The sequence below is a fragment of the Camelina sativa genome, chromosome 17 (genome assembly GCF_030686135.1).
Source record: "Camelina sativa cultivar CO46 ecotype springtype chromosome 17, ASM3068613v1".
In the NCBI taxonomy this organism is placed as follows: Eukaryota; Viridiplantae; Streptophyta; class Magnoliopsida; order Brassicales; family Brassicaceae; genus Camelina; species Camelina sativa.
Genome location: NC_141896.1, coordinates 708,943 through 924,878, shown reverse-complemented (window position 1 = coordinate 924,878; position 215,936 = coordinate 708,943). Strand labels below are relative to the sequence as shown.

The window sequence follows — 215,936 nt, the reverse complement described above, 5'->3', positions numbered from 1 at the left end:
AAAAAAAAGGATGACATAAGTTGTATCAAAGAACTGAAGAAGTAATGCAATACCAAACAACAAAAAGCATGCATGTCAAATTATTGTAAATTTAAATTAATGTTGACCTTCTCTCGTATTTCAATCTTGTGATAATTTATCAGAAAGCTGAATGAAATGATTCAATCGGGTAACTCAAACTATACAGTACACATTAATTAACGGTAAGCCAACATATGTTGTACTTTGTATATATACTGAATTTTTTACATAAAACAAAAAAAAGAAGTCATGATGAAGAACGTAACTCCGACTCAACAAACTTTAATAGCAACTTTAGATTGATTGAAAAAAGTTGGACACGCAAGATCGCAATAGGTCGAATCTAAAAAAATCCAACGTGGAGAAAGAAACAAAGGGTGACGAAAGTGGACCGAGAGACCTCACCGTCCAAGACATCCTGTCTTTGTCACTTATCTCTTGTCAGCGTCCCCTATCATTATTTCGTATTTGAATACTGTATGAAAAACTCTTATAACGTGCATGCTCGATAAATCGATTTAAATAAACTATTATGAGTAAAACTATATTAAAATTTAAGATTTATTTGAGTAAAATAAAATATGTAAATAAAGTTTGTTTTTGTTTATTCAAATTTACTTTTTTTTTTTTATGTAAAATAGGTTTTATTTCGTGAAATATTTGAATTTAGAAAATAATTTTAAATTGGAGTAGAAAATTTTGATGTTTTTTGGTGTTTCTAAAAATCAAATTCACATATTTTATATCTTAAATTATTATTTTCATCACTATGCTATTAAATAGATAAAGCAATATTTTTTATACTAATTAATTTAATTTAAACAAATACTAAGTTTAAAAATGCAATGAGAATAATGTATAAAGTGGTAATAAATGAATTAATTTTATTATTATTCTGGAAATGTAATTTACTTATAATAATTAAATATATTATGAAATTAATAATTAAATATATTTCCAGATTTTAATTGTTTTAAATCTTTCATTTTTATAAACTAACAGAAAAGAATCCTATCTTATATATATGTACATAATAATAAGATGTAAGAGTATTTATTAAAAAAAGGCACTGGAGCTATATAAACGTGATAGATTAATTTTTTTTTTAAACTGCTTTTCTATTAATATTTATAGGAGATTATTCTCAATAAAAAATCTTAAAATCTTTTTAGTTTTTGAGCACACAGACAGTAAGATTATGATCGATATTTCAAATAAATGAAATAAAAAAAGGTTCAGCAAAATAAATCCATCTTATTTTTTTTTCTTTTTTATTAAAAAATCCATATTACTTTGAACGTTCTTAAAGAAAATTTTAATACATTGACAAACAAATAAGAATAAATTAAATATAGAAAAAATAACTGCAGAATTGATATCATCCATTATACTATTATTTTCATGGGGAAAGGGGAAGTATCAGATCGAATCTCTTATTTTTCTCATGTGCATATGACATAAATAAAGAAATCAAATACTACTAAAATCTAAAATCACACGCGATGGTGAAGATAGATTTTAATATATACATGGATAAAAATCATTTATATTTGGACATGAAAGTCGCATTAAGTTTTTTTTTTTTTAATCTTTCAATATTTAATAGCAGATCCATGGTGGCAGCGAAGGCGATCCCAAGGAGGCAAAGTCACGCAACAGTGCACTAAAATAATAGTAATGTACCAAAAACATTTTTGAGAACTGTATTGGAGGGTAACTTCGTCATTTACTTAGCTTTTCTCTCTCTCTCTCTCTCTAAGTCCACCATACCTAAACCAAAATTCCTTCTTCACAACGTAAAAAGTAGAAACCAGAGTTCTGAAACGCCTGAAAGAGAGAGAAATAGAGAGATCTAGAGGAAGAAGATGATGAGATGAGAAGACGAAGAAGTGAAAGCTGAAAAGCTGATCCGAAGATTTCTCTTGTATAAGTATTATTTTTTTTTGGTTTGGTCCGGTAAGGCTCACAATCTTTGCTTTTACAGTACTGTTAGATTCGCTTTGGTAGCTAGGATTGATTTACTTCTGATAGCTAATTTCAAGTTTCGGCTTATTTAGTGCGCTGATTCATGTAAGATCATGTGGTTTCACTTGCTATCTTCTTCCCCCCCTGTGATTCTGGGTCTGTGTGTGTGATCGTCTTAATTCATATATCCTCGTTTTTAGAGAGCATACAATATCGTCATCTGTAACGAATTGGTTGGTGTGTTTCTGAGAACGAGTTACTTTTTGATAACTACCGATTTGATTTGGCCAGTGAATTTAATTTTTTGTTTATTTTTTGTTCTGTCTCGATTTTGGTCTTTCATTGACTTGGTAATTCGTTTCTATTGTTTTCTTCTGTATTTGTCTTTTTTTTATATGATTGATCAATACACTTGTTTCATTATTGTGAAAGCTTAACTAACCCTTGCTATTTTTACATTTTGTTCTTCTCTAGTTTTAGGAATTTTTACAGAGGACGAAATATATATCCTGGTCTACTTTGGGCATTGAGAGTGACTTCATATCCTGGTTCTGGAGTGATTTAATTATCCACTTACTTTGCTGGGAAAAAAATGACTGCTGTTGTGAATGGTAACTCTAAACGCTATTCTTGGTGGTGGGATAGTCACATTAGCCCCAAGAACTCCAAATGGCTTCAGGAGAATCTCACAGGTATTTATATATATATATCACTTTCTTGTTTTAACGTTGTAGCAACCGCAAATTCCTTTGGTCTGCGATTTACTGATCACATGTTTCTATTTTTGTTGTGTAGATATGGATAGTAAAGTCAAGCAAATGATTAAGGTTATTGAAGAAGATGCAGACTCCTTTGCTAGGCGAGCAGAAATGTATTACAAAAAGCGGCCTGAACTTATGAAATTAGTTGAGGAGTTTTATAGAGCGTATCGTGCATTAGCTGAAAGATACGATCACGCAACCGGTGTTATTCGTCATGCTCAGCAGACTATGGCAGAAGCTTTCCCAAACCAAGATCCCATGATGTTTGGTGAGGAGTCACCTCTTGGCTCTTCCATCGATGAGTTTGATCCACAAACCCCTGAGAATTATCCACCTATCCGAGCTCCTGTTTACCCCGATGATTTACGGAAAGGTGCGTTCGGGAATTCTTTCTCTCATATGAGTACAGTAAAGCGCAATATAGCCTTCATGGAAGACCCTCAGTCTGTGAGTAACGGTAAAGGTTTCAAAACTGGAAAGGCAAGGAAAGGATTGAATTTCAATGATGTTGATGGAAAAGAAATAAATGCTAAGGTTCTTTCAGAATCTGAACGCGCCAGCAAAGCTGAGGCTGAAATTGTTGCTTTAAAAGATGCTCTTTCTAAAGTGCAGGCTGAAAAGGAAGCTAGCTTAGCCCAGTTTGATCAGAATTTGGAGAGACTGTCTAATTTGGAGTCTGAGGTATCTCGTGCACAAGAGGACTCTAAGGGGCTTATCGAACGAGCCACAAGAGCCGAAGCTGAGGTTGAAACGCTCAGAGAATCCCTCAGCAAAGTAGAGGTTGAAAAGGGGACCAGTCTTCTTCAGTATCAGCAATGTCTGCAAAACATAGCTGATTTGGAGCATCGCATTTCTCTAGCGCAGAAGGAGGCTGGAGAAGTAGATGAGCGAGCCACCAGAGCCGAATCTGAAACTTTAGCATTGAAGCATAGCCTTGTTAGATCCGAAACTGAAAAGGAAGCTGCTCTTGTTCAATATCAACAATGCTTGGAAACCATATCTAACCTGGAGGAGAGGTTGCACAAAGCTGAGGAAGATGCAAGGTTAACCAATCAGCGGGTTGAAAATGCTGAGGGTGAAGTTGACAGCTTGAAGCGTAAGATTTCCAAATTAACTGAAGAAAACGAAGCTTATGAACTCCAGTACCAACAGTGCCTGGACACAATTGCAGATTTAAAGCTTAAGCTGTTTCATGCTCAAGAAGAAACTCAAAGGCTTAGCCGTGAAATAGAGGATGGAGTTGCTAAGTTAAAATTTGCAGAGGAAAAATGTGTTGTGCTTGAGAGATCAAATCAAAATCTGCATTCTGAGCTGGATGGTTTATTGGAGAAACTGGGGAGTCAAAGTCATGAGCTCACGGAGAAGCAGAAAGAGATGGGAAAATTGTGGACTTCTGTACAAGAAGAACACTTGCGTTTCATGGAAGCTGAGACCGCCTTTCAAACCCTGCAACAATTGCACTCTCAGTCTCAGGAGGAGCTAAGCACTTTGGCATTGGAACTGCAAAACAGGTCTCAAATCCTGAAAGATATGGAGGCCCGTAACCATGGTTTACAGGAGGAAGTCCAGGAAGCCAAAGACGAGAACAAAAGTCTCAGTGAGCTCAATCTTTCCTCGGCTTCATCAATTAAAAGTTTGCAGGAAGAGGTCTCAAGGCTACGGGGGACAATACAGAAACTTGAAGCAGAAGTTGAACTGAGAGTGGACCAGAGAAATGCTTTACAGCAAGAAATATACTGTCTTAAAGAGGAATTAAGTCAGATAGGGACGAAACACCAGTCCATTGTAGAACAGGTGGAGCTGGTTGGTTTACATCCAGAAGGCTTTGGGTCTTCTGTCAAGGAGTTGCAGGAGGAGAACTCAAAGTTAAAAGAAATTAATGAAAAAGAAAGTATCGAAAAGACGGCCTTGCTTGAGAAGTTAGAAATGATGGATAAACTTGTTCAGAAAAACTTTCTTCTGGAGAACTCCATTTCAGATTTGAATTCTGAGCTGGAAACAATTAGAGGAAAGCTAAAGACATTGGAGGAAGTTTGTATGTCACTCGCAGAAGAGAAGTCAGGCCTTCATTCTGAGAAGGACATGTTGATTACCCGTCTGCAGAGTGCTACAGAAAACAGCAAGAAACTCTCTGAGGAGAACAGGTTACTGGATAATTCTCTCTCTAAGGCCAATGAAGAACTTGAAGAACTCAAGTCAAAATTGAAAAGCCTGGAAGATTCATGCCACCTGCTGAATGACGACAAGTCCAGTTTAACTAGTGAACGAGAAAGCTTACTCTCCGAAATGGATATTATGAGAAAAAGAATTGAAGATCTAGAGAAAGTACAGGCAGATTTAAAAGTGAAAGTTCTGGAATTAGTGACCGAGAGAGAGTTATCCCTTCAGAAAATTGAAGAGTTAGGGGTGTCTTTAGATGGCAAAGACCGTGAGTATACTAGTTTTGTGGAGTTCTCCGAGAGTCGGATGAATGGCATGGAATCAAAGATCCGTCACCTTCAAGATGAAAATCAATGCCGGGAGAGAGAATATCAAATGGAGCTGGATCGATCTCATGATGCTCACATTGAGATTATCGTTCTGCATAAATGTTTGCAGGAGTGGCTTGAGAAGAGTTCCTCTCTGATTGCTGAGAATCAGAATCTTAAAGAGGCTTCTAAACTGTTAGAGAAGCTAGTCTCCGAACTAGAGGAGGAAAATATTGGGAAACAAATGCAGATTGACTCCTCGATTAACTGCATTAAAATACTGAGAACGGGGATCTACCAGGTATTGATGAAGCTTGCATTAATTCCAGGTATAGATTCCGGTGACGAGAACTCGCGAGACGAGAAAAATATGCGTGACATTTTGGAAAGACTTGATGACATGCAAACTATGCTTTTGAGGATTCGGGATGAAAACCAGGACTCTGCCATTGAGAACCTCGTCCTTGTTGAATTTCTTCGGCAACTTAAATCAGAAGCTGTAGGTATTGAGACAGAGAAGAAAATCCTCGAGGAAGAACTAAAATCTCAGTGTCAGCAGCTTTCGTTTTCGCGGGATGAGACGCAGAAACTTATCTTTACGAACAGAGAATTGAGCACAAAAGTTAATCAAGGAGTCAACAGAGAAGAAGTCTTGAAGGTGGAAATTGAGGATTTGCACAGGCAACTGTTGCAATTTCGAGATGACTACACAATTTTGCAGGGAGAGAATTACAAGACTCTAGACGAGAAAAGATACTTGAAAAATTCAACATTGCGGTTGGAGGAGGAGAAACATAAACTAGAAGAGGATATCTCTTTGCTTCTTTCTGAAACTATCTATCAAAGCAATCTTATTCTTGTTTTGGAGGATGTCGTTTTGGAAAAACTTGCAGGAGCGGTGAAACTAAACGAGGATCTGGACAGACTCAGTTTTGTTAAGCATAAGCTCGAGGAAGAGGTAATGGAGGTTGGTGATAAGTTAAAATCTGCAGAAATTGAGAACTTGCAGCTTGAAGGTTTGCTAGAGAAGTCGGATGCCGAACTTATCTCTGCCAGATCTGCCAATGATCAGTTGGAACATGAAATTGCTAGTGTGAAGGATCAGTTGGGTCAAAAGGAGAAAGAGCTTTTAGAAGCAATGCTGATGATATCTATTGTGCAAAACGAAAAAACTGAGTTATCCAAGGCAGTGGAGGGTCTAGAATGTAGATACAAGGACGCTAAAGCGATAGAAGAAGAAAAGGATATGCAGGTCTTGAAACTTCGTGGAGATTACGATGAGCAGGTGAAGAAGAATAGTCATTCCAATGAAGCTAATCTGAAATTGGAAGCTGACTTGATGAATTCACTCATGGAGCTCCAAGAAATCAAAGTGGAGAAGGAAAAGCTAAACCAGGAGCTTTCTACAGAAAGGAATGAGATTGAAAAATGGGAGTCTCAATCTGCAACATTGTTTGGAGATTTGCAGATTTCAGCTGTTCATGAAACATTGCTTCAAGGGTTGACCCATGAGCTGGCTGAAGCCTGTAGGAACCTTGAAAGCAGAAGCACGTTAAAAGACATGGAGATTGACCAGCTTAAAGGAAGAGTGAACAACTTGGAGGATGCGAACAAAGAACAGAATGATATTATGTGCAAATACGCCCAAGCTATTTTCCTGTTGAAGGAAAGCATAGAATCTCTAGAAAAACATGCCATGCCTCACGAATTCGAGATTGCCACCGTAAGTTTTCTTAGCACAAATCTGCTTCTAATAATCATATACTTGTTAGGTGACCTTTATGAAGTTTTAGATAGCTTTACCCTTGGTCTAGGTAATCTTGCTCTGTTAATTTCAACTTTTTCTTGCTGGAAAGTAACCAATCTTTTGTGGGTATCTCTTACCAGGACACTGCTTCAACATTGGATAACAACGATAAATTCTTAGAGTTGCAAGAAATGCGTTTGAGAATCAAAGCTATTGAGGAGTCAGTAACCAAAAAGCTTGCAATGGAAGAATTGAAGTCTTCTTCTGCCCGAAGAAGCAGAAGGAGAAGTGGAAACTTACGGAAACAGAACCACGACATCTATTTCGAGGAAAGCGAGATGATCACAAAAGATATCGTTCTTGATCAGGTTTCTGATTGCTCATCATATGGGATAAGTAAGAGAGACATTTTGAAGGTAGAAGATGAGCACAGTTTAGAGGTAAAGCCACAGAATCCTCAGAAAGGTAAATCGTTGTCTGAAGAGTCATTGGTTGTGGACAAACTAGAGGTCTCTGATAGATTCACGGATTCAAACAAAGAAGCGAACAAGAGGAAAGTTCTCGAGAGACTTGGTTCAGATTTACAGAAACTCGCAAATCTTCATGTTGCTGTTGAAGATTTGAAAAGCAAAGTGGAGACAGAGGAGAAAGGCGAGAAAGGAAAAGAAAACGAGTATGACACGATCAAGGGACAGATCAATGATGCTGAAGAAGCATTAGAGAAACTTTTAAGCGTCAACAGGAAGTTGGTGACGAAAGTCCAAAACGGATTTGAGAGATCAGATGGAAGTAAATCATCAATGGATCTTGATGAGAATGAGAGTAGCAGAAGGAAGAGGATATCAGAACAGGCGAGAAGAGGATCAGAGAAGATTGGTAGGTTACAGTTGGAGATACAGAGATTACAGTTTCTATTACTGAAAATGGATGGAGATAGAGAGAATCGAGCAAAAGCAAAGATATCTGATAGCAAAACGAGGATTCTTCTTCGGGACTATATCTATAGTGGAGTGAGAGGTGAGCGACGAAAGAGAATGAAAAACAGGATACTTTGTGGGTGCGTGCAGCCGCCTCCATCTCCGTGATTGTTAGATTTGTTGTTGCAAGTAATCTAAATAAAATAATATTCATGTGAATGGAATCGAATTGAAGTTTGATATGGAAAGAGAAACACTTCTGCTAATATCTCTTTTTGCGTTTTTGTAGAGTTTGAAAGAAATTTGTATGTTGGAAATGGTTAAGAGGAAAAGTCAAAGTTTCAAGTTTTGTTCTGAGTCTGCGTTTCAGATGCAGACATAGCTGTGTTGTGTTAAAACAACAGAATATGGACTTTAAGCGCAAGTTCCAATACTAATCGATTACTAAAACAAGTTAGCTTGCCAAAGAAAAGGAGGTTCTGTTAACAAATAATATCAAAGATTTACATATTTGAAGGACATGATAATAACACTGATCATGACTTAAAAAAAGGAGCAAAGACGCTTCATTCGGCAGCTCTGAAAATGGTAAGGAGAGCCAAGAAGAGGTTGATAATATCCAAGTAGAGCGAAACTGCAGCCCAGATGTACTCATCGTAACTGTAACGTTTGATGAGATTGTCTGTATCGTAAACTATGTACCCACAGAATATTATCGCAGCTAAACAACCATAGATCATCACTGAGAGCCGACCCAACGGAAAGAATATCTGCAAAAAAACAAAAAAGCCACCATTAGGCTCTGTTTTCAGTTCTTGCATTCCAATGTTAAAACCAAAAGAAGTGTGTATACTTACCTGAATAAGGGCAAAGACCATGAGAACGATGAGAGCACCAAATAAGAATGGACCGAGGAAATTGAAGTCATATCCTTTCTTCGCCGCCCAAAAGGTGTACAAGGTTAAGGAAAGCACCACTACTGTCGTTAAAATCGCTGCTTCAAGAATCACTTTTCCTGTTCCAGCAACAAATTTCCAAAATTTAATGAATAATTTGAAACTACATAAGGGTTTATCCAATGTGGTATAAAGACAAATCAATGGTTTCTATGGAAAGATTAAGCTATCAGTGAACCAATTATTGAGTATGAGGAAAGTCAAAACCAGCTAAAATGTATTGGAGGTCCTTACAGGCTATTATAGAAAGCGTGTGGTTTAAAGCAATTAATATAAGTCGCTTGAAAGACAAGAAAGGAATAAGGAGGAGAAGTAGAGTGTGTGACAAGGAAAGACTTACCACTGGTGAAAGCACACGTCAATCCAATGGCGAAAGCCATAGCCACCGTGAAGATCCCTAGAAGCAAGTAATTCACCGGATGTTTCTGGTGGTAATAGTACAGAGGACACATTACTGCAACCAAAACAGAACAATAACAAATTAAACCAAAACCCTAAAATAAATAAAAAACATCGAATTGAATTTAGATTTTTTTGGTTACCTAGAAGAGGTGTGATGATTAGGACAATCCAGAGAGCAAGACCGGCACTAGTGGTGGCGAAGAACACGGCAATCGGACGGACGAAAACCACCGTGGCGGCGACGGCGATGGTTGCTAAAAGCTGGAAAACGATTATGGAATATACCTTACGGATGAAACCCCATCGGAGTTCGGGGCTCTCGAGCATCGTCGGATAAAGAGTTCTCTCACCGCCACTAGCGCCGGTCTCCACGTCATCTTTCCGGTAAGGAAGATTCCACTTATGCATTCTGTAAAACTGTAATCGACCGACACAATGGATTCTTGATCAAACGAACGCGGGAATATTCGAATACTGGAAAGAACCGGAGAAGAAGAAGGACGATGATCTAGGAATTAACAAGTTTCGGAATTTGTTTTCCTTTTTTTTGTTTTTGGTTCGATCGTTACGTTTTTTTTTTTCCCGAGAAAATTTGAGATTTCGAGGCTGAGAAAAAATTAGGATTGTAGAAGTTATAAAAGCAGTTAAAAAGAGAAGAAGAGTAAAGGCGAACGTTCTTGAAGGCACCAGGTTTTGACACGTGGCGTATGATGATGAGACGTTAAAGTTTTCTTAACCGTGTGAAGAGGCTGTCTAGATGCTTCTGTTAAGTTAAGAGAACACCGGTGTGGTTTATACAGATATGGTTTGGTTTATATAGGAAAAGAATGTTAACCTAATTTCCTTAATTAGATAGATAGCGATACATATTTACATAATAATAATATCTCACAATAACTCCTCTTGATTTTCTATAGGGTCCATAAGTTAGTGATTCATATTATAATCTGATTTTACACCACAAGAACAAAATTATTTCACAATTATGATTGACGCGTTTCTGATGAGTTTGTTCGATCATCATCCATCTTGTTGAATACAACTCTCCTCAACAACGAGGAAGCATCCTCGATTCAGTGAATTACACTTTATTCCTCTTTATGGAGTCATTCGATTATCTAATTAGTTAACCATTCCACCGTATATGCCTTTGATCTCCATTCTCCACTGGAGCGCGATTATGTCTAACTTTTACTAATCAATTGACAACTTCTTTTTTTTGTTCATGGATACATCAAGAAAATGCAAATTTTTCATGGATATGGAAGAGTTAGGTAGGTATGTAATATATTTTGTAGCGTTTGCAATAACCAATAATAATAAAAATCTCAGTGGAGTCAGTAACTTGAAATTTAAATTTTCTTTAACTGGGTTTAGTCGATGGTACTATAAACAAAATTACGAATGGCCTAAACTAAAGCAGAAGAATCGTTAATTACCTCCGCATCCTCCGCCACATCCTCCTCCATGTCCACCACAACCACCGCCGTGATCCCCGGAGGAGACATGATGACCGCAGTGATCCCCGGAGGAGACAGCCGCTACTGGAAAAATCATGAAGCCACCGTCTTTACTTCTTCTCGCGTCATCGATAGTAGTGGTGACTGTTCGTTTCTTCTCATCCGCCTGCAGACAGATGCAACAAGATATCGTACCACTAATAACAGCCAAACTGAAGAGGGCTATCAAGACAATAACAAGATCCTCCATTATTGCTTCGACGTTGTGTTGGAATTTGCTCTGAGAGCTCGTTAACAAAATGTATATTTTAATTACCATAAAAATTTACTTTCTGTCTATATATGAGGTGATGTATGCAATTTGTGATATTTTGTTATATATTTGGATGCGTTTCACATTAATTAGTGTGACACCTTTTTTTTTTTTTTTTTTTTAACAGCTGCTTTCATTAATGATGAATATTGTGAAATTGATGACATGTGTTTAAATATGTCCAATATTAACACTATTCTGTATTTGTGATACACCAAACAGATTTTAGAATAGTAAATGATCAGTTAAAATTTTACAATTTCGACATCATGCTATTAACCTACCAAATCATGAAAAATGGATTATTTTACTTTTTCTGGATTGTTTTTTCACTTTTTTTGTTTTTTTTGAACTATAAGTTAACCTTCTAGTTCATCAAACACTTAGGGCATTTGCATCGGTGTCCCTAAACACCGTTCTTGTCAATTAAGTGATTTAATTTAAATCAAAATTCGATATATTAACAAGATATGTTCCTTATTAGGGGACGTTTTTTCATCGTCCTTCATTACACGTGTCTGCGTGTGATATGTTTGTATTGTTTGGGTAGGGTAAACAAAAAAATCGAAATATCACTTTTTTTTTTTCATCTCCGACTCCCTCTTTATTGTTTCTTTCTCTCTCGACGGCGACTTGTTTTCCCGGCGAAAGCATCAGTTAGTTTCGTCATCCGAATCGATCTGTGGTTTCATCTAGAAGGGTATCCGCCGGTTCCAATCTCACGAGGTTAGTGTTCCAACGCCGTTTGCGATTTTAGGGTTTGGTATATTGTTTGTCGATTCGATATTGATTCTCGATTTAGGGTTCTCGATTGAGTCTCTTATTTGTTATTAGAGTTGGATATAGGGTTATGGGTTTCAAATTTTTATCCTGAATTTAGTCTCTCGATTTAGGGTTCTTTGATTTAGTTTAGTATGTACGATTTAGGAATTTTATTGTATTTTCGATTTTTTTCTCTGATTCGGTAAGTCTGGTGTTCGATTGTTTAGTCTGTGGTTGGATTGTTCTCGATAATAGTTTTATCTCTGGGTTTACGCTGCAAATGTCTCTGTTTTTTGTTTTGATTTACGGTTTTGGTTTATGTTTTTTGTTTCGATAGTTGCGTGTCTCAGTTTTGGTTCGAATTAGGTTTTTAGATTATGTTTCTAGGTTAGCTGGATGAGTGTATGAGTTTCTGAGTGTAAGGATGGGATGTATATGCTATAAGATGACTAGTTTGTTGCTTAAGCTAGTTTGAATTTTGCATTGCAAATCTGTTAGGCTGTAATCTTGAGCTATGATGGATTTTCTCTTCATCTTGTGCTGAGCTACGTGTGGGTTATGCATCTCCGTATTATATGACCATTTGTCTTGCAAGTATAGTAATAAGAAATTTGTTTAGGAGCAGAGCACACTTCAAACTTTCCTTGTTACTTATTTCATATTTGGCCTCTGATACAAAGTTCGTCTTCTGAGTTAGTACTTCCTCTGGCTTCTGCAGATTGTGTCAAAGGATCTATCAGAACCTTTGCGTTCACACAAAGATCTCGATAAAGATGCAGCTCCCTTCTATAAGAAAGCAGAGAAATTTTATGATGCTCTCGCTAACCAATTGGTTAACCAAGGACATGTACTGGACCTTTTTGCATCCGCACTTGATCAGGTAATTTAGTTAGTGACATTCTCACTCGTTTTTCAACCTATCATTTCAGTGGTGCACTTGAGGTCATCTGTTCAAAGGACGTAAAAATCCAAGGGATTATTGGACCTTGCGCATCATTGCAAAAGGTTGAAGCTATTCTTACAGAAGTTTATCTTTTTGTCTTTAAATTATGGTAGATAGTTTAATAGTTATGCTTTTTTGGGAACAATTGCAGAAAGGCCCAAGCGTTTCTAATACAGTTATTGGGGAGGGGAATACTACAGTTTGGAAGATGTGTGGCCTCGACAAAAGTACTTGTTTGACAGTCTTCTTTGATCTTTCTTCTAGTGATCAATCAAGTACTCCTGGAGGTGTAAATAACCAGCTATATCTACAATTTTTGACAAGGTATTCTCTTCATGCAATTCTGGGTTTGTGCATGTTCATCGAGTCTCCTCTGTTTGACAAAACAAATCTTTTTGAGGCTATTAGACAAAATGTACATTCGAAGTTGAGAATCTTCCATGTTTTTATTGTATTTTTTGTTTTTTTCAAGTTTTTGTAAGTTTGTAATTTTCTTATGTTTTTAATGTCAATGTTATATGTTTTATTTAAATTAAAACTTTAATATGTTTTCCTATATTTATTTAAATAATTAATTTTTTTAATTAAAAATACTATGAAGGACCATACCCTGAAGGACACCAATGCTATACAAAACTTAAGAAACTCTCAAAATATAAATAAAATAATTGAAGGACCAAAATTGTAGGACAACCGATGCACATGCCCTTATGTTACCGTCCCATTGCATATAGAGCTTTTGTGGGCCTAATTTGATAAACTATGTTTTAACAAAATAAAGGAAGTGATCATTTGGGCTTTTAACCTCACATGTCCGTTGTTGTTACTTTTTTTTTGGTAAGGGAGGGGAGACAATGTCTCCCTTATTTATTCAAAAATTAAAAAATTACAAGCGAACAGAGCGCTGAACTGCAGACCCATTCATGTCTGCTACAAGGATAGAGGACATAAAACTAGGACAAGTATCAAAAACATGAAAACCCAAAGGCAAAGAAAAGGCATGGTTAGCTAAACTATCAGCAAGATGGTTCGCCTCCCGATAAATATGTGTAATACGGACTAGCCAGTCCCTTGAAATAAAGCCATAGCACAAGCGTACTAGGAAGGACAACGGATGTGAATCACATATCCCTGTCCGAAAAAATCCCACCACCATCTCCAAATCCACCTCCAACTCCAAACACGGAACCCTCCGCTCCCAGGCCAAATACAACCCATAGTACACTCCCCACAATTCTGCTAACGGTGCAGAGCATACCCCAATATTAAGCACAAACCCCGCAACCCAATCCCCAGTCCCATCTCTAATAACCCCACCAGCTGCAGCATACCCCGGATTACCTCTAGAGGCGCCATCCGTATTGACTTTCAACCACCCCACCGGTGGCAAGCTCCAAGAGATAAGTCTATCCTCTCGTACAACTGACTCTGCATTTCTCCTTTGTTTCGCATGCACCTGCAACACCTCCCCTGCCGCATCCTTCACAAACTGCACCCTGTCTCGACATTTCCTGTTCTCACCAAACACATTAATACATCTCCACTTCCACCCCCACCACACTGTAACAGCAAACAGAGTAGACCACTCAAGACCTCCAATTAGCTTCCTACTGCCCAAATTATCAAACAACCATTCTAAAATAGACTTGGAAAAGAATTTCGCTCGCGATTTCGGAGGGACCAAACGATACCAAACGCCCCTCATCGCGGGACAGTCTCGTAAGATATGAATAATAGACTCTTCCCCCCCTTTACAGACAGTACAGAGACTCGAATCACTCAAATGCCGTCTGAATCTCTCGAGTTGCGTCATAAGAACTTGGTGACCGGTCATCCACAGAAAAGTTCTCACCCTCTCCAAAGCAACCACCCCCCAAATACGTCCAAAGAAGCCACCCCCATAGTATCCAGGGGCCAGGTTACGCGTTAATAGCGCATATGCAGACTTCACAGAAAACTTCCCATCCACACTACCGCCCCAAGACAACCGATCAGGGACTCCCGTAACTCTGTCCACTACAACCGCCAAAAGATGAAGCTTTATGTACTCAGGGACAAATGGCAGAATCCGAGCAAAATCCCAGCCACCACTCTCACGCCACAACTGGTAAGCAGTTAACGACGCATAGCCAGTCGGTAACGAACCCACTACTAACTCCTCCAGAGGCACACTCAACAACCATGGGTCCTTCCAGAACCGGATAGACTTACCATTCCCCATTGCCCACCGCAACCCTAACCTCACCACCTCTCTCAACCCCACTCCTATACCTCTCCAAGTAGATGACCAATGACTCTTGGGAACCACCCATCGGGGATCCTGCACCTCCCCCACTTTATACTTACTCCGGAGAACCCGAGCCCACAGACTCTCCTTATCATGTAACAGACGCCAACCCACCTTAGCAATTAACGCCTTGTTCATCTCCCTCAATGAACGAATCCCCAGTCCGCCTTCCTGTTTTGGGCGACAAACACGGTCCCAAGCTACCAGATGTTGTTTCCGCTTGTCTTCAGTACTACCCCATAAGAAATTCCTTGATAACTTTTCAAGCATATTCACCGTGGCCATTGGTAGAATGATCGTTGACATCGAGTGTACCGGGATAGAAGACAATACCGTCTTTGTCAACGTTAATCTGCCTGCGAAACTTAGAAACCGGCTCCTCTAACCAGAAAGTCTTGAAGAAACCCTCTCCACTACCTCACCAAAAGTATTCTTGTTGATACGTTTTTGAAGGATAGGCATGCCCAAATACTTCCCTAACTCTCTGGTGGCTTTGATACCACTCTCTGCACTGATTTGAACTTCAAGTTCCCGACTTACATTCGAAGAGAAAAATATCTTTGACTTATCTAGGCTGACCTTTTGACCAGAAGCATTACAAAACTTCTCCAACACCCGTCGAATAACCCGGATCTGCACCACTGAAGCCTCTGCAAATAATATGAGGTCATCAGCAAAACAAATATGTGACAAGAGAGGCCCTCCTTGAGCAATCTGATAGGCTTCCACTCCTTAGAAGCAACAGAGAGCTCAATTTGATGACATAGTCTCTCAATGCACAACACAAATAAGTATGGTGACAAAGGGTCACCCTGTCTTAGCCCTCTAGCTGGTCTAAACCCTTCAGTTTTTTCTCCATTCCACAACAAACTCATAGTAGGACCAGTTACACACACCATTACCCACTTCACCCATTCCTCAGACAAACCAGCTGCAATCAAAGTATCTTCAAGGAAGTCCCACCTAATACAATCATAGGCCTTTTCTAGATCTAATTTAAGCAGCATCCAGCCTTTTTTCCCTTTCTTCCTTCGCATAGAGTGCACCGCCTCTTGCACAATCACAATGTTATCAGAGCTCAACCTCCCTGGTATAAAACTAGACTGAGCTGGGCCTATCAACTTGTTAATCACCTTCTTAAGCCTCACCACCATAGCTTTAGTTATAGTTTTGAATAAAACATTACATAAGCTAATAGGCCTAAATTGTGTTATCTTCTCAGGTTTCAATACCTTTGCAATCAGCACCACCAACGCATCATTCGTCCCCCTAGGCAATTCTCCAGTGTCAAAAAATTCCAACACAAACTGAACAACTGAATCTCCAACGACCTCCCAGCAATTCTGATAGAAAACTGGCTGAAATCCATCTGGCCCTGGCGCTTTATACTTACCCATACTCTGTACTGCACCCCTCACCTCCACCTCAACAAACGGTTTGTGCAGAGCCGTGATTTCACCCTGACTCAAACTCGCAAAACCTACCTGCGATAACTTTGGAGGCTCAGTAGTTACATCCTCCATCGAATACAATCTCGAGAAATAGTCAACCGCCAACCTTTCCAGCTGATGAGAATCCGTAACCCAACGGTCTGCGTTATCCCTCAGCATCTCAATCCTATTATGTCTCCTTCGAATCACTGTTTGAGTATGGAAGTACTTAGTATTTCGATCCCCCAAAGCAATGAACTTCTCACGGGACTTCTGAAACCATATGATTTCCTCTTGTTCCAACACTTTATCAAATTCCTTAGTTAAGTCTGCCTCCCGGGATAGAAGATCATCTGTCGGAGCATTATCAAGTAACTCTTGAACCTCTGTTATCTTAGTTAACAACTGAGTTTTTCTCTTCTGAACATCCCCAAATACCTCTCGATTCCACTTCTTTAGCTTCAACTTAAGGCTCTGAAGAGCCTCTGGGGTTGAGACAGCTCCATTCCAAGATGCTGCTAACAGATCCTTAAAGCCACTATGCTCCAACCAAGCAGCTTCAAACCTAAACGGGCGTCTACTTGGGTCCACTCTACCCTCCGGAACAAACTGCAAGTATAACGGCACATGGTCAGAAGATAAGAAAGGTAAGTGGGTTACGGAGGCCTCCTGCCATTTCAGTCTTGCCTGTGCGCAACACAACACTCGATCCAACCGTTTAGCTACGAACGAGTTCACCACAGTTCCTCTCTTCCAAGTAAACTGACTACCTTTAAACCCCATATCGATAAGAGCCAGTTCATATATCCACGCTCCGAAAGCCACCGAATCAGGAGACAAACTACCATTCCCACCTGTCCGCTCATCAACCCGCACAATAGTGTTGAAATCCCCTCCAATCACTAAGGGGTCATTCACATTAGCAACCGTAGCCTTCAACAACTCCCAAAGTCCACTTCTCCTACTCACAATAGGAGCTGCATACACTGCAACCAAATGCAAAGTCTCCACACCATTCTCCACCCTGGCATGAATAAACTGCTCGGATGCTTCCACAACAGTCACCACTCCTACACTCGACCGCCACAACAACCAAATCCCCCCGCGTTGACCCACTGCATCCACCCGGAAAGCATTCTCAAAGCCCAAGCCTTGACAGATACGTTGTGCCCGATCTCCGCCTGCGTGGGTTTCAAAAATCGCGAGAATATCAGTGTTGAATCTCTTCAACAGATATCTTATAGATCTCCTAAAGTTGGGTTTATTCGCCCCCCGGTAATTCCAAAATAAGCAATTCATCTTCTTAAACTTCTGGACAACAAGAACTACCGGGGAACGCCGTTACGCAGAACCCATCGCCATTACCTCCTCCGCCGGAGACGCAATTGCAACCCCCAAGCCATTCGCACCCAGACCGCCCAACTCCATCTGTTCCGTTCCCCGTGGCAGGTCATTCGTCGGACCATTCTGAACAGCCCTCGGACCACCACTGTTTCCTCCGACCAAACTTCCCGAGCCACTGACATTCTCTCTCTCCACCCGTAGTCGTTTACCGGACTCAGAACGAACCGTCACCTCACTCGTTTGGCCAAAAATTAATCCTTTACTGGGCCGATTACTATTAGCCATTTTGACATTCGGCCCATTAACCTTCCTATCTTTTTTATTCGCAGCCCCTTTAGCAGTTGGGCCCTTCGGACCCATATTGGTCCCTTTAGCCAAAAATCTAACACTACTACCTTCCTTTATGTGCACACCACGCTTCTCGTCTTTACGGACATCCACATGCTCAACATTTTCCTTATTTCCCTCGATACGCATATCCTCTTCCCTAACCTCCGAAGATACCGTATCCTCCTGTAACTTTCCAAAACTGTTAGCAATCACAATATTCCCGAGATCCTCTCGTCCGGTGATATCCCGAAGATTGCGATCCTGATTACCCGCAGATCCTCCCCTCGATAAGGAAACTAACTGTGCAGAGGTCGCCGTAGTTACCGGTTGTTTTCCCGATCTCCGAACCACCGTAAAACCCTCCGCGTCATCCACTCCCCCACCGGGCAAACGGTCTACAGGGTCCACTGCTGAAGTCACCTCTATCGCCAGCATTTCCTTTTCCTGTGCTAACTTCTTCTCCAGCACCACCGTTGGACACCCGTGAACCAAATGCCCGTAAATTCCACACCGTGGACAAATCGTTGACAAACCTTCATAGGATACAAAATATCTCACACCATTGACAACTATGGATCCCTTTAAAGGTTTTTTCAGATTCACCTCCACACAAACTCTGGCAAACCTGGCTCTATCAAGGTGCAACGTAGTGAAGTCTACCTTCAAAGCCTTTCCCAACCCTCCAGCAATCCCCATCAAGATAGCCTTATGGTAGAGAGTCACCGGGATATTCGACAGCCTAACCCACACAGGTGTCGTTTCTATCTCATCTCTCACTGGGTCAAACTCCGCTGACCACGCTTGCACCATCAGATAACTACCAAAAATCCTCCATGGGCCACCTGTCAATGCAGCCAAGTACTCTTTCTTTTGTCCGTTGTTGTTACTTGTATTTGAATTTAGTCGTAACTCGAGAGAGTTTACATCAGCGAGGTAATTAAATATTAATTTCCCGACCAATATTTTGTCTGCTTTTTTGTCGGCCGTTGTTATTTTTTTTTCCTGCTAGTATCGCCACACACAATTTTCCTTGTATATTGCTGGAATCAGACACATGAAAATCTATTAATCATTGTTGGAAAAATTGTTTTCGACGCAACATGAAAAATAGAGAGATCAGATAATTTTCACATATGTTTGACCAAGTTCTATATATCTTTGTTTTCTGCAAATATATGGTTTCTTTGTCACCAAATTTTCTACTTTTGTTTGATGACTACTGTATTTACCACACCACTACTAGTATTTATTGTTCGTTTAATAATAATATAGGTGGCTTTTACACTATGTTTTTAAATACCTAAACCCACATTTTGCTCTCGATGTCATACGTTATATCCTACGTTTCGTTTATATTTCAACTAGTATAATATAATAGCTGCAAATACACACTTATATAGAGCAAATTAAACTAGATCAAATTAAATACTCTTTTTAATTTTGAAAATTTCCAAGTTAGATAGTTGTCTATTCAAAACATTGCTCTCCACGACCTAACCAACAACAGTGATATATTTCCCCTAATTAGTTTTCTTGTAACATTGACATGAAAGATGAAGCATGTGTAAATGTCTTCAATATATTGTTTTAGTATTGGCTACATGTTCTTACATTGATTTTTCAGGTTTGTATTAATTTTTCTTTTGAAATTGAACAATTAGTGGTATATATTATTTTTTGGTCCCAAAGTGTTTGTTTAATTTATCTTACAAAGAGGGGATCACGTCTCGCAATCGCTCAGAAAGGCCTATACGAGCACGTAGCATCCTCGTTCCGTGGGCTCTACTTCCGATTGAGTTAGTAGTCTATATTGGTCTTTGACCTCTCATTGGTCCTTCTCTTTCTCATTATTTATGATTCAGGTCTCATAATTTTATATTTTTTTAATCTACACCCATTTTTGAGGTTCATTTTCTATTTTTTTTTTCTCTCTGTCTTTTATTTTTTTTCAATCTTAAGACTTATATTTATATACAATTTCCCACCAAACAATGGGAACAACAACAAACACAATCTACTTTGACAAATAGTCTACAAAATTTTATGTTGTGTAGGCTCTGATACTACCAAAATAAAAATATAATTTCTGATCAATATAAATTAATTCATGGTCCTGATTTTGAAATCTTAAACATATATAAAAAATATTTTAAAGAAAATTAACACTTTTGGGATAAAATAAAAGGATAAAAGTTAACTTTAAAAGATGAGTTCAGACTAATTGTCGTCCATCAAGAGTTGTTTAACTCTGTTTTGAAAAATATCCTATTGTGTATCCCTAAACATCTTTATTTTGACAATTTGTAATTTTGTATATAGATATATAGTCATAGGATTATATTATATATGTAAAAAAGATAGAAAAGAACGAGTCAACCTTTGTTACTTTCACGAATGAAATGTCAAATGTGTTCAAGTGTGCGTAGTTTATAATTCTTGTATCACATTTGTCTGCGCCATTTCTTTGGTCTACAAAATTTAGTTTGGTAGTTGCAATGCAAGACTATTTTGGGGTCAAAATAGTGAACGAAATATTATTAATGGGTGCAAAATAATAAAAAATCAAAAATACGAGGGCTAATAAAGTAACAAAACTGGACAATATCGTGTTTTGGAGAGAGAAAGTGAGACGACGACTTGAGCGAGAAACAAGGCGCGGACGGAGAGAGACGCCGTCAACTCAAAAGAACTCAAAAGGAAACAAAAAACAAAAAAGAGAAAGGAGATTTTTGATTAAATCTCTTCATTTTAATTTTAATTAAGAGAACCAAAAAAAATCAAAATCGCGTTTTTTTTTTTTGTGTCGTCAAAATTGGTTTTTGTTCATCCTCGTGGAGGAAAAAAAAAGGATTTTTGAAGTGTTTGTGGAGGGCTCTAGGGGTTAAAAAAAAAAGTTCACGATTTGAAAATTTTGGATCTTAGATCTTTTCTTCTTGCTACGAAACCCTAATTTGATGCATTGTATCAGCTCAATTTGATCTTTAAAAAAAAAAAGAGTCTTTTTTTTTTGTTTGTTTGTTTGGGTTCTTCTTTGTTTCTTTAATTCGAACTCTCCTAATTTTAAGGATTGTTTTTGCTTTTTTGTTTTCTTCTGGTGAGAACGGTGATGAGAGTTTTGGGTTGATCGCATTTTTTTTTTGGGGTTGTTGTTCTAATTCTGATCGACGACTTGGATCTGGGGTTGGGTCGTGTTTTCGTGACCGAGTCAGGGTCTGGTCTGGTGAGGTCGTCGGATGAAAGTTTCTGGGATCGAAAAGGACAACGATGAAATGGGCAACATTGCTTAAGGACATCAAGGAGAAGGTTGGATTAGCTCAATCCTCTGACGCCGACCCCTTCGCCGTTGACCTAACTACTCCGCCGTCTTCTTCCTCTCCTCCTTCTTCCACTTACAACCCCTCCTCCTCTTCTCAATATGTCTTCAACTCTTCTCCTTCGAGGTACACTCTTCTCTTCTCGTTTTGCTTAATCTAGGACTAGGTTGTGGTTTTTATCCGATTGTTGCTCGTTATAGTTTCCTGACTTTGCTTTTCTGTTTGTTTGGGGACCAGAGTTCCATTGTTTGTTTCTCTTTTAGGTTGCTTTATAAGTGATCATCTATATCAACTAAGTCTCTTTTAGATTGCTTTTTTGCAACATCTGTGGTGCTAGTTATTTGTGATAGGATGTTTTGGAAGACTGATTGATAAAGGCTGCTGCTTTTTTCATGTTAACTCACTTTTTTTACATGTTTAATTGAAACGCAAATATAGTCTGAGAAGCTGTCAGCTGTTACATTTTGGTATTGGATTCTTTAACTCTGTTGACTGATCTCTGTTGGTGTAAAACAATTGTTGATCCTCTCAATAAGCAGAGATAACCATGAGTTGGAACTGGACTTCAAGAGATTATGGGAAGAGTTCCGTTCATCAAGCTCTGAAAAGGTTCTTACTTTGATAATTCATACTCTTGTATACGCGTTAGTCATTTTTGCAGAATCTCTTCTTGTATTTTCTATATTGGATGGGCATACAGAAGACCTGCAATTTATCAGTGCTAATCGTCCATATGTCATGCAGGAGAAGGAGGCCTCCTTGAATCTGACCGTGGATACATTTTGTAGATTAGTGAAGCGGCACGCAAATGTAGATCAGTTAGTTACTATGTAAGCTGTTTCTAGTCTTTTCCCCTTTTTGGTTGGATATTCGTTGAAGTAGGGTTTGTTGTTTCCGAGTGTCTCCCAGTCTTCTCATGATGTGAATTTTTATATGTTTCTCAACCTGTATGTTCTTTCCCTGTCTAGCGAGTCTTTTTCCGTACCTCATATTCTATTCTTGTTGGTCAGATATGGTATAATCACCAATATTGAGAGATTAATTTTAATTGCAGGTTAGTAGAAACACATATATTCTCTTTTGTCATTGGGAGAGCATTTGTGACAGATATTGAAAAGTTGAAGATCGGTAGCAAGACAAGGTCACTGGATGTAGAGAAAGTATTAAAGTTCTTTTCAGATGTCACCAAGGTTCGCCTTTTCTTTCTGAATATTGTGCATCTTGACATGTCACCCTCTCTTCTCTATTTTTTAATCCATGATTTCTTCCTACAGGAGGGATTTAGTCCTGGTGCAAACCTCTTAACAGCTGTTGAAGTACTTGTATCTGGGGTACTTTTTGACTTTAACCTGTCTTCCAGTTTACACACTCCATCAAAGATTGCAAAGCTCTATTTCTCGTCGTCCATGATGCTTACTCTTTTATGGTTTTATGCCTTATATATTGTGTTGCCTCCTTAACGCAACCTCTTATGTTTTCTTTTCAGCCTATCGACAAACAATCACTACTGGATTCTGGGATATTCTCTTGTCTAATACACGTTCTCAGTGCACTTCTAGCATATAATGAATTAGGTAAAAGTAAAATAACTGCTGATTTGGAAGAGGTATCAGCGGAAAAAGATGCTGGATTCAGAGTTCTACATACTAGACGACTTGAGGTTCTGTTTCAATAGTTTCATTCCAAATCTTAATAATACTATATATGTTTTTCGACATTGTTTTGAGCTGGATATTGACAACCAAATTTATACTACACAAATCCTTGATCAGTTTAATAAATACTTTGTGTCCCTTCATTCTTGTAGGTGGAGGGTAGTGTTGTCCATATCATGAAAGCATTAGCAAGCAATCCTTCTGCTGCTCAAAGTTTGATCGAAGATGACTCTCTTGAGTCGCTTTTCAATATGGTTGCCAATGGCTCCGTTACAGTTTTCTCTCAATATAAAGAAGGTCTAGTTCCCCTCCACAACATACAGCTTCACAGACATGCAATGCAGGTATTTTTCGCACATCTGTTTTAGAGTATCATGCTAAATCGATTTTTTTTTGTGAACGGCTTTCTAGATAGACAATTGAAACTGGATTTAATAATCTGAAATTTATAGTTTCATTTGACACCCTTTCGTGTCTCTTCCAGATCCTTGGACTTCTACTTGTCAATGACAATGGGAGCACAGCAAGATACATACGCAAGCACCATCTGGTATGCCAGTGAACTATGCAGACTGCTTGAGTGTAGTATATTGATTATCATGCATGCTTATAAGCTGACCTTGGGGTTGTTCTTTCTTTCTAATGTTGAAACTATGTGAGATTTTTTTTGGTGGTAAAGAACTTGGTTAGCAGGAACTTATGTTGATTTCAGGATAAAAGCAAATGATAATTACATGTTGTATGCCTAATTTTTGTTTCTTCAGAAGCTTAGTGTTGCAAAGTGATAAGTGCAACAAGCCATTGAGGTTTTTTGCGTTCTCGTGCAGATTAAGGTGCTCTTGATGGCTGTCAAAGATTTTGATCCAAATTGTGGTGACTCTGCCTACACTATGGGCATTGTGGATTTGTTACTTGAATGTGTGGAACTATCGTACAGACCTGGTAAATATGATCTACAGAGCTCTATATATGTTATGTACGTATGAATAAAATGCAACGTGATTGTAGAACATTCATTAGTCACATGTTTATATATGAACATGTAAGCGGAAGCTGTTCTGATTATGGCTACTAATCTTTTTCAAATTTGACTTTGTAGAGGCTGGTGGTGTTAGGCTGAGGGAGGACATACGTAATGCACACGGTTACCACTTTCTTGTTCAGTTTGCCCTGATTCTATCTTCCTTGCCAAAAAATCCGATTTTTGTGTCTAGTCGTTCATCTATTAATCAAGATAGTGGTTCAGATGGCTCTGAAGTGGTTCCTGATGGAGAAAATACGAGCAGTAGGGAAAATGCTGATATTTCTTCACAAAACTTTGCTCCATCGTTGTCAAGATTGCTTGATGTTCTCGTCACCCTGGCTCAGACTGGTCCAGCTGAGCCATCTGTAGGGAGGGCCTCACGGTCATCCCAAACAAAGCCAACTGGGCATAACAGAAGTCGAACTTCATCTGTTGACAGCATATATGACGAGACATGGGAACAGGGAAGTGGTAAAGTTAAGGACCTGGAAGCTGTCCAAATGCTGCAAGATATCTTCCTGAAGGCAGAGAATAAGGATCTTCAGGCAGAAGTATTGAATAGAATGTTTAAGATATTCTCGAGCCACGTGGAAAACTATAGATTGTGTCAGGAATTAAGAACCGTTCCATTACTTGTCCTCAACATGGCTGGTTTTCCTTCCTCGCTGCAAGATATAATTCTCAAAATTCTTGAATATGCTGTCACAGTGGTGAATTGTGTGCCAGAGCAAGAATTGTTGTCACTTTGTTGCTTATTGCAACAGCCAATTACATCTCAGTTGAAGCACACCATACTTTCTTTCTTTGTGAAGCTCATATCTTTTGATCAACAATATAAAAAAGTCCTACGTGAAGTTGGCGTTTTGGAAGTCTTACAGGATGATTTAAAGCAGCACAAGCTTCTTATGGGTCCAGATCAGTTTAGTGGAGTGTCTAATCATTCGGATCGGAAGCCTAGCTCAGGTAGCTTCAAGATGCACTTAGACACTAAAGATGCCATTATTTCATCACCAAAGTTGATGGAATCTGGGTCAGGAAAGTTACCTGTATTTGAAGTTGACAACACTATTACTGTTGGTTGGGATTGTTTGATCGCTTTGTTAAAGAAAGCTGAGGCTAATCAGACATCTTTTCGTGCGGCCAACGGTGTGGCGATTATTCTTCCTTTCTTGATATCTGATGCCCATCGAACAGGCGTTTTGAGGATCTTATCATGTCTAATCACAGAAGACTCTAAACAGGTAACTTCTTTTTCTTGAATCAACTATGCAAAAGTCAGTTTTAATGCAAAGAAGATGTGTTAGATTACATTAAACAGTATAGGTATTTACTTTGTGTAATTGGGGAACATTCTTACTTTTCTTGCTTACTCTCCAACCAGGTCCATCATGACGAATTAGGAGCTGTTGTCGATTTGTTGAAAAGTGGAATGGTCACTGGTATTTCTGGCCATCAATACAAGCTTCATGATGATGCCAAATGTGATACAATGGGTGCTCTATGGCGTATTGTTGGTGTTAATGGCTCTGCCCAAAGAGTCTTCGGCGAAGCCACTGGTTTCTCTCTTTTATTGACGACCCTTCATACTTTTCAAGGAAAAAGAGAGCACATGGATGAGTCTGATTTGACTGTTTACATCAAATTGTTTAAATATCTATTTCGCCTAATGACAGCTGCAGTCTGTGAGAACGCTGTTAATAGGATGAAACTGCACGCTGTTATAACGTCTCAGACATTTTATGAACTTTTGGTGGAGTCTGGATTGCTGTGTGTTGAGTTGGAAAGGCAGGTTATACAGCTATTGTTAGAACTTGCACTTGAAGTGGTTCTTCCACCATTTTTAACATCAGAGTCAACAGCCCTTGCTACTATACCGGAGAGCGAAAAAGCAACGTTTATTGTATCAACCCCATCGGGCCAGTTCAATCCTGACAAGGAGAGGATTTACAATCCAGGTGCTGTCAGAGTTCTAATCCGTTCATTGTTGCTTTTTAGTCCAAAAATGCAGCTAGAACTTTTGAAACTTCTGGAAAGTCTTGCACGTGCCAGTCCATTCAATCAGGAAAACCTCACATCAATTGGTAAGAACCATGCCTCACTGCTCCTCTGGGGTTTATTCTTTAATCAATTTTATGATCCCTATCGCTGTTAGTTTTTCCCTTTTATTCTCTCTTAACCCATCTCTATCTTGTCATGACTTATTAATAGGTTGCGTGGAACTTTTGTTGGAGATCATTTACCCCTTTCTTGCCGGTTCATCTCCATTTCTTTCTTATGCTTTGAAGATTGTGGAAATTCTTGGAGCGTACAGGTAAAGAACGTCCTGCATTATTTCTAAATTCAATATATATTATTATATTTCCAACGTTACTGTTTTTGTTTTTCTAAAAAACGTTTTTGTGTGTGTAGATTGTCCCCATCTGAACTCCGAATGCTGTTTAGATATGTTTTGCAAATGAGGATTATGAATTCAGGTCATGCAATAGTTGGCATGATGGAAAAGCTAATTCTCATGGAAGACACAGCCTTGGAACATCTATCTCTGGCTCCTTTTGTAGAAATGGATATGAGCAAAACTGGGCATGCTTCTGTCCAGGTGTCACTGGGAGAAAGATCTTGGCCTCCTGCCGCTGGTTATTCATTTGTTTGTTGGTTCCAGTTTCGTAATTTTTTAACAACCCAAGGAAAAGAATCAGAAGCCTCCAAAGTTGGCGGTTCATCAAAGACGTATATTTCAAGTGCACAGCAACACGAACAAAACATCTTCCGGATGTTTTCTGTTGGTGCTGTAAGCAATGAAAGTCCATTCTATGCAGAACTTTACTTTCAGGAGGATGGTGTTCTGACCCTTGCCACTAGCAATTCACATTATTTGTCGTTTTCTGGATTGGAAATTGAGGAGGGCAGGTGGCATCACCTTGCTGTTGTTCATAGTAAACCAAATGCTCTTGCTGGACTCTTCCAGGCTAGTGTTGCATATGTCTATCTTGATGGAAAACTAAGGCACACGGGTAAATTGGGGTACTCTCCTTCGCCTGTTGGAAAATCTTTGCATGTAACAGTTGGAACTCCAGCTACTTGTGCTAGAGTTAGTGATCTGACATGGAAAACACGCTCATGTTATCTTTTTGAGGAGGTGCTCACATCAGGTTGCATTGGTTTCATGTACATTCTTGGTAGAGGGTACAAAGGTCTTTACCAGGATGCAGACCTCTTACGCTTTGTGCCTAATCAGGCTTGTGGTGGGGGCAGCATGGCTATCCTGGACTCATTAGACACTGACATGACCTCATCATCGAATGGACAAAAGTTTGATGGAAGCAATAGACAAGGAGACTCTAAGGCAGATGGCAGTGGAATTGTCTGGGATCTTGAGAGATTAGGAAATCTTGCCTTTCAGTTACCTGGCAAAAAACTGATTTTTGCATTTGATGGAACATGCTCGGAGTTCATCCGTGCGTCTGGAAATTTTTCTCTCCTCAATCTGGTTGACCCATTGTCGGCAGCTGCTTCTCCAATTGGAGGTATATAGTGGTTTTAACATTCTTGTTCCTATTTTACATTTTCATCTGAATGGATTTCATAATTTGATTCATTCTTGTTTTTCAAATGGTTCAGGAATACCACGTTTTGGGCGTCTGATGGGAAATGTATCTATCTGCAGACAAAGTGTGATCGGTGATACTATCCGCCCTGTGGGAGGAATGACTGTTGTTCTAGCGCTTGTTGAGGCTGCCGAATCTAGAGATATGCTACATATGGCTCTTTCATTGCTTTCCTGTGCGCTTCATCAAAACCCTCAGAATGTGAAAGATATGCAAATCATCAGGGGATATCATTTACTAGCTCTGTTTTTGCGTCCCAAAATGACTCTGTTTGATATGCAGTCTTTGGAGATCTTTTTTCAAATTGCTGCATGCGAAGCTTTGTTTTCAGAGCCAAAAAAGTTGGAGGGTGGACAGAGTAATATTAGTATGCCACCTACAGAGACTATATTCGAGAACAGCTACGAGGATCTTGGTCTTTCGAGATTCCGGTACGATAGTTCCTCAGTTGGGTCTCATGGGGATATGGATGACTTTTCTGTTCCCAAGGATTCATTTAGCCATCTCTCTGAGCTAGAAACAGATATGCCTGTTGAAACTTCAAACTGCATTGTCTTATCCAACGCCGATATGGTTGAACATGTCCTCCTGGACTGGACCCTTTGGGTAACATCCCCTGTTTCCATCCAGATTGCTTTACTTGGTTTCCTGGAAAATTTGGTTTCAATGCATTGGTACAGGAATCACAATCTTACGATTCTGCGCAGAATCAATCTGGTAGAACATTTGTTAGTGACACTTCAGAGAGGTGATGTGGAAGTTCCGGTCCTAGAGAAGTTAGTTGTTCTTCTTGGATGCATCTTAGAAGATGGATTCCTGACTTCTGAACTTGAAAATGTGGTTAGGTTTGTGATTATGACATTTAATCCCCCTGAAGTGAAGTCACGAAGCTCATTATTGCGCGAATCAATGGGAAAGCATGTAATTGTGAGAAACATGCTTTTGGAAATGCTCATTGATCTCCAGGTAACCATTAAAGCAGAGGAACTTCTAGAGCTGTGGCATAAGATAGTCTCGTCAAAATTAATAACATACTTCCTCGATGAAGCTGTGCACCCTACTAGTATGAGGTGGATCATGACCCTTCTCGGTGTCTGTCTTGCTTCTTCTCCGAACTTTTCCCTTAAATTTCGAACAAGTGGAGGTTATCAGGGGCTGATGCGGGTACTTCAAAACTTTTATGATTCCCCAGACATATATTACATATTGTTCTGCTTGATCTTTGGGAAACCTGTTTATCCAAGACTACCGGAGGTTCGAATGTTAGACTTTCATGCTCTAGTGCCAAATGATGGAAGCCATGTGGAGTTAAAGTTTATAGATCTGTTGGATTCGGTGGTGGCAATGGCTAAATCTACTTATGATAGGTTGATCATGCAATCCATGCTCGCCCACCAGTCTGGAAATCTTTCTCAGGTGAGTGCTAGTCTTGTGGCAGAGCTTATAGAGGGGGCAGAGATGACTGGGGAGCTTCAAGGGGAAGCTTTAATGCACAAAACGTACGCAGCACGTTTGATGGGCGGCGAAGCATCAGCTCCTGCTGCTGCGACGTCTGTTCTCCGTTTCATGGTTGACCTTGCAAAGATGTGCCCTCAATTTTCTGCTGTTTGCAGACGTGCAGAATTTGTTGAAAATTGTGCCGATCTTTACTTTTCCTGTGTCAGGTTGGTATTACAGACCTACCGAAATTTTTTTTTAACCTCCTACCAAATATTGATGATATTCTTAGGTTTTGGGATTTTTCTGCATAGATTTTATCTTCGTTGAATAGAATATATGTGAACAGTATTTTGTTTTATTTATCTTGACGTGCTCAATGTCGGAGGGTATTTTCATTTTGGATTTATTGTGACCATCAAGATGTTTATTTGCATAACCTGTGCCTAAAGGCTATTTTGTGATGTAGGGCTGGTTATGCTGTGAAGATGGCGAAACAGCTCTCTGTGAAGGCAGAAGAGAAGCATATAAATGATGGCGACGATAGCGGCTCACAAGGAACTCTTTCTAGCTTGCCACATGACCAGGATCAGTCTACTAAAACCTCCATCAGTGCTGGAAGCTTCCCTCAAGGGCAGGTCAGTCTTAGTTCAGAAGACATGTCTTTACCTGCAAATTATGTGGTTAATGATAAGATGGAGAACATTTTTACACCACCACCACAGGACTCAAGTAAATTATTTCAAGGTGTTGAAGATGTTAAAAAACAAGATGATAGTCATGTCGGCCCTCTATCAGCTTCCAGTGAAAGGGACTTTCAAGATTTTAAAGGTAATCCAAGTCAAGTTCAGGCAACAGATTCTCAGAGCTCTGCATCTTTCCCTATGATCGAGTCTCCCCTTTTATCTGAAAAGTCAAGTCTTAAAGTCTCATTCACTCCATCACCATCACCGGTTGTTGCACTTGCATCCTGGCTAGGCTCTAACTATAACGAATCTAAAAGTTCTACCTTTGGTTCGCCTTCTCTTGAATCGTATGTCTCTGTAAATGAAGTTGATGCATCTTCAGAGCGAAAGCCAGGCACCCAAGGATCTTCAGCTGCCAATGCATTCTTCACAGTTAGTCCAAAACTTCTCCTTGAAACAGATGAAACAGGGTATGGTGGCGGGCCTTGTTCTGCTGGAGCGAGTGCCGTGTTAGATTTTATGGCAGAGGCACTGGCTGACTTAGTGACTGAACAGATTAAAGCAGTCCCTATTCTGGAAAGCGTATTGGAAATGGTTCCTTTCTATGTTGATCCTGAAAGTGTGCTGGTCTTTCAAGGCTTATGCCTTAGCAGGGTCATGAACTATCTTGAAAGGCGTCTCTTGCGTGATGATGAAGAGGACGAGAAAAAACTGGACAAGGCCAAATGGTCTGCGAATTTGGATGCATTTTGCTGGATGATAGTGGATCGTGTTTATATGGGTGCATTTTCTCAACCCACTGGTGTTCTTAGGGCTCTAGAGTTCTTGCTATCGATGCTCCAATTAGCTAACAAAGATGGTAGGGTTGAAGAAGTCACTCCTTCAGGGAAAGGTCTGTTATCCCTTGGAAGAGCAACGAGGCAACTTGATGCTTATGTGCACTCAATCTTGAAAAACACAAATAGAATGGTATTATATTGTTTCCTGCCATCGTTCTTGATAACTATCGGAGAGGAGGGCCTACTATCCCAACTGGGTTTGCTTGTTGAATCTAAGAAGAGGCCATCTCCAAATCCAGCTACTGATGAATCTGGGATTGACATCTCAACAGTTTTGCAGTTGTTGGTGGCAAACAGGAGAATCATATTCTGCCCAAGCAACCTTGACACTGATTTGAATTGCTGTTTGTGTGTGAATTTAATCTCCCTGCTCATTGACCAGAGAAAGAGTGTGCAAAATATGTCACTTGATATTGTCAAATACTTGCTAGTACACCGAAGATCTGCTCTTGAGGATTTGCTTGTCACTAAACCAAACCAAGGACAAAATTTTGATGTTCTACATGGAGGATTTGATAAGTTGTTGACTGGAAATCTACCTGAATTCTTTAAGTGGCTTGAAAGCTCCGATAAGATTATTAACAAAGTACTGGAGCAGTGTGCTGCAATTATGTGGGTACAGTACATAGCTGGCTCGGCAAAATTTCCCGGTGTCAGGATAAAGGGCATGGAAGGTCGTCGGAAGAGAGAGATGGGAAGAAAATCACGAGATATGTCGAAGTTAGACCTAAAACATTGGGAACAGTTGAATGAACGGAGATATGCGCTAGAAGTATTGCGTGATGCCATGTCTACTGAGCTTAGAGTAGTTCGGCAAAACAAATATGGTTGGATACTTCATGCTGAGAGTGAGTGGCAAACTCATCTCCAGCAGCTTGTCCATGAGCGTGGGATATTCCCAATGCGCAAATCCAAAGGGGCTGAAGATCCCGAATGGCAGCTCTGTCCTATTGAAGGTCCATACAGAATGCGCAAAAAGCTTGAACGATGTAAGCTAAAGATTGATAGCATCCAGAATGTTCTTGACGGAAAGTTGGAACTTGGGGAAATTGAGCTTCCCAAAGCCAAAAATGAAGATGGTCCAGTTATTTCTGACACAGATTCCGAACCAGCTTTCCTGCTCAGTGAACTTTATGATGAGTCATTTTTGAAAGAGTCTGATGATTTTAAAGATGTCTCTTCCGCCAGAAATGGATGGAATGATGATAGAGCTAGCAGTACAAACGAAGCAAGTCTTCATTCTGCTCTTGATTTTGGTGGAAAATCTAGTACAGCTTCTGTGCCCGTAACAGACAACACACATGTGAAATCTGACAATGGCTCTCCAAGACAGTCATCTTCTGCTAAAATGGATGAAACTAATGGCCCAGAGGAAAAATCTGAGAAGGAACTGAACGATGATGGTGAGTATTTGATTAGACCATATCTGGAGCATCTTGAAAAGATTAGGTTCAGATACAATTGTGAGAGAGTTGTTGATCTCGACAAGCATGATGGAATCTTCTTAATAGGGGAATTCTGTCTCTATGTGATAGAAAACTTTTATATTGACGAAGATGGGTGTATTTGTGAGAAGGAATGCGAAGATGAGTTATCCGTTATTGATCAAGCATTGGGTGTGAAAAAAGACGTCTCTGGAAGCTCGGATTTCCATTCCAAGTCTAGCACATCATGGACTACAACAGTGAAAACAGGAGCAGTTGGGGGAAGAGCATGGGCATATGGTGGTGGTGCTTGGGGAAAAGAAAAAATGTGCATGACTGGTAACTTGCCGCATCCTTGGCGTATGTGGAAGCTTAATAATGTTCATGAAATTTTGAAACGTGATTACCAGCTCCGTCCGGTTGCTATTGAGATATTTAGCATGGATGGATGTAATGATCTCCTCGTGTTCCACAAGAAAGAGAGGGAAGAAGTTTTTAAAAATCTGGTTGCCATGAATCTTCCAAGGAACAGCATGTACGGTATCATCGTTCTTTTCATCTTGTTTCTTTTTTCCTCTCCACTGGATTGAACATAATGCTTTTGTTTCTTTTTTTACTTGTTATAGCTGTTTATATTTGTCTAGTAAAATGAATAAAATTGTCAATTTACTTGCATGAGTTAGCATGGGTGGGTCTCTTTTCCAAAGCTTAGTTTGACTAATGGTTAAGGCTTCTATTCTTTGTTAGTTAGTTTGCTAGCATCCTTGGATTGTCTTCAGTTTCTTGACCGTAGTACTCATGTGGCTAGTTAGTTATTATAGATGAGAATTTCTGTCTTCATTGATCTGCAGAAGTGTAATTTATTATTTTTTATTTTTTCCTAGGCTCGACACAACCATTTCAGGATCAGCTAAACAGGAAAGTAACGAGGGAAGCCGCCTTTTCAAATTAATGGCGAAGTCTTTCTCGAAAAGATGGCAAAATGGAGAAATCAGCAATTTCCAATACCTAATGCATCTCAATACCTTAGCAGGACGTGGATACAGTGATCTAACACAGTATCCTGTATTTCCATGGGTTCTAGCAGATTATGATAGCGAGAGCCTTGATTTGTCAGATCCAAAAACATTCCGCAAGCTTCACAAACCAATGGGTTGCCAGACACCTGAAGGAGAAGACGAATTTAGAAAACGGTTTGTGATGTGCATTCAACCTTTGTATAGTGCATGTTTCCCTTGTTTTCTTTGCCATACGTCAATAATTTCTTGTTAACTAGCTATGGTTTTATGATAGCATAGTTGTATCTAATCTTTGCTTATTATGCATTCTTTTTCTTCTGCTTGATTGCAGATATGAGAGCTGGGATGATCCCGAGGTTCCAAAATTTCATTATGGTTCTCACTATTCAAGTGCGGGAATTGTTCTGTTTTACCTTATTCGCCTCCCGCCATTCAGTGCTGAAAATCAGAAGCTGCAGGGCGGTCAGTTTGATCATGCTGATAGACTCTTTAATAGTATTAAAGATACTTGGCTAAGTGCAGCAGGAAAGGGAAATACTTCAGACGTTAAAGAACTAATTCCTGAATTCTTCTACATGCCTGAGTTTTTGGAAAATAGATTCAGCCTTGATTTGGGTGAAAAACAATCAGGAGAGAAGGTTTGTGTCAGTTCAAGGTCTTTCCATTGTGTTTGATTGCTCCTTTCATGTTGAGTTTATATACTTATATTTCCTGCATAATTTCAGGTTGGTGATGTCTTTTTACCTCCATGGGCTAGAGGTAGTGTACGTGAGTTCATCCTCAAACACAGAGAAGCGTTGGAGTCAGATTATGTCTCAGAGAATTTGCATCATTGGATAGATCTCATCTTTGGGTACAAACAGAGAGGAAAGGTACATTACACAATATTTTCCTTTTGCTGCTAGTCAAGTAGAATGCAGAAATCAAATTGTTGTTGTTATTCACTTTCTTTTACCTGTTCTGAAATATTTATTCTCAGGCTGCAGAAGAAGCTGTGAATGTTTTCTATCATTACACATACGAGGGAAATGTTGATATTGATGCAGTTACCGACCCTGCAATGAAAGCTTCCATACTAGCGCAGATTAATCATTTTGGGCAAACTCCGAAGCAACTATTCCCGAAAGCTCATGTCAAAAGAAGAACAGACAGGAAAATTCCTCTCCACCCTCTGAAACACTCGATGCATCTAGTTCCTCACGAAACACGTAAATGCTCATCTTCTATAAGCCAGATCATTACTTTCCACGACAAGGTTCTCGTTGCCGGTGCCAACTGTTTCTTGAAACCTAGGGGATATACAAAATACATAACATGGGGATTCCCAGACAGGAGTTTGAGATTTATGAGCTATGACCAGGACAAACTGCTATCAACCCATGAAAATCTCCATGAAAGCAACCAGATCCAGTGTGCTGGTGTTAGTCACGATGGGCGCATTGTGGTCACTGGAGCAGAGGATGGTTTAGTGTGCGTGTGGAGAGTAAGCAAGGATGGTCCCCGTGGTTCCCGGCGTTTACGATTGGAGAAAGCCCTATGTGCCCACACAGCTAAAATTACATGTCTACGTGTAAGCCAACCGTACATGATGATTGCAAGCGGGTCAGATGACTGTACAGTCATCATATGGGATCTCAGTTCATTGAGTTTTGTGAGGCAGCTTCCTGACTTCCCAGTTCCCATTTCAGCAATCTACATAAACGACCTTACTGGGGAAATTGCAACCGCGGCTGGAACTGTCCTTGCGGTTTGGAGCATCAACGGTGATTGCCTTGCTGTGGCTAACACCTCACAGTTACCATCTGATTCGGTATTATCAGTAACAGGCTCAACATCTTCCGACTGGCTTGAAACAAGCTGGTATGTAACTGGTCATCAGAGCGGAGCAGTTAAAGTATGGCGGATGATACATTGTACTGATCCGCTGAGTGCCGAGAGCAAAACAAGTAGTAGCAACAGAACAGGAGGTCTGAATTTGGGTGATCAAGTGCCAGAGTACAAGTTGATTCTACACAAGGTGTTGAAATTCCATAAGCAACCTGTCACCGCTCTCTATCTCACGAGCGACCTGAAGCAGCTACTGAGCGGAGATTCAGCAGGACAGTTGCTTTCATGGACATTACCAGATGAGACATTAAGAGCTTCATTGAAACAGGCTTCACTGAAACAGGCTTCATTGAAACAAGCTTCATTGAAACAGGCTTCATAGGTTTAGAATCTAAAGCAGAGACCAGTCATTCCCCTTTTGGTTCTTTGGCTAGAACTGAAAGAGCTGGCCAGGGAACTTAAACCACATAAGAGAAAGCAAGACCAAAGTCTGAACAAAGGGTTGGCTCTGGTGGTGCGTCTCTTATACATCACTGGCTTGCAGGTTAGGAGAAAGAGAGCATAGCGAGCCACTCTCAACTCTGTTTTGCTGGTGAGTTTTCAAGTTTGAGAAGGAGAGGGAGAGAAGGTTTGGTTTGAGAATTTGTGTAAATAGATGGGAAGATTACAAGCTTTACAGGGGAGTGTGTGTACTGTGTACAGTATGGTATTTTTTGCGGCCGTTTTTTGTTTTTTGTTTTCTTACGTTAAATTGTTTCTTTTTGAAAACTCATTGAAAATAGCAGAAGCTGGGCATATTAGTATTTACAGCCCCATCTGTATCTGTATCTGTATCTGTATTTTCTCAGATGCAATCCTTGCATTGTTTTAATATTTTGTAACCTTTTGTATTCTTCATGTTTTGCATCGATGTCAATGGAAAGTTTTTCTTTTTTGGTTCTTAAGTGAGGGAGAGAGAGCGAGAAGGTCTCTTAGATTTAATATTTTGTATCTAAAACCTTGATCTCTTTGGTAGATCAACAAGAAATAAAAGACAACATACCACAAAGAAGAAAAGAAAAAAGACTCTTTATGGTACATTTTTAACGGGATTTATTTGTTGTCAGCTGCTTTGAATAAGATTTTTTTCGATAAATAAATAGCAAAATATCAAATATAATTCTTAAAATATAATAATTCATCACTAAAATTCTTCATTATTCTCCATGTTAATTTATCACAGTAGACTTTTACAAATATTTTTTTTATATCAATATGATATTCATGTTTCTGTAAATAATAATGATTTCTATATACCTAATTCAAATTAATATAAATGACGATATATTTGTTTCACGAAAAAAAGAAGATAATATACCGTTTTAATCACTTTTTACCATCACTCTATCAGCCTTTTGAAAAGATCTATAAGTCATAAATTGAAAAGAAAAAAAAAAGACAAAATGCCAAAGAAAGCATTAAAAAAAGTAGAAAATTTATGTTACCATTCGAGGTTTAATTTTTTTTTAAAAACAGAGTATTTTCTTAATATATTTCATTGTTTTCTCTTTTTACTCTTTCTCTGAAAGGACTCTTTTAAATAAAAAGAGAAAGAAATTCTTCTATTAAAGATAAAAGATAAAGACAAAAAAAAAAAGAAAAAAAGATGCACAGTCATTCAAGACCATATATATACTTTGGAGACGTCAATTCTTGGCCTTAGAAAAAAAAAAAGAACCTGCAACAAGTTTCTCTGCCCATAACTCTTCTTTTACAACAAGACCAAATGATGAACACTAAGCTATCACTCTCTCATACCAAGATTCTCACTTTCACAGCACGGTTCAACGATACTCGCACTCGAAGTGGCTTAGACAGACGCTCAAGCGTTTCCCCAACTCTCTGTTCAAAGCCCATCTACTCCGGCGAACTCAAGGCTACAAAAGAGACAGCAGTAACGGAGATGTCGAATACGAAGAATGCGAGTAATATTGAGGACAGCTTCTTCTCGAAACTTGCAATTAACTATCTCTCAAAGAATCTTCAAGACGCAGCAGGTTCGTATCCCACGTCTATATTCTTTGAACCTATGCTTATTTACTTCATATATACTTATTGAGGAAGAAATCTGAGAAATTTTTCTTTAGGGATGAGTAGTAGTAGCACCAAGAGTACCGATTACGATAGGTTAGTAGATACGGCCACTAGGGTTGCGCGTAACTTTGACACCAAGCAACAACATGAGCTTGTTCTTAGCTCTTTGGACAGAGCATTACCAGCAGAGATAAGCTCCTTGGTAAGTTTTCTAATGGATTTAATTAGATCAAGTTGCAGCAAACTATGAACATATTACAATCACACCAACTTATCTGGTTGAAATTTACAGATCAAAGTGCTTTTCCCACCTTCAAAACTCTCAAGGGAGCTCTTTGCGCTATTCACCACAATATCTTTCGCTTGGCTTGTTGGACCTTCAGAGGTACGATACTTGTTTTTGAGTTGAAATTAATATAAAATTTTCATGAGTTTTAATTCGAGAACTTCATTGCCAAGGTGAGGGAGACTGAGGTTAATGGAAGAAAAGAGAAGAGTGTTGTGTTCATAGAGAAGTGCAGGTTAACTATAATCTCTCTCTATTTGGTCCCCCATCTGATCATTAAACTTCAGACAAATATCAAAATCATTCTTTCATAAACAATCATTACATTACAGAAACTACAAATTAAACAATAATTTCACTTGTTGAGATCAATCACTCATATCATGCATGTCCTTGAATGTTGTTTATTTTGTAGGTTTCTTGAGCAGTCAAATTGTGTTGGTATGTGCACTCATATTTGTAAAATTCCATCCCAAATCTTCATGAAAAATTCACTTGGAATGCCTGTCTACATGGAGCCAGGTACTACGCTGAATCTATTTCTCTTCTAGTTTATAATAGCAATCACTGAAATAGGAAGATTAAGGCATAAATAAAACAGTTGAATCTCAAACTTAATTATATATTGTGAAAATATTAGCCTGCACTTCTCAACTTGTGGAGGCTTAATGTGATCTTTAAGGGTCCCATTGAGTCACCACTAAGGACACCATTAACTACAAGTAGACCCTTAATGATGTGTGATCATTCTTTCTAAGAAGTCAACGATTTGACTTGAGACACAAGTAATCATTTTTAATTTTTTCAAAAAGAGACAAATGTGACAACACTAATTAACATTTGTATTGAGTTTTGCAGATTTTAATGATCTTAGCTGTAAGATGATGTTTGGCCGGGAGCCTCCGGAGATCGAAGATGATCCTGTTATGAAACAACCATGCTTTGAATTCTGTAAGAATTGAAACCTTTTGTGATTGACAAGATAACTTCTTAAACAAGATATTTGAGAATCTTTATTAATAATGATTATCTGTTTTCGCAGGCAAATCAAACAAAAGCTATGGTGTGAAGCATTAGAGCTTGTTCTAGAGATTAGATATAATCATGTCAAAACATATTTAAGGTTTTTCTTTTAAAGTTAAACCAGATATTACAATTACAGAAGCCATAGTAAATTAATGTATTTGCAAAAAGATCAACGCCATTTGTAGATCTATGAGACCAAACGGATTGGTAGACAAAACAAAAAGCTGACACAACTTAAGGAAGAGCTCCATCTACGGCTCACAATCAATATTGAGGTGTGTAAGAGTAAGGTTGGTTTTGGTTTTGGTTTTGCCTTATATTCATGTGTCCTTGTCTTCCATCTCTAGAGTATTGGTCCCACATCATCTGTTCTTCCATCAACATCCTCTGTTTCTTCTCCATATCATTCATTTGCACGTATGGTGGTGGCGCAACCTCCAATGACGCTGCAAATGGATCCATGGGAACCGGACTGTTATTGTTTGCGCTGTTTCCATTTGCCGTTGCGGGTGCTGGAAGTGCTAGCATAGTTGCTGTAACCGATAGAAAATTCAAGTCAAATCATCATAAGGCAAACGAAAACAGAACAAAGTTCTAAGAAACTAAAAACAGAGAAAAGTAGGGTTTCTTTAAGACCTGCTGGTCTTCCTGCAGATCCAAATGCCATACTGCTTGCGCTTCCACTGGCTCCATAAGCCGTAGATGTTTTCACGGCTGTGTTTACAGCGCCATGCTGATACATTCCGTTAAGCAACAGCATATCAAAGCCTCCTCCGAGTTCCGACTTTTGTGCGGACAAGTTTGTAGCTGTTTGCACCAAAGCTGTTTCCCAATCCGCCGAATCATCCTTAAACGCTTCCCATCCTGGACCAGAATCTGAACCTGAACCAGTCGCGTATGGCCCGTCAAATAAAGCCAATGCCAAGCTATCTCCAGCTTCTGCTGCTCCACCGCCGTTTGTATTCCCAAGATCCAGCAAATCACCCATCGTCTCTTCTTCTTTCTTCTCTATTACCACTTCTTCCTTGGCTTCTTCCTCGGGTTTTTCCTCTTCTTCTTCTTTTGGTGGAGGTTCAGGTAAGGCCTTGATTGCATTCATATCTTCTTGCTCTTCATTAACTTCCTCTTTTCTAGCATCATCATCTTCTTCATCAGCCTCAGATTTAGTAGATTTTGTGTTCTTGGTCTGTTCTAAAGCAGATTTGTCTCTTATAAACTCATCCATGAGTTCAAGCTTCTTCTGTGTGATCTTCTCTACCTCTGGATACTCAGAAGAACGTGCGATCCCCATGTTCTTGCACCAAGAGTAGAACTGATCGAGCTCTTCGAACTGTTTCGAAACCCGGCAGAAAATGTCATAGACCTTGATGGAATCAGAAATATCTAACTCCATGAATCGGTCGATTAAAATCCCCATTATCTCTGTTACATCGTAATATATCTGAAAACTCTCCTTCACTATTGGATACAGAGCCACAATTACAACTCTGTTGTTCCTCGCATTACCTATCCAAAAATGTATTTTTTTCACACATAACTTTATACCCAAGGAAATAAACAGAGAAATAGAGGAACCGTGAGACGCAAGTAGTATATATACCTGTTGGACGACAAGCCAAGAAACGGTCAAGAAGTTGCTGCAAATGTTGAATTCTGATGAAAATCTGCTCTGTTTTCATCTCGGCGATAGGTTGTGACCTGACCACGATAGCTGTGGAGAGATCAGGCGCGGCTTGATCTTTCTCATCTCCATCGGTTTCTCCTCCAATGCAGTAAACTCCACGCTTCCCGTGTCTCGCTTGCATCCTCAAAAATCAAAAATAAATAAAATCTTAATTTGGTTAAACCAAAACGGCATCACAAATACCTTTTTAAAATACATATTCAACTTGAAACCCTAATTGAAACCCGGATCTCGAGCACTCGTACCTGAAATCAAGCCTTTCGTCAAGGTACAAGGCGTAAGTCCTGACGAAAGCAGAGTAATCCCAAGAATTAGACCTAGAAACATCCCTGAAATCAGACATGTTGAGAAGCCTGGTACCACGGCGAGTGGCGAAGAAGATCTCTTGCTCGTAGGCTGGATCTCCTTCTCCTAAGAGGCGTTGGATCAAAATCAAGGTTTTGAGAGCAACGGTCCAGCATTTGGTTTGTTAAGGCGTCTGGAAAGCGTGTTAACGCAAGCGTTGATGTAATTGCGTGAGTAAGAAGTAAGGCTAAGGATCTCTCTGATGTATTTCTCCTCAGCAGGGAACTCTTCGTGACGAGTCGCTTTGACGATGGCAACGTCAAGTTCTGATAAAGAAGCGCTTCGACCGTTGACTTTGGCAAGACCGACGCTGGTTTGGTCCTTAACGGCTCCTATGGCTCGTTTAAGTTTACTCGAACCCATTTTATTACTACGATTAATTAGTATTTAAAGGAAATTAAAGAAAAGAAAAGAAAAGACAAAGACTTGAAGAGAGAAAAGGGAAGAACGAGGGTTGTTTTATTTGTTTACGTTTCCTCGTCGTTTCCTTTTTTCTCCTCTGTTTCTTTTTTTTTTATGTTTTGTTTTTGTGTTCTTCTTCTTCTTCTTCTTGTGTTTTGTTTTTGTTTTGTTTCGTCAATGTAGTTTCTTTGGTGTTCGTCGATTTTGCACCATTTAAGTCGCCGAAGTTGTCGGAGACATTTGCCGGTCAGAAATATCGCCACGTGGCTGGCTTTCTCTTTAAACTTCTTTAATTTGTGTGGTCAACTGAATTGTAGTTTTGTATTTACCATTAATGGGAAAGGGATGAGATTTGATTAAAGAGGAAAAAACAATAATACTATATTTCTTGCAATTTGCGAAGTTCCTCTATGAAAAGCCCAATGTTGAGTTTAACCTATATAAACTCCTAATTCTTATAGACAAACAGATAGAAGATGGATAAAACTGAGTATGGGAGTGTTTTGTTTCAGCAGCACTAAAAGGAGAAGCAGCAAGTGGGAAATGCTATCATCTGGCAATAACTCAGACGTGTCAATCTTTTATTGGATAAAGAGATAACTTTACTCCATGAGTGCTAAATATTTTGGGAAAACGACAAAAGGTGTATTATTATTATTTTTTTCTACCACTAACGAGATAATGATGATGACGAACTCGACAATACGTGGAATTTTTCCCATTACCAAATTTATAATATAACAAAAACATTAGTTTGTTTGATGCAACAATAACATTATAGTAGTTTTTAATTTCCAACTTTTTACTTAAAAGGAGTTTGGTATAGGAGCCTTTATCTTAAACTGATGTGAATAAGTTAAAGAAAGTCAAAACCAAAAAGCCCACTTAAAAACAAAAACAAAAGCAAAAAAAAAAGCCCACTTAAAGTTTCTGGAAGGTTTAAACAAAGAATAAGGGCAAAAACGAAAATAACTATAAAGTAAGGTCCTTTTTCTTAAAAAAAGGAAAGAGAGAGAGTAAGAGAGAGCATAAAGTGAGAGTCTTTTTGTCATATCCTTTTGTCGTCTGTGTCTCTTCGTCCTCATTAGCTTAAGCATCATTCATTCATCAATTTCATCATTCATTCTCCTTCTTCTTCACCTAACACAAAAAAAGATTCCCCCATGGAAACTTGTTCTTCCACCTCTCTCTAATTATTATATTAACTCGCTATCTTCTTCTTCTTTTTTAACTCACCCTCCCTATCACTGAGTCGTTACCTTAACTCGTTTCCATGGCTAACAACAACAACAACCCACATGATAACATCTCCGATCCATCTCCCACCGACGATTTTTTCGAGCAGATCCTCGGTCTTTCCAACTTCTCCGCTTCTTCTGGTTCTGGTCTTTCTGGAATTGGCGGAGGGTTAAGCGCACCTCCGATGATGCTTCAGCTCGGTGGTTCAGTAGGCGACGAAGGGAATCATCATCATAATAATCACAACATGGGTGCCATTGGAGGAGGACCTGGACCTGTTGGGTTTCATAATCATATGTTTCCGTTGGGATTAAGCCTCGATCAAGGGAAAGGACATGGCTTTCTTAAACCTGAAGGTCTTCTTCCTTCTAGGAAACGTTTCCAAGACGATGTTGTTGATAATCGATGTTCCTCTATCAAACCTGTAACTCTCTCTCTCTCTCTCTCTCTTCTTGAAATCTTCACCTTTTTCTTTTCTTTTTTTTGTTCTCTGTGTGTTTGTGTTTGTGGTTTTCGATGAAAATTAAAAAAGAAGTCTTTAGGGTTTCAAAAAAGTTGCGTTTTTGAGGAAACCCAGTTGGGAAAGGTTTGATTTTGCCAAAGGATTAGGTCTAAATTTGATAGTTACATCGAGTTTTTGGCTCAGATTGGTGAGATTTTTCTGATTTTAGTTTGTTTTTGAAGAAACCCCAAGTTGAAGATTTTGAGGTTTCTTAACTATAATTAACTTTGTAATAAGCAAGTTTGGCATAAAAGAGTCTTCTTTATGTCAAAGTTAGATTGTCCGAAATTTATTTCTCTTGTGAAAAGTGATTTTAAGCTTTTTTTTTAAAAATGTTATTGCTTCCTTTTTTTGTGTGTGTTTTGTTGAAAGGTTTACCATGGGCAGCCAATGTCACAGCCAGCTCCACCAATGCCGCATCAGCAATCTACAATTCGACCGAGAGTTAGAGCTAGGCGAGGTCAGGCCACCGATCCACATAGCATCGCTGAGAGGGTATTATTATCTTTGATACACTTTTTTATATTTTGCTCTGTTTTGCAATCTCTATGTGAATGATGTTCATGTCTAATGTTTGATCAGAGCCTCAGCTATTGCTATTAGTTGAGGTAGTTCGGCTTTTATCTTTGCTTACGGAGACTTAACCTGAATGAATATATTTGATTTGCAACAGCTGCGTAGGGAAAGAATAGCAGAACGGATCAGGGCGTTGCAGGAACTTGTACCTACTGTTAACAAGGTTGGTATCTTTTCCCTGAAGCTTCAGCTGTATGAATTTTTCAAAGATTTGTTCTCATAGATAGCTTGAAAAAGAGCTCAAAGCTAGTCAGAAAACTGGCGTTCTCAATGAGAGAGAGCTTTGTAGTTGGCAAATAGAAACTGGGGTAGTCACAAACTTTGGAATTGTGAATAATAAAGATTTCTGTTGCGTTTGGTTTCTTTTTGCAGACAGATAGGGCTGCTATGATCGATGAGATTGTCGATTATGTTAAGTTTCTCAGGCTCCAAGTTAAGGTAAAACCTCAATCGTTTTTCAGTTTCAATTCTCTGGTTTCTTTAAAATGCTATCATTGAAAGAGAGATTATTTTAAAACATCTAGAAGGATTTGGTGGTATAAATCCTTGGTCCCCACCACCACCTACTCTATTCAACCAAAACTCTAATCTGAATTAAAGATTAACAATTGTTTAATCCAATACTAATAAAGAGTAATCAAAGAGCACATGATTGGGTGTTTTTTTTGGCATTAGTCTCTTTCACTTATTGCTTGCTTCTCTCCCATGGAGAATCATTACAATTGAGAACTACGATAATAAAGCTAAGGAGAACATTGAAGAATATTATGTAATGATGATGGTCTTTGATAATATTTTTCCCTTGATAAGCTTTATCTCTGGTCAACTGTGGCAGGTCTTGAGCATGAGTCGTCTTGGTGGAGCCGGTGCTGTCGCACCACTAGTCACTGAAATGCCATTGTCGTCATCAATTGAGGTTAGACTAAAGAGAGAGAGAGAGAGAGAGAGAGAGAGAGAGAGAGACATAGACTTGAAAGAGAGAATAAAAGAATAGAACTTTTGGTAATGGGTTTGATTTACTGACTTCTGGTTTAAAAACCTTTCTTCAGGATGAGACGCAGGCCGTGTGGGAGAAATGGTCAAACGATGGGACAGAGCGGCAAGTGGCTAAGCTGATGGAAGAAAACGTTGGAGCAGCGATGCAGCTATTACAATCAAAGGCTCTTTGCATAATGCCAATCTCATTGGCAATGGCGATTTACCATTCTCAGCCACCAGACACATCTTCTTCAATCGTCAAACCAGAGATGAATCCTCCACCATAGATTTTGTTTATGGGACAGCATCCAACGTTCCTCAGCTGAAGATTGACATTTTGCTCCTTTTCCCACTATCTAGACTTTTGTGACTGATGAAAGGTAAGTAAAAAGACATTGGAGGTGGAATCTAAGTAGGATTTGTGCAGTAAAGAAGTAAGAATGGGAATTGGCAAAAGAAGAAAAAGGCTCTCTCACTTGCTTGCTTGGCTAATATTCTATCATTTTGATGAAAGTAACTCTTTTTGTTTTAAAGACTCTAGTGGGAGTTTGAGGGTAAGGGTAGTAACTAGCTCTGTAGTAGTAGTAATGAAAGGTGTGGTAGTGCTTTGAATTATTATGTAAAAAAAGGAAAGAAAAAAGTGCTCTTGTATTATGATTTTTCCCTTCTTCTTTTCTTGCACTAATTTGGATAAGATCATTTAATTTGTTCAAAATGATGTGGTTATATAGTTGGAAGCTGGACTGGTCAATAAATTATTTAAAACGATGATTTGCCTGTTAGGAGTGTAAAAGAAAACACAATGTACGAACAAAATCCGTGTACATTGCAAGAACATTGGAAATAAATAGTAATACACACACAGTTTAATGCAAAGAAAATTGCTTATTAAAAAAGAGTTCCAATGCAAGAAAATGAGTGTCTTTAGCCAAACTATCTTCATGCAAGAAAGCAGATTCAAAAGTTAATAGATCTGATCAGTAGATCAGCATTCGACTTCGATTTTACTATCAGCTCTGCATTGGGTCGGTCGTTATAATCAACCTGCCATCCAAATGTTTTAAAAAATGTAGCTACTACACTGAACAACCATTGAAATACCATATAACTGAATATTTGCAGAGTAGAGACAGAGCCTTTACCCGCCATTTAGCAACATCTGGTGGTTTACCTGTAGTACGCAAAGGAGAAACATATAAAACAAATCAGGAATTCTCTAAGGTTATTGCGAGTCTTTAAGAATTGAAAGGAATTAGTACATACCAGTTGAGATATGCCGGTTTTCAACTCGTTGCATTGCTGTATCTAGATCGACATCGATGAACCTTTCAAATGAAGATGGAAGATATTGTAATTGGTAATGTTGAGATTAAAAAATTAAGTAAAAACACTTTTGATTAATTTTACCACTTATCATCAAACATATCCGAGATGTCTTTCCAAGATCCTTCTTCTAACAAGATGTAGTTTCCTTCTACAATTACCACTTTATGCCTGTAAAAAGAGGACACGAAGAAAAACTGATCGTCTCAGCAAGAGGTACATAAAACCATTATATGATACTATTGAATTAGGATTCAACCGGTTTAGGAAGCTACTTACTGGAGGCTAACAAAGATATCATCTTCAACTGGATCTCCAACTCCATGATCAAATGATGGTACATAAACTGAGCCCTGAACAGCTTGAAAACTAATCAGAGTCTAATGCAAGTGTTGTAACTCCAAGATTCTAAGGTCAACAAAAAATCTTGTAACTATCTCTTTACCTCGTTTCTCAGCTTCTTTAAACAGTTAAGCAATAGTGCAGGATCAAAAGTCCATGGAGCTGGTTAATGGATAAAGGGGTCAAACCAATTTTGAACACTTTGAAACCTTACGTAGAAGATAACTCTATCAGATCTCACCTCCTCTTCTCGCATGGGCTTCTTTGGGATTCTAAAGAGACATTAAAAAGTCTGGTTAACAACAAAGAGCAAGATAGAGAGAACTATTAAAAATAAAAAATAAAGGCTCAACCTCCATAGCATCGAGTTGGGAACGATACAAATGGAACCCATCCATGGGAAGTACAATAGCAACATCGGGAGGATTAACCTCAGCATCAAAAGAAGAAGCTTTTTGAGGCCATAGCTTATTTACACGACGTACTACTTCATTTGCTAATGTGCTTTTTCCAGCACCAGGAGGACCAGCCAAACCAACCAAACGTCTACACGAGTCAACAGACACATAATTAGTTAATTAAAGACTGTAATCAAACGTCTACACGAGTCAACCATACTAGGGTGCAGCTAAAAGAACAGTCAGGAACAAGAGAGTTTCCAACAGTAGCCAAAAAAACTTACTTAACATTTGGGCTAAACATTGATGCTGATGTAGGGACAAGACGTTCAGCTAACTTATCATAAATCTCATCCATACAACTTCCAAGGAGAAGAAAAGTGTCTCAATACTTTGGTAGAAGCAGTGAGCAGAGACTAGAAATACACAATAGTTAGTCTAGAAATCAGCTGATCTATGAGGGATGTACCTTCCATCGACAACAGTGACATCTCTCTTCTGACTGCAAGTAATAATCTGCAAGAGACGATTTTTAATTCACAGAAGATGATTAATTAAGTAAATCACAAGAGAATCAAATATTTAAAAATCAAAACTTGTTTAGTTTAGAGAAAACCAAACACACCAAACTACGAGGGTTTCTTCTTCTAGTACGTAAGCTCAATTGAACAGGAAGAAGAGATTGGTCCCATGAGTGAACTTTGAATCCTCTGAAACGAGACGATTCTGCAATACGAATCAAGAATAGGAACGGGAGTAGTAAGCTCTTCTTAATCGAAATCCTCCGAGAAAGAAATAAAATTTAGAATCGAGAAACGGAGAACAAACCTGGAACAGAGGAGTATGAATTACAGTATCTGCTGGGTACAGGGGAGAAAGAAGAAACCTCCATTGATATGGTGAAACAGATTAAAATTATCACCCAAATAGCCCTAAAGAGTATATTTTTCTTCTTTTTTTTTAAGATGAAAATTTCTATGAATTACACACACTAAGAGTTTCGAATCAAAAAAAGTTGGGATTTTATTTTTTTGTTTAATCGAGCGAAGCGGTGACTGCCTTCTTCTCGAGGACGAAGACGAGTGTGATCCCATTGCAGTTGCAGAGGATAATTAATAATAACAAAATTATTATTTTATGTAATAGCCACGTCATTCTCCAAAACGCCGTTGACCGACCACCTGACTCAAAAATTTATCAACGGCCCACTGGGCCAGAATCTGTACAGTTCCCATTGTCTAACTCTATATACCCATATAACTATTTTTTAATTTATTTCCCATTGGTTTTACAAAATTTAAGATTTTTTTTTTATGCTTTGTTTAGCTAAAGCCTAAAAGTAATATGGTGTGATACAGTAGGGTTTAATGGACCTAATGTGTCCGGTAAGTTGGTTTAAGCTTGAACTTAATAATTATAGTTAACCTATTAATTGGGACTTTTCCTATCGAGTTTTCCATTTTTTTACCGTTAGTTAGCATTACTTCTTGATTAACTAGGAAACTTATTCATACAATATGGACATATGGTCATATATACATGTCGACACTTTACCATCATACACCCGTCACAAGTCACAACTATAGACGCAACAAAAGAACTAACTCGTAGAATCTATATATACATGATCAAAACTTCTTTTCATCTTTTACCAAAAAAAAAAAAACTTATTTTCATGTGCTTCAGATGTCAGCATCATTAGCTAAACCGCATTCTTTTTTTTTTTTCTCACTGGCTCTGGTGTAGTAGTATCATAGTTTAGTAATAATAATTAAATATATGTAGACAAAATGAAATCAAATATGTGTGAGAAAAAATTCTCTACGAAACTGCATTGTTTGTTGTATTGTCATTTCACTAATAGAGAATTTTCATGATGGTATATAATTAATGACTGATTTTTTTTGGTAAGAATCGCGCGTGTTACAAATAATACGATTGATGTGTTGATTAATTAGATTTATGGATTAAGACAGATCTAATTAAGCCAACATTCATGTGTGACCTCCTCATGTAAAATAAGCGGCTCTTCGAGTTTCCATATAGCCAATTTACTTTATACACCACAAGGGATCTTGAAAATATATATACGAATGAACTAGGGAAGAAAGAAAGAAAGAAAAGATATTATTATTCATCCATGCAAAAGCATCGAATTCAAATGTGAATAAATGTGCAAACTCATATATGTGAGAGAGATACGTGGCCTATTATGTTCTTGCCTTATTGGAATCTAAAACAGCTTACGGTGCTTTACATTTTCCCCGCATATACGCATAGTTTCTTTGGATATTATTTGTTACATTATTTTATTAAACTGAGATAAATAAAAATAGAAGTAATTCATATCCAAAAAAATAAAAGCAAGTTGGGTCCATTTGTAATCTCTTCTTCATGTCGAATATGTTCTCGGTAGTATTTGATCGAACGAGACCTTCTTCTAGCAACGACACGTTCCTCACCATCTGGTTTGGACATTTTCACGTTTCCAATTTTTTTTTTGAATTTTAATTTCATTCCTTGCTGTTACTCTAAAAGAATACTTTTTCCTTTTGTCTAATGAAAAAAAAAAAACATAGTGCATCCGTTTTCCTATATATATACCTCTGTTTATTTTTAATGCAGTTTAACTTTGACCGCCCCCCCCCCCCCCCCACAAAAAAAATCTTTGTATCATTCGGCCTATATATCTGTTAGAATTGAAATAGATTTGGTTTCTAAAATCGTCTCCACACTTAGCTTAAGTTATATCATTGACTCTCCTATAATAAGTATAATTTCTAGATTCGAAGTCCCTAAGTCCTCGTATGTTTGGACTTTGGATGATCGTGCGAGATAAAGTCTAAAAACCTGAAGTACATATATGAATATGAACCAAACCATTTTTAGGGCATAGTTCAGATATGAAATTATGAATCAAACCATTTTCATGGAAAAGTTCATATGAGAGATACATGTGAACGACGATAGAATCATTAAAATACATCAACCAATTGAAGCAAGTACATATATATATATGTATCCTTTTCCTTTTGTAATACTCAAAAGAATATATGGTGTTATTGATAACATATATAGTGGAACTATGAGGTTGTAAATTAGTTTATTATGCATCTGAAAGAAAAGGCACACACACACACTGACACACACACGTTAAGTGAACTTCTTTATAAATCGCATTGAAAGCGTCAAGATCACTAAAATATGTTATGCAAGTTTCTCTATCATAATTCCTAATTAACGTTGTAGTTTAATTAGTAGGGCGTATTAATGCACAATAATTTTTAGGGAAATATATCGAAATTCAAGATTATGGTTTTGAGTAGTACTACTTCAAGTTTCCACTATCGGGATAATTACATGCTACTGGGCATATATATATTAACGTATATATAAGATTAGCCATATCATTATGGATTGTGATTGTTCGGAGAGTATATATAGATTGGTTCTCTTTTCTTGTCGGTCGAAGTCGAATGTTCCGAACGTACAGAGGGAGCATCTTCCTCGTGATCTCCTCCAGCTTGTGTACGACATAAACGACAGTGGCACTTTCATGGTATATATCGCTATTATTATTCCATTTAATGTATACATTGAGATTTGTTTCTTTTAATAATTTATATGAATTTCTTGAAAATCGAAAACGAGATAGAATCAGCTTTGTTGATTGTGGTGGTTCTCTTTCTGATAGGCTCTCCAATGTTCTTCAACTTTTCTCTTGTTCTGTCATTTCATTCAATTATTTATTTTGCAAAATAGGCCCAGCAAAAATAAAATATTGAAAACCGGCCCCAATATTTCTTCAATATGCTTATTACCCCCGCGGAAACTTTTATTGAAGTTAGGGTTTGGATAAACAGACTTCTAACTGAAAATAAGTTTAGAAAATTATATTTTAACTTTTCAATTTACCCTTATTAAAGTATTCGATTAGGTACCGATCTGAACAACATAAAAAGTATAAATCACTAATTGAAAACAATATAGGGTTTGATAAGCAAATCATGTAAAATCAGAGGGGCTGTTATTTATTTTTCCAAAACGAAGTTCATCTATAAATAGCAATGACTTTCCTTGATCCAGACTCAAACCAAATCTCCCCATTACTTACACCAATACACAAAGAGTTACTTACACCAATACACATATAGTTACTTACACGTACACACACACATTCAGACAATATCAATGGAGAAGATATCAAATTTGTTAGAAGACAAGCCAGTGGTGATATTCAGCAAGACCTCGTGCTGTATGAGTCACACTATCAAGTCGCTTATATCTGGATATGGTGCGAATCCAACGGTGTACGAACTAGATGAGATGTCTAATGGAGCAGAAGTCGAAAGAGCACTGGCCGAGCTTGGATGCAAACCGACCGTGCCAGCTGTCTTCATAGGACAACAGCTCGTCGGTGGTGCAAATCAGCTTATGTCTCTTCAAGTCCGGAACCAACTAGGTTCGTTGCTCCGAAGAGCTGGAGCTATATGGATTTAAGACTTTTAATGTTTTTATTTCGAGATGCATATATAGTTATATATCTTCTAGTATAGATCAGTGATTGAAACGTATATGTGTTTATGCTTCAAACACTACGAGATGATCAATGTTTGAAGCATATATATATATATATATATATATATATTAATATATAGGTGTAAGTTCAGGAAGAAGAAGAATAAAGCAGTTTGATACAATTTCGCTTTTGTGTTTTGAATGCAAACGCAATTGTTTAATTAGGAATAAATCGTATTTGCATCATATGTATTTACCTAATTACCAGACGTTATATATATAAGTGTTATATCAGTTTTTGTTGCCTTGTGTTATGGTGCATGCATTTCTTATAAAATTATAACATTCAAGAAAAAATAACAAAGTAACATTTCTTAGGTATCTACAGTTTCAAGTCATACAAAGTCAGTAGGAAATGTGATGTAGAGTAGCGGTTGATCATATATGATATATGGACTGGTATATAGAAGAAATAGAAGCGGTTGATCATATATGATAGCAAATCTGTTAAGTCTGTTAGCAAATTTGAAAATATTGGAATTTAAAAAACAAAACTCTACCTCATCTCCAACACGATAAAACTCTGGACTTAAGACAAGCAGTTTTGCCAACAACTTCAATAATTGATCAAAATCAGCCAAACAGAACCCAAACGAAAAGCCACCTCCTTCAACAAAATGGAACCCATCATCTCCCTCAGAATCTCCTCCCTCATAATGGGTAAATGAGCATCAAATTCTTGGTACAGACATGCCACACTAATGGTTCCAGTCCATGGTAACTTTCTTACATAGACTGCATCTGCGTCTGGAGTCTAGAACGACCGGAGCTATCCTAGAAGGGTTGAGACTACTTACAACAGGAATGATAGTATGCAAACCTTCTAGCTAATCTTCAGTAGTATCTCTAAGTTTAACATAATGTCTTCCCACACATGATGGGACATCGTAAATGCTCTATCACAAAAAGAAAAAAAAAATTGAACTACATTAGAAAAAAAATTGAACTACATTAGAACAAAGCTAGGCTGTTATTAAACTTCAAAAATATTAGAATTTAATTAACATTAGCAACATTAAAAACCAAATCTGGTGCAAAAATATCATTTAGAAAATTGAATTTAGATATATCTTCTTTTAGAAAGTAATAAAAGCCATTTTCCATAATGAAAATTTAATGATAATAACAGCAAAAAGTATAGATGAAGATGCAAGACTTTGTATTATCATATATAATCAACATTATCAACATTATGTTATCTACAAGCACATCTAGATTATACAAAATTGGGATGTAAATTAGAGGAACCTTTAATTAGTTCAATGTTCACCTAAACATTAATTAGGTAAAGTTTGTATTTATATATTTACGGAAGATGTGAATGAACTTTGACTTCTCTATTATATTTTGATTTTATTCCCCTAATCTTTTTTTTGTTATTATGTTTATGGACTAGTGTTTTCCAGATCAAACGATGGCGTCGTATTTTGCCAGAGTACAACGGCGTCGTTTATTGCAACTGTTTAATACTTGAAGCACAACAGCGTCGTATTTAGTGCATCTATACATACTCTCGCAGCATGCACAATTTTTTACATAGCAAAGACCGGAAGAAAACACCAATCGGTCCATCGCTCACATTTCACAAACACAACTATAAAAACACTCATTCTTTAATTATAAAGCATTAAGGCTATACAAAAACACATGCAGTCACAAATCAAACTCCCCAACATAAAAAAAAAAAACACTCATTCTTTAAAAATCAAGAAACAGAGTGTCGTCTTTTTCTCTGAAACAAGAAACGACTCTCAGAACTTGCCTTGCCACTGAAGGAAGGTTTAAGACTACTGAAACTGAAGAGAGAATTGAGTTTACTTATCTTCTTAGCAAATGACTTGAAAAGCTTAGTCCCTGGGTTAGATTTCACGAGTTCTTGCTTAATCGAGATGTGATCTTTCTCTAGATCCGTTAATCTCATCCTCATCCTCGCAACCTCAAGCTTTAGCTCTCTGTTTTCTCTCCTTACCGACGCATAGTTATCTCTTGGAGATATCGCTCCACTTCCTTTGCGATTCAAGCAAAACATACAAACAAACAAAAAAACGTTTTAGACTTGCATTAGATGGGTGTTTACAAGAAGAGGTCTGACAATAGGGCTAAAAAGGTAATTTACCTGCTCCACTTCCTGACCGTTGAGGAAACTGATGACAGTTGCTGCTGAATAGAAACTGAGTAGGACCAATGCTACTGCTCATTGCGTTTCTAAGTCTGATCTGCTCAAAGTATAACACTTGTACGGCCATTTGCACAGGTAATCTCTCGTTTTGAGCCGCGTGGCTACAAGCTTCTTGTGATAGTTTCTGTGAATCTATCGTCTTACAGAGACGATAACGCTCCGAATCCTTTATATTCGGATGAACCTGTCACAAAAGAAAAAAACAACCTTATATGAGTACTTTTGGCAATTTCAAAGAACGAAAGAAAGATTGATGATTTCTTACTTTGAGGTAAATGTCAACGGCTCGATAGAGTCCATCACTGATGATACGAGCATGATCTGGTAAGAGTTCTGCTAAAGCTATAAACTTTGAAGTTGTGAGATTTGGATCCATTGCTATCTCTGCTAGATAGTTATCCATTAGCTTCGATACTTTTAGGATTGAGCTCTGTTTTGGAGACCCGGGACTGTCGAAATCGTAGATCATCTCTGTTTCGTCTCTAAATTGACGATGATGATGTTGTTCTTCTTCGTCATCGTCTTCATCGAGGTTCAAGAATATAGAGAAGATTCTCAAGATAGAATCGATGTCGTACATGGTGCTGTTGATTCCGTTGGGATTTATCGGAATCAAGACGTCTTCGAGGATGGCTTGATCCAACTGCAGACCGATCCTTCGTTCTAAATCTGATCTACAGGATCCTGAGGAAGCGGATGATGATGTTGCGATGACCATTTTGAGAAGACTTGAAAGGAACGCCATTGGAACAGAGCTTCTTCTTCCTTGTGTTGGAAGTAACCTCACTATTGTTTCCACAATCAACCGCTGTTTCTTCTTACATTCCACATCAAGAACCCTGTCTTTCTCTAGTTTAGGATCGCGAACCATTAGCCCTTGAAGAGACTTATTCGTGTAGCTTATCAGAATCTTGCTGATCACGTCTTGTCTTAACCCTTTGGACTTAACCGCAGAGACAACTCTCTGGAAGAAATCAAGATTCAGAATAGCTAGTGACTTCCCCCACCAGTCTACTGGAGTTTCTGGTTCGATATTTGTACCTGAAAACGTATAATCGAGCTTTAAAAGACCAGAGGTTAGCTGTTCCTTGCAGGCATTGTTGGCTATAGCTATGATTAATCGATTCACCAAGTTGATATCTTCAGAGACTGGGATTAGGGTTTCGCAATGATGTAGAACGACGATGGAATTAGAAATACTTGGGAAGATCGTCTCTTTCAAGAAATGTTCTGTTTTGGTAGCGAGATTGTCCTCTGAGAAATCCTCTGTCATCTCAAGATAATGAGATGCACAACGGAGCTTAGCTATGTTAAGAAGGTTGATTTCAATGTCGATTCCATAACAGAACTTGGCTGCAAGCTCAAAAGCCTCAGATCCTCCAGGAGCATTCGGGAGACAAATATTAGAGATTTTTGGATCCGCTAGAAGCTTTCGGATTTTCCCACTCCGAGACACAAGAGGAAACTGAGAAAAGAAAAACAATCAAGTAACAGTTGAATAAAACTTCAATACAACTCAAGAACAGAGGATGATGGTCTGTTTTAAAGTTCTTGTGTTTAATTTTTACCTTATGAAGACAGAAACTGGAAGATCCAACTTGAACGGTAAGATCACTAGAGACATCGGAGATCGGCCTGCAAAAACAGATAAAAATCCATTAAGGTTCCGAGATTTTTATATAACCAAAAGGATTTCTGAAACATATGAATGAAGGGATCTGTGTGGACTTGAATTTGACGATCATATAAGAAATGCTTCTATATTCCATGACTCCAACGCTAAAGATTCTAGGATAACGAAACAGTGAAATTTATCGCCAAAAATAGTGTATTCTTTTCGTGGTTTTGAAGACATTTTTCAGATTCACAAAGGGACCTTTAAGGTTTTGTCTACATCAAACTTTTTCAAGTGAAGACAGAACCAGATGACTTGTTAATGTACGGATATGTTCCACATAGATACAAAACAAGATGAAGAAATTATTGGTTTTGATGAACAGTAGTATAAAGAACATAACTTGTGGCTACAGATTCACATCACACACAAGATTGAATCTTTAGCTGAAATTTCATCAGAAAGAACAAATGTTTAATTCGTTTTCTCTGACAGTTTTAATCATCGAATCTGCGTCGACAAAACAAAAATATGTGAATGCAGACAACACAAGAAGAACCATTTTCACTCAAATACTTTCTTTTTTTTTTGGTAACAATAATTTGAAAACTGTTTTTTTTGGGACAGAGTAAAAATATGTATATATTACCATTCAGAGGCATGCCTGATACTTGAATTGAGACGAAACCCTCTCTTTCCTGTGAAAGCTGGCTTCAATTCTCCGACTGTAACAAGTCCCATTTTCTGTCCCTCTCTCTCTTTCTTTCTCTTCTCCACACGGAACAAGAAGAAGAAGAAGAGCTCTTGCAGTTGTAATACTGCAGTGAATGTACGTAGTAAATGATGCAAACAAAAAGAAAAGGTAGAGAAAAGGGTTTTTGATTTAATCGGGTTAATTTAATCTAACTAATTGCGTGTAAAGCTGGGGAAGATCATTATTAAGTTAGTGAAAATCAAATGCATGTAATGTATAAAAACATTAGTTGCTGCTAGGGGTCCTTTGAGGCATTCCCATCCATTATTATGGGCTAAGGTTTCTTCTATCTCTGTGATGTTGATCCTATGGTAATCGACTAATCGTAATGATTATGTCCACTCTTGTTTGCTCATAATGCTATTCTAACGAAAAATTAAGATGATCATTAATCTGATTTTGCTATATACACTGTATTACTCTGTCTGTCTTTTAATTATCTAAGGGGTTATACAAAGTTTTATAAATATCTATATCTATAAAGTTAGCTTTTCCTCTCTTTTTCATTCTACCATCTAAGCAACATTAATTTTTTAAAATATACTTAAAATATTTATTTAGTCCATATTTATGTTACCTATAATTAATAGAGAGTTTAAATAAATAAAAATTTAATTATGTAAGATAAAGGAAATATTAAAATTAAAAAACAATATTATAATTTTTTATTAGTGATATAATTTTTCTTTAAACTGACCATAATTTAAAATTTCAAATGTGTTAGTAATTTTTAGAATGGAAGTAAATTTTAAATTCATGGTAGAATAAAACAAAATTTATGTAATTGTATTTATAATATTTTAAACAAAAAAAATGAAAGTGAATTTATATCTATAAAGTTAGCTTTCCTCTCTTCTCATTCTACCACCTAAGCAACATTATTTTTTAACTTTAAAATAAACATAAAATATTCATTTAGTCCATATTTATGTTACCTATAATTAATCGAGAGTTTAGATAAATAAATAAAAATTATGTAAAATAAAGAAAATATTAAAATAAGAAAAATTGCTATAAATTCTTTATTAGTGATAATAATATAATTTATTTATTTTTCTTTTAAACTGACCATAATTTAAATTTTTAATTGTGTTAGTAATTTTTAGTATGGAAGTAAATTTTAAATTCATAGTATAATAAAACAAAATTTATGTAATTGTATTTATAATATTTTAAACAAAAAAAATTGAAAGTGAATTGGTCGAGAATTCTTTTATGGGATGCTGAACTTGTTTCGATAGGTAAAGATGTTATAACAATATGATATTATATATGTACCTTTTGCACTAAGTAATGTTCATGAAATTTGGTATATTCAGATTTTGTACGGAATAATGTTATGTTAGTATCAACAGCTAATATATATAATTAGGTCAACAATCGATAATTAACATCAAAACCTATAAAGAATGTTTTCATGGAATATGAATAAAAAAGAAATTATCTTAAAGATAAAAGATTAAGAAGTTGTCATCAATACCGGTTATTCTTTCTGCGAATTTTTTAAGGTGAGTTTAGTTACCACGTGATATATATCAAATTATTTATTTAACAAGAAAAAATTATCATCAACAATATATATGTTGAATATTACTTAGTGAAATAAGTTTAGTGTTTATATAGATTATGCTCAAAAATTTGAATGATTATATTTAAGTTCAATAAATTATATTGATAGATAATATTTTAAATTAAAATTCGGCGTGTGCAAAGATACAAATTCTAGTAATAAATAAAAAAGAAATATCTGTGTCATGTGAATAATTTGATGAGAAGCTTTAAGATCACTACATGCTTTTTTAATTTTTGGAAAATGTATTGTCTGTGTGTGGTCCAAACTTGTCTTTGCTTTGGTTAGAAATAAAATAAAACAAAGAATAAAGAAAGATGTAGTAGTGATTACACCGATTGAGATGTAGTATAATTTTAGCTTTAAAGGCTGTTAATGTAATGATGTTAGGCTGATCAAAGTTCTCGAGCCCCTCGAAAACCTATAATTTATATTTTATATGGTACGTATGATGAACTCTAACACTTCATAATGGATCATGTTATCACTATGAGAAGTTTATCAGATTGATTGAGTAAGGTTGACCAATAATTAAATTACTGGCATTATACCAAACGAATAGTAAAACTATCGTGATCGGGGTAAGTACATAATTAAGGCTTTGTGTTTGTTTCGGGGAGTTTCGAGTTTTGTTCATTCTTAATCAAGATTAGGATAATCTGATTATTGTAATACGAAAGAAATAAAGAAAACGTTGGTTTTTCATCAGAATTAATTTTTTTTTTTCCTTTCTATATGTATATTTTTCTCTGGAATTTCAGATTAAAATAATATAGTAGGCTTAACCGAGGAATTAAAATAATATTTTTTCAATGAAATTTATATTTTTTCCTTTCTATATATAAAATTTATACTTTTTTGTGAAATTAATTTTGTCGTAAAAATTAGGAACAAAATAAAATAAAAATCCATATCATAGTCAAGTCCAAGTATCATCATCTGATCCTCTTCCTCGGTTAGCGTACTGTGAATACAGTCTCCTTGAATTGAATCTCTTCAGTGCAAGCTATTCTAATGGAAAATTAGGGTTTTTTTTGTCCTTTTCTTTCTTTGCGTCTTATTTGGGAATTCGAATTGATTTCATTGGAATAATGGTGGAGAGACGGAGTCCTCTGATTCTATCATCCACCAGAACTACACTCCGTTCAGTGCTCAATTCGTTACAACCCGTCTCTTCCGATGGCGAACGAGTTCCGAATCACGACGGGGTTGTTTCGGGTGCATCCGTTAAGTTGTCTGCGGGGATTCTCCGGTGCCACAATGATTCGAAATTGGATACTTTGGATGACTCTTCTTTGGTGGGACTCTCTACTCAACTGCTCAAGAGACTATCTATCAACTCTGGTTCTTTGGTAAGTCCTTTTTTGCAGGATTGTTTTATATTTATATAGGAAGTTGTTGTTGTTGTTGTTAACATTGAGTATTTATAAATGTTAGGTTGTTGTGAAGAACAGTGAGATAGGCATTCACCGGGTTGCACAAGTTGTTGTACTTGATCCTCCCAACAAGCTTGAAGATGCATCTCTCACTAGTATACCTGTTTCGGGCTCTCTTCATACGATGCTTGTCTTTCCAACTTATGATTTGATGGGGCAACAGTTATTAGATCAAGAGGTTGCTTACTTGTCCCCAATGTTAGCTTTTAATCTTAGTTTGCACATATCTTGCTTGAAATCCTTTGTTCATCGAGGGAATGGGGTCTTAGAGAAGTATTTTGAAGCTAAGTTTGACGAGGAGTTTATTGAAAAATCTGCGGTAGATGAGTCAAGGATTGGTTTGGATTTGGAACCTGTGTCCGAAGTTCCAGGGTATGCATCACATCTGAGAGTTTCTTTTGTTAAAATCCCAGAGTGTGGTTCCATTCAATCCCTGAAAGTCAATTCGTCGTTTGAAGCTGAAGAGCGACAAGGGTTAATAGATTCCGCATTGCATAAGTATTTTGGAACTGATAGACATCTGTCAAGAGGCGATATATTTCGCGTTTACATTGACTGGAACTGTGGTTCAGGTATATGTATTCCATGTAGTCAAAGGTTGTGCTCAGAAGGCGATGACTTTATATATTTCAAGGTAATATGTTGTGTTTTTCTTTTTGGCTAGGAAAAAGGCTCATTTTGGCCATAACTTATTGAAACTTTAGTTGCTCTGGGCAGGTCGTTGCGATGGAACCTTCTAATGAGAGATTTCTTCGAGTCAATCATTCCCAAACCGCCCTTGTCCTTGGAGGAACTGTCTCTTCTGGTCTTCCACCAGACTTGCTGGTTTCTAGATCAAAGGTTCCTATGCCCTTACAGGAGGACATAGTAAATATTTTGGCATCGGTGCTTTCGCCACCTCTCTGTCCATCAGCACTCGCCTCAAAACTCAGGGTTGCTGTTTTATTGCATGGTCTTCCAGGTACATAAGTTTCTATTTCATTAACAACATTCTTCACCTTCATATCTCTTCTTAAGTGTTAAACTTTACCTGGAGAACAATGTTAAGGATAGACTAGGAAGAGACTTGTTTTTGTGTTCCCAATTACAGTGATTTGGGAGAAGCAATTGTAGTTGCTAATAGCTTTTTTGTATCTAATGCTTGTTTAAGGGTGCGGGAAGAAAACTGTTGTTAACTATGTTGCTAGGAGGTTGGGGCTGCATGTAGTCGAATATAGCTGTCACAGTTTATTAGCATCATCTGAGAGGAAAACATCTACTGCGTTGGCCCAGACTTTTAATATGGCAAGAAGGTAAAAGGGCTTGTATTTTTTTTCTTCTTTCAGATATTCCTTATTTGTACTACGCACATCGACATGCTATATGGTCTGCATTGAGTGAAATTTACCATACCTTCATAATATTGTTAACTACTGAACTTTTTTTTTCTGGAAACATATTTTATCAACAGCTTGGTGAATGCCTTGTTTTCATTGTCACAGATATTCACCAACGATACTTCTGCTCCGGCATTTTGATGTGTTTAAAAATCTGGGCTCTCAGGATGGCTCAATGGGTGATCGAGTTGGCGTGTCCTCTGAGATTGCATCAGTTATTAGGGAACTCACCGAGCCAGTTTCTAATGGTGAATACAGTTCCATGGAAGAACATTCAGATAGCAATATTGTAAGATTTACATTTCTTTTCTTGGTTCTCCACTGCCTGTTGCGCACTTTCACTCGAGTTCATTTTCAGTTTACCAAATTGTTGTTGCATAGTGCAGCATCGTTGCTAAGCTTAATAACAATTCGCAGTAGTAGACCTTTTACCGTATAAAGCATCTTCCTGCCCTTGATAAGCAGTTATATGATATATATTTTGTGCTGTAATAGGTAAAGAATAAAAAATATTGATTTCAAAAATCCATCCTCTCTTGATGCCTTATCTGTATATCTGCTAATGCAGTCTGTAGAAGTTGGAAAGTTTAGGGGACATCAAGTGCTGTTGATCGCATCTGCTGAAAGTACTGAGGGTCTCTCTCCAACAATCAGGCGTTGCTTCAGCCACGAAATACGTATGGGTTCTTTGAATGACGAACAGAGATCAGAGATGCTGTCTCAGTCACTCCAAGGTGTTTCTCAACTCCTTAATGTATGTGAGTACATTGTTCCATATTTTTTCGGTTTTTTTTATATAGATACCAAATCCAATTATTTCTTCTATTTTCAAACTATAATTAACAACTCCAGGCTAATGCTTAGATATTTTCACATTGTAGACCAGCTCAGACGATTTTTTGAAAGGAATGGTGGGACAGACTTCTGGCTTCCTTCCTCGGGACTTGCGTGCTCTTGTAGCTGATGCTGGTGCCAACTTATTCATCAGTCAAGAGTCCGAGACCAAGAAAATTAATTACCTTTCAGATAATCTTAGTGGAGTTGATGTAATAGACCAGGCAAGCCAATTAGGTAACAGCAGTGAGAGATTAACAGGTGAGGAGGACTTTACTAAAGCTTTGGACAGATCAAAGAAGCGAAATGCATCAGCCCTTGGTGCTCCTAAGGTAACATAACCATTGGTTTTTGCTGTGGTGTTTTCTCGTTTGCTTTCCTATATATGAGACAGCTTTCCATTATTGTTACTGGAGATGCATATAACTTTTATTTCTATTCTTAGGTTCCAAATGTGAAATGGGATGATGTTGGTGGGCTTGAGGATGTGAAGACATCGATATTGGACACAGTTCAATTACCTCTCCTGCATAAAGATTTATTTTCTTCTGGATTGCGTAAACGTTCTGGTGTGCTTCTCTATGGCCCTCCAGGAACAGGGAAAGTAAGTAACCCGTTTTTGTTTTGTGACTTTTAACGTCTGTTCATAGTTTGTTCCTGGCAGTTATATCTGTGGTTTTTTAAATTGAAATTTATAGACTTTACTGGCGAAAGCTGTGGCGACAGAGTGCTCCCTAAATTTCCTAAGTGTAAAAGGTCCAGAATTGATCAACATGTATATTGGAGAGTCGGAGAAAAATGTTCGAGATATATTCGAAAAGGTAATTTATTTTTCTTCTTTCCTACAAGAAACATATTAAGTCGATGGGCCTGATTTCTAAAGTAATGTGTTTTCTTCAATTGCAGGCGAGGTCAGCCCGGCCTTGTGTGATCTTCTTTGATGAGCTTGATTCTCTTGCTCCAGCTCGAGGTGCTTCGGGTGATTCTGGAGGAGTCATGGATCGAGTGGTCTCTCAGATGCTTGCAGAGATCGACGGACTCAGCGATTCATCCCAGGATCTGTTTATCATAGGGGCAAGCAACAGACCTGACTTGATTGATCCAGCTCTTTTACGACCTGGCAGATTCGACAAACTTCTATATGTTGGAGTCAATGCTGATGCATCTTACAGAGAAAGGTTACGCATTTAAACAATCAAAAGCATGCTTTTTTGTTTTTTCCAGTGACAAAAAAAAAGAAGCTCTCTGATTCTTGTTTTTACAGGGTCCTTAAAGCACTTACTCGGAAATTTAAGTTAAGCGAAGATGTATCTCTTTATTCAGTAGCAAAGAAGTGTCCCTCTACATTCACTGGCGCTGATATGTATGCATTGTGTGCTGATGCTTGGTTTCAGGCAGCTAAGCGAAAGGTGAGAGAGAGAGGGTTAACACTTTAAGACTATTTGGTCTCCTCTCTAATATTATCTGTAAAAGTTTATTTAAATCACGTTATATCTGCATACTTGGCAAATGCAGGTGTCAAAATCAGATTCAGGGGATTTTCCTCCAGAAGATGATCCAGATTCAGTTGTTGTAGAGTATGTAGATTTTATAAAGGTAAAAACTTCACTGTATCTACTTCAGAGAGTTGCCATTTTCATGGTTAGGTAGAAATGTTAATTTGGTTTGATTCGGTATAGTCAGTGGAAAGTTCTATACCGAAATAGAATCAAAGGTTTTTGTTTGGTTTGGGTTTGGTTCGAAGCAAAACATAAGAGTCGGATTAAAAATTCAATCTCACTAATCAAAGTTGTGATCTCAGTTTTCATATGTTATAATGATTTTTGCTCACTCGTGTTTTGTTTGTAGGCAATGGATCAGCTCTCGCCATCGCTCTCCGTAGCTGAGCTTAAGAAGTATGAGACGCTTCGAGATCAATTTGAAGGCCGTTCGAGTTAAACCCTTATCATTAAGAACAGCATTCAAATGACAATTACAACCCAAATTAGCATACAAATTACCCGAGTTGATGAAATCTATAGCCTGTAATAGGAAAACCATAACCCATCAACCTCTTCTTATACAGCGATATAATAAACTCAATTCCTTTGAATATAACAGTTATCTTTGAATCTATGATATATACATTACATATTTTCTCATTTGTTTTTTCGAAATAGTTGTGTTGATTTCGATATGAATTGTGTTAGGGAGAATTACTAGTTTGACCCAAATTGAACAGTTAATTGCTAGATACAATTAGCTCCTAAAATTTGAGGGTCAGTTGGGTTAGTTTCATACCAAAAATACCCTTTTTGCTTTGTTAGGAAAAAAATAAAAGTCAATATTACCCTTTGTAAAAAATTCCAGCAATTTCGTTTTTTTTTTATTTATTTATAAAAGTCTGCCATACATGTAATGGCAGACTAATTTGTAAGTGGCAGATTTATTGTTGATGGTAGTTTTTTTTTGGTAGACTTATTTTAGATGGCAGATTAATTTGCAGAATTTGACGGCAGATTTGTTTTATATGGCAGATTTATTTGAAGTGTGTAACGACAGATTTTTCATGGACAGCAGATTTTCTTAACACGACAGACTTATTTATAAAGTCATGACAGATTTTCATTGTTTTAGTCAAATTTCTAGGAATTTTGTGACAGATTTTTTATGATTGTTGCAACAGTTTTATTTTTCACTTAAAAAATCTGTCACATTGCGACAGATTTATAAACGTAAAAATAATTGCTAGTTTGACATCTAGTGGTGACAGATTTTTTTTTAGTTATGACTGACTTTTGGATTGAAGGGAAAATCTGTTGTTTGATAACAGATTTTTGAAAGTCTTTTTAAAATTGCTATATTGACCCACATGCACAATATACGTTGTGGCAGATTTTCTTATGTTATGACAGTTTTTTTTTTCTTACTAAAAAATCTGCTGCTTAATAACAAATTTATTATATATGAATACAATGATAACAGTTTTGTTTTTTGTTGATATATTGACAGCAGCTTTGTTATCTGTAGTGACAAATCTATTATTTCGCGTTTGATAACAGACTTTTTATAACAGATTTTTTACAGAGTAATGACAGATTTATTAGTGCCTTTGGTGACAGATTTTTTTTAAGTTAAGCGACAGACTTTTGTAGCAGTTGCCATATATGGCGAGAATCTAGGGTTTACCCTTTTTTCTCTTTTGTATCGTGCCTCCCCTCACCTATATCGACTGAAATTTTTTTCTTTTTTTGGTTCATCTTATTTATCCATAAATTCCTTCTTCTTCCTCTCTAATGTGGATTTAATCATGTTTTCTTCCTTTTTCGGGTTCATAATCATACCAAACAGGTTCACTGGTTTGAAATTGTTAGAAAGTATCAAACATATATGAATAAAACAATTTCAAAGGTTCTCTTTTGTTCTTAGTTGTAGTGAAGGAGAAATAAGAAACTGAATGTCGTTTTTTTTTTGTTATGTTTCAGTATTATTAGTTTTATTTAGTATTTAATTCTATATTTTTTATTTCCAGTTTCAATTTTTGTTGGCTTTTTGGTAATTTAAACATAACATTGTGTCAATCTAGTTTTTCTCTAAAGGAGGATGTCAATCTAGCAATATTTTTCCAATTTTGTGTCAATCCGGTCTATTTTCACTTTATAATTAGTGTCATCAATAATTTTGACATAAGTGCAAAATTAATAATAAGACAAATCTACAAATCGTGTTATCAATAAATTAATTTTTTTTTTTTTTTTTTTTTTTTTTTTTTTTTTTTTTTAAAAAAAAGACAAGCAAACCGTGACATCATCACATATCACGTGGAGAGCTGGTCCGAAATCAATTTGGGTTTCTTTTTAGGAAATTAATTTTGTTGAGTTAAAAAAAATGAATGTTGTTGTGATTGCTGTTTGGTTCAAGAAAATAGAGACAAGAAGAGAATGAGATTGAGGAATCAAAAAAACGGAATTTTGAATTTTACAACGTGGTGAGGTATAATAAATCTCCTCTCCGCTTCGATCTCCTTCTCTCAGAGCTCCTCTTCTCTTAGCTCTCTATCCAATTTTGCTCCAATCTTGCGTGTTACCTTTTTGGTAATTCTGAATCTGTGCTGGAGCATTTCCAACGAATTTATATTATAGGGTGCTTTGTTCAAGTCTCTATGCTGTATAATTTGGGTATTATTTAAGAGTTTCCTTAATCTCGATCTGGGTTTTGTCTGAGAAATCTCGGGAGAGATTATTATTAGCTTGTTCGATTGATAGGAATAGGATATGAGATAGGTTGGGGTGAAGGGGAGGGTTTTAGATGATTTCGGTGAGCAGCAGCGATGCTAGAAGCGAATTAGGGTTAGGGTTTGCTGGATTAGGTGAAGATATAATGGAAGATAGCGACTTTGAGGAAGAAAGCACACATTCTTATGTTTCTTGCGTTGACCCTGATGTTGCTCTCTCTTATATTGTAAGCCCTCCTTCTTCCAACCCATGTTGTTTTCTTCTCACTACTACTTTAGAATCCTCTTTTTTATATAAAAAAGTTCCCGTTTTTTTAGGATGAGAAGCTCGAAAACGTGTTGGGACATTTTCAGAAAGATTTTGAAGGTGGAGTTTCTGCTGAAAATTTGGGTAAGTTGTTTGTTTGTGTAATAACATATTAACATGTCTGTTGTTTTCTTATGTTTACCTTTGAGGCATCTCTCTCATATTTATGTATTGGAATGTTTTTATAGGTGCAAAGTTTGGTGGCTATGGTTCGTTTTTGTCTATGTATCAGAGATCTCCTGTTTGTTCACGTCCTAAGACTCTACCAGAAGTTCAACATAACCAAGTGGTAAGATCACTGAACAACTCTCTCTTCCCATAAAGCTTTTAGGTCAATTTTTTCTGCTGCTTAATGTGCAATTTATTTTATAGGGGGGTCGATCTAATTGCTCAGCTTCATCGGTTGTACCTCAAGTATCAGTATCCGGATCCGCTTCAAAGGCTCCTGCTTCTGATGTTTTGGTCAAATTTAAAAAGTTCGTCAATTCAAGTAGTATAGGGACACCTGATAGCAAACAAATATCTGACACAAAAACGTCTTGTTCTGCTTCATCAAATCATAAGACTCTCAGACTTCGTATCAAAGTTGGTTCAAGTGACCTCTCATCACTGAAGAATGTTTCAACCTTTAGTAAAGAAGGCCTCAATATGCCACCATCAGGATCAAGGGTGAATTACCTCTCAGAAGTTGAAGAAGACTTACTGAATGGGATTTGCCATTCGCCCACTAAAATTCTTATGGTGATTTTTTTCTTCTATTTCTGTTTCTACTTAGAATGTTGATCAATGATGAAATATGACTTTGACATATTACTTTGTTTGTAGGCTATGGTGTCATTCCCTTTGCATAAAGATCAGCTGTTATCACCTCTCTCTGATGATCTTCTTCAGTTGGGAAAGAGAGAAAAGATTACGAAAGATGCTAGATATAGTTCTGTCAACAAGTCAGACTCAAAAACTACACAGGATGTTATGGGTGTTTCGGATTCACAAAAGCGTGCTGGTAAGTTTTCTATTGGGAAGAAGCAGAAAAAGGAGAGGGTAAAGTATATGCCACCGTCAAACAAGCTTGATAGAAATCATATTGTATCCAATACTGAAAAAGAGGCTGACAAAGATTCCTGTGAGGAGCTTGTTTCCAAGACTATGAAGCTTCCTCTTTTGTCCTGTCTGTCACCGTCATATATCCACCCGGCAAAAGAGATTGACAAAGTATCAGATTATAATCTGGAGGGTACATCAAGAGGAACGAACAACAGTGACCAAGATGCATCGTTGATGGATTCAAAGCCTGATCTAGAAGATAATATAGTGGCATTTTCAGATCGAAGTGTTAAGGGAACTGAAAGTATTAACGCAAGAGAAGACGTGTACCTGAAAAACGGTGAACCCCTAAACTCATTGGAAAGTAAATCCAAGCGGGAGAAAGTTCCAAGTATTGAACATGCAGATTATTCTTCTGTGGTTAAGGGTAGTCAGAGCGAGACAAGGAATGAATTAAAGTCAAAACTGCCTAAAGCACAGAAGTCACAAAAAAGTTCAAGCTCCATCGTTGCCATGAGTAGTTTGAGAGGCGAGGATGCTGCTGTTAATATAATTAAGAAGAATGTACCAGATATATTGCAGGAAGATATTGGAGGATGCAAACACGTGAATAAGGGACTCTCTGGTTATTCTCAAGAATCAAAAGAAGAAAAACAAAGTAGCCCAGTACCTAAAGCTGAGAAAGAAAAGCTTTCAGCAGAAAATGCATCGGAGGAGAATTTCAACAGTGTTAAAAATGATGAAGAGGGATCAGACCATCTAAATTTGCTATGTGAACCAGATTTGAAACACCATATTAAGTTGCGTGACTTGAATGAAGACAGACACAACACTAAGCAGAGTGTTAGACAGGAAGGGAAAAATAAGCATTCTGTTGAAGGTATTATTCGTGAAAGATATTGATTTTCCTTTTACTATGTACTTGTTCAAACTATCTGATGTGCTTGATGAATACACATGTAGGAGGAATGGAAAATATGGGAATGGAATCTGAAAAGGAACTTTCTGGGACTTCCAAGAAACCGAAGACTAGAAGATCACGATTTTCCGCTGTTGATCAACCTGAATCCAAGAATTCCAACAAAACTGTGGACGTTTTAGCTAATAACAATATTACGATTGCTCAAGCCTCAGCTGAAAGTATCAAGGATATTGCTAAGGCTTCCTCGCATGGTGAACGTGATGACAGAAAGAGGAAACTGAAGGAAACTAAAGAAAGTGGAGAATGTATGAGAATTAGAGAAGCTACAGTAATGGTGTCAAGTGGTGAGAACGTTAGAAAGAAAAAGAGGCTAAAGGGTTCAAGTTGTGATGAAAAGGAGTTGCCTTTTAGTAGTGAAAGTTGTGATAAGGACAGAAGAGTTAGTCAGGAAAATGGGAGAGATAGTGCTTCCCATCTACCTTTTACAACGTCCTCTCCGAGTTTATATAAGGATTTGGGCTCCGAAATTATCAAAAATAGTGTCCACGAAGCCAAAGGTTCACTAGTTGAATCAGTTGCCTCTTCAGCCTTGAGGGTGTTAGACTCACGTGAGCTTAAATCAGGAAGAATTTCAGAAAGTGATAAATACCATGATACTGACTGTAATGCTGGTGATACGTTAAAAAGATGCCGAGATGGTGAAGCTTATAGCACTATCGATAAACAAGGGACAACAAAGATAAATTCCAAAGATAGAGAGAGAGCATACGGTGGGAATTGTTCTATTGAAAACTTTAAACCAAAGAAGTCAGGGAGAATTTCTGGTGAAAATTGCATACAGGGTAACTCTCAGCAAAAGAGTAGGGAAGAGGGCTCATCTACACCTTGGAAAGATAATAAATGGGGTACGGTGAATGAAGTGCGAGATCTTGGCACTGCTGTTAAAATAAAAACAAAAGAAAGCAGGAGCAAGAAAAGACCTGCTAAAGAGGTGTCTATGGAAAGTAACAAAGAAGACTCAAGGGAATGTCAAGATCCTAATACTAAGCTAGATAGAAGTGGTAGTCTTTTTCCTTCTCCACAGAAACCTGATACAGCAAAAATTTCTCGTGGGAAAAGCAACCACTTGGAAGTGACCACTGAGAAATTAGAGAATAAATCAGCTTCATCAGCTGGCACAGATCAAGTTGAAGTCTTGGGTCACGGTAGTGAGATATCAAATACAAAGAAACAGATACTGCGAAATGATAATCACAGTGTGACCCACAATGAAGGTTCGCGAAACCAAAAGCAAAATGGAAGTAGGCATAAGGATCATGTTGGCTTAAGCCCTTTGAAAAAAGAATCCACAAGTCAAGCTGTGTCCAACTCAATCAAAGAGGCTACAGACTTGAAACACATGGCTGATCGTCTTAAGGTTTGGCATATTTATGGGAAATGTTGCAGTGGTTATGTATGTTGTTTCACCCCTGGCTTAACATTGACAGTAACCTTTTGCAGAGTGCTGGGTCCAATCACGAGAGCACAGGTGTTTACTTTCAGGCAGCGCTTAAGTTTCTTCATGGTGCCTCCCTTTTGGAGTCTTCCGGCACTGCCAGATCCAGGGATATTTATGGCAGCACAGCAAAACTATGCGCGTAAGTTTGGCATTCAACAAGATCTTAATTTGTACTTTCTTCCACTCGATTTGTTGTGCACCACTTGGAAGTGAGATAGCTGCATCCTTCTGATAGTCAACGCAATTAAGTCCCCCAAATTACTATTTAGAGGGAGCCTTTCACTGTGATGGTACTTCTTCATGTAGCCCTCTAATTTTCGCACAGCTGCTGCATAGCCTATAGATATTTCTAGCATGTCAAGACGTTTTAGTGAAGCCTGTCCTGATGTTACGGATTTTACACTGTTTATGCAACAGGTTCTGTGCTCATGAATACGAGAAAAATAAAGATATGGGGGCAGCTGCTCTGGCTTATAAATGTATGGAAGTAGCTTATTTAAGGATAACTTATGCTTCCCATGGTAACATAGGCAGATGCAGATATGAGTTGCAAGCAGCTTTGCAAGTGATTCCTTCAGGTATTTATTATAAGATTCTTGGATGGCCTTTTTTCTGTGAATTTATCTAAAAACATCATAGTATTTTTGTACTTGCCGTATTTACAACGAAATGGGCTATATACTGTATGTAAACTATATGCGGAAAAGCCACTAACCACTTGGGCTGCATTTAGGGGTTGAACAACAAGTTTCGCAAAAATCTTCAAGTAGATGGGTGGCTAGTTTGTTGTTTTGTGAAAAAAAATGATAACTTCTATTAGTAGATTAAGACAGATACAAGATTGTATTGACGAATAAAGATGGTGTTTTGTTGTAGCTTGTAAGCATGATTATGATGAATGATTTTTTCATCTTGTTTGGGTTTCAAACAGGCGAGTCTCCGTCCTTTGCTTCTGATGGTGAAAATTCAAACCATACATTGGCAGCAGAAAAGGTTGCTTTGTCGAACACTGTGAGATCATCTCCTAGCGTAACTGGAAATCATGTTATCTCTTCAGGAAACAATTCCTCATTGTCACAGCTTTTGGCATTTGTAAGTGCAGCTATGTTACTTTTGTGATTTGATGAGGTGCCGTAAAATAGTTTGTACTTATAGTTTACAAAAGCTGTTCTAGTGCTGGATTTAAACGACTAAATAATTCCAGTCTAAGTAGTCTATGAAAATATCAACAGGTTTTTTAGCAACGTATTGAGATAATTGCTTGCTTGAGCAACATGAATAGAAATCATCTTCAAAAATAGCATCATTTTATCACCATGACATTGGTCACCAAAAGCACTGGTTGGAGTGTAGATGATCCATCATTTACTCGTAATTTCCTCTTGTGAAAGTTGTGCCATTGATCTGAATCGTGCGGTTGAATTGTTTTGGTCTTGCAGTCGCAACATGTAAACGCTGCTATGGATGCCTCGAGAAAAGCGCAGATCGCATTTGCAGCTGCCAAGGGAAAGTCCAAACACAGTAATGATGATGGTATAACATCCATCAAAAGGGCTCTTGACTTCAATTTTCAGGACATGGAGAAACTGTTGCATGTGGTGAGGCTTGCGATGGAATCCATAAACCGGTGATTATGAAATTATACAATCTCAGTTTTTCAATACTTCCCCACATGCCATTCTCAGGGAGAAAGAAAGGAAAGCGACCTTGGAAGATACAAAGGCCTATAGATAAACATGTTTGTTCTCTTCACTGCTCAAGTGTATAGTGGTTAGGACCTTGATTTGTGAGACTTGCTCAAAGACTAAGAGAGATTAAGTATGGCGACACAATATTTTCTAGAAAACGAAGGTAAAGAGAAATTTGTTCTTTGTCCAATGATCCGACAAAAAGAATGTAAATGTCATTTACAAAACCGAAAACCAAAAAAAAAAAAAGAGAAAACAGTCATCTTTGTGACTTAAGCCAGATACTTAAAAGTGTTGGGGTTTTCGCTATCCCTTTCCAAATAATCTCTGGTGATCAAGTCTTCAATTCGTTTCTTTATCATCTTAATATCAGGCTGCACAAGAAAAAGAAAGAAAAAACATTATGTAAGTATCCTTAATCATCTGTGTTGTATAATAATAATAAATCCATCAAGAGTTAGTTTTGTTGTTACCTTGAACATTTTGCTAAGATGCTCGACACATTCAGACACCAACTGTTGATGCCCCAACACTTTTCTGCTCTTCATTATCCTAACCAGAGCCGCATCAATTGCATAGCGTCTATCTTTATCAACATCCTCAACAACTTTCTTACGCTCATCCATTGGTGGAAGGGGAACCTGTTTGAGAAAAAAAAGAAGATCATTTAGTCTTTTCCATCCCGAAAAGATATGAAAATATAAACACACTCTTCATAGAATAATAATAATAGTTTACCCTAATTCTCCGCATCTTATCAGTGAAGTTGGAATTGAATTCAAAGGTATCGGTTTTCGAGATGCTCCTAGACATTGGTTCCTTAATAAGAATCTTGTACTTTAGGCAAGAAAGTGAATGAAGCAGCCTGGCAAGATCTTCATGGCTGAGGTTAAGCTGCTCCAAGATCTCAGTGTAGCTTAATTTATCTACGTTGTTAAAGAGCAATAGCACAGCAGCCTAGACGGAAAAAGAAAATATATGAGTAAGCAATGTATACAAAAACAAACAAAAACATATCATCATGTAAGTCACGAGAAAAAAAAAAAAAAAGAAACATACCTGGTAGGTGGAAACGATCAACTCGAGTGGTTTTTTATCGAATCTTCCAAGGATATGACAAGTTCCAAGAGAGAAAATCCATGAAAGTCTCCTGTGTTTGGTTTTTGTTGCATAATAGGCCTTAAAAGCTTCAATACAGTTGACCATTTCACTGGGTAGATTGAGGTCGGATGTTTTGTAACTTGGCCAAAAACCAGTAGTAAGAACAGTGACAGTAAAATCAATCCCCAGCTTTGGCTTGTCGGATTGATATCCCACAAATGCGATTTGACCATCTTTTGCCAATGTCATATCCGTCACCTATATGACACAAAAAAAAAACACTGCATTAGTAACCTTCGTTACTGCTAGACAACCTTTTTTTTTTTTTAAAGGAAATATAAACTCATCTAACTGACCATGCCCTCCATCTTAGAAGTAAACTGCCCACCGAGTAGTTCTTTAAACTTCGCAAGTAGACTTCTTTCGTGTTCCTCACTACCACTGCGATCAAATAAGAGCCGTTTGGCTTGTTTCTTCCTGCAAAAGCATAAAAAGCTCGTTAATCCCATTCCAATACTATCCTGAATGCCATCTCATCAACATATAAATATAATCGGTGTATATTCAGAGAAAGACAAATATTGTACCTGTAAAACTCGGCGAAAAGATCCTTGTCGCTTATATAAAAGAGCAACTTAACCACCTGTAATAATAAAATTATAACTTGAGCACCAAAAGGATAAGTGACAATATTGAAGGCATTAGCAATATGAAGGAAAACGAAGAAATTACTTTCTCAAGCGTTTCTTCAATTGCTTCATCACTAAGCTTCTCAGTTCCTCCTCCTTTCTTCAGGATATTATCGCAATACGTTGCAAGTATTTCCGCACTGGACACTCCAGCCACTGTTTTGTTACAGAAGACTTCAATGCCTCTTTCAACGCCTATAAAGGAGAAAAATATGGACATTATTAAATAAAAATGTGGTGGACGAAGATAGACATATTAAGTAAAATATTGTGAACACACTCAAACCTTATGGAAGAGGGTGTGTTTCTGAAAACAGTCATCGACATAGACCATGTATTTATCATGTAGCTCAATTAATTTTCTGATAAGCACCTGAAGCCATGAAAAAAAAAAAAAAGTGAATCTCTAAACTCTAAACTGAAAAGATTGTTGCTCCTATATTATCAGGTTAGCATAAATACCTGGTCCTGGACCTGCACGCCACTAGCACTTTCAGCCTGATCAGCAACTGCGTCGGCAGCTTGTTTGATAAGGGCATTTCCCTCTGCAGTTACATGCTGTATACACACATTTTCAGTTAAAACTATACTTAGCAATTAGAAGGAATGATTTGGAAACAAACAGCGAAATGAGGTAACTCGTAATGAAAAATAAAGGGAATAAAATGAAAACCTGCTTGAACAAGTCTGCAACAGGGTCCAACCCTTGCGGGATTAAATGATAAAGCCTGTACATCCTGGCTAGATCATCCATCTGCAAGTATACCGCAATGCTCCGTCAAATAGAGAATTTTAGATGAGAGTTGGTAAAGAGTTGAAGAAACACACAAAAGCTGCTTACCTTGTCATCTCTTAGCAAGGCACGGCACCCTGAGTGCTCATTTTCTATAAGCCTTTTAGAAACCACAACCAACAACTCATGTTGTACTTTCTGCATCCAAAAACGAAAACAAGCATAATCGTGACAACCAGCTCAAAATGCTGTCAGAAATATCAGCGTACAGAAATATATATTATCACCAACCTCAACTAGTTTGGGCTCTGTGTCTAAATGAAGGTAGTGACTGACTCTCTCCTTCTCCTTTTTTAGACACTCTTCAGACTGCAAATATAAGATTGCTGACGTTAGTAAATATAGTCCCCTGTAACTGAAATAAAGCACAGACAAAAATGAAATCCGGAGACATGCCTTTATCATGTAATCAGGACAAGAATCCTCCTCGATCCAGCTTGTGGCCTTGCAAGAATAGTAAGATGCGGTATCTTGAAGCATGAAACTTTCAAAGTCGTCTTCGTATTTGTTCATCTCTCCCATTCCATTCCCAACATAGACATCTATTACGTTTTTCAGCAGTGCTCTATCAATCTGTTGGCCCTCACGTTCATTACGAATCTGGAAATATATAAAAATTGTGTAAGATAGAGAAATTAACCAGTATATACTTATAATAAACCAGAGACGTTATACAATTTAGTTTCACTACAGATGCTATACTTACAAGTTCTAGTATAGCGTCTTTGGCAATGGACTGCACCTCTTGATAAACCTGAAGTAGGATATAATTGCACGGATCAGTTACAAGAAAAAGAAAAAAAAACTTCATGGCAATGCAAGACTAGCTAGTAGGTACAGGAAAGCATGACAAACCAAGTTACGGAAGGATGTCAAGCCAACATCCTTCAGTGGTGGAAGAGCTCTCCTGGCAATGAAGTAACGGTCAAGATAGTTGAAGAAGCGGGATAACCATCTAACCAGAACTTTATGGTTACCCCATCTGAGAACAAACTCTCTAAGCAAAAATTCGCCATGCTTGGTCCTTATACAAGGCAACACCTAGCCACAACATAACATAAAAGAAGATTACTCTTTGCTCAAGTTAAAGAATTGGTGTATTCCACAATTAAAATACTCACTGTTTCGTTATTATATGCGTTAATAACACCAGCATAGTTATCATAAAGCTGCTGAGAGAAATCTTTAGGAGGCTTCTGGATGCACATATTGTAGATAGTCCTGTGAAATAATCACATTCACATACTGTGGTAAGAATCCGCAAGTACGTACGTACGGAACTCTTGTAAAAATATATAAACAATTCATTATAATAATTAGACAAGACATACGAGTATAGAGTAATATGTTCGTCCCCCGTAAAAGATGGCTCAGGATATCCTTCGAGAATCCTCTTTAGCTTTGAAACACCAGTCTCCATTAAGGCCCATCCTTCCTCAAACTCAATTACAGGCATCATTATGAGAGATAACTCTTCGCAAAGCTCCCTTGAACAACAAGATTTCTACTACATGCACGCAACAGAGTACAATAAGTAAGACAGGAATACACATCAACAACATATATCGATACTCTTATAAGCAAAACCACAAACTAACGCATCCATCATGGCCGGAAAGAATCAGAACAATGAGAATTTGACAAACGAATCGACCGCAAAATCAAAGATAAACAAAGTACAAGAGAAGACGACGTAACCCTAAACTCAAACAGAATCGATAGACAAAAGTTACAAGAGAAGACGACGTAACCCTAACTCAATCAGAATCGATAGACGAAAAGTACAAGAGAAGAAGAAGGCGTAACCCTAACTCTCGATTAAGCATAAACGCGTAACAGAAACAGAAGAAATCGAACGAAAGAGTATACGAAATAGAGATCGGCGATTAGTAAACCCTAAAGTTCGTCACGTACCAGAAGATTCCGAACAGTATCGAATCCGAATTCACCGGGATTTGGGAGAGCTGTGAGAATCGAGAACCTCGCGTCGTTATGAGAGAATGCTTAGAAGGAGAGAATCACAAGACTTATTTATATAGGAGTTACCAAAGGCGGTGAAGTTACAATTTTTCCTTTTTCTTTTTTTCTTTTTTATTTCTTTTAAATAACAAATTTATAGTATATACACTTTTTTTTCCTCTTTATTTTTGTTAAAGTAATAAAAGAAAAGTCAAGAAAACACTTACTAAGTAACATTTATAAGGAAATAAAAATCTGGAAATAAATATACAGAAAAAGTTAAATATATTTATCTTTTAACAGATGTGTTTCCACTTTTTTGTAGTTTACTTGTTTGGAATTATATATATAGTACAATATATGATTTCTTTTTTTTTGTCCTTGTGATAATGATAAGAAAGAAAGTTCTAGAATTTTTTTTTAATGATTCAATTATTTATTATTAATTTATTAATTTAAGATTATGAAATTTATGGGATTTAATTTAGGAAAAGTAAATAATGATAATCTTTCACTATTTTGGAATTATATATCAGTTTAGTTTGTGTTGACTTTTTTTTTTCTTTTCTTTTCTCTTGTGATAATGATAAAATTAAAAGGATATTTTAAGAGTTTTAAATAATTATTTTGTTTATTATTAAAATTGACGAGGTTAGTTTCATTTTATTTTCATTCCCTTACATTGACGAGTGACGACCAAAAAAATGAAAATAAAATGAAACTAGTGTAAAATTACTAGACTTTTGTTCAACAACTAGAAGAAAAAGTTTATAAACTAATCATTATAATAATTTCAACGTTTTGTTCCACCATTATGTGACCTATTATTAGACTCAACAAACAGATTCAACTCAGAATGGCATTTGAGACGGAAAATAAAATATGAAAAATTACAGTTCCCAAATTCAGTTCCACAAATATACAGAGAAGCCATAAAATTACAACAAAACCAACAACGTTTTCAATTCAGTCTTTTTTGGTTAGCCGGATGGTACACCTTTTTACGCCAATAGTTTCCCAAACAAAAAAACTGGTGCATGGCCATGGACCAATACCCTCCTCAGATCGAGATCATTGGTACCATAATTTACAAAATTTAGTTCTTCACATCTGAGAGTCTATGAATCAACCTCGAATCCTATCGAACATGGGATGATCCAGCAATTCTCTAGCAGAAGGGCGGCGCATAGGATCACGATCCATCATTGTCTGTTTACAAAAACATGTTAGAAATTCTGTCTTAACTGCTATGTTCCGATGCTCGGGACTGCCATGAAACACACATAAGTAGGATAGCAACTAACGTACCTTAAGCAGTTGCTGTAATTGTAACGAATGACCAGGAAGGAGAGGAAGTTTCCCTTCTTTGATATTAAGGGATTGGCTTCTTGATTCTGTAAGAGGAGATCCTCTAATCAGCTCGTATACCGTGACACCTAAAGAGAAGATATCGACCTTTTCAAGGTGCTCATAGTCTTCGTTTAGTATTTCTTGAGGCATGTAACGTGCATCTCCTTCTTCTACTGGTAAGCTTTTGTCCAATCGCGTGGCACAACCAAAGTCACCGAGCTTGCAAACACCGTTCTTGATGTATATGTTGTCTGGTTTTACATCTAAATGAGCTATTCCTTTCTCATGAATAAACTGTAATGCCTTGGCTATCTGTAAGAGACATAGTACAATGATATGTAGATAAGAATTCTCAGTTCTCAAGCTTCTCTCTCTACTTGATTTTACATGAAAGTTAAAGTAAGTGTTTACCTGATGCATTATCACCAAGATTTCTCTTTCTGAGACCTTAAGAGAAGATTTCTTGGACAAGCTGTGATCACATAGTTCCAGTTGAATGTACAATTGCTCATTTTCAAACCACGAGTTGTAGTATCCTACTACATTTTCATGAAACCCTACAAACAAAATATGATAGAAACGGGTTAAGGCTACACTGATCTTAGCTTAGAAACAGGGTATAACATAATAGATTCAGGACAAAAAAAGACTGTACTGACCTAGAGCGGCAAGAGCTTGGACTTCCATCATAGCTTTACGTCTGCAAAAACTCGATAATGAGTAGTTGAACAAAATGGTCCAAACAAGATGAACTTTTTCTAAAGCAGATATGTGTCTTTCTCTTACTATAAGAAAACTACAGGAAATATATACCTCTCTGAATCTAGATGCAACTTCCTTGTGCTGTGTTTCACAGCATATAGGCAACCATCAATTCTCTTTAACACCTTAAATACACGACTGAAATTTCCAACACCAATTTGCTGGAGAAACCAAATCAAATTACGTAAGAAGAAGCAACATAATTCCGTCATCATCATAATTCCAAGTTAAAAGACCACCATTCGATGATTACCTGAATTTCATGAAAGTCCGTGAGATATCTTGACAAGCCATCCCCAGTTATACTTGCAGGGAGAAAACCTGCATAACAACAATATATTTTACTGAAGAAGCGTTTCAGGAAATTCTTGAATTAGAAATCTAGGGACAAGAAACTTACCTGCACATTTTGATCTCTGATATCCGAAAGGATCAGTAGCAGTCTCAGACTGATTCATCACATACGGATTCTTGAGGCAAGGGGGAGGCATAGCCCGATACCGCAGAGCAACAGCAGTCTTTGAAACATATCCAGTCCTCTCTGTTTGATTATCTTGGAGTTTATCCATCATGACCTCATCTATGTCAGTATCATCATTCTCTTGTTCATCTACTCCATTTTTAGAAGACCAGGTAGAATTCGAAGGATTCAATGTGAAACTTTCTGCAATAAACACAGAAATTTATTACCTGAGTGATAGAAAAAGAACACCTCACCAAAACATCAAATCACTAGATAACCACACTGTGAATCTCAAAGCAATAAAGACTTGAATGTTGGATAGTTGTTGGTCAAACATAACTCTAGTAAGAATTGTATCACACTCCTCTGAAAACTATATCTTCGTTCCATGTAAAGGCCTTATTTTTATTCATGCTAAACACAATTAAGGATTAACTTCAAACTCTCTGAATCGATTAATGGCTACTCATTCTCTAGATAAAGATATCTTTGGGACAAAGAGTGAAAGAAAAGCTTACCCTGGCGACATCTTTTGCTTTTAACTGTATTTAGTTTAACAGGAGACCTAGGACAAGGAGAATGATCCTACAAACAAAAAGGAAATAAAAAAAAGATAAACTTTAAATTTGAGACATTAATAAAATCAAGGAAAAAAAGTCAAGAGCTTTCTCTCAATTTCACCTCGCTGATGTCTAAACCACTCATCAAATTCTGATTGTCCGGTGTTATATAATCAGGTGTGCTGCAAAATAAATCAGAAAACGAATCATTAGTAGCTGAGAGATTTCACAAATCAAAAGGCATCATTTTGTAAATCTCTCTATAAGACATTTTTTTTTTCAGAACTTGAAATCGGAATATTAACCAATCCCAAAGATGCTACTGTACCCAGAAGATAACGATAGATCTCAACTTAGATATATAAAGCGAAGATTTTACCAGAAGAAGTCTTGGCTGAGAATAAAGTCCTTCTCTGCGCAATTGGTATCAGTATCAGCCGAACCCAACTGATTCCGAAGCTCCGACGAGTCCGCCGACGACGGAAGATTCGACGGCGGACAATTTTCGAATGAAATCTTCCGAAACTGACCAAAGTGAAGAAGAGAGTGTCGCTCCAATGTTCCTTCCATCTTACGAACCTTCTTCGTTCTTCTCGTTCCTAGGGTTTTACTCTTCGCCAACAGTGTTCTTCCTCCTTTCTTCTCGAACATGACGATTGAAATTAATTTTTATTTTTTGGGTAAAGAGAAAAAATAAGTGAAATAAATAAATAAATTCAAAATTTGCGCGCTCGAGTCTTTTAGTGTTTCGAGCTAAATTTTTGGGAGTAATCAACTGTATGAATGTCTACGGTACACTTCTATATAATTAATTTAGAATCGGTCGATCTTATGGATACTAGTGTTTTGTTACAGATAAAGTAGAGAGGTGCAGTGGATCTTCTGTAGAGCGTATCATGTAAGCTTTGGTGTGTCTTTAATAATAATATTTTTTTCTATAATATAGCACTACCACTTTGGCCTTTGGGTATGATGCAGTGTATTTAAAATATTCAACTTTTTAAAGAAATAATCAATGTTTTAAATGTATTCCCAAATAGTACTAGTATTTTATGTTAATTAATTAAATTTAAAAAATTTGTATTTTTTATTGGTCAACCAATTAAAAAGTTATCATATACATTTTCTTCCAAAGAAAAAAAGGAAGATATTAACTCTAATTATGATTAAAGAAGACCAGTAATTAATATTTTCTAAAAAAAATTAATTACATTATGCCAATGAAAAGTAACAACATTTCATATTCTATCCATTGGGCTACAATGTGAATACAAAATGTGGGAGTATCAAAAACAAATTCTAAAATATGGGACAACTTTATTGCATTGGGCCCATAAAAGCCCAATTTAGTAAAACAAACTGATAAGTGATAAGTACTCTCGGGCAACGCCGGTTAGACCGGCGAGATTATTTTGAATGCTGACGGCGAATGTGGCGGCGAAGTAACTTACCGGTGACTATCTCGTATCCCGTGTGAATTGTTTACTTCTTCTAGGAAATTCATTTGATTTTCCTTTTTATTTTGCTATTTCCTTGTTGGATTTTCAGGGGAATTTAGATTCCGATCAAAGCATATCAGGTGAGGATTGCTTTTTGTTCATAAGAAAATTTTCGCTTTCGAATCTTATGTTTTTTTTGTGTCTAAAGAGTGATTCTCAAGCTGTTGTTTGGTCTTTTAGAGGAAGAAGAAGAAGAGCACATCGATGTTAGTTCGGGAGAAATTGATATGTGGCCAAGTGAGAATGCCAAGGAAGAGGTATAATGTTATATCTTCATCATAATCTGGGTTTCTCCAAAATTAGGTTGTATTGACACACTGTTTTGATCTGACTTGAGAAATAACATGAGAACTTTTGATTTTGGTGATAAACCTGATTATGTCTCAATAAAATTGTTGTGGCTTGAGTAGGAGCTATAGGGAATTATATTGTAGTTTTTGACCATAGCTTGGCTTCAATATTTTTAGGGGGGATTACTACTTCAAACAAAGCTCGAAAAACTCATAGGTAATATATATGTATATCCAGTTTGTGGTCAGCATCTTATAAGTTAGCCTAAATGATTTAGGGAAGTGTTTTCATAAAGAGCTTCTGTGGTGTTTCCAGGTTGTGGTGAACAAAACAATTATGCTAGGGAAACCGGTTTTGTGTCTCTGGAAGCAACTGTGAGTCCGTTTTAAAATTCTCTTGTGCAGCTTCTTGCTCCTAGGAAAATATGGATTCTAATTGTGATGGGAGATTTTTATTCTTTAGATACGGAAGATATCATCCTCTCTTGAGGATGACGACGTTGATGTTCCTGATTCCCCTGAGGAGAGTTATCTTGCTTCTTCCAGAAGAACAAGATTGGTATGCGTATCTGCTCAGGAAAGTGGGTCAGATGATGAGGTTATCATCTAATCTTCAAATTTTTTGGGTTCTTTTCATGACATCCGAATCTGAAGTCTATTCACTCGTGCATCTTGAAAAGTTCTATATTTTTCGTAATGATGATTATTGTTGCCTTCAGATTCAACATGACGACCAACAGGTGGCAACGTGGTCCACTATAAGTAAAGAAACCAAGTCACTAATCCATTTGAATGGTAACGCTCCAGTCTCATCATCCCATCTATCTGGATTCAGGGCCAAGAGAGGTAGTAAAGGTACTGTTTCGTTCAAAACTCTGGTATCTTTACCGTAGAAGTTAAAGAACGGGCACCACGAATTAAAACTTAAAGAAACAGATTGTATGTGGATAAATTTCTGAAATTTCTGAGTTAGGTTTCTAATATCTCCTTAGTTATTAAAGATCATGTGAGGCCAAAATTTTCGTTTCACTCACATACTCCTGGAGAAACGTTATCCAAGATAAGTGATATGGCTGAAGATTTTGAGCCTGCTGCTGATGAGGCCATAGAAGAGGATCCAATTGCTGAATGTCCCAACGATTTTGATGAAACATCAGAAAGCAGACAAGGTATTTCTGTTGCTGAGTCAAGAGAGGTTCTGCATGGGTTCACTGAGGTTTTAGACATTCCTCCACATAAGATTAGACTGATAAAAAGAACCTCTAAACTGGTAATTTTGCTTATTCAGTGGATTAGCAATTGATTTGCTACTTTGCTCAGTTCTTTGTTTCATTTGGTGGCCTCCTTTCTGTTCCAGCACAACAGACATGAAAGAAAATCTCAGAAATTTTCTCATAAGGGAACCTCATCTAACATTCAAGATAGTGATACTGGTGACGAGCTACCTGGACCCATGGATTGTGGATCATCAAGCGATGATGAGGTTTTTTGCTTTCTTCCTTTCTTGTGATTTGGGTAATTTCCGTCTCCTCAGCCTACAATCAAATCCAAATAATAGTGTTTTGTTGCATAGCCTAGTTATCAAACCCCAGTGCCAAACATTTTCAACCAGAAGAAACAATTTGTTGGAGACCGGTTTGATGAAGCAATAAAAGCTTCCTCTTTGAGCAAGGAAGGTCTTTTGTTCGGTTCACCTAAATTATCAGGGTAATCTAACTCTCAACACCTTCTAGGCACCACGCTTAAAACCACACAAATGACTTAACATCAAAACCTGTTCGTTCTTGCATCAATTTTCAGTGGCTCTAGTCTATATGGCAAGCTACAACAGATAATGAAACAAGAAAAAGAGACGGAGATGGAAATCACGAAGAAATTGCAGGGGGGAATTGGACAACCAGGTAAACCTGCTTTGTAACTCCCATATAAATAACATCTAGTTCATACTTACGTATACCTCATTTTCCATTTACTCTCAGATGCGTCAAGCTATGTTGATGTAAAAATCATGTCAAGACACTTGGAGGGAAAGCTTGTCGTGTGCAAATGCTCTGTTATTGACCTTTTTGGGGTTTCTCCCTCCATCTCTTTTTCACACATCAAATGAAACTGCTTCTTTGAATATCTATCAATCAGATTGTAAGCACTAATTCACATTTGTTTTTTTTGTGTAGGACTCACTATTGCTCAAGAACACACAAGCCCTTGCCGCCAACGAGACAGAAACAAGAGTTCTCTTTAGTACAAAAGTTTGTGCGGATGTTGATATCGAAATAGGGAACTGTATCCGACTATATGCGCCATGGTCAGTTTATTTGATTCCAGTAGTACTCTTTAGACTCTTCTTATCACATGTCTGAAATGTCACTTAGCTCTTTTGTGATGATAGCTTTTCAATTTCTCAACAGGAAGGAATTGGAAGTGAAGAAAAGCAATGATGTGGTTATTTTGTCTTCATATTTCTCAAGTTTGTAATGTCAGTCAATATGTTAAAAAAAAAAACTTGCAAATAATTGTATCACAGCGTATAAAAAATGAGAATTAAAGCTCTGATTTGAGAAATAGCAGAATCTTGGTAACTTAAATGAAAAACGGCAGAAAACTGGATTTTTTTTTTGTGATCAAACTTAAGTAATTAATGTGGTAAGATTTTAGAACCTAAAGACTTAAAATGATTATAAAAAAAAAATCTTGTTGCAATCAACTAAATTTGAATATGATGAAATCTTGTTGCAGTCTAAGAATTTTTTTTGTCCAGTACTAAATTTGAATATGATGAAATTGTTATTTAGTGTAATAACTAACAACTATAACTATATAATGATACATAAAGGAGATTAAACAAAAAAAATAAGGTAGATACTTAGTTTAAGTTGTGCCACAGGAACAAATTATCTCTTGATACCCAAGAAAGGTGGACTCTTTACGTGCATCCCAGGAAAAATAAATAAATCAAAATGTTACTCTTTTGTATTGCAAAAGAAAAGGCATATAAATTTGGTGTATATAATTGGGTTTATCGAGGAGCTTTACATGCAAACACAAGTCTATCATCTATAAATATATATATGGACTGCTTACAGATAGTGTTCAAGTTATTGCCAAACTGGAAGCGTGAGGCAGAAGTAAAAAAGATCGGTAAGATTAATAGTATTATAGGTTTTGATTTTCAGTAATTTCTTCCTAGATTGACTCCAAGTAAGAATAAAACAGGATGCGTGGTTTCACATTATTCTGATTTTGGTTTTCAAAATTCTTCATTGCAGGTTACAAGGTTCATGGCGATCCTTTCTCAACCAACACAAGGCGTGTCCTCGCTGTTCTCCATGAGAAAGGACTCTCTTACGAACCCATTACCGTCAAATTGCAAACCGGTGAACACCAAAGTGAATCTTTCCTCTCTCTCAACGTAAGTGATTATATCGCAGAATTGAAAGATTAGTATTTCAAGGTGAGACTACACAACTGTAAAGTGATGATAGATTAATGTGAAATACTAATTTCAGATTTATCATGGAACTTGTCACACAATGTGCATGTTAAATCTAGGTTATATGCTCCAGTTCCACTATCGAAGTTATAATCCTTTTATAGATCGAATGATTAACACATACATGAATTTGTTATGTATATATAGCAAGGATTTGATTCTCGCCTAGGGGTAATTACTTACTTTTAACACAAGGATTTAAAGTTTTTAACAATGATGTTATTGATGCAGCCATTTGGTCAAGTCCCCGTTTTTGAAGATAGAAATATTAAGCTGTCCGGTGAGTTCTTACACACTAATCAACAACAACCTGACCAAGACTTTTATTTAGTTAATGGATTTCATTTTTTTTCGTTCTAGAGTCTCGGGCCATCACACAATACATCGCATATGTTCATAGCCCAAGAGGCACACAGCTTTTGAATCTTCAAAGCCACGAGACAATGGCGATACTGACAATGTGGATGGAAATCGAAGCTCATCAGTTTGATCCACCCGCATCGAAACTCACTTGGGAACAAGTCATTAAGCCTCTCTACGGTCTAGAGACTGACCATACGGTTGTCAAAGAGAACGAGGCTAATTTAGAGAAGGTTCTAAATGTCTACGAGAAACGACTCCAAGAATCTAGTTTCTTGGCTTGTAATAGCTTTACTTTGGTTGATCTCCATCACCTACCAAATATACAATACCTTTTGGGAACTCCAACGAAGAGATTGTTCAAAAATCGACCTAAAGTGCATAAGTGGGTGGATGAGATTACGAGTAGAGAGGCTTGGAAGATGGCTTGCGATCAAGAGAAATCTTGGTTTAATAAGCAGAGGAGGAACTAAATAAAAGCAGAAGTAAAATTTGTGGGTCAGTGTGTATGGGTCCTTTGTAAGCTTGTGTTGTTTGTTACGTGCAGTTATATCTTGTTAAGATGCTTCATTGCTTTGTATTTGGTTTGTAAAATATGTTTGATGTAGTATATAAATAAAGAACAAAAAAGCATCGTTTAAGAGATAATATGGATTTGAAAACCTTTTAGAATACACAACGACAAACCAAAGGATAAACATGCACTTTTTCATAATTAAACTTTTGCAAATATCGGTGACTAAATTCTCAAATTCATGTCTGAATGGTATAACATTCCTTTTGGTCCTATTAGAGAAATCGATCGTACTTAGTAGAATATAGTAATGTATATCTTCATAATGATGATGGTTAGTTAGTTTATATAATTCAGCCACCAACATGATTGATATTTTTGACCCCTAGTTTGGATATTGTCGAAAGTGTGAAAGGGAGATTCTTAGCTTCATTTAATGTTTTTTAAAAAATAAATAATTCATCCTTCTAGAGAGTGAAATATCTCTCGTGAGACATCGACGACAAATCTTCCCACTCAACGATCTAAATAATCTGAACATCCAACGATCAAACGTGAACTCAAACTTTGACTAGTAGATGAATGAATGACTACTCTTGTGGTCGTTGTCATGTGGTGGTTGTTTTTTTCTCTCATTATAATGTTTTTATAATTGATATTAACGTCATACTAAACTTGAACCAATAGAAACGGCGAATCATACACTACTCAGCCTTGACTTTTGAAATAATCCTCTTTAACAAATTCAGAGTATTCAAGCTTGGTGGCGCCGAGGATTTCGTTTTGTTTTTTGTTTATTCACTAAGTTACTCTGTTTCGGTTGTATAAATAAACTCCCCCATTAGTGTATTTATTTTCATCAAACACAAAGATCTCTCTACTACTCTAATACATCTCTAACAACACCAAAAACAGCATTTAACATGTCAGGAATCAAAGTTTTCGGCCACCCTGCTTCCACAGCCACGAGAAGAGTTCTCATCGCCTTGCACGAGAAGAATCTCGATTTTGAGTTCGTTCATATCGAACTCAAAGATGGTGAACACAAGAAAGAGCCTTTCATCCTCCGCAACGTGAGTACATATTATACTGTCAGGACTTTAGATACTGTACTACTGAGTTTGGTCTGAAATTCTTGAATATTGTTTTTGCAGCCTTTTGGCAAAGTTCCAGCCTTTGAAGATGGAGACTTCAAGCTTTTTGGTAAATCAGCAAAACACTTAACTTTAGTACTAGACCTAATCTATTACGAACTTGGTTCGGTTATGATTGTTCAATCTTGGTTAAATCTCTCAAATTATGTTTTTGATTATTGCAATTAAAGAAACCGTCTGTAACACTTTTTTTTTGTTTTGTTTTTGGTTGGGCAGAATCAAGAGCAATTACTCAATACATAGCACATAATTTCGCAGACAAAGGAACCAACCTTCTCTCAGTCGGCAAGGACATGGCCATCGTAGCTATGGGCATAGAAATCGAATCGCATGAGTTTGACCCAGTTGGCTCAAAGCTTGTTTGGGAGCAAGTCCTCAAGCCGTTGTACGGTATGACCACAGACAAAGCCGTTGTTGAAGAAGAAGAGGCTAAGTTAGCCAAAGTCCTCGATGTTTACGAATACAGGCTTGGTCAGTCTAAGTATTTGGCTGGTGACCACTTCACTTTGGTCGATCTTCACACCATCCCTGTGATTCAGTACTTGCTTGGTACTCCAAGTAAGAAACTCTTCGACGAGCGTACACATGTCAGTGCTTGGGTTGCTGACATCACTTCTAGGCCTTCCGCTCAGAAGGTTCTCTAAGTGAAATCCAACTGTTAATCAGCAGGGATTGATAAAAGTGGCGATGACCTGATTGCCCAATTATCATAAACTCTGTGTTTCTTTTTGTGTGTGTTTTCTCTTTTCGTGTGTACTCTGTTTTTCTCTGCTACCGAGTGAGTGATTGGTTTGAATGTAACCTTCAATAAAAGAAGTCTTTAATGAATAAAAAAAATTATCTTCGTTATCTTATAGTTAAGCTACTAATTTAGTGTTGATCTCATTCTTGAATATTGACTTTTTTTGTTCTTCCAAATCTTGAAAGTTGACTTGAGACTTACCTTTTTGTTTGCATTGTAAAGATTGAAACTGACCGTTGACTTTTAAATGCTTCTTAACTACTAGTGTGTATTTTAAGTAGCATATTCAGACAAAGACACTTCTGCTACTCATCAAGTTACTAATCCTATTCGTTAATTGATTCCAAACCTTCTGTGATGATGGCAAGCTTCGAAGTCCACGATGTTAATTATATTTTTGGCGTAACTGGCACCTGTAAACGTTCATAGATCATAATATTGAAAGAGATTGGAAGTTGAATATCCTTTTCCGGAATAAAACAGAGCAACAAATACAAAAACTAAGCGTTTCTACAAAGTTAGGGTTTTTTTTCCTTTTTGGAAGCGTATAATAAGAAAATTGAATGGCTGTGGGTTATAGTTCCGTCGCTAAACCGCCACTTACTTCGCCGCGTCTGGAACCCTAACTCGATAACTACCCTTTTCAATTCTCGCCGGAATTGGGATTTTCATCTCCTTGTTTTCGCTTCCTCTGCTTCTCCGCCTCCGCCGTAAAACTGCTGGGTATATGATTTATCGGCACCCTTACTCCACATACACACAAGGCGTGTCCTCGCCGTTCTCCACGAGAAAGGTCTCTCTTACGACCCCATCACCGTCGAGTCCAAAGCCGCTGACTATTATAAGCCACGATTAACGTTTTCACCTCTCTACTTGGATTACTTGTTCTTCACAAATTTAGGTCTTAACTAGGGTTTCTACCAATTAACTGGTCTATTCTTTCTAAACACTTTATTGAATCAACGTATTCTGTGATCAGTTTTACAGACTAATTTAACGATGAAATCATCGACCTAGTAAACACAAGTGGGTTGATTATCACCTACTAATTAGTTACTTGTATATCAAGTTTGTTACATCTTGTGATTTTTTTTAAGTTTAACAGTGTGTTTATATTGAATTATTGATGCAACCATTTGGTCAAATCCAATCTTCATACACTTACGACTAATTGATCTGATATCAAATCTTTTGAGTTTGATTCACTCGCATCAATATTCAATACTGATCTGGGAGCAATCTATTAAGCGAATGAAACCAAGGCAAAAGCTAACGAAAGTTCTAGATAAAGGACTCAAAAAAGTATAGTTTCTTAGCTAGTAATAGTTTCACATTGGCTGATCTCCACCACTCAACGATCCAATTTGAACATCTAACGAGCCACATGAACCCAACAACGTCAGTCAAACTTTGCTTAGTAGATACAAGACTTTTCTTGCGGTCTTTATCACGCTATGGTTAATATTTTCTCATATTATATTTTTCTATTATTATTTATACTATGGTTCTGTCAAAGTTTTCAACCAATAGAAACGGCGAATCATACATTACTCAGCTTGACTTTGAATAATCCTCTTAACAAAATTAAGAGTATTCAAGCTTGGTGGCGCCGAGCTATGTTTTTTGTTTTTGTTTATTCACTAAGTTACTCTATTCTAGCTGTATAAATACACTGCCCCATCTGTCTATTTCTTTCATCAACCACAAAGATCTCTCTACTCTTACTTTCAATACATCTCTAAGAACACTAAAAACAGCGACTTCACTAATGACAGGAATCAAAGTTTTCGGTCACCCAGCTTCCACAGCCACGAGAAGAGTTCTCATCGCCCTACACGAGAAGAATCTCGATTTTGAGTTCGTTCATATCGAGCTTAAAGATGGTGAACACAAGAAAGAGCCTTTCATCCATCGCAACGTGAGTAACATATACTATTGTTATAACAAAAAAAGATTGTTTCTTTTATTAGATACTGAAAATCTTGAATATTGTTTTTGCAGCCTTTTGGCAAAGTTCCAGCCTTTGAAGATGGAGACTTCAAGCTTTTTGGTAAATCAGAAAAACACTTTAACTTTAGGCCTAATCTATTATTAGTAACTTGGTTCGGTTATGGTTATCCAAGTTGAAATCATTGTTTTAGAGGTTTTAACTTTTAACCAAATTAATTTCGGTTCGGTTATGGTTATTCAATCTTGGTTTAATCTTTCAAATTATGTTTTTTGATTCTTGTGTTTAAAGAAACCGTCTGAAACACTCAAATGTTTTTTCTTGCGCAGAATCAAGAGCAATTACTCAATACATAGCACATAATTTCGCAGACAAAGGAACCAACCTTCTCTCACCAGGCAAGACCATGGCCAACATAGCCATGGGAATAGAAATCGAAAAAAATGAGTTTGATCCAATTGGTTCAAAGCTTGTTTGGGAGCAAGTCCTCAAGCCGTTGTACGGTATGACCACAGACAAAGCCGTCGTTGAAGAAGAAGAGGCTAAGTTAGCCAAAGTTCTCGATGTTTACGAACACAGGCTTGGTGAGTCTAAGTATTTGGCTGCTGACCACTTCACTTTGGTCGATCTTCACCTCATCCCTGTGATTCAGTACTTGCTTGGTACTCCAACTAAGAAACTCTTCGACGAGCGTACACATGTCAGTGCTTGGGTTGCTGACGTCACTTCTAGGCCTTCCGCAAAGAAGGTTCTCTAAATGAGTCAAACTGTTAACCACAAGGTCGAATAAACATGGCGATGAGCTCATTGCCTGAATTCTCATAAACTCTCTTTTATACTTTTGTGTGTGTTTCCTCTGTTTTTATTTTTCGTGTGTACTCTGTTTTTCTCTGCTACCGAGTGAGTGATTGGTTTGAATGTAACCTTCAATAAAGAGTCTTTGATGAATAAAACAAATATCTTCGTTATCCTAAAGTTAAGCTACTAATTTAGTGGTGATCTCATTCCTAGTGTTGACTTTTATACTTACAATTCTTGAAACTTGACTTGAGACTGCAATTTTGTCATATATCAAGCAAGAATTTTTCTGTTGACTTTTAAATGCTTCTTAAACTGTTAGAGGACTTAATTTTCAAATTAGTAAGAGTTTTAAGTTTCATATTGAGACAATAACACATTTTATAAGAATATTACTACACCAACTCCAAAATTAGTTCTACTACTCATCAGTCACTAATCTTAAGACTAACTCAAAATTCGTTCTTCAGCTACTTATTTATCATTAATATTCTTCGTTTTCTCAAAACGATTCCAAACCTTATGTGACAATGTAATTATGTAAGCTTCAAAGTCAACAATGTTTTAGTTTTTGGGTGTAATTTGCACGAAAAAAAGTTTATGGATAATAGTCGAAGAAGTTGGAGACTAGTAATTATTTCCCGAAATAAAATAATAGAAAAAATAAAGGAAGCGTTTTTAAGATAAAAGTTTGGGTTTTTTTTTCTGGGAAGCGCAGAAGAAAATTGAATGGCTGTGGCTACAGCTCCGTCGCTAAACCGCCATTTCCTACGCCGAGTCTCGAACCCTTACTCGAGAGTGAAGAAACGACGACCATGGCTAACTCCAGGAGACTCTACCCTTTACTATTCTCGCCGGAATTGGGATTCCCATCTCCTTGTTTTCGCCTCCTCTTCTTCTCCGTCTCCGTCGTCTTCGCCTTCATCTCCAAATTCTCCGACGGATGATCTCACTGCTGAGTCGTGCGTCAATACTGGTCTTAATCTTTTTAAGAGAGGACGGGTACGTTCTAAATTCGAATTGTGTGTTCTTAGGGTGCATATGTTTCAGTCGCTTTAGTGTGTACTATGGCTTGACCTTGTATGATTTTGTGAAATGGGTTAACCTTAATTTAATGAAAGTTAGTTACTTTTACCACTCGCTAGTTGATGTTATGGAATATAGCTTGTAACAAAACAAAAGGGATAAGTTTTTTATTTTCTGATGGTTACAGTGAAAGAAAAAGCTAAGTTTGATACATTATATTGGAGACTTTCATTTCAGGTCAAAGATGGTCTTGTTCAGTTTGAGACAGCACTGAGTTTGAATCCAAATCCTATCGAGTCACAAGCTGCTTACTATAACAAAGCATGTTGTCATGCTTACCTGTAAGAACCTCTAACCATGTACCGATTGAAACTACCCTATGATCAACGATTTGGAAGATCCTGATGAGATTGTTTTCTCTTTTGTTTCATTCCTATTGTTTATCGTCTTGAGGTAGGGGTGAAGGAAAAAAAGCTGCTGATTGTTTGAGAATCGCTTTGAGAGATTATAATCTAAAATTTGCCACGATTCTTAATGATCCTGACTTAGCATCTTTTCGTGCATTACCCGAGTTTAAGGAGCTGCAAGAAGAGGTCTTGTACTCTCTCTCTCTTTTTGTGTAGCTTGTTCTTATCCCAAGAAGAATTTTCTCATTAGCAAAAACTTCTTCCGATTGTTTCAGGCTAGGTTAGGCGGGGAAGATATTGGCAATAGTTTCCGGAGAGATCTAAAACTTATAAGTGAAGTACGAGCACCGTTTCGTGGTGTTAGAAAATTCTTTTATTTTGCATTTGCAGCAGCAGCAGGTATCTCAACGTTCTTTACCGTACCAAGACTGATTCAGGCATTTAGAGGCGGTGATGGTGCTCCAGATCTTCTGGAAACTACGGGAAATGCTGCGATTAACATTGGCGGTGAGTCATAAACACAACTTGAATCTTTAAAATCCATTTTTTTGCTCTGTTATGTGAGTAAGCTTTGGGAACAGCAATGTACAGGTATTGTTGTTCTGGTTTCATTGTTCCTTTGGGAAAACAAGAAAGAGGAAGAACAAATGGTTCAAATAAATCGAGACGAAACTCTTTCCCGGCTGCCTCTACGTCTGTCAACCAACCGAGTTGTTGAACTTGTGCAGCTAAGGGATACAGTTCGACCGGTGAGTCTTTTATCCCTCATTGCTGCCTTTAAGTGTTAATCAGCCTTTGAGTTTCTGAATCAGTTAGGTGATTGACACTGTTGTTAGGTTATTCTGGCGGGTAAAAAAGAGTCTGTTACACTCGCGATGCAAAAAGCAGATAGGTTCAGAACTGAGCTCTTAAGAAGAGGTGTTCTCTTGGTTCCTGTAGTTTTCGGTGAACGTAAAACACCGGTAACCGGAAAAAAAGGCTTTGGGGCTTCTTCAAAGGCAGCTACATCTCTTCCTTCAATTGGGGTAACGAAAAGATTTTGTGTTGGAACAAAACATAAAAATATTCAACTTCATTCTCATTTTGGTAAAGCAATGAATTTTCGTAACTTAATAGGAAGATTTCGATACACGGGCTCAATCCGTAGTAGCACAATCGAAGCTGAAAGGTGAAATCAGGTTCAAGGCCGAGACTGTTTCGCCTGGTGAATGGGAAAGGTCGAAAGTTTCATCATCGCCTATTTTCTGATCAAAGTTTGATAGAAAAGAGAGGAAAACTTTGTTTTTTGAGTATTAAAGGCTGTCTCTTGTTTTGTTTGGTTCAGGTGGATAAGAGATCAACAAACATCTGAAGGAGTTGACCCAGGTGATGATGTGTACATCATACTGCGGTTAGATGGTCGAGTCCGCAGATCGGGTAGAGTAAGTTTTATCTAAAAACCTAACCTCTCTTGGTTTCTCATGTTCGATGCACAAATGGTTCCTGTGTTCTTGAATGATGAATATAAAAAAAACTCTGTTCTTCAGGGGATGCCGGACTGGGCAGAGATATCGCAGGAGTTGCCGCCGATGGATGACGTGCTCAGTAAGTTAGAAAGATGAAGCTTTCTTACGTATCGTATCTTCATAAAAGTAAAAAACCTAGAAGAGACTAGCGAGAGAGCTCAAAGGAGAACAAAAGGCCTGTACTGTTTGTTTGTGTTCACAAGTCCATGAGATTGATACTTGTATTTGTATATGTGATCACAGTTTCTACATATTTTAAAAAGAAACTTCTCTCTTAATTGAGTCACTGATGAACGAATTGAAAGCTTAAAGAGATGTTAGGTTAAAACTTGGAGAAGAAGAACTTTTATTAATCTTGACAACTCAAGTTATTTACAAGTGAGACAACTCATATTTATATGAGGAACTTAGACTGTTGCCCTAGACAGGTGTCCTATTGGCACATGATAGCACTAGATCCAAAAACTCCAAAGTTATTGTTGAGAAAGCTTTGTATGTGTGGTCCTGCTGCAGTGTTTTGGCGCCAAGGTTGGTGTATTGATGGGCTTCGCAAGGTCCATAAACATCTTTGGGCTTGGACCGGTTTTGCAGAGCAAAACCTCAGGAACAATTGGAGGATCCTTGTTCTTGCTAATATGAATTACATGTAGGTGAAAGCTTATAAACCGATTGGTTTTCTTTTTGTTTTAATGATCTTTTATGCACGGGCGGGTCTATTTGAACTAAAGATGTCATATGATACGTATGAAACGCGTTGATTCGGTGAGACAGAAAAATTGGGAAATATGAATTGCTCTTATAATTTTTTTACTTCTATCAACAATTTATATTATTAATGGTTCGGTAAACCAAACCGGGGGAAATTACACTAATAATTTTCTAATTCATGATTTATTTAGAAAGTGCCAGTCTAATTCTCGATTATTTTAGTTAAATAAGGGGGTTAGGTTTTTTCTTTGTTTTTGTTGGGATAACGATGTACCAACTCGTTTTTATGGTTGTTGAGAAGGGAAAACGAATCAAGGTTTTCGTATTTTATTTCTTTACAAAGTGAACCATGATGACTTTGAATACATATACGTATTTAGAATTCAGTTGTTAAATAGTTGGTGCCTTGGTGGTGCTTAATACTAAGTAAACTCTTCGTTATAGTAGACATAGTATAAAAAAAACTAAATGATCTTGGTCGAAGTCAATGATCGATGTTTAGTGAATGAAAATAACAAAATCAGATAGTGAATACTCAATTATCTAAAAGAAATACTAAGAGTAATTGTGAATCCAAATATGAATGAATAAAACAATTATGCCCCTTTATGTCATCTAGATTCAGTGCTTTCAGATCATTAAAAAAATGATAATGTTGATTATGAAAAGTCAAATGGATAATGAGAAAAGATTTGAACTCTCAAATATATCAAATCGTTTTGGCTTAATTGGTGTCGGACTGTCGGTTTTAACAAATATTCAACCACTCCCAACAATTCTCCATTACTTAATCATAATCTTTTCTAATTTCATTGTTAAGTAGCATTTCTGTTAATATCGCAAATACCTAAATAATAATATTATTTTCAAATACTTATATTTCATCTACACAAAGTTATTTCTCCAAATCAAACCTCGTTGAAAAACAAATAAAAAAAATTCGTTACTAGCATTTCGATTAAAAAACATTTTCCTCATTCGATGCTTTCTTTCTTAAAAAAACCTTATTATAATAAGAATACAAAAAGAAAAAAAGAAAGCTTCAACAACTAACAAAAACCAAAAACTGAGTCCACGCACTCACCATGTATATATAAACATTAACTTAAGCAAGAATGAGATAACACAATAGAAGATAGACCAAAACAAAATGGCCAAGTCTTTTACCCTTATGATACTCATCCTCTTCATCGTGATGATAATCTCTTCACCTCCGATCCAAGCCGGCTTCACCAATGACCTCGACGGTCTAGAGTGGGCAACGAGCGGAGTCCATGGCTCAGGCTGTCACGGTTCAATAGCAGAGTGTATCGGGGCAGAGGAAGAAGAAATGGATTCAGAGATCAATAGAAGAATATTGGCGACCACAAAATACATAAGCTATCAGTCGTTGAGACGGAACAGCGTGCCTTGTTCAAGAAGAGGTGCGTCTTATTACAATTGTCAGAACGGAGCTCAAGCTAATCCTTACAGTCGTGGTTGCAGCGCAATTGCTCGTTGCAGGAGTTAAAACTCTACAAAACAATAATATACAAACTATATATCTTCTTGATTTATATGTTTTCTTTAATTTATCCTCATAGGTTGTATTTTGGATTTGAATGTGAATAATGTTGGGTTTTATATATAGGATCCATATATTAAGTGTTTTTAATTTTATAATCTTTAAAAATATCCTATATATGTTTGATCAAACCGGCCGGTTGATTTGTATGTAAATAATTTATAAGGAGCCTTGAAGTGTTTGATTTGAATTAAAATCTTCCAATATTCATTCATGCATGTCTCTCTTTCTGTACAATAGTAAAGACCTATGTTTTGATCAAACCGGGTTTCGTTTGTACGTATAACCCCACCAGTAACGTCAAACCGGTTTAACGTGATCAAGTTGTAACAAAAATGTCACCAACTCTCAACCTAACCCTTAACAACTCTCAAGTCTCAACTCTCGGCGCGTTTGCTGGAATTATATACGTTGGCGAATTTATTTTTAAAATCACTAATTTATATATACTGTAGATTGGTTTTGAACCAAATCAGAATTAACCGTTATTTAGTTGAACCAAACCGATCGTAAGAAATTGGTTTTATCCATAATGATAGCATTTTCCTTAGGTCCATCAGTCCATGTCCATCCATGATAGCAAATTTTTTTTTTTTTTTGCTTTTCCTCAAAGGTTTCAGAAATTGAAAAAGGGTTAATTTGAATCTATTATTAGGGACTTGGAAACCTGAAAGAAACAACATAACCAACATAAGAGTATTTAACTAAAACAAAGAGCGTGAGACATTATTAAAACAACCCGAAGCAACTTGGTTCTTCTTGTCTAATCACTAAAAGCAGGATTTTTCTCAATAAAACATGTCGCTGATCAGCTCGACAACATATATGGTTCTAAATTTAAATGAGAATTATTAGGTTAAATTGGGGAAGACCACGATTGATCGTGTTCTACTTAATACAGTAGTTTGTTCGTTTGTCATCACTTGCTATCTACAATGAGATGCATTTTTTGGAATTCCAGCTTTTTATAACGAGGGGAACATTATCTTTAATAATAAAATAAGATATAGTTGAACTGTCCGTAAGGACGACCATAACAACATCAGTTAAATAAATATATGTTTTCTAGCAAATTGAATTGCATAGACGATCCAAAACTTTATACAGTACTTGTGTATCTTAAAAAAACACTATAAAACTAGTGTTTTTGGAATCATCAGAACATTCGCTTTGTCAGTTAACATGTACTCATTAACATTTTTATAAAAGTGAAAAAAACATCTTCTTCGTCTTTTGTGGAATATTTCTTACCCCATCATGATGCCCGGTCACAAATTTTCTTCCCTATTCTAAGATCGTTGGATTTGAATGGGCCGGGCCTTAAAGAGAAACCACACTAATGGGTCTTCCTTTTGTTTTTGTTTTTTTTTGAACGAATCACTAATAATGGGTCTTCCTATGGTTGCGATTTAGTTATAGCATGATGATTAGTTGACTGCACGGAAGTAGACTGACTTACTGCTCATAAAATGGCGGGATCATCGATACATACACGTGACGTGCTTAATACAACATTCGTTTCTGTCGTAACTGCTATGGAGTTTGTTGGTTATATAGTTATTACTATAGTTGACGATATTACAGATTTGAAATTCATCAGCCAGCCACCGCTCTATAACAAAAAAAAAACACGAGATTTTTAATCTAGTGTAAAACATACCACACACTTGTGTCAGCTATGCGGGTGGGTGTGATTAGATTAAAAAGAAAAACGTAAGAATAATGTGGAGCTGTAACAATGTTGTTACTTCCAAATGCCAATTAAAACGCATGTCGTCAAGTTGTCAACATGCAGCAAATATGCAAACCTCAAAAGATTTTGACGAGAAAAGAAAAAACAAAGAAAACAAGTAGCCTGGCACAAGAATATTCTAATGCTTCTCTCTCTCTCTCTCTGTCTTGTAAAATTTAAATATTGACCGTTGGATGTTTTTTTTATTATTTTAATGAGAATCTATTTATCTAAAGCCAAATTTAGTCAAAATCTCAAGTGGGGGAGCTGATTTGTTTGTATTTAATTATTATTACATCTGTCGTTTTTAATTAAATACAATACGAGAGAGTAAAATAAATAAATATAATTTTTCCTTAAAAGTTAAAGAAAAAATGGAAACTTGTTAATTTGCTTTTAGAAATTATATGACCAAACAAAAAAGGAAAATGGTAAAAAGTTAAATATGTCCAGATACGCCACACTTTTTTTTTATAAATAAATAAGAAGAAGAAGAAGAAGAGAAGAATTAAGTTATTTCAATTTCATTCCTCTTCTTATTTATCTTTCTCTGGAAGCGTCTCTTCTCTTCTTCTTTGGATCAAGCGGCGGAGACGGCGGCGTTGAATACGAACGAACGAACGAACGAGATATGGTTGAGACAAGACGTAGCTCTTCTGCTTCCAAGCGCTTTTCTTCTCCCGACACCACTACTTCTTCCTCCTCACGTCCTTCCAAACGATCCAAGGTTAATTTAAGATCGAACTCACCCCTTCTTCTCAATACCTTCTAATTGATGAGACGAGGCTAGGGTTGGGTCAATTCTCAATTCTCGATTTTTTAAATCTGGGGGCTTTTTTTTGAATTTCGTTTTCGATTTTTGTTTTTTTTTTTTGGTTTAGGCTGCGGCGGAACCGGCAGCATCTTCGTCGGCGAGTGAGGTGCCGATTGAAAACCGAGGATCGGAATCTGGAGAGCCGGAATTGAGAACTCCTGATCCGCAGACTCATGATGCGGAAAGGCCACTTACTACCACCGATGTGCCGGCCATGGAGACCGAAACAGTTCCTGAAGTTGAAGCCTTGGTGCCGCCTATCACCCCTGCAGGTTCACATCTTTGCATGTTCTCTCTCCTTTTGCTTTGCATGACATAAAAGTTTTCTCTTTTTTTTTGTTGTTGCTCATATCTGTCTTTGCCTGTGTAGGTGAAGTGGTGGTGGAACCTGAGAAATCTAAATCTTCTAAGAAGCGGACTGCTAAGGCTCAGGCTCCTTGGGCCAAGCTGATTTCTCAGTATTCTCAGGTATGTTGATTTTGCTTCTGATTACTTTGTATGTTGTTTGCATGTTGTGGGTTTTAGCTGTAATTTAGTAAAGGTCGTGGCTTTCGGCTTATTGGGTCGTGTTTGGTCTGCTGCCATGGACATATATGTTGATATTATTGGTCCTTGCGGAGCAGTTTCTGACAATGTACTGTATTTGATGAGCTTGGGCGTTTGTGTATCTCTTTTAGAAGAGAAAGCTTCTGTGTTTTGCTGTTGAAATGTTTAGTCAATGGTTAAAAAAGTAGAGGATTAGTATGAATTATGAACTAGCTAGTCTGTCGTGGGATTTTCAATTTCCTGTGACTACTACTACTAACATGTGGTTTCTGACTGCCCTTTTAATCACAATTTCAGAACCCTCATATTATCATCAGAGGCTCTGTGTTTACTGTTGGACGGCGAGGATGCGATTTATGTATCAAAGATCATTCTATGCCCACCGTTCTATGTGAAATTAAGCAGTATGAGGTAAGGACACCATCTGATTGGTCTTTCTACTAGCCCAAGGGGACAGGAAGCCTTTTTACTTAGTATGTTTTTTTTTTTTGCAGCACGGAGGTCCATTAGTTGCATCGTTGGAGATAAGAGGGAATAGTCTACTTGTTCAGGTCAATGGCAAGATTTACCAAAGGAGTTCTTGTGTTAATCTGCGGGGTGGCGATGAAGTTGTCTTCAGCACCCCTGGGAAACATGCTTATGTATCCTTTTATAAGTGATCTGGAAAGTTATCCACGATCCATAATTAGGGTTTATATATATTTTTTTTTGCTTTTTATATATCTATCTATGAGGTTAGTATTATCTCTATTTTTTCTTGACTAGTGTTCAGATATTTCAGCCTCTTAAAGATGAAAATCTAGCTACTCCAGACAGAGCTTCTTCATTGAGCTTTTTTGAAACACAGACTTCCCCTCTGAAAGGGCTTCATATTGAGACGAGAGCAGGAGACTCTTCACCAGTTGATGGGGCCTCTTTATTGGCGTCTATATCAAAGTTGCATAATGTCCCTTTTCTACCACCTACATCTAAAAGTGTCAAAAGGCAGCAAAATTCAGATGTTCCTGTGCTACCTTCTAGCTGCAATGATTGTATCCTGGATGTTGACATGAACGATGATGATATTAATGATGATCATGCTGCTATTGCTTCAACGGATAAAACTGCAGCTTCGACCTCTTGTGCTGCCAACGATGACCAGAATGCAGATGGAAATGGAATGGATCCTTTTCAAGAAGCTGAAGGTGGAAACATTCCTGGTTCTCGTTTTGAAATTCGACCAATTTTTAGCTTACTTGGGGATCCTTCTGAATTTGATTTAAGAGGTAGCATTTCCAAAATACTGGTGGATGATCGAAGAGAATTGAGGCAAGCGCCGAAAGCTTATGACCGTCCATCAGCTTTGGTATCAGCTAGACGTCAAGCACATAAGGATACTCTGCGGGCAGGGGTGCTCAATCCTCAGGACATACAAGTTTCTTTTGAGGACTTCCCATATTTCTTAAGGTCAGTAGTGCTCTTAATTTCTATCATACTTTGCTATGGCAAGATGGAAAACATGTATTGTGGTGTTTCAAGTTTGGATAAATAACTTTCTGAATTTTCACAGTGGCATAACTAAGGATATTTTGAGAACATCAACATATGTCCATATGAAGTGTGAAAGCAAGTATGTAAAGTATGGATCAGACTTGTCAACGTCGTGCCCCCGCATCTTGCTCTCTGGACCAGCTGGTATGAGGAAAACTCTGAACAAAGTTTTGTTTATAATTTTTTGGTTCTTCATTTTCATTTTCCTAACAAAATTCACATCTGGGGTATTTGAAGGCTCTGAGATATATCAGGAAACGTTGGTAAAAGCGCTTGCTAAAAGTTTTGGGGCCAAATTAATGATTGTTGACTCTCTCTTGTTACCTGGGGTAAAACTTTCATTCTTTTTCTTTTTCTTACGGAGTGTTTTTATGCATATTCATAATAGATTTTATGTCTGTTAAAATCGTGAGCATATTTGTATTAAATCGGCACTCTTGACTATTGGTTTCAAATTTTTAGAAGCTATATGTCCCGGCAATCTGTTTTTTTGGGATTTAACAGTACTGGTAGCATTGATTCTCTACTGTTTCTGGATGGCTTCAGGGTTCGAAAGCTAAGGAAGCAGATTCTACCAAAGAAAGTTCTAGGCGTGAAAAAATTTCGGTGCTTGCTAAACGAGCTGTACAGGTTGCACAAGCTGCTGTTATGCAGCATAAGAAACCAACTTCAAGTGTTGAGGCTAATATTACAGGTGGATCAACACTGAGTTCTCAGGCTATTCCGAGGCAAGAAGTGTCAACTGCAACCTCAAAAAGTTACGCCTTCAAAGCAGGTATGGTTGCTTATGTCTTATTTTTCAGTTTTGTTGTTGTGCCACTTTTTATGTTACTGAACAAGCGTTTCTGTAATTCTTAGGTGATCGAGTAAGGTTTGTAGGTCCTTTACCTAGTTTACTTGCTTCTCTCCAAGCCCCACTTAGGTATTGTTCGTTGTTTTTATTTTATTATTTTGTTTTGAGGTATTTTCTTCTGATGTAGATTGTTATCAAAACTCTTTTCTTTTTCATGCTATTCTTTCTAGGGGACCGGCATACGGTTTCCAGGGAAAAGTACTACTTGTGTTTGAAGACAATGGATCTTCAAAAATCGGGGTTAGATTTGATAAGTCGGTACCAGATGGCAATGATCTTGGTGGCCTATGTGAAGACGACCATGGTTTTTTTTGTACTGGTAATTCCCGTGCTAATAAGTAATATCTACATATTTTCATTTAAAAAGTTAAATGTAGTAATGATATTCTTTGTATGCAGCGAGTTCACTTCGTTTGGAAAGTTCTTCCAGTGACGATGCTGATAAACTTGCCATCAATGAAATCTTTGAGGTAGTTCTTACCACTTTTGGCTGCCTCTCTATATAATATGAACATTATTTCATAGTTCTTGTGAAGTACAGAGACCCTTTAACCCGTCTTGAATGATATTGTAGGTGGCTTTTAATGAAATTGAAAGAGGATCATTGATATTGTTCCTGAAAGACATTGAGAAATCTGTGTCGGGGAACAGTGATGTGTATATAACTTTGAAGAGCAAGCTGGAGAATTTACCTGAGAATATTGTTGTTATAGCCTCACAAACCCAGTTGGACAGCCGAAAGGAAAAAGTAGGATTTCTATTCAATCTCTCTTAGGCTGTTTTAATCTTCTTAAGTTTCTCCCAAAATGGTTAATTTGATTGGTTGATATATCATTTGCAGTCCCACCCTGGAGGTTTCTTGTTCACAAAGTTTGGCAGCAACCAGACAGCATTGCTGGATCTTGCATTTCCGGTATGACAACCCTACTCATCTCTAATAATTTCCATTTTGTTAAGACTGCAAAGCATGTAATTGACGATGCAGCTTATACACGTATGCAAAAATTACATACTCTCTCTCTCTCTCTCTCTCTCTCTTTGATGTGTTGGAAGTGATTTTTCATGGCATCTGCAGGATAACTTTGGTGGTAGACTGCAGGACAGGAACAAAGAAATGCCTAAATCAGTGAAACAGATTACGAGGCTATTTCCTAACAAAGTGGCCATCCAGCTACCTGAGGTTTGAGCCTTTTTGCCCCTTTTAGTTGTCTAAAGCCATTTGTTTCTTTTTTATTTCATTATCTTTTTCTTCTTATAACAAAATAGGATGAAGCTTTACTGGTGGACTGGAAGAATAAACTTGAACGTGACGCAGAGATCCTGAAGGCTAAAGCTAATATCACCAGCATCCGTGCAGTAAGCATCTTTCAATGAAGTCTCGTGTCTATCTAAATGTTCCTGGTTTTCTTTGTTTTGTGTGTGCGTTTCCTTATGTTCTGTTAATGGTTGTTGCAGGTTCTTAGTAAAAACCATCTAGTCTGCCCTGACCTTGAAACCTTGTGCATCAAAGATCAAACCTTTCCTTCTGATAGTAGGCATCTTTAACCTTTTCCTTCTGTTTTTCTTCCTTGACAATCCGATTATTTGTCTAACCAAAAACCCTATGATTAATAGGTGTGGAGAAAGTGGTTGGCTGGGCTTATGGCCATCATCTTATGAACTGCTCAGATCCTACAGTCAAAGACAATAAGCTTATCATCTCGGCAGAAAGGTGATCCTTCGATAGAAACTCTGAAATATAGATCATGAGGATTGCGGTTGTGATATTTTCTTTCAAATAACCGTTTGGCGTTTGTTGCAGCATCACATATAGCCTGCAGATGTTGCATGAGATTCAAAACGAAAACAAGAGCACAAAGAAATCTCTCAAAGTAATATTCATAAATCTGATGCTACTTTGCCTCCCAAATAACTTTTGGATATTTAACAATTACTATATTAATATAGGATGTTGTTACTGAGAATGAATTCGAGAAAAAACTCCTATCAGACGTCATTCCTCCAAGTGATATCGGTGTATCTTTTAATGATATCGGGGCTTTGGAAAATGTTAAAGACACCTTGAAGGAGTTGGTGATGCTTCCTCTTCAAAGACCCGAATTGTTTGGCAAGGGCCAGCTTACAAAGGTATGTTTATCGCTACTAGTTTTCAAATATCTGTTTCATCTCCGCAAAGTGGAAATTGCAGTATAACTGTTTTTTCAATGCAGCCTACTAAGGGTATACTGTTGTTTGGACCTCCTGGTACGGGGAAGACAATGCTGGCAAAGGCAGTAGCAACCGAGGCTGGTGCAAACTTCATCAATATATCAATGTCCAGCATTACCTCAAAGGTATTTATTACTTGAAACGGTCACCTGACTCTGTAATGTTTCCTATTGAGATTAGACTTGACATCTAGATTTCTTGCAGTGGTTTGGCGAGGGAGAGAAGTATGTTAAAGCTGTTTTCTCATTAGCAAGTAAGATAGCTCCAAGCGTCATTTTTGTCGATGAGGTATGTTGCATGAAGTTAAGAACAGCTCTCCTCCGCTTTACATTTTCTTTTTCCTTCTGAAAATCTTTTGAATGGGAACGAAATTATTTAGGTTGATAGCATGTTGGGAAGACGTGAGAATCCAGGAGAACATGAAGCTATGCGTAAGATGAAGAACGAATTCATGATAAACTGGGACGGCTTACGCACAAAGGATAAAGAAAGAGTTTTAGTACTGGCTGCTACCAACAGACCATTCGACCTTGACGAAGCAGTTATTAGACGGCTTCCCCGAAGGTAGTAAACCGTCAGTTATTCTCTGTTTTATGTGTCTTTTGTCATCATCTTTGAAGAATCGCTTAGAGTAGATCTTCTGTGCAGGTTGATGGTTAATCTCCCTGATTCAGCAAACAGATCAAAGATCTTGAGCGTAATTTTGGCGAAAGAAGATATGGCACAAGACGTAAATTTAGAAGCTATAGCAAATTTGACAGATGGGTACTCAGGGAGTGACTTAAAGGTCTGTAATTTCCTCCATCCAATGCAGAAACTTGAAAATCCGTTTTCATATAAACCCACATTCTAAAACAATTGTTTTGGTTTGCAGAATCTTTGTGTGACGGCGGCACATCTTCCTATCCGAGAGATTCTGGAAAAAGAAAAGAAGGTATGGCTCTGTTTTAAAATGGTAAAGGGTTATGGTCTGTGGTTTTGAATAACTGAAAACTAAAATGTCATGGGGTTTGTTGACTTGCAGGAGAGAGGTGTGGCTGAAGCGGAAAACCGACCAATGCCTAAGTTATATAGCAGTACAGACATAAGACCCTTGACGATGAATGACTTCAAGGCCGCACATGATCAGGTTTGAGAATCTGAAACACACAAGAAATCATAGTTTGAGAGTCCACAGGTTTTTGGGATTTTAAAATGGTAATGATATTTGTGGTTGTAGGTATGTGCGAGTGTGTCGTCTGATTCATCGAACATGAACGAGCTTCAGCAGTGGAACGAGCTGTATGGAGAAGGAGGGTCGAGGAAGAAGACATCTCTGAGCTACTTCATGTAAAAAGAGAGAAAGAGAAAACAGAGAGATCGTGTTTTCGTCTGTTTATGAATAAGTTTATATAACTCTCTTTTGATCCTTAGTTCTTTAATTTATATAGAAATTATGTACAGAGAGAGAGAAAAAGAGAGAAGAGAGAGTCCCTCTTGAATTGTCTAATATGGGTTTTGTTGGTTCTCGATTCTTTTCTATCTCCAAAAATATTCTTGTCTAATATAGATGAGATGTACAATATCTATTTTACATTTGCTTAATGATGTTACTATATGTGATGATGCCTACACATTTAGCCCACACATTTAGAGTCCCTTAGATATCCCATAAATTTCGTATATATAAAGTGAAAAATTGAAAGAAACCCTACAAGCTCCTGGGCGATATTAATCGAGGTTGGTCTCGAGGCTGGTCTCACATTGCTTGTTTTTTGAGAAATAAAAGGAAAAGATGTACAGAACTAACACAATAATAACTGTTAATCAAATAATAACAATTTTTTAAAAATTATATTAAATATTAAATAAATCAATTAATAATAATATTAATATTATTTTTAATGTATATAAAATAAATTTACATTTGATTTTAAAATAAAATTTGTGAATTAAATTTTAGATACATCATATTAAATACTAATAGTTAATATTAACCTACAATAAAACTTAATTTAAAATATTATTTAGTTTTTATTTACGATATACACATCTTTAAAATTTATTTTACTATTCATACAATTTCCAAATAAAGATTTTAAATTAATTTAACATGACATTTTGTATCAAATATATTTTTCTGCTAATATATTATGAAAAATATGAATATTATTGTATTATAAAATTAAAATATTATTAATAAACATAATTTTTATTTATTTTAAAATTGAAAAACGAATTTTAATATTTATTTATTTTTTGTTCCATTTGTTCCTCATCAATTTTGGGGAGGAACATTTTTGGTCTAATGTTCCTCATTTGATGAGAAATGTAGAGGAATGCCGAGGAAATAATAATCTTTGTAAATGGTAAAAAAATTTTTGAGGAATCAAGAGAATATCATATTCCTCCTCGTTTTTTTCCTAAATTTTGGTTACCAGTTGGAGCCTTACTCTCTTACGTAGGTTGGATTCAGATTGTTTATCTTTGTCTCCCACTTAAATCAGATGGGAAACCATGCTAGCCGAAACGCTCCACAAGCATATAGCTATGCTCCCGTCAAAATTTGGTGGGAGATAGAAAATTGTCTGATACCTCATGGGATTGCCTCACTCATAACTATGTCTTTGAGAGCTAGGGGTTACATGGGTCATGTTGATATCACGACAGTTATCGCTCATGATGGTCGGCTTACAAGAGTTATCCGAGAAAAATTACTTGATCCGGCAATTGGGGTGACTATGCACAGTTGCGGCTTCAGAATATTTATTGTCACCAAAAAAAAAAAATTAGAAATGAATTTTTAATTTGGTCAATCCAAAAAAGTGACCAACGTCTGCACTTTTTGGATTGACCAAATTAAAACTTCATTTCTAATTGTTATTTTTTATATATATATATATACTTATCAGCAAAGTCATAATTTAAATAAAGATATGAAGAACTTCATGAGATATGTGATAGTCTGATATGATGATAGCCTAATATTATGACAAGATATGGGCGCATTAATGTATATATATCGTATACATATATCTTGTCATCATATCAGGCTATCATATATCATACATATCTCATGAAACTTTATATCTTTATTTAAATTATAACTTTGCTGATCAGTATATAAAAAATAGTAATAATAATAATAAATACCTTTTTTTGTTCTAGTCCCCCATATACTAATAAAGAAGCATTTAATGCTGATATGTCGTCGCTAGAGCAATTTGAAGATTTAATTGTAATTAAGCATCTCAAGATAAACATATTTACAAAAATAAGTCTTTTGATTCATTAAATGTGCCATTAAAATATATAAAAAAATATTTATTTCATTATTATTTACATAAATGTGTCAGTGGAATATATAAGGTAATGTTTCTTTATATTAGTTTTTTTAAAATAAAAGACTTCATCAACTATATAAAAAAATATAGTTAATAATTTCATTTTCATTTTCATAACATATTTAATTATTTAAAGTAAATTACATTTCATAAACTATTAAAAAACTTATTCATCTATTTAAATTTTTGAAATACAAAACTTATTCTCCAATTTTAAAAAATTTGATGACTATTCAAGTACTCCCTCTGTTTCACAATAAGTGTCATTTTAACACATTTCACACAAATTAATAAAATATTAAAATATACATATATGTCCTTATTTAATGGGTTAATTTAGTCATAGATTAAGTGTAAAACTATAAAATATAATGAAAAATATGCAATGAAAATATAATATAGTGCATTGACATTATTACAATAATCTTAAAAATGAACAAAAGGAGTATATATTAAAAATTAATTATTACAATAATCTTAAAAATAAATAATATTATTACAATTATCACAATAATTAACATTATCTTTCCACATTTCACGGTGAAATATATTTTTACACAAAATAATTAAATGTAAATTTGAATAAAATATAAAAAAATTATGTGTAAAATTATTATTATGACACCTTAAATTCTAAATAATAATTTTACATGTAATAATTTTATTTGAGTCGATTTATCCGGCAATTAAACAAAGTTGAAAGTAGTATTTTTGATCACTATGTTTATATAGAAGTGAGTATTTACAAAAAAAATAAAATTATTAATTAACTGTATATTTTCCTTAATCCTTTTTCTATTTTTTTTGTAGAATTAATAACTTAAAATTAAAAGTAAGTAAATAATATTATAATTTCGAATTTTATGATATATATATATATATATATAATCTCCTAATAATTATTTTAAAAAACTTTGTATTTTTTAATAAATTCAGTAATTTTGATAATTAGTTTTTTACATTATTAATATTAAATTTCTCTTTTTAAATATTAACTGTTTACACTTGTCAAAATCTGAGATTGATAACTTAACACATGTCAAAATATTGTTAATGACTAATTTTCAAAACCCAACTTTATATAATAAGATATATCGTTATTTATTTATTTTTTTGGTAGAAAGTGCTAACTAAGTTATATAGCACGTGGGATTTTGCTTTAAAATTTACAAGTAAACAAAAAAAATGTTTTCGAAGTCTTACTGCTGATTAGGTGTTATTTCCCAAGGTTAGGGGATTGGGTCGATTTGATTTTGCGTATGTCGATTTCGATTAATCGTTGAAAGAAGAAACGGAGAAACTTATTTTGGAGAGAAAAATAAAAAATGACCAATAATATGGTGACACGTTGGATGTCTTCAAGGTGGCGGAGAGACATAAATAATTTGGTCTAGACGTTTTCACCTATTCATATAGGAGTATTATTTTATTTTTAGCCCACACATTTAGATAGCCCATAAGTTTCGCATATATAAAGTGAAAAGTTGAAAGAAACTTTAGAAGCTGCGACTGCTCACAAGGTCGAGAACTTGCCGTCTGTAGATCCCCTCTTCTTTCCTGGGCGATATTAATCGAGGTTGGTCTCACGTTGCTTATCTGTTGCTCAATTGCTTTAGGTTGGAGTTTTGAATTATTTCACGTCTGATTGATTTTATAATTAATGTTAAAAGGATGTTGAAGAACGAGGCGTACGTGGAAGGTAAAACGTCGGTGTGGTGGGATATTGACCGCTGTCCGGTTCCCGTTGGTTACGATGCTTGTCGGGTCGGTCCGTGTATACAATCGGCGTTGGAGAAGTTAGGCTGCTCTGGTCCTCTCACCATCACTGCTGTGGGCAACTTAAAACACACACCTGAGCACGTCCTGCGAGGGTTATCTTCCTCCGGAATCGTTGTTAAACACAGCCCATGCGGTTATTATTCTCATCTCTTTCTATAACTATCCTAACAATACATAGAAATAGTTTAGACTGTTTAGCTTAGTATTTTAGTTTATTTTAGTTTAGACTGTTTAGCTTTCTCTTTTAATTAGGGTTTAGATTCTCAGCTGGCTGTATTTTTGGGGTTTTTTTTATTGAATTTCCTTTCCTTTACTGCATCAGGCGGCAGAAACATTTCGACTTACATTCGTAATTGGACACTCGACAATCCACCTCCGGCTAAAATAATGTTCATATCCGATTCCTTCGGTGTTAAGAGCGTCTCTCGTTCTCTTTCCTGGCTACAAGCTCGTGGGTTCAACATTCTCCTGGCTTGTGAAGATACTCTTAATCAAGCTTCAGCCACTTGTGCTGGGTGGCTCTGGAAAACCTTACTTGAAGGTGTTTGTTCTCTCTCTCTCTCTCTCTCTCTAACCATCCAAAATCGTTTTTTTCTGAACTAGATGGCTTTTTTTATCTCACTGATATGAAATGTATTCAGGGGAGACAACAAGAAGACAGCCTCTTCAAACCGGTGAATCTGCCCGTTTTTTTTGCACCGTATGCGTTGATGTTAAAAGCTACGAGTGTTTTTCATGCCAAAGCCTTGCAGATTTCACCATGCATCTCTGGGGTAAAGAACATGGAGCTAGAGTAAGCATCCTACCTCTCTGCTTGAATAATACACTTGCCCATTCATTGTCTAACTGTTGGGTCCATTTGAGTAACAACCTCCATGTTATTGGTTGTCTAACTGTTGGGTCCATTTGAGTAACAACCTCCATGTTATTGGTTGTCAAGCAGGAGTTTGATTGCACGCCTCGGGATCTAACCATTGACAAAGACTACTTGAAGATGATGGCCGGAGATGATGATGATGATTCTAGTTCTAATAGGATAGTGAAGGAATTGCTTGAATCTTTGGAAACCTAAGGTGCTTAACGCAAAAAAAAATCTGATATCTCTGAAAGCATGCAGTAACTAGACTCCAAATAGATAATATCCTGATATTTTTTTATTTTTTGTGACTTTGGTTGTCTCTAAAACATTGTAGGTAGAGTTGAGCAAGAGGATGAAGAAGTCGAATAAGAGGAAGACTATGTCGAGAAGGGACGTGAAAACATGGTGAATGGTTGTGACTATTGGTTGTTCTTATTTCTTGTGGTGAATTGTTTTTTTCCTTTTAATTATTATCTAAGGTAACCGCCGGATATTATGTATGGGTTTGAGGGCAAATCATTAAAGTTTGAATGTTGAACTAAAACTTTATCATAGGAAAATAAAATTAGACTCTACCGAGATGTATAATTAAATTAAATATGCAAATCATCAAAATGCTTTATTAAATATGGCTGGCTTATCCTATTTTGTTCGCACGGGCGGTTTAAATTGCTGGAAGAAAACCCGTCCGTACAGGAGTTTTGGACCCTAGTGTGATATGTCGGCCAATAATTAGTTAAAGGTTGTGGGCCGAGTAAATATGAATGGGCTTCTTGTTATGAGGCCCAAAAAGAAAAGAGAGCCCCTCTTGAATTGTTGTCTAAATATGGGTTTTGTTGGTTCTCGATTCTTTTCTATCTCCATAAAAATTCATAAACATCATTAATATTAGATGAGATGTATATAATCTATTTTACATTGCTTGATGTCTTGATGATGTTACATTAATATTAGATGGGGTGTTAGATGTGTTTTACTTGTTTAAATTTAATATCTTCATCAACCACCTAATACAAAATTAATGAAAAAAAATGATAAGATTGCTGTAACTGGAATAAGATTTGTACAATATACATTTGAATAAGACGCCAGCGGTTCACATTATACCAAGAATAAGGTTCTCTCTTAACAAGTTGATTGATCGAGTTTTTTTTTTTTTTTTTTTTTTTTTATGGGTTGCGATTGTATACAAATGTTAGAAAAAAGTCGACCTTTATTGTGACGTTGATCCTCTGAGCTGGAATATAGATAATATATCAACAAATCAAATTTTCTTCTCTTAATAACAAGCAAAAAAATATCTCAACAAGAATAGAAAACTATAGGTTATATATAAAAAAAGGATAGACCTTTTTCGTGGTTAGAAAACGTCACGTATTAAACGCTATAAACACAGCTGACAAATGAGATTGAGACGTGGCCCTCTCTTTTTGTTTTTTTTTTCTTTCTTTCTAAAGTTAAAAAATCCCATCTTTGAAAAGTCAACGTTTTGGTCGCTTCGGTGGTGGTGACGTGTACCGTATATTTAATTCATTCAGCTCTGAGAACCATTGATTGAATGAATGAACCTTCAAGAACCCCCAAAAATATCAGAAACAATTCGCTCTCCTTCTTCTGCTTCTAGACGATGTCGTCAGCCATGGATGTTATGACTCACTCTTCAAGCTTTCTCCTTCCTACCGAAGAAACTCCGGGGAAGAGATACGCTCTCGTTGTTCTTAACCAGAATTTACCGCGATTCACTCCTCTTCTCTGGGAACATGGTACCTTCTTCTCTCTCTCTCTCACGCTCTCTTCCTTCTTCTCTTTAGTTATACATATGCGAGAATTAGGGTTTTGTTAATTTTGGTATAGAACAGCAAAACTTCGTCTCTGTGCTGATGGCGGCGCTAATCGCATCTACGACGAGTTACCTCTCTTCTTCCCTCATGAAGATGCTTCCTCCATTCGTCACAGGTTCTCTCCTAAATAAGCTTTTGAACTCTTTTTCCATATACAGATGAAATTACTTATTTTAGTTCTCCCCCTTGAAACTGAAAGTGCCTTAATTTTTAGCTCGAGATTTTGTTCTGTAGTACGAGTGTGTTCATAGCTTCATAGATTAGATTTCAGGATATGACTTTCTCTAGAAACTGTAAAAATCTTGTCTTTAATAAACACAAAAAGACTGTTCTGAGATTTTGTATTGGGAATGTATTAGGTATAAGCCGGATGTTATCAAGGGAGATATGGATTCTATTCGCCCTGATGTCCTCGACTTTTATCTCACCTTGGTAAGCAAGCTCCTCCTTGTCTTGTTTTTTAATCCAATAGATTTCACATTGTTTTGTTTTTTGTTTAGATCTAATCTAACATTGGCTTTTCTCTGCTTTTGCTTCTCTGCTTTTTGTGCCTGCCTTATTCAGGGAACCAAGGTCATAGATGAATCTCATGATCAGGATACCACAGATCTTGATAAATGCATTGTTTATATCCGTGACTCTGCTTCCAATCAAGAGACTTCTAGAGTAAGTTCATCTTTCTATTACAAAGCAGCTCTTGTGTTTTTTGTTTGTCTTCTTCATCAATATATAAAAAGATTGATTTTTTTCTTTCTCTGGCAGTTCCAGATTCTTGCCACTGGAGCACTCGGGGGAAGGTTTGATCATGAAGCCGGTAATCTCAACGTCTTGTATCGATATCCAGACACAAGGATTGTCCTTTTATCTGATGATTGCCTCATCCAACTCCTCCCAAAGACTCATCTACATGAAATACACATTCACTCTTCTCTTGAAGGTCCTCACTGTGGACTCATCCCTATTGGTACTCCATCTGCCAAAACCACTACTTCTGGGCTTAAATGGGATCTCAGTAAGTATATAACATTTTTTTTTGCATCTTCATAATCAGCATCATAATCTTCATAGATCGATCTAATTATTGTTTGTATCTGTTTGTTATGATCGTCTTTAAAGGCAACACTGAGATGAGATTTGGTGGGTTGATAAGTACATCAAACTTGGTTAATGAAGAGAAGATCACAGTCGAATCGGATTCGGATCTTCTCTGGACTATTTCTATCAAGAAAACTGGGCTTCCGGTAGAAAACAATACACCTTAGGCGCTCGCTGTAAAAAAAGAAGACTCTTTAGTAATATTATTCCTGGTGCATCTAATAACTTAAACATTATTTTTGTTGTTTTTAATTTCACTATTCGAGCTAGTAATACTTGGCTGTACCACTACTGTCGTTCTTTGAACATTATTAGATGCTTTTTTAAACGAGATCTATTTCTTTGGTTTTGTCATTTTCATGTGGGACTTCTTTGATTTTTATCGTAGTCAGAAGGTGACTGGGTGTTGGTAAAACGCACGTAGACAGACACACACACAGAGAGAGTCTCGTATAAGAAGAATCTTCCCACTGCAACCAAAACTCTTTTCCTCTTTTGCATCTTCAAACACAAAACAGATATCTCTTCTTGATCTTTCTTGTCGACTCAGCTCAGGCAATGAGTTTGATTCTTCACCTTTTGACAATTAAACTCATCATACATATTCCCTCTCGATCACCTTTCGAGCAAATAAAGATGACGTTCCTGTTGGCCCAAGTCCATTACTACGAAGACCATTATTTATTGGTATTTTTTTTTTTGCTTTAATAACGTGTTTTGGTTAATTTCCTTTTTCTTGTTTTCTAAGAAAGGCTTCTTTGGGTGTTTAAAGTCTTTTTTATTTTATCTTCCCCTACGTCGGTTCGGTTGTGAGCTAGGCTAGAAACTATATAAGTGTTCTTGGGGTTTTAAGGTTTTGGGGCAGCTTTTGATCATCAAAACAAGAAGTCGGTCTCAAGAGATTATTTTGATTGAGCGAAGTAGGTCTGATCAAGAGTAATAATATATCTTCTCTTGGTTGAGCTACATTACCAAGTCCTTACGCTGCGCCAATTCCCAACTCTGTGTCTCTCTCTCAGGTTAATAATAATTTCTCCAACACTACTCCGAAACGATTACAGCCGTGTTCCTCTCTCTCTCTCTGACTCTGAATTGTGCTTTCTTCGTTAGGGTATTTTACAAGAGTCGTCTTGAATAATGATGAAGAAGGCTACGCCGGAGGAGGCTCGGGCCGTAACACGGGTCTTTTGGGACATCAAGATGTGCCCTGTTCCCGATGGCTTTGATCCTCGCCTTGTCCGTCCGTGTATGTCAATGTTCTTGGAGAAGAAAGGCTACCATGGTCTTCTCAACGTCACTGCCTTTGGCGAACTTTCGGACGTCCCTATTGAAACTCTTAGTGGGGTCTCTTCCAGTGGTGTTCATCAGATAGATGTTTGATGAAAGAGCGTTGGCCAATAGAACTACGGCCGCATTCTAAGCATTCCCAAAACCCAAATTCAGCCGTTTCTGACATCTGTCCTCTGTGTTGAGTGTTGTTGAAATCTACTCTTTTAACTTTTTTTTTTTCTTTTTCTTTCCACAGACTCAGGGGAACTCGAGGAGGATAACAGCGGTGAATATCCCTTCTCGTGCAGTGAACAGCCCTTCTCGATTTGCTCAGTATGCAGCTACAAGACTTATTTCCATTGGGCTGAAAGGTTTACCATTGATTCTGCCTTTGAAAGGTTCACCATGCATCTGGATAGTACATCCCATCAACAGAAGGTAATTAATCATAGCACGGACTTGTTTATTTTTGTCATTGTCTTTGACTATTTTTTGTCATTGTCTTACTATTGTGGTTGTCTTTTTTTTGTTTTCTTCTGATTGGCAGTTGTCTACACTGCCTACTATAAGTAGGCAACTCCAATACATGAGTGCACCAGTAAGTGAACTTCCTGAGAAAAACATGGAGGCAGTAACATCGGTCTTTTGGGACATCAGGACGTGTCCGGTTCCACCTGGCTGTGATCATCGTCGGGTCGGTCCGTGTATTAAACGGTTTTTGGGAAATAAAGGTTATTCTGGTCCTCTCACCATCACTGCCATTGGGTCACTAACAGACTTCCCTCGTGACTTTCTGGAAGAAGTCTATTCCAGTGGAGTCTCTCTACATAACGCTTTCGGCGGTTAGTATCTTCTCATCTTTGTGCCTTTCTTAGTAATAGTTATGGATGGATGTTTTTCTTGTTGAATAGAGTGTCTCAAGTCTTTATTTTCTGAAACAGAAACAGCGTTTGTAGACACTTTGGATGGACTTATTATTGATTTTACCTTCAAGAATGAACCTCCAGCTAATATAATGGTTATATCCGACGGAAAATACTTCACTTCGAAAGATTCTTTCAAGCTAGAATCGACTGGATACACTATTATGCGATCTAATACTCTGCCAGGTTTGTGCCTATAATCTCTAACTGTTTACTTTCCACAGATTCAAGGGCACTTGAGTATAATTTTTATTTATTTTCCATTGATTCAGAAGTTGAGGATGATTTAGAAGTTGAGGAAGTTGAAACGAGTGAGTCTGCCTTCTGGATTTGCTCTGTATGCGACATGGATACACCTTCCCAAGGCTTTAAAAGCTTCATCAATCATGTTCATAGTAGGCAACATCAACAGGAGGTAATAATTAAAGCAAACTTGTATTAATACATTTTGTCATTGCACTTTTTGTTTGCCTAATTCTGACCTCTCCTGCTCTCCTGCACTTATGTAGTTGAGGGAATGGGTTGCCTTTGAATCATTGGGTCGAGAATAAGAAGAAGTGAAGAAGGCCCGTTTTTCAAGTCTCGTTTCCTTAAGAAGAACTTATGCTTATTTTCTCGTTTCTTGTTTGTTTTGTTTCTTGGTACTAATAATACTTTTGGTATTAGACTTATTTAAGTAAGAGAGAAACTCATGGAATGGCTAAATGAACTTATGGTTACGTTTCATGCAATCAATCACGAAAGAAAATTAAGAGCCCAAAAGAAAATGGTTACGTTTCATGCAATCAATCACTGAAAGTGCACCACTAAGTCGGGGCTGTAGTATTCAAGAAAGTCACTTAAGTCTCTTTCTCGTTCGTTTCTCATAGTACTGTAGAAGCGAAGCGGAAGAAGATTAATAAAAAAAAAAACCTAAACTCACTCTTTTTGCTCTGAGATTTTCTTTGCGAATTTGGGCCGGCGTTGATGGAGCTACGCTCCCACAAGAATGCGATTCTTCCGGTTACTAGTAGTAGCGAAGGTAATCTTATGTTTCTTCTTCTTCGTGGTAAAGAAGAAATCGACTGGATACACTATTATGCGATCTAATATTCTGCCAGGTTTCTGTTAGTTAAGATACACTCTTATCTCATTCAGGGAATATACGAATCTATTGTATAGTTAAGATCTCATTAGATATGATTCTCATATGTATATATACTTCCTATGATGAATGTGAATGATCATCGAGTGTTCTACATTTACATGGTATCAGAGCGCCAAACGATCTCGCAATCCCTCTCTCTCTTTTCTTCTTAATTCTCGATCTTTTCTCTCCCTCTCTCTCGATCTCTTCTCTTCTCTCGCCATGGCTGCTCCCACACCTACTTCATCTGACAAGCCGTTTGGCATCAGCCAGATTCGAGCTTACATCCCCATCATCCTCGATCTGGAAAAGATGAATGTGTGGCGTGAACTGTTCGAGACCCACTGTCTCACATACGGTGTCCTTGGTCACCTCGACGGTACAACCGTCGCCTCTTCGGACTCGGATAAGGCGTGGAAGGAACGTGATGGTCTCGTTAAAATGTGGATTTACGGAACCATCGCTGATTCCCTCACCGAGACGATTCTCAAGCCAAAGAGCACCGCTCGGGATCTCTGGCTTTCACTTGAAGGCAATTTTCGCGATAACAAGGAAAATCGTGCCTTGCAATTGGAGAATGAACTCCGTACCATCACCATCGGTGATCTCTCTGTCCAGGAGTATTGCCGCAAGATCAAATCTCTCTCCGATCTCCTCACCAACGTCGACTCCCCAGTCTCTGACCGTCAACTCGTTATGCACTGCCTCAATGGTCTTAACGAGAAGTTTGACGGCATCCACAATGTTATCCGTCATCGCACACCGTTCCCAAGTTTCAGCACTGCTCGTTCCATGCTCCAATCAGAAGAGGATCGGCTTAAGCAGCAGCTCCGTCACACGACACCTTCTCCCGTGGCTACCACATCATCACCCACTGTGCTCTACTCCGCCGATAACGCCTCTCCTCCGACCCACAACAATCACAACAACAACACGAACCGGGGATCCTACAAGTCACGCGGTCGTGGCGGCGGCGGTCGTGGAAACAGGGGAAGGGGACGTCACAATTCATATGGGTCTCACAACAATGGGCCTCCACCTTTTGGCGGAACAGGCCCAACTCCTTTTGGATACCCACCTATCGGCTATGGACCTCCCCAGTGGCCATATCCGTATTACCAAGGCCCTCTGATTCAAGCCCCATACCCGAACCAGTTTCACCAACCGGCGATGCCTCGCTCAAACGGTATCCTTGGCCAATTCCCGGCGTCCTCTCCTGCTCAAGCTCACCTCTCCCAAACGTCTCCACCGCCTCACTCAACTCCGCTGGTTCCGACTGCTCTTGCTCAAGCCTTCAACACCATGACGCTCCAGGAGCCTTCGGATTCCAACTGGTACATGGACACCGCGGCAACGAACCACATCACCACTCAACCAGGTACCCTTGCTTCTGTTTTTAACTCGCGCATAACGCCTTCAGTGTTAGTCGGAAACGGTTCTTTTGCTCCTGTTACTAAAACCGGTCATGGTTCTCTAGCCTCCTCCTCTCGCTCACTTGTCCTTAAAGATGTTCTTGTTTGCCCTTCTTTTATTAAAAATTTAGTCTCTGTTCGCCGTTTTGTCACTGATAATCGTTGCACCGTAGAGTTTGACCCTTTTGGTTTCTCTGTCAAGGATCTACTGAGCAGGATAATCCTACTCCGATGTGACAGTCCGGGTCCTCTCTACGCGGTGACACCTTCCAACCACTCCTCCCGTCCTCTCGCTCTCGTCTCGGGTAGTTCTCTCTGGCACCGTAGGTTGGGTCATCCGGGTCTCTCCATCTCTCGTTCCTTACATTCGTTGGGTTTATTATCAAATAAAACGGCCGACATGACTTCTTTGTGTCATGCGTGCCAAATGGGTAAACACGTTCGTCTTCCTTTCTTTTCTTCTTCGACTGTTGTCACTGAACCTTTTCAAATCATTCATTCTGATATTTGGACTTCTCCGGTTCTCAGTAATAATGGTTTCAAGTATTATCTTTTATTTTTGGATCACTTTATTCATTACATTTGGGTTTTTCCCCTGCAAAAGAAAAGTGACACATTCAACAAGTTTTTACAATTCTCTGCTTATGTTCGCACCCAATTTAACAAATCAATCCGAGCTCTCCAGTGTGATAACGGTGGTGAGTACACCAGTCGGGAATTCCTTGACCACTTAACGGCCACCGGTACCACCCTGCGTCTATCTTGCCCCCACACATCACAACAGAACGGACGCTCTGAGAGGATGCTTCGCACAATCAACAATCTTGTGCGCACATTACTCATTCAGGCCTCGATGCCTTATTCTTATTGGGTCGAGGCCCTGTTCACTGCTGTCCATACTATCAATCTCCTGCCCTCTGCCTCCATTCAAAACCAAATTCCATTCACCTGCCTCTTTCACAAACCGGTTGATCACTCTCATCTCCGTGTTTTCGGATGCCTCTGTTATCCCAACATGCTGTCTACCTCGTCTCACAAGCTTGCACCAAGGTCCGCAGCATGCATTTTCTTGGGATATCCTTCTCATCATCGGGGTTACCGCTGTCTAGAGCTCTCCACACGGAAAATCATCATCTCTCGCCATGTCACCTTTGTCGAAGATGTTTTCCCGTTTAAAGCTCTTCCCTCCTCTACACCTCCACCTGTTTTACAGCCAACTCCTCCACCTCTTTCACCTCCCATCTCACTACCACAACCAACCCCTGCTCCACTTCCGACCGAACCAGCTCCAGTCCAAAACCAACATGCCATGACTACTCGAAGTAAAAATGGTATTGTTAAGCCTCGTACCCCTCTTTGTCTCCACACCGATATCATCTCTCCTCTTCCCTCCTCTCATGTACAGGCTGCAAAAGACCGTTTTTGGAATAACTCTATGCAGGTGGAACACAATGCTCTTGTTAAACGCAGAACATGGGACTTGGTTCCACGTCCTCCTAACGTTAACATTATTCGTTCTATGTGGCTTTTTCGACATAAATTTGATGCAGATGGCAAGCTTTCCCGTTACAAGGCGAGGTTAGTAGCTAATGGAAAATCTCAGCAGCTTGGGATCGATTGTGATGAGACTTTTAGTCCTGTGATCAAGCCAGCTTCGATTCGAGCCGTCCTTCATGTAGCTGTTGCTCGTAACTGGCCCCTGCGCCAGCTTGACGTGAAGAATGCTTTTCTTCACGGCGATCTAGAGGAAACGGTGTATATGCATCAGCCACCAGGGTTCGTTGATCCGTCGAAGCCTCACCATGTGTGTCTCCTCCGTCGATCTCTCTATGGCCTTAAGCAGGCTCCCCGGGCTTGGTACAATCACTTTGCTAGCAAAGCAAAACACATCGGCTTCTTTCAGAGTAAGTGTGATCCGTCGTTGTTTATTCTACATCGCGGCATTCATCGGGCATATCTTCTTCTCTATGTGGATGATATAGTTCTCACCGCATCTGACACAACTCTTCTCAACAACATTGTCACCGCACTCAGCTCGGCCTTCGACCTCTCCGACTTGGGTAGGCTTCATCACTTTCTTGGTATTGCTGTCAGCTACAACGATGCCGGTCTTCTCCTTAGTCAACAAAACTACGCTGCTGACATCCTCCACCGTGCCTCCATGACCAACTGTAATCCCGCTCACACTCCGGTTGACTCTGCTGCCAAGCTCTCTGCTGATGACAGTCCACCAGTTGCTGATCCGACACTATACCGGAGTCTTGCCGGCGCCCTTCAGTATCTAACATTTACACGCCCCGACATCTCCTTCGCTGTTCAACAGGTTTGCCTGTTTATGCATGACCCTCGTGAAAGTCACCTCACTGCCCTTAAGCGGATTCTACGTTATGTGAAGGGAACCATATCTCATGGTCTTCAAATTCATAAGTCCTCCACCGCTGATCTTGTTGCCTACTCTGATGCTGATTGGGCTGGTTGCCCCTCAACGCGACGCTCCACCTCTGGTTATGCTGTGTTTCTTGGTGACAGCCTCATCTCTTGGTCCTCCAAGCGACAACATACGGTCTCTCGCTCTAGTGCTGAAGCAGAGTACAGAGGAGTTGCCAATGCTGTTGCTGAAGCTTCTTGGCTCCGTAACTTGTTCCTTGAACTCGGTTGTCCTCTCACTAAAGCAACTCTTGTTTACTGTGATAATGTCTCGGCAGTATACATGTCCTCTAATCCGGTGAAACACCAGCGTACTAAGCATGTGGAGATTGACATACACTTTGTCCGTGAACGTGTAGCCCTCGGCCAGGTTTGTGTGCTTCATGTACCGTCCTCACTTCAGTACGCTGATATCTTCACCAAAGGTCTGCCGTCGTCTTTGTTCAACGACTTCCGCTCCAGCCTGAACGTCCGACCTCCTCCCGTTCTGACTGCGGGGGAGTGTTAGTTAAGATACACTCTTATCTCATTCAGGGAATATACGAATCTATTGTATAGTTAAGATCTCATTAGATATGATTCTCATATGTATATATACTTCCTATGATGAATGTGAATGATCATCGAGTGTTCTACATTTACAGTTTCGAGCTAGAATCGACTGGATACACTATTATGCGATCTAATACTCTGCCAGGTTTCGAGCTAGAATCGACTGGATACACTATTATGCGATCTAATACTCTGCCAGGTTTGTCCAACATACATATCTGTTGCTGAACTAGCTACTTTTTTTTTCACAGATTCAGGGGAATTTGAGGAGGATAAGTGCAGTGAAACGGGTGAACATGCCTCTTGGGTTTGCTCAGTATGCGATGATATTTCTGGCCAAGGCTTTGAAAATTTCACCAAGCATCTCAAACCATAGAACATGCACTAAAGGTAATTAAGCATTCCATCCAAACCAGATGGACTTGTTGTATCAATACGTTTTGTCATTGTCGAACTGTTTTTGATCAGTCAAACAAAGCTCTTACCACAAGTAGTTGATGTGCAGATGTCATGCCCGAGTCCTCCTAGTGAGAAAGACGAGGATGCAGCTGAATCCGGAGATGAGGAGGCTCGATCCCCTTGATTCTCCTTCCGGGTAATGCTACTACCATTGTGAGTGAGGAAGCAAGCAACCAACCAAAGGCCTCTTTAAATATCTGAAAATGTTGAAATTTCTGAATTTTACTTTTGTTTGCATACATTTGACCTCATGTTACTTGAGAAAGTCTGAAATAGTAAAGTTATTTCATTTTTGTTTTTTAATTTAGAAAATCATTGTTTTAAGAACAAGAAATAAATAAATAAAAAAACTCAAAACATCAATCTATTAGGATTAGTGGGAATACGTAATTGTTCTTGCTTTCTGAAAACCATGATGTTAATCGCTTCTAGCTACACCTCATCCTCATTTATGCTATATCAGTCTATTAATTGTTTTTTCACGTTACACATGTGAGAGGTCAATGCTCATGATTACATACTAAAATCCTACACCTACTTCTAGAGGGCAAATGTTGGTTTAACAAATAGTAGTAATACTTGTGCTTATATTTTTCTAATGCAATCTCGAGTTTGCGGTTGACTTAATGCAATCATTGCAAAATGTTAATCGTGCTGTAATTTGTGTTTGCGTTTTAGAGTTATGTGATTGTGTAATCCCACTTCCCATATATAGTTTGGAATAGAAAATTGTAAATCTAGAAGTTTAGAAAAACGTTTTGTTACATGCTTTTAATAGGGGAAATTGTTGGATTCATACAACTGATACAAGAGCATTGATAGATGATACCAAAACTTTAAGTTTGGTTTAAGTATCGAATTTGGGCCCAAAAAGAGTAGTAACCTATTTCGTAAAAGTAAAAAAGGCTTTAATTGCTTTTTCTGTCCAACAATATAATCTCAGCCGTTGGATTCTATATGATTCACCTAACTTTCTGTACACTAGCACGCATACGATAACTACTCGATGTTCTTCTTCCTCTTCTATAACATAATCTATCTGAAGAAACTAAAGAAACAGAGAGAGAGGCTCTCTTCTTCGATCAAAAGAAAAAATATTTGCGTCGTCATCATCGTTGTTATTCTTTAGGGTTTTTACACGAGTTCCTTCTGCTTCGTGTTTACATTATGAGGTAAAAACAAGTCGGCGTCTTTTTATATAATTCTGGTGGATTTAGGGATACGGTTTTCTTAGTTTCCTGTAAGTTGGGAACAAAACAAAAAAAACATTTTGGGGGTTTTAGATTCAGACCTAGGGTTTATGGTGTCGGCTCAGTAACTTCTTTGCGTTCACCAATATCGCTTGTGAAAACCTTATGGAGAAATAAGAGATTTTTTTTTTGGGGGGGGGGGGGGGGGGGGGGGGGGGGTTTGGGATCTGTGCTTTTAGGGTTTTAAAGTTACTGTTTTTTTTGTTAGCCTGAGAATGCTGAATTATTGGGATTATGCTAAGTGCTCTTGTTGTTCTTACGGTTATTTGCTTTTTTTCATCCTTGATTTGTTTGTTTCTGTGTGATATTGCAGTCATCATCCAGAAGTGAAGTGGGCTGAGAGAGCTGATAAGGTTTATTTAACTGTGCAATTGACTGATGCTAAGGATGCAGATGTTAAGCTTGATCCTGAGGGAGTCTTTAATTTCTCTGCTAAAGCTGGATCTGATAACCAGCTTTATGAGCTTAAGCTTGAGCTTAACGATAAGGTCAATGTAGAGGTTAGATGATCAGACTTTTTGTAAAGTCTCCTCGTTTTTTGTTTCTTCTTATTTGGTTTTTAATTGTCTCCTTTTTTTTTTTTTTTTTTGATCAGGAAAGCAAAATCAACATCGGATTAAGAAGCATATTCTGCATCTTGGAGAAAACAGAACCGAAATGGTGGAATAAGCTATTGCGTGGAGGGAAACCGCCTCACTATGTTAAAGTTGATTGGGACAAGTGGGTTGATGAGGATGAAGATACCCCCACTGGTTAGCACTTTCTTGACCACATCTATTCATCTTCACTTTCTGCACTTGCATAATTCTGTAGGCATTGTTAATTTTGGTTTCCCTTGTATAGGTCCTGAAGATATGGATATGGCTGGAATGGGCGGAATGGGTGGAATGGATTTCTCGGTTTGCTTTTTAGCTTACACTGTCAACTAACTTCTGCTTCGTTTGCTTAAGATTTGAGGACTGAATATTTCTCTTCTTCTTGTAGAACTTTGGTGGAATGGGAGGCATGGGTGGGATGGGGGGTATGGAAGGCCTCGGAGGGCTTCAAGGGCTTGGTGGAATGGGAGGAATGGGTGGACTTGGCGGAATGAACAGTATGGAAGAATTTGAAGATAGTGATGATGAAGGTGAGATCTTTTTCAATACCCTTTTATTTGCTTAAAGTTTTGATCAGATCATTCTTGATACAGTGATATGGTTTAGCAGTGTTATGTCCTGTAATCAATCAATTAGAACTCTGAGCAACCAAATGATTCTGTATATGCAGGAGAAGAAGCCAACTCTGGAGACAAAAAGGAGGAAAATCAAGCTCCTGCCCATGCGACAGAAGAGGCGAAAACCGAAGAGCAAACAGCTGTGAAGAGTGACAAATGAAAAAACTGTCCTTAAAACCATTTGGTATGACTAACCGAGAAGAGTCTTTATGTGTTTATAAATATTATTGCGGAATGGTTCCATCTTTTAAATCAATTCCCTCTGCTTACTTTTTTTTTGGGATTGTTGAGTTCTCTTATATGGTTTGATCTTTTTTTTTTTTGGTCAACTTAAAATGTTCTTTCGAACATGCAATTGTTTGGTTGTTGTGATGACATAAGAGTTTGTGAGAAGAAGCTCTTCTTTAAGTTTGTTGATCTTCAGAAATCAGAACTCAAGCATTACACAGAACTCTACTTTAAGAAGCTCTACATAGTAGTCTATATGATCCTAGTCTAAGCTTAAGAGCGGACACAAACGGAGTTTAAGAATTACCTATGAAAATTGCAAACTTTATTTCGTTTGAAAATTTGAACCATCAAGATATGCAGAATTGGACTATGAATATAACTTCGTTAAAATCTTTTCTTTTTAACTTACTAGTTACTACTCTTCACTGTAATGGTAACGTCGTATTTTTTTCATTAAAATATAATTCTATAATAATGTGAAAGAAAAAAAACAATAAAAACGACATCGTTTCTCAAAACCCTTGTTAAGTAAAACCCTTCCGCCGCGGACTTCATCTCTCTCTCTCACTCTTTGCTTCATCGCAAAAGAAAAAATCGGCGAGAGACAGAGATGGCGAGGTCAAGAAGAAAGTACAGAAACTCTAGGGCTAAAGTTCGCGTAGCTCTTCCGAAGAAGAACCCTAATATCTTCAAGCCAGCTTTCAACTTCCCACCCAAGCTCCGCGCTCTCATGGGGGACGATGTCCCCGAATGGGACGACCAAGCTAGTGTTATCCAAAACTACAGATCCTTCGGCGTCATCTCTAACCCTAATTTGCTTCGTTCTCGCACTGACCACATGATCCAGGATCCTTCCCTCAACATTCCTCCACATCCAGAACCATCCACCGATGACCCTACTGCTAAGGAGTTCGAGCCCATCGATTCCGGAAGCGAACTTGAGGAAGACGGTACGTTTTCCAATTCCATTTTTAGCTTCTAGCTGGAGACTAGTCTCTTGATGAAGTCGGTATTGAGAATAATTTGAAAATTAGGGTTTAGAGTGACAAATTAAACTGAGAGAAAATTAGGGTTTAGAGTGACAAATTAGAAAATTAGGGTTTAGAGTGACAAAGTTGGGGGAAAGTGATTAGCTTTTGGATTCTTCACACATTCATAGATATGTATCTCGTTGTGAAAAGCAGTTTTACAGAGTTGGATGCAAGTTTCCATTTTTTGGGTAACTAATTTGTCCAAATGCGTTGTTCTGAGATGTGTAGATCTTAAGACAGCTTTGGGGAAGCAAAGAAAAGATGGAAAGAGTGCTCCTTTACAGCCGCTTACGACTATGCAACGCACTCATATCAGACGTTTGGTTGAGAAACATGGAGATGACATTGAGGTTTGATCTATTATTAGTCTACCAAACTTTTTTACTTTGTCTGATTCTCTTTTTCCTTCTAACATGTATTTGTTGGAACAGGGCATGTTCCGAGACAGAAAGCTAAACTCTATGCAGCATTCGCTTGGGACACTACGAAAGCTATGCACAAGATATCAGATGTACAAGGATAAGAACCCTATTTTAGTTCCATGATGATGATCATTATGATGATGAGATCTTTGTATTGTCTGATGATCATTATGATGATGAGATCTTTGTATTGTCTGCTCATTTTTGTTATAAACTTACGCCAACACTACAACTGTTTGAACTTCTAATATTTGGGAACCCCTTTTATGGTATGAAAATCATATGCAAACTATATATTATAGCAAACGCTTAAGAGTTTTCATTTTTCACTAACAAATCGTCATCCTCTGTGTAAGCAAACACATACTTACAGAGGAAAACATATCACAATCAACATTGAGTCTTTCAAAAGCTTATTATCAAAACCAAGAATCTTCTAGATATTTCACAATCAACATTGAGTCTTTCAAAATACTTCCAAATATAGCCAGTTATATTATTATATTCCAGTGAAGCTTCGGCATTGGTAATCCCAGTACTCCTTGGCCTGCTGTAACCTTTCTGCTCTCTCTGTTTTACGCCGTTCTTCCCAATACTCTCTGCAGCTGCAATTTTCAGGTTTTAGAAATTGTAATTTAGTCCATCTCCTTTTAGTTATCTCCCCAGATAGGCAGATACCCTCAAATCTTAAGAGGCTGGTTTTTAAAGACTATAAGAAGATTGGTTGTATATGCATTTACCTTCGCTTAAGTAAGATATTGAGCTCATCCAAATGCAGAGCACCTTTATAAACCCCATCCTGATATCAAATGGACGAAGAAACAAGGATCAAGAGCATGAAACAAGGAAGACTAAGTTGTAATTAGCAGTGGAGAATGGAGTCTAACCTCACGGCAAAGCGGACATTTTTCAGTTAGCTCTGCGGTTTTCAAGCCATCAATTACGTTTACTGATGCAGCAGAGCAAGCACACATGTAGCAATATATGTGACCACATGTTAGAGCTATCGGATCAAACACCGTGTCCTGTTTACACCATCAATTGTAAAATACGTCAGTTCAAGACTTATTCCTAGCATTACGTAAGTATCTCTCAGTCACATGCTAGAAAAAGACTTAGTCTTTGAAACGGAATCTTCCAGAGGAGAGTGGAACAGCACCTTGACACGACAAAACTTAGACTTTATCCCTATAGGCTGATACTATCTTCTATAATTCAGATTACTAATAAGTCAACCAACAGGTTTATTGACATTGAGATTCTATCGAGTCGTTTAAAGTTTTGCTTACCAGGCATATTGAACAAGTCAAGTCAATGTCAACTTTTACGGAATCAGAGAGCTCGCAGGAGAGTAAAGGCTTCCCATCATCAAACGTCAAAGAGCAACCATCAAACAGTGCATGAACAGGAGGATGAGGAGAAGCCACAGCAGCAGCTCCAGATTCCTTCTTAGTCTCTTTCAGATTGATGTGAAACGCCATAAGCTCACAAAGCCATGGTGATTGAAGAATCTCGATTCGCATTTTCTGGACTTGTGTCTTAAACAATTGTCCTTGCCTAGACTCATGAATCTGGCAAAACAAAAGATGCAAACATATTTATAAATTGAATAAAAAAGTGTTCAAATTTGGGATCTTTAATAGGATACATAAACCAAACCTTGTCATATTTCTTGAGGATTTTTCTAATGGCGACGGCATTGATGAGAGCGTAATTAACCAAGTCTTTGCCCTCTTGAATCAAACCAAGATGGCTTTTTTTACGACTATTGCCTTTGAACCAAGTAAGACACTTTGTGAAACTAGAAGCTAAATGTAGCTCAAGAAGCTTCTGAGCATTCTCGTTAAACCATCCAACTACGTCTTCCATCTCCTTGAGAAGCTCCGGGAAAAAATTCCCATCACAAACTAGAAAAAAACAAAAACAAATCCATCACTCTGTTTTCAAAAAAACTCTCTCAGGGGAATTAAGTCGAACAGTACCTGTGCATCCACGAGGACAATTCTGGTCATGTTGTTGTTGTTGTTGATCAATAAAAGCCATAGGACCATCATGGTTTCTTCTGCATTTCTTGAGAACCTTCTTGAGTTTCTTAAACCCAACACCGGGAAGATTCTTCTTCTGCTTCTGTACTTGCATGTACTCTTCATACTTCTTACAAAACTTCATCTTTTCTCTCACAATCGCAGAAGAATCTCTCAATTTTCAATAATAAAGGATTTAAATTTTAGATGACCATCAACAAAAAAAAAACAATTCAATTCAAAAAAACAGGATTTGATCAAGAAAACAAAATAAAATTTTGATCTCTCCTCTTCGTTCTTATCTCTCTCTCTCTTGCGTCTCGTGATGGATTTTATTATGTATTGAAACAGAACAGAGGAGAGACGTATTAATGAATAAAAACGAAGGGTGTGAGAGGTCGGCGGAAAAAAACAAGTTGTAAATTTAAATGAAATTTTTAGGGGAAAACAAAAAAAAAAAGTCAAAACTTTAAATGAAATTTTTGGGGAACATATCTTTCTTCCTTTTAAAAAAAAGGTGAAGTTTGTGTATATTAAATTTTGCAGTGCAAAGATTGACCCATTTTGGTGGATTCATCAATTTCACTGACTTCTTTATTTATTTATTTTTGTATAAATATTATTTGACATTTAAGGCAGATTCTTTACTAAAAAATATTTGAAGATTTGTTTTTTATATAAATTTAATGAGCACATTTGTTGCACATCATACACTAATGCCACGTGGATTCGAAAATCTGGATTGGTATTAACTCACTGGTCATATATTTATTTTATTTTTTTATGTGAAATATCTATGTATAGTAGTAGTAGATCTGAGGTATGTATACTTTTATCTTTTTATAAAAAAAATCATTATGTAAGAATTATTTAGAGTAGTGTTACTATATTATTAAAATTACAAGAAAATTCACCTAGGGGATTCTAATGGTTATTTGGTTAAAAAAAACAAAAAAAAAAAATCAGTGAAACTTTAACTACCATGATAGATAGAAAAACTGAGGAAAACTTCCATTATTATCAGTAGTGTTTATCTTCAGAAGATGTGATCAATTTGTTTGTTTAGACATAGTGTTTGTCTTTGTTATTATTGGTAGTTTTCCTCTATTCTTAGTTATTGGATACGGTCTATTTCATTTTTGGCCTTCAATTTTTCTATTTAGTATTATAAGTTGTTTTCGAGAACTTATCCATTGTCCCTCAGCTTTAGACTCCCTCTTTTAGGTTTTAGACTCCGGAAATGCTTAAGATGTATTTCACCATGTATTCTTTCAAGTTTAATCAATAACTAGGTGATATACGTGCTACAGCACGGGATTATATATTTTGTTAGTTATTTTTTTTGTAATTTGTATTTTTGTAATATAGTTTTTTATTTTAATTTATTTTCTTTGTTTATATAGTATTTATTTGTATATTTGGGGTTATACAGTAAATTGGAAATCCTAATAGAGTAAGTAGTTTGTAAAATGTAGTTTTTCACGGAAACAGACACACCACAATAGTAGATAGTACGTAGTTTTGTAAGAGAATAGATACTCCGCAATATCGGATAGTAGTTTTGTAAGAGGATATACACACCCTGCTTCCATGGCTTAATTTATAGTTTGATAAAAATACATGTTTTAACGGATTTAACTCAAAAAAAATTATATTTTAAATTTTTAAGAATTAAAATATTAATATTACTTAAATATTTTATAGACTTTAAATATATTATAATATTTTAAACTTTCGACGGAGTTCAAATATTTATAATAATTTAAACATTGTATAAAAAATTAAATATTTATAATATTTTAAACTTTTTTAAAAAACGTAAATATATTATAATATATTTACTTTTTAAAAGTTTAAATATTTTCAAATATAGAATCAAATTAAACTGTTAAATTTGGATACCTGATAAATCAAGCTTCCTGTTCATTTGTACTCAAAACATTTTAGTCACATATTTATAGTGATTATGAACCGTATTCCATAATATTTAGTCGATGTGGGATATACACCTTTTCTGTAAATTAGTTTACAACTTTACATATATATAATTTCTGCGTTTTTAATTCTTTCTATCTATACTACTCACAATTAATTACTAAAATTTTGTTAAGGAAATATTATAATATCGGAAATCAAGCAATTTAGTCAGATTTGGTAACTTGAATATTCGTTTTTAAAGATTTTAACTGAATCACTAAATATTCCTTTTAAAAGATTATCTGTTGAGATCAATCTCGGTAATTAAGGAAATATCCGAACTTTTGGTAATTAAAATTTATGGTTTTCATTTAAATACCTTAAAGGAAAATGAAATCAGAGTGTTTGCCTATAACGAATAACTCTGTTTGGGATTTTAAATAACTAATCTTGAATGAAATAATATACTGGATCCGAAAAATATTATTCTGGAGTACAAACAGATCTGCGGATTTTTTTCCTTCTGTAGTCGGATATGTTAGGATCCGCGTCCCGACCCGGCAATTTTTAAGTAATCGACCGAGGGTATTTTCGTCATTTAATGAAATCAAAACTATAGATTAATTAGATTAAATTTGGTGATTCTCTAATCATTTTTAATGAAAAACCTACCAAAACCAAGTCATGGTTTATTTTTACTCTAGAAAGTACTTCTGCTTTAAGAGTATAGATATCAGATGACAAAAAAAAATAGAAAACCTGAGGAAAACAAATAATAAATTAATCTATAATATTTTTAAGATAATTATAATTATTAATTTTTTTCAACAACAAAAAGATAAAGATGCCACCGCATGAAGGGCCCTATGAAGGCTTTTCTTCTTTGTTGGGTTAAAATTATAAACTTTTAGAAACAGTAATTAAGAATACAATACAGTTTCTTTCTTCTTGGAAGTTTTTTTTTATATTGATTTTGGATTTAGCCACCAAAAATCTTTGCTTTTTGTTTTTCAGTTTCAAAGCCGCGCATTTTGTCTATTTTTATTAACTTGACGACCCCTTTCCCTTACTTATGTGTGTATCATGATTTTGCACTAATCATATTGTCTTCACCAATCACCGCCACTGTCCTCTTTTCTCTACTTAATTAATTACATTCTTTGTCTCATTCTTATACTTACTTTAGTTTGCTTCGGATTTTTGTTAACTCTTGCGTAGTTTTATTCCTCCGAGAATGTGATTCTTTTTTATCTTTTACAAAACAAAACAAAAAAACATTAGAGGGATATAGCTCTTTTAATATGCTTTTGAAAAGTTTCAAAGAAGATGCTCAAGTGGCGAAGAAAATTTAACTTGAAACTTTCTTTAATCTACTTTATCTTTATTTCAATGGTGTAAATAGTGATGCATGTACTAAACCCTAGCATTTTTGTTTTCTTTTTAAAATAATTTAATTGAAAAAGCTGTATGTATGAATTGTATTTTTACTTTATAATGAGGTAATGTGATGACATATAATGTCATGATTTTTTCATCTGGCTATATCTTCTTGTAGGTTTGAACGTTTCTATTCATTAGTATTTTTTACTTTTGCGATATCAAAATATATCGACAAAATTTTAAAGTGGCACACCATTCGTTTGTCTGCTCAAGTGGTCATTTGTTTTATTCAATTCGACTGGTTGTGATCATTTCTAGCCCCAGTGGCCAGTGCGATTGAAGTTTTCAAAAGGTGAAACAAAAATACAAATTAGGCAAAGATATTCGTATTTTACGGTTAGTAACATTGATACCCTTTAGTATTTGACAAGAGAGCAATCGTCGTGTCTTGCGTAATTGAAATGCAAACGACACTTGAGGAATATTAGTATGGCTCTTTTATACGAAAGTGTCATGTCTTGCTTCGTACGCAATCAATTAAAGCTAGGTCAAACACGCTAAACCCAGCTTTAATGTTAATCCGAATACTATATCGAGATAGAGTATAGAAAGAATACAGAATTATCATGACCGTTGAACTTCGAATTGTATTGGACTAATCAAACATAAATTGTTACAATACCAACACCTATTTCCATCTCACATTGTTTATTTTTCTATATAGATTTATTGTAAAAAGTATGATCAAGATGAAGCATGCGATGGCTGGTGCTGTGTTCCCATGAGGAAGGAAGAGTACCAGTGAGCAGAGAGTTTAGGGGTCCTCTTAAGATTAGGATCCTTGAAGTCCACGTAATACAATCCATAGCTCTTCTCGTACCCACCAAACAGCTCAAACACATCCATCAATGACCACTGAAAATATCCTTTTACGTTCGCTCCTTTCCTGCAATGAGAACATCTTTATACTTAGAATCTGACTGGCCGGCACAATCATTGAATGAGAATTGTCCTACTTTAATTTTTACTGTTACCTGAGTGAATGAAGCACTGCTTCAATGTATGAGCTCAGATACTTAATCCTCGGTGTGTCCTCAAGTGATGAGCTGTGAGGAGTCACCTGACCTGTAAATGAAAAAATCAATCACCAGAGAGAGAGAGAGAGAGAGAGAGCGTTTCAGACACATGAAGCAGCAAACTAAAATCTGAGAGACAAATAGAGAGAGAGAGAGAGAGAGACCATTCTCTAAGATATAGACAGGAGGGTTTTCATAAGATTCTTTGATATACAAAAGTATTTGTTCCAGACTCCATGGTGTGTTTGCATGCTGAAAGAAGTAAAATCATCAGACATTAATCTTGTCTCCTCATTTAAGTGATCACATTGTATGTAACTTATATCTACATACAAACCTCATTCTCGAACGTTGTGTTTCCAAACACTGCAACCGCAAATTGGAGAAACCAGAGTGAGCCAGATTTTTAGCTTTAATATTTCAGACAGTATCTATGTAACTTACAGGTCAGTTCCGCAGCCAAGTCTGTGATGAAATTCTGGGGATTTGGTTTCAAAGAGGAAGAGTTGTCCTTGACGTAAATTGTCATGTAATGTATCACTCCTACGAAATCGAACGCGCCCTTAATTTGTTCTGACTCCTCCTTTGTAAAAGCTGGCAATCGAGACCCAACGTTGGTCTTCATCGTCTCAGGATAATCTCCAAACACCAGCGGATGTAAAATCCTAACAATAACCGAATCAAGAGAGACTCAACTAATCAAAATATAGAACATGTAAGTAACATCCTTGAATTGGATTCTTTAGACTTACCAACCAATATAGAAGTCATTCACTCTAGCTGTTGCCTGCTTATCCTCTACAGAGTTAGTTAAAGGGACAACACCGTATGTGTATACGCTAATGCCTACTGATCCATGTTGCTTGTACTGTGTAATGAATGAAGAGGAGATACTAGCTGAGCTAAAGATAATGCAATGCATATGAGAGACAGGAAGAGAGAAAAAAAGAACAGAGAGAAGAACCTTGTACTGTTTCTTGTATAAGTTTGTAGCAGAAGCATGTGCGAGCAAAATATTGTGTACAGCAATATAAGGTTCAACGGAAGAGTTTCCACTGGAACAATTAAGTCCAAATGGAGGAGAGCATCGAGCAGGCGGTGTTATACCGGCGTCATACCCTCCAAGGGCAAACACATTGACCTCATTTATAGTAGTCCAGTGTGACACTCTATCTCCAAACTCTTTGAAGCAAGTATTTGCATAAGCTGTGAAGTCTCTCCTACAATCATTACAAGAAGATTTATGGAATCATTTTAATATTACTAGTCAAAAAGAAGAACTTAGAAGAACGGAGAAGAATCATACACGCTTTCTTGGCTGAGCCAGCCTCCATATTCATCTTCTAAGGCCTGTGGAAGATCAAAGTGGTGCAATGTAACATGTGGCTGGATTCCTGCTTAGGCAAATCACCAGTAATACATCATTACATGCGGATACAAGAAGAGTTCTTTGGTACTTCTATATAGCTAATTAAAAAGGCTCAGGGTACAAATTTAACCATGAGTGACTAATTCATCTATAAGATTGTTGTAGTATTGTAGACCCTTGGGATTGACTGGTCCTCTTCCACCTGAAATAAATCCAACTGCGTAAAGCTTTCATATTGAGAATGCTTCGATTAAATTCTCAATCAATATGCGGACAATAATACTTGGTAAAAGCCTTGACCATGATATGGAAAATTTGTAAGCCTCCAATCCTATGTCTGCCATGAGCTTCACATCTTCCTGCAAACATCAAGCAATGTTAATGCCTGAATTGGTCGGTCGATGAAGAGATTTACTATATCAAAGTTCCATCTGTCACACGGAACGAACTGAGACGCAAACAGAGAGATATGTAATAATAATTACAGTAGATGATAAAATTCAGGGACCTTGTATTTGTGATATTGGTCACACGCAACATCTGCAGCTGCTACTCCAGAGTGTCCTACAATGAAACTATGATGATCAAGCAAAGAAACCATTCTGTTGGTTAAACTATGATCAAGCAAAGAAACCAAACCGGCATGAGCGAAAACATCCCAAATGCTAGGAGTTCTCCCATCTTCGTTGGCAGCTCCTTCCACCTGTTGTAAATCACATGGACAAAACACTGTTTTATCTTATCGTTTATAATGGGAGCATGAAGGTGAAAATATAGTGTAAAAATCTCAGCATAGGTTTAGGAGAAGGTATAAGGAACCTGATAAGCTGATGTGCCAGACCCAAACACAAAGTCTGGTGGGAAATCATTTCTGGTGTATTGTAGGGACGTTACTGCGGTATAAGCCAAAGCCAACAGAGGAAGGAGCATGAGACTATCGTTCAACAGTTTCATCTCTCTCTCTGGTCTCCTCACCAAACAGAGCAAAAACTTTTAGCAAACAAGTACAATAATGAACGGTGAACACATGATGTATATCTTTTTAGAGTTGAGAAATTTGGTTAAAACACGAAATTTCATTGTCTGGACTCTGTTTCTGCAGTGAGTCCAGTCCGTTTGGCAAGTTTGATGAAGAAGTCAAGTGCAAAAAGTCCAATAAAAAGAAGATACGTTGCAGACATGATGTGTGCGGCTTTAAAGAGCTTTTGTTTGCTTCCTTCGTTTTAGTCTCTTTTGTTTGGAACCACAAGTTACTAGAATCTTACCGGCCCCGGATTGGGTCTAAACTAGACGTCGTTGCTAATTATATAACAAAGGATAAATCAGAAGAAGAAAAATAGAGGATATCTTCAATAAAAACATCATTCCCCAAAGTAATGGATCCTTAATATGTATAATGGCAATTACGAAACAGCATTTCCAAAACTTGTCTCATCTTTCTTCAGTCACTCACTAATAAGCGTTAAGATATGATCCACTTCAAAAAGAAAAACAGAATTTTTTTCCCCCCAAGCTAGAAGATGCTTCTCTTCTCTGTTTCTTCACCTGATTATCTCATATATTACCTGCAAACAAGAGCTCAGGTTTAGATTTACGCACTAGACATCAAAACTAGATTAGCAATGTTCATTTATAAGAGAGAATATGTACCTCGATGGACTCCTAGTGTTGTTGATAGGGCTCTTGGCAGGACTTGGCTTGCTGGGGCTTTTGCTTGCTTCCTTCTGAACCTGCGATACATTAAGCTATTAAGATAACGAACAATGTAAAACCGAATGTAATATCATACTAAAAGAGGGACAAGATTTGGATTACGCACAGGAGGTAGGGGAGATCTTGATCTTGAACGAGATCTGCAAAAGTCCAAGAAAACAAACCAAGATTCAGAAACCCAAACATATCATTCTGTTCGGTACTGTTCACCTTGATGCCTCATCTATCTTAAAGAGATCAAGCATTTGCAAAAAGAAGAAGTAACTTAAACCAATCAACACTGCTACTTAGGTAAAACAAAGGAGATTTCTCAAAACCATGTAGCAAAACAATTTTGTAGCAAAATGTGCCATGGACGTCCCAACTCCCAAGGGAACCCGAGATTTCCATATTGTCATCATCCATCAGGCAAATTTAGTTTTATTGAATCCCGATAAATATTGTGATCCAATGTCTCCATTGTTATCCATCTAGCAGCAACGGAAATTAGTGAATACTACATAAGCAAGCCAGATGGAGCAAAGCCTCTTATCCAAAGTTTCCCATACCTCTGAGTCGAAATACTTGTGAACAACCAAGAATTTCCATCCAGATATTAATTTCCATTTTCTACTCGATCGTATGTAAATCCATATCTATGAATCAAAACCATATTCTACTCAGGAAAGCAAAGACCAGACTAAAAATGCAAGGTTAATCTCGCAAAGCTCAGCCAGAAATGGGGTAAGCATTTAGATATAGGTATGGAGTATGGAGAGACAATAATGGCTACCGTCTCAAAATATCATATGCTCAATCAACAAGAACTTTGGAGTCATCAACAATGACTTTTCAAATCAGATTTTTATGAACTTCACAGGAAAATCTACTTACTAAGAAATGCTACCTGATGCATTTTGAAAAAAAGTATAAAATCATTACCTTCTTGGAGACAGTGACCTTGACTTTGAGCGGGGGGCAGGAGATCTCGAGGTAGATTTTGCAGGCGACCTACGTGAAGACTTTGCCTTTGGACTCCTGCTTCGGCTCAAGCTCCGCCCACGGCTGCGGCTGCGACTACGACTCCTAGAATATGATCTTCCCCTGCTAGGGCTCCTAGAATCCTTCCTCGAATCATATTCTCTAACCTAAATAGATATGGAAAACCGAATTCAAAACGCAAAAATGAAAAGATCAAAAATTTACAGGAAACACAGCTTCAACGAACCCGAACATATCCATGAGAAAACGCGTTTCGAAACTCTGTGTCATCAAGCTTTTTCACCTGGAGAAATTGAAGAGTAGGAACTAATTAGTCATATAGGATTCCTATAACAAAGTCTCAACCACAGAACAGACACAGGTTAAATATCTCACCGCATACTTCATGTCCTCATAGCAGGTGTAATCCACAACTCCAGTTGTACCTACAAAATAAGATTGTCCAAGATTTAAATCTTTCAACTCGATCTAGAGTCACAAGATCAGATGAGCACAATTACCTCTACCATCACGGTACACTTGTGAGAAACAAACATCCCCTCCTTTGCGCATGTGATCCTACAGGAAAAGTGATTCGTGTTGGAAATCAGAAACCTTTGAAGATAAAAGGGAAAATGAGAAGTTCATCCACCAGTGTGTACTCACCTTGAGATCTTGCCAAGAAGCAGATGAAGGCAAGCCTGTCACCAGAACTATGGTGGAAACAAAATCAAATTAGAGATTATTTCTACAAATGTGGACAAAATAATGCTAGTTAAATGACTACTTAGTACTTACCACGAAACTCTGATCTCCTAGATGGCCCACGACTACCACCATCGCCACGGCCATCACCGCGGCCACGACCACCACCACGGCCACCACCATTGAAACTACCACGAGAATCATCTGTTGAACGCCTCCCACCATGAGCTAATTCCACCTAAAAAAAGCCAACATTGATTTAAGTTAAGATTAAAAACCAATCTGAAATTGCTCAAGTATCTATCTATGTAAACAATTTCTTCAATATGATAGATGATAACTAACCCGTAAGCGATGGCCATCAAAGTCATAGCCATCCCGACCATGAATAGCATCTTCAGCATCCCGAGCATCATCAAACTAGACAGGTTGTAGAAGCAGATTCAAGCATTTATAGTCGAATAAGACATGTTGTTGTAAGAATAATGGTTGCGGAATTGGTAGGTAAGCTGACCTCAACGAAGGCATAGCCAGGAGGCCTTGGCGGGACCTTCAAATCAATTTGAACAACTGGTCCATACTGCAACAACAATGGAAGAGCAAATGTCACGGAGACTTCCTCCATAAGAGTGTTACAAGCCAAAGCACAAGATTGGATGTGAGGAAAACAAATTAAAAACCGAAAATTTTACCTTACTGAACAAATCTTCAACCTCTCTCTCGCGGATATCTCCAGGAAGGTTTCCGACATACACAGTTCTACTCGAACGGCTGCTCATTCTTCCTGTCCCAAATCAAAACACACAACTTCAAGACAAGATTCGGACAAGACACAAAACCTAAGTGAGAAAATCTGAAACAGAGAAGGGGTGGAGATATTTCACCTGTTGGTCGATTTTGAGATCGCAGCCTCCTAAATTTGGGAATTAGGGTTTCCAGAGGTGGCGGATAGGTTTAATACTACTAAAGTACTAATAGTGATACAACCAGTGAACAAAGCGGGTCACGTGCGTCACGTGCAGTGACGTTTTTGAAAAGAAACAATTCAATTATTCAATCCAAAAACAAAGGGAGCAACTTTAACATTCACTATCATCTCTCTCTCTTACAAAATCATCTCTCTCTCTTACAAAATCTTACAGCTTCATGTTTTAAGCGTTTGAAAGATCCGATCTTTTTTCACACGATCAGGGTTTTGGCGGTTAGTAGTACTGTTATCTCTCCGTTGATCAGAATAAAAAGTTCTTAAAGCTTTATATATATATGTCTCCAAAACATTTGGAATTGTCACAAAGCTCCGTCGAGTCTTGCACCTTACATCTTCTCTCATGGCGGCCGTTTCAAACCACCGCTAGTTCCAAAACCCTGGATTCATCAACAGAGCAGCCACACAAACCGTATGACTCTCACTCCACTCCCAAACGTCCTTGTCTCTCCGACCGATCCACCGCTTTCTCCATCGAAGCTTTTAGCCGCCTCTCGATAGCAGACGAGGACAACAGTGGAGTGAAATCGAGTTACACGAGAGGAGGTTTCAGGCCTGTGGAGAGAAAACGGCGTCGTCGTGGGTCGAGATCGGTTTCTGGTCGAAGTAGTGATCGGAGCGGGACTCTTCGGTGTTGCTCTGTGAATGCTCAAGTGACCACTTGCTCTGAGTTTCAATTCGCTGTTGGTGGTGGTACTACTGATTCTAGTGGGGAGTTGTTCTGTGAAGCGAATTGGTCCTCTGATGTGAGTGAGGCGGCGCGTAATTTACGGAGAGATCGAGATTTTGGTGAAAAGGAAGGAGGGTTTGGGATTGGGGTCGTTGAATCAATGGGTAACGAATCCGGTTACGGGAGCGAACCTGGTTATAGAGGTGATGCTGAAATCGGTTATGGTGATGAGTTTGATGAGGAAGAAGAAGACTCTAAGCCCTTGTTTTGGGGAGGTATAGATCTAAATCTCTGTTCTCCTTCAATTTTGATCATTGATCGAGTTTGAAGATTTTGTTTGGATCCTCATCCTATAGAGTCTGAAGTTGGAACCTTTATACAAAGAGAAAGATAAGTCTAATCTTATTTGACAGTGGGACGGTGTTGGCTTTTGAACTCGCATTGTAACTGATCTTGGGACTCGTACTAGAAATGGCTTGTTGGATAGAAATTGGATATGCTTCCTAAGTCGATATAGTTCGAGTAATGTCATTCCGACAGTCGTCTTAAGTCTATGTTTCAGCCAAAGATACTTACTTTCAACTTTCAAGGTATTTAGTTGCGAAACCAAGTTACAAACTTGCTAGACCACTAACTAGTGTTGGTTTGTAATTGAAAAGCCTTTGCCTTGAGATGGTGTGTCTTTGCTCTGTGAGAAATATGAATTTGATGTTTCTTGTTTGTTAAGCAGGTACAGAATCAAGCAAGGAGATTTGTGCTGGCGAGAAACAGTTCTCTGACAAAAAGTCTCACTATAGATGCCGCCGAGGCAGAAGGAATGATTACAACAAAGCTGTTGATTTCATGACTCACGACATTTCTTTACTTCATCTTCAACCTCGTAGATTTGATCAAAACAATGGCGCTTCTTCAGGTGAGGGATGTCGAACCAGAGTGAGATGATAACTACTTTAGGAGTCTGCAAAGCGAAATCAGCAAAGCCTTGATAAGTTGTATATAGATGCTGTCTTCATAATTTTGTGTTCTAAAGAGAATAAACCAAGGTTGATGTAGTTTCCTTCACACGTTTTAAATGCTGAGACTACTCCAGGGAAGCAACAAATTGTAATGTGATTTTGTAAAGATGCTCGTTTGTTTCAATGCGAACCATAATGTATATACCCCCTATCAGATTTGGGGTATACGGTTTAAGAACCGGTAATTCCAGACCAAACCGAGATTAGCCAAGTAAGTAGCCCAAGTATTGGGCCTGAAGTCCATTGGGCTAAAGAGTAAACAAAACCCTAGGGTACTCTTGTGGGTCGTTTATATATTCCATCCCTAAAACCTCGCCGCGGGAAGAATTTCATCCTTTTAAGCGAGGGTTTCGTTTTGATTCAATCTCTGTAGAAAGATGACTCGAGGAGTAGCGGTGAAGTCGAGTGGAGCTGGTGCTAAGAAGAAAGGAGTATCGTTCGTGATTGACTGCTCCAAACCAGTTGATGATACGATCATGGAGATCGCCACGCTTGAGAAGTTTCTTCAGGAACGTATCAAGGTCGGAGGTAAAGCCGGTGCTCTTGGTAACTCCGTTTCTATTACCCGAGACAAGGGAAAGATCACCGTCAACGCAGATTCCAACTTCTCAAAACAGTACACTTCTCTTTTCTTCTTTCTCACGCTTTCACAAACCCTAATTAAATTGCTCTTCATTTGCAAAAATTTTGATACGGGTTTTGAAATGCTTAAAACATGGTTTTTTGGATCAGATACTTGAAGTATCTAACGAAGAAGTATTTGAATAAATACAATCTCCGTGATTGGCTACGTGTGATTGCATCTAACAAAGACAAAAATGTTTATGAGGTACGATACTTCAGGATTGACGACGAGCCAGCTAGTGACGAAGAGGATTAAGCTCGACCTTCTTCGTTCCTTTTTAATTACAATTAGTCTATATTAGTTATTTATTCCTACCAAATTTTTTATGTGTGTATTTGGGAATGAATTGATGGTTAAGATTGACACAAAAATGACTAAATTCATTTTTAAAATTTCTGAAAGAAAAGAGTGACTAATGGAATGGCCGACTCTTTTTTTGGGGCCGTCTTGGTTCGGCAGAATTGAGTGATGGCGACTCGACCTAGGCGTAAACAAATATCTGCATTTATTTTTTTCTTGATCTTATGCAGTTATGCTAACAACATTAATTTCTTTTAAAACCTATACAATGCTAATTATATTTTAATTTTATTGTTGGAAAAATATATATAAAGGTTAAAAGGCGTAAAAGTTATATTACAGTATTTTTGTTTATAATTAGATTAGTTAATTATATTTTGTTTTGATTTAATCGGTTTAATTACGTAAAAATAACAATTTTAATTTACAAGTTACAACTATAAAAACCCTAAACCCAATTAAATAAAAAAAGAAACAGAAAAAAACAAAAAAACAATAACTTTGGGTGGATTATCTTCTTTCTCTTTATCTCTAATTTCTAGAAATGCTAATGTAAGGGCGGATTCTTTGGCACGCCAAGCGCGTACATCTCCGCACCAAGTTTTGTTTGTAAACAATTTCCCAACCAATTGGCTCGTTTGAGCTGATCTTTTGTTGTTAAAAAAAAAAAAAAAAAAAAAAAAAAAAAAAAAAAAAAAAAAAAACTTTGGGTGAAAGCCTAAGCTGGCGCAGCCTCTAAGCTCTTCTTCCTCTATAAAAACCCTACTCTCCTCTCTCTTCCTTCTCACCCTACAAAACAGTTTGACATCAGTTAAGAGCAGATCAAGCTTCTTCGATCTCGTTGATATCTCTTCTTCTTCTGCGGCTTCGAACAAGAACCTGAGAAACCTCTCTTTTTGTTCTCTGTTCTCGTTATACCCTTAAACCACACAATGGCTCGTTCTCTCTCCAACGCTAAGATCCTCTCTGTCTTCGTTTCCGAAAAGCTCTCAAACGCTGTTTTCAGGTAAAAAAAAAAAACTCCTTTCATCTGATTACAAGAAAACGTATGTATTGGTATTGCTCTGTTTTCTCTACTCGCCTTTAACGAAACGGTGACGTTTATTGGGATCTATTCAGACGAGGGTTCGCCGTCGCAGCCAAAACGGTGTCAGAGGGGAGCGTTTCGAGCGGTGAAACCGCTTCTTCCGCTGTGATGAAGAACAAAGTTGTGGAAGCCTCAAGCGAGAAGGCGCCATGGGTTCCAGACCCTAAAACCGGTTATTACAGACCAGAAACCGTTTCTGAAGAGATTGATCCGGCTGAGCTACGAGCTGTTCTCTTGAACAACAAGCAATAATTAATTTTTAAAACCGTTTTATTTTCATTAATCCTCTGTTTTAATGAGGAGATTAAGGAAAAATAGGTTATGATCCTTTGCGGTGAACCCAAATTTATTCCGTTGCTATTTGTGTAATAATCGTATCGTATAATTGATACTTTTTATCTATATCATTAATTTGTTAAATTTTTAAGGCTTCCAAGTTCCATATACATACGACGTAATAAGAAAAAGAAAAAAAAAATCAAGAAACGGTTTTACTATGACTCAAAGTCAACGAAAAGAAATTACTCTTAACCAAATCTAATAGGTATAGAATGTTATAAGTTTTATGTCAGTATAGACTATGGTCTAATAGACCCGAGAGGTGCAAACTAATAAGAGTTATTTGATCCCAATCAGGCTTTGCATTGCCTTATTTACTCACTCGGTTCAAACATACATAACAAATTCATGTGCTTGGTAACCTATGACCTATTTCAAAACGTCTATAACCCATCTTCGAGTAATATATCACCACGAACAATATATCAAAATTAAATATCTATTTTGACCATATTGTTTCTTTAATTATTAGAATTTTAAATGTGGTATTGAAAAAAGAAGCTTCAAAATACTGACGTGAAATCATGTATGTCATCTTTAGATATTTGTTCTCACACTAACAACAAATCAAAGCCATAGACAATGCAACCACGTGGCAAGTCATGTTGTAGTTAGGGAAATGTTGATCATAGAAATAAGTAAAGTTTAATACAAGCAATAGAAAAACAAGAAGCCGAGAAGCTCTTAACTTGTGAGCCTCAGAAATTTAGCTTTAGCCTTTATGGTATGAAGACCACATAACTTCCGTGTTAATGGTTGAGACTTGAGAAGAAGTGGCTCATTCTAAATCCCAAAGGCCAACATGCAATTCAAAAAGACATAAGAAAAGTTTGTAGCCTCACGTTCTTAACTAAATGGCGCTTCTTAAGCTAAATATAGATTTTTTTTTTTATAACTTTCAGCACAATCTAGATCTTTATCTGTTGTATACGCAAATACATGTTTACCAATTTTCAAATTCGGGTGGATCATCAAACATATACATGGAGAAAGTAGAGTCGCGAAGTCAAGGACCAGTCCTACTCTTTTGGGGGTTTTATACAGTTCTTTGTTTTATATGGTGTACAATATTTATGTATTTGAAAATCTTTTATTAGAACTAGCATACATTCACACAATTATACCAGAATCCGGATATGTTCCAAAAGTTGAATCTGTTATCCAAGTCAAGTCAAGATCTGGTTCAACTGAGATCATCTGAAATTCTGAATACCAAGTAAACAAGTTTTCAACGAATCAAAACTTTTATCTCATCTGAGAAACAATCATGACACTGGAACAACAACAACACTAAAAGAAAAAACTACCTTCCTACGTGTTCATCTTCAAAATACTGTTCCCAATAACCAGGATTGGAGCTTACACAAAAGATTGGCCAACCACTGTAGCCTAGTTTACATCTAAACTTGTGTTCATGTTCAAGTTTGATTCCTTGTACCTTCAGTGGAGGATCTTGACCACTTTAGTTTTATCAAGTCATTGATGAGAAAGATAAGACCATGTTTGTGGGCAGAGAATCTAAATCACAAACTAACACAGATCATGGAGTTCAAAAACCCAATGATCTCAAAACCATCTTCTTAGTGAAGTAAAATTTATTATCATCACTAGGCTACAATCAACTTCCAAAGAGCCCTATCATGATGGACCAAAGATCTAACATTTCATACAACACATTGGTAGGATGCAACACACAAACCAATGATCAGCCAAAACGAAAACCAAATTGTCTCAATGTCTCCACCCTTTTTATTCCAGATGGGTTCATAAATACAATTCATCGGTTTGATCCAAATAAGAGATACAAACAAAGCATTGACTGAAACAAAGAACCCAGACAAATTAAAATAATTGGAGATAGAACCAAAAAAGTCTTAACCTTTAAACGGAAGAAACAAAAGGGTTTCTTCCCAAACTCTCCTCAATCGAATTACAATCAAACCCGCATCCACACTGCGGCGACTCGTAAAACTCATCGATCGCAAAGTTCGCCGATGTAATCCCAACAGAGAACTCGAGTTCGTCACCGTTCCTGACAACCTCAACGATATTAAGCCACAAGAATAAAACTTTGACCTTCACGCCGGTAAGTTTCGTGAGCTTGTTCTCCGATATGTATCCAGAGATTGTAGATTTGTAATCCAACTGGTACGAGCCTTGAAGAGCGAAACTGCACGATTTGTTGAAATACGCGTGAAATTTGCCAGTGGATTCATCTAGATCATATGATACGACTCCTTTAGGAAGGATTCCGACGGGAAAGTTGTAGCTTTGGAGGATAGAGTACGCCGTCGGCAAATCGTCGTTTGTAGCGGCGGCGATGAATGGCGAATGAAGGCAGAGAAAGAAGAGGAACGAGACGATCGAAATCGGAAGCAGAGTCATGTCGATGGAAACCCCCAAATTATGAATCTTTAGGAGTCCGTAGCAACAACAAAAAACAGAGATTTAGGTTTTAGGTCTTAGGTTTATCCCGTTTGGATTTAGTTTCCCGTCACTTTCTCGGAGAGATATATTCAGAATTTTTCTCTGGGAAAGACGTGAGAGACTTTTGTAGCTATCTCATTCTCAACATAGCGACCTACACGACACCGTTTCACCTAACTACTGGACACGTCATCAGTTGAGCACATGAGTTGTTGTTCTTTTGGAATTTGTATTTTTGTAAGTATAATAATAACAAAGTCTTTCTTGTCATTTTGTTAACAAAACAACACAGACACAAAATTTCTGAACCAACTAAACCTAATTAATTATTTTACAACTCATATAATATAACACAAACTAAAATATTAGGAAATTGAAGACTCAATCAAAAGTTGAATTAACAAAGTGTTTATTTCAGTGAAACATGATTTAAAAAAAAAACAACAGTGTGTAGTTTATTAATTTGTTATGCTTTGAGGCCTATGTTTATTTTATTTATTCATAACAGTTTTAAGACCCATGGGGCTTCAAGAGGAAGAGACGAGCCCATTATAACAATTATACCCACAACCACACTGTGGACTGTCCACGAAATACTTGGCCGAGAACTCCTCAGAAGCAGCACCAACGGAGAACTCGACTTCGTCGCCGTCACGTGACACCTCTGAGATGTTGATCCAAAAGAAAAGCACTTTGACGCTTACGCCCATCAGCCTCATGACTCTTCCTCTTGATATGATGCCGGAGATTGTGGATCTGTATTTGACCTTGTAAGACTCTATAGGGAACTGACACGTGCTATTGAAATGGACTTTGAATACCCCGGTTTTTCGGTTTAGCTGGTAGTCTCGTACGCCTTCTGGTAAGATTCCTCGTGGTAAGGTGTAGTTTTGGAGAACTTCGTACGCACTTGGCTTTTTTTGGCCGGAGACGGATAAAGAAGTAGAGAGAATGAGAATTGAGAAGATCAAAATTGACATTTTGTGTGTTCACTGAGTTACTTTAAATCTCTATCGTTTTAGTTTTGGATTTGTGTCTGATCTAATCGTTAAACTTGTTTTGAATCCGTTACTTATAGTAGTAGTTGGTTTCGGGAAGTCTTTGTGTGTTTACTGTTTAGTACAAGTAGTTAGGTTCAGGGACGTTGTGATCTAACCGTGAATGGGGAAATGAACGGCCGAGATTTGATGTTTCTAGCTACTTGTTATAGTGTGAACAAACGACGTCGTTGTCATGCTAAACAATTTAATTAAATTTAATTCGTATTTTATGTTGCAAAAAATGTTTACGGTTACATAACCAAGCTATACATTTCCTTCGCGTTGAGCTTGGTTTTCGGCTTATAAAACTTACAATAAAAATAAAACAATTTCTTCAAATTAAATTAATAAAAGAAAATAAATTAAGAGCAAATCACAAAATTACTATGAAATTAAACCGCTGGTGTAAGGCACTCCGGTCTTCCAAATCCAATCATCTTCGAGGAATAGACCGGTGATCGTGAAATTAGCTGCCTCAGTCGAATTAATCACGTGATAACCAGGCCATGTAACCCGGTTTGTAGTGTTTGAACCCGGTCCGGTATTGTTATATTCTGCATAGTACAATGTACTTAAAGCGAAATCGCCGTTCCACTCTCTCCAACCAACCGGTTCAACGAACCCGTCTATGTACGATTGCATGTAAACCGTCCTTGAATACTCTTTCCACGGTCGACCCAAATACGTTCTAACCGTATAATTACTCGAAACAAGATCATCCGCGGGTTTAATCGTACAGTTTTGGATTGACGTACCGGTGTTTTGATTCGGATCAGACCGGCCTTGCGCTGTGATGGCGTTGAACTGGTTCGGCATCGGTTTTCTCGGGTATAGATTACAGTTCTGAAACACAACTGCCGCGTTTCCGAATATGAAATCGACCGTTCCATAGACATCGCATTCTCTATAGAACTGTCTTAGGGAGTGCGTGTAGAGCGTATCTTGATAAGCCTCGAAACTACAACTATAGAAGATTGAGAAATCTGCACCGCTCCGTAACGCAACAGCTTGGTGTTTCTCTGGTCCGGCCGTGTTTCGGAATGTGATGTTCACCGCAACGAAGTTCGGTGCTGTCACAGCTGAAATAGATAAAGAAAGACATGTGCACGATTTGTTATTATCGATTGTATCCAAAATATCATTTTATTTAATGGCTGCATCATCCAACTATCTACTTTTTTAAAAATAAACATAAGTACACTCAGTATTATTAATGCATCTTGTCCCCCCTATTCACCGCTTTCAATTCTAATCTTTTTTGACCTATAGTTGAAAATGCAATAATTAAAGGCAACTATATTCACGTACTCGATAAAAATATCATTGGGAATTTAACTTTTAAGATCTAGAGACAGTATGATTCATAACATGTGATTGTGTGACGTACCAAATGTGGCGGAGTTGAAAGTGGTCCAACCGTCGACGACGCTTCTGTTTCCGGTGACCACCGTTTGATTGATTCCGTCGCCGATCATCATCATGTACCTTTTGTTCTTCGCGATGGAGATGTACTCTTCGTATATTCCCGCCGTCACGTAGATCAAAAAGAAACCAGCGCTTCCGTCGGTGTTGTTTGGCGCCGAAGCTATAGCCGCCGTGATGTTGGTGAAGTTCCCGGTTCCGTCTTGGTTGACGGTTACGATATCGCTTATCAGAACCATGCTTCCGTCGTCTCCGTCATCGCCGTCCGCGAGTTTTCTCCTGCTGAGCGACTCGTAAACGGCTTTTGTTTTCTCCGTCATCTTCAACGGCAGAGCTCCGTTACGAAACAGACGAGCCGGCTTAGTGTGAGTGGATGATCCGGATCTCGGATGAGCCCAAGCAAACCCGGCCCGTTTCTTCTTCTTCGGAACCCATCCTTTGGTGAAGAGAGCGAGCGAGACGCCTAAGAGCTTCGTGTCGTTAACGAGAGGCAAAGCGACACCGTTCCTTACAGTCCACGTGGCGGAAGAAGAAGCTGCGGTTGTGAGTCCCTCGAGACACGTCTGCTCGTTAGTCAACGCCGCGGAGAGAAGCGTCTGGACGTCGTCGGCTCTCGAAAACGGCAGCGTTTTGAAAGAGGATCTCGCCGACGTGTCGTTAACGGTTTCAAACGACGTCAAGAGATAATCCATCGTTAGACCGGCGAGAAAACGGCAGTCTTGGAGAGCTCTTATAACGGCGGGTTGAGATAGATGAGCGTTGCGTTTGATGTATTTGTCGACGGTGCGAATGAATTTACGCGATTGGGATAGCGATTTGCGGATAGAGAAGCGGCCGTATTGTTGGACATTGCCTTGGCTATGTGGGAAAACGGATTTGCAGTATTTTGGATCCGGAGTCGTTTTACAGATTGTTGAAGAGTTGGATAGAGTTTGAGAAGAACAACCGAGGAGAAGTGATTGGAAAAAGAATGATAGTGTGATGAGAAAGAGTATTGGAGATTCCATTGGAAATTTTTATGTGGATAAAAGACTTTAGGTTAAGTGGTTTTATATAGTAGTATAAGTATGTTGATCATGAATGAGGATGAGGTACGTAGGTCCATTCTTTAAAGTTTAAATATTATTACTATATTTTTGTGTATGAAAACTATGATATTTTTCCTGTGATGCGATAATTTTTTCCTGAGTCAACTCGTTTGGGAGTCTTAAAAACGCGTAGGTTTGTTAAGAGATTGTGATATAATAATCATCGGATACTCTGTCTGTTTATATATTCAAAGATGCCTAGCTGTTATTGCAGAACCATATCTTCGTTCGATCTTAAGAAATACTATATACCATTCATGTTTTCCGATCGATAATCGAGTAATTCAATTATCAATAGTGGTTACCACCCTCGTTTTTCAAAGAACAAAATGTGTTTTCGAAATAGCCGTTTCCTTCGATAATAAAGTATTTTTCTTCTTTTCTATATATAGATAAATTTTGATTGACATCATAATGCGGAATTTCAAAAACAATGTTGTAATATATAGTGTAAACTTGTTATAAGTATTAAACTTTGCTTGTTGTTGAAGAATTCACTCAGTTTCTCTAATTACCGTAAGAAACAAAACAAAACGATATTTAGGGTCTTATTTTATGGGTGTCAACACTCCTTCTTAAGAAAATTAACCATTTGATCATTGATCAAAATATGTAACTCCATATCTGGGGCAGGTTTACTTGTACGATTGACTTAATTATTAGGACATCTCCAACCCACTCTATATTTGCTTTTTAACTCTATTTTAGAGTAAAATCTACTCCAACCCATCTCTATTTCTACCTCTATAATAGAGATCTCTATTTTTTCTTCTATATATAAAGGAACTCTATTTTTTCTTCTATAATAGAGTTGAACTTTTTTATTTATAAAATGGTTCTTGAACTTTTAACACTTTTATATTTATGATCAAAATAAATAAAATATATATTTAATGGTCCTTAAACTTTTAACACTTTTATTATTTTATATGATGCAATGTATTTCTTTTAATAAATGTGATATTTAAATAATATTTATGAATGTTAAAAATTTAAATAATATTATAGTTTTATGAAAAATTCACAAATACTAAAATAAATGGGTTAGTTTGCAACTTTTATAAGTAAAAGGTATTGATAGTAAAATAAAAAAGGAATCTCTACAGAATATTCCTTTTTAGAGGAAAAAATAGAAGTATCCATTGGAGCAGGCCCGGCACTGGGGTGGTGCAAGAGGTACTTTTGCACCATGTCAAATTATTTTTGAAAAAAAATTACAAGATTTGAGGCCCTCAACATTTGATATTTTGACAAAAAACACCCCAAATTTCTGAAAACTACAAATAAGACCTTTAAATTGAAAAGAAAAAAAAAATTTGCACAAGGTCCAAGGAAAACTTGAGCCGGCCCTACATTGGAGCAAAAGTCATCTCTATTATAGAATTCCTCTATTTTAGAGATAAAAATAGGGAAAGCCATTGGAGATGGTCTTAGGTGTTAAGTTATCGTTTATCTTTGTTGCAATATATACGTTGACAATTTGTTCAATAATTTATCACTTTTAATATATTTTATTGAAGTAAATTAGCATGCCCGATAAAAGCCTATCGATCGATGGTTCCAAGTCCCAACCTAACAAGATGCTAGTATTAGTATAGTACTACCACTATTCTTAAAATACTACTACTAACTCCAAAGTGTTAATTAGTATTATACTATTTCTTTTTAAAACGATCCAATGTGTTCATACGTAAACTGTATCAAATTGCCAACGATCTAACGTAAATAGGATTTCATATGTTTAATAAAACGACGGATGCAAATGAGTGGTATATTTAATGAAATTGTAACCGTTGAGCTTTGATGAGATCATGTTATTCACAGACAGCCTTTTTAATGTATTACTTCTAAATAATTTATTTAACTAAGACCAGTATAACTTAATTGTGATTTCATATCGAAACTTAAGTTAATTAAAGTACTAGGAGTAGTATAATAATGTGTTGTCAGATATGTGGCAACGTTGAAATTAATCGTCATGGAACAGAGTTCCAAAGGCAGAACGGTCCAAAAACGACAGATTCTTCTAGTCGCGTAAATTTGTAAAATCATAAATATTTAGTAGTTGCGTTTCTTTAATTCCATTTTTCTCTCAAATCTTCACAGTAACAGAAATTTAAATGTGTTCTCGAAAGTCTAAGATGTTGAATTCTTAATTTTACATTAGTTTTAGATGTTTTTTAAGTAGCAGAATTATATCGATACTGAAATCAAACTCCGCATTGTAGAATGGTCCAATCGGTGCCAAAGAGCCAACATCTGATTATGAATATGGAAAGTTAATGATTAAGAATTTAAGATGGCAGAGAACCCTATTATACATCAAACGTTATCTTCGGAAATGAATCAATTAATATCCATTAGTCCACATAATATACCCATTATCATATGTTTTGTTATTCGAAATTTTTCATTTGTAACGTCAAAAGATGTTATATCTTCTTGAATCTTGATGTTGTAAACAAGTTCTAATAAAAGAACATATCACAAAGGATAGTACACGTCTAGTACACTTCTACCATGTTGTTGAAACAAAATAATCCAATATTTGAGAACAATTTATTTCGGTATACACATATCTAATTAAAATAGTTTAATAATATATTTATTCAAAATAATATATGAAAAACGAGGTTAAAATAGTCTGTCCTCTATGTAACACTGAGGATCTTATTCTTCATCATTCCAATCATCATTCCAGTAATTTGATGGTGATATCAAATTCAAGAATATTTGGTTGTATGCGAGACTTTATTCAATCCAGTTTCAACATACTCCATCCGTTTTCAAATGGATCTCTTCTACAGAGTTTTTTTAAGTCAGGTGTGTGTCTGTCAACCTCTGTCACTACGAAAAAGTGTTGTATATATCATTTATTTTAAATATTTGCATCATTTTCAAATGCTGTAAAAATAATTTATATCACTCTAATAAATGATTCATATTTTATTGATGCAAATAATTTATATCAGTTTATTTCAAACTGATGTTAATATTCAAAATATTTGTATCGATTTTTGTAATTGATATTAATATGCATCTATATATACATTTTTGGAGACATTTATAAAATAAATCATAAAGTTCATACCTATTTACAATCATGTCATTGACATTAATTATTAATTTGTTTTTTATTTAATTAATTAATATTAAATTTTAATTTTGGAAAACAAAATTTTTCATCATAATAAAATTTTCAAAAAAAATAGGAACTACTCATTTTAACATTAAATATTAAGTTTCCAATTTTACAAAACAATAGAAATTAATTCTATAAACACACACAATATTTTCCTTCAATAAATCACTACTTATTTAATTTTAAGTTATAGTTCCTATAATATAAAACAATAAACCTCAAACAAAATAATCATATCCTAACTATACGGACTTGTTTATTTTTGTTATTGTCTTTTAACTATTTTTTTGTCATCGTCTTACCACAAGTAGTTTACCTTCCTCTATTTTTCCAGTTTTGTTTGCTTAAAAATGACCCCATGTTGTCTTTATTTTTCTTCTAATTGGATGGGCTAGCAGTTGTCGTTGGTGTTGCCCATAAGACCATCATTAGTGGAGTAACCCACTATAGTTACTCTCACATTAATTAATTATATAAATAATCATAAATTAAGTTAAGTAACTCTAAGAGAACTTAAGCAAAATCACCCTATTACTAGAGAACTCCAAAGAGGTTACTCAAGCATTTAAATAATAATTTTTTAATTTTTGTTTATTAATTATCAAATTTTAATTATCTAAAATGATAAAACAATTTTTTTTTTTTATATTACATAAAATAGAAAACAATTTTTTACAAACTTTAGAATATTAAACATATTTTACAAAATTCGGAATAGTAAACATATTTTATAAAATTGAAAATATTAAACATATTAAACAGAATTTGGAATAAGATTTATTGTGCGGTTGCACCAAATTTTTGTCTGATATGCTCAATCAAGTTTTTTTTGCAAAAGATCATGCATTTATGTATCATGAACATCATTTCGAATGCCCATATCTGTAGAATATTAAATTTAAGAGATCGGTTTACAAATTTGATATTGTCATTTGACCAAATATTAACAAGCATCCATGATCTGATCATCTGAGACTGCAAAAATCAGTAGATAGAAGGAAATGGTAAGCAGACTTGAATCAAGAAACCTTATATGAAACTGTTCAGCGTGGTCTGATTTTCTTGACATTGTCGTAATTTTGGTTGTTTATGCTGCGGAGTCGATTAACATAAGCAATATATCTTAAGTAGTAAATGCTTAGCTAAAATAAAAGCAAGTAATGTCCCCCTCCAAGCAAAGGAAAAGTGTGGTTGTTGAGGCTTTGGAAGAAGACATAACCGCTCACATGAATGAAACATACATGTATCAGCGGTTTACATTAATCAGCTTTGGAGATCTCTGTATCTTGTCCTGTTTTCTCAATTGTGTAATACCATGTGATCTGTAATTTACTTGTCTATTTGAATAGCAATTGTGGTTATAACGTAGTAGCAAATAACACATTTGTTTTCTCTTCAATTAGACAAACAAGCTATTCAGTTTCTTTTATGTAAGTACAAATATCTCTTTAAGCACACAGAATAAGACACCAAGATGATGGTGGTGAAAAGAAATTTGAGCCATTAGCTTCAAAACTCCAAAGAGAAGCCTGATCGGTAATAGAAGCCTGCAATTTGCCAGTGGTCAGAACTGAGATTTGTCAAGGCTGTCAAAGTAGGGATGATCCATAGCTACTTTTGCTGAGATTCTATCAGCTGGATTGTACCTCAGCATTTGCTGCATTAGATCAAACAAATTATCATCAACTTAGAAACCCCAACAGAAAGAATCAGACTTTTAATCTACTAAAGAGATCAGAGAATCTTAGGCCACAGAAAAATCCGGCGATGGTCATATTTAAGAAGAGTATTACCGTGAGAAGATCAATTCCTCAGGAGATAGAGATGGAACATCACGTGATAAGTCTTGCGATTCCCACTTCGGATACACATGCCAGTCACGCAATGGCATTACACCGGGCCATTGCTGCTCAGTTGGTGTTCCTAGCAATCTCCATAACCCAAAACAAAACCATGTTTTAAGATATACATTAGATTGAGTCCTATGATCTAAATAAGTTCACAAGAACTGAACCTAATGAACTAAGGTGCTAGACTGATTCCTAGGCATCAAAACTATGAAGCAAATAACCTGAAAATATGAAGCAGCTGCTGAAACTCAGAATCACCAGGGAAAAGAGCTTGCCTCCTAATCATCTCGGCTGCCAAAAAATTAGTAGGAAACATCAATAACGCAAACAAGTAGAGAACAAAGACGAATTCAAAAGGGTATAAATTAAAACACGATAGAGCACTAACCAAATATGCAACCAACAGACCACATATCAACAGCAGTAGAGTAATGAGTAGAACCAAGCAAAACCTCATGAGCTCTATACCATAACGATGTAGAGTGATTGAGAAAGCATATGGAGAAGAGAGATTTCGCGTAGTGCCGTTGGTGGTATACCTTCTTCGTCCATCTCGAGTCTTGTCTTCTTCAGGGCTACGAGTTTACCGGTGGTTTTCTCCATTGCTTTGTAGACTTTACCGTATGTTCCTTCACCGACCTTCTTGAGCTTCTCGTACTTGTCCATTGATTGAGATTGTACTAAGATTGAGGATTTTGAGTTTTGGGGGTCTTCTTTATAAACCCTAAGACCTTGTTTATTGGTGGGTTCATACCCGGAGGCTGGGTTACGCCAATTCAGTCTTCAATTCAGTCTCCAACCATCGAGATTTAGCCGGAAAAATCAACGATTCGATGGTAATCAATTGATTTTTCTGATGGTTGTTGATTCGCCTGTTTATCTCCCACGGACGAGAGAGACGAGAGAGGAGAGAGATGTCGGGAAAGAATGAAAAAAAAATGAGGAAAAAAAAAATTACCTTTTATATTTCTGAATCCACCAATCACAAATGGCCACGTCGCGTTACTTAAGCTGTTGCTCCAAACCCTTCCCACAGAACCGATACTCTTCATATTGGACTAAAATATAGGTTTTATATTACAAATTTGGGCCCCAATACAGAGAGTAACCCAGAGAGTTACACCAGTAATCATGCTCTAAGTAAGCAATGGAGGAGTGATAGATACCCGGTTCGATTCACACGCTTGCAGGAAATAAGATTTTATTTTTCTTGTGTGCAAATTTTTTTAGGGTATAAATTAGGACTTTTTCGTTCTGGCCTTTTGTGGCCTTTTAATGTCGGCGACGGTTCTGTTCAGCATAAATTAAATTATATAAAGCCCATATCCAAGGAGCCGAATCAAGCGTACGGACAATAACAAAGTTTCCAAATATTACAGAAAAATCCTCCGTTTAATTTTTGTTTCACGTAATCACCCCGAATTTATTCTTAATTTGGACAATGCCCACAACTCTCACATTCGTACTTTCGCTCTCTCAGCTCCATCTCTAATGTTTTTTTTTCTTCTGACAAAGGCATATGCATATCTCATTATTATTGTTTTGGTCATTACCACGTAAAATTGACTGGACGGTTCATTCATTGAATTTTTTTGTTTCTTTTACATTTTACCATATTTTGATGAAAACTTAAATGTTCCCACTGGATTCGGTATGGGTGAATAATGAGAAAGCAAGATTTACAAAATAAGCCAAGCAAACAACTTAATCATATATATAAAAGTAGAGTTTCAATCTCTCCTTATTGGTCCACTTGGCAATGCAATTTTAACAAAAAAAAAATTATATTAAAACACAAATTTAAAACAATTAATTTTCACATTTAACTCACATAATATAAAACTGAAATCTTTATAGCTTCTCCCTATAAATTATGCATTAACTTTATTTCTCCACTAAGTTGTATTAATCAATTGTATTAAAACAAAACAATAAATTAGAATTGTAACTCTCATTTTTCTAAATGTAATTTTTCATCATTTCTCTTCCTATAAATACTCATTATGTTATTCTCTTAGTCTATCACTCTTTCATTCTCTCATCTTCTTCCACTACTCTCAAATCTCTTTTTTGTTTTGTTTTGTTTTGTTTTGTTTTGTATTTTTTTGTTATTGTTGTTGTATGGGTTATAAAAAATCAAATCAAATATCATTGTAAAAGCTTAGTTTTAGAGTTTGTTTGATATGTATATCTTATATATTTATTTTAATCTTTTAAAATGTTTATCTCCATTTTCTATTTTATATTAACATCTTATAAGTCATTATTTTCATACTTCCTTACAATATTCACCACACAATAAGATCATAAAGTTGAAATGATCCATATGTAATTATCTATTATGTCTCTGGTTATCTCACATATTCATATATCATTTTAAATAATTTATAAAGATCAATATAATATTTAAATATCAATATAATTATCCATTTATCCATTTATAAAGACTATTTTGTTTTGTGATCCAATTGTTAAATCTGCAGAGATCAATATAATATACATATATATATATATATATTTTTTATGATTTGAGGTTTTTGAAAACAAAAAGAACATAATTAAACAATTGGTTTTTTGTGTCTTTAATCAAAATAAAAAATGATCCAAAAAACAAAACATATTCAACTGGAACTTAAATATAAAAATAAAATATAATTTTAAAAATATCATTTCACTAAATTCTCTAAAGATGAAACCATTAGTATGAAATCTAGCACTATAAATTAAATTGATGAGTGAAAACCAAAAAAATATAAGTTATCCTTAGGATTTTAAAAATTATTGAGATTGAAGAATTCATATAATTTTATAAGAAAACTAATTTAGTTTGTCACTTAAAAAGTAATATTTTTTATTTTGAAATATTATGTGTAAGTGTTGAGTTTATATCAACAAACAACCAAATCATGTGAATTTTGATTCAGCCACTTGGTATTCCTTTTATTTTAGGTTATAAAAAATTAAAATATTTATTTATAATTAAAGACATGTAACTCCATTTGACTCAAATGTAACTCCTATCCAATAATTGTACATTAATTCATTCCTCCTACTAACTTATTATCTTTCAAGAGAAATTATTTTTGGTTAAATTTTAATATTTTTTATTTATTTTGGTTGGCTAAACTTATATTCATAGTTTGGTTGGCTAAATTAATATATTTCTCATGTAAATTATTGTTTATAATATATTTCTCATTTCAAAGTTTAAAGCAATATATCATATATATAAAAGTAAGGTTTTGGTCTCTCCTTATTGGTTGATTTTCATTTAATGTTTTCTATTTTTTTTTTATTTTTTTATTTGCTTTCTAATTGCTTTAAACAATATTTAAGATCCAATAAACACAATACATTTAACTCACACATTAAAATAAAATTATAACTGAAAATAAAATAAATTATGCATTAATCATATTCTACAACTCAATTATATTCAAACACAATAAATTACTATTGTAACTCCATAGTTCTAAATGTAACTTCCATCATTTCTTATCATATAAATAAGCATTCTCTCAATCTATCATTCTCTCATATTGACATTCTTTTACTATCTCATTTTCACATTCTCTCATTCTCTTCTACAATACCTCAAATCATTTTTTATTTTTTTTTGTTATTTTTGATTTCTTATTTTTGTTGTATGGGTTGTAAAAAAAATATATATATCATTGTAAATTGTTAATGCTAAATTTTAATTTTAGAGACTACATGATATATATTTTACATTGTTCTTCTTTTAAAAGATTTATCTCCTTTATCTAATTTGGATTATTATCTTATAAGTAATCATTCTCTCTTTCTCTCCCACCAATATCAAATGTTGTTATATCTCATATGTGTTGTAAGAGTTTGATTATATATTTTAATTTAGAAAGTATTATATATATATATATATATATATATTACATTGTCCTATTTTTTAAAGATTCATCTCCATTATCTAATTTGGATTACCATCTTATAGTAAACATTATCTCTTCCTCTCCTACCAATATCAAATGTTGTTATTTCTCATATGTGTTGTAACTTGTAAGAGTTTGATTCTATATTTTAATGTAGAAAGTATTATATATATTTAACATTGTTTTCAATTTTTATTTTATTTATATAAAAAAATATTTCTTTTATATTTCTTGCCTTTCTAATTTATTCATATTTATTTTTTAAATTTGCATAGGTAAATTTAAATTCACATCTGTTGGTTTTAACAAAACAATCAACTTTATTTGAGAATTAGATGTTCCTATTCATTTTTAAACGATCAATGTGTAACATATAATCATTTTGTCTTGCAATCACAAGTTCCATTTCCATTGCTTAACTCCATGGTTAAACTATAATATATGTTGTCCTATTTGTAGGAATAACAACATACTTATTTAATTTATTTAAAAGAGCAGATGATTAAACGAAATAAACATTTCTCCAAATTTTATAATTCAATCAGTGAGTGTACTTATTACTTTGAAAAACTTTTACATTGAAGTTCATAAAATCATATAAGAAAACTAAAATACTATATCACTTCAAATTTGGAAGGAAACACTTGGTATTCCTTTTAAAAAAAGTCAAGACACATATAAAAATTTATTAATATTTAACTCACTTTAAAGACATTAAAGGTCATTTAACTCAAAAATAACTTCTATCCAATAATTTCATACATTCCTCCCACAAATAAATATATATATATATATATATGTTCAAGATTGTATTTAAATATTACATAATTTTTTAGTTAGCTAAATTTATAGTCACATATATACAATATATATACATAAGAATTTATATTACTTATTAACACCATAATTTGACCCATTATTTGCTTAACTCAATATTGGTTTCAAAGCCAACTAAAGAAAAACAGAAACGATCTTATTGATATTAGACCAAAACATGGGCATACAAATATAATCACTTACACGGAAGATATTTTTAAAAATTAACTTATTATTGCAACATCAACGTATGAAGGGTTTACATAAGCAGTTAATTAGAAAATATATAAAACAATAAATGTATTGGAAACAATATCAGTCAATGATAAGATTGGATCCTCAAAAGCAAGAAACAACATCTTCATAATTCATAAAAAGTAAACGCCACAATTATACACATCTGAACGAAATGGTATAAACATATAGTGTATAAATAAAAGTGACGGCAAAGCCCGTATATGCCTAATTAAAACGAAATAATACAAAAGAGAAAACGAAAAAGACAAAAAAAAACAAGAAAGTGCCAACTACACCACAACCCACGCGTTGCGTGGGAAGCACCTAGTGTTAATTAACATGTATGTTTTTATTATAAATGCACTGTTAAACATACTTATATTGTCACGGGGCTGACATAGAAAATGACTAATAACTAATTAACCTGTTTAGCTAGCTGAGAGAGAAAAAGTGGAAAGTGAGGACTGAGGAGAGATAAAAACCAAATCTTTTCTCTATATAAAAGAGCTAACGTCCTCTGGTCACATAGCAGCAAGCTTCTTCTTCTGCACATTGTGTAATTAATTGGCTAACCAGAGCTCTCTCTCTCTTTCTCTATCTAGGGGAATGGCTCTTCATCTCTCTTCTTCGTCACTCATCTTCCTTGTCTCTTTCTGCTTGCTTCTCTCCAATGGTTTCTCATCCTCTTCCTCTCGCCGTAGCATTCACCATCGTCGCCACCTCAACAACCACAATTACAAAGACGCTCTCGCAAAGTCTATACTCTTCTTTGAAGGTCAAAGATCTGGAAAGCTTCCTCCAAAACAGAGGATGGCTTGGAGGAGTAACTCTGGTCTCTCTGACGGCTCTGCTCTCAATGTAAATGACACTTCTTTTCTCTTGCTTTTTTTGTTGCTTTTATGTACAATGTGAAATGGGTTTGTTATATAGTATTCCATGATTGGTAGCAAAATAGGTTAAAACTCTCCAAAAATATCAAAAGATTCAACCTTTATGGGGGTTTGATGTTTAGAACTGTAGAAAAAACATCTTTGAAGCTCTCCTTTCGATGTATAGGTTAAATATCCTCACAAAACAATCAAAAGATTCGACCTTTTTCATGGGTTTGACGCATAAAAGATAACTCATATTTGAAACCCTAATTTTTGGTATTGGGGTTTTTAGTTCCAAGGCGTCTGTCTCTGTCAAAATCATCAAAATAACAATCTTTATTAGTTTATAACAGAGGTAATGCATATGTCAGACCTTGGTTTTTGTTGGGGTTTGTATGTTAATATTCTTCATCTGTATGTGTTTGATTAACATATAACAGAGAAAACACTAATTATTGCTAAATTGTACGTAGGTGGATTTGGTGGGAGGATACTACGATGCAGGGGACAATATGAAGTTTGGTTTTCCAATGGCATTCACAACCACAATGCTCTCATGGAGTTTAATTGAATTTGGTGGTCTCATGAAATCCGAGTTACCAAACGCTAAAGACGCAGTTCGTTGGGCCACTGACTTTCTCCTCAAAGCCACTTCGCATCCTGATACTATTTATGTTCAGGTTCCGTTCTTAACTCAAAGAAAGAAAATCAAAACTTTGGGAAACAGACAGAGTGGTTTTAACGTAAGCGTTTTGATAGGTTGGTGATCCTAACATGGACCATGCTTGCTGGGAGAGACCAGAAGACATGGATACACCAAGAAGTGTGTTTAAAGTCGATAAGAACAATCCTGGTTCTGATATAGCCGGTGAAACCGCTGCTGCTCTAGCCGCTGCATCGATTGTTTTCCGGAAATGTGACCCTTCTTACTCCAGTCTCCTCCTCCATCGAGCCATTAAGGTAAATAAACTAAAAATCAATCATATTTTAATTACATGTCATACTTCAAGTTATGTTTTGTTAATTATGTGATTCTAGAAAAATCCATAATAGGTATGCCTTTGCAATGTCAATCTCGAGCATTAATTATAAATTTGCTTCTGTGGGTTTTTAAGGTTTTTGGATTTGCGGACAAATACAGAGGACCCTACAGTGCAGGTCTGGCACCAGAAGTTTGTCCATTCTACTGTTCTTACTCTGGATATCAGGTTTTAGTAAATGTTGCTTACATTAATTGGCTCTAAATTAAATTTAAAATCGTCACAAAAAAAAAAAACTGAAATAACATTGATGATGTTATTTGGTGTCTTCAGGATGAATTGTTATGGGGAGCTGCTTGGTTACACAAAGCAACAAATAATCCAACGTATCTCAATTACATCAAAGCTAATGGTCAAATCCTTGGAGCTGATGAGTTTGATAACATGTTTAGCTGGGATAATAAGCACGTTGGTGCTAGGATTCTTCTTTCCAAGGTCTGAAACTTAATCAAAATTAAAGATTAACAATTTCAGACCATTGGTTCTTTAAGCTAGTATTTTTTATGAAACCCTTTTCGTGTGATTTTTGTTTATCAAGGAGTTTCTGATTAAGAAAGTGAAGTCACTTGGAGAATACAAAGAGCATGCTGATAGTTTCATTTGCTCTGTTCTACCAGGAGCCTCCTCTTCCCAATACACCCCAGGTTTATTTTTTTTAATTATAGATTTTGATCACTCATCTTCTCATTTATTCACATATCTGCCCGTAATCTTCTTCTTTTATTAATCTTTACCCCTTCAAGAGTCAAGACTATAGTGAGTGTGTTCCAAAAAGGAGAATCCTCTCTTAGCCATAAATGTGGTTTTAACCTTGAGTATGGCTGTTCCGTTAGTTTTTAGGTCCTTCCAAAATTTTGATTTTTTGAGATCTTACTGAAGTTTAAAGCAAATGAATTTACAAAATTAATAAAAGATGTATGTGTAATGCATAGGTGGGCTATTGTTCAAGTTGGGTGAGAGCAACATGCAATACGTGACGTCTACATCGTTCTTGCTCTTAACCTATGCCAAATACTTAACCTCTGCTCGTACCGTCGCTTATTGCGGTGGCTCCGTCGTCACCCCTACCCGCCTCCGCTCCATAGCCAAGAAACAGGTTCACTTTATTATAATATATTGGGAACTTTTTTTTAACCATCCGAGTCCAAGTCGATCCAATTTGTTTTACGGTAATAAATCAAGTACTGATTCATGTGATTATGTGGCAGGTAAATTATTTACTTGGAGACAACCCGTTGAAGATGTCGTACATGGTTGGTTATGGCCCGAAATATCCACGTCGGATTCACCACCGTGGCTCATCTCTCCCATCCGTTGCAGCCCATCCGAGCAAGATCCAATGCCACGACGGTTTCTCCATGTTTATCTCTCAATCTCCTAACCCCAACGTTCTAGTCGGTGCAGTCGTTGGTGGTCCAGACCAAAACGACCAATTCCCTGATGAAAGGTCCGACTACAGACGCTCCGAGCCAGCCACTTACATTAACGCCCCGCTTGTTGGAGCTTTGGCTTATCTAGCTCGCTCTTAAGTCCAAACTCTTCTAATCAAGAATAAATCGTTAGTTTAACTGTTGGTTTAATTACAATGTTAATTAGTAGTCATGATTTTTATAAACGATCTTCTACGACTGAATGATGTGTTAGATGATGATGTCTTCTATGATGATGATGTGTTACAATGTCAATGTGATCAGATTTTTATTTTATAATTATAATCACGCTAGTTGTCAAATAAGCTCAAAGCAAATACAACAAATATATATGTGTGAAAAAAAAAAAAAAAAATCCTGTCAAATTTTTAGAAAATAATAAATAATGTCGAAGGATAATGACTTTTTATGGGAAACGAGCAATTGACCAGAGAGAGAGTGAGATGGGTCAATTTAAGCTGTCATAGTCTCTGTTATGACAGATCTAATTTCACGTTTACGTAATTTAAATTTTGATGAATAGAAGAAACAATTGTGTTTCATAATCTACAGAATTGTTACTAATTTTAGTTAATCGCATAATAAGTAACCTAAATCATGATTCCGAAAGAGTGTAATTATTAATATCACTTTCATTGATAGTATTGTTTATAAGATAGATTACATACTACTAATTTATTTGTGCAGTTCCGAACATTGCCAATCAACAACAGCCAAATTATTTTTATTTTAAACAATATTTCACATATATATACAAAATATTCTTACGTACAAAAACATAATTTTGAGGAAGAAACAATTTGTACCAAAATGATTACAATTTTAGATAATTCTCGACCATTTAATCAATAGATTCCGTTTTTCTTATACATCTATATATATATAACTTACCATGAAGTTGGATATCGTTACCACCTAAGATAGGAGGGTCAAACATCCGCAAAAGAAGATGGTATCACACAATCTACGAAGACGGTATCACCTCAAACCGTTAGTTTTCTTTTTAAAAAGATTCATATGTAAAAATAGCAATCAAACTAATCCTATAAAAACATTATGAATCCTCCACTGACCTAATCACTTTTAAATTTGTTTACACTTTTTTAAAAGAACATAAAAAAACAAAAAAAAAATAAAGATATTATCACCATGGCTAACGCAAGAAGGTTGGTCGCTAAGGCAAACAATACTAATGTAGGTTCATTGATTCTGATGGCCTTGGTGTTTGGTTCTTGCGTGGCTAATGGTGAATATCTCGGCGGCCGCCGTGGCCTTGCCGCTAATTCCGGTAACCCCACGGTCTATGATATTACTAAGTTTGGAGCTGTAGGAAATGGTGCCACCAATTCTTTCAAGGTAAAATTTTCTTAAATTTTGAAAAACTAGTTTGAGTTTTTTTTTTCCATATATATATATATTTAATCTGGTTATTAATAAAATACAAATGTAACATTCTAACGATTCATCCATTAACATGCATGCAGGCGTTTTTGAACACATGGATCCAAGTGTGTAATAGTCCTGTACCAGCAACGCTACTAGTTCCTAAAGGGGATTTTTTGGCTGGTCCAGTTATTTTCGCCGGTCCATGTAAGAGCAAAGTGACCGTCGATGTTCAAGGAACGGTCATCGCTACAACGAGCGGATACGCGACTCCTGAATGGATCTTATTCGAGCGTGTCGACAACGTGCTCCTCACCGGAACTGGTACATTCCACGGTAAAGGTGAAGATGTATGGAAAGCAGATGGATGTGGCAAAAAGGTCCAATGCAATCTTCCTCCAACGGTAAGAATAAATTACTATAGATATATATCATTGACGTTATACATTGGTAAATAATATATCATACGTGTGCATGTACACATGTAGTCTCTCAAATTCAGGAACATGAAAAATGTTGAAATCAGTGGCATAAGCTCGGTGAATGCAAAAGCCTTCCACATGTTCTTAGTAAAAACTGAAAATGTTAAGATCCACAACATTAAGCTTGTCGCCCCTGCTGAAAGTCCCAACACGGATGGTATCCATTTGAGCAATGCAGACCACGTTTCCATCCTCGATAGTACAATAGCAACTGGAGATGATTGTGTCTCAGTGGGCCGTGGCTGCAACAACGTAACCGTGGAACGTGTGGTTTGCGGTCCAGGACACGGTTTAAGTATCGGTAGTCTTGGTAAGTACAAGCACGAGGAAGACGTGAGCGGAATCCACGTTAACAACTGCACAATGATAGAGACAGACAATGGACTTAGGATCAAGACCTGGGGTGGTTCAGATCCAAGCAAAGTTGTGGACGTTAAGTTTGAAAATATCATCATGCAAAGTGTTAAGAACCCAATCATCATTGATCAAAACTACGGTTCAAGAGGCGGCGTAAGTATATATATAATATTGAAATAGCCCAAGCTAAAATTTATGATATTCCCTTGAATTACAAGATTTTTGTGTGTGTGTCTTGTAGGATTCACGAGTTGAGATAACAGATGTGTTGTTCAAGAACGTAAGAGGAACAACAATTACACATGATATTGTTCAGATAATGTGTAGCAAATCAGTGCCATGCAAAGGAGTCAACGTTGTTGATGTGAACTTGGCCTACGTAGGCAAGCCAGGAGGAGAGAAAAAATCGTCTGCAGGCGGTTTAGTCGGAGCTTTTTGCGACAACGCCAATGTTATCTTCGGTGGAAAACTTAGCTTTCCTATGTGTCCCAAATAAGTTTTTTGATATAAAAAAAAATTATTAATTAAAAAAAAAAACTCAAAAGTTTCCACAAACATTATTTTGTTTTGTTTGTGAGTTACGTTAGTTCGGGAATTTATCAACAAAAATTAATCATCGGACGTTTGATAATGTTTTCCCTGATTTGTTTTTGTTTTTTAAGTTTCTTGGATTGTATAATTATAAACAGATCCTTCAGCTGGGTTGGTTGCTAAAGCGTTTTACTCGTTAGGAATTTGGCCAATGAGAATTAGTGTATACATCCATCGAACATAAAAAAAATTGCTCTATTTAAAGGCATTCAACAGCATATATATATATATATATATATATATATATATATAAAATTATCAGCTAGTTATTATTAAGCCCTCTTTCTTTCTATAAAATAGATTTTTTTTTTTTTTTTTGCTTAAGTTAGTTGTGAAAATTGAAAAGAAAATATTACTTTGAGGTTAACTTGAATAGTATCAAGCCATGCTACTGAGATATTGATTTCCCCATCTCACGAAGCAAATATGACTAATCTTCAATGATTCACACCAATCTTTTTTTTGGGGGGGATTGTAAAAGGTTTAAAGAATCTCTCCACCTCCATACATTCACATTGAACCATCAAAGGATTAATTAGTAACGAGATAATAAAATATACTAATATATGGAACCATCAAAGGATTAGTAATGAGAAATATAGTTTTTACATTGAGAATACAAAATATCGAACACAAATCTCTGGCTAAAGAACATCACAAGAATAGTATTTAACCATACCGTCCACGACATTCAAAATCGTAGCCAAAATAGCTTATCTCATTTTTTTCTGTTCAGTTCATACAAGTGGAAGACAGTTGACAAAAAAAAAAGTATTGGGCTATAACTTAAGAAGCCATTTGTTTTATAATGGGCTTTTTTAAAAAGCCTGTTTTTAAGGAAAGCCCAATGGATTGCGCGAGAAAAAGGAGAAACCCTAGAAAAGTTGGAGGTATATAAATTGTTTTGGTCTTGGTCGATAAGAAGTTCTCCGCCACACCAGTCTCCAGAGAGAAGGGGAGAAGCAAAAATGGTTTCGCTTAAGCTCCAGAAGCGGCTCGCCGCATCAGTGATGAAGTGCGGGAAGGGCAAAGTTTGGCTCGATCCCAATGAAAGCTCCGACATCTCCATGGCCAATTCCCGTACGTTCTTCTTATTTTTTCTTTATTCTTTTTGTTTCTGCCTTCGTTACTAGGTTTATGTTTTTTGCCGTGTGTTTGAGATGATTGACGTACTTTGGCTTTTGATCTGTTATCTTCTGTCTTTGTTGAATCACTCTGTTCATTTCCGATCTGTAAATTTAAGGCTAGGTATAGGTTTTGTAGAGTTGCATTTGGTTGCGTTAATGGCTTTTGAATCATCTAGTTCTTTCTCGCGTGAATCAAAGCAGCGACGTCTAGTCTATAAATGATTGGTGATCTGTATTCTTATAGACTGTGGGTTTGTATGATGTTCCATTTGAAAGATCGTTACAAACTTGTAGATCAACAGAGTGAATTCTAAGAGACTGATGCTTGTTTTTTAATACTGTCTAGGCCAAAACATCAGGAAGCTTGTGAAGGATGGTTTCATCATCAGGAAACCAACCAAGATCCACTCTCGCTCCAGAGCTCGCCGTATGAAGATTGCCAAGATGAAGGGTCGTCACTCTGGATATGGTATGTTCTTAAAAACTGAGTGTCCCTCTGATTGTGAACTTATGACTATACATTGCATTGATTGGTTTTGACTTTTGTCTCTTGTTCTGTATGATTGAATAGGTAAGAGAAAGGGTACCCGTGAAGCTAGGTTGCCAACAAAGGTACTTTGGATGCGTAGGATGCGTGTTCTGAGGCGTCTGTTGAAAAAGTACAGAGAGTCCAAGAAGATTGACAGGCACATGTACCATGACATGTACATGCGTGTTAAGGGTAATGTCTTCAAGAACAAGCGTGTCTTGATGGAGAGTATCCACAAGTCGAAGGCTGAGAAGGCCAGGGAGAAGACTTTGTCTGATCAGTTTGAGGCTAAGAGGGCGAAGAACAAGGCCAGCCGAGAAAGGAAGCATGCTAGGAGAGAGGAGCGTTTAGCTAAGGTCAGAATTATAAATATCTTACCACCTTTAGAAGATGTTCTTGATTTTTGTTATGGATTCTTATATGTATGTGTTTTGTATTTTGTTTGCTATAGGGTCCTGGAGGAGATGTTGCTCCGGTAGCTGCTGCACCAGCACCTGCTGCTACACCTGCTCAAACTGCAGAGTAAGTCTAATCTCTACGGAAATGTAAATTGAGGTTTGACAGGCGATTATATCTTATCTAATACATGTGTGGGTTTTGCTTGTGTAGGGTACCAAAGAAAAAGTCAAAGAAGTGAAGAGGATATATAGTGTCAAGCTATATCGATCATCAGTTCACGGACTAGACTTGAAGAAGTTTTTGAATGTTTTTTCGAAATGGGTTTGTGGAATAACTTTTATTTTCGCAAGGAACATAACTTATGTCAGTTTATTGTTATGCTTTCAGATTTTTAGTTTACAGTGTTTTATGAGACCTACTTTTCAAAAACTTGTGCTTTTTCGGATCCTTTTTTTAGCTCATTATACAAGATTACAAGTAACAAATCCATCCGTAACACCATTTGTCTAATTGATATCAACGTTACATTTTTATCTTAACGGCGAGTTGAACGTTTAAGCCATATTTGTAACCTTTTGAGTATCTGTAACTGTACCCATGTTTGCAACAACAATTAGGTCGCAACAGTAGTTTGAACCTATATTGGGTTCTATCTAACTCAACCGTATTTGAACCATTTCTTTGGGGACTATCAATCTCAAATGTATAAGCCATCCCTCAATGAGAATTTTGCAACTATGCGTATTTGAACCATTTTCTTTGGGGACTATCAATCTCAAATGTATAAGCCATCCCCCCAATGAGAATTTTGCAACTATGTTCCCAAGTGTTGCAAAATTGTTATACGGACAAAATTCTAAAGTTAAGAAAGCAGGGGTAAGTTAATCAACTTTGTAAAAGATAGGGGTTTCGTAACAGTGAGACGACGAAACTGCATAAACTTGGTAGGTAGTATGTACAATTTTCTATAAAAGAGGAAAATGGTTTCAAAAAATGAAAGCGCCCACCGTGGGGCTCGAACCCACGACCACAAGGTTAAGAGCCTTGCGCTCTACCAACTGAGCTAGACGGGCTTTGTTGACTGTAGCACACCCTCGCTGTATTCATACATAGAACCACATCCCAAACCTAACTAAAAAGCAGGCTTTACTTTTGCAAGTAGTGTGTGTGCTTTGGGATAAAGATTCTTGTGAATAGACAAACTAAAAACTCATCAGCTTATATTATAAACTATAAGCTTGTGTTATGTCTGAAACAAGATGCATACATAAATAGGGCTGAATACAGTTACAACAATGCCAATCACCTGCCTTGTAGCCATTGGAGACTTTCACATCTTTATTCTTCTTTTCTACTCAGAAGAAATCACATCCATCATCAAACATGGCTGATGATAACAGTCCCTGTACAAACTGACACTTCTTTGCCTTCTCCAATTGTTCACTATCCAACAAAGGTGAGGACGATGTCCCCTCTTTTGCTGCTGACGAATCCTTAATCAAATTCTTGTCTTCTACACTCGAATCAGACTGCACGAGCTCGGTCTGATTTGGCAGTGGAGTGTTGTTGATGAATGATAAAAACTTATCGGAAACAACGGATTTAGAGGTATGATGCTGACTCATAAATGGCGGCAACTCATCATGAGAAGATTGAAAATATTTATCTGAGGAATATGGATCTTCCATGTACGACATTTCCTTCTGCTCACTGTAAAGTTCTCGGTCAAGGAGATTCAAATAAATCACATTCATCACAGAGACAGAAAATAAAAAAAGGTTTTGAAAAGAAATAAAAAGGATATCTTCAAGACATCTCTATGATGTGTTGTTATATGATTCACCATATGCATCTTCACCCTTTTGCTACAAACCGGACATGTCTAGAAAAAAAAAACACAAAACCACAACGAATTGTAAGATTTAACCAAATGACAATTCACAGAACTGGGAAATAAATGTTCCATCACACAATGAAACTATTCGTTTCTCAAATTCGTGAAACCAATCCAATACTTAAAAAGGGAGAGCTATTTCAACTCAAAATCCGTTGAAGATCGAAGGGGACATATTTCTCAATCGAAATCTCGAAAGCATCAATGAAAACAGTCCTACTTAACTCAAGTCCAAGTTCATGTTTCACTTTAAAACTATTCGCAATATCAATCAGATTCATCTAAACAAGTCCTAATGAAATCGAATATTGAAGGGCCATCTTTGAGAAACCAATGGATCAATAACAAAACTGTTTAAAATTACTTCAAGTGAAGCTGCAGGGTAAAATGGAAAGAGCAGGAGGTGAATTCACATACTCCATTGTTATCTTCCTGATAATGTTCGTCGTCGATGTGGCGACACAATTCAACTAAATCATAATCATCTGAGCAAAACGGGCACGGGTATTCCACTGCAAAATCTCCATCTTCATCAAACTCTTCCAAATCTAGATAAGGACCTGCAAATTTTTCACAATAACAAATCATCTCAGAATCAATACAGAGAAAAAAAGTCTTCTCATCTAAACCCAAACGTAAAGCTAAGATTTTTAATATCAAAGAGACCATACGGATGGATAACCCAATTCAATCAAAAGAGCAATCGAAAACCCAATTCAAACCCATCATAAACCCTAAAACGATGAAAGTTTGAAAATTGAAGGGATTTGGATAATAAAAAAAACCTGATTGATACTTAGCAGCAGTTTCTGATCGGTAGCTTCTGGAAGAACCAGATGAGCTAACGCACCACATATCGTCTTCCATATCTGATGGTTCTGTCTGAATCTCCCACAAATTGTCGTTTTATATTTAAAAAAACTTGAATTGATTATAGATAAATTGCGAGACCTCCTCCTCGTCGTCGTCGTCGTCGTCGCGTCAGCTAAATACCCCAATTTTGAGATAGAAGAACATGTCAAGAAACTACTTACTCCCAAAGGCGACACCTTTATTTTTTTTCTATTAATCTACTTAGTCCGAGAGACTTAATGGACAAGAATACTTCGGTTGTGATAAGCTTAATTACTAATATACCCTTCCATTGTACTCGGCCTCTTTCTCAACTACCACAGGGCGGTTTCTGTCTTTTTTACCTTTTTAGGATGTGATTTTGCATTGCTCCCCAAGTAAATAGCAGTATATAGGCCTGACTTGAAACTGGGCTTCTTAAAAGGCCTAATTATAAAAGCCCATATGAAATCAAAGAAACTTTTGAGATTCACTCTGTATATCAGAAAAGGAAAAAATCCCAAATATTTCCGGGAAATATTTTTCAGACAAATCCGCGTTGAGATTCAACAAATTTGAGTGAGTTTTTTTCAGTTTCTTTTTTGGGGGGTCAGTTACGTTGTCGCTGCGACGTGAGACGAAACCGTCGAACAAATTCGAGCCGCGCCATTGTAGTCCCTAGAAGAACTCTCTTCTTCAGTTTAGATGGGAAGCCCTAACGACGACGCCGCCGCCGCCGAGACGGATCTTACAACCGATTCCATCAGAGACACACGAAGGGACTCTGGTTCTGATACAGAGTCAAACAACGATTGCGACGGAGACGACTTGCCTGTTCTTCTTCTTCCTCCTCCTCCTGGTCAATTCGAAGAAGGAGAGAGAGTCTTAGCCAACCACAGTGATTGCTTCTACGAAGCCAAGGTAGTCAAATTTTTATACTCTTTATCTTCTTTTTTTTGAATTATGGAGTGTTGTGTTGTCTGCTTGTGCTTTACGTGTGATCTTTTTTGGTTTTGTTTTTTCTCAGGTTCTTAAAATTGAATATAGAGACGAGGAATGGAAGTATTTTGTACATTACATTGTAAGTTGCAGAATCAATAAAGTTTAGATATTTATTAATTTTGTCAATGAAAACGAGAATGTATATTTTTTGTGTCTCTCGTTTTGAAGATGTATTTCTTTTGGCAGGGTTGGAACAAAAGGTTAGTAGAGAGAGGTTCCCTCCTCCGATATAGTTACATTTATCGGTCTGAAATCACTTCGGTGTTGGTAAACTATTTGTGTATTAGGGGAATTCATATGGTGATTTTTACTGATTATTGATGTCGATTCGAATGTTTGTTTGCCAAGTTCTTGACTTTTTTTGTTGATGATTGTGAAGGTCTGATTACTTTGTATCTTCTTCTTATACAATGATAGTTGGGACGAATGGATAAGTCTGGACTGTCTGTTGAAACATACAGATGAGAATATTGAGAAACAGAAGGAACAGGGTATGAAGCAAGGAATCAAGACTGCTACGGCTTGGAAAGTCACAAAGATGAAACCTAGAAGCCCTAATGGTCAATCTCACCTTCTTCTTTCTTTATATAACTTTGCGTATTTCTTTTCTCGGTGAACTTCTTTCTTGCTTGTTTTATTCATTGTCAACCAAATAGGAGATGTAGAGATTAGACTAGACATATACATCATTTGGTGTTATTTTGTTAATAATGATGTAATGAGGTTTTGTGAGTACATTTGAAGTTATATATCAGCTGATATTTTGTCCAACATTTTCTTAAATTTTGCAGTTGCTAGAGGAAGAAAGCGGAAGCAAGATTCGGCTGACACGGTCATATCTCCATAGTGGATCTATTTGCTAAGTTTTTCATCTTCCAATATCCAGATTTTTTCTTTTAACCGGAGAGTCTTACTTAAATCTTGTTGTTTGCTGAATACAGGAGAAGAATGTGGTTCCTTCTGACAACCTTTTAAATTTCCATATCCCACCAGCATTAAGGAAACAACTAATTGACGACTATGAATTTGTTACTCAGATGCACAAGGTACTCATAATTAATGTGCTAATATGTAAATGAACACCACCCTACATTATCTACCAGCCTGTTTTTTCTTCACTTCAATTCTCAGACGGTCCCTTCTGTGTGATCTAAAAGGCAAACGACCATAGTCTTTTACATTATTTTACCCGCATGAATATATATGTTGTGAATTCATATGCTTATCTTAAGGTCCATCATATATTCTTTTGGGAATTGTCTGAGCAGCTTGTGCAACTTCCGCGTTCTCCAAATGTTGATGACATCTTGAAGAAGTACGTTGACAGCCAAATGAAGAAACATGGCAGGTAAGTAAGCTCTCTGTGGGCTTTATTTTCTTATGTTGTCAGTTTGCAACATGTTTTAACTTGTTGATCTCCTTTGTTGATGTTCTCATATACTTAAGAGAGTATAAATCACCTGTAGATGCTCCATTGATAGTGGCCGATAAGAGTATTACAAGGTTCTGATTTATATTACTTTTATTTGGTGAATCTTTATAGGGTAACTGATTCAGTAGAGGAAATTCTGAAAGGTCTGCGCTGCTACTTTGACAAAGCTTTACCGGTGATGTTGCTTTACAACAATGAACGGAAGCAATACGAGGAAACCGTAACAGCGGATGTTTCTCCCTCAACTGTGTACGGAGCAGAGCATTTGTTACGACTCTTCGGTAAGGCCATTTCTTTGTATATCTATAAACAACAATTTCTATGCTGAATGATCATCTGCTATATCAGCTTTTTAACGTGTGTGGGTTTTAGCTCTCTTATATCAAACCTGTGGAAATACATACACCAAGGCAAAATATGTCTCTTCTTTTGTCTTGGTATCAAAACAACAATTAAAATTGAGGTTTTGCAGTGAAATTGCCGGAGTTGCTAATCCATGTGAATATGGCTGAAGAGACATTGAAGGAGTTGCAGGACAACCTTGCTGATATTCTCAGGTCTATTTTTGTCTCCTACTCAACGCTTAACTAACGCTTTGTACAAGTATGTAAAGACAAATAAATATCCAAAAGTTAAAAAATGATTTACTACGCAGGTTCTTGAGGAAGAATCAGAGCTTGTTTTTTGTATCGGCATACAAAGCAGTGGAAGAAATTGAAAAGAATGAAGATTAAAAAGATGAGGTGCGTAATGACGGACGTGTCATTGTTGTTGTAAGTACTCTATGTACAGCGAATTTTCTTGTTTCTAGTATATTTATTTATGTAGTGAGAGCTAAAATCGAACTAGTACTATTATTAGGTTCGGTCTGGATTATGAAAAAGTAATTAACGTCGTTATCGTGTCTGTATCGGTTCTCTAAATCCACGATACCATTGTATTATGAAGATTTGGCTTTAAAAAAAACCATTAGTCTGTTGATTAAAAACCATTGTATTAAGAATTAAAATTTGTTACAAGAGGAATGATGATCTACTCGAGTAGTATATACTATGCAAAATATGTGTACCAATTGAGTTCAAAATCATCAAATCACATGAAATAAAAATCATTATATATATATATATATACGCTTCTACTCGTACAAATGATTTGATCATAATACAAAAGAAATATATTTTGTATCAATGAGTTCGAAATTATCAAATCACATGGTATGAAAAAAGCATCATAATACTTTATTTTAATCATATCTCTCCAATATAAATTTATTTGACCGTTACGGAAAGGGAGAGAGATGATAATAAACGCTCTTTTATTTGACTTTTTTGTTCATTCTTTATAGATCGTCCCGGTCCCACATAAATCTTTCAAACTTACCGTTTAAATTAGCTGATGACCGTCCGATCTCACAGTTGCAACGTGAAGCAAATCAACGGTTCAGATCACTCGACCGTTTATAGCAACTCTCTTTCTCCTTTATATCTCTCCTTCTCATCTCTGTCTCTCTCTAGATTTTGAAAACTACAATGCTCTGCTTTCAACAACAACTAGCTCCAGCTTCTTCTTCTTCCTTAGATTCAAAATCTTGAATTCAATTTCAGATCTACTCTTTCATTTTTTTTTTCTTTCTCATCGTGCTTTTTGAGGTGAACTATAACCAAAGATGGTGAAAGCAGCTGCTTCTCAGTCATCTTCTCCGGTGACTATAACGGTGACACCATGTAAAGGATCCGGCGACAGAAGCTTAGGTTTGACGAGTCCTATCCCACGCGCCTCCGTCATCAACAACAACCAAAACTCTCCACTAAGCTCAAGAGCCACGCGTCGCACCTCCGTCAGCGGCGGAAATCGGAGATCCAGCGGTGGTGAAGGAAGATACTGTTCCATGTCTGTCGAAGATCTAACGGCTGACACCACGACTACTACTAATTCAGACTGCGTTCTGAGCTATACTGTTCATATCCCACCAACACCGGATCATCAGACGGTGTTCGCTTCGCAGGAGAGTGGTATGGGTGAAGAAGAAGAAGAAGACGAGATGCTCAAAGGGAACTCGAATCACAAAAGCTTCCTCTCTGGTACGATTTTTACCGGCGGGTTTAAATCGGTGACACGTGGCCATGTTCTCGATTGCTCTATGGATCAAGCTGATCCGGAGAAAAAATCAGGTCAGATCTGTTGGTTAAAAGGCTGTGATGAGAAAGTTGTTCATGGGAGATGTGAGTGTGGTTTCAAGATTTGTAGAGATTGTTACTTTGATAATATCACAAGCGGTGGAGGCAATTGTCCTGGATGTAAAGAGCCTTACAGGGACGTCAACGATGATGTTGAAACTGAGGAGGAGGAAGAAGATGAGGCGAAACCGCTTCCTCAGATGGGTGATTCAAAGCTTGACAAGAGGCTTTCCGTTGTTAAGTCGTTTAAAGCGCAGAATCAAGCTGGAGACTTTGATCACACTCGGTGGTTGTTTGAGACTAAAGGTACTTATGGTTATGGGAACGCTGTTTGGCCTAAAGATGGGTATGGAATCGGGTCTGGTGGTTCTGGAAACGGGTATGAGACGCCGCCGGAGTTTGGTGAGAGAAGCAAGAGACCTCTTACTAGGAAAGTTAGCGTCTCTGCTGCTATTATCAGTCCTTACAGGTGAGAGAATTGTTTCTAATTTAGTGTTGGATTATGTTTTGTTTTCTGATTTGCTAAGGTTTTGATTTTTCTTGTGTGTGACAAAACAGATTACTCATTGCGTTGCGTCTGGTGGCTCTTGGTCTGTTCCTGACATGGAGGATTCGTCACCCAAATAGAGAGGCAATGTGGTTGTGGGGAATGTCAACAACTTGTGAGCTTTGGTTTGCCTTGTCTTGGCTTTTGGATCAGCTTCCAAAACTCTGTCCGGTTAACAGATTAACTGATTTAGGTGTTCTTAAGGAACGCTTTGAATCTCCTAATCTCAGGAACCCGAAAGGAAGATCTGATCTCCCGGGTATAGATGTGTTTGTTTCGACTGCAGACCCTGAGAAAGAACCGCCTCTGGTCACAGCCAACACCATCCTCTCGATCCTAGCTGTTGATTACCCTGTGGAGAAACTTGCTTGCTACTTATCAGACGATGGAGGAGCTTTGCTAACATTTGAAGCCTTGGCTCAAACAGCTAGCTTTGCCAGCACATGGGTGCCGTTTTGCAGGAAACACAGTATAGAGCCAAGGAACCCTGAGGCCTACTTTGGCCAGAAGCGTAACTTTCTGAAGAACAAAGTGAGGCTGGATTTTGTGAGGGAAAGGAGGAGAGTGAAGAGAGAATATGATGAGTTTAAGGTCAGAATCAACTCATTGCCTGAGGCGATAAGAAGGAGGTCTGATGCTTACAATGTGCATGAGGAGCTCAGAGCTAAGAAGAAACAGATGGAGATGATGATGGGAAGCAATCCTGAAGAAACTGTTAAAGTTCCAAAGGCCACTTGGATGTCTGATGGTTCTCACTGGCCAGGGACTTGGTCCTCTGGAGAATCTGATAATTCCCGAGGAGACCATGCTGGGATCATCCAGGTAACTTCTTTTCTCAAGATTATTTGCTAGTTGTCTAATGTATTCTTGAGATTTGTATTGAAAAGTGTGTTCTAATATTTTGTGTATTGCTGCAGGCAATGTTAGCTCCTCCGAATGCAGAACCAGTTTATGGAGCAGAAGCAGATGCTGAGAACTTAATTGATACAACAGACGTTGACATCAGGCTGCCAATGCTAGTCTATGTTTCAAGAGAGAAGAGACCGGGTTATGATCACAACAAGAAAGCAGGAGCCATGAATGCTTTGGTTAGAACCAGCGCAATTATGTCTAATGGTCCATTCATCCTCAATCTTGATTGTGACCACTACATTTACAACTCCGTGGCCTTGAGAGAAGGAATGTGCTTCATGCTTGATCGTGGTGGCGATAGAATCTGCTATGTTCAGTTCCCTCAGAGGTTTGAAGGTATTGACCCAAATGATCGTTATGCGAACCACAACACTGTCTTCTTTGATGTTAGTATGAGAGCATTGGATGGTCTTCAAGGTCCAATGTATGTGGGAACTGGCTGCATCTTCCGGAGAACAGCTCTATACGGATTTAGCCCTCCGAGAGCATCTGAACATCACGGCTGGCTTGGAAGAAGAAAGGTGAAGATATCGCTGAGGAAACCTAAAGCCATGACGAAGAAAGATGATGAAGTTTGTTTGCCTATCAATGGAGAATACAACGAAGAAGAGAATGATGATGGAGATATTGAATCTCTGCTTCTCCCAAAGAGATTTGGTAACTCGAACTCTTTCGTTGCTTCAATCCCGGTTGCTGAATACCAAGGGAGACTCTTACAAGACTTGCAAGGCAAAGGCAAGAACAGTAGACCAGCTGGCTCACTTGCTGTCCCACGTGAACCGCTTGATGCAGCCACAGTAGCCGAAGCAATCAGTGTGATTTCTTGCTTCTACGAGGACAAAACAGAGTGGGGCAAAAGAGTTGGATGGATCTATGGATCAGTGACTGAAGACGTAGTCACGGGATATCGAATGCACAACAGAGGATGGAGATCAATCTACTGCGTGACCAAAAGAGACGCTTTCCGTGGAACAGCTCCGATCAATCTAACGGATAGACTTCACCAGGTTCTGAGATGGGCAACAGGATCTGTTGAGATCTTTTTCTCAAGGAACAACGCTATTTTCGCAACCAGAAGGATGAAGTTCTTGCAGAGAGTGGCTTACTTCAATGTCGGAATGTATCCATTCACATCGCTGTTCCTCATCGTCTACTGCATCCTCCCTGCAGTTTCGCTCTTCTCGGGTCAATTCATAGTGCAATCACTCGACATAACGTTCTTGATCTTCCTCCTCGCGATAACACTCACGCTCTGTATGTTATCACTCCTTGAGATCAAATGGTCAGGCATAACTCTCCACGAATGGTGGAGAAACGAGCAGTTCTGGGTTATAGGAGGTACGAGCGCACACCCTGCAGCTGTTCTTCAGGGTCTTCTCAAGGTGATTGCGGGAGTCGATGTCTCTTTTACCTTGACTTCCAAGTCAGCTACACCAGAAGATGGAGACGATGAGTATGCAGATCTGTATATTGTGAAATGGAGCTTTCTGATGGTTCCTCCATTGACGATCATGATGGTGAACATGATTGCGATTGCGGTGGGGCTCGCGAGGACTCTGTACAGTCCATTCCCGCAATGGAGCAAGCTTGTTGGAGGAGTGTTCTTCAGCTTCTGGGTGCTTTGTCATCTGTATCCGTTTGCTAAAGGATTGATGGGAAGAAGAGGCAGAGTTCCGACGATAGTGTTTGTGTGGTCAGGTTTGTTGTCGATTATTGTGTCTTTGCTTTGGGTTTATATCAACCCTCCTTCAGGGAAACAAGACTATATGCAGTTTCAATTCCCTTGATTCTTTAGGTTAATCTTTGTTTGCGGTACAAGGCATGAAAGTTCTTCTTTCTAGGCTTCATGTTTGTAATCAGATACTCTATTATAATTACGATTTTTCTTAAGTATAAAGAGACTCTTTCTTACTTATTCACAGTCGGTGGTAATCCTCGGTTTAGCCCTCAAAACCAACTACTACAAGTAACAACAATCTAAAAAGTTACATATATTTTGCCCAAAAAGATTCGATCAAAACGATTGCGGACTTGTTCCTCGGCAGATAGATAGGCTCGTCCATCTTTGATCTCTAGCGTTTAAGATTCATAACAAACCTACCTGCTTTGTATAAAACCAATAATAAAACAACAAAAACGCTTTAACCTTGTGAGCTATGTTTGAATAACCCTAACTATATTTTTATTTAATTTCTTCTTCGCACAAAAACATATTCGTACAGTACTCTTATAAAGAAGTTCACTCTTCTAAAATCGTATCTCCACTCTTGTTGAACTCTCTGAAGCAACACTACTACTATAGTGCTGTTCCGGCAAGGTCTTCAACATAATTGTTTCCAGTTGAAAACCACTCGGTCTGGACCACCAAATGAAAAAACTCAGCTAATCTTCGGTTGAGTCCTCATTTTTTGGCTGTTTAAAACAAACAAAACCCAACTTAAGATGAGATTTGTGATTCTGAACAATGCTACTAAGGAGGAATCAGCATATGCAAGCAACAAGTCCATAACTTATTTTAAAAAGCGATTTGATCCCACAAAAGTAAACTTTCAGAAAGTGACTGGCGAGTTACAGATTTCAATTTGTTACAAAAGCTGATGATAATACATCAGATTCTTTGAAACAAAACAGTGACCAAGAAGTGGCTTATGTGCATACAGAAACTAGGTAAAGATTCGAGATCCTTTGGAGTTGCTCAATCATGTTCATATGTGCATATCTCAGACCTCTACAAAGCTAAAAAAGCACTAAGAAACTACCAAAAAATAAAGGTTAAACAATCACTGGAGCAGTGTGCTCATAATGTTCCACAACGCATCAGGTTCTGTAAAGACCAAGAAATGTGCCCTACCACTAACCCAACTCCCACTATTACAATCTCCACCAATTGGACAACAATGAGTATTATTTAACTATAAAGCTTCCATCTTTCTGTTTATGTAAAACACTATGAGTGCCAAAGAAAAAGCTAAGCCAGCAGAGGTAAAAACTTCACATATGCTAGAACGAGTAAAAAAGCCAACCCCCCAACTCAACCATTGATGAACAACAAACACAGACAATAAGCAAAATGACACTGCAATTGAACAAAGTTTTGTGTAGATAGTTTTACCTGTGAATGCAAAAACTGGGGGGAACTCGGGCGTCAATGGGAGTGTTTATACAAATCATAAGGTGCCCACAAAGTGTCTAAAGGACATGGAAGCTTGGAATCAAGCCTTAGCCATGGCTTACCACTACCTGACCAATGAAGCAAACTCACAGGACCAGAATGCAAATCACGGCAGCTACCTCTAACATTATCACCACCAAGCCCATGTTGATTCCACCGATGTGAGATGGGAGCAACGTGACCAGCAAAAACCAGAAGAAACGGAGGAAGAGAGCCAAGCTCATAGATCCTCTCCATCTTCTGAATCTCCATCCATCTCTCAATCCGTTTCGTGTAACTAAATCGTCTCCATTTCTTGAGATCAATCACCATGACACCAGTATTGAAGTAACAAGGGTTCCTCCCTTTGAACGTTCCGTTAAACCTCTGATCAGACCAGAAACCTCCGGTGAAGTATTTAGTGAAATTGGCGTGACAATACTCCGGAGCTCCGATTGTTCTCGGGCCTAGACTCGTTTTCCAAAGCTTGACAATGTCATCGACGACGATGAGATCCGAATCCAAGTAGATGACACGTTTGACGCAAGGCTCGAGCAGATCCGCCAAGTAGTTTCTGGCGTAATTGAGCGGTTGCTCTAGGGCCTGCCTCACGGAGGAGGAGATCAAGGACTGTACGGTCTCAGGGGCAAAATAGTAAATCTTGAGATTGATCAATTTGGGGAAAGTGGAGCGGATGAGAGATTCTAGGGTTTGAATCTCGGAGGAGGAGACGAGGAAGTGGAAGAAGACGCTCTGAGGACACATCGAGTGTTGGAGGATTGAATTGACGGCTGCGATTGAGCCGCGGAGGTAATCGATGTCGAGAGTTATGGCCACGTGGACGAGATTAGGGTTACAGACGCCGGAATCTTCGCCGGAAGATCTGCATTGGTCGGCGTTACGAAAAATTGGAGATTCTCTAAAGGAGGAGGATGAGTGATGTCGGGATTTGAATTCGCCGGAATCGGGATGCGACGAGGATCTGATAGCTGCGGCGGGGGAAAAGGATCGGAGCGAAGGGGAGAGGAGAATCATGGCTAATGCGGCGGAGAAGACGGCGGAGAATCTCGTAATCCAATGCATGGCGAGAATGCAGAAGAAGAAGAAGAAGAAGAAGAAGAAGAAGAAGAAGAAGAAGAAGAAGAAGAAGAAAGAAGAAAGTACGATACGAACAAATCAGAGAAGAAGAACCTTCTTCGCCTTCGTCACCTTCATGGTGGAGAGATTGAAAGAGGAGGCGTAGGATAAGAAGAAGAAGAACACAAAACTGAGAGGCACATTTCGCATGTCAATGCTACTCTGCGCCTTCTCTTCTCCTCTGCTATTTACTCGTTTGCTCGTCTGCGCTTGTTTGTTGTTTTATTTTTTAAGAGATTTACAATTAAGGAACAAGAAGAAGAAGAAGAAGAAGAGATTAATTTTTTTTAATTTGCCAAAAGGAATTACACAAACAGAGAGAGTGAGAGAGAGGATAGTGTAATATATTCGTATTTATAGTGGTTGAAATAATTTTTTATTTTATTATTTAAAAGTGTTACTATTAAAAATACTATATAATAAAAATTAAATGTGGACTAATTTAAGCAAGTGGGATACGTGAAAGTAAAAGATGTATAATTAAAGGAATTAATTATTGTGAAGAGCAAATGTCAGTGTCGTCTTTGTCTTTGAGGGCTGGTGGGTGATGATTCTATTTCTAGGTACTGTATATGTACTTTCACTTTCTCTTTACTTACCAGTTTATAATAATGTAATGATGTTTAGATCTCTTTTGACATGGCGCATGTTTTAAGTACAAACTGTTATAGGTTAGACAAAAACAATTGTATAAGAGAGAAGCTTCAGCGAAACGTCGACCCAACCTAACCAACACCGACCATATTATCGTGCCCGATTAATTTTCTTAGATGATACCTATATCTTCTTTTTGTTGGTTTAATTTTATAATGCTATTTTACAGGGTCAGTATATTTAACTAACATTTAGCTAAACTCGAGAGAGCCTCTTTTGTCGTTGTTGATTAAAAGGTGTTTTGTCTATTCGTAATCTTACTTTAATTAAAATGAACTAATGACGATTCTCTTGCCTTGGGAATGAGGTCCCGCGAGAGATGAGTAAACTACTAGAACCAGACCATTTAATACGGCGTTGGTAAAGACTGACACAGTCACACCACACTTGACCATTTCGAATCTTTTATTTTGCTGCTTCAAAAGACAAGAATCTAACACGTACGTACGTGCACTATGGTATGAATGAACGATGATGAGAGAACCTCGCGTCTTCTTTTTCGTCACTTTCTTCTTTTACTTTTTCGGTTTATCTGTCACTTTTCCAGCTGTAATTAACCCGGTCCATTAATCATCTGTCTGTCATATGTCTTTAACTCAAATCCAATACAATTAATTACTAAGTATTTTGAAATCAATAGTAATCGTCCGTACCCCTTTTTTTTGTTTCTTCAATGTAAAAAATGCATGGTTATAAATTGTTTTCGTAATTCAAAATCTGATTTTTCCTAACATATACGACGATATTGCATGTTAACTACAGTAACTAGGAAACAAATTTATAGAGTAAGATACTATGTATAACAATGTTTACATTTTCTGATAGTCGACATTGGCTTCAACAAGTTCATAAATGATGTCTACAATTTAACCCCATATCTATCTCATTGATATCCACTAGGTTACAAGTTCGTACAACTGTCTTTGTCGTTTTTTCATTTAATTTGTCAAATCAAAGTAAATACTCATAGCATTGAAATTTCGTTATTTTCTTGTATATTTGCGTTTTTCCTTACAATTTGTCAAATTAAAGTAACTTGCACTTTTAAAAACGATTAAGACAGTAAAAAACTCAAAGTGATGGCACAACGATAATATTTATCCGACTTACTTAATATGCTATGTACACTACTTAGCGACAAGAAAATATTTGCAAACATTAATTAAAGATAATTCTTCTTTGACTTTTTTTTTTTTTTTACTCCCTCCGTTCCCTTAATAAAGAATGTTTAAAAAAATATTTTTATTTAATAATACTCCCTCTGTTTCACAAAGAGTGTCATTTTGGCCTGATTTTTTTGTTTCAAATTAAGTGTCATTTTAGATTTTCAATGTAATATTAAGCATAAATTTCCAACTTTAACCTCATATTCATTGAAAAATATCAAGAGTCAATATCAATTTTAAGGGTATAAGAGATATTTAAATATGTTTTCTTAATTTGTGTGTAAAGTGTCAAAATGACACTTATTATGAAACAGAGGGAGTATAAGATATTTCCAACTTTCTATGCAACTTTTAGATTAAATTTATATTTATATTATGCAGACTTATTTATGATTGGTTAAACTCTTTAAAAGTAACTATTTTTTAATATGCATGTTTTCATTAAAACAGCCTATATTTTGAAACAGAGAGGATAATTCTAAAAGAGAATAATTCTAAAAGAGAAAAGAGAATATTTCTAAAAGAGAAAATTTGTAAAGAGTTGACTTTTATTGTAAATGCAAACACACATGCATGATATATGCGTTTGAAACATCGAATCTTAGAGATCAAAAGACATACTGAAAACTAAAAAGTTTAACATCCTGCTAAATTTTGGTTATATCAGAAATTAAATTCCTTTATGATGAGTGTAAGAATTACTAACGAAGAGAGACAACGAATAGAATTAAAAGATCGCTACAAAGATTATTGAATTAGAGAGGAAACTAGAAAGGCGAATAGAGCAATCATTAAGCTGATGGAAGCAGAGATCTCTGGCATAGCTGCTGCGGCGGTGATAATGATCGGTGGTCTAGGCTTGTTAGGAACGCATTCATTGCAAACTGGCGGCAACGGCGGTGGAAGCGGTAACGGGCAGTGATTACATGGTGGTGGCGGTGAAGGAGGAGGTGGAGGAGAAGGCGGGGGCGGGGAAGGAGATGGAGGTGGTGGAGAAGGCGGCGGCGGACAGAAAATCTCTACCGGCGGTGGAGGTGGAGGAAGCGGCGGGGGACAGAGAAATTCTAGTGGCGGAGGCGGTGGGGGTGAGGGCAACGGAGGAGGTGGCTGATCACATGGATTCTCGCATTCTAAACACATTGCACATTCTATCTCTGGTTTCTCTGTTATACTCAACGCAACAGATTGTGATGATATCAAAAACAGAGAGATGAAACAGAGGAACGACTCCATTCTCAAGATGAGGAGAAGTAAGATGAAAGATCATGGCTTTTTAAAGAACTTGACTTTTCTTTTTAAGAACCTTCAAAAGCTAAAACTTTGGAATCTGATACCATTTAAAATTTTTACAGCTTCGAATTGAAGAACAAAGCTCTTTTTTGGACCATCTCATATCTGTAGTCCACAATGTTCGAACAGATTCTCTTGGTTTTTGGGGCTTAAAGGTAGGGTTTGTTCACTTTGGTAAGGAACCCAAAATGTCTCAATGCAGCTAATTCAAACAAGTAATTTTATTTAGACAACTGTGACAATAATTGTCTCTTTAGTTTAAAACCACTCGCCTCTCATTTCCCTTAAGATTCTAGAATGAGGAAACGTTTCAGGATCGCCACGTTCCGCGTTGCGTTTGAATATCATTGTTGCTTTCATCAAAGATTCTTCCGCCGTGTCAAGCTGCTCCGGTAACCATCCGATCACGTCTTTACCAGCCGGGTACGCCGTTCCATCAGTGGCTTGCGTTATAGGTTTACGTGTATCGGCGAATTCAATCTCTGATAAGGGAGAAGCTTTGTGGTGTTTGTAATACTCTTGGTCGGTCTCTGTCTCATCTTCTCTCCGCCTCTGCTCCTCCGCTTCACCTTCGTCTTTAGGCCACGGCGAACCGTCTAAACCGGCACAGCTCACGGAATCAAGCGACGGTGGAGAGGCGGTTGTCTTTTTTCGTCTCTGTTGGTTATGGGGTTCTGACGGATGACCGACGGGAGTACTCTCTAGCTTGTGCGCGGTGGCGCGAGGTGATTTTGGTGGTATAAGCGGTTGCTCTTCTAGACTCGGTCGTGGAGTATCGTCCACTATTTCTTCGGCCGCTGTCTTAGGGTTTGCAACATCATCCATACCCTGCAACACAAGCAAGCACCAAAACATTTTTTACATCCGGATTAATTAGTTTTTAACATCATCTGTACTTATAAATTTATTAAAAAAGATACATATTAAACCAATGATTAATAATAGTAAAAGATAAACTTAATCGAAGAATTATATATACCTCGGGGTCTCTCGGATAAATAGCTGGATCAGCTCCATCGTTACCAGAATGGATCTCTGGATCAGCGGTGCGGCCAGACGTTGAAGATCCAAACGCTAAACGCCTTTGTGCGATTGGTCGAACACGGGAACGTGCCGCTGTAGCAAACGCTACTAATCGGGATTGCATCATCATCAACCTTTATGCGTTTTCTAGCTGATTAGGGAAGTTTGTAGTGGCGATTTTATTTTATTTTATAGTTAGCCGTTTTGGTTTTCCAAAGTGTGAGCCTCGCGTTGACACGTGTCAATGTCCTGTCTCGTCGGTAGTGACGTGGCGAAATTAGAATGACTAGAAAAGCTTAGAAGCTGCTCGGTGTCCCTAGAATAGATAGTAGATTTGTCAATCTTACTCTTCTATTCCAGAAAGCAAATTCCATGGAGTACTTTAACTTTGCATTAAGCTTCAGGGAAAAATGATAAAAAGCGTCAAATAAATTTAATTGTGAATTTGTGATATGCTAATTGGAATTGTAAAACGACTCTCTATCTAATTATTATCGAAAACAAAAAAGACAAGTCTCTATGTTTCATCACTTCTCACGCATTTATGAAAAAATCAATTTTGACTATTAAAATAGCATTACAACGCTTCACCAAACTCGATATTTGCAATTTAATACGCAACATTAAAATCTGTCACGCATTAAAATCTATCACAGTGATGTAAATAAGAAAGATAGACAATGGCTTCTGCAAGTCTTTTTTTAGCAGAAGAGCAAAAAAAAATAAAAGAACACAATAGAATAAAGATAATAACACTTTAATTTCCGTCACAAATGCGACAAAAAAAATATCCAATCTTTTAAAATTCAAAACGTAACCAAAGAAATGAAACACCCTACAAATTTCAAAACGACCACGTGAGTCCAGAAGCAACTCAAAATAACTTTGATTCTTTCTACTACATAAACCTTCAACCAAAGTTGAAACCACCTATAGGAGCATGACCACCCTGGTTTCCGAATTGGAAACCGGAAGACTGCTGATAAGTCTGAGGAGCATCCGCACCGCCAGTTTCACCCTCGTCGTCTTCAGCCCAAAACGACTCGAGGATTTTCACAGCTTTCTCGTAAATGTCATTATTATCGTGACTCTGAAGATTCTCAATCTTCTCCAGACCTCCTGCCTCATCAATCATCTGCGCATAGACATTATCTTCAACTGCGTCGGCTTCACCAACTTTCAGAATGTTCTCTAGACCTTCCAAAGTCACTGTGACGACCCTTGGCTCAGGACAGGTCAGGAGATCACACAGTGGTTTAATGCAGCCTTGGCTCACGAGAAACCTGCAACGAATTACAGAGTCAAATTACATGAATCGTCGTTTACAACTAACCAGAAAGAAAAAAATGAGCTTTGTTGTGCTTTTTTTCTTCTTACTTGATTTGGTCAGGACTGCCACCAGAAGTTGCATTAGAAATTGCCCAGACAGCTTCTTTTTTAATTTCGAACTGACCGTTCTGAAGCAAGTTAATCAGAGGCTGAATAATGCCTGCTTTAAACACTTCCTGCACAACAAAAAGTTTCAGTGTTAAATACAAATGAGAAAAGGGCTTCTGGTTTTATACAAATAGAACCAGGTTTTTCGACATTGTTAGTTGTTAATGTTAAGTAACTCACTTGAATTTGACTTGAGTTCCCAGCTGTAATGTTAGAGATAGTCCAGCAAGTTTCCTTCGTGATGCTCTTCTTGTATGTGTTTTTCAATATGTTTAACAGACCAGGAAGCGCATGACTGTCTATAACCGCCTGTAATGGAGATAACAGAAATGATTTACTAAGTAAACACCAAACCTATAGGCGACATTTTGTATAACAAATAAGGAAGACAATTAGGGATAGTATTAGTACCTGAGTCTGCATATCATCTCCGGTAACAATATTACCAATGGTACGGAGAGCTGGAATCAGAACTGAGGGCGACGGATGACTAAAGAAGACACAGATGACAAGATCAGATTTAAGATATATATGTGAATCAAGAATATGTGACTGGTTGCTAAAAGAAATATACTTACGCTAAGAGCACAACAAGGCGAGGGATGACACCAGAGTCGATAACAGTTTGTATTTTCTCATTTGTACCATCAGAGAGATATGAGAGAGCCCATGATGCATCTGTGAGAACTTCTTCGTCGGTTGAATGCAAAAGGCGCTCAAGAACTGGTAAAGCTGGTGTTGTCTGCTCAACAAATGCAATGAAACAATCTCAGATCAATAAACGGTTTAAAAGCAAGAGAAGACTTAAAACATATCCAATTGGTGTGTATATGGCAGATAGTTATATGAAAGGAAACCTGCTCAATCGCTGGTTGCGGCTTCCCTCTGCAGAAATTTGATAATGTCCATGTAGCATTCCTCAGCAAGGAGAGCTTTGAATGCTCGTTGAATTGAGCCAGAAGAGACATCATGGCATCGCAACCGAGGACATGATCACGGCATATTGGTGAGTCACCAGCGACGTTTCCCAATGCCCAAACAGCCTGTAATCAGGAGAAAGAAAGCAAAGTAGAGTCATCAAACAATATGATCTAACAGCTTCTTAGCCAAAACATTTATACAAAAATCAAAAGCTAAACTTATACCTGTTCCCGGACTTCCTCACTAGGAGAGCTGAGAAGCTTGATGAAAGAAGGGACAGCACCACTTTCTATAATGACCTTAGTGTCCTCAGACGTCCCTGAAGCGATATTGGTGAGCGCCCAAGCTGCCTCAAACTATAATAGAACAAAGAAGAAGCAACGAGAAAAATCAAATCAGCAAGTTAACAAGAATTAAAAAAAACACACAAAGCCACACATATATAATAAATAAGCAGGCTCACCTGAAGCTGGGTGAAGTCATCCCTGGAAAGAAATTGCACAAGGCGAGGAACAACACCAGATTGAACAACTTCAGTGATTGGAGGACTTCGCTCTACAAAAACAAAATCAACCACAATAAGCAAAAACAACCAAAAGGAACTAAACAACCATCTGAAGAAGAAGAGATTTATAAATCACAAACCAATTGAAAGCAATCTCCTTAAGCCAGCAGTCGCCGCCAGTTGTGCGTCTCTATCTTCCGAGCTTACTCCGATAACCAACTGTTGTAAGTTCTCCAACTGCAATTGAAACAACCAAGCATCTCTAACCAATTCAGTTTCTCAAATTAGGGTTCTCTATACCTCAAAATTCAAATTCGATAGTCCTAATCTAATTAACCTAGATCAGAAGCTTACAATTTCATTTAAATTCATCATCAGATCTTAAACTAGGTTCGCAATCAGATTCAAATCCCTAATCTAAAACCATCTGAATCGGAACCAACAGAAAAAAACGAGAAACAAAAAATAGTAGTAGAAGACGAAGAACATACTCTGGTTTCAGTAGGAAGAGAAGAGGAGAAACCCTGGCCAAGCTGTGACGCCAAGGGAGCAGTAAAGCCTTCACGTCTCTTCTTCTGCAAGTTCTCCTCTCTCTTGTTCTTCCTAATCTCCACCATGTTATCCTCCCTTCTCCGACGACCTTCATCGGCGTCAACAGATACCTTGTACCTGTTCCTACGAACCTCGGTCTTCGCGCTCGGTCTATAAGACATGGTATGGTAGCTTAATCGAATCAACTAGATTCTGAAGGAATTAGTGTATAGACGAACAACGATTCGATCGAGCCTTTTTGATTTTTCTTTTTTTTTCAGGAGTCAGAGAGGAAGAGGAAGAAGTAGAGGAGAATCAGGGTTTTCGGGGAGTGCTTTTATACAAAAAGTGACGCCGGGACTAGAGGTGGAGGCTACGGGTTCAATGGGCGGTGAAAAGACGATGTTGGGCCTGGGCTTTAGTATTATTCACGATATTGCCACAGCTTTTTGAATTTGAAATCACAACGTCTACAAAAGGTATCGCGGGATTTGTTTAATTAATGATACTGGATTTACTGACCTGTCTCTTTTGACTTTTAATAATTCTAAGAGGCTTTATCAAATGAAGTAGCCCAATAGCGGCCCGTTGTTTTCTCACTAGGCCGTAGAAATATACGTAGTTACAGTGTTAAGTTACGTAACCCCGAGTGAGAAATGATTTGGTTAATTGATGATGATATACTTATAGTAGAGTTACAAATGAACGAGAATCCAATTGAAAAGAAAATTGAACTATTGAAGTGGCAAAAGTTGTACGACTTAAAGAGAAAACTAGGTACGGACCCGCACGTACGTGCGTGATTGATTTCAAAAAACTATTTTTATTATAAGGTTTGTAATATATTATATACACATAGAGTTACATTTATAGATATAATTATTTATTAAATCATTTACAGTTCAAACTTATATTAGTTTGGTTTCATTCAGTTTGTGATTTTTGAAATAATAAAGGTTTTACCATAAATTTAAGACTCACAAAACAATATACCCGAATCTAACGTTTACCGAATTAGTGATTAATTAGAATTGTATAAAACTTGTAAATTCTTAAGCGGGTCAAACCCATCCCGGTAGCCATACTCCATAAGAGGTATAATATTTTTTTATCTATAAAAACCCAGTCTCTCGAAATCTTTACGTTAGTCTTATATATTAGAATTTTTCTATATGGAAAACTGAAAATTAGGATTTGCATAAGTTTAAATATTTTATAGGTTAAAATAAAATTAAGATGCCATCAAATTGTTTTTTTAAAGATTTTCCAATATTTATTCAAAATTAATTTCAATTTTTTTGTCAAAAAGTTTTAAACAATAAAAAATAATATTATTTATATTTTTGAAAATATGATTTAAATATTTTTTTTTACATCTCATGTTCTAATTTTTTATTATATTATAATACATAGGTTTTGAAAATAATTTTGAAAACATATAGGGGATATATTTATTAATATTTAAATAATATTTACCAATTTTAGAATTTATAGGAACAAAATATTGTGTATATAAATAAATTAAATAGCAATGACAGTTTTATGTAATATTATAAAATATTAAGGGTAAATACTCCCTCTGTCTCACAAAGATTGATGTTTTGACACTTTCACACATATTAAGAAAAATTTTAATTTTAATTTGTAAATTAATTTATAATTACTTTTTGGTAGAGAGAGAAAATATAAACCTATAACAATTCAAAAATTTAAATATTTTCAATGATTACTTCTTGAAGTTTACAAAACATCAATCTTTGTGAGACAAAAAAATATTTCAAAACATCAATGTTTGTGAGACAGAGGGAGTAATAAATTGGGTGCAGAGTTCTCTAGCGACGACACATCAGCTTTTCTTGAAGAATGTTTCTCTTTTAATATATAGGGGATTCCATTTTAAGAGAATGTTTCGATGTCAAGCAATGCTCCTTCTTTCTTTTTCATGGTGTTAAATATTGATAGTCCTTTACGTATTTGTATGATCAGTGAGTTACAACTCCTCTTTCAACCCAAAATCTGTGTGGCGTGAAGGCATAAAGATATAAATAATACATGGCCAACAAACATTCATATTAGGCTGGATTGCAATTTTAAATTTATAGTATAATTTACAAAAAATTCGTCTTTGACATTGAGTGTGTGTAACTCTTCTAAAATGATGTTCACCGATCTCATAATGAAGAAATTTGAGAAGAAGAAAAAAAAAAAAAATAAATATATATATATATATATATATATATATATATATAATCGAAAGGTGAAAGGTTAAACTTGAAGTGTACGAAAAAACAAAAAGAAAAAATGACAAAAGTTGTTTATCACCGATCAGGATTAGTTTCTTCAAACTAAAGCTTCACATTACTTGTCCTTTGGTAAATCTAATCTTCACCCCATTTCTTACTTTGTACACATATAAATATTTGGCCAGTGTTGCCTTCTCCATCTTCTTGTGTATACATGAAAAGAAAAAGAAAAAAAAAACAGCTTTTTCCTCTTGTTATCTACATAAAACTTAGGCAGCAATGAAAACCGGAGATAACCGGGAATGGAACAAGGATAGTTATGATCATGAGGAAAAAGTGGAGGAGAAATCGAACGATTCGAATGGGAAATATCAGTTTGGAAGAGTTATTGCCTTTAGAGCATTGTCCGGTACAGCCAACGGCCTCCCGTTTGGAAGTCGCAAGGTAAGAACCGGTAACGTCAAATCCGATATTCCGAGCCGGCTTAGCAAAGTTTCTTTAGCTCAAGAAGAATAATTAGGACTCAAATATGCAATCCTTCCTTGGTATTTGTCTCTTGTCTTAAATGATATAAATAATACAGTAGCAAATAACAAAAGAATATAAATAGACCACAAGATTGCTCTTCCACATATTTAATCATTTTCTAAAGCATCTTACACCCAATTTCATAACAAACATAAGCGTCGATGGACAAGAACTTAATCACCTCTTCATCAAGAACTTCATTAGCCAACTCTGTCGGACAAATCTTCCTCTTCGGTTTCCACGAACCAAATCCCAACAAGTCATAAGCCATACCCTTCAAGCTAAGCCTTGATCTCTCACCATAACTAAAAGGAAAATTTACCTTCACCAAATCACGAACATCAACTTTCTTAACAACTCTATTTTGCCAGCCGAGCTTAGTGACCGTTTCGGCAATACCTATTCCTATAGAAACAAATCTCGCATCGAGAAATAGATCACTAATGCATTCGCCGAGGTTGGTGTTTTGATTCATATGAAGTAGTTGGAGAATGAGGCATTTGGTTTTGATGCATAGTTGAAGAGTCGAGGTTTTTGCATCATCTTGAGGATTGGTCTTGGAGTTCAGAGAGATCATCACCGTTGGTTCCTCTTGGTAGGCTAATCGTATGGCGAAGATCCAATTCTTGGCTACGGAAACTTCATTTGTCACTGTAGTTTCTATGAGTTTTTCACTAAATGGAATAAAATGTGTAATCGTTACCATCACTCGCTATGATATTTCACTTATCTCTATTCGTCCATGTTCATCGGTATATATGGCTGGAAAAATCAAATTCTTCAATTTTCAAAAAGAATTCAATTCAGTGTATGGGTCAAATGTGCTGATAATATTACCAAGTTTCGATATATGAGCTTATTTTAACACACAGAAAATAATAGTATTTTGACTGAGACTTTAATTAATATATAGCACAAAATTTCATATCCCTCACAAACACACATACATTTATTTCATTTCCTATTTTTCATTAATTGAAATACAATCACAATTCACAAATTACAAAACAAAAATGAATAAAAAATTATAGGAATTTCATTAAATCATAGTAATACCAAAAAACAAAACCGACCAAGAAAAACCTGAAGATTGATCCTTCGTCTGACCAAATTAATCAATCCATATTCTCACGTACGTAAACCCATCTCCATGCATGATGATGACGTAAAATCATATACGATAAGACCATAACTAGATCATCAGTTCATTATCCCCTTGGCTTTGCAACGATCAGTGTAAACCTGATTTTGCATCTTCATTTGCTCATAGAACCTCACGATGAACTCCTCAGCTTTCTCATCTATCATATCATCTCCTCCTTCCACATCACTATAACATTCATCTTCCTCGTCAATATCATCATCATAAGGATAGTCCAACTCACGTAAGGACATGGCTGATCCATATCCCGAGATTCCTGATGATGACGAAGAAGAAGCCGCCGTGAAAACCTCGACAGCCTCCGATAAACGGTCCCCGGATTCATCAACACCAACACCGTCTTCTTCTCCCGTCTCCGTGCAGGCCGGAAGAGGAGGAGGAGCCGGAGGGAGAACGATCGTATTAATGAAATTGGACGACGGCATTATCGTGATTTCGGAACGGACTTTACGTACGGACTCGACAATTCGACGCCAAAACCTGGTGTTGAAGGTCTTTCTCCTCCGGCGACGACGGAGCATGTACATGACGACGGAGAACATGTGCATCCCACGTGATAACTTTTTCGTCTTCATGGTCGGAGTCTTGTTTATTTGCTCTATCTCTAATTGTATATCACCATTCTGCTTTTGTGTTAAAACCTTATCATCATCATTCTGATATTTTGTTTCCATGAGGAAAAAAATAGAACCAAAATATCAGAAAGATGAAGAAAACAAAAAATCTTCTCCCGGATGAACAGGGAGAGAGATTATTTTTTTTTCTTCTAAGAAAGATTCCGAGGAGGAGGAGCTTTAGTTTGTGTGCAACGGATCTTCTATTTATGTGTTGTGTATAGTGTGGGTGTAAATGATGGTTTTGTGAAGTATAGAGGTTGAATAATAAGATGTCAAATTGGCAAGGGGGTTTAAGGGAAGTAGAAACTTTATAACGAAAACTAGAAAACAGTGCGATTTTTCTGCCGTCGTTATGGGAACAAATAAAATCAAGAAAAGAAAGAACAGCCTAAAAACTTGACTAATTTTATAAATTATTGCTGTAGTTAACTTAATTAAAGAAACAAAAAATATATATGTATGGTTCTAACAAAAAAAAAGAAGAAGGTTCTAATCAAAATTGGCAAGTTTAGTCAACTAAAATTATGTTGCAACGTAATCAATAAAATACAGATTAATTCCTAGCTAAGGTTTTGTATTAACTCTTCAATTGAATGCGACTACGAACGCACAGCCGTAAGGACATTATTCAAAACAACAATACTATATTGTATGTGTTTTATCCTCATAAACAGGTAGGTTTGTTTTAGTTTTTGGTTTAAGTTGAAAAGCTTAACTATATAGTTATACCAATAAACGTATAAAATTAACAGAATAACTCAATTTGGTTGAGAAATATATGACGCAATTATTAAGAAAAAAAAGACAAACGTCCTTGAATGAATGATTGAAAGTTTGATTAAAAAGGAAGGAACAACTAAGTTACTTGCACGAATAATCTGCCACAAAACATGGTTCCATGCTTTGCACTACGTTCCAACATGTTCGTAAGTATTACCACGTAAAAGATGCAATGTACATCGACCATATATGTGGTTTCATTTGTAAACGTTTTGGTCAATACAAATTTGTATATCTATTTTGGTTTATTGGAGGCGGTGATCAGAGATATATAACAAAAATGTGAACAGTTTGAATTGAACTAAATCAAACCGGATTTATTTAGTATGAACCGAATTAAAATCTGTATTTGAATCTATTCAATGCCCATGTACTGTATGTTTTTCCCCAAAATTTTCTATGTTAATGATTTTTAGCAAAACCAAATGAAAAGTACATGACATAACAAAATCTATGATTTTAAACCAAATAAGAAAAAAAATCTATGACTATGATAGGACACGGTTGCGTGGAAAACAAATAAAACAACGAGACAGCCGTAAGGACATTATTCAACGGCAGAGCGAAACTAAACCAATCAAACCAGAGCTTCTCTCTTAAGCTTATTATATACAATTGTCTCTCTGATTATTTCTACAATTATTATTTGATTACAACGAAGTTTCCATTGTACGTACGTAAATCTCTATTATACTTTTGTACCATTATTATTAATCAAGTCCAATCATCTAACTTTTGTTCGTTAATAATGGTTTGAACTTCATAATTAAGTATCTGACCAGATCATAATTTTACCTACGTAGACAAACAACGATGAAGTTGTTTTCTTAGTGCATTGAAGTTTATAAGATTCATACAATTTTTGTTGTCATGTGATTTCCTCCTTATTTTATTTCTAACTAGTCGCTTACTTTCCAATAACCTTTAAATTACTAAAATTATGTAAGTTTTGACTATTTAAGACGGTGATAATTATAACATTGTTAATTTGTAGACAATAATAATATTGAGAAAGAAAGGCACATGGTCTGGAAAAATATATAACACATTGTTTGTAATTTAGTGGAATTTATGTCTACTAAAATATGTCTACGCGTTAAAATTTATACCAGAACAAGAGAGTACGATTAGAGTAGGTTTATAAAAAAGGTATTCATATTTTGCAGAAAAACTGTTGTAACTAATTGACATTTATCTCTATATACTACACTAAAATATAAAATCTGTTTGAGAAAGAAAGTAAAAAACACATTTTGTAGAAACAAAATTTGGTTCCACTTAATTCGTCTTCTAAGTTTCCTATAACTTGAAATGTCCTTCTGTAAATGTGGTGAAAGACGATTAATTTTATATTCGTGAGGAAAAAACTAAAATTAAAACAAATCAAATGATACAAAAATGTAAATTAAGAAACAAACAAAACGGCTAAACAGCTCAGATCTTGCCCGCGTACAGCCCACGTATAGAATCCACTCATCCAGTTTAATATGAAAATAACGTTTAATTTGATCCTTAAACGAACTTAATTTATTGAATAACTTATACGTCAATCTCTATTTCCGCGTCAACCAAACTGCAAAAAGCTGCTTACTTCTGTATATATACAAAACACACAGAACTGTCAACAGCCTCATTCATTCATCACATGAAGAACCAAAGCAGCAAACAAAAAACACACAACAATCAACAAGTGAAGTCAGATCTTGATAAAACAAATCCATGGGGGAATCAAAGAAGAAAAGCAGATCAGTAGCAACACAGAGAGCTCGGAGTATTGTGAGAATGGCTCTTCTATGGGGAAGAAAAGGTGGAATCTTCAAGAGATGGCACATGTTTGAGCTCCGTAACTTGTTCTCCAAGCATCTCAAAGCGCTAGCTCATCATAACAGCGTTAACAACGACAGTTATATCTCTCGTTACGGCGAGAAACAGCTCTCTTTCGACGAGACGCCAATCTTTAACGTTAAGATGCATCGTCCTGCATCCATGAGGTTCCTCTTACCTTGCATTGCTCCTCCCGTTGATTTTGACTACGACTTCGAATTGGACCGTCAAAATGATACGGATGATGCTAGATCATACGGCTACTACGATGATTCTTGCCATGAGAAATGTGACCCTGCGGCTGAGGATCATCAAGAGGAGGAGGAAGAAGAGAAGGGTGTTGATGTGAGAGCAGATGAGTTCATTGCTAACTTCTATGAACAGATGAAGTTGCAGAGGCAAATCTCGTATTTGCAATACAAAGAACACAACGACCTTGTATGATGATGGTCAAAAGCGTCTCAAGTGTTACTTCAATTTTTTTGTTCGTTATCAATATGTAACCCACAATTTTACAATCAATCCTATAATATAATTTTGGCCTATGAACAAATAAAAATGATTTGTCGTTTGATCTAGAATGTGGATAGAGAGACCTTTCCTAAACTTTTTCACAAATTCTGAAAAGAGTGGCACATAAAATTACTGGGTTCACTCACTGTTACATCGGGCTTTATGACTTCATTGGCGTTTATTATAGGAAGCCTGAGTTGCTACACCATTCTAAGCCTCAAGGGTTTGTTGTTTCATGTAAAAATACTCGCTCAATTAGTAAAAAATGAAATGTATCTAAATTTCAATTCCACTTGTTTTTTACAGTCTTGAGATTCAAATACTAATCACTAAGATCTTTTTAACTCCAAAAGGTCACCTACAAACAAGCTTACTTGTGACTTGTGAGTGAGAAAGATCAATCAACTAGCTCCTTTTCGTCGACATCAAAAGCTTTACGAGCTTGTTTGAGCTCTTCTTGCATCGCCAACAGTTCTCTACACCGGTTCAGTTTTGGCAAATCCTGCATACAACAGGGTCAAGGACACAAATCATTATATATATAGAATACAAAACCACATAACCCGTCTCAGTCTTTGATTTGTATACTTTTACAAAGACTTACCTTGCGGATAAGATACAAGAAGTCATCAACAAGAAGTCTACCTCGCTTTGAACCAATCTCTTGAGCCTTATGTGTCTGACATATTAAAACATCACTAGTTAGTTTTTTTTCTATCTGCTTGTAATGTAAAACATGGATCATCATAACAGAAAAGAAAAAAGTTCACTACCAAATCTGTGACATACTCCACAACAATGTCTTCTACAAGCGCCACAGTCTCTGGAAGTGGCTAAAGAAGACAGAGGAAGTTTAGATTAGTTTTAGGCTTCAGAACAGTCATAACCTCTTACTTATTACTTCTTGGCATCTATCTATGTAGTAGTAGCCTTACGTTTTGCTCATCGCCAAATCCATACATCATATGCTGCACTGAAAAAATCATATCAAAGCAAAACCCAAAGTGAGCAGAAACACACAAAGCGAAGAATATATATCTATGGGTTCTTCTTAGCTAAAGAGTGTGTTTAAGAAAAATCACATTACATTCTTTCTGAAAGAGGGTTTTGCGTTTTTCCTGTGGCTGAGAAGTTCCCGCAGCTTTGGATTTAGATGATGACGCCGCCGCCGCCGTTGCTGGTGTGTTACTCATCTTCTTCTTCTTCTTCCGGTAAGAACCAATCTAAACCTTGAGAGCAGTAATAACAGAAAAATTAGTGAAAATCTCATTAACCCCCGAGAAAATTCAATTGAGTCGAATACTAATTATCACTAACCCTAGAGAGTTCAGGGGAACACTCTAAAAATTCGGAGCCTAGAAAATAAAACTCCGAATTATACGAAATCAAAACCAGAGAGAGTTCCCAGAAAGTTGTATTCCGGTACCGTAAAACAGCCAACGGAGTGAAATCGAACAAGTTACAAGGTTTTTTTATCCAAACCAAATATTGATTACGGAATGAAAATTGAAAAGGGTAAAAGTGAGAGAAGAGAGCAGAGAGCTCACCGGAGATGGATCGACGTTTGCAAAATCGGCGATGAAGATGAAATCGAAGAAACGGGGAGAGTGATCTCTCTCTCTCTCTCTCTCTCTCTCTCTCTCCTCTAGTAAGCAGATTCCATTATTTATTTATAATATATACGGAGCACTCATTTTTTTCCTATACGAAGCGTTTGGGCTTATTAATAATTAGGCCCATTCATATAATTAATCCAGCCCATATTCTAAACGATGAATATTAATATTCACTAATTGACCGGCATGTATAATTAATAAAACTTATCACGATAACGGTACAATGGCTCAATTCAAACAGCTAGTTCATTCTATACAAACATTCGCCCAATTCAATATAATTTTCGACAAGGAGGAGTTTTGAGATCCGATTAGTATCAGTCTATACAAACATTCGGCCCAATTTTGGTTAAAACACCGAAACAAAGAAGAGCTCTGACGTTTACAAACTGCGTGGAAGAATACAAATTTCTATCCCATTAAGAAGCACTAAAAATACATGTTAGGCCGGAGTGTCTTGTTCTTAAAAAATTTGACCAAGAACATTGAACCTTAATCTTGTGAACTTCTTTTTTTTTGCCTATACAAAAGAAAGCGTCATGTTCTAATACACGATTTCGTTATGCGAACAGTGACATGATATCCTCTTCAGTCAGATTTGGTACAGCGTTTTCATCAGAGTCACCCACCGTACTGTAACAGAGCAAATAATATGTCTTCATAAATTATTTTTTCAAAAATAGCTTCTTACGGTTAACATTAACAAGAAACCAGCAAATTTGAGATTCGTTCGTTTAATAACCTTTCAAACAATTCTTCTTTCTTCCTTTGAAGCGTCAGTATCCTTTCCTCCACTGTTTTCTCCATTATGAATCTTACGACCCTGTTAAAACTTTTCACAAATCAAAACATATATGTATCCAAACCAATTCTTCTTCTTTCTTCCCGGCCAAACAATTATATAGAAGAGATATTGAAGGAGAACTTAAGTATAACCTGATAGGCTTGTACTGTCCGATCCTATGTATCCTGTCCTGTGCTTGCCTCTCAGCAGCTGGGTTCCACCACGGGTCCATCATGAACACCTACACAATTTTACCACAAACACCCGAATGTGAATAATAATAACACACATGCTTTAATAGCAACTGTTATAAGTTGTTAGCCTACAACACTTACATGCGAAGCGGCTGTTAGATTTAGAGCAACCCCTCCAGTTTTCAATCCCGTTAAGAAAACTCTGCAGTTTTTGTCTTCTTTAAATTTATTGACTGCAGTATCTCTAGCTGCCCTGGACATGCCTCCCACCACTTTAACATAGCTAACCCCAGACTGTTTTGTATACAATGAGTCCAAATTTTTTTTACTCAATGTCTCATTAAAAATTAAAAGAAAATGTTAAAGGAGCATATAGTAATAGCAAGTTGTAGTTGGTTGCGCTTGAGATTACCTTCCCCAGGGCGTAACTTATCAGGTCCAAGAATGATGTGAACTGGCTGAAAACTATTGCTTTGGCAGACCCATCTCTTTCAACCATGAACCTGATTTCTTCTCTCTGCATACATATATATATATTATGATCACCATAAAAAGGCCCCAATCTCCAAATAAACTTTAAACGGTACTATCCATGGGAGAGACGGAGATTAGAGATCTTAAAGAGCACATACCAAAGCCTTAATCTTTGTACTTGTCTGAAAACACTTGAGGTTTATCCGATTTAAAATGCTAGAGGCTCTAAATCCTTTAAGATTTGTCTTGCTTGCCTGATGTTCTGTGTCAGCTTTGGGTGTGCAATCAACATCCACACTCACTAGTTTTGAGCATGTCGGGCAGGTGACTTTTCCCAGGAACGTAGATGAACCAAGCAAAAAAGATTTACAGAACACATGTGCACAAGAAGTCACCTTCAAAGTAAAAGAACCAAAGACATATTAACCGAACAAGTTAGGTCCAACAATAGTAATCTGATGATTCTTTAACAAAAGTGGAAAACGATAGCAGCTGTTTCCAGAAGATACAGTTACTGAGAAACCAGAGTCAAGATATTATGAAAGAGCAACAATAATATATCGACTTGGAACACTTACAAAGTAGTCCTTGGCTGGGTCATGGCAAACACCGCATTCTAGCTCATTTTTGTTCTCATCAAGCAAGTTGGTGTTAGCGCCACTAGAACAAAAAAATTCATCACAAATCTACATATTTTATATCATCCAAAACATGAACTGGCTGGTAAACTGAAACAACAAAACCATAAATGCCACTCACTTGTCTCAGACGTGTAAGAAGACCAAATATATTTGCATAGTTATTCATCAATGTCCCAGCCTGAACATACCTGCAAAATCAAATGTACATGCCAGATTCAATAGTAAAACTCTGTTACGCAAAGCAAGGAGCAGAAACCAGTGCAAACCGATAGAACAGAAGTAACTTACGCTAGCTACAACAACGGCGTGGAATTCATCGATTTGGAGAATATAGATAGCAGCTGTCTTTAGCAGTTTGATAGACCAGCGTCCAAGGAACATCGACACATGATTGGTTGCGATCTCGGTTCGGAGACTAGAGATTAAGTGAATGAAACCGCTCGAAAGAGGTTTGATATCGATGCTCTGATTTTTTTTTTTGGTAATTTCACGGAAAAGGTGGTGAAATCCTAATCTATATTTGAACCGATGTGAAAGAACTAAAGCAAAATACGAAAGCAAATGTGGAACTCCACTAGATCTTAGCTCTGAATGTTACAAATCTCTCACCGGATGACAATCACTCTCAAGCTTTCTCACTCACCAACCCAATCAACATCTCTCTCTCTCTCTCTCTCTCTCTCTCTCTCGTTACGTCTCTCACTAAATAAAACTCGTGACTCACTCGCTCAGCATAAAAGACCTTTCTTTCCCTTAATTAAAAGTATATTTTTTTATACCTAAATATACCCTATGTTACAAATATAATCACCCACCTAGAAAATGTTTGTACGAACACATTAAACTAATTATTTTACTTTCATTTCTGCATAGTTTTTTAATTACTAAAATTGTTGGCTCAAAAAATATTTTGAATAAAAATTATATTACATAATATACTAATCAATGATGTATCATCACAATAGTGTATGACCATCATGGAAAAAACCTCGGCTCCGGCCTCATCTCTTATGCAGAAAACCTTGCGTCCAACTTCCCCTACCATGGAGAGAACTTTGGCTTCGCCTTCCTCACTTGGAGAGATAACCTTGTATCAAACCTCCTTCACCTTCCTCCCTTGGAGAGATAACATTGTGTCCAACCTTCTACACCATAGGGAGAACCTCAGCTCTGCCCTCCTTCTGTGTGGAGAGAACATGTTTACGTCTTTTTGCTATCTCAAAATGGCTTGCTCCGACAACCAATGAAAGTAAAAACCTTTTCCTAACGTCACAAAGTTTTTTTGATAGTAACTAATGTTAAATTTCCCAATGTATTCATGGAAATGTACGTCATTAACACAACCATAATGTAGCATCTGTTTCTCTAACGCCTCAACCGCCACCATGCTTAGAAAGTCCATGTCCACTCTCAATCCATGGGCTCACCTTCTTAAGTGGGTCCTGCATCTATTCTCGGCTCGTGGATCCACACATATTCGATGGCCGGTTTGTTACGTCTGGAAAACTTTAAAAACTTGTTTATCGATCCTACAAATCAACAAATAATCTTTTCCTGTGTTTTGTCTTCACTCACACAGTTCCGACAATCACTTCGAGGAAGGTCACCAATCATGAAATTCTCTCAGGATCCTTGACTAAAAATATAAGTGCATTTTGGTGATATATGTAGCCAAAATCAATTTTTTTAAACCTTTCCGCAAACCATTGTGTCAGTCTTTGAGCTCCTATAGATCTATCAACAACGATTTATGGTTTTCCAATATATCTATCAACGTTTGTTGTAAAAAACTTTCTAAACAATCTGTCAGAATCCTTTAATTTAAAGTCATTAAAATTCTCATTAAATCCTAAACCAATACACACCCCCTTAGTGAATTTTGTTAAATTATTTGGAAAATAAGTAATTATCATGTATACTAAAGATAATATATATAGAAAAGATTTGCATTATAGTAACGAACTAACCTTGTTTCACTTTTCCGTTCAAGGTATTGAATTCATGTATCTGAGTCGTATATACATGCTTCCAGTGAATTCCTATAATAGAATAGAAAACAGATGAAAGAACGATATACAAACTCTATAAAATAATTGTCTAGAAAGAAAAGTGACAATCTTAGATCTTTTGACTTCATCAATAAAATTTGCCACCCTATTTCACGTAGAACAGAAGACTTCTAGTATATATGATTGTGCTATTTGGATCTAATGATGTCGTTGTTTTACCTTTACACTCTCATTGGCCTGGTTTTGCCGGTGGGTCGATGTTGTTTGTTGTTTGCTTTGGGATTGTATGCGTCTGATATAGTCATTGCTGATGGTTCCGTCTGTATCCCATGCGTCTGATATAGTCATTGCCGATGGTTCCGTATGTATCTTGATTAAAAATATTATACATGCTTAATGAATTATTTTTTGTTTATACATGTCAAAATCTAATTGAGAAAACACATATAATATAATTAGGGTATAATAGAAAATTCATTAGTTTTGTCAATTTTCCTTTTTGATTTAAGAAATTTTCCTAGATATAATAATGTAAATTTTATGTAAATTTAATGGTATTATCTTAATTAGCTTTTTTTGATAAATAATAATTTTTTAATGTTATTACCTTAATTAGCTGTTTTGGAAAATAATAATTTTTTTTGACACATGCCAACATCTCATCAGTATACTTGACAGGTGTCATGATCCCCGTAATCTTTTTTTTTTTTTTTTTTTTCAACCAAACTATAATAATTAAAATAAAACTCCCAGATTAGTTGCCCAAACAGGAGAATACGAGTTTACAAACGTAGATTCTGAAGGTAGAGATCGTGAGGAGCGAGCTAGGCAATCGGCTCTGACGTTGGCATCACGTGGAATCTTGGTGAGGGAAAAGGAGAGATAGGAACTCCGAAGTAGAGAGAAATCCTCCAACAGAGTAGAAAAAGTCCAAAGTAATCTTATTATCTAGAAAATTATAAGCACGGTAATATATAAATCCAAAGTAACTGAAAGATGAAAATATAAATTAAATAAAAAAAAATCTAAAAATATTACAATAAATTTTAAAATACAGTATTAGGAAAAGAAGACATATATTAATCTTTTTTTGGATCAACATATTAATCTTACCTATTCCCAACTGAAAAAGAGAAATTAGGAGAAAATTTGGTTTAAAAAAAATAAGAAAAATTTACCTTCCTATTAAAAAAAGTTGAAAGCAGTGTTCTTGAATAAATTATTTAAATATGAGACGATCTATGTTTATATAGAATTGAGTATTTACAAAAATTTAGAATTAGTAATTAACTGTATATTTTCCTTAATCCCTTTTCTATTTTTTTTAGAATTAATAACTTAAAATTAAAAAGAATTAAATAATATTATAATTTCGAATGTTATGATATATATATATATATTATCTTCTTATAATTATTTCATAAAACTTTGTATTTTTTATAATTATCTTCTTACATTATTAATATTTTTTAAATGTTATAATCAAATTCTTCCTACTAAATATTCAATTTTACACATTTCAAAATTTGAGATTAATAACTTGACACTTGTCAAAGTTTTGTTAATGGCTAACTTTCAAAACTCAACTTTATATAATAAGATTAGATTTATAAGAGATTTTAATTTTTTTTTTATTAATGTGAACCATTGAATATAATTATAATTACACAATATTAAAAATATAAATTTACATAGATTTCAAATTTATTTTAGTAAACAATATATAACTTATCTATATATTTTTTTAACACTTTTTCACAATTAAATATTTATTTATTATTTAGTATACAATTGTTATTTTTTACATTTATTCTCTTTTCATATTTTATTATCCCACTTATAATATATTTATTAGGAAAATCTATCGTAACTATTTTTATAGATATCCAAAAAAAACTTCAAAAGGATGAGAAAAGTTAAAATATTGTATCGGTGTCTGTGGATTATGGGGCCAATTTATTTTATTTCAATTTTTATCTTAAAACAATAAAACGGCGTCGTTTAAGGGTTCAGTGTGGCGTCCAGTCATCATATATTAACGGAAGAGTAACACCGTTACTCGATATGATGGTTTTGGCTTGATTTCAATAGTTCATGTGGAAAATTCAAATTTTAGTTAAGTTCATGTAGTTTTAGGCACACTCCAAAGATCTGTGTATGAATACAATAAAGCAACTAAGTTCAGAAGGGAATTGGCCGTTTTCCCGTGGATTATGTGATAGAAAATGTTACTTCTGAGATAGCTAGATGCCAAAACCTGGAGGTCCTGGACCATAAAGTAAAACGCGTCCGACCGCAGTGTGGACACTGGCCCACCACACTTGAACTCTTTAACACAACTGCATGTGAACATGTATAGTATTTGATTTTACTTAAATCTAACGACTAAGTAATTTGACACTATCCTCTCTCCTTCACGTGTATTCGTGGAATGTTACTGTTTTTTTTTTTCTGTCAAAGAGAATGTTACCTTTTTTACTTCTTTCATGCTAGAATAAAAAGAAAGTATTAACATTCCAGGGATCTTGTTGCGCCAAATCCGGAAAGTCACACAAAGTTGTTGAATTAATTTTCAATTAGGATCGGATCCGCGCTACAACGCGGAGGAATATTTACAGATATATATATATATATATAATTTTTAATGAAATGAAATATGTTACATTTTCATAACTATATTACAGTCAATTATAGTGAATCATATCTTTGTTCATGAGCTTTGATAAAATAATATATAAAAAGGTAAATATAATAAATGGTGATATAATGAGTTATGATATAATAAAAATAAATAAAATTTAAAATTAAATTATTTATTTAAATTATTTAAACATATAATATGTTTTTGGTATTTTTGAAATTTTAAAATTTCAAATTTAAAAGTCATTTTAAATATGGCATGAAATAATTCAACATGATGTGGGATATATATATATATATATATTTGAAAGATTACAATCTTCACAACTATTTAAAAATATATCAATATTGCTTTTCAAGATAACAGTAGATGCTCTAGTATGTTCATTTCAATCTTTTTTATCTTCATTTGTTTCATACTTTGAAGTCTCGTATTCTTTTCACCTGTGAATATCTAATCGCTCATATTAAAGAGAATTTTTTTTAAGATGAAAATTTTTATGAAAAGAAAGTTTTAGAGTATGAAAACATGTAATAAAGAAATATGTTTATACCATTTTTATAATAATGCTGTCAACATTTTTATATACTCCAACAACAAAAATCTCATAATAACAATTCAAAAAAAAAAAATAATAAGAAAGAGTGTTACAATAATTATTTTGACGAAGTTAACTTTTTCTGTGAAAATATATGTGTCTGGTGATTAATAAGAAACTTAGATAAAATAATATATTCCACATAGAATCTCGATCTGATTTTATATAGTAAAAAAAAAAAAAAGTTAAATGATTCCACACAGAATCTCGATCTGATTTTACATTATAAAAAAAAGATAAAGTTAAATAGGTGATGTCTACATAAATCAAACAATGTCTAAATATAGTTAAAGCAAAATATACTTACAGCTCAATATCATGCAACTTAGCAACCAAGTCCAACAGTTGTACGTAGTGAATTGATTCTATGTAGTGAATTTCACCTGAAAAAAGAAAACATCAAAACGTATGTAAAATTTCTATAAGTAATCATATAACAACAAATTATCATAAAACAAAATATAAAGAATCGTTTTCTAAAAAAAGTGAGTAATGAGTCTCTGTGACTTTTAGTCACATGATTCATATATTTATAGGGAGAGATGGAGTTAATGAGAAAAAAATAGGCTGACCTAGTTTAAATTTTCAAAACAAATTCAATATCTTAATTAATTCTTATTTCGGAATTTAATTCAATTTTGTAGTTTAGATCTTTTAAAAAAATCTCAAAAATTTGATAATATGTTAATTGTTAAATTAAGAAAATCATTGATATACAGTAGTCCTATATATTAGGAAATTTATATATATGACCACTGAAAATTAGGATTTGCAAATATTTAGACAATTATTATTTAAATTAGTTTTAAAAAAATTCCATATCTATTATTTTATATTGGTTGAAATGGTTTCTTATGGAAATATATTTAATCAAGATCTAAAGCTAATATGCTACTATAACTATTTTCAAATTCAAATATGGACGTCTGTTATGGAAATCTATTTAAATGCTAAAGACTCAAATTTGGTATGTTTTTTTTGTGTGGATCAATTTAGCCATTTAGGTGGATTTTTCCAAGGAATTATGGAAATATCTTATATCTTACTAATATTTTTTTAAAAGGAATCTCGAAAATATTATTTAATTATCTTGCTAGTTTAAATAAGTTTACATATTATGATTTTTTTTTGCTTATATATATAGTAATCCGAATTTATTACTATAGTTTAGTTAAGGAATTACGTGAATATCCAACCAATAATTTTTTTAAAAATAGTTCCAAAATTATTTATTGCTACTTTGCTAAATTAAATAAGTTTACATATATAAATTTCAATATTTTTTTGCTTCCATCTATAGTAATTGTAATTTATTAGGTTCAATTAGGATATAAATTTATTAGATTTACGATTTCGAAATCAATTATAGATTGATATCTTTGTAATTAAATGATATTTCTATAATAACTGGTAATTGTGCCGAAATTAAAGCCCTTGACAACCGTTTATGTAAAACTAATTAGATGTCATTAATAATAAATTAATTCTAAATCGACTTTTAAAACATATAAGTGGTTATATCCAAACCCGTTTTCTTGCCCGATTTATAAGTATCCGTTTCTTTAATTTCGGGTTATTTTCACTTAATTGATCCGATCCATTGTCCATTTTGTACTTCTCTTTTACTTATATAGGGATAAAATAAATCAAAATCAGAAATCAAATCTTAGTCACTTTATATAATAAAACTAGGGATAATTTGTGGGTTCACCTCTAAGGGTGAACCAATCTTATTCATCCCCTCTTAGTTAAGGAAACAAATTATTAATTAAGAAACAAAATCTGTATATCAATCAATTTTAAAATTATTAATTATAAATATTATCTTATAGTTTTAAATTATAACATCTAAACCCAAATCACTCTTTTTATAAACCTAAATTAAAATACAATTTTCTTTAATTGTAAAATCTAAACCGTAACCACTATTTTATAAACCCAAACCGACATATAATTTTATTTAATTATAAAATCTAAACCCTAACCACTCTTTTGTAAACCCAAACCGACATATAATTTTGTTTAATTGTAAAATCTAAACCCTAAACTCTAACCATTCTTTTAGAAACCCAAACCGATATATAATTTTGTTTAATTGTAAAAACTAAACCCTAACCACTCTTTTGTAAACCAAACCAACATATAATTTCGTTTAATTGTAAAATCTAAACTCTAATCACTCTTTTATAAACCTAAACCGACATATATATTTTTTTAATTATAAATTTAGATCCTAATCCTCCTTTATAAACCTAAACCAACATAATTTCCTTAATAAAAATCTTACAAAATTGGTTTCATTAACTTGTTTTGTCTTTTTATTTTAATTTTGATTTATTTTATATTTTATGACATACATGTCGTTTTGTTGTATTTTGATTGGTTAATTAAGAAGGGGTGAATATGAGTGGTTCATCCCTAAGAGTGAACCCAAAATTTTTTCGTTAGAAAATAGACACTTAGAGTTTTCTGATAGATTAATAGGAGATCAATAACTATAAACCCAGTAAAAAAATAATTATATCTATGGTTGAAATCACGGTTTAATTTCGGCCAATTGTGGCCTAATGGTTGAAAAAAAAAAAAAAACTTGAAAAACTAATTATATCTAATTATCCTAAATTTTTTATAAAAAACCAAAAAAATTATTTGGTTTTACAGTTTTAAACCAGACCAAACTTAAACCATTTGGTTAATAAATATAACAACCAAATGGATTTTTAGACTAAACCAAACTATTTATTTCAGTTTGGTTCGGTTCGGTTTTTCGGATTACGGGTTTTTTGCCCACCCTTAAAATACTTTGATGGTCGCGTGAGTTCCGAATAGTACTTTGATGGTCGCGTGAGTTCCGAATATATACACGTTGCACCCTCTTAGCTTATTTTTTTCTTTTTCTTTTATTATTTTTTTCCTTTTTTTTCTTTTTTTATTTAATTGGGAGGTAACCCTCTGACCTACTTCAATCTTGTTTATAAAGGGAACTGCCTCCTCTTCTTCTTGTTATATGTTAATATTGGTAGACTTCTCTCTGTAAAAAAAAATCCCTATTTTTTTTGTTTTCTCTCATCTGAAACTATTTTCGTATGAATAATCGATGGATAAACATCCGCTAAGGATCTGGTGGTTGTGGATTCGATCAATTAACTTCCGCTGTGGATGTGATGGTTGTGGATTCGATCAGGCGAAAAGATATGGTTAGATTTACGCTTACCACCAACAACAAGTTCGTTTGGAATTGTTTATATTTGATTTAATAATCGTTTCTCGATTCGATCAGGCAAGAAAAAATTCTATTAACAAAACTAATATTTCAATATTTTTTTTCCCTCTTACCAGATGGGCGTCCACGATTACTCAATACTTCTTGGGTTGAATTCTAGGTTATCATCATTGGTAATATTTTTTTAATTACCTTTAATCATTAATCAGGTAAAGAAAAATCTTGTTTAAAGGTCTAATCCTTTTAAGTGTTTTTTTTTTTTTTTTTTTTTTTGAAGGATCTCGATCATGCCCGGGTCAAAATTTGCTATCCTATTCTCAATCTTGATCGATTGGCCGGGCTTTTCATAATTCTTCACGATTACTCAATCGGCCAAATATAAATATCTTCAATATTATCGTATTGGTAATATTTGTTTAATTACCCTTAATCATCTGAAGAATAATTTTGATTAAATTTGGTCTAATCTTTTTTGAAGGATCATGAAGTGCCGGGTTTTTCAGGCCCCTATCTTAGATCCTGATCGATGGGCCGGGCCTTTTTGACTTGATTACTCAATGTCTTCCTCTTTCCACACCTCTAGTGATAAACCCTAGAATTTCTGGCAGAGAGATCGATTTCAGAAATCGTGAACCAGCCGCTGGCAGAATCATAAACGCGTTCATGTCTCTTCCTCCTCCTCCTCCGAACCCTCCGAACCCTCTAGGTCCCACCGAGGTAAAACATCTTTTTATTTAACATCGATCGAGGAATATTGCCATATGTAATAAACGATTGATTGTGTATATTTTTTTTTCACAGTATGAATCTATGACTTTTTGGGATGGAGAGGGAGTAAAACTCTCTGATAGAGATAATCTGGCCCGTTTTCTCAATGGTTTGGATCAAATTGTTAGAGGAACTGGATTTAGCGTAGCTGCTTCTACCGTTAGGCCCGTCGTGGCGAACACCCACGGGGTTGCAGAGCTTAAGTATCCACGTGGAAGCTGTATATCCTCTGGATCCTCATCGTCCCAACGAACGACTTGCCAAACAGGTGGCCGACCAGCGTATCCGGGATCTTATTGCGAATAGGGCCATGAGTCAAAGGGCACAAAAGGACTTCTAGTTCTTATTGCTCGGGATGGGGACTATGTATCTGAGATACAATCTCTGCAGAGGGCTGGATTTCCCACGATTTTGATAAGTAACGACTGGACTAACACCAGTGATGATGATTTCCTCCTTTGAACTGGAAGGAGAGGATTCACACTAGCACCATTTTGACCTTCCGTTAAAAAGCGGTTAGTTCTATGTTGTTGTCTTTAGTTAAACCCACTTAATTACTCTCATATTGTGCCTTACTTAATCTCTTTATTGTGCAGAGGAATCTTTTCCCGCATTGCACTGAGGCAGCTAGAAGAGGAGAAGAAGGTTCCACTCACTTCTTTACTCTACTATGATCATTCCTTCTTTTGACTCTACTCTTCTCCTCCTTTGATGTTTCTGATGTTTACTTAGCAGAATCTTCTTTTTGCCTTTTGTTGTTGTTCAGACTTTGGCTCTCAATTTCTAAAGCTGCATCGAAAGTTTCAATCTTTTCATAGACTCTTGATTTGAATTGATTTAATAATATTGAACAGAACTTACTCATACAGCATAGAGTAAAATAGTGACCTTTTTAACATCTTCCTTCTTAATTTGATGTGTGAAAAAGAGACGGGAGCATTTGCACATGATTTTTGCATAGCTTGACGCATGTATTTTGTTTATATGGGAGTTACAAAAGCAGCTTTACATGGTTGTCCAATTCCCCCCTGCAATTTCTTCGTGATTTCCATCTCCGTCTCTTTTTCTTGTTTCATTATCTGTTGTCTCTTGCAATATTGTGCCTAGGGATGTTAAGAAGAAAAGTTAACAAATCAGTTATCAAATCGTTATCACAAAAGTGATTAGTTTCATTGTAAAGTGATTAGTTTGTTATAATTCCATAACACAAAAGTGATTAGTTTCTCGTAAAGTAAAACTCGATCAATAATAGTTTCATTGAATATGTTTATATCCACAATAATTAGAACACAATCAATTAGTAGCAACGTAATAATCAACCGTTCAGTTTCAGTTTTAGTAATAGAAAAAAATTCTAAACCAAAATGTGTATGTAATCCACAAATTAAGATTATTGCAGTGAACCGTACCCTTATCATAATATAATCAGACCACCCCCACGTCCCAACGGCTATCGAGATCGTGGTATTCACCCAAAAACTCCTCGAAACTTTTTCAAAAAGACTTGTTAATTTCCTAAAAGGGTAATCTCGACATTGTAACAGTAACCCACTGAGACGGGAAACTCAAAAAGACAGCTCTCTCGTTCATCTATTTGTTGTGTAAATAATACGAATCTTTAATTTGTTTCTTCTTCCTCGATTCCTTGTACTCTCGATGCGGTGAAGCACATGTTTTGGCCGGAAAGTTTTTTGAGTTATCTCCGGCGAGAAATGCGAAGTAACCGGAAGAATCTACAAACTAAAAAAGTGAAAGTAGTACTACGATGTCGGTGTACGGTGCTGCTTTCGAAACCGACATCGATCTTTGGTCTCCGGCTATGGGTTGTCATCGGAATCTTACTCGGATCTCTTATTGTCATTGCTCTCTTCCTTCTCGATATAGGGAAGATCGAGCATCGAGTTGTGTTTTCAGATCGAGTGTCGAGTGGTGAGAGTAGAGGAACGGCTAGTGCTAGCGAAACGGCGCCTGGCAGTGGGAATTGTGGGCCGGAGGAGGTTCCGCATCTTGGATGAGGAAGATGGTATACTCTCAGAGAGCTGTGAAGAGAATGTTATTGGGATTGTCTTCCGTGGCATTTTAACTGATGGAACCAAAGTCGCCGTCAAGAACTTGCTTAACAATCGCTACTGTTTCGAATTTGATTCTAAACATACGCATTTTTAGACAAGGCTTTTTAGGGTTTCATCCTTTACTCGTTTCTAGATTGGGGTTTTTGGTATTACTGCAATGTTGCGTAATTAGGGAACTTTATTTGTAGTTTGCCTCTGGATTTTTTTTTTTTATGTAGAGAGCAGAGGTAGGGTATGAGGGTTGATACGACTGTGTGTAGTTGATGAAACTGATCACATTACTCTTCTAATGAATATTTCGAGACAAATAAGCAGGAAGCTTATCATAAGATGAAGAATCAAGGCTGCCGTTGGTGTTAGAAGCTGTTGTGTCATTGTCGAAGCCTCAAAACCCTGAAGAAGCAGTATAAGAATCAAGGCTTGGCTCATTTAAAACGAGAAATCAACACAATTACCGCCATGTATAAGAAAGATGGTGAAGAGGGTTTGCAAACTGCAGGATTTGGCACCGGAGAGAGCTTTTGCTGATTTGTTCTCTGCAACTCAGTCCTCCACTTGGTGACCATCAACTTCCTAAGGTGTTTCACTCTCCTATCTACAACTGGCATTTGTGTCTTCAACATACATTGTGTTTAATCATGAGTCGAAAACAATGTATGTTGCGTTTCTAATCAAAGTTTGTATCGTTTTCAATCGAAGTTTGTGTTTAATCGTGAGTCCAAAACAAGACACTAGCATACAAGTCAAAAACAGGACAAGCACATGAGTAGTGAATAATCTTATACAGCGTACGACATAGAACCATTATTTGTATTGTGTGGCTGTTTATTTGCAGGATAGGTTCTATTTAATTTTTGGTTATGTTTTATTTGCAGGTTGTGTTTAATTTTTGGTTCTGTTTTATTTGCAGAACACATTTTTAATAAAAAAAATTAGACACCCAAAGATGACTAATGGAAGGACAAAAATAAAAATCAAGGGTGTGATAGAGATTTGTATTATTTTTAGTATTATTAAAAAATAAAGACACCCAATTGAGGATGTTCAATAAGTTTGCTCTTAAACAAATCCCACATATCATTCAAAATATATCCAAAAAAGGATAATACTCACTTTAGTGTTTCGATTTTGGGACTTTAGATTCACTAACTGATTTTGCGAAAGAAATCTTCTTTTTTAAAAAAAAAAAAAAAAAAAAAAAAAACAATTTTCCGTTAGTAACTGCATAAAACAAAACCATTTTGTTTACTTGTTCTTTAAGTTACTTCTGCCATTACACGAGTTTCGCTTTTATTTAATTGAAAAAAAAAAAAACAAAAAGGAAAAAAAGAGACTTGAAAACCCAATAATCATACTAGTTAAACCCACACCATGGGCCTTCAAATCATACGAGTTTCGCTTTATTCTTCTTCTTCTTCTTCTTCACGTCTTAGTAAAACGATGATCCGCAGGCAAATAGTCCAACAACTACATAAGGGCAGGAGAGGGTCAAAATTAGACTTGTGAGAGCAATGACAAAATATATGCTAGGATGCTTTATTATTACCTCGCGTTTATGTCGCCTACTAGTAACATGAGCGGTGAAACCTCCTAATCTGCTTGAACAACAAATCAAATGAACAAAGGGGGGTCAAAACAAGGAAGTGACTACTTGTGGTAACAGAGGGTGTTTGACTTAAAAAATAAAAAACAGTTGGGACAATGACGACAAAATGTAAAATGCATGATTACCAGCCGTTCATGATGTTCTTCATCAGATAAATGCGAGATGAAAGTTGCAAAGCTTTGGCCAGGAGGATCACGGGCACATACCAAGCAATCCCACAAGGCAGATTCAGCCGTTTCCTCCCCAACTACCCCTGAATCTGTTGAGAAAAAAGAAATTAGAGTAGCCAGTTGATCAGAGCAACAACTTCATTTGTTGGTTATTTTTAATTCAACAACAACACAGAGAGAGAGGACAAACACACACACACATTTCATAAGTAAGGTGGAAAGAGAATGATATGGAAATGGCTGGATAGGGTTTTTGCCGAGTGCTTGTAGACCGGAAGTTGAATAAGGGCAGGCTTTTGGATCGGATATGACCATAATATTAGCTGGATATGACAAATCAATGTAACCTGAAAGGTTACCTGTTTGAGAAAAAATAAAAAATAAAGACATGAGACTCTTATCTATCAGCAGATCATCCATTACTGTAGAAAGGCTCTATAAGGATGATGAGAGAAGATATTTAACCGTGGGGGAGAAGTTTAAGATCGATTCCACTGGAAAAGACCTCTCTCAGGGTTTCAAGAGGGACGTCCGCTAGTTTTCCATAGGCAATGACGTTGAGAGGACCACCACCGTAGCCATTCTTCTCCAATAACCGCTTAATACTCGGACGGACAAGACGAGGATGAAAGCCATCCGGAACCGGGCACATCTTGATGTCCCAATAGACCCATGTTACAGCCCCAGCCTGCTTCTGCGTAGCCCTCTTTATCTCGTTCATCTCCTTCATCTCCTTCACCTCCATCTCTATCTCCTTCATATCCATCTCTATCTCCTTCATATCAAACACTATCTCCTTCATCTTCTTCATCTTCTTCATCTTCTTCCTTTTCTTCTTCATCTCCTTCATCTCCTTCATCTCCTTCATCTCCTCCATATCCTGCTTATCCTTCATCTCCTTCATCTCCTTCATCTCCTTCATATCCTTCATCATATTTATTACTCTTGTAAAATATACCCTAACGAAGAAAAAACAGCCAAATATCAGATAGGGTAAAACAGCCAGCGGAGTAAAAATCGAACTAAGGTTTCTTATCCAAACACAAATATTGATTAGGGAAAAAGGGGGAAAGTGAGGGCGAAGAGCTCACCGGAGATGTAGTATAGGCGGGGGGGGGGGGGGGGAGTAGCTGCTTCGTTCGGCGTGGCAAAATCAACGAGGAAGATTGATGAATACGAAAAGAAGACAGGAGGAGAGAGAACAAGAGACAAAGCCGAGCAGTACAAAACTTTACAATCCCTCCTTGCTTACTTTTTTTATTTATACGGGATACTTTTCGGCCGACTTTAGGGCATCCCCATTGGTTGGCTGTTAGCTAAGTTGCTTAAAAAAAATTTAATTGTAAATTTTGAATAAAAGTGAAGTTTACAATTTTTTGGATCCATTGGTAGTACATAAAATTGGGATCCTTGAATTAAAAATTTTATTCTGGAAATTATTATAGTATAATGAATTTTGTTCAAAATTTTAAATATTGTAAACATCCTATATGACCTGTTTATGGATTTCAAACAAAAACATAAAAAAGAAGATAGATGAAACTGTATGATTAAATTATGTATGTACCTGAGCCAGAACCCATCCTACAAGCCAATCAATATCACTACGGTGATTACAAACGACAAGAGCATGATCTTTGCCAGAAAGAAAAATGTAGGCTTTAACATGATCACACTAAAGTATGTACGTTTGACGTTTCTGCAACTCTTTCATTTAACATGGAACACAAATCAAACAAATAGTGGAAGTTTATTCTATACATAAAAGATAAAACATTGCAAACACGATATGAAACTAGACGAGGGGAAGAAAACCTCTTAAGTCAAAGGCAATAACATGCAAAATTGAATAAATCAGTAAGATCCGCCTAAGTTACACATCTTCAACTCTATGTTTAAGACAGTTAGATTTGTCTGCAACTGCTAAAGCTAAAGGTTTTCAACCAGAAATTAAAGCACAGGGAGTTTGCTTTCTTACTGATCATGGTTCATAAAAGTCCTAGCTTTTGGTAGACGATCAGTTCCACTTCACCACGAAGGCTCTCCACATCTGCAGCATAGTCTCTCTTGTATTCATCCGCCATTGATTCCTCCAGCTGCAGGTTCATTCTCTCTAATGCTCCTTCCAACCCGCAGAACTTTTTGAGAATCTGAGTATTTAAGTTGAAGAAGAGTCTGGATTGATGTACCATAATTAAACAAGAAAACCATTCAAAGCTCTCCATATATAGGTAAGCATTCAATAAGTATCAAACTCGGACAAAAGAGAATGGTAAACAAGTTTATAACCTCAGAGAAGTCTAGCTTTGGTGCGTTAATCGGATTCCCCATTTAGCTTTTTACAGCCTTGACATAATTGGATTTTGTCATGTACGATCTTAGCAAGCTCAGGAAAATGCAAATTGTACAATTCAGGAAGCCCTCGTTGAAGTAAGTGTTAAAGCTCTTCGTCGTCAAAACATCAAGCTTTGTGCTGATTCGTAATATATATCCTCTTTGTAGTGATTGTAAACTGCCACTGCAAGCACCTGCATCAACGAGATAACCAAAGATGCATTAAGAACAAGCAACTGAGACAACAGTTTGATCACAGAAGAAGATATGATGAAGCGTAAATATATGAATATAAAGATTCATAAGAATCGAACAAAGCTGTGTCTCTAACGGTTACCATAAATTTTTGTCTCTCGCCTCCGTTTTGTTCAAATACAGAACAACCAGACCAAGCTCAGCTCTTGTGCTCTCTCATACATTGGATTCTCATCTTCTCACCTTTAAGATCAAATTGGATATATCATTTGTGGGGTTAATAATCGAAAAAAGTCAAAACAAAAATTATACTACAAGAATCGAACCAAATAAACCAGATTTATGCATCAATCAATCCACAACAACAACGAGCACAAAAAAATTCTACGAAATTTACAGAGAAACCCCTAAAAGTTTCACAAGGAGCCGATAATTTCAATTGAAAATCAATTATGAAATGCATCAGTTGTGAATCATTAGAAATAGTGCACAACAGCAGATATGTACGACATACATCGATTGAAAATCAATTCAATAAAACAAGAAATTGAATATCTTACCCCAATCGATTCATTCAGTTTCTCTTATCCCAATTTTTGTTTTATTTTTCCATTGCTCTTGCTAGGCGTCGACACGTGGTAGTAAGAATCAAAATAAAAACTCCTTAGCTAAAGGATTATTGATTCTAAGCTTAATTAACATTTTTGATTTATTTTATTTGCTTTATACCTTAAGAAATTTGTTAACATCTCCCCAATGGAGATGACCTAAACACCGATCGTTAACTTTTTCATTCACTTTTTATATAATTAAATTCTTTTTTTTTTTTTGTTAAACAACTTTACCATCTCCATCTAAATGGAGATTACTTTATCACACTAAGGCTCAAATTAGACCTCTCATCTTTTTTTTCATTCTTTTTTTTTTTATAAGGAGTTTATGATCCGATTTGTATTTAACTATTTGCATCTCTTACAGCTAAATTCCATATGACAAGTAATGTAAACAAAATTTTGTAACAGAGGACCTGAGATTGACACCGGAGAATCAATCTCGACCTTGCCGTGTCTGTAAAGTTAACGTAACTTGTTGACCTCTCTCTAGTGTCTCTTTGCCTTGGGTCGTTTTCAACGAATGTGCGCTCAGATCCAACACGAGCTGATCATATGACCTCTCTAAAACTACCATGTTCGCAGCCGGAAGGGTATGAGAGCTTCCGTTTTTGTTGCTAGAGGTTGCCACGTGAAGAAGCTTGACGACGGGAATGACAGAAACAGAGTCAAGACGGAGAAAAGAGGTTAAACCACCATTCGCTGGAAGGGTCACCAGATGGATAACCACTATTAGATACATACGTAAATAAACTGTAAGACATACGTAATTGTAAGGTTTACAAAGGCGAAGTAAAAATTGATGTGGCCAGGAAATTTTACCAAACACCAACCAACGAACAAAATCTAAAACCAAGCAGGCACAGTTTTACAAAATCAGAGAAAAATATTCGACTGCTAAACTAGTTTACAAATTATATTGTAATATAAATCACAAAAAAAAAAGAGGAAGAAAATTTCTAATGGGGTTTGCCGGTTTGGGCAAAAAGTTTAACGTGGCCATGTTCGTATGATGAATACTAAAAGAGTTTTGATTAGGCAAAAACGTAGGTTGATACTTGATACACGTGCATTACCGGATTTGGATTTGGATCCATTGGGATTTTCATAAGACTGAAAAACCAAAACTTTTTTTCTCGCCAATCTTAACGCCATTGGTACCTTTCCACTTACCAATGATTGGTGTGTTGAATCCAGTTTCTTTCCAAAAACCCGAACTCGTTTTCAATAATATATAATCAATTTTTAAAACGATATATATATATATATATATATATATATATATATTTTTGGTAACTTACGAAAATTCTTTTTTTTTTCCTAAACAACTTACGGAAATTCTTTAATTCCAAATAAGATATAACAAATATATAAGATAAGTTGACAACGTCAAAAAGATAGATATATTTATTAAGCATTCTTCTGTTTGACTTGACAAGAGTGGAAGAGATGAAGAATAGGTACCTTTCATCGTCACTTTTGCAATAGCTGTCAAGGAAACCCATCAAAGACAAAGGATGGGAGAACCAACACATAGAAAAGTTTATAACTACTACGTATGTGGATCAAAAGGAAGAAGATTATTTCTACGCCAATCCTCAAGAATGTATCGGTGACAACTCAATATATAAGAGATTTACATGTGCTTAACGATCTCATCTTCTTTCTCTATATCTATAAGTGGAGGAGCCATTGTCGACACAGAAAAACATCAAGAGACATCGCAGATCCTTACTTACTTCTTCGCCATTTGTCACGCTTTTTAAAAATGATCTCTGAAACGAAAAATACACAATTTCAATCATAACAGAGTTTAGTAAAACTGAGACATACTAAACAGTTAACTTGAATCACAGAAAATTATTCAAGCATCTATTAGTGGATGAAGACTGATCTTGGAAAGTATTCAAGCATCTATTGACATACTGCAGGGAACATATTTGCCTTCCCGAATTATGATTCTCACTAAAGTAAGAACATGTATAACCAAATAAGGCAAATAGAATTAGGACAGAAATGGTTCGAGAGAGAAGTGACAACATCAACAAGGGGAAGGCTCCAATCCAATATATCTTCCTCATCCCTATCATTTTATCATCCTCCTCCGCCGCTTTACTACCTGGCAGTGAAACTTCTCCTGCAACACAAAAACACCTCTCAAACTTAGACCAATGCACACTCTGTTTTTTTTTTTTCTACGTATCAACAACTCTGAACCAAATATTATTGGTTATCATTTAGGCAATTTAGGCTAAAATGGGGTTTAGACTTAAACATCAACAATGACAATATGCACGTGTGCACACGAACCCCGTTTACAAAGAGATATTAGACTTATTTGAAGCATCTTGATTTTATGATTATTTGACCACCTTAGGCTTCGACTTTCTCTACAATATTTTAGAGACAACCAAAGGTTACTACTAAAATCAAAATCTTTTTTTTGCAAAGATAATTGCCATCCGACATTGGTGGAGTCTCTTATCAACATCAGCTAGAGGGGTGCAATTCCAGGCTTTCAAGATAAGTTTCTTAACCTCCGGCTCATTTCTAAGCTTCCGGTCATATCTAAATAATCCACTTCTTCTCTTTCTGACAGGGCCAAAAGACGTCACTAGTGGCCGATGGTCAGAACCTTCGAATTTGAGGTATTCACTGTCGTGTGTGTAAGAAGAAGATTATTGTTGATTAGAAGGAGGACAAAAAATAAAAAAAGAAGAAGAACTGAAGAAAGAGTAATAAGTTTCGGGAAAAATGGCCAAAATCAACTCCAATTATTTGCCAAACGCTTTTTCATACCCAAACTTTTAACACTCTGCAAATAACAACCTAAATTCTATTAAAATTCAAATTTGCTACTTAAACTATATTAAATATTGTCAATTTCAACTTATGTTCGAACAGTGTTAAATCAGAATTTAACGATGTTGAGTCAGAAGATCTGTGGCATCCACATGGCACTAAGAATGGTTTTGGTCATTTTTAGGTGTGTTGTGGTAAGAAATAAAGCGTTTGACAAAAAAAGAGTATTGGAGTCCGTTTTTGGGTGTGTTGTGAAACTTCATTTTTGGTCATTTCTTGCTACAAAATACCCAAAAATGATCAAAACGACGTAGTTTTGGTAAGTCTCAGTGCTACGTTGAAGTCATTGACCGTCTGACTCAATATCATTAAATTCTGATTTAACACTGTTTGAACAGAGGTTGTAGTTGACAACATTTTATATAGTTTAGGTCAGTGGCGGATCCAGAAATGTTTTTGGTATGAGGCATAAATAATTTATTATTATTAATATTAAAATTACATAACAAAAATATTAAATATAATTTTCCATTTTTAGTAATTTAAATGTTATTTTTATATGATTTCTAAATGTATATATAATTACATATTAGATATATTTAAAATAAAAATTATCTTTAAACATATATTTTTCACACAAGTTTATCCTTTAAATACATTAGATAAACTATAAAAAAAATATTGTATACTAGTTTTGCAAATACTTTTTAATGTATATATATATATATATACATTTAGTAGTAGGAAAGGAAGATTTTAAATTTTGTTAAAAAGTAAAAGGTAGTAAGAAAATAAATAAGACCGAAACACTATTGAACCAATCAGAAAGAATAATTAAAAACATATGGTAAACCACTTAATAAAGGTAACGTTGGCTATGAAAAAAAGAAAAAAAAAAAGAATACAACCAAAAGATTCTGAGGATAATCGAACCAATGCTGCATGGGGCACACTAATACCAAATGAATTAGGAGAATAAATTATACCACTGTTCATTAGATGATTTTAAAAATTTAGTATGGGGCACATGCTCCATCCAATAACCATGTAAATCTACTTTTAGTTTAGGTAGTAAATTTGAATTTTAATTTCAAATTATTATTTGCAGAATATCAAAATATATATATAAACATGATTTTGACAAATAGTTGGAGTTAATTTTAGCTGTTTTCCTAATAAGTTTCGTCTAAGAAGAAGTTGGAGATTTCTTTCGTTCAGTTTTTCGAACAAACAACAAGACATGTAAGGCACACAACAGTAAAAGACAAAGCGAGTGAGCATCCCGATAATGCCACGTGTCTCATTGGATTAGATGGAGAGCCCAAAATGTTGGAACACGTCACATGGGTTTGTTGTTAAGACCATCATTAGTTGAGTAATCCACCATAGTTACTTCTACATTATTTAATTATATAAATAATCATAAATTAAGTTAAGTAATTTTAAGAGAACCTAAGCAAAATCATCCTATTACTAGAGAACCCCAAAGAGGTTACTCAAACATTTAAATATTATTTTTTTTAATTTTTGTATATTAATTATCAAACTTTAATTATCTAAAATGATAAATCAATTATTTAAATTTTTTGTATTACACAAAATAGAAAATAATATTTTACAAACTTTAGAATATTAAACATATTTTACAAAATTCAGAAGAGTACAATATATTCTGAGATACTCGTCGCCAAACAGATTTATAACTCTCTCAACAAAATGTAGAAGGCATTTGTGGGAGATTGTTTCAGCGAGTCGTAAATATTCATCCACCGCATCTGCCGTATATCCGTAAGCCATCAAACGAATAGCTGCCGTACATTTTTGAAGTGCAGTAAGACCAAGCCTTCCAGTAGCATCTCGCCTTTGTCTGAAGTATGGGACTCCATTCTCAATAGCGGTAACAATACGAAGGAA

The 215,936-nt window shown here is 36.5% G+C and overlaps 53 protein-coding genes, 3 long non-coding RNA genes, 1 other non-coding gene and 1 pseudogene across 98 annotated transcripts; 30 read left to right on the top strand and 28 right to left on the bottom strand.

The window, feature by feature from the left end:
* Positions 1-1,391: 1,391 nt before the first annotated feature.
* LOC104754416 (protein NETWORKED 1D) lies at positions 1,392-8,145 on the top strand. Its single transcript, XM_087496235.1, has 4 exons — positions 1,392-1,977; positions 2,461-2,678; positions 2,782-6,938; positions 7,103-8,145. Exons 2-4 carry the CDS (start codon positions 2,579-2,581, stop codon positions 8,045-8,047), a joined length of 5,202 nt encoding a protein of 1,733 aa, XP_087352361.1. The 5' UTR covers positions 1,392-1,977; positions 2,461-2,578; the 3' UTR covers positions 8,048-8,145.
* Positions 8,146-8,338: 193 nt separating this feature from the next.
* LOC104738803 (protein LIFEGUARD 4) lies at positions 8,339-10,896 on the bottom strand. Its single transcript, XM_010459014.3, has 4 exons — positions 9,378-10,896; positions 9,176-9,289; positions 8,737-8,894; positions 8,339-8,649 (listed from the first exon to the last, which is right to left on the bottom strand). The coding sequence occupies exons 1-4, from the start codon at positions 9,643-9,645 to the stop codon at positions 8,446-8,448; spliced, it is 744 nt and encodes a 247-aa protein (XP_010457316.2). The 5' UTR covers positions 9,646-10,896; the 3' UTR covers positions 8,339-8,445.
* Positions 10,897-12,640: 1,744 nt separating this feature from the next.
* On the top strand, positions 12,641-13,266 carry LOC147923218 (uncharacterized). Its single transcript, XR_015585715.1, has 2 exons — positions 12,641-12,777; positions 12,867-13,266. It is a non-coding gene; the product is annotated as an uncharacterized LOC147923218 (long non-coding RNA).
* A 4,236-nt stretch (positions 13,267-17,502) lies between these two features.
* On the bottom strand, positions 17,503-18,916 carry LOC147923217 (uncharacterized). The gene is made up of 2 exons (XM_087495013.1): positions 17,798-18,916; positions 17,503-17,613 (listed from the first exon to the last, which is right to left on the bottom strand). Exons 1-2 carry the CDS (start codon positions 18,914-18,916, stop codon positions 17,503-17,505), a joined length of 1,230 nt encoding a protein of 409 aa, XP_087351139.1.
* A 1,816-nt stretch (positions 18,917-20,732) lies between these two features.
* Positions 20,733-35,875, top strand: LOC104759055 (protein SPIRRIG). Of its 2 annotated transcripts, XM_087495156.1 has the most exons (20): positions 20,733-21,546; positions 21,960-22,029; positions 22,165-22,250; positions 22,475-22,610; positions 22,695-22,751; positions 22,907-23,080; positions 23,228-23,419; positions 23,560-23,625; positions 23,903-24,017; positions 24,175-25,340; positions 25,481-26,180; positions 26,308-26,410; positions 26,509-27,623; positions 27,718-29,368; positions 29,611-29,779; positions 29,867-32,625; positions 32,975-33,283; positions 33,441-33,747; positions 33,835-33,981; positions 34,089-35,875. In XM_087495156.1, exons 1-20 carry the CDS (start codon positions 21,371-21,373, stop codon positions 35,316-35,318), a joined length of 10,728 nt encoding a protein of 3,575 aa, XP_087351282.1. In that variant the 5' UTR covers positions 20,733-21,370; the 3' UTR covers positions 35,319-35,875. The 2 variants fall into 2 exon arrangements, with proteins under 2 accessions (XP_087351282.1, XP_087351281.1); XM_087495155.1 differs by having other exon boundaries at positions 29,611-32,625.
* Positions 35,876-36,628: 753 nt separating this feature from the next.
* Positions 36,629-38,488, top strand: LOC104754413 (beta-carotene isomerase D27, chloroplastic). Its single transcript, XM_010476606.3, has 7 exons — positions 36,629-36,972; positions 37,063-37,211; positions 37,302-37,394; positions 37,469-37,530; positions 37,711-37,817; positions 38,154-38,246; positions 38,338-38,488. Exons 1-7 carry the CDS (start codon positions 36,702-36,704, stop codon positions 38,370-38,372), a joined length of 810 nt encoding a protein of 269 aa, XP_010474908.2. The 5' UTR covers positions 36,629-36,701; the 3' UTR covers positions 38,373-38,488.
* LOC104754414 (putative clathrin assembly protein At1g03050) lies at positions 38,395-40,857 on the bottom strand. Its single transcript, XM_010476607.3, is given in 5 exon segments — positions 38,395-38,854; positions 38,958-39,827; positions 39,922-40,127; positions 40,251-40,473; positions 40,476-40,857. Coding segments are annotated over 5 exon segments (1,806 nt in total). The 5' UTR covers positions 40,714-40,857; the 3' UTR covers positions 38,395-38,585.
* An 865-nt stretch (positions 40,858-41,722) lies between these two features.
* Positions 41,723-44,762, top strand: LOC104754412 (transcription factor bHLH7). The gene is made up of 6 exons (XM_010476605.3): positions 41,723-42,415; positions 42,866-42,988; positions 43,167-43,232; positions 43,442-43,507; positions 43,905-43,985; positions 44,119-44,762. Exons 1-6 carry the CDS (start codon positions 42,026-42,028, stop codon positions 44,332-44,334), a joined length of 942 nt encoding a protein of 313 aa, XP_010474907.1. The 5' UTR covers positions 41,723-42,025; the 3' UTR covers positions 44,335-44,762.
* Positions 44,763-44,802: 40 nt separating this feature from the next.
* Positions 44,803-47,275, bottom strand: LOC104754411 (ATP-dependent kinase-like protein notR'). 3 transcript variants are annotated; one of them, XR_015586743.1, is made up of 12 exons: positions 46,939-47,220; positions 46,736-46,836; positions 46,580-46,626; positions 46,395-46,472; positions 46,066-46,258; positions 45,954-45,984; positions 45,816-45,874; positions 45,650-45,739; positions 45,455-45,541; positions 45,311-45,372; positions 45,190-45,218; positions 44,803-45,091 (listed from the first exon to the last, which is right to left on the bottom strand). XR_015586743.1 is itself a non-coding variant. In XM_010476604.2 (12 exons), the coding sequence occupies exons 1-12, from the start codon at positions 47,000-47,002 to the stop codon at positions 45,005-45,007; spliced, it is 912 nt and encodes a 303-aa protein (XP_010474906.2). In that variant the 5' UTR covers positions 47,003-47,275; the 3' UTR covers positions 44,803-45,004. The 3 variants fall into 3 exon arrangements, 2 of the variants coding, with proteins under 2 accessions (XP_010474906.2, XP_019095208.2); XM_010476604.2 differs by having other exon boundaries at positions 45,650-45,723; positions 46,939-47,275; XM_019239663.2 differs by lacking the exon at positions 46,395-46,472 and having other exon boundaries at positions 45,650-45,723.
* Positions 47,276-50,192: 2,917 nt separating this feature from the next.
* Positions 50,193-50,757, top strand: LOC104754410 (monothiol glutaredoxin-S1). The gene has a single exon (XM_010476603.2). The coding sequence runs from the start codon at positions 50,302-50,304 to the stop codon at positions 50,608-50,610; it is 309 nt and encodes a 102-aa protein (XP_010474905.1). The 5' UTR covers positions 50,193-50,301; the 3' UTR covers positions 50,611-50,757.
* Positions 50,758-52,113: 1,356 nt separating this feature from the next.
* Positions 52,114-55,666, bottom strand: LOC104754409 (BTB/POZ domain-containing protein At1g03010). Of its 2 annotated transcripts, none has more exons than XM_087493944.1 (5): positions 55,132-55,666; positions 54,436-54,502; positions 53,133-54,332; positions 52,805-53,051; positions 52,114-52,695 (listed from the first exon to the last, which is right to left on the bottom strand). In XM_087493944.1, the coding sequence occupies exons 1-5, from the start codon at positions 55,221-55,223 to the stop codon at positions 52,394-52,396; spliced, it is 1,908 nt and encodes a 635-aa protein (XP_087350070.1). In that variant the 5' UTR covers positions 55,224-55,666; the 3' UTR covers positions 52,114-52,393. The 2 variants fall into 2 exon arrangements, with proteins under 2 accessions (XP_087350070.1, XP_087350071.1); XM_087493945.1 differs by lacking the exon at positions 55,132-55,666 and adding an exon at positions 54,596-54,813.
* A 1,714-nt stretch (positions 55,667-57,380) lies between these two features.
* Positions 57,381-62,593, top strand: LOC104754408 (peroxisomal ATPase PEX6). Its single transcript, XM_010476598.3, has 13 exons — positions 57,381-58,158; positions 58,244-58,876; positions 58,960-59,203; positions 59,393-59,534; positions 59,724-59,907; positions 60,187-60,372; positions 60,500-60,784; positions 60,898-61,056; positions 61,151-61,273; positions 61,359-61,630; positions 61,717-61,861; positions 61,968-62,048; positions 62,301-62,593. The coding sequence occupies exons 1-13, from the start codon at positions 57,898-57,900 to the stop codon at positions 62,388-62,390; spliced, it is 2,805 nt and encodes a 934-aa protein (XP_010474900.1). The 5' UTR covers positions 57,381-57,897; the 3' UTR covers positions 62,391-62,593.
* Positions 62,594-64,243: 1,650 nt separating this feature from the next.
* Positions 64,244-70,314, top strand: LOC104754405 (uncharacterized). Of its 3 annotated transcripts, none has more exons than XR_002036348.2 (10): positions 64,244-64,892; positions 64,984-65,056; positions 65,161-65,261; positions 65,345-65,713; positions 65,798-66,896; positions 66,980-68,355; positions 68,439-68,726; positions 68,854-69,014; positions 69,368-69,528; positions 69,876-70,314. XR_002036348.2 is itself a non-coding variant. In XM_010476596.3 (10 exons), the coding sequence occupies exons 1-10, from the start codon at positions 64,740-64,742 to the stop codon at positions 70,065-70,067; spliced, it is 3,822 nt and encodes a 1,273-aa protein (XP_010474898.1). In that variant the 5' UTR covers positions 64,244-64,739; the 3' UTR covers positions 70,068-70,314. The 3 variants fall into 3 exon arrangements, 2 of the variants coding, with proteins under 2 accessions (XP_010474898.1, XP_010474899.1); XM_010476596.3 differs by having other exon boundaries at positions 68,439-68,575; XM_010476597.2 differs by having other exon boundaries at positions 64,701-64,892; positions 65,169-65,261; positions 68,439-68,575.
* On the bottom strand, positions 70,291-71,825 carry LOC147923216 (cullin-2-like). The gene is made up of 6 exons (XM_087495163.1): positions 71,813-71,825; positions 71,582-71,702; positions 71,184-71,483; positions 70,863-71,081; positions 70,598-70,765; positions 70,291-70,498 (listed from the first exon to the last, which is right to left on the bottom strand). Exons 2-6 carry the CDS (start codon positions 71,591-71,593, stop codon positions 70,397-70,399), a joined length of 801 nt encoding a protein of 266 aa, XP_087351289.1. The 5' UTR covers positions 71,594-71,702; positions 71,813-71,825; the 3' UTR covers positions 70,291-70,396.
* LOC104754406 (cullin-1-like) lies at positions 70,291-74,771 on the bottom strand. Of its 2 annotated transcripts, none has more exons than XM_087495162.1 (18): positions 74,622-74,771; positions 74,039-74,211; positions 73,829-73,928; positions 73,563-73,748; positions 73,414-73,461; positions 73,104-73,307; positions 72,939-73,016; positions 72,756-72,845; positions 72,588-72,668; positions 72,377-72,472; positions 72,201-72,287; positions 71,958-72,109; positions 71,813-71,868; positions 71,582-71,702; positions 71,184-71,483; positions 70,863-71,081; positions 70,598-70,765; positions 70,291-70,498 (listed from the first exon to the last, which is right to left on the bottom strand). In XM_087495162.1, the coding sequence occupies exons 2-12, from the start codon at positions 74,164-74,166 to the stop codon at positions 72,017-72,019; spliced, it is 1,191 nt and encodes a 396-aa protein (XP_087351288.1). In that variant the 5' UTR covers positions 74,167-74,211; positions 74,622-74,771; the 3' UTR covers positions 70,291-70,498; positions 70,598-70,765; positions 70,863-71,081; positions 71,184-71,483; positions 71,582-71,702; positions 71,813-71,868; positions 71,958-72,016. The 2 variants fall into 2 exon arrangements, with proteins under 2 accessions (XP_087351288.1, XP_087351287.1); XM_087495161.1 differs by having other exon boundaries at positions 74,039-74,214; positions 74,622-74,713.
* A 737-nt stretch (positions 74,772-75,508) lies between these two features.
* LOC104754404 (wee1-like protein kinase) lies at positions 75,509-78,755 on the bottom strand. Its single transcript, XM_010476595.3, has 10 exons — positions 78,181-78,755; positions 77,923-77,983; positions 77,760-77,826; positions 77,179-77,442; positions 77,032-77,099; positions 76,830-76,939; positions 76,676-76,716; positions 76,428-76,573; positions 75,975-76,328; positions 75,509-75,875 (listed from the first exon to the last, which is right to left on the bottom strand). Exons 1-10 carry the CDS (start codon positions 78,450-78,452, stop codon positions 75,792-75,794), a joined length of 1,467 nt encoding a protein of 488 aa, XP_010474897.1. The 5' UTR covers positions 78,453-78,755; the 3' UTR covers positions 75,509-75,791.
* A 396-nt stretch (positions 78,756-79,151) lies between these two features.
* On the top strand, positions 79,152-82,152 carry LOC104754400 (uncharacterized). Of its 9 annotated transcripts, none has more exons than XM_087495157.1 (14): positions 79,152-79,254; positions 79,350-79,380; positions 79,481-79,557; positions 79,768-79,807; positions 79,907-79,965; positions 80,054-80,188; positions 80,310-80,445; positions 80,583-80,860; positions 80,948-81,073; positions 81,164-81,297; positions 81,391-81,491; positions 81,570-81,661; positions 81,765-81,895; positions 81,999-82,152. In XM_087495157.1, exons 1-14 carry the CDS (start codon positions 79,231-79,233, stop codon positions 82,063-82,065), a joined length of 1,431 nt encoding a protein of 476 aa, XP_087351283.1. In that variant the 5' UTR covers positions 79,152-79,230; the 3' UTR covers positions 82,066-82,152. The 9 variants fall into 9 exon arrangements, 3 of the variants coding, with proteins under 3 accessions (XP_087351283.1, XP_087351285.1, XP_087351286.1); XR_015586739.1 differs by having other exon boundaries at positions 79,177-79,254; positions 80,592-80,860; positions 81,169-81,297; XR_015586742.1 differs by having other exon boundaries at positions 79,177-79,254; positions 80,592-80,860; positions 81,149-81,297.
* Positions 82,153-82,630: 478 nt separating this feature from the next.
* Positions 82,631-84,088, top strand: LOC104754399 (glutathione S-transferase F4). Its single transcript, XM_010476583.3, has 4 exons — positions 82,631-82,728; positions 82,857-82,999; positions 83,312-83,360; positions 83,441-84,088. The coding sequence occupies exons 1-4, from the start codon at positions 82,659-82,661 to the stop codon at positions 83,911-83,913; spliced, it is 735 nt and encodes a 244-aa protein (XP_010474885.2). The 5' UTR covers positions 82,631-82,658; the 3' UTR covers positions 83,914-84,088.
* Positions 84,089-84,510: 422 nt separating this feature from the next.
* On the top strand, positions 84,511-85,962 carry LOC104743127 (glutathione S-transferase F6-like). The gene is made up of 3 exons (XM_010464239.3): positions 84,511-85,027; positions 85,109-85,157; positions 85,325-85,962. The coding sequence occupies exons 1-3, from the start codon at positions 84,878-84,880 to the stop codon at positions 85,750-85,752; spliced, it is 627 nt and encodes a 208-aa protein (XP_010462541.2). The 5' UTR covers positions 84,511-84,877; the 3' UTR covers positions 85,753-85,962.
* A 1,414-nt stretch (positions 85,963-87,376) lies between these two features.
* LOC104754397 (glutathione S-transferase F6) lies at positions 87,377-88,773 on the top strand. The gene is made up of 3 exons (XM_010476581.2): positions 87,377-87,768; positions 87,852-87,900; positions 88,128-88,773. Exons 1-3 carry the CDS (start codon positions 87,619-87,621, stop codon positions 88,553-88,555), a joined length of 627 nt encoding a protein of 208 aa, XP_010474883.2. The 5' UTR covers positions 87,377-87,618; the 3' UTR covers positions 88,556-88,773.
* A 466-nt stretch (positions 88,774-89,239) lies between these two features.
* LOC104754396 (protein LOW PSII ACCUMULATION 1, chloroplastic) lies at positions 89,240-91,812 on the top strand. 4 transcript variants are annotated; one of them, XM_010476580.3, is made up of 9 exons: positions 89,240-89,598; positions 89,860-89,963; positions 90,080-90,215; positions 90,305-90,536; positions 90,621-90,778; positions 90,866-91,054; positions 91,146-91,246; positions 91,354-91,450; positions 91,556-91,812. In XM_010476580.3, the coding sequence occupies exons 1-9, from the start codon at positions 89,326-89,328 to the stop codon at positions 91,628-91,630; spliced, it is 1,365 nt and encodes a 454-aa protein (XP_010474882.1). In that variant the 5' UTR covers positions 89,240-89,325; the 3' UTR covers positions 91,631-91,812. The 4 variants fall into 4 exon arrangements, with proteins under 4 accessions (XP_010474882.1, XP_087351278.1, XP_087351280.1 ...); XM_087495152.1 differs by having other exon boundaries at positions 89,277-89,598; positions 90,076-90,215; XM_087495154.1 differs by having other exon boundaries at positions 89,277-89,598; positions 90,076-90,215; positions 90,611-90,778.
* A 1,536-nt stretch (positions 91,813-93,348) lies between these two features.
* On the top strand, positions 93,349-93,996 carry LOC104754394 (protein RALF-like 1). Its single transcript, XM_010476578.2, has one exon. The coding sequence runs from the start codon at positions 93,393-93,395 to the stop codon at positions 93,750-93,752; it is 360 nt and encodes a 119-aa protein (XP_010474880.2). The 5' UTR covers positions 93,349-93,392; the 3' UTR covers positions 93,753-93,996.
* A 1,942-nt stretch (positions 93,997-95,938) lies between these two features.
* On the top strand, positions 95,939-103,100 carry LOC104754393 (uncharacterized). Its single transcript, XM_010476577.3, has 27 exons — positions 95,939-96,265; positions 96,420-96,624; positions 96,723-96,820; positions 97,196-97,309; positions 97,393-97,539; positions 97,671-98,344; positions 98,448-98,572; positions 98,666-98,757; positions 98,975-99,203; positions 99,287-99,350; positions 99,452-99,600; positions 99,681-99,751; positions 99,856-100,029; positions 100,123-100,194; positions 100,357-100,461; positions 100,548-100,637; positions 100,737-100,812; positions 100,896-100,992; positions 101,083-101,152; positions 101,229-101,408; positions 101,492-101,614; positions 101,694-101,777; positions 101,869-102,053; positions 102,138-102,276; positions 102,364-102,423; positions 102,514-102,618; positions 102,709-103,100. The coding sequence occupies exons 1-27, from the start codon at positions 96,170-96,172 to the stop codon at positions 102,820-102,822; spliced, it is 3,738 nt and encodes a 1,245-aa protein (XP_010474879.2). The 5' UTR covers positions 95,939-96,169; the 3' UTR covers positions 102,823-103,100.
* A 2,880-nt stretch (positions 103,101-105,980) lies between these two features.
* Positions 105,981-108,043, top strand: LOC104754392 (uncharacterized). The gene is made up of 6 exons (XM_010476576.3): positions 105,981-106,388; positions 106,483-106,724; positions 106,914-107,132; positions 107,233-107,384; positions 107,535-107,664; positions 107,785-108,043. The coding sequence occupies exons 2-5, from the start codon at positions 106,484-106,486 to the stop codon at positions 107,661-107,663; spliced, it is 741 nt and encodes a 246-aa protein (XP_010474878.2). The 5' UTR covers positions 105,981-106,388; position 106,483; the 3' UTR covers position 107,664; positions 107,785-108,043.
* Positions 108,044-108,855: 812 nt separating this feature from the next.
* LOC104754389 (thiamine pyrophosphokinase 2) lies at positions 108,856-110,740 on the top strand. Of its 3 annotated transcripts, none has more exons than XM_010476570.3 (6): positions 108,856-109,213; positions 109,310-109,406; positions 109,651-109,723; positions 109,856-109,957; positions 110,054-110,303; positions 110,408-110,740. In XM_010476570.3, exons 1-6 carry the CDS (start codon positions 109,078-109,080, stop codon positions 110,551-110,553), a joined length of 804 nt encoding a protein of 267 aa, XP_010474872.1. In that variant the 5' UTR covers positions 108,856-109,077; the 3' UTR covers positions 110,554-110,740. The 3 variants fall into 3 exon arrangements, with proteins under 3 accessions (XP_010474872.1, XP_010474875.1, XP_087351680.1); XM_010476573.2 differs by having other exon boundaries at positions 108,867-109,213; positions 109,305-109,406; XM_087495554.1 differs by having other exon boundaries at positions 108,994-109,213; positions 109,651-109,957.
* A 441-nt stretch (positions 110,741-111,181) lies between these two features.
* Positions 111,182-113,309, top strand: LOC104754390 (uncharacterized). The gene is made up of 6 exons (XM_010476575.2): positions 111,182-111,405; positions 111,497-112,093; positions 112,203-112,497; positions 112,597-112,764; positions 112,851-112,993; positions 113,088-113,309. Exons 2-6 carry the CDS (start codon positions 112,061-112,063, stop codon positions 113,127-113,129), a joined length of 681 nt encoding a protein of 226 aa, XP_010474877.1. The 5' UTR covers positions 111,182-111,405; positions 111,497-112,060; the 3' UTR covers positions 113,130-113,309.
* A 6,275-nt stretch (positions 113,310-119,584) lies between these two features.
* Positions 119,585-121,444, top strand: LOC104754387 (uncharacterized protein OsI_027940). The gene is made up of 6 exons (XM_010476568.2): positions 119,585-119,726; positions 120,118-120,304; positions 120,400-120,556; positions 120,648-120,703; positions 120,789-120,930; positions 121,071-121,444. Exons 1-6 carry the CDS (start codon positions 119,722-119,724, stop codon positions 121,175-121,177), a joined length of 654 nt encoding a protein of 217 aa, XP_010474870.1. The 5' UTR covers positions 119,585-119,721; the 3' UTR covers positions 121,178-121,444.
* Positions 121,445-121,767: 323 nt separating this feature from the next.
* Positions 121,768-123,007, top strand: LOC104754385 (nucleolar protein 16). Its single transcript, XM_010476565.3, has 3 exons — positions 121,768-122,198; positions 122,508-122,629; positions 122,711-123,007. Exons 1-3 carry the CDS (start codon positions 121,859-121,861, stop codon positions 122,822-122,824), a joined length of 576 nt encoding a protein of 191 aa, XP_010474867.1. The 5' UTR covers positions 121,768-121,858; the 3' UTR covers positions 122,825-123,007.
* Positions 122,964-125,312, bottom strand: LOC104754386 (E3 ubiquitin-protein ligase NLA). 2 transcript variants are annotated; one of them, XM_010476567.3, is made up of 6 exons: positions 124,684-125,312; positions 124,361-124,608; positions 123,991-124,272; positions 123,589-123,726; positions 123,442-123,500; positions 122,964-123,306 (listed from the first exon to the last, which is right to left on the bottom strand). In XM_010476567.3, the coding sequence occupies exons 1-6, from the start codon at positions 124,868-124,870 to the stop codon at positions 123,201-123,203; spliced, it is 1,020 nt and encodes a 339-aa protein (XP_010474869.1). In that variant the 5' UTR covers positions 124,871-125,312; the 3' UTR covers positions 122,964-123,200. The 2 variants fall into 2 exon arrangements, with proteins under 2 accessions (XP_010474869.1, XP_087351276.1); XM_087495150.1 differs by having other exon boundaries at positions 122,964-123,300; positions 124,684-125,122.
* A 3,337-nt stretch (positions 125,313-128,649) lies between these two features.
* On the bottom strand, positions 128,650-131,646 carry LOC104754384 (beta-glucosidase 11). 3 transcript variants are annotated; one of them, XM_010476564.3, is made up of 13 exons: positions 131,287-131,646; positions 131,107-131,170; positions 130,976-131,031; positions 130,751-130,826; positions 130,598-130,669; positions 130,405-130,492; positions 130,063-130,318; positions 129,851-129,966; positions 129,543-129,763; positions 129,436-129,464; positions 129,263-129,350; positions 129,057-129,147; positions 128,650-128,968 (listed from the first exon to the last, which is right to left on the bottom strand). In XM_010476564.3, the coding sequence occupies exons 1-13, from the start codon at positions 131,419-131,421 to the stop codon at positions 128,767-128,769; spliced, it is 1,494 nt and encodes a 497-aa protein (XP_010474866.2). In that variant the 5' UTR covers positions 131,422-131,646; the 3' UTR covers positions 128,650-128,766. The 3 variants fall into 3 exon arrangements, with proteins under 3 accessions (XP_010474866.2, XP_010474865.2, XP_087351275.1); XM_010476563.3 differs by having other exon boundaries at positions 129,851-130,318; positions 131,287-131,635; XM_087495149.1 differs by lacking the exons at positions 129,057-129,147; positions 129,263-129,350; positions 129,436-129,464; positions 129,543-129,763 and having other exon boundaries at positions 128,650-128,845; positions 131,287-131,635.
* A 143-nt stretch (positions 131,647-131,789) lies between these two features.
* Positions 131,790-134,965, bottom strand: LOC104754382 (serine/arginine-rich-splicing factor SR34). 5 transcript variants are annotated; one of them, XR_015586735.1, is made up of 14 exons: positions 134,730-134,892; positions 134,538-134,629; positions 134,360-134,425; positions 134,191-134,265; positions 133,939-134,083; positions 133,807-133,853; positions 133,662-133,719; positions 133,537-133,586; positions 133,388-133,444; positions 133,102-133,307; positions 132,729-132,815; positions 132,287-132,650; positions 132,118-132,197; positions 131,790-132,032 (listed from the first exon to the last, which is right to left on the bottom strand). XR_015586735.1 is itself a non-coding variant. In XM_010476560.3 (13 exons), exons 2-13 carry the CDS (start codon positions 134,622-134,624, stop codon positions 132,029-132,031), a joined length of 909 nt encoding a protein of 302 aa, XP_010474862.1. In that variant the 5' UTR covers positions 134,625-134,629; positions 134,730-134,965; the 3' UTR covers positions 131,790-132,028. The 5 variants fall into 5 exon arrangements, 3 of the variants coding, with proteins under 3 accessions (XP_010474862.1, XP_010474863.1, XP_087351277.1); XR_015586736.1 differs by having other exon boundaries at positions 134,538-134,625; XM_010476560.3 differs by lacking the exon at positions 132,729-132,815 and having other exon boundaries at positions 132,287-132,320; positions 134,730-134,965.
* Positions 134,906-136,701, top strand: LOC104754381 (uncharacterized). Of its 2 annotated transcripts, none has more exons than XM_010476558.3 (2): positions 134,906-135,775; positions 136,228-136,701. In XM_010476558.3, exons 1-2 carry the CDS (start codon positions 135,109-135,111, stop codon positions 136,440-136,442), a joined length of 882 nt encoding a protein of 293 aa, XP_010474860.1. In that variant the 5' UTR covers positions 134,906-135,108; the 3' UTR covers positions 136,443-136,701. The 2 variants fall into 2 exon arrangements, with proteins under 2 accessions (XP_010474860.1, XP_010474861.1); XM_010476559.3 differs by having other exon boundaries at positions 134,915-135,775; positions 136,231-136,701.
* Positions 136,702-136,875: 174 nt separating this feature from the next.
* Positions 136,876-137,501, top strand: LOC104754380 (large ribosomal subunit protein eL22x). Its single transcript, XM_010476557.2, has 2 exons — positions 136,876-137,132; positions 137,249-137,501. Exons 1-2 carry the CDS (start codon positions 136,894-136,896, stop codon positions 137,394-137,396), a joined length of 387 nt encoding a protein of 128 aa, XP_010474859.1. The 5' UTR covers positions 136,876-136,893; the 3' UTR covers positions 137,397-137,501.
* A 589-nt stretch (positions 137,502-138,090) lies between these two features.
* Positions 138,091-138,948, top strand: LOC104754379 (late embryogenis abundant protein 2). The gene is made up of 2 exons (XM_010476556.3): positions 138,091-138,447; positions 138,561-138,948. Exons 1-2 carry the CDS (start codon positions 138,374-138,376, stop codon positions 138,778-138,780), a joined length of 294 nt encoding a protein of 97 aa, XP_010474858.1. The 5' UTR covers positions 138,091-138,373; the 3' UTR covers positions 138,781-138,948.
* Positions 138,949-140,593: 1,645 nt separating this feature from the next.
* LOC104754378 (uncharacterized protein At5g01610-like) lies at positions 140,594-141,387 on the bottom strand. The gene has a single exon (XM_010476554.2). It carries the CDS (start codon positions 141,250-141,252, stop codon positions 140,749-140,751), a length of 504 nt encoding a protein of 167 aa, XP_010474856.1. The 5' UTR covers positions 141,253-141,387; the 3' UTR covers positions 140,594-140,748.
* Positions 141,388-141,686: 299 nt separating this feature from the next.
* Positions 141,687-142,331, bottom strand: LOC147923215 (uncharacterized protein At5g01610-like). The gene has a single exon (XM_087495920.1). The coding sequence runs from the start codon at positions 142,272-142,274 to the stop codon at positions 141,822-141,824; it is 453 nt and encodes a 150-aa protein (XP_087352046.1). The 5' UTR covers positions 142,275-142,331; the 3' UTR covers positions 141,687-141,821.
* Positions 142,332-142,538: 207 nt separating this feature from the next.
* Positions 142,539-144,844, bottom strand: LOC104754377 (putative pectinesterase/pectinesterase inhibitor 7). The gene is made up of 2 exons (XM_010476553.3): positions 143,722-144,844; positions 142,539-143,413 (listed from the first exon to the last, which is right to left on the bottom strand). Exons 1-2 carry the CDS (start codon positions 144,761-144,763, stop codon positions 142,719-142,721), a joined length of 1,737 nt encoding a protein of 578 aa, XP_010474855.1. The 5' UTR covers positions 144,764-144,844; the 3' UTR covers positions 142,539-142,718.
* Positions 144,845-149,432: 4,588 nt separating this feature from the next.
* Positions 149,433-150,737, bottom strand: LOC104767487 (cyclin-dependent kinase B1-2-like; annotated as a pseudogene). The gene is made up of 4 exons (XR_015587433.1): positions 150,225-150,737; positions 150,058-150,127; positions 149,780-149,917; positions 149,433-149,643 (listed from the first exon to the last, which is right to left on the bottom strand). The product of XR_015587433.1 is annotated as a cyclin-dependent kinase B1-2-like (transcript).
* Positions 150,738-155,183: 4,446 nt separating this feature from the next.
* On the top strand, positions 155,184-158,441 carry LOC104774830 (endoglucanase 1-like). The gene is made up of 8 exons (XM_087495148.1): positions 155,184-155,655; positions 156,143-156,349; positions 156,429-156,629; positions 156,785-156,877; positions 156,983-157,144; positions 157,248-157,353; positions 157,642-157,805; positions 157,918-158,441. The coding sequence occupies exons 1-8, from the start codon at positions 155,404-155,406 to the stop codon at positions 158,236-158,238; spliced, it is 1,506 nt and encodes a 501-aa protein (XP_087351274.1). The 5' UTR covers positions 155,184-155,403; the 3' UTR covers positions 158,239-158,441.
* Positions 158,442-159,170: 729 nt separating this feature from the next.
* LOC104759054 (exopolygalacturonase) lies at positions 159,171-161,076 on the top strand. Its single transcript, XM_010482025.2, has 4 exons — positions 159,171-159,495; positions 159,624-159,926; positions 160,011-160,514; positions 160,603-161,076. Exons 1-4 carry the CDS (start codon positions 159,289-159,291, stop codon positions 160,855-160,857), a joined length of 1,269 nt encoding a protein of 422 aa, XP_010480327.2. The 5' UTR covers positions 159,171-159,288; the 3' UTR covers positions 160,858-161,076.
* A 745-nt stretch (positions 161,077-161,821) lies between these two features.
* Positions 161,822-163,436, top strand: LOC104754376 (large ribosomal subunit protein eL19x). Its single transcript, XM_010476552.3, has 5 exons — positions 161,822-162,032; positions 162,426-162,548; positions 162,651-162,964; positions 163,060-163,130; positions 163,218-163,436. The coding sequence occupies exons 1-5, from the start codon at positions 161,921-161,923 to the stop codon at positions 163,243-163,245; spliced, it is 648 nt and encodes a 215-aa protein (XP_010474854.1). The 5' UTR covers positions 161,822-161,920; the 3' UTR covers positions 163,246-163,436.
* Positions 163,437-164,007: 571 nt separating this feature from the next.
* On the bottom strand, positions 164,008-164,080 carry TRNAK-CUU (transfer RNA lysine (anticodon CUU)). The gene has a single exon. It is a non-coding gene; the product is annotated as a tRNA-Lys (tRNA).
* A 121-nt stretch (positions 164,081-164,201) lies between these two features.
* On the bottom strand, positions 164,202-165,975 carry LOC104754374 (protein DEHYDRATION-INDUCED 19 homolog 2). Its single transcript, XM_010476551.3, has 4 exons — positions 165,687-165,975; positions 165,319-165,461; positions 164,812-164,889; positions 164,202-164,719 (listed from the first exon to the last, which is right to left on the bottom strand). Exons 1-4 carry the CDS (start codon positions 165,766-165,768, stop codon positions 164,363-164,365), a joined length of 660 nt encoding a protein of 219 aa, XP_010474853.1. The 5' UTR covers positions 165,769-165,975; the 3' UTR covers positions 164,202-164,362.
* Positions 165,976-166,172: 197 nt separating this feature from the next.
* Positions 166,173-169,154, top strand: LOC104754373 (protein MRG2). 2 transcript variants are annotated; one of them, XM_010476550.3, is made up of 10 exons: positions 166,238-166,653; positions 166,760-166,813; positions 166,921-166,934; positions 167,152-167,294; positions 167,526-167,566; positions 167,676-167,780; positions 168,003-168,082; positions 168,278-168,447; positions 168,639-168,723; positions 168,822-169,154. In XM_010476550.3, exons 1-10 carry the CDS (start codon positions 166,438-166,440, stop codon positions 168,898-168,900), a joined length of 987 nt encoding a protein of 328 aa, XP_010474852.2. In that variant the 5' UTR covers positions 166,238-166,437; the 3' UTR covers positions 168,901-169,154. The 2 variants fall into 2 exon arrangements, with proteins under 2 accessions (XP_087351273.1, XP_010474852.2); XM_087495147.1 differs by lacking the exon at positions 166,921-166,934 and having other exon boundaries at positions 166,173-166,653; positions 166,760-166,834.
* Positions 169,155-169,425: 271 nt separating this feature from the next.
* LOC104754372 (cellulose synthase-like protein D5) lies at positions 169,426-173,699 on the top strand. The gene is made up of 3 exons (XM_010476549.3): positions 169,426-170,812; positions 170,902-171,712; positions 171,808-173,699. Exons 1-3 carry the CDS (start codon positions 169,833-169,835, stop codon positions 173,587-173,589), a joined length of 3,573 nt encoding a protein of 1,190 aa, XP_010474851.2. The 5' UTR covers positions 169,426-169,832; the 3' UTR covers positions 173,590-173,699.
* Positions 173,700-173,961: 262 nt separating this feature from the next.
* Positions 173,962-176,506, bottom strand: LOC104754371 (putative galacturonosyltransferase-like 5). The gene is made up of 2 exons (XM_010476548.2): positions 174,915-176,506; positions 173,962-174,214 (listed from the first exon to the last, which is right to left on the bottom strand). The coding sequence occupies exon 1, from the start codon at positions 176,034-176,036 to the stop codon at positions 174,948-174,950; it is 1,089 nt and encodes a 362-aa protein (XP_010474850.1). The 5' UTR covers positions 176,037-176,506; the 3' UTR covers positions 173,962-174,214; positions 174,915-174,947.
* Positions 176,507-178,440: 1,934 nt separating this feature from the next.
* On the bottom strand, positions 178,441-179,143 carry LOC104759053 (uncharacterized). Its single transcript, XM_010482024.3, has one exon. The coding sequence runs from the start codon at positions 179,141-179,143 to the stop codon at positions 178,658-178,660; it is 486 nt and encodes a 161-aa protein (XP_010480326.1). The 3' UTR covers positions 178,441-178,657.
* Positions 178,441-180,394, bottom strand: LOC104754370 (uncharacterized). The gene is made up of 2 exons (XM_010476547.3): positions 180,180-180,394; positions 178,441-180,028 (listed from the first exon to the last, which is right to left on the bottom strand). Exons 1-2 carry the CDS (start codon positions 180,351-180,353, stop codon positions 179,459-179,461), a joined length of 744 nt encoding a protein of 247 aa, XP_010474849.1. The 5' UTR covers positions 180,354-180,394; the 3' UTR covers positions 178,441-179,458.
* A 570-nt stretch (positions 180,395-180,964) lies between these two features.
* On the bottom strand, positions 180,965-183,979 carry LOC104754369 (importin subunit alpha-6). The gene is made up of 10 exons (XM_010476546.3): positions 183,578-183,979; positions 183,227-183,323; positions 183,045-183,136; positions 182,806-182,937; positions 182,518-182,703; positions 182,239-182,402; positions 182,072-182,150; positions 181,841-181,969; positions 181,601-181,728; positions 180,965-181,506 (listed from the first exon to the last, which is right to left on the bottom strand). The coding sequence occupies exons 1-10, from the start codon at positions 183,797-183,799 to the stop codon at positions 181,134-181,136; spliced, it is 1,602 nt and encodes a 533-aa protein (XP_010474848.1). The 5' UTR covers positions 183,800-183,979; the 3' UTR covers positions 180,965-181,133.
* A 2,527-nt stretch (positions 183,980-186,506) lies between these two features.
* On the bottom strand, positions 186,507-187,094 carry LOC104759052 (uncharacterized). The gene has a single exon (XM_010482023.2). The coding sequence runs from the start codon at positions 187,092-187,094 to the stop codon at positions 186,507-186,509; it is 588 nt and encodes a 195-aa protein (XP_010480325.2).
* A 178-nt stretch (positions 187,095-187,272) lies between these two features.
* Positions 187,273-188,455, bottom strand: LOC104754368 (uncharacterized). Its single transcript, XM_010476545.2, has one exon. It carries the CDS (start codon positions 188,222-188,224, stop codon positions 187,589-187,591), a length of 636 nt encoding a protein of 211 aa, XP_010474847.1. The 5' UTR covers positions 188,225-188,455; the 3' UTR covers positions 187,273-187,588.
* Positions 188,456-190,666: 2,211 nt separating this feature from the next.
* On the top strand, positions 190,667-191,346 carry LOC104754367 (uncharacterized). The gene has a single exon (XM_010476544.2). It carries the CDS (start codon positions 190,667-190,669, stop codon positions 191,213-191,215), a length of 549 nt encoding a protein of 182 aa, XP_010474846.1. The 3' UTR covers positions 191,216-191,346.
* A 193-nt stretch (positions 191,347-191,539) lies between these two features.
* On the bottom strand, positions 191,540-192,961 carry LOC104754366 (transcription initiation factor TFIID subunit 13-like). Of its 3 annotated transcripts, none has more exons than XM_010476541.3 (6): positions 192,832-192,961; positions 192,372-192,513; positions 192,220-192,257; positions 192,058-192,117; positions 191,889-191,963; positions 191,540-191,786 (listed from the first exon to the last, which is right to left on the bottom strand). In XM_010476541.3, exons 2-6 carry the CDS (start codon positions 192,475-192,477, stop codon positions 191,682-191,684), a joined length of 384 nt encoding a protein of 127 aa, XP_010474843.1. In that variant the 5' UTR covers positions 192,478-192,513; positions 192,832-192,961; the 3' UTR covers positions 191,540-191,681. The 3 variants fall into 3 exon arrangements, with proteins under 3 accessions (XP_010474843.1, XP_010474844.1, XP_010474845.1); XM_010476542.3 differs by having other exon boundaries at positions 192,602-192,934; XM_010476543.3 differs by having other exon boundaries at positions 192,372-192,507; positions 192,832-192,929.
* A 220-nt stretch (positions 192,962-193,181) lies between these two features.
* LOC109130034 (ATP-dependent helicase rhp16-like) lies at positions 193,182-195,748 on the bottom strand. The gene is made up of 9 exons (XM_087495145.1): positions 195,282-195,748; positions 195,112-195,181; positions 194,931-195,012; positions 194,511-194,747; positions 194,291-194,395; positions 194,020-194,172; positions 193,837-193,925; positions 193,643-193,723; positions 193,182-193,533 (listed from the first exon to the last, which is right to left on the bottom strand). Exons 5-9 carry the CDS (start codon positions 194,375-194,377, stop codon positions 193,461-193,463), a joined length of 483 nt encoding a protein of 160 aa, XP_087351271.1. The 5' UTR covers positions 194,378-194,395; positions 194,511-194,747; positions 194,931-195,012; positions 195,112-195,181; positions 195,282-195,748; the 3' UTR covers positions 193,182-193,460.
* On the bottom strand, positions 194,496-195,374 carry LOC147923214 (ATP-dependent helicase rhp16-like). The gene is made up of 4 exons (XM_087495012.1): positions 195,250-195,374; positions 195,112-195,181; positions 194,931-195,038; positions 194,496-194,747 (listed from the first exon to the last, which is right to left on the bottom strand). Exons 1-4 carry the CDS (start codon positions 195,372-195,374, stop codon positions 194,496-194,498), a joined length of 555 nt encoding a protein of 184 aa, XP_087351138.1.
* Positions 195,749-195,878: 130 nt separating the features above from the next.
* LOC147923213 (uncharacterized) lies at positions 195,879-198,282 on the bottom strand. 2 transcript variants are annotated; one of them, XR_015587790.1, is made up of 5 exons: positions 198,181-198,282; positions 197,610-197,950; positions 197,222-197,371; positions 196,961-197,032; positions 195,879-196,499 (listed from the first exon to the last, which is right to left on the bottom strand). It is a non-coding gene; the product is annotated as an uncharacterized LOC147923213 (long non-coding RNA). The 2 variants fall into 2 exon arrangements; XR_015587789.1 differs by having other exon boundaries at positions 195,879-197,032.
* A 4,843-nt stretch (positions 198,283-203,125) lies between these two features.
* LOC104774080 (uncharacterized) lies at positions 203,126-205,096 on the top strand. 2 transcript variants are annotated; one of them, XR_015586733.1, is made up of 6 exons: positions 203,126-203,438; positions 203,581-203,637; positions 203,742-203,869; positions 203,943-204,181; positions 204,266-204,747; positions 204,829-205,096. It is a non-coding gene; the product is annotated as an uncharacterized LOC104774080 (long non-coding RNA). The 2 variants fall into 2 exon arrangements; XR_015586734.1 differs by having other exon boundaries at positions 203,201-203,467.
* Positions 205,097-207,500: 2,404 nt separating this feature from the next.
* Positions 207,501-211,922, bottom strand: LOC104774079 (uncharacterized). Of its 8 annotated transcripts, none has more exons than XM_087495137.1 (9): positions 211,170-211,922; positions 210,752-210,852; positions 210,370-210,608; positions 209,172-210,230; positions 208,546-209,039; positions 208,281-208,439; positions 208,036-208,169; positions 207,851-207,899; positions 207,501-207,771 (listed from the first exon to the last, which is right to left on the bottom strand). In XM_087495137.1, exons 5-8 carry the CDS (start codon positions 209,012-209,014, stop codon positions 207,870-207,872), a joined length of 792 nt encoding a protein of 263 aa, XP_087351263.1. In that variant the 5' UTR covers positions 209,015-209,039; positions 209,172-210,230; positions 210,370-210,608; positions 210,752-210,852; positions 211,170-211,922; the 3' UTR covers positions 207,501-207,771; positions 207,851-207,869. The 8 variants fall into 8 exon arrangements, with proteins under 8 accessions (XP_087351263.1, XP_087351266.1, XP_087351268.1 ...); XM_087495140.1 differs by having other exon boundaries at positions 209,172-210,255; positions 211,170-211,385; XM_087495142.1 differs by having other exon boundaries at positions 209,172-210,255; positions 211,124-211,174.
* Positions 211,923-215,936: the final 4,014 nt, after the last annotated feature.

What these genes read in the sequence shown, in the direction of transcription:
- LOC104754416 (XM_087496235.1), top strand. Translation starts at nt 2,579, where the DNA reads ATGACTGCTGTTGTGAATGGTAACTCTAAACGCTATTCTTGGTGGTGG. An exon ending in GCTTCAGGAGAATCTCACAG is followed by an intron (nt 2,679 to 2,781) that starts GTATTTATATAT and finishes TTTGTTGTGTAG; the next exon opens with ATATGGATAGTAAAGTCAAG. An exon ending in ACGAATTCGAGATTGCCACC is followed by an intron (nt 6,939 to 7,102) that starts GTAAGTTTTCTT and finishes ATCTCTTACCAG; the next exon opens with GACACTGCTTCAACATTGGA.
- LOC104738803 (XM_010459014.3), bottom strand. Translation starts at nt 9,645, where the DNA reads ATGCATAAGTGGAATCTTCCTTACCGGAAAGATGACGTGGAGACCGGC. An exon ending in AATCATCACACCTCTTCTAG is followed by an intron (nt 9,290 to 9,377) that starts GTAACCAAAAAA and finishes TTTTGGTTGCAG; the next exon opens with TAATGTGTCCTCTGTACTAT. An exon ending in TGGTCTTTGCCCTTATTCAG is followed by an intron (nt 8,650 to 8,736) that starts GTAAGTATACAC and finishes GTTTTTTTGCAG; the next exon opens with ATATTCTTTCCGTTGGGTCG.
- LOC147923217 (XM_087495013.1), bottom strand. Translation starts at nt 18,916, where the DNA reads ATGGTGCAAGCGTGGTCAGCGGAGTTTGACCCAGTGAGAGATGAGATA. An exon ending in TTGCGTCTCCGGCGGAGGAG is followed by an intron (nt 17,614 to 17,797) that starts GTAATGGCGATG and finishes AAACCCACGCAG; the next exon opens with GCGGAGATCGGGCACAACGT.
- LOC104759055 (XM_087495155.1), top strand. Translation starts at nt 21,371, where the DNA reads ATGAAATGGGCAACATTGCTTAAGGACATCAAGGAGAAGGTTGGATTA. An exon ending in TTGAAGTACTTGTATCTGGG is followed by an intron (nt 22,752 to 22,906) that starts GTACTTTTTGAC and finishes TTTTCTTTTCAG; the next exon opens with CCTATCGACAAACAATCACT. An exon ending in TTCACAGACATGCAATGCAG is followed by an intron (nt 23,420 to 23,559) that starts GTATTTTTCGCA and finishes TGTCTCTTCCAG; the next exon opens with ATCCTTGGACTTCTACTTGT.
- LOC104754413 (XM_010476606.3), top strand. Translation starts at nt 36,702, where the DNA reads ATGATGAACACTAAGCTATCACTCTCTCATACCAAGATTCTCACTTTC. An exon ending in GAATCTTCAAGACGCAGCAG is followed by an intron (nt 36,973 to 37,062) that starts GTTCGTATCCCA and finishes ATTTTTCTTTAG; the next exon opens with GGATGAGTAGTAGTAGCACC. An exon ending in GCCTGTCTACATGGAGCCAG is followed by an intron (nt 37,818 to 38,153) that starts GTACTACGCTGA and finishes TGAGTTTTGCAG; the next exon opens with ATTTTAATGATCTTAGCTGT.
- LOC104754412 (XM_010476605.3), top strand. Translation starts at nt 42,026, where the DNA reads ATGGCTAACAACAACAACAACCCACATGATAACATCTCCGATCCATCT. An exon ending in TTGTACCTACTGTTAACAAG is followed by an intron (nt 43,233 to 43,441) that starts GTTGGTATCTTT and finishes TTCTTTTTGCAG; the next exon opens with ACAGATAGGGCTGCTATGAT. An exon ending in TTCTCAGGCTCCAAGTTAAG is followed by an intron (nt 43,508 to 43,904) that starts GTAAAACCTCAA and finishes CAACTGTGGCAG; the next exon opens with GTCTTGAGCATGAGTCGTCT.
- LOC104754411 (XM_010476604.2), bottom strand. Translation starts at nt 47,002, where the DNA reads ATGGAGGTTTCTTCTTTCTCCCCTGTACCCAGCAGATACTGTAATTCA. An exon ending in TTCATACTCCTCTGTTCCAG is followed by an intron (nt 46,837 to 46,938) that starts GTTTGTTCTCCG and finishes TTCGTATTGCAG; the next exon opens with AATCGTCTCGTTTCAGAGGA. An exon ending in TAAAGAAGCTGAGAAACGAG is followed by an intron (nt 45,724 to 45,815) that starts GTAAAGAGATAG and finishes CAAGCTGTTCAG; the next exon opens with GGCTCAGTTTATGTACCATC.
- LOC104754410 (XM_010476603.2), top strand. Translation starts at nt 50,302, where the DNA reads ATGGAGAAGATATCAAATTTGTTAGAAGACAAGCCAGTGGTGATATTC.
- LOC104754409 (XM_087493944.1), bottom strand. Translation starts at nt 55,223, where the DNA reads ATGGGACTTGTTACAGTCGGAGAATTGAAGCCAGCTTTCACAGGAAAG. An exon ending in ATCAGGCATGCCTCTGAATG is followed by an intron (nt 54,503 to 55,131) that starts GTAATATATACA and finishes CTGTTTTTGCAG; the next exon opens with GCCGATCTCCGATGTCTCTA. An exon ending in CCGTTGACATTTACCTCAAA is followed by an intron (nt 53,052 to 53,132) that starts GTAAGAAATCAT and finishes CTTTTGTGACAG; the next exon opens with GTTCATCCGAATATAAAGGA.
- LOC104754408 (XM_010476598.3), top strand. Translation starts at nt 57,898, where the DNA reads ATGGTGGAGAGACGGAGTCCTCTGATTCTATCATCCACCAGAACTACA. An exon ending in ACTTTTAATATGGCAAGAAG is followed by an intron (nt 59,535 to 59,723) that starts GTAAAAGGGCTT and finishes TCATTGTCACAG; the next exon opens with ATATTCACCAACGATACTTC. An exon ending in AACATTCAGATAGCAATATT is followed by an intron (nt 59,908 to 60,186) that starts GTAAGATTTACA and finishes CTGCTAATGCAG; the next exon opens with TCTGTAGAAGTTGGAAAGTT.
- LOC104754405 (XM_010476596.3), top strand. Translation starts at nt 64,740, where the DNA reads ATGATTTCGGTGAGCAGCAGCGATGCTAGAAGCGAATTAGGGTTAGGG. An exon ending in ATGTTGCTCTCTCTTATATT is followed by an intron (nt 64,893 to 64,983) that starts GTAAGCCCTCCT and finishes CCGTTTTTTTAG; the next exon opens with GATGAGAAGCTCGAAAACGT. An exon ending in CGCCCACTAAAATTCTTATG is followed by an intron (nt 65,714 to 65,797) that starts GTGATTTTTTTC and finishes CTTTGTTTGTAG; the next exon opens with GCTATGGTGTCATTCCCTTT.
- LOC147923216 (XM_087495163.1), bottom strand. An exon ending in ATAAGATGCGGAGAATTAGG is followed by an intron (nt 70,766 to 70,862) that starts GTAAACTATTAT and finishes TTTCTCAAACAG; the next exon opens with GTTCCCCTTCCACCAATGGA. An exon ending in ATCTTAGCAAAATGTTCAAG is followed by an intron (nt 70,499 to 70,597) that starts GTAACAACAAAA and finishes TTTCTTGTGCAG; the next exon opens with CCTGATATTAAGATGATAAA.
- LOC104754406 (XM_087495162.1), bottom strand. Translation starts at nt 74,166, where the DNA reads ATGATGCCTGTAATTGAGTTTGAGGAAGGATGGGCCTTAATGGAGACT. An exon ending in ACGCATATAATAACGAAACA is followed by an intron (nt 73,749 to 73,828) that starts GTGAGTATTTTA and finishes TGTTGTGGCTAG; the next exon opens with GTGTTGCCTTGTATAAGGAC. An exon ending in TTGCAGACTTGTTCAAGCAG is followed by an intron (nt 72,473 to 72,587) that starts GTTTTCATTTTA and finishes GTGTGTATACAG; the next exon opens with CATGTAACTGCAGAGGGAAA.
- LOC104754404 (XM_010476595.3), bottom strand. Translation starts at nt 78,452, where the DNA reads ATGTTCGAGAAGAAAGGAGGAAGAACACTGTTGGCGAAGAGTAAAACC. An exon ending in AAGCAAAAGATGTCGCCAGG is followed by an intron (nt 77,443 to 77,759) that starts GTAAGCTTTTCT and finishes TGTTTATTGCAG; the next exon opens with AAAGTTTCACATTGAATCCT. An exon ending in CGGACTTTCATGAAATTCAG is followed by an intron (nt 76,940 to 77,031) that starts GTAATCATCGAA and finishes TGGTTTCTCCAG; the next exon opens with CAAATTGGTGTTGGAAATTT.
- LOC104754400 (XM_087495157.1), top strand. Translation starts at nt 79,231, where the DNA reads ATGTGGCGGCGAAGTAACTTACCG. An exon ending in AAAGCTCGAAAAACTCATAG is followed by an intron (nt 79,808 to 79,906) that starts GTAATATATATG and finishes TGGTGTTTCCAG; the next exon opens with GTTGTGGTGAACAAAACAAT. An exon ending in GGCCAAGAGAGGTAGTAAAG is followed by an intron (nt 80,446 to 80,582) that starts GTACTGTTTCGT and finishes ATATCTCCTTAG; the next exon opens with TTATTAAAGATCATGTGAGG.
- LOC104754399 (XM_010476583.3), top strand. Translation starts at nt 82,659, where the DNA reads ATGGACTGCTTACAGATAGTGTTCAAGTTATTGCCAAACTGGAAGCGT. An exon ending in GGCAGAAGTAAAAAAGATCG is followed by an intron (nt 82,729 to 82,856) that starts GTAAGATTAATA and finishes TCTTCATTGCAG; the next exon opens with GTTACAAGGTTCATGGCGAT. An exon ending in AATCTTTCCTCTCTCTCAAC is followed by an intron (nt 83,000 to 83,311) that starts GTAAGTGATTAT and finishes TTATTGATGCAG; the next exon opens with CCATTTGGTCAAGTCCCCGT.
- LOC104743127 (XM_010464239.3), top strand. Translation starts at nt 84,878, where the DNA reads ATGTCAGGAATCAAAGTTTTCGGCCACCCTGCTTCCACAGCCACGAGA. An exon ending in AGCCTTTCATCCTCCGCAAC is followed by an intron (nt 85,028 to 85,108) that starts GTGAGTACATAT and finishes TTGTTTTTGCAG; the next exon opens with CCTTTTGGCAAAGTTCCAGC. An exon ending in TGGAGACTTCAAGCTTTTTG is followed by an intron (nt 85,158 to 85,324) that starts GTAAATCAGCAA and finishes TTGGTTGGGCAG; the next exon opens with AATCAAGAGCAATTACTCAA.
- LOC104754397 (XM_010476581.2), top strand. Translation starts at nt 87,619, where the DNA reads ATGACAGGAATCAAAGTTTTCGGTCACCCAGCTTCCACAGCCACGAGA. An exon ending in AGCCTTTCATCCATCGCAAC is followed by an intron (nt 87,769 to 87,851) that starts GTGAGTAACATA and finishes TTGTTTTTGCAG; the next exon opens with CCTTTTGGCAAAGTTCCAGC. An exon ending in TGGAGACTTCAAGCTTTTTG is followed by an intron (nt 87,901 to 88,127) that starts GTAAATCAGAAA and finishes TTTCTTGCGCAG; the next exon opens with AATCAAGAGCAATTACTCAA.
- LOC104754396 (XM_010476580.3), top strand. Translation starts at nt 89,326, where the DNA reads ATGGCTGTGGCTACAGCTCCGTCGCTAAACCGCCATTTCCTACGCCGA. An exon ending in GCATGTTGTCATGCTTACCT is followed by an intron (nt 89,964 to 90,079) that starts GTAAGAACCTCT and finishes GTCTTGAGGTAG; the next exon opens with GGGTGAAGGAAAAAAAGCTG. An exon ending in GAGTCCGCAGATCGGGTAGA is followed by an intron (nt 91,451 to 91,555) that starts GTAAGTTTTATC and finishes TCTGTTCTTCAG; the next exon opens with GGGATGCCGGACTGGGCAGA.
- LOC104754394 (XM_010476578.2), top strand. Translation starts at nt 93,393, where the DNA reads ATGGCCAAGTCTTTTACCCTTATGATACTCATCCTCTTCATCGTGATG.
- LOC104754393 (XM_010476577.3), top strand. Translation starts at nt 96,170, where the DNA reads ATGGTTGAGACAAGACGTAGCTCTTCTGCTTCCAAGCGCTTTTCTTCT. An exon ending in CCATGGTTTTTTTTGTACTG is followed by an intron (nt 99,601 to 99,680) that starts GTAATTCCCGTG and finishes CTTTGTATGCAG; the next exon opens with CGAGTTCACTTCGTTTGGAA. An exon ending in TCAAACCTTTCCTTCTGATA is followed by an intron (nt 100,813 to 100,895) that starts GTAGGCATCTTT and finishes TATGATTAATAG; the next exon opens with GTGTGGAGAAAGTGGTTGGC.
- LOC104754392 (XM_010476576.3), top strand. Translation starts at nt 106,484, where the DNA reads ATGTTGAAGAACGAGGCGTACGTGGAAGGTAAAACGTCGGTGTGGTGG. An exon ending in TGTTAAACACAGCCCATGCG is followed by an intron (nt 106,725 to 106,913) that starts GTTATTATTCTC and finishes TTACTGCATCAG; the next exon opens with GCGGCAGAAACATTTCGACT. An exon ending in GTAAAGAACATGGAGCTAGA is followed by an intron (nt 107,385 to 107,534) that starts GTAAGCATCCTA and finishes GTTGTCAAGCAG; the next exon opens with GAGTTTGATTGCACGCCTCG.
- LOC104754389 (XM_087495554.1), top strand. Translation starts at nt 109,078, where the DNA reads ATGTCGTCAGCCATGGATGTTATGACTCACTCTTCAAGCTTTCTCCTT. An exon ending in CCAATCAAGAGACTTCTAGA is followed by an intron (nt 109,958 to 110,053) that starts GTAAGTTCATCT and finishes TTTCTCTGGCAG; the next exon opens with TTCCAGATTCTTGCCACTGG. An exon ending in TGGGCTTAAATGGGATCTCA is followed by an intron (nt 110,304 to 110,407) that starts GTAAGTATATAA and finishes TCGTCTTTAAAG; the next exon opens with GCAACACTGAGATGAGATTT.
- LOC104754390 (XM_010476575.2), top strand. Translation starts at nt 112,061, where the DNA reads ATGCATCTGGATAGTACATCCCATCAACAGAAG. An exon ending in GTACATCCCATCAACAGAAG is followed by an intron (nt 112,094 to 112,202) that starts GTAATTAATCAT and finishes TCTGATTGGCAG; the next exon opens with TTGTCTACACTGCCTACTAT. An exon ending in TCTACATAACGCTTTCGGCG is followed by an intron (nt 112,498 to 112,596) that starts GTTAGTATCTTC and finishes TTTCTGAAACAG; the next exon opens with AAACAGCGTTTGTAGACACT.
- LOC104754387 (XM_010476568.2), top strand. An exon ending in ACGATAAGGTCAATGTAGAG is followed by an intron (nt 120,305 to 120,399) that starts GTTAGATGATCA and finishes TTTTTTGATCAG; the next exon opens with GAAAGCAAAATCAACATCGG. An exon ending in TGAAGATAGTGATGATGAAG is followed by an intron (nt 120,931 to 121,070) that starts GTGAGATCTTTT and finishes CTGTATATGCAG; the next exon opens with GAGAAGAAGCCAACTCTGGA.
- LOC104754385 (XM_010476565.3), top strand. Translation starts at nt 121,859, where the DNA reads ATGGCGAGGTCAAGAAGAAAGTACAGAAACTCTAGGGCTAAAGTTCGC. An exon ending in AAGCGAACTTGAGGAAGACG is followed by an intron (nt 122,199 to 122,507) that starts GTACGTTTTCCA and finishes TGAGATGTGTAG; the next exon opens with ATCTTAAGACAGCTTTGGGG. An exon ending in AACATGGAGATGACATTGAG is followed by an intron (nt 122,630 to 122,710) that starts GTTTGATCTATT and finishes TTGTTGGAACAG; the next exon opens with GGCATGTTCCGAGACAGAAA.
- LOC104754386 (XM_010476567.3), bottom strand. Translation starts at nt 124,870, where the DNA reads ATGAAGTTTTGTAAGAAGTATGAAGAGTACATGCAAGTACAGAAGCAG. An exon ending in TGACTTGTTCAATATGCCTG is followed by an intron (nt 123,727 to 123,990) that starts GTAAGCAAAACT and finishes TGGTGTAAACAG; the next exon opens with GACACGGTGTTTGATCCGAT. An exon ending in AATGTCCGCTTTGCCGTGAG is followed by an intron (nt 123,501 to 123,588) that starts GTTAGACTCCAT and finishes ATTTGATATCAG; the next exon opens with GATGGGGTTTATAAAGGTGC.
- LOC104754384 (XM_010476563.3), bottom strand. Translation starts at nt 131,421, where the DNA reads ATGAAACTGTTGAACGATAGTCTCATGCTCCTTCCTCTGTTGGCTTTG. An exon ending in TGGCTCAGCCAAGAAAGCGT is followed by an intron (nt 130,319 to 130,404) that starts GTATGATTCTTC and finishes TAATGATTGTAG; the next exon opens with GAGAGACTTCACAGCTTATG. An exon ending in AATGACTTCTATATTGGTTG is followed by an intron (nt 129,764 to 129,850) that starts GTAAGTCTAAAG and finishes GGTTATTGTTAG; the next exon opens with GATTTTACATCCGCTGGTGT.
- LOC104754382 (XM_010476560.3), bottom strand. Translation starts at nt 134,624, where the DNA reads ATGAGCAGCCGTTCGAGTAGAACTGTGTATGTCGGAAACCTTCCTGGA. An exon ending in TAGGAGATCAGAGTTTCGTG is followed by an intron (nt 133,854 to 133,938) that starts GTAAGTACTAAG and finishes TTTCCACCATAG; the next exon opens with TTCTGGTGACAGGCTTGCCT. An exon ending in CAAGATCTCCCCTACCTCCT is followed by an intron (nt 132,198 to 132,286) that starts GTGCGTAATCCA and finishes AATGTATCGCAG; the next exon opens with GTTCAGAAGGAAGCAAGCAA.
- LOC104754381 (XM_010476558.3), top strand. Translation starts at nt 135,109, where the DNA reads ATGTCTCCAAAACATTTGGAATTGTCACAAAGCTCCGTCGAGTCTTGC. An exon ending in TAAGCCCTTGTTTTGGGGAG is followed by an intron (nt 135,776 to 136,227) that starts GTATAGATCTAA and finishes TTGTTTGTTAAG; the next exon opens with CAGGTACAGAATCAAGCAAG.
- LOC104754380 (XM_010476557.2), top strand. Translation starts at nt 136,894, where the DNA reads ATGACTCGAGGAGTAGCGGTGAAGTCGAGTGGAGCTGGTGCTAAGAAG. An exon ending in GATTCCAACTTCTCAAAACA is followed by an intron (nt 137,133 to 137,248) that starts GTACACTTCTCT and finishes TTTTTGGATCAG; the next exon opens with ATACTTGAAGTATCTAACGA.
- LOC104754379 (XM_010476556.3), top strand. Translation starts at nt 138,374, where the DNA reads ATGGCTCGTTCTCTCTCCAACGCTAAGATCCTCTCTGTCTTCGTTTCC. An exon ending in CTCTCAAACGCTGTTTTCAG is followed by an intron (nt 138,448 to 138,560) that starts GTAAAAAAAAAA and finishes GGATCTATTCAG; the next exon opens with ACGAGGGTTCGCCGTCGCAG.
- LOC104754378 (XM_010476554.2), bottom strand. Translation starts at nt 141,252, where the DNA reads ATGACTCTGCTTCCGATTTCGATCGTCTCGTTCCTCTTCTTTCTCTGC.
- LOC147923215 (XM_087495920.1), bottom strand. Translation starts at nt 142,274, where the DNA reads ATGTCAATTTTGATCTTCTCAATTCTCATTCTCTCTACTTCTTTATCC.
- LOC104754377 (XM_010476553.3), bottom strand. Translation starts at nt 144,763, where the DNA reads ATGGAATCTCCAATACTCTTTCTCATCACACTATCATTCTTTTTCCAA. An exon ending in TTTCAACTCCGCCACATTTG is followed by an intron (nt 143,414 to 143,721) that starts GTACGTCACACA and finishes TATCTATTTCAG; the next exon opens with CTGTGACAGCACCGAACTTC.
- LOC104774830 (XM_087495148.1), top strand. Translation starts at nt 155,404, where the DNA reads ATGGCTCTTCATCTCTCTTCTTCGTCACTCATCTTCCTTGTCTCTTTC. An exon ending in TCCTCCATCGAGCCATTAAG is followed by an intron (nt 156,630 to 156,784) that starts GTAAATAAACTA and finishes TGGGTTTTTAAG; the next exon opens with GTTTTTGGATTTGCGGACAA. An exon ending in CTCTTCCCAATACACCCCAG is followed by an intron (nt 157,354 to 157,641) that starts GTTTATTTTTTT and finishes TGTAATGCATAG; the next exon opens with GTGGGCTATTGTTCAAGTTG.
- LOC104759054 (XM_010482025.2), top strand. Translation starts at nt 159,289, where the DNA reads ATGGCTAACGCAAGAAGGTTGGTCGCTAAGGCAAACAATACTAATGTA. An exon ending in AATGCAATCTTCCTCCAACG is followed by an intron (nt 159,927 to 160,010) that starts GTAAGAATAAAT and finishes GTACACATGTAG; the next exon opens with TCTCTCAAATTCAGGAACAT. An exon ending in ACTACGGTTCAAGAGGCGGC is followed by an intron (nt 160,515 to 160,602) that starts GTAAGTATATAT and finishes TGTGTCTTGTAG; the next exon opens with GATTCACGAGTTGAGATAAC.
- LOC104754376 (XM_010476552.3), top strand. Translation starts at nt 161,921, where the DNA reads ATGGTTTCGCTTAAGCTCCAGAAGCGGCTCGCCGCATCAGTGATGAAG. An exon ending in CATCTCCATGGCCAATTCCC is followed by an intron (nt 162,033 to 162,425) that starts GTACGTTCTTCT and finishes AATACTGTCTAG; the next exon opens with GCCAAAACATCAGGAAGCTT. An exon ending in ACACCTGCTCAAACTGCAGA is followed by an intron (nt 163,131 to 163,217) that starts GTAAGTCTAATC and finishes TTGCTTGTGTAG; the next exon opens with GGTACCAAAGAAAAAGTCAA.
- LOC104754374 (XM_010476551.3), bottom strand. Translation starts at nt 165,768, where the DNA reads ATGGAAGACGATATGTGGTGCGTTAGCTCATCTGGTTCTTCCAGAAGC. An exon ending in TGCTGCTAAGTATCAATCAG is followed by an intron (nt 165,462 to 165,686) that starts GTTTTTTTTATT and finishes AAAAATTTGCAG; the next exon opens with GTCCTTATCTAGATTTGGAA. An exon ending in ATCAGGAAGATAACAATGGA is followed by an intron (nt 164,890 to 165,318) that starts GTATGTGAATTC and finishes TTTTTTTTCTAG; the next exon opens with ACATGTCCGGTTTGTAGCAA.
- LOC104754373 (XM_010476550.3), top strand. Translation starts at nt 166,438, where the DNA reads ATGGGAAGCCCTAACGACGACGCCGCCGCCGCCGAGACGGATCTTACA. An exon ending in TTGTTACTCAGATGCACAAG is followed by an intron (nt 167,781 to 168,002) that starts GTACTCATAATT and finishes TTGTCTGAGCAG; the next exon opens with CTTGTGCAACTTCCGCGTTC. An exon ending in AACCTTGCTGATATTCTCAG is followed by an intron (nt 168,724 to 168,821) that starts GTCTATTTTTGT and finishes TTTACTACGCAG; the next exon opens with GTTCTTGAGGAAGAATCAGA.
- LOC104754372 (XM_010476549.3), top strand. Translation starts at nt 169,833, where the DNA reads ATGGTGAAAGCAGCTGCTTCTCAGTCATCTTCTCCGGTGACTATAACG. An exon ending in GCTATTATCAGTCCTTACAG is followed by an intron (nt 170,813 to 170,901) that starts GTGAGAGAATTG and finishes GTGACAAAACAG; the next exon opens with ATTACTCATTGCGTTGCGTC. An exon ending in ACCATGCTGGGATCATCCAG is followed by an intron (nt 171,713 to 171,807) that starts GTAACTTCTTTT and finishes GTATTGCTGCAG; the next exon opens with GCAATGTTAGCTCCTCCGAA.
- LOC104754371 (XM_010476548.2), bottom strand. Translation starts at nt 176,036, where the DNA reads ATGCATTGGATTACGAGATTCTCCGCCGTCTTCTCCGCCGCATTAGCC.
- LOC104759053 (XM_010482024.3), bottom strand. Translation starts at nt 179,143, where the DNA reads ATGGAGTCGTTCCTCTGTTTCATCTCTCTGTTTTTGATATCATCACAA.
- LOC104754370 (XM_010476547.3), bottom strand. Translation starts at nt 180,353, where the DNA reads ATGATGATGCAATCCCGATTAGTAGCGTTTGCTACAGCGGCACGTTCC. An exon ending in TTTATCCGAGAGACCCCGAG is followed by an intron (nt 180,029 to 180,179) that starts GTATATATAATT and finishes CTTGTGTTGCAG; the next exon opens with GGTATGGATGATGTTGCAAA.
- LOC104754369 (XM_010476546.3), bottom strand. Translation starts at nt 183,799, where the DNA reads ATGTCTTATAGACCGAGCGCGAAGACCGAGGTTCGTAGGAACAGGTAC. An exon ending in CTCTTCCTACTGAAACCAGA is followed by an intron (nt 183,324 to 183,577) that starts GTATGTTCTTCG and finishes TTTCAATTGCAG; the next exon opens with TTGGAGAACTTACAACAGTT. An exon ending in GAGATGATATGCAGACTCAG is followed by an intron (nt 181,970 to 182,071) that starts GTACTAATACTA and finishes TCTCCATTACAG; the next exon opens with GCGGTTATAGACAGTCATGC.
- LOC104759052 (XM_010482023.2), bottom strand. Translation starts at nt 187,094, where the DNA reads ATGGTAACGATTACACATTTTATTCCATTTAGTGAAAAACTCATAGAA.
- LOC104754368 (XM_010476545.2), bottom strand. Translation starts at nt 188,224, where the DNA reads ATGGAAACAAAATATCAGAATGATGATGATAAGGTTTTAACACAAAAG.
- LOC104754367 (XM_010476544.2), top strand. Translation starts at nt 190,667, where the DNA reads ATGGGGGAATCAAAGAAGAAAAGCAGATCAGTAGCAACACAGAGAGCT.
- LOC104754366 (XM_010476541.3), bottom strand. Translation starts at nt 192,477, where the DNA reads ATGAGTAACACACCAGCAACGGCGGCGGCGGCGTCATCATCTAAATCC. An exon ending in AACCCTCTTTCAGAAAGAAT is followed by an intron (nt 192,258 to 192,371) that starts GTAATGTGATTT and finishes TGATTTTTTCAG; the next exon opens with TGCAGCATATGATGTATGGA. An exon ending in GATTTGGCGATGAGCAAAAC is followed by an intron (nt 192,118 to 192,219) that starts GTAAGGCTACTA and finishes TGTCTTCTTTAG; the next exon opens with CCACTTCCAGAGACTGTGGC.
- LOC109130034 (XM_087495145.1), bottom strand. Translation starts at nt 194,377, where the DNA reads ATGGTTGAAAGAGATGGGTCTGCCAAAGCAATAGTTTTCAGCCAGTTC. An exon ending in ATCTAACAGCCGCTTCGCAT is followed by an intron (nt 193,926 to 194,019) that starts GTAAGTGTTGTA and finishes AAAATTGTGTAG; the next exon opens with GTGTTCATGATGGACCCGTG. An exon ending in GGACAGTACAAGCCTATCAG is followed by an intron (nt 193,724 to 193,836) that starts GTTATACTTAAG and finishes AAGTTTTAACAG; the next exon opens with GGTCGTAAGATTCATAATGG.
- LOC147923214 (XM_087495012.1), bottom strand. Translation starts at nt 195,374, where the DNA reads ATGTTCCTTGGACGCTGGTCTATCAAACTGCTAAAGACAGCTGCTATC. An exon ending in TGTTCTATCGGTTTGCACTG is followed by an intron (nt 195,182 to 195,249) that starts GTTTCTGCTCCT and finishes TTGATTTTGCAG; the next exon opens with GTATGTTCAGGCTGGGACAT. An exon ending in TTCTTACACGTCTGAGACAA is followed by an intron (nt 195,039 to 195,111) that starts GTGAGTGGCATT and finishes TAAAATATGTAG; the next exon opens with ATTTGTGATGAATTTTTTTG.
- LOC104774079 (XM_087495137.1), bottom strand. Translation starts at nt 209,014, where the DNA reads ATGATGAAGGATATGAAGGAGATGAAGGAGATGAAGGAGATGAAGGAT. An exon ending in TCTTAAACTTCTCCCCCACG is followed by an intron (nt 208,440 to 208,545) that starts GTTAAATATCTT and finishes TTTCTCAAACAG; the next exon opens with GTAACCTTTCAGGTTACATT. An exon ending in TTCCACCTTACTTATGAAAT is followed by an intron (nt 208,170 to 208,280) that starts GTGTGTGTGTGT and finishes TTTTCTCAACAG; the next exon opens with ATTCAGGGGTAGTTGGGGAG.